General features: G+C 43.1%; 12 protein-coding genes and 2 non-coding genes across 19 annotated transcripts; 9 read left to right on the top strand and 5 right to left on the bottom strand.

Annotated features, from left to right (window-relative positions):
• Nucleotides 1-6,569: 6,569 nt before the first annotated feature.
• SNX5 (sorting nexin 5) lies at nucleotides 6,570-34,298 on the bottom strand. Of its 2 annotated transcripts, XM_050315459.1 has the most exons (14): nucleotides 34,202-34,298; nucleotides 26,439-26,543; nucleotides 25,861-25,971; nucleotides 25,156-25,277; nucleotides 24,714-24,837; nucleotides 21,103-21,198; nucleotides 20,150-20,255; nucleotides 19,996-20,071; nucleotides 19,130-19,169; nucleotides 18,949-19,035; nucleotides 17,703-17,862; nucleotides 16,868-16,953; nucleotides 9,013-9,054; nucleotides 6,570-7,049 (listed from the first exon to the last, which is right to left on the bottom strand). In XM_050315459.1, exons 1-13 carry the CDS (start codon nucleotides 34,232-34,234, stop codon nucleotides 9,046-9,048), a joined length of 1,155 nt encoding a protein of 384 aa, XP_050171416.1. In that variant the 5' UTR covers nucleotides 34,235-34,298; the 3' UTR covers nucleotides 6,570-7,049; nucleotides 9,013-9,045. The 2 variants fall into 2 exon arrangements, with proteins under 2 accessions (XP_050171416.1, XP_050171415.1); XM_050315458.1 differs by lacking the exons at nucleotides 6,570-7,049; nucleotides 9,013-9,054 and adding an exon at nucleotides 14,844-15,399.
• Nucleotides 22,208-22,279, bottom strand: TRNAD-AUC (transfer RNA aspartic acid (anticodon AUC)). The gene has a single exon. It is a non-coding gene; the product is annotated as a tRNA-Asp (tRNA).
• A 68-nt stretch (nucleotides 34,299-34,366) lies between the features above and the next one.
• On the top strand, nucleotides 34,367-44,317 carry MGME1 (mitochondrial genome maintenance exonuclease 1). Its single transcript, XM_050314544.1, has 6 exons — nucleotides 34,367-34,477; nucleotides 35,560-35,611; nucleotides 39,272-39,870; nucleotides 40,990-41,212; nucleotides 41,660-41,792; nucleotides 42,966-44,317. Exons 3-6 carry the CDS (start codon nucleotides 39,348-39,350, stop codon nucleotides 43,098-43,100), a joined length of 1,014 nt encoding a protein of 337 aa, XP_050170501.1. The 5' UTR covers nucleotides 34,367-34,477; nucleotides 35,560-35,611; nucleotides 39,272-39,347; the 3' UTR covers nucleotides 43,101-44,317.
• Nucleotides 44,318-47,560: 3,243 nt separating this feature from the next.
• Nucleotides 47,561-55,224, bottom strand: OVOL2 (ovo like zinc finger 2). The gene is made up of 4 exons (XM_050314553.1): nucleotides 55,116-55,224; nucleotides 54,272-54,462; nucleotides 51,988-52,177; nucleotides 47,561-48,298 (listed from the first exon to the last, which is right to left on the bottom strand). Exons 1-4 carry the CDS (start codon nucleotides 55,213-55,215, stop codon nucleotides 47,988-47,990), a joined length of 792 nt encoding a protein of 263 aa, XP_050170510.1. The 5' UTR covers nucleotides 55,216-55,224; the 3' UTR covers nucleotides 47,561-47,987.
• A 12,318-nt stretch (nucleotides 55,225-67,542) lies between these two features.
• LOC126639586 (protein PET117 homolog, mitochondrial) lies at nucleotides 67,543-73,109 on the top strand. The gene is made up of 2 exons (XM_050314552.1): nucleotides 67,543-67,664; nucleotides 72,958-73,109. The coding sequence occupies exons 1-2, from the start codon at nucleotides 67,569-67,571 to the stop codon at nucleotides 73,105-73,107; spliced, it is 246 nt and encodes an 81-aa protein (XP_050170509.1). The 5' UTR covers nucleotides 67,543-67,568; the 3' UTR covers nucleotides 73,108-73,109.
• Nucleotides 73,110-73,126: 17 nt separating this feature from the next.
• KAT14 (lysine acetyltransferase 14) lies at nucleotides 73,127-91,931 on the top strand. Of its 3 annotated transcripts, none has more exons than XM_050314541.1 (10): nucleotides 73,129-73,621; nucleotides 76,083-76,201; nucleotides 78,219-78,340; nucleotides 80,041-80,222; nucleotides 80,758-81,174; nucleotides 82,072-82,643; nucleotides 83,165-83,301; nucleotides 83,821-83,996; nucleotides 87,327-87,517; nucleotides 90,126-91,931. In XM_050314541.1, exons 1-10 carry the CDS (start codon nucleotides 73,366-73,368, stop codon nucleotides 90,297-90,299), a joined length of 2,346 nt encoding a protein of 781 aa, XP_050170498.1. In that variant the 5' UTR covers nucleotides 73,129-73,365; the 3' UTR covers nucleotides 90,300-91,931. The 3 variants fall into 3 exon arrangements, with proteins under 3 accessions (XP_050170499.1, XP_050170498.1, XP_050170497.1); XM_050314540.1 differs by having other exon boundaries at nucleotides 73,130-73,621; nucleotides 80,755-81,174; XM_050314542.1 differs by lacking the exon at nucleotides 87,327-87,517 and having other exon boundaries at nucleotides 73,127-73,621; nucleotides 80,755-81,174.
• Nucleotides 86,973-87,135, top strand: LOC126640831 (U1 spliceosomal RNA). Its single transcript, XR_007629161.1, has one exon. It is a non-coding gene; the product is annotated as a U1 spliceosomal RNA (small nuclear RNA).
• Nucleotides 91,932-94,363: 2,432 nt separating the features above from the next.
• BIRC5 (baculoviral IAP repeat containing 5) lies at nucleotides 94,364-96,590 on the top strand. The gene is made up of 4 exons (XM_050314548.1): nucleotides 94,364-94,502; nucleotides 94,588-94,697; nucleotides 94,880-94,997; nucleotides 95,270-96,590. Exons 1-4 carry the CDS (start codon nucleotides 94,389-94,391, stop codon nucleotides 95,348-95,350), a joined length of 423 nt encoding a protein of 140 aa, XP_050170505.1. The 5' UTR covers nucleotides 94,364-94,388; the 3' UTR covers nucleotides 95,351-96,590.
• Nucleotides 96,414-121,538, bottom strand: DZANK1 (double zinc ribbon and ankyrin repeat domains 1). 2 transcript variants are annotated; one of them, XM_050314538.1, is made up of 20 exons: nucleotides 121,414-121,538; nucleotides 120,609-120,762; nucleotides 119,516-119,633; nucleotides 119,084-119,180; nucleotides 118,255-118,367; nucleotides 117,617-117,702; nucleotides 116,807-116,924; nucleotides 115,758-115,871; nucleotides 111,457-111,549; nucleotides 109,377-109,499; nucleotides 107,936-108,100; nucleotides 107,097-107,325; nucleotides 103,648-103,751; nucleotides 101,471-101,545; nucleotides 100,465-100,561; nucleotides 99,199-99,287; nucleotides 97,947-98,027; nucleotides 97,236-97,363; nucleotides 96,787-96,861; nucleotides 96,414-96,553 (listed from the first exon to the last, which is right to left on the bottom strand). In XM_050314538.1, exons 1-20 carry the CDS (start codon nucleotides 121,520-121,522, stop codon nucleotides 96,421-96,423), a joined length of 2,301 nt encoding a protein of 766 aa, XP_050170495.1. In that variant the 5' UTR covers nucleotides 121,523-121,538; the 3' UTR covers nucleotides 96,414-96,420. The 2 variants fall into 2 exon arrangements, with proteins under 2 accessions (XP_050170495.1, XP_050170496.1); XM_050314539.1 differs by lacking the exons at nucleotides 96,414-96,553; nucleotides 96,787-96,861 and having other exon boundaries at nucleotides 97,237-97,363; nucleotides 97,947-98,023.
• A 2,112-nt stretch (nucleotides 121,539-123,650) lies between these two features.
• On the bottom strand, nucleotides 123,651-133,908 carry POLR3F (RNA polymerase III subunit F). Its single transcript, XM_050314545.1, has 9 exons — nucleotides 133,803-133,908; nucleotides 132,928-133,045; nucleotides 130,775-130,842; nucleotides 129,685-129,752; nucleotides 129,096-129,208; nucleotides 127,092-127,235; nucleotides 126,314-126,421; nucleotides 124,877-125,068; nucleotides 123,651-124,317 (listed from the first exon to the last, which is right to left on the bottom strand). Exons 1-9 carry the CDS (start codon nucleotides 133,856-133,858, stop codon nucleotides 124,240-124,242), a joined length of 945 nt encoding a protein of 314 aa, XP_050170502.1. The 5' UTR covers nucleotides 133,859-133,908; the 3' UTR covers nucleotides 123,651-124,239.
• Nucleotides 133,909-141,647: 7,739 nt separating this feature from the next.
• Nucleotides 141,648-156,902, top strand: SEC23B (SEC23 homolog B, COPII coat complex component). Its single transcript, XM_050314543.1, has 19 exons — nucleotides 141,648-141,922; nucleotides 142,925-142,982; nucleotides 143,595-143,681; nucleotides 143,877-144,113; nucleotides 144,481-144,566; nucleotides 145,368-145,512; nucleotides 147,108-147,266; nucleotides 148,090-148,205; nucleotides 149,024-149,147; nucleotides 149,490-149,570; nucleotides 149,914-150,003; nucleotides 150,528-150,634; nucleotides 150,817-150,970; nucleotides 152,266-152,343; nucleotides 152,614-152,775; nucleotides 153,151-153,237; nucleotides 154,666-154,821; nucleotides 155,652-155,717; nucleotides 156,655-156,902. The coding sequence occupies exons 1-19, from the start codon at nucleotides 141,663-141,665 to the stop codon at nucleotides 156,742-156,744; spliced, it is 2,343 nt and encodes a 780-aa protein (XP_050170500.1). The 5' UTR covers nucleotides 141,648-141,662; the 3' UTR covers nucleotides 156,745-156,902.
• A 216-nt stretch (nucleotides 156,903-157,118) lies between these two features.
• On the top strand, nucleotides 157,119-159,119 carry SMIM26 (small integral membrane protein 26). 2 transcript variants are annotated; one of them, XM_050314550.1, is made up of 2 exons: nucleotides 157,119-157,345; nucleotides 158,567-159,119. In XM_050314550.1, exons 1-2 carry the CDS (start codon nucleotides 157,123-157,125, stop codon nucleotides 158,689-158,691), a joined length of 348 nt encoding a protein of 115 aa, XP_050170507.1. In that variant the 5' UTR covers nucleotides 157,119-157,122; the 3' UTR covers nucleotides 158,692-159,119. The 2 variants fall into 2 exon arrangements, with proteins under 2 accessions (XP_050170507.1, XP_050170506.1); XM_050314549.1 differs by having other exon boundaries at nucleotides 158,407-159,119.
• Nucleotides 159,120-160,665: 1,546 nt separating this feature from the next.
• DTD1 (D-aminoacyl-tRNA deacylase 1) lies at nucleotides 160,666-188,369 on the top strand. Its single transcript, XM_050314547.1, has 6 exons — nucleotides 160,666-160,748; nucleotides 162,629-162,719; nucleotides 164,907-165,142; nucleotides 177,890-177,987; nucleotides 185,892-186,068; nucleotides 187,771-188,369. Exons 1-5 carry the CDS (start codon nucleotides 160,706-160,708, stop codon nucleotides 186,045-186,047), a joined length of 624 nt encoding a protein of 207 aa, XP_050170504.1. The 5' UTR covers nucleotides 160,666-160,705; the 3' UTR covers nucleotides 186,048-186,068; nucleotides 187,771-188,369.
• Nucleotides 166,982-174,782, top strand: LOC126639581 (basic proline-rich protein-like). The gene is made up of 2 exons (XM_050314546.1): nucleotides 166,982-171,854; nucleotides 172,887-174,782. Exon 1 carries the CDS (start codon nucleotides 167,285-167,287, stop codon nucleotides 168,194-168,196), a length of 912 nt encoding a protein of 303 aa, XP_050170503.1. The 5' UTR covers nucleotides 166,982-167,284; the 3' UTR covers nucleotides 168,197-171,854; nucleotides 172,887-174,782.
• Nucleotides 188,370-244,689: the final 56,320 nt, after the last annotated feature.

The raw sequence follows: 244,689 nt of genomic DNA, 5'->3' as shown, positions 1-244,689 counted from the left end.
GAGAGTTGTTTGAACATTCTGTGCTGCATAAAAGCTAGACTGTGGCAAGTCCAGGAACAGCTGCAAGGGAAATCCTGGAGTTCTGGGATTTTGACACTGTTCCCATCACACTGGGTGCTAACATCATCCCTATGAGCAATTTTAAGAGGTATCCCCAGAGACCTTGCTGCTGATTTAATAGTATACAGTTTTAGGAACAACACAGCTCAGTTGAACTTAAAGAAAGTACTACATCATGTTGAAAGCAATGACTGGTGTACAATGAGAAGCTGAAGACTACAACTCCCTTTTCTCCCCAACCAGAACACCTCCCAGAACACTACTTGCAGGAATATCCTCTGGAGCCTTGAAACAAGTTCAGCTTCATAAGTGTCAGCTCAAAAATTTGGCCTGGGAAACATTGCCAAGCAGAGGCTAAAGCTTGCTGAGTCAGACATGGCTTAGCCTTTATATAGCTTGATGATGTTACCAGTGATGGCTTGACAAAGCTGTTTAAACCACCACAGGCTTGTCTGGTCTCAGGTCCTGGAGGAACAGAGCTTGCAGAGGAAAGATGGCACCAACATGTCCTAAAAGATCTTCCTGAAGTCTTACCTCTTCCCCATCTCATAAGGGCAGACCAGCCCTAAGCATCTAGGTATTTGCAGGAACAGTTGACCAGCTGCTTGATCTCCATACATAGACCAAACTGGTGTTTCCACCTCCAGCAAGAGCAGCCAGGATATGTTAAAGATTACCAGGTAGAGAACGCAGACCAAGCCCAGCAGAGGCCTGCTTCTCTAAGAGGCCCAAGGGAGGAAAAGGCAGAGAAGTACGTCTGCAAACAGTAGAGGGAAACAGGAATAAGAGAAGCTGTAGAGTTAAAAGAAGAAGCATATACCAAAAGTTTGCAAAGTAACTTACTTCCAAATGAAAGTCACTCCTGCTTCTCCCATTAATCAGGGCATTTAAAACTAGTCCTAACCATATGCCCCCACTTCCTTTGTCCAGCTCTTTTTAAACCCACAAGCAGCCCACTAAGAAACAGAGCAAATATGTGCAAAGATTTGCAGACAAAAATAGAGGCCTTTGGAAAACACCCCATAGAAGCAAGCTTGCTTCTCTGAGCACAGAGGCAGCTGTGCTTTTCAGTAGGACAGTTTCCAATGTTTTCTTACTCTGTGCAGACTAGGGATTTCCTGTCCTCCATGGCAACAACCTCACATTTACTGAAGGAGGCTGTGCCAGTAATCTCCAGAGCAGAATGAAAAATTTTAAAGTGGCACTGCCTGTTAGCTTCCAGCTTTAACTTGCTGATGTTTTCCACACCCATGGTCCAAATCCACTCTGCTACCCTCCTTAAAACGTTTGTGAGTGGGGGTAAATCTCCAGTGCTGCGCTGCCCATGCAAGGGAAATTTCTCAAGCACTAGTGATACAAGTCTTTCTGAAAAAAACACTAACCACTAGCACCTTCCAGCAAGAGCTGTCTATGGACCTTCCAAAGGACAAGCTTGTTGCCTTTTCCAATAAGTAACAGTTCCCAGTTCAAAGACAGTCCCTGTCATGCCGACAGCCCTGGATTTAGATGTCCTAGGTGTTCCTGCTGCAGGTTTATAAGTAATGACTGCAACTCTTTCCTGAAAGGGAAGCACTCCCTGGACCAGTGCTGGTCCAACAGTTCCAAACCACAGCTGAGCTAAGCTAAGTGTCCCCAGCAACGTGTTCCCTCTGCTCCCCCTCTGAGTCACCCTTGCGCAGGTCCGCATGCTTCTCAGCTCCAGGAACACAAATTCAGTGCACTGACTTGGCAAAAAGCCTTTTTTTTGTTTTGGCCCACCTCTGTTTTAGCCCATCTTATGCCATTTTAGTGAGTTGTATCAGCTTGGCTCGAGGCCACGTGAACATCAGGACCAGCCCAAGGGATGTAATAAGAACAAAATAGCCCCTGACTAAATTATACTAAACCTGAGGTAAATTTTCAAGCTGAGCCACAGGCACCATCTAAATCTGTGCTGTTTCAGAGTCAGGCTTTCTTCTTTCTACTTTTTTCTTTTAAAATCCCTCAGAGCGGGAGCAGAACAAAGTTGATCCTAACTACACCAGACATAATAAAGCAGTACATTGTTTTCAAAGCATTAAACAGGAATCTTAAAGTTCTTTTTTACTTTTATTTTATATCAATGAGTCAGACTCTCAAGGGCATTTTCCTACACAGAACAGGCTTAGGAAATTTTCTGAGTAACAGCAAAGCAAGATTAAACACAAGGAACAAAAAGGATACAAGAATCCCTTAACTGATAGGGAAGACTTCTACAGTCTTACCTAAAAGAAGTTAAGGTGCTTCGTGCGATCCGGCCATTGCACTCTACCTTTGAGTGCTGACAAGAAGCCAAAGTGCCAACACAGCAGCTCTCCACCTGCCTAGGACTTTACCATCCTTTCTTGCAGGAAGTGACCTTGCAATTCTACTGCCATGTAAAACAGATCCACAGAAGAGAGCACTAAAAGTCATTTAAAACTACATGTTTTACTGCAGTGGAATAAAGGCAGAACTGTCACGGTGGCAGTTACATCTCCATAGAAGAGCAGTAAACCATAGCCAAGAGACAGCCAAACTAAAAATCACAAGCACTCATTTGGTCGCTTTCAACAGCACCTGATTGAGACAGCAGGAGCCCTGGAGTGGAATTTCAGATTAAAGTTAAATCCCCAGCTCTGAGAAAAACTCCCTGTGGAATGACAGGCAAGTCACCTTTTCTACACACCACCTGAATCCCTTCCCCTGTAAAACAGGCACTGTTCCTACTTGTCTATTTAAGTTACAAAGCATTCCTGTCAGGAATTATTTTTAGCATGCAAGCACAAAAACCCAGCTGAGCTGAACTCTGATCTCAGCTGGGCCTTCTCACTGGCTTTGTAATGTTTAAAAGTAAACAAAAAGCAAGACTGAACCTACACCATAATTCAGACCCTAGATAGCATTTTGATAGCAGATGAACCATAATTTTTGGGAAACAGTGAGCTGCAGGTCCAAAGATGAAACCAGGCAACAATCTGAGGGATTAAAATGGATCACCAGTGCCTACACTCCTTCACCAGTGACTAGTGAGCTGCAAATAGACGTCTTTCATATCCATTTCAGATATTCCATTGTCACCAAGAGGTGACGCAGGTGTTTAGGAGTACAAATTAAAATAACTCATAACTGTGCTCTCAACCATAGCATCAAATGCAGGGAGAGCAGGAAAGTACTGAAAATTACATCCAAGAATGGGAATTCTGCAGACCTCTCTGTTTCACAGCATAAACAAGCAATTTCTCCCAATCTTTCAAAGGAGATGGCAAGTGAGAAACTATCAATCATGTTGAGAAAACTTTCCCAACTCCATGTTTTGAGAAATTCACACTTGTTATCAGAAGTGTAGGACAAGGCAGGGCCTCAGATCAGAGCTCCCCTACAGAGTGCGCAGTCCAAAAGAAACAGGGTGGAATGGAGAGGACCAGAATAAACTGGGAGCACATGAAAAACAAAAGCAAATAAAGAAAACCCCCAAAACAACTAGTCATGGGAATTTCTAATTAAAACATCCGTAATTATCCCAATGATTGTTTGGATGGCAGCTGAATTTCTGCTCCCACTCTGGCCAGAGTGTTAGCAGAGTTTCTCAGGCTTGTAAAGCCAGTCTTAGCTGCAGAACCACTATGGAAGTACAGACCAAGCAGCAACTAGCATAAACAGTACAAGCCCACAGCTCTTCCAGGCTTTCTGTATCTCAAAGGTACACAAAATGTTCTTTGTTACACATCAGTGATGTGTCTTCCTAGAACCAAGTATTGCATAAAGCAGGGCAAACCAATTCTTTCTTGAAGTACACTCGATCCTTAATCATTCCCTTTCTATGGCTACAAACCTGTTTTATTCCACTGCCTGAAATCACAGTTTTGTGCAACAGGACACATTTATGAGCCTCTCTTATGTGATCGGGTTGGTTTCCCATCTTCAGTTTTTCAATATCCAGATACTGCCAACACCCTAAGTACAATCAACACCTGTTTCACTCACCCCAAAAATGTTCTCATTCTAGTACACCTGACCCACTACAAGCATCATACCAAGACTGCAGCCTTCTGCATCCAGCTATTCTGCTGCTGCTCTCTCCTGGGTTTGCACTACGACCCAGATCTACTGCTCTGTGCCATCTTAACTGCTAGCTCTGCTCCACTGGAGACAGGAAGTCAGATACCTGCAGCACCCAAGGACTTGGTTCTAGCCCATCTTGCCTGAACCATCATAACAGTCATCACTGCTTCTCTGAAAGTCGATATATGCTGCTGCTGTCCAGAGACACAACTCATCTCCTTACTCTCTAATGCTGAGCACAGAAATGATTCCTCAAGATCCATGTTTCTGCTTCTGTTGGGAGGACAAAAGGTATCTCCTCCTCCCCAAGATGGAAGAGAAAAAGCTAGACTCCAGACTTATCCTGTGGAGAAGGGAGTACTGTATGCTCTAACAGCCTCTATAGCCCAGCAGCTGCATGCCAACAGGAGCATTCTCTCTGGGATGGCAGTTTCTCTGTGCCATTTCCTGTAACACAGGCCCCAGGCATAGCAACAAAGTGCAGTGGGATGCACCTCTGCTACCAGCTGCGTTAAAGACAGTACCTCCAGGATGGAGATTTGTACCTTCTGTGCTGCTACTGGGAGAAACCCTAGACCATTTCAGGCAAGGCAAGCTGGCTTAGCAGAGACCTGCTACTTATTGGAGGGAACATGGCTGGAAGGGATTGCATAGAACTAACACAAGCACTTGTGCTGCAGGCCATGGCATGCTGACCTCTAGACAGCAGCAGCATCTGCCTTCATCACCAACATCAGAGATGGATGTCCAACAAACTTTAGTAAACTATACCAAATAGTAGATTTTCCTCTGACCTCATTCAAACAGAAGAAGAACTGACATCTGTGGTGTGGCTCTTCACATCAGTTACCACCAGAACAACAAAGCTTATGCCTGATCTCAAAAGCCAACTTGCAACCCATAAATTAGAGCAACAGGTTTGTAAAGGTATGCTGCTTTAGAGATGGGATCAGTAAATGTACACTAGTCAACCTTTGTTTGAGACATCTGTGAAACTCTGCTCTCATCCACCCCAACCAGCCTTTTAAATTAAATCTCAGCAATATTTCTAAAAAAAAAAAAAAAAAAAGCTTACTTTCATATTGACGATAACCTGTCTTATCACACTGATCTGCCCATGCTGATTTTTGTTCTGCTAAGGCTTTATTCAAGGCCCTGCTATAAGGAAAGTTGGGTCCAGTGATATTACATTAGTTAAAGGAAGATTTCTGTCCTTCCTTATGAGCAGACTGCCTATATAGGCAGCTAATTTCTCTTATATATCAACATATGTCCAGCTACCACGTAAGAAACACGTATGCAGCAGCCTTTCCAGGACTTCCTTACAACTCAGTCTGAGGGTAAACGTCTAGAGTAGGTTACCAGTGGCTGTTGCAGCCTGCCACCCACTGGCCTCCAGAAGTGTTATCTGTGCTGGCTTATTTTCCAAATCAACACATTGAAGCTAACTGCAATGCACTCTGCTAGTAATAGCTGACGCACAACAGCTGCCTTCAGAACAACAGTGGTATATTGTCACAGACTGCTTTAGAGCTACTGTTTCTTGCAGTTATTGTAAATTACCTATAACTACAATAACTACAATATCAGTATAAAGCCATAATTACATCCAAAGTATTTTACATACTTTCTATCTGTTCAGACTAATACTTAATTAATTTGAGATATGTCAAGAATTTAGAGTGCAAACCACACAAGAACAAACATCTCATGACTAAGCTCTAAAAGGATATTTCAAAGAGAAAAAGGGTGTCTCACTTAGCTTCAAACACACTGTTAATGGCAGTGCATGAAGCCCACCATAACCTGGACTGCTTCTGGAATAGGGACAAAGTGTTGTTTGCCATGTCAAAAACAGCTGCAGCCTTGTTCTGGGAAGAGTAAGAAAAGCCTTTGAACCAAGTTGAAATAGTCTGGGATAAACTTAAGAGCTCAACCCCTTCAGCTGATGACAATTAGGTGCATATGCTACTGACTGATTCACAAAGACACCCAGCTACTGAAGTTGGTTCAGAAAGACCCAGCCTAGAACAGTATTTTACTGAAAAGCAGCATAAGCAAGGTGCTACTTCTCCCATGTAATAGGCAGTAAGCACAAAAGGACACGAAGCAACCGTGACTCCCAACAGTCACAGCACACTAGGAGAAACTCATCCTGGCACAGCTGGCATACCAGGAGAACCCAGGGTGAAGCAGCCAGAAGTGAGAGTGTGAGGCACAGCGTGCCTCTTTAGGAAAAGCCAAAGTTTTGCCAGCATAAATCATTCAGTTTGGGACCAGTAATTGCCCCAGGACAAGTGGCTAGGTGACACAGTTTTGATCTGTGGAGAGGACCGGACCAGCTCGGGGTTCGGTGACTAGCCTGCAGATGTTTAAGGTGGCTGTAGTCACTAGCTAGTTCTAGCCCACATGCGCCACGCACCCCAAAAGAAGGAGAGACAACGATGTGAGCACAAGAACAGCCAAGGCTGATCTGCCTTTATTAACAAAATGGTGGGTTTTATAGGGTAAGGTTCTGGAAAGAGGGCGGTGTATGGGAGGAGCATGCAAATCCTCCTCACAGGGTTGGCTTAGGGTAAATACGTAAACATAGGTGGGTGTTAACAGACCATGAAGTAACTGGGGAGAACTATGATTGGCTGATACCTCAGAGTACACCAGCCAATAGAACACTGTCACCATGCCTGACAGGCAATGTCCATATGGTAACTGAAGAAACATAAAATGAAGGACCCAACCTATGAATAGGTTTTTGTGCCTCATGGCTACCAAAGACAGTCTCACGTAGTTGTATGACCATTAGTAAAGCGACTCTTCCATTCCTCAAATTATATTTCCTCTCCTCCATGGTCCTGCCCATCTCCAACATCTCCTCCTTTTTTGTTTTCTAAAGAAAAAGCTGGGAAAACAGTCTTGATGACAAATTTCTTTAAACAGGAAAAAATACAGGTTAGTACAAGGATGATAAGAATAATAGCAAAGAGTGCAGACATACATATAAGGAATATTTGTTTTAACCAGTTTGGAAGAGATGGTAATTTTAACCAATCAAAAATATCAGAAGAACTAAATTATGGGGAGATCTGTATTGCATTAACAAGGCTTTTTAATTCAGTGAGACTAGAATAGATTGACTGAGAATGATCAGAAAAATTCATGCAACATAAGCCCTGAAATTCTTGACAATCATGATTATGCATTAACAATAAAAAATCAATCGCAGCTCGATTTTGTAGGGTGACGTGTTTAAGTGCTAATGAATCTTCCAACAGTCCTTCAATGGCAATGCTGGTGGCATTGGCTTCTTTCATCATCCAGCATCCCACATGGTTTAGGACATTAAGTGCATGTGCTGTGCTGATCTCTGGGAAAACTGCAAGGTTACCCCACACATTCACCATTCCAGGCCATAGGGGAATACGTAGATCGCAGTCTGTTTCTACCGCTAGGGGAATGCTATTTATGGATTTAAGTTTGTTTGGTGATCTTCTACGCCAAATTCGTGCAGGAGGTTTGTGACCTGGAAGGAGGAACTTTGCAGGGTTAAATATAGTAAGTTTGCCAATTGCACATGGTCCTCCTAATGGGCGAGATGGAATTCCAGGCCACGCTCTATCACCACAAAGTAAAAATTCCCCTTTGGGCAACGCCAAGGGTGAGTTAGTATGTTCCGTAAATATCACTGTAATGGAGGATTCATTACACCAAAGAGACGCATCAGTGTAAATTGGTGAACTGGGAGTGACCTTATATGTTTTCATGGGATGATGCGATTTCCTTTTAAAAATAATACAAGAAATGGTTTTAACTGAACTTAAAAGATCTATTTCAGCGGGTTCAGAACGTTTAACCGAATAAGACTTCAGAAATTGTTCCATACTTGTCTCAGAGGGTAGGCCAATTAAACAGGTTTTAAAAGGATAATTGATGTTTGAAGTGGATAGACAAATGGAGTCTGCCTTTTGCTAACTTTACTCATGTTTCCCATATTTTGGAGTGTCCAAGATGGTAATTCTGATAATGGCATTGCAGATATTGGTTGTAGAGGTGATAATTGCGAAGTGAGTTAGGGAGATGACAGAGGTCCGTTGAAGATCTTGATCCTTCGCGATGGGACCCATGATGGACCTGTATCTAATAAAATACATGCATGTCCCTTCCCCCATGTTATTAGAGGGAAGGGACCTTTCCACTGATCAGTGATTAGGTCTTTATACATCACTTTTGCTTGGACATATGTGGTGATGAATTATTTGAAAAATGTTTTTGCACTGGTGGTTTATCATTCTCCTGCCCATTAAGAAAATTCAGTATGTACATGGCTCGAGCTAACTTTTCCTGGGGGGTGAGATCTTTTCCTACCCTTTCTAGTTTTTTCAAAATATTTTTTAATGACTGGTGGGCGTGTTCTACTATTCCTTGCCCAGTAGGATTGTGAGGGATGCCCGTGGTATGTCTGATGCCCGATTGTGAGAGAAAAATTTTGGTGCCTGATGACACGAATGCAGGTCCATTATCTGTTTTAATTTGATATGGCACTCCCATGTAAGCAAAAGCTAAGGTCCAATATTTCCTTGCATCGTGACTTTTTTCTCCAGAATGCGTGGTGGCTACTAAATATTTTGAGAAAGTGTCAATTGATACATGTACATATTTTAGTCTACTGAATTGAGGAATATGTGTAATATCTGTTTGCCAAATTTGCACTGGTTCCAATCCTCTGGGATTCACCCCAGCAGGCTGGAGAGGAGTTACTTTTTGACAGTCAGATTATATCTTTTGCCTGATTCTGGGTAATTTGAAATTGTTTTTGCAAAGCCCTCGCATTCTGGTGAAAGAAATCGTGGGAGATGCGCGCCTGCTCCAATGTCTTTGGAACAACAGACATACCAGCCAGAAGATCAGCACGGTGATTTCCCTCAGCTACAGGACCTGGAAGAGTAGAATGAGAACGGACATGAGTGATGAAGAACGCATATTCCCTTTTGTGAATTAGAAATAAGAGGCGTTTGAATAAAAGAAAAAGCTGTTGATTCCCCAAATGCTTCAGATAAGCATTCTCTGCTCTCTGGACCACGCCCACAACGTAGGCCGAATCTGAAATTATGTTTAATTTTTCATGAGTAAACAGAGAAAAAACACGAACAACTGCCGATAATTCTACAATCTGGGAAGACCCATCTACTCTGTGGATATCTTGTTGCCATGTTCCATTAGTATTCCAGACTATTACAGCATTCCCAGTCCTCTCGGATCCGTCTCTGAAGACTGCAATTACTTCAGGAAGTGGCACTGAGGATTGTATGAATTTAGGTTCAATTGGAATTAATTTTAACTTCTGCAATATTTTTTGATTGGGCGGATGGAACTTCACATGCCCTGTAAAATCTGCAATGGCCAATTGGAATTCTAAAGAAGTTATCAGCATTTGTTCTAATTGCTCTGATGTCAGGGGGAGAAAGATGGTGTGTGGTTCTTCCCCTGACATCTCCCAACACCGAATCTGTCCTTTAAAACACACTTTGGAAATGAGTTCTGGCAAAGTAACTAATGTTTTGCCAAATTGGTGGGGTAGGAAGATCCACTCCCACAGGATAAAGTCACTGTTTTGGTGAGAGATTTGGCCTAAAATGCTGAATGGTTGTTTTGGTCCTAATAAGACCACCAGAACTGCTGGTAGTCCTGCAATCTTTCTATTGCTCTGCGTGTGAGAGATCTTAAATTCTACCTTTTGCAGAGCTGTTTCACCCTCTGGTGTCAAAGAACGGGGTGACCTCAGGTAGGCATCTCCACTGAGTAAAGTGGGTGACGTTCATCTGTAGAGATGCCAAGCTGAGGTCTAATCCAACTAATATTGCCAAGTAATTTTTGGAGGTCGTTTAAGGTCCGTATGTCATGGGTGATACATACTTTTTGTGGGGTAATAGATTTCTGTGTAATCTTCCAACCCAGATAAAACCATGGAGATGCCCATTGGATTTTTTCAGCAGAGATTTGCAACTGGAAGGTTTTGAGAATTGCAGCTGTGGCTTCCAATGTCTTTTTAACTTCAGTCTTTGTTTTGGTACAAATTAGAATGTCGTCCATGTAGTGATAAATGATCGAATTAGGATTTTGGCGTCTGATTGGTGAGAGAATTTTGGATACATACAATTGGCATAAAGTCGGTGAGTTTTTCATACCTTGTGGTAAAACCTTCCAGGCAAACCTCTGGTTGGGCTCTCCCGCATTTAGTGATGGGATGGTGAAGGCAAATTTATCTACATCACAAGGATGTAGGTGGATCTGAAAGAAACAATCCTTTATGTCAATCACAACTAGGGGCCACTCCTCAGGCAGCATTGATAACGACGGCATGCCTGGTTGGAGTGGTCCCATCGATTCTATCACCTCATTTATCTTACACAGATCATGGAGTAACCTCCACTTCCCTGACGCCTTTTGGATGACAAACACAGGGGAGTTCCAGGGACTCACAGTGGGGACAATATGGCCTAATTGTAATTGTTCCTCCACCAATTGGTGGAGGGCGAGCAGCTTTTTGGTTGGTAGTAGCCACTGGTCTACCCAAATCAGAGTTGTTGTTTTCCATTTTAAGGCGGGTAGCAGCTACTCTCCAGTGGCCAGTCCTAAAAATTTGTTTCAATTTTTGTGCCCCGCTGTCATCACATCCCTCCCCCAGAGGGTCGTTGGTAGAGGTAACACTAACGGTTTGCAGCTTGCTGTTTGGCCGTCCGTATCTGTAAATAAAACAATTAATTTACTCTTTTGGAGTTTTTGTGTTCCCCCCACCCACAAGACACTCATTAACGTATTTTCCAAGGGCCAGGCAGTCGGCCAGTCGTGCAGAGCAACAATTGTTACATCAGCTCCTGTGTCGAGGAGACCAGAGATGATTGTTTCTCCTGCAGGTGATGTAACTGTTACTGTCATGGTTGGCTGCTCTGCACCGACAGTTTGTATCCAATGACAGTCTTTACTTCCTCTTCTTGCTGACAGGAAAGCTGACTCAAAGGAAGAACAGCACCTACAGGTTCCTTAGCTGAGATCTCAGAGGGAGGAAAAGGAACACGAAGTGTTATGAAAATGTTATCAGAGTCAATATCAGTGATAATTTCAGTCTCAGCTATAATTCCTTTTTCCACAGCTGCTTCTGATGTTGTGACTAGATACTGCTGGTCTCTTTGCAGTTTTGCTGTGGGCTTAACTGTCACGGTGATTTCTTCTAAGTTGAAAACTAACGATGGAAAGCATATGTGAAGTGGTATTTTTGAAATATGGTTTAATCGAGTTCCTGGATGGTGAGGCTTGGGTCTGACTGTGTCCTGTTGAGAGGGTGTTGACAATGGCATTGGTTGGAGGAATTTGGTGTCTGAGCGCCTCTCTTGGCACTCTACTGGAAGTTTCCCTGACCAGTGTTGTATTCCTTTCTTGATGATGGAGGGGTGCAGAAAGTAACTCTTTTTTTATACTGAAAATCAGGTGATTTGGGCGGCAAGGGCTGTGCATTTATGTCAGTGGTAGATCGACATTGGGAGGTCCAATGCCTCCCTTTTCCACAGCACTGACAATTAAATCTAGACATTTGACCTTTAGGTCTTGTATCTGGGCATTTCCCTTCTAGATGACCTGACTGCCCACAGCTGAAACACTTGCCCTTGGTCGCACACATCATTAGTCGAATCTTTTCTTTAGTTGAGCCAACATTTCAACATGCCTCAATCTTATCTAACAGCATTGGATTTTTAAGAGGCTTGAGGAGTTTTTGGCACTCCTCGTTGGCTCTCTCCACCACCAAGGATTTGAATAACACCTCATGAGATGGTTCATCTGAGATCTGTTTAACAATGGCTTCCTTTAAATGAGTAGCAAGATGAAGGAATAGTTCCTTGACTCCTTGGAAGATAAGGGTATATGAAGGTGTCGATGTTGTGACTTTCGTTACCTTCTTAATTGCTTTAAAAGCAAGATCTCGTGTTTTATTCTATATGTCTCTGTGTATTCTAGCTTGATCAGTATTAGATGAATAAGCTCCTTCACCAACATTCTATCAACAGCCTGTCCAGGAGGCATACCTCTAAAGTTACTACCTTCTTTTACATATTTTTTAATTAATGCTTTCCACTCTGCCTCAAAGGCAGAGTATTGAATGACAGGCAACCAGGCTCTAGATATCAACCAGATGTCATTCGGGATAAGGGTGTACGCCTGGAAAAAAGACTCAATTAAACCAATTGTAAAAGGAGCACTTAATTCATATTCTACAATCGCTTTTTTGACATCTTTCATGATGGGATAGGAGAAAGGCCTCCACTCGGGAGGCTTTCCCTTGTCAGTATATACAGGGAATGCTTGAAGCATTTCTAAATCTCTGGCTAAAACTGCTTGGTCGTGGAACGTTTTCCAGGTACGTTCATGTGCCTCAACCACCTGGTCTGTGATGTCTATCCAAGGCCCTGGGGCTACTTGGGCTTGGACAGACGTGGTAGCCGCAAATGTTTGAGTTTCTTCAGCAGAATCATAAGACGTAGTGGTATCAACTGCTGAGGTACTTTTATTATGTGTACTAGGTGCAGTAAGAGTTTGTGTTTCTGATGTATTTTTAGAAATCTTCTTATAAGTAAGTGTTTTAGTAGGTGTAAATAGCTTGGGCCTAGCATTTTTAATGATAGTGTTCATGGATGGTGGTGTAGGTGTGTGAGTTTGTATATCTTCAGTATCAGTGAGATCTTCTTGTGAGGATGTTTGTGTCTGTGATGTTGCATGTGTTGGTGGTGGTACACTAGACCATGAGGTTTTTGTAGTAGAGGAGAGTTGTGTGTTGTGTGTGGAGGGTGTTCAAAGAGAAATGCTGAAAAGCCGCAGGTGGAACTAGGCCTTGAGCATCTGCAGATGGAGCATGTGTGGGAGGTACCGGTGGTGGTGAGTTGTAGGGTGTGTGTGCTGCATCAGTGTAGGGTGCCAATAACGGTGGACAGGCCACAGGCCTCGGTGCATGGGCGGCGCCATGACACCAGATGTTGACATTACGCAGGCTGGAAGGGTAGGCGGCGGTAGGACCGGAAGGACCATGCTCGGCGCCATATTTAATGTGGGCAGTTTCCGGTGTTACATTATGGTGGGAGGAGACTAGTGATGATGTAATGCTTTGGGAGGTGTATGGAGGTGGAGTCACCCCCGCACGTTCGGAGAAACCTCTGCCCTCGCCTCCTCCCCCTTGCTGCCCTCAGGGGGGACGGTGTTTCCCGCCGCATACTAATTTGTCGCCAGGCATGCAGTGTCCCAAAATCCCACAGCCATTTTGTTCCCCTTCACTCAGCTTGTTGTTCCCCGCCATCTTGTGAGTTGGTGAAGGTGACACAGCTAAGAATTCCTTGCTGCCGCCATCTTGGGAGTGCTGTTTCACTGCTGTTGTAGATGATTTTACTTCAGCAGTTAGCTTCTTAGGTTGCAGCAACATTAAAAGTCTCCCCGCAATTAGTCCCTCAGCAGCCAATTTATCTCCCCTTTCCACATGCTTTCTCCAATCTTGTCCCAGTCCTCGTAATTTAACTCCTCTAGGACAAAAGTTTTATTGACATGAAGCCATTTAGCTAAAGATTTTAGGGATGCCTTGTCATATTCATGTCCTCGGAGTTCTATAACAGCCCTGACACACTTATAAATTTCTTTTTTGGGCTTGCGTAATGCAGCACCCGTTATCTTCGAGGTGGAAATGTGAATTAAAGAAAATCTATAAGGGGAATAGACGAAGGGACGGAAGGAAAGGAATGCCCCGAGATCTGTCAGCTATCAGCTATATAGAGGTTACACATGTACAAGCCATGAGCTTATGGCAAGCAACCACAAGTTGAAACTGTTCCTGTCAAAAAAAGGTAAAAGGAGACATTTCAGACATTTTTCAGCTAGACTGCTGCAGGATGGTGTGGTGGGTAAGAGCTGCTCAGTATTTATGGGATACCAAGAAGAAAAAGCAGTAGGTCAGAGGAAAGTAAACTACTGAACAATCCTTAGATACTGCCACTGAGGTGCCCATTCTCAGAGCTTCTCTGGTTGAAGCTGCTTCAGGCAGTCTGCCCAGAGCACAAGCACAGAGCCTACTTTCAGCATGATTAGAAGTTTAGTCACATGAAATTAAGCAAGGCTGAGACACTCATCTAACTCAAAAAGTTGTCTTTAGAAGGATATGACTCACTGACCTCTATCCACATATGCAAATGATAGTAAACTGCCAAAAGCAGACCCTGGGGTTTACAGCCTGAGCTGCCTCCGCTATGGCAGTGCGCACCCATTTGGCCATGCAACATTTCAAGAGATTTATCTTACAGATGACTGTCTAGGGCTGTGCTTCCAGAAGCCCTGAAGTTTTAAAGAGCCTCTTGGTGCTAGCAGGAGGTGTAAAGATTACTATACAATACTTCATCTTTTGTCAATGTGAAGGAGTTCAAGCTATCTATACATATCAGTGCTTTTGAAATGCTTGGTTTCCTCATGTGCAGCGTATTGGAAGTAAAAGCTGCAGACACCCACTCAAACAGCAACATAACTGCAAGTCCACACATTTCATGTCAACATTCATTCTAAGAACAATCCTATTGTGACAAATATTTATCTCTAGTTATCTGAAGAGGTCCAACTGATGAGTAAGTTCTGATAGTTCTGTGTCTGAAGCCTGTTTTGTCATTTTAGATCCCACACAAATTCTTGCCATACTACAACAGTTTGTTGTATCAGACGTCTTTATTTGCTATATTGCCCAAGTGTACAAATAGTGAATGTATTTATAGAAATATATTGTAGTAGAAATCGGTCTGGGAAGTGGAATGTTAAGGTATTTACTTTATAAAATTACTACACTTAAGTCACTTCCACTTGCAAGTTTTAAATATATCAGGGCCATGAAGAGGCAGATAATGATATGGAAAAAAAAGAGTTCACAGTACACTTTTTCTGCTAGATGAAGTCAGTCAACAGCAAATTAATTTCTTACATTTGACTCATTTTGAGTTATCAGCCAATAGGATGTTAGCTACATCCAGACAATTCATACATAATTCAGCTCTCATTTATACCAATAAAGTCAATGTATTGCTATCAACATATTTAAGTATTAGTCGAACCGAATCTCAGTGACAATATTTATTTTAAGCTAATGAAGTCAAGCTAATAAGTTGCCCCTGGTCATTGAGTGCAATTGATGCTTTTGTCACATTTTCAGATTAAGGCGCCTTAGCTCTTGAACAAGTCAATACAGCTTTGCAGGAGAGAAACATTATTCTGGAAAGGAAAAGAATTAATTTCAGATGAGCATAATTAATAATTTAAATCCTGCCTTTCATAATGAAGTTCCTTCCAAAATAGTAGGTCCATCCCAGGATTCTGTAGCCTGTGCCAATTCTAAAGATCTTCTACTGCAAAGACAAGCATTCAAGCAGTAAAAAAAAAAAAAAAATCAAAACCAGATGATAGTTTGCAATCTACCTCTTCCTGAAGGTCTTCAACCATGACTCAGTTTGTGATAAGGAGAGGGGCAAGAGGCAGCAGTAAGCTTTAAAAGTGCGCCAAACTGAGCAGTAGTGTCAAGCCGTTTGTGTCACATTCCAGTTCAGCACTGAAGTAGCTACCTGTGGTTAAGTCCAGTACTCTTAGGGAGAGAGACATTAGACTTTCATACTTCAAGAAGCTGAGGATGCAGAGTTAACTTCTTCCTGCTTTGTTCCCTACACTAAGTTAACAAACCCCATAACTTGTGTATACTTTCCTAGATTAAGCTGGCAGTACATGGTGTGGTCCCTGCGGCAACGTTTAGGCCTGCTCAGTGAAGCTTGGTAAAGGCTACTACAAAGTCACTGTCCCCTTTCAGTGACAAGCCAAGTGCGAAAGATCGACAACTGGATCGCAAGCTGCAGGATGTGCTCTCACAGCACTCAGGAGCACTGGAAGCAGCAGATGCCTTCAGGCACAGGCGAGGCTGCCTGATGGGAAGTCAGGTGACCTGTTGTGTAATAATAATAATAATAATAATAATAATAATAATAATGGCCAGTCTTCGCGAGCGAAGATCTGGGGAAGGTCTTTACACCTTCCAGCCTGCGCATTGGATTTTTTAGGTGAGACACAGTGTGCGCGGAACTGAGCCCACCCTTTAATCCTAAGGTTCATCTGCCGGGGCCAGCAAGCTTGGACGGTGGCAGCGAGGTCCTTAGGACGTAGATGGGTTGCCTTTTTAAGGGTTAATGAGCTCCATCTGCCCGGGAGTGGCCCTGACCGGGAATCAAACCCGGGCCTCGGCAGTGACAGCGCCACGCCCTTACCACTAGACCACCAGGGGCTCCAAAGGAAAACAAGCTAACCAGTTCTGCGCACACTGTGTCTCACCTAAAAAAAAATCCAATGCGCAGGCTGGAAGGTGTAAAGACCTTCCCCGGATCTTCGCTCGCAAAGACTGGCCATTATGACCTGTTGTGTACTACCAGCAAAACTGAGACTTCTCACTTACTGCAGTAGGCTGGTGTCCTAGGAGTGACAGATTAAATACAGACTTTCTGCATGGGACAGATAAGATTGTCAGCATTCGTTCTTTCTATGCACTAAGCCTACAGCTTCTCCTCTTAAGATCTCAGCTGAAGAGCCTAGCTGTTCTATTTCACACTTCCTAGTTTTAAAGAGAACCCAGCAAACTGTCCAAGTGACACAGTACTTACTGCTCTGAACCAATGCCTGTTAAATTCCAAAAAGAACACACCTTTGCATGTTTTATTTCCAGTTCTGCCATTTCAATTAAATTTTTGCGGAATGCTGCTATTCTCTTCTGCTTGAAGCTCATCAGTTCTGTAGAGAAGAACAAAGGTAAGACATATAGAAAGTATGACAAGTTTCAGTAATGCCCCTTATATTTCATGAATTCTGTTATGCAGCTCTAATCACAGTATTTGACAAAAGAAAAAAAGGTTCAAGAGTTAGTCTTGCTGTTTTCTAGACAGAGGTGCATTCATCATATGACACAACATCTTGGTGAGGAAACAGGCAGCCTAAGATAGAAAAGCTTTGTAGGAAGACAACCAGAGTAAAATGGTAATAAGCCACAGAAGCTCTGTGAGAACACAGAGCATTTAAAAGCCAGACACACCAAGGAAAGAGCACGTGTGTCATGAAAGCATGTTTCCTCTGCTTTATACTGTCCATATATATAGTCCTCTATGAAGAACTGTGTTTGAAACTCTGTATAAGTCACTCAGCTGTACTGCAACAGAGCAAAAGCCTGTTTGCACAGTTCTAACTGAGACAATTAGAAGCCTGAATAGTTACCTTCAGGTGGAGGCCGAGAGCAACATTTCAACCTAGAAAGCAAATACTAGGGGCTTATAAATAAGGTTGGTCTAGTAATGACACTGCTCCGCTACAAAGAATGGTTTTAAAAATGTTTAGCTGTGTTCGTTTTACAGGCATCCGTACTGCCCTGCAAGGTGCTACTCACTTCAGGAGAGTGTTCAGAAGCCTGCAGTAGTTGTAGGTCAGATAGAGACCCAGACTGCACTAAGATCTCCTTTTAAGCATAAATACAGTAAAGTCAGTTTTACCTTGTTTTGCAGATTCTGAAATCTTTTCAAACTTCTGACAACAATCCTGTTGATGTGCCTCAGCCAGCCCAACATCCTTGCTCTTTAGTCTGGCTTTATCTAGAGCTTTGTTCGAGTTTTCATAATCAACAAGAGCCCTTGTTCGTCTGTACAGAAGATCCTGAATGTAGACAGAAATAGCACACCAAAGCCTTAAGAGGACTACTTCCCAAACTGAGGTTACAACTACCTTAGCAGCAGGAGGTTTCATTTTTTTCAGCACCAGATTCTGCTTCCTTCAATAAGCTATTATAGCCTGCCACACTCTTGGCATAGCAATAGGAACGTTTTACCAGTGCAGCACTAAGTTTTCAGGACAGCCACTTATGCCTTAGTCAAGGAATTCTGAGGGCTGCTCTAGGCATAGGTTTTTTCCTTAAAGTAGTTTATCCTGCTACAAGGTAAGTTCCTCCACTAAGGAGGAATAGCATTTTCTGAATTCCCTCAGTCTACTACCGGTAGATATTTAATTTGTTGGACATCTAACAGTTTGGCTGAAGCACTATACTAACCTAGATGTGAGAAGTATTACAGGTCTGAGTCGATTCCTTTCTAATCTAGCAGCAGTGCAGTCTTAATATCTAAATAACAGTAGACCACACAGGGGGAGCCTGTAGTGAATGTTTGAGGATTTCTGACATTAAAGGTAAGACACTAGATGAACACACCCAATAAGTTATACCTAGATACCTTCAGCATAGACATCCCCTTGCCAAATGAACTATTGATTGAAAAGAGTTGCTGGCAAGGCTTTTGCAGTCAATCAATCTACCAAAGCCCTCTTGGAAGTCCAGGTTCCAATAGCTTTCACCTGTTACAGCATATTTGTGCTAAGGTACTTTAAAATCCCTGAAGGAAATCCCAACTACTAATTAGTCATCATTGATTTTATGACAAGTCCATGAGTACTCAGGTAGGGGACAGGAAAGAATGCTGCTGCAGACTTAAATTGGGTTTGCTCTAACTTACAGAAATTTAAAAAGAGTTTTCCCACTACATGCCAAAGAAAAACTGGTCCAAGATCTTCTGTAAGTGGCTGGACTCCAGCTAATATATAGCTTCTATAATTCTCCTGTGGTTCAAGAGTGTCAGGTTTCTTAGGCAAAACAAGGATCCACCTTCCTGTCTTCTTAAAGCATAAAGAATACCATGCATGAGTCATGATGCTTATAACAAAACTAAGCTTCAAAAAGAAAACTGTTCTCACCTTAGCAGCTTCTATATTGAGCATGTAGTATCTCAACAGTTCAGAGAGCTTTAAGTCTTCATCAGACGAAACTCTGCTCTCTACCTTCTGCAGAAGAAATAAAAATAGTTGGTATGGAACAGGTAACAGCAACATACATATTCTTTCCCCCTACCCCACCCCCTGCTAAAGCTTCCCTTACCCTGAGTTTCTCAAAGAGCTCTGCAACTTTCAACAAGTACCTGGGGGAAGGGAAAAAAGAAGCATAAGTAAGGCTTAGATACTTCTTAGTCTGAAAAATGCCAGGATCAATTGGCAGGAGACCAAAAAGCTGAAGGCTGGAGTTTTCTCCTGCATACAGATCCAGACAAGCACTTGAAAAGAACTTGGGTCTAGGCAAAGACCTGGACAAAAGGTTCAATGTGCTGGATTCTAGCCTAACAGCTGACCAGCTAGACACCATTTGAAGTAAAAATGGTGATCTTAAGAGCATAAAGGTCTTGTGGAGAATTTCCCTGCTGCTATCCTCCCAAGAGGGATGAACCAGCTTGTTTCTTCAGTGATACATTGTTTTAACAAGGTCTTGGTAAATTGACAGCAAAGTTGAGAGGTGGAAGAATTCACCTCAGAATAGGTAACTAGGTTTCTACAGCTTAAAAATTCCCAACTATTCTGGAACTGCAAAGGTCCAGAAGATAGCACAGACTTAGTGTAAGTTGCGGTTATATTTAACAGCACATCAGAACACACATGCATAAACCCTTTCTCCAATAGTCTCTGGGAGTTTGTGACCTGAAAAAATTCAAGGAAACTTCTGCTAAGAAGGAGCTTTGACAATCAGCACAATTCTGCTCTAGGACACAACTGGCAAGAGATCAACTATTATTTAAGTTGCAGTTGATAACATTAGGTCTGCCGCACCAGGAGTGCCAGGGGAAAGAGTTTTAATGCTGCTTGCTTGTAATTCAAGAAACTCAAACCAGCTATGACTCAATCCTCTGGATTTTACAGAAGGAACTTGGTATTCCCAGACTCAGGATATGTTTATGAACAGTTAGAATTGCTTACTTCTTGATAACTGTAGGTTCTTCCAATGCCAGGCTGTTCAAGCAAGCTGAAGTATAAATATAATCATCTGCAACATCTGCAAGAACAAGACAAAGTTTTCAGGCTGAAATCAGCAAAACTGCATGATTTCTCAAAGGTCTTTGAAAATACTCACTTTTATGAGATCTTGTCATCTTATCTGCTTTTGCACATGCATCCTTGATTCTGTTGTAGTAGTTCACAAGAAAAGTCTTCTCTTGCTCAAAAAAATCTTCTACTTCCTGAAAAAGAGTATGACCTGTTAAGTCAGTTTCTGCAGAATGGAAACGCTTCCCTATTTTGAAAAGAGCCAAAGAAACAACCATAGCCTGGATCTGAGCATAGGCTCACCAATCCCTGTTGAAAAACTGAGTTCAAGACAAGATCCTGAGACAAGGGTTTAAACACACCAAGCCATCTGGCAAGTTTCTTTTTCACTGTGTGGTGAAAATGAAGCTGACACTCAAGTATTCACTGATACAGACTGTCTGAAGCAACCAGTAAATTGCTATCTGACAGCCCTCAGGGCTACCAACTGTTGGAATTTTATTTCCTAGGCCTGTTGCAATACAGCGGCTCAGGCCTAGCAGTTTACAAGCTTGCTTGCATCCATATTAAACATGATACATATTGTAACATTTGCTTAGGACAGCAAGCCTATTGGGAAGAGGTACCATGGTAACGTGGTAGAAAAAGCTGAAGTTGGACCAGTTACACTAGTCTATAGTATTTGGTCTAGTGCAAGCAGAAACCCATGAATTTAGAGCTCCAAAGTAGACATCAGCCACAAGCACGTTTGCTGAAGGTGTAATTCCTTCCTCCCCAGTAGAATAAGGTATTAAAGTAACTCTTTTGCATCCACCAGGAAACTGAAGTATACACTGAAATTTAACAGTCTATAGCTCCAATGTCTTGTTTTTAGAGAAGTCAAAATTAATACAGGCTAGGACAGCAGTAGCAAGGCAGGCTGACATTAGTAACTGAGCCTCATGCACATCAAGCCTGAAGCACCCATGAGTAACTTCCCTGGAGCAGAAAGCACAAAAAAATCAAGATTGGGGTAAATAAAAGGTAAACCAACAACCTTACCTTGACTCCAGAGAAGAGGACCTCATCAGCACTCTTTACCACACTTTTTAAAAAGCCACCAAACATCTCTTTAGTGTTTTTCCTCCGAACACTCAGCTGCAACAGAGAGGCAAAAACAGGTTTAAAGTTATCACCAGTGGTGAAAAAAGTGACTATTTTGACTCTTGAAATGTAGTAACATCATTTATACCTAGCATATGTCAGAGCAGGTTGATTTCCAACCCTCCACAATAACAGCATAACAAATATAATACGTAACAAAAAGCTCAGCTAGAAGTAGTTCAATTATCCTGTGCCACAGAGTTTTTGCCATTCCCAGAAACAGCTCGGTTCTTCCTTACATACTGTGCTGGTTCTAAAAAACAGCTAGAAAATTAAACCCCAGTCAAGCTGCTCCCTTTCCGCCCCTCAAAACATTTCCTGGTGAGAGGGAGATTAAAACCAGAGATTTTTTGAATTGAGATAGGAAAAATTTACTTGAAAAGCAGTAGTGAAATAACAAATAGTAACAGTAACAATATTAATAACAAAAGAGAATTATATACAAACAAAGTGCTCACTGACTGAGGCCCTGCGTGGCCCAAGACAGACAGAAATGGCCACGGACCCTCCACACGGCCCCCTTTTTCTACCAACTCCAAGCCAATGCTGCTTTTTCCAGAGAAGTGAGAATCTCTTACTTTCACCCCCCCAGCAATGATATGAGTGGTATGGAATACAACCTAGGTGCCCCATGCAGACCTCCACCAGCCCAGCCCCTTCTCTGCTCTCCCCCACTGCTACCACAAGAAAATTAACTCTGTCCTAGCCAAAACCAGGACATTAACCACTCCTTATTCTATACCATCTATGTCATGCCTGGATCTGACCCCTCCAACTATATAATGGCCAGTCTTCGCGAGCGAAGATCCGGGGAAGGTCTTTCCACCTTCCAGCCTGCGCATTGGATTTTTTTAGGTGAGACACAGTGTGCGCGGAACTGAGCCCACCCTTTAATCCTAAGGTTCATCTGCCGGGGCCAAGCGAGCTTGGACAGTGGCAGCGAGGTCCTTAGGACGTAGGTGGGTTGCCTTTAAGGGCTGACGAGCCCCACCTGCCCGGGAGTGGCCCTGACCGGGAATCGAACCCGGGTCTCCGCGGTGATAGCGCGGCGCCTTTACCACTAGACCACCAGGGCCTTCCAACTATATACATATGTATAAATATACACAACCACAGATATTATTCCTGTAGTCAATGGCCATCCCTGCAAGATGTCTGTTGAGTTTATTTAGTCCATGACTGTGGGTTCTATCTATCCTCTTTGTCTTCCAGGTCAGGAGAGCTGGTGTGTTATCAGCTGGTTGTAAGCTGCATCAGGAGCTCCCAGCTGGTATACTAGGGGCAGTCCATCCTCCCTGTCCATGGCAGTTATGGCACACAGTGGCACTGTCATTCAGCAACCAATATAACATATACAACTCACAATATTACAGAAGGTTCTTCCGCAAAAATCAAATCTCCTTGAGGTACACATAGTGTTTCCCTGTCTCTCTGCATTACCCACCAAGTGCATCCAAGTCCTTGAGCAAATACAAGCCCTTGCTTGAGGCAGGACTAATCCAAGCTGTCTTCCCTAACACATTTCTCATATGCACTACAAGGATTTTATCTCCTTACACAGTACACAGCAGTTCTGATTGGGCAGAGCCAGCTTGACTGGTGGAGCCTTGGGTGTTAACTAACCAGGTGGCCTCTGCTAAATGTAGATCCCAATGTTTGAAGGTTCCACCACCCACTGCTTCCAGTGTGGTTTGTAACAGTCTATTATACCCTTCAACTTTCCCAGAGGCTGGTGCATGATAGGGAATATGATATACCCACTCAGTACCATGTTCTCTGTTCCAGGTGTCTGTGAGGCTGTTTTTGACATGAGTCCCATTGTCTGACTTAATTCTTTCTGGGGTGTCATGTTGCCACAGGACTTGCTTTTCATGGTCCAAGATAGTGTTATAGGCAGCAGTATAAGGCACAGGGTAAGTCTCCAACAATCCAGCAGTTGTTTCCAACATTCTAAGCACGTAGCACTTGCCTTGGCAGGTTTGCAGGAGTGTGATGTAATCAATCTGCCAGGCCTCCCCCTATTTATATTTCAACTGTTGTTCCCCATACCACAGGGGCTTCACCCACTTGGCCTGCTTGATGGCAGCATCTTTCACAGTTATGGATAACCTGGGAGGTAGTGCCCATGGTTAAGTCCACCCCTCGATCATGAGCACACCTGTATGTACCATCTCTCCCCTGAGGCAACACAGGCCCACTGCACCAGAAATAATTCATCCTTGTGTTGCCAGTCCTGATCTACCTGAGATACTTTAATCTCGGCAGCTTGATCTACCTGACCATTGCTGCAATGCTCCTCAATAACCTGTCTCTCAGGTACATGTGCATCTACATGATGGAATTTCACAATCAACTTTGCTACCCAGGTAGTGAAGTCTTGTCACAATTCAGTAGCCCAGATGGGTTTACCTCTGTGCTGCCAACTGGTCTTTTTCCATTGGTCTAGCCATTCCCTGAGAGCATTTGCTACCATCCATGAGTCAGTGTAGAATGTTCGCCACTTCTCTCCTTCGGCGATATCTAAAGCCAGTTGGATGGCTTTCAGCTCTGCAACCTGACTCAATCCACGTGTCCCTTGATTATTTTCTGCAACTCACTGCATAGGACTCCATATGGTAGCTTTCCATTTTTGATTTGTCCCTATGACACGGCAGGAACCATCACTGAAGAGAGTGCGTCACTTTTCATTTTTGGGTAGTTGATTATATGGTGGGGCCTCCTCAGCAGGTGTCACCTGCTCCTCTTCCTCTTCTGATGATAGTCTGAAATTTTCACCTTCAGGTCGATTTCTGATGATCACCGAGATCATCGTTATAATGTTAATAACAAAAGGTATGCAAGAAGAGGGTTTGTATGTAAACTTTACATACAAACAAGGTGCTCAGTGACCGAGGCCCCGCATGGCCCAAGACAGATGAAAATGGCCACGGACTCTCCACACGGCCCTTTTCGCTACCAGCCCCAAGCCAATGCCCCCTTTTTTCACTAAGTGAGAATCCCTTACTTCCACCCCCCAGTAATGTGGAATACAACCTAGGTGCCCCATATGTAACCTCCCCCAGCCCAGCCCCTTTCTTGCTCTCCCTCACTGCTGCCACAAGAAAATTAAGTCTGTCCTAGCCAAAATCAGGACATACATCTTGGATAAGCATCCAGCACTCATAATTAGGTATGATGAAAGAGATGCAAGACTAACTTTAATACACCTCTGTTCTTCAGTTTTAGGACTATGCAACACAGCACAGGTACACCTGAACTATGCTTGTTCCCAAGACAAAGACATGCAAAGTTGGCTTCCTAACCAATTTGACAAGGATTTAGGAACACTGAGATTTATAACAGAAGAAGGTGTAAAGGTCAGGCTTTCATCTCACATAAGTACTTGCAATATCTACTTCTTAATGTTGCTTATAGATTCACACATTTTGACTGTGCCAGAAAAAAGCAGCAGCACTCCTAACAATTTGCCTCACTTGGAAAGCAGAGGGGAAAAAACAGAGAAGTCTTACATCCTGGTCATACTCCAAGAAAACATGAAAATTGTGATCTTTGCTGAGCACAGGATGAGAAGAAATCCGCTGAAGGAAAATTTCATGTGATGATACAGTCTTCTTGAAGACAGCGAGGTATTCACTGAAAGGAAAGAACAGATTGAGATCCTCTCTTGTACCACCTTCTTCAATATACAAAAATTACTTCAAGTTATCTAGTGAAAATATTCAACAGTAGGCTTCTGAAATAGCTAGTTAGTGATAATGAAGTTATTTTCAATCTCTTTAGCCAGGAACTTTTCCAATTGAAAGAAACTTTTGTCAAGTCCTCAGCTCCAGATTTTCAAGACACTCTTCAAATCAGTCACACTCAAGATCAGTGATCACCAAATAAAATAAAGTTGCTCTCCTAGGAGGCTTCTCTAAGTGCAGCTTTTGGCAGTAGAGTCATTTTACTTACGCTTCTAGTTCTTGTTTCATTTTGGCAAATTCTTCTTTTGTCATAGACACTTCTCCTTCCCCTAGTTTCTGCATCTTCTCTCTGGGACCATCAAAGTCAGGCTTTGAAGGTGCTGGAGGTATCTAGCCAAGGAAATGGTTAGTGATAAATACTAGCAAATAATGTTTTCCAAACTTTACTTCTAGCCCTCTCTGGAAGGAGGTTCTTTTGTCTCATCAGGAAAAGCGTGGCAAATAGTGCATGAACCAGGAATCCTAGAGGCATATTGACATCTAGGTCCCTGTTTGCCCCTCCCAGTTCTGTGCTACCCCTGCCACGGGAGGGAAACCAACCCAGAAGAACAGCCTCTATAATCCACCCCATAGCCAACCATCTTCTGTGGCCCACAAGGCCTCCTAAAGAACCATGACAGGAAAGACAGACAATATTTAATATATTATTTCACTGTTGTCTTCAGGCAGATATCAATACCACCACAGAGTCAAGGACTCTCTGAACATCAAGTCTTTTTTACTGCTCCAAGCTATATGCGAAGTTAACATAGATGCCACACCACTCAAGTTGTTTGGGAATTAAGGAAACAGAAAGCGTAGGGAATACCCAAGCCATGACACATTACTAGCATTGATAAAACATACTTCACACCTTTACTAGTATGCACTTTAGATTGCTACAGTTTTTCAGTTAGAATTAGGAAGTACTTACAATGAGACCTGCATACTCTTCAGTTTCAGTGAGCGTATCATGCAACCAAACAAAGTCTTCATGCTGCCGTGTAACTGAAAACTCAGGGCTTTGAAAAGCTGGCAGTGTAGTCTGGAAGAGAAGATATATATAAAGCCCTTACTGTTTTGTAAATCAGCTCTTTCCATTTCCAAAGGAAGTTTTCTGCTTAGTAAGAGCCTTGCCACTCCCTTTTAGCTGAGCTGGCACTCACTCAAGAGCTGTACCACTAAGACTGTTAGATAAAAGGCACTGTTGTGCAACAGCACTAATGCAGTTTATTTTGTGATGTTTCCCAGTAGCTGCTTTCTTATCCCCAACCTTCTGGTGTCTAGCTAGGATTCCTTAGTAAAGCCAACTTAATGATCAGCTAACCTTGTCTTTGTTTGGAGTGTTCAAGTCTTAGGGAATCTGAAGTTTTATATACACATCTTCAAGCCACCTTTAAGTGGAAAATCTCCATCTAATTATAGTTCCTTCATTGCCAAACCCATCTTTACAGGTAGGTGTACTGCAAATACACATTTACTTGCATAACCTCTTTTTCCTCATGACCTTACCTTAGTATGCACAGTGAACTTCACTCTGTCCTTTTCACTTAGGGCATCAGGTATATCAATTTGGAGAGAAGGATCAACATTCAGGTCTACAGATACAGACCTCAGCTGCAACAGAATTCACAGTATAAGCCTTGGTCAAGCATCAGGGAGGTTTAATGAAGCTAGACTGATCATCAGCTGTCAACAAGAATCACACTGCATTACACCACTACCTTCAGGAACAGTACATATGGCCAAGCATGACAGACTTGACAATACCTGCACATCACTGTAACAAGCCTTCCCTTCCAAGCACAGGAAAGAAAAGGGTTTGTTAGACTAAAGTCTGAAGAAAGGATTATTGGAGCTCACACTAGAGGTATTTGGGAATTCTCTTCTTGAAAGGAACATCCTTCTTCCAGTACTTGTTTACTTGGAGCCCACCAAGCCAAAGCCTATTATGTCATTTAGAAGGTAGCACCAACCCTAATAGTTCTCTTTGTTATTCTGTGCCTCCACAGGATTGTGGAACATTAGCAATTCAGAGTCTAGCCTTATGATCTCTTTCCTCAGCCTTGGATCAGAGAGCTGTTGATGTTTCTGAGCTTGCCATGTGAGGCACCATTTATAGGAGACCTGGTTCAACAAAGACCCAACTTGCCTTCCCAGTGCTTCAAACAGGCCAGCATCTTCCTTTGGGAGTTTATTTCTTCATTCCAACAGCCTAGGCCCAGAATATAATTTCAGTTATACTGAAATTTCCAGAGCAGTGGAATAGCCTTTTCAGTTGAGGATCCGCTAGCTTACATATGAAGTCTGCCTTCTAAGAGGCCCTCCCTTGAGTGCTGCAGCCTAACAAATCATTCTTATTTTCTGCTCAAGGGAGAAACAATTAGAAATCAAGGTCACAACACAGGAAGCTTGCTGAAGAGTGTCCGTCAGAGCCAGGATGAATCCTGAGGTTATCCTTTGGAGATAATTCCGAAGGCCTTCCCAGAAAAGCAAGCTGGAAAACCAGACTATAACTTATGTTGTTTCACCACTCTGCAGCATGCTAGTGTACACAACACACCAACCAGGAGCATGCTCCTATCACTTGCTGCTACACCAAAGCCCACAAACAAATTACATCAGACAACATCTGAGGAATCTTGTCATATCACAGATTGTTTGAATGTTGCCTTAAGCCTCTGTAAAGCTGCTAAGAACTGTTGATAGGCTGCCCTTTATAAGGTGAAGCTTTGCTTCCAAAAGGCTCTGGAAACTCCCTCCCTGCCCTAGGCTGGTCATCTGCAGCCCAGATCTGGTACATAACAATTCTCTCTGGCTGCCTGCAGAGGACACAGCTGCTAGGCCAGTGTGCATTTGCCTCTATCCAGCCTGCCCTCAATGGTTACTGCTACCCCCTGTGATCAGACTGCCATGTGTAAATGACGGATACCCAAGTCACTGTACCCTCATCCCTCCAGCCATGTTAGAAAGACTTCTATTTGCTGCATCCCTGCTGTTAGCTAGAATTAAAAGAAGGTAGATGAGATAAACCTTTTAAACCTTATGACTATGGAATGACCTTGTATGCATTCTGACTTCTGTAGGACAGGAGACTTTTAGCCCATCCTGGGTATTGCCCTGGTAAGAAGCATATTTACAGAGCATGCCCTGGAACATAGTTTCTAGCAGTCCCAGGCACTGCTCACATCAAAAGGGACATGGTGGGAGTCCAAACTCCACAGGGATTCCAACAATCAGTTCCCACACAGCCATGCAATTCTAAAACTTTCTAGAAAGGCACAGGCCAAACAGCACACTGGTTTGGGCAGAAGCCACCCCATTCAAGCACTACAGAAAAGATAGGTAGTCAGGCATTACTTCCACTGGGAGCACAGCTCACTGTCTGTTGCCAAATGAATGAAAGGCAAGTTGGTCAGTGTTTCCCAGCCAGATAACACTAGCAGGCAAAGCAGCAAGATACAGACCTCTGTGTTTCACATCCTGCTTACTTATCTTCAATATCCAAACAGGATCAGCAGCGCTAACAATATAAACTGCTGACTCTGGAAAGTATTATAGGCCAAAGGAAACGGTTTTCTTTCAGCTAAACTAAGGAAAGGATTACACAAATCAGTCAATTCTAAATCTGCAAGCTTTCTTATTGTCTTATGGAAAAAGTAACCTATGATTAGATGCTGTCTACACATGAGATGGACAAGTATTGACACAAGGTGGTACTGCTTTGTCAGGTTAAAGCAGTTTGCACGTTACAGGCATGTCTTCCCATCACTCCGCATAAGCTGCAGAGACAATGGGGCAAGAACACATAATCTGTAGCTTCAGCAATTCCCAGGAATAATACTACGGGTAAGTTTATGCTTGCAGCAGGGCTTTATTTACACAGAAACAACTGGGAGTCAGCAGTAGTGTTCAGCTGTGCACTCCAGAACAGTATGTACTACACATGGGGCCCAAAGCAAGAGACCAGCTCAAATACAGGACAAGGGTCAAGAACATCCCTATATACATTGGTGGGATTCTGCCCCTCAGAACTCCATGAAGCCACTCGCTAAAAAAATCTTGTACTTCTACTGCCCTAAACATCTGCTGTAAATGTACACACCACAGCCTTAAAGGCCACCGCAGTCTCAAACATATGAAGACAGTACAGGATTACTGACCTCTACCCTTCAGGAGTTGGTCTTCGGTAAAGAACCTCAGTTCTTTATCCATATGAAGCTCGGGATCATAAGACCACTGGTCTATTCTAGTCCTGTGAAGGTCCTGTGAGCTCCTAACTCCAGGTCAGAGACCTTTAGGATTACACAATCAATGGCAGCAAGGCTCAGACTACAAAGGGAGCATTCACACTACCCAACTTCAGGAGGAGGGAGTGCTTGTTTTCCGACAAAAAGTGCTGGAGTAGCACTTATGCACCGAACAGAAAGCAAGTGGTCCCCCTCCTGTCACCACAGCTCTAACTCAGCGAGCACCTAAAGCAGATGTTCCAACCCCTGATCAACACAAACATCTGCTTCTGCAGCATCAACAGCTTCACATTCAGGACCTTTCCTGCCATCATCTCTCCTATACCCATCCTACAAGTAGGAATGAGGACCAACTTGCTCATGGTCATGTGAAGGTTGTGCAGAGAATTAAACTGTCATCTCCAGGCCCCAGGTTTGTTCTTGTACCACAGCAGGTATCCAATCCAAGGCCTTCCCAGGATATCACTCCTCCTTAGCTCTCTAGCCTACTATGTTTGGCAGCTCCTTCATATCCAAAGGCATTTCTCTGGTAGGACATTATTGTTTCTTCCCTGCACTCCAGGCAGTGGGCAAGAGAAATGGAGTTTCCCCATCCCACTTACCAGAAACCAGTGTGTCACTTCACACTCTTGGGGGGATATAATTATAATCCAAGCTCAGCAGCTGGGAAGGAGTCATTCCTTACTTGCAGCACATGACCAAATAGGTACAGAGGACACACAGAGGGGAAACAGCTGGGCTGGGCTGCAGACTGAAACATTCACCCAAACCCAGTACAGTACTCCCACTTTCACTTCTCTTTCTCAGAAACCACTTTTGGTTTGCAGTGACTGCAGAAGCCAATGTCTCCCACTACTAGGCTCAGCCTTATTAGTGACTTATTTCAGGATGCCTGTGCTTTCTTGAGGATTCAAGAAAAACTTTGCCTTGTTCAGTACAGATACTGTCCACCACAACTGTCTAACCTGGAAATTAAACAAGACATCAAACAGAGCCCTCCAGAAGAACATACAGTCATCATACTGATTATTAACTTTTCTAGGTTTCAGGACCAGAACACCAGAAGTAGATATTATAGTACTAATTAGGACACCATGATAAACACCTGATCTAAAGTTCCAGGAAACAGCAGAGAGCATTATTGTGCCCAATCCAGGTAGAGTTTTATGGCACTTCCTTTTTTTTATATTGGTTAGAGATGCCAGGGAGGGGGAAACAAACAAACAAACACAAAAACCCAAAACAAAAACCCAAACAAACAAACAAACCCACACAAAACCACCAAAAAACCCCAAACAACCCCCCAAAACCAACCAAACAAAAGATTTGCATCATTTAAGTACAGTGATGACCATCGACCATCGGCTACCCAGGCTTCTACATGACAGACACTGAGTTTCTGTTCAGGCCTCACCCAAATGCAAACACATCTTGATGATTGCAGGCATCTCTGGGAAATGTCCTCAGCCACTGAAGCCGCTTAGTTCTGTTGTGTGGCCTGAACTGCTGCTTTTCAAGTTACACCCTTTGCAGTTTTAGATCAACTCTGGAAGACTTGATGTCACTTCTGCATTCTAACAAAGGCATCTGCCAGCGCAAGCAACTGTGTGCAACATCCAACTGCTGGTGAAGTAAGAATATGTACTTGTCTCAAAGACAGATTAATCCAGGGATTTTCCACATAGCCAGGCTCCTGAAAAGAGTAAGGAGCCCTTTGACGAGGGCTCCTATATCAGACCTTTCTGCTTATTGTCAGCTACCTTATAAAAACCCTCTCCCCTTACTGATCACCTTCCTGCTGTCATTCAAGCAACAGCTCACAAAGAAGACTTTAGTAGTAATTACATCTGCCACTACCCAGAATCCATTACTTTTTACAGAACAGTCTTTTTAATTAAACCAGTTTAAGTGCTCTCCAGAGAGCACTAAGAGATCACAATGTTTTCTGGCAGTTTATACAAAGCAATCAGTTCCAAAAGGCCTTTTTTGACACCCAGGAGTTAACCAGCAGACTTGTAGAGTATTTGGCCAGCAGATATTAGTAGCATCAGTTGCTGGAACTACATTTCAGTCATATTCAGCACAAGTAGCTCAAGCTTCTTTTCAATCAAGATACTAAAAACACATCTGCACACATGCAGCAGTAAAGAGCCAACACAGCATATGTGAAGTTTTGATTCTGCAGCCTTCATGACAGGCTTGCTCTTATCTCTGACATTGAGCTGAACAGTCCTGAAGTAGTCTGGCTTGCAAACAGCCAGAAAAATTGAACCAGTCTTCATGTTGCTACTCATGCTATAAAAAATGCTTTCCCAAATTTGGGACTTCGGACTGTAGAACTCCAGTGATGTAAAGGTCTTCATTATTTTGCTTAAAGCACCAATAAATAGGGAACAACAGTTCAATTTAGTCACACTGAAGTGGTATTCCTCACCAAGTACAGTGCTTGCCAAGTGAGCGGAAGGCAGCCTCTATAGCCAGAGCACCTGTTGCCTCTGGCTATGCAATAAGCTGGCCTGATCACTTGGCTCTCCTGTCAGCAGGATCCCTGCATCACCCTCTACAGAAACCAAGGGGTCCCATACCTCCTTACAGAAGGAAGAACACAGAGGGAATAATGTTTAGAAACATTCAAGGATCCCATATTCCAAGCAAAAGCCTTGCTAGCTTACCCTGCTCCACCCAGCAGCACCCAACCCACTGATTCATCAGCTTGAGGGTTCAAGCAACAGCTTTGGCCATTCAGGCCAAATCCACCATGCTGCAGTAGTGTGCCCATAGAGCATGGCCTGTGGCTGAGCACTCTTAGCCCATATGCCATCTGTAACACAAAGCATACAAGACTAAAATGGAAATTGTTCAAAGGCAGCAAACCCCTAAGCCACAGTCAGCATCCACAAGATTGTTTTGCTGCCCTCCAGCAGTGAGGCCAGAGCTGGCCATTGGAGCCTCAGAAATTCTGCCTCACCACGCTGGCTTCACCTCTCACAGACTGCAACTCGTGTCATCAGCCCAAACCAATGGGCCAGCTTCATGGAGGCTGTATGTTCTTGATAGTACATTATCCTTATCCAGTAGCTTTCACCTTGCTAGCTGTTCATCTCCCTACTTGATTTTGGGCCCAGCAGCATGCAGAAGTTGTTTTGCTAAGCATAAGCAAGATCTAGTATGCCCTTGCTCCTTTTAGAACATATGGCAGAATTTGTCCAGCATGGAGAATCACCATTTGCGAGTTATAACAGCAAGTCTCAGGCTATGACACAACATTTTGTCTTCCACTTTGAGAAGGAAGGGTTACAATATTTACTCTCAGTATTTTGATCTATAACATTTTAACTGCAGACTGAAGCCTTAAAATACTATCAAGCCACCAACGTTAGGAAATACCAGGGTATTTACTCAAGCTTAGCTTGGCAGTCCCACTACTTGCTTCACATTCTGAAGTGCCTTTTCCTCCCCCATGACAGATTACACTTTTTTTCCCACTGCACTTCCAATCACCCTTATCCTACCCTCCCTTCTTCTTCCTACATATCCTGATCCTCTCCTGCTTTGCCACCTCAGGGTCAGTTTTTAGTTTATACTTACCAGTGGTTCCTATTCAAGGTTAATACCTAACAAAGCTTTCCTGACAGGTACAGGCTTTATCTACTGGCCACACACCAGTTCCCTGTTGCTGTTTCTTTACCTAAACAGGAACAGACAAGACAGGAGTATTCCTATCCTCCCCCGTGCTGCTGGAATCCCAAGACAGCACTAAAACCTGAAACAAACTAATTAATATATGTCCAATGAACATCAGAGTTTAAAGCTACTCCAACCCTCACCATGGGAACATTTTCCCCTCCCCCAATACTCCTGCCTACTAAGTTAGAAAGGCACATAAACACTCAAAAGTTACCAATTGCTGCAAGAGAGTTGATATTTGACCTTCCCCTTCACCCATCACCTGCAGATCCTGCAAGACTATGAAGACTCACACTCATTTTAAAGACTATAAAGACTCATACAGACATTTTTAATACAAATAGTTTCACATGCAGCAGAAAACAGTTAAAGCACTGGGCAGCTCCCAGCAAACTGCTAGAAAACAGTTGATCTATAAACTTTTATCTGTTCTACTGGATCAGGATTGTTTCAAAAAAGATTCATATGTAAGGGAAAGACATGGAAAGAAACTATCTATAGGAAGTTACTAAACTGGTAAACAAGCCTGGTGTATTTCTAGCCTTCAAGTCAGCTAACATAAATGTTCCAAAGAGCTGGAGAAAACACAGACTGAAGAGACTTAAGCACACCTGGCAGTTTGAAACAAAGTCATCTTCCTGCAAGTGAACTAAGCTTAATCACAATGCAAAACTACATTAAGATGCAACAACACGAAAGGCTAAGAAGCAATTCACTGACTGTTACAGGGCTGCCTTACCTTCTATTCAAGGTGTGTTGAGGATAGTTATTAAATCAGGTAGTTTAGGTAGATTAAGCCAGGCAGCAGAAATAAGGAAGGCTGGTCACAGATACACTAGGCAGCTGACCCACTGAGAAAGGGCAAGTTGAACCCTCTGCAGCACAACTGCCTACAGCACTTCGCCGCTAGTGCCCAGAGACAGGTCCTGCTCTTGCATCCCTTGCCAGACCCAGTTCCTGCAGCTCCAGAGCCCTGGCCGTCACCCTGCTCCTGCCACAGCCCAGGAGGGCAGCCCGCACTGCCTCACGGCAGTTGCACAACCCTTCCCTCCTCCTCCTCCCCACTCCAGCTTTAATCCTGCCCCATCACCTTATCTCTCCCTAAGCCTCTTCCTTCAGGAGGTGCCACCTCACGCTCACCCTGGGCACCCTAACCCCCTTACCCTCGGGAGAGCTAAGTGCGACTAAGGTAACTAATGTTTAAAAAACAAACTCTAACCGGAGCAGAAATAAAACCCTGTCACTGTCCCAGCGCCGCCGGGGGCAAAGGGAGCGGGGAGCTCCCTCTTACCCCATGGGGCCAGCCCGCTACGCCGCCGCCGCACCTGGACCGCTTACCTTCTCCTGCGCGTCCCCGCCGTGCAGAGCCATGTCTCCAGTCACCAAAAACCACTCCCCATCCTCCTCCCCGCCGCCGTCTCGTCATATACCCCGGGGCGGGGCGGAGCCGCCGCCACCACCTCCCGCCGCCGCCACCACACCCCCCGCGGGACGGCCGCCATCTGGGCTGAGAGCAGAGTGTTGCTTGTTGCCTTCATTCAAGATGGCGGCACAACGCCACATTTTTTTCCCTTGCATTCAAAGATTTGGGTTATTTTCCTCGGAGCCTTTCAGGTAACACTCCAAGAGAGCGAGATGGAGCAGGCGTGCCCCTCTCGCAGCTTTCGGGGCGCTGCCGCGAAGGGGAAGGGGTGCTGGAAGAACTACAATTCCCTTGAGGCGGAGGGCAGCGCTGTGAACGCGGCGGCGGCGGGCGGGGCGAGCCTGCGCGCTGGTGCCCGCGGCGGTGGCGGGAAGTGTGTTTGAGGTAACGAGGGGCCGCGGGTCGGGAGGGCCGTGGGGCCGTGCCGGGAGTCGTGAGGGCGGGCGAGAGAGAGGCGAGCCGGGCCCGACCTGCACCCCCGGCGGGTGAACCCTGCCCACCCTGCCTCCGGGTCTGCCATCGACTGGGCCGCACGGCCGGGCTGCCGTGGCTGGGGTGGGTATGCCCGCGTCCGGAGGGGATTGTTGTTCAGAGCGGCTTATCCGAGAGGCAAGCCCTGCACAGGAGTGGGCTGTCCGGCACTGTCGCATTTCCAGGGGCCTGGTGCGAGTGTAGAAGCGTTGTCTGTCTGCTAGAGAAAGTTTGGTCACCGGTGTTAGCCCAACTCGCACAGGTCGCCAAAAACGCTGACGTCGTGTTACAGCCCTGTTTCCCACTAATTTCATTCTCAATGCTGAGCTGCGAATGAAGCTTGAATATTTTTCCAGGGTAGCCCTGTGGGCTTATGCTTTAAACTGGATTGCTAAATTTTCTCTCTCCATGCTCTAAACTTCACAGAAGAGGAAGGTATATTTTTAGCCTGTATAGGTTCAATAATTTATTTTACAAACTGCAGGGAACCAAGGAGGAGAGGTTGGGGGCAGGGACTGGGCAAGTGTATAAAGTTCTAAAAGTGATACAGCTGTCAAAGCCCTGCCTTATTAAGTTGTAGCCAGAAAAAAAGACAAAGAGAATATAGGGTACTGTTGCCTTTCTACATCACTTAGTAATACTTCTTCAAGAGAAAAGCCTGTGATGTTAACTTAAAGTTATACCTTCATCAGTGCATTTCTTCTCCTGGAGTTAGGGACACAGCAACAGATCCATAGCTGTGTTTAGTGGGGCTCTTTCTTATTATCTCTGAAGTAAGCTAGTGCTTTTGTTTGCTGGACAGGTGGCTATGGAGAAAAAGCCTTGCTGGTTATTGTCCGAAACTATAATTAGAGGTAGGTTTTTATAGATGTGAACTTTTTCTTAAGTGATCCTTTTAATTTCCTTCTGTTAAGCCACTTATTCCTATCCGGGAAAAAAATTTCCTCAGTTTTGTTAGCTCAGTTATTGTTGGAGCTGCAAATTCAGCTTGCTGGGGAAAGTTAAGTCCTCCTTTTTTTCCCCCTTTTTCTTTCCTCCGGGTTGTTTTGTATGTGTTCACTTCTCCAGTGGGCTCATCGTGCAACAATTGAAGCAATTCTGCCAGTCTTCAACCACAAACCCTTTCAGAGAGAAGGGAAACGCTTCCCCAGAGTGAAATATCAATTAAATTCTGTTCTTTGGAGGCAAGAGTAGATCCAAACCACTCCAACTCCATTTCTTTCTTGTAAATGTAAGTTATTTGCACAGAAATGCCACTGTGATTTATTGAAAGACACATGCTTCTTTATTTAGCTGGACACAAGTGTTCATTATTTCTTAGCAATTCTAGAACCTCTTTCTTTTTATAAAATAGGACAGCAGTGGACAAACTCTCCTGGTGGTTCAGTTCATAGAGTGCACAAACATTTCCACAGGTATTACTCCAGTGTAATACATGCTGTTAAATCAAAATTTATACTACTCACTGAAGCAGTGTTGTTAATTAGGTCTAGGGCTCATAATGTTCCATATTTCAATAGCTCCATGGTTCAAAACACTGATCTGGTATAAATTCATTCCTTAAAAAATGTTGAGGAGGCAGCTTAGTACAAATGAACTTTATGCTGAATCAGGTATCATCTTGCTTTCTGCAGCTGACAAAAAACTGTGGTTGATGTAAAAAAATATACAGTCACTGACCTAACATTTATTCTGTTCTGATTAGTGCACATACACAATGACAATCAATGCACATGTTAATGGTCTTCAAACAGTAGCCCAAGAAACTACAAGCTTACATACTGTTACATCGGAAAAAGAATATTTTTTTTCCTGTTTTCTTTTAAATCATACCTTTATTTAGAGGTAAATCCCAAGAAAGGATTTTTTGCACTGCTTTTTATGATGAAAAAAATACAGCGAAGCAATTTTCTTACAGTATTAAAGCCTCACCTCTATGTATCTCTTTGCTGCTTCTGCTGTTTTTCTGTTACCTCCTACAGCAGACTGACAACCTGTTGAAATGTGATACCATCATTCGTTATTTCTTTTTTAGCAAAGGGCAGATTCTGCCAGGTAACCAATCCCATTCCAACACTGAAAGATCTATTAAAAATGTGATGGTCTCTGAGAAGAATGGGTTGCTGCAAACCCTGGTGTAGCAGATTTGCAGAAGAGAGCTGCTTCATGATGGTGAAATGACAAAACATGGGGAGCTTCTTATATTTATTGAAACAATTGGCAGTAATAGTGAAGACATGCAAAATTCACTGACTGGAAACCCAAGGTGAACTGAAGATTTGAAACGTATAATGTAAAAACTACCTCTTTATGCTGTTGCAATTTTCTAGCAAGCTCAGCTGCAGAAACTGCTTATGACATCATTTAAGAAATTAGAGGAAACATAACTTTTGATTATGTTTCACAAAAATTAGTAAAACTTCCTCACATGTCCATGAAATGAAGCAGGGCAGGACTTAAGTTACAAAATACACAGTCCAATTTCATGCTTTGCAAACTGTCTAAAGCAGGTGGTTCTGTTTTTTGGCAGAACTTGCATACTTTTGTGGCAATAAAATGGTTTTAGTTGTCTGATTTGTCCTTTCTTAGCGCACCTAACTGCTTCTCTCTTGTGCAGGCAGGAGAGTAGTTTTTACAGGAATCTGAAGGTCAGAGGATGCTCAGATGATTATGACCATTCTTGCTGTTCGATATTGAAAAATGAGATAACAAGTGCAACTCCACCCAGCCCAGTTCTGCTGGATAAGAAGAGCAGTTTTGGAATTGCTCTGATATTAACTATAGTGTAATGATTAAAAAATGAAAATGACACATTCTAGGTATCTTAACTGGTAAGGTTTCCCTTGTGAGGTGATTTGCTTTATGTCTAATCAGACTAAAAAATCAGTAGCAGAACTAACCAGTTGGTACTTTCACTATTTTCCTCTATTATTCTCTTATGGACCTTGAAGCAGTTTTAAAATCATTAACTGTTTTGATTGATATGCATCGTAATTACAGGAAACCCTTACTAAAGACCGAGACCATCTCACGAGAGGATGGCAGATCTTGCTGCAGGGCACCTGGTACTGGGTCACAAATGCTATGGCTATAGGACACAGAGTTCTTACTGTGTTTGGATTTGTTTTTGAGAGGTTACGTTTGTATCAGGCTGCATGCCTTCAGATTTACAGAACAGTTTTTTATTTGCCTGGACCATACAAAGTCAGTGTGAAAATATAAAGCCAATAAAGAAAAAAAGCAGTGTATCTGCCTACTCCTGATTAAATTTGTACAGCTGAATGGTTTTGTCCTTTACAGATGAACAACAATATTCATGGAACTCAAGTCTAAGGTCTCAGCCTCTTGCTATGAGATGCTTTGATCTAATCAGCTGCAGCCAGTACAAACTCATTTTTGGAAACTGTTCTGTGTGACAAATGCCTGCACCCCCACAGCAGCTGTGCATGAGCATGGGATTTGTTCATACAAAATAACCCCCCATAGTACATTTTTGTTTCCTGTGGCGCACACAGCTTGGGCAGTGTGTGAAGTGCTGGGGAAGGAGTGTGGGGAAGGAAAAGAATAACGTGAAAGTATTGTCTGGAATGGAATGCTGATGGTAGTTTGCAGATTGTTTCTTTGCAGTGAGTGGAGGGAACTTTCTAATGGTAAGCAGATAACTTTCAGTAGGAGAGTAGGGCCTCAATTCTGCATGTATTTAACGTTGAGTGAAATGCCACTATGCAGATATTACATTTTATCCATGTGAAAAAACTTTCCTAGAACTTAGCACTGCAGTTACAAAACAGTACACTATTGCTGGCTCTTGCTTTTAAATTTCCTAAGTGTCTTAAAACACAGCTATGTTGGAAATTCAGTTTAGAAAAATACTTTTATATTTTATGCTGAACTTTAGAAGATTTCTCTGAGTCTGAAGATACTTGAAGTACATGTGGTTTCTCTTTTGGCTTTCTTAGTCTCAGGTCTCACAATTGTATATACTGCTGCTGTCTGCTTTCTCCTACAAAAGAAAAACATGGTTTTTATTCTCCATAAGGTACCTTGTCCCCACAGCAGTCCTCTTTAAGTTGGACATTCACTATAAACTTAAACGTTTTTAAACCTCATAGCAATAGATTTGCTTCATTCTCTTCTGTGTAGCTTTTTTTTTTATTTCACCCTCCCTCTTTTGAGGGTTTGTTTGTGGCAGATCTGGTTTTTGTATCTACTATCATGGCAGTTAATGATACAGTTCCTGTAGGAATGTCCTCTGCTGAAGCTTTTGCTACTTGCAACATCCTTATGTGCTTGCCCTGTTTCAGATTTTGCAGACCAGCACCTGTTCTTTTCAGGACCATTTCCTCTTTTCATTGCTTTTATTGGTTCTTTCTCTTATTTATCTGAAGATGTTTTGGTGGTATGAAGTATATGAGGACACTTTGATTATAGCAATTCTTTTTTTGGCCAAGGGCAAAAATAAGATATTTGTAAAGTTTTATGACTCTGGAATTCATGTATGTCTTTGTCCACAGGGGGAAAATATTGTAACCTCCAGATGTTCCTAACAGAAGAAAGAAAACTAACCATTCACAAATACTTCTTGCCAGAATGCAATTCCTACAGATACTGTCCAGGAAACCAGGGAAACTGGAAATGCTTGTTCAAATACCGTTTTGTCAAAAGCAGTTCCCATACACATGTCTGGCTACTTCTGCATGTATTTATGGTAAAAAGAAAAAAGCAAACGGTTACGAACAAGTTGACCAAGAAAAGTACAAGAACTTGGTCTACTCTGTTACGTCTTACAAAACCAGCGCCCAAACACCGGAGACATTATTTGAAGAAGACAATTTGTTATATGGGCCACCAGATAAACACAGACCTCCAGTTAAAGCTGGGACAAAGACTCCCAAGAACTGGGTTCCTTTAATAAACCCCAACAAGAGAATTCCTCCTCTCAACAGTGATTCAAACCTCCCCAGGAAAATCGCGTTACAAAAAACAAAAATGCCCAGTGTTACCCATATTCTTCAACAAACTCTCTCTCCACAGCAAGTCTTTTATTTAGAAAGATGGAAGGAGAAAATGATAGCGGAACTTGGAAAAGATGGTTTTGCAAAGTATACCAAAAGTAAGTCTAACCACAGTGCAATTGCAGTAGAATATAACTGGCAGGTATATTCTAACATAGCGGCAGTATCGGCCCTACAGGTCAAGCATTTTGGAAATCCTTTAAGTTGTTTCCATTTCATGAGAGCATGTTGTGAGTGTACCTGTTATCAATGAGTCTAAGCTCTGGTCTTTGTTCTAGAACCATTAAAATGGATTAGAAATCTGTGGGCAACAAGAATTAGAATTAAACTGTAGACATCCTTTACTTCATTGTGTCTGCCTCTGTTTCTCTATTTACAGTATCTATTTACAAGTAGATATTCTCCAGCTGATGTTACTGAGCCTCTTTGCAAATACAGAGCTACTTTGTAACAAGATGGAAATGGGCATTTTGAAATATCTTGAGTGTTTAACAACCAATATGTTCTGCTACTTATGGTTAAGTTTTTTGGAACCTGTGTAGTTTATTCGGTGTATGCAGCCTCTTCCATGAAATTGCTATGCATTTAGGGGTTTTCGTTTCGTAAGACATACAAAGGTGACTTCCTCCAAGCTGCAGGACTGAAAGGGATCTGGAAGGACCTAGGGGATAGTAAGTAGCCAGGTTGATAAATACCTGAGTGCTCCTTACATGAATTTTTATGCTTTTAAAAACTAATATCCTGTGATTATGCTTTTTTAATTACTAAGCACTTCAGTGGATAATGTGGCATAACAAACCTTATATAACAGTTGAAAATTTATCTTTTTTGGAATCGTTTCTGAGACAAGCCCTTACTCCTAGAACTATGCCCACTCATTTCAGGAGATGAGTTCCATTCAAATGAACTGATACAGGAGAATAAGCAAGTGCAGCAAAAGCAGCCAAGAATGTTTTTAAATCCTAGAAATTCACAAATGCTTTTCAATACAATAAATTAAAACTCATATTTTGTTTCTAAGTAATTAGTGAGACTAAAAAAATAAAGTAATATTAATATAAGAGATACTAATTTCACTGCTGACAATTTATTTTCTGTTTCTCTTCTCCCTACATCCTCAAGCTTTCAGTACAAAAACCAGGACTGGTTTAAGAGCTGCGTTGTAGAATATGAATCTAAAGTAGTGTCTAAAATGTGTTTTTTCCTATTTTTCTCAGATCTTTTCCTCCAAGGAGAGCTCTTTCATTCAGCTTTGGAATCTATATTCCTGTCTGAAGAGATGGCAATTAAGGAGAAGAGCAAAGATGGTGTTATTTCTGGTTACTTATCAAGTGTGGAACATGTCTTAGAAGATATCAGCGAAGTGAAAGCTCTGGAAAGTGCTGTTCATCACGAGACCCTTCAGTATCTGGGCCTGGTAGACTGCGTGGCAAAGTATCGGTGAGGTTCCTCTCAGGCACCTGTAATGTCTGTGGTGTGTGGGAAGCCATGTCCCAGGCTGCAGCTGGTATGTTTCTGAGTGGCTGGGGGGGAAGCTGGACAGATATCCAGGACCAGCAAAACAGATTAACTTCCCTGGATGAACCTGATGACAGAAGTGCTGGTTTTTTTCTTGTGGAAAGTTCCTTACTGGAGCAGGGTATGAGTGGGACAGGGTTAATTGATTGTCAGCATTTGCCAGGAACTGCAGCAAGTATTAGTAAGTGTTGTTTTTTGAGATCTAAACTGCCAGCGTGAAAGAGAAATGTTTAGACATAAGAATGCGCAATATAACATCAGGGTGAAACTGGCTGAGAGTGATAAGTCTTTATGTGCTGTCTCTTCCCTTATTTCTTACTTGTGACTACTTAAGTTTAAAACATTGTTCTATCTTGTTCTTTTATGCAGAGGCCAATTGTGTGTGATTGACTGGAAAACTTCAGAGAAACCAAAGCCATTTCTGAAGAATACTTATGACAACCCATTACAGGTTGCAGCATATATTGGAGCCATAAATCATGATGCCAACTATGACTTCCAGGTCAGTAGGTCTGCTACCTGCCAAGACAAGCAGCAGCACCCACGTCATCTTCATTTCTCCCTGCCTACTGCCTTTAGAACCTGGAACTGTTGGTAGGATTTGTAACAAAGGAGCCCAGACTTAGATCAGGTTCACTGACATACTGGGAAATAATTCTGCTACTCCTGCTAATGCTCCTGCCTTTGGCTGTCAGCAGTGTATTTTCACTGATTTTAAGGACGTGCTCAGTGGGACCAAGGGAAGCTCATAGTCTTAGGAGATCAGATGAACTCACAGTGACTTGGCTTTGTTCTGTGTGATTTTTACTTGTGTCAAGAATAGGAAGGGGCAGGAGAAGTAATAAAGCAAAACAGCCTGCAAACAGGAAAATTATGTGGGACGGCCTCGCTTGCATTATATGTTGCTATATCGCACTAACAAATGAGGGACTAAGTGATGGATTTGCTGTTTGAAAGCTGTACTGTGTTTCATCTTGGGAAAGCAGTATGTTGTGAATCACTTAATCAGAAGACAGTGGAATAATGTTTTTAAAGACTCCAAATGCAATTCTAGCCTGCCTGCTTGGCCTGAAGGATTTTTAGTTCAATACAAACATGGAAGGGGCAAAATATGAAGCAGAAGAGAGCAGGTTCTTTCACAGGTTGTGCAAAGGACCTTCTAGAATACTGTAGAGGTCAGTAAACACAAGCACTTAACAGACGTGATCCTTACAGAGCAAAACGTGGGCAGTAATTCTGGAATTCTGCTGTTAGCTTCCTGCCTCCCACTGCCACTGGCTGTTTGGGATTTTGGATTTGTCAGGTATGAAAAATATCCAAATGTACCTGAGTAACTGTTTCCATTCAGACTGATGCTAGAGAGTGCATCAGTCTGGTTATATGGCCCCAGGCAAAACCTCATCAGTCACTGGGAATTCTACCACCATCTGCAAGGTATAAATATCACTCATACTCAAAGTTCATGTCCTCTGGTTGGAGCTTTGGAGTCTGGGTTCTTGGAAAATTTGAATATTAGTCTCCAAGTATTTTATGATGAATTATTCCCCTTTTTTATTCCCCATTTCTTATTTAAGAAACATATGTATATGTAATGATGATGTTTTGTAGTGAGGTTTAGTTCTTACAATTCTGTCTGAATGTTGAATTTCTGACAGCCCTCTGGTTTTGAATGTAGGTTCGCTGTGGACTCATTGTGGTTGCTTATAAGAATGGCTTCCCTGCGCATTCCCATTTCATGCATCCTGATCTGTGCCTGCAGTACTGGAATAAGTGGCTTTTGCGCCTTGAAGAGTACATGGACAGAAACTGAGAAGAATCTAAGAAGAAGCAAGTGGTCTCAGCACAGAGACAAAGGAAGAATCTTTTAAGTATACCACTTTAGTTTACATTCTTTTTTGAATAACTTTGACTAATTTCTTACCATCAGGGGTATTTTTTCCACTGTAAAAAGAACCAAAAAATGAAAAAACCCCACATGTGAATTTTGAATAGAGAATATGTATTTGCTTATGTTGTAGGTGACTTCAATGGTCCATGCAGGACAAAGTCAACTTATTTAGCCTGTGTTTTTCCCCCACACAGTTTATACAACCTGAGGTTTATAGGAAAGTTGTTATTATCAAGTAAAACTGTTCAATCAAGTCATCCTTCTTTGATAATTTTTGAGAAAAAAAATGGTTGCAGAACTAAGACTTCGAAAATTGTTGGTGAACTGAAGCAAAAGAACATCTGTATTGTCTGAGCTGAGAGAAGTGAAAATTATAAAGAAATTGATATAGTAGACTGGGTTTCAGTCAGTTCTTTTTTAGTTCTTGGTCATGTCAAAGGTCTCTATTAACAGGCTTGTTACTATTTGTTGATTTTCTTAAAACAACTGGAAAACCTGTCCTAAGAATTACAATGAAAGTTCTCATTAAATCTTGTTTAAAATACTACAGCGAAGTGATAATTTAACAGAAGTGGCTCAATAAGAGAGGAGCAGAATTGTAAAGGATACTCTTAGAAATTTCCAGCAAGTTTTCTGAAAGGTGGGGAGTTTGGCTATTAGTAGTGGTTCCTCCTGCAAGTTTCTTAACACATAGCCTGTGCAGCCTGCAGAAGAGCCCTGGGAAATGGGCTCTGTACCTTGGATTGTGAGCTCTGTGCAGGCCAGGGCTGCAACTGCCTTGAGCTCTCTTGACTTCATCGGAAGTCTGAGCCAACAATAAGCGCTCCCAGGTGGAAGGATCTCCAGTGTCCAGTGAGAGTGTACACCAGTCCACGTGAGTTTTTGTATAAAAGCAAGCTTGTGGCTGTGAAGCCAGGCGTTCTGAGGAATGAAGAGCTGCTGGTTGGTTTTTGGGGGGTGGTTTTTTTACAGGTGTGTGTTTGTTGTTTTGATTTTTTTTTCAAATAAGTTTGTGAATAAACATTTTGAAACAGAAGTTAATTTTTAAGCTTATAAAATCAAGTCTGTAAGACATAGAATAAGCCTCATTCTCTTTTTTTTTCTTTAAATTGTATGTATGAGTTTTCACAATAACACTGTAGATTACAAATAAAAATATGACCAACCTATAATCTTCAAAAAAATCAGCCAGAATGATACCTAAAAAAAAAATGGACAGGCTTGTTGCTGAAGAAACTGAAATAGCTATAGTGCTTAATCTGGTTCTCCTCCATATTACTCATTCATGGAAACATTTCAATGAAACTTAGTTATAGTGGTACTCACTTATTCAAACCTGGTCTAGAGATGTTCTGATTACTCTGTGCTTAATTAGATTTCTATCTAAAAAGTCAAACCATGGGGATGGAAAAACTGGGTTCAGAGATGACTAACCGGGAAGACACAGCACAGGCTCTCAGAAGTTCTACCTGTTTTACAAGTGTCTTCCCACATCACAGAATTTTGGCAAGTGGATGGTTCAGTGTCAAGGAATACTGTCAGTTTTCTGTGAAAGATAGCTCCCTGGATACTAAGAGGGTGGCCATAAGCAAGGGGTAAGATCCCTGGGCAGAAGCAGGAGGTGATGAAATGGGTTGAAATCCCTGTGTTGATTGCAATTTGATAGATCATGCTAGTGGGGAACAGTTGGGTAATGTTTGGGTGGGATTGCTTTCTCCATCAGTGCATCATACAGCCATTAGATGTCTCTGAAGCATGTGAATGTTCAACCTCATCCTACCCCCTGGTGGTCTAGTGGTAAGGGTGTGGCGCTGTCACCGCCGAGGCCCGGGTTCGATTCCCGGTCAGGGATACTCCCCGGGCTGATGGAGCTCGTTAACCCTGTAAAAAGGCAATCCATCTACGTCCTGAGGACCTCACTGCCACCATCCAAGCTCACTTGGCCCCGGCAGATGAACCTTAGGATTAAAGGGTGGGCTCAGTTCCGCGCACACTGTGTCTCACCTAAAAAATCCAATGCGCAGGCTGGAAGGTGTAAAGACCTTCCCCGGATCTTCGCTCGCGAAGACTGGCCATTATTATTACTCCCTAACAAATAAGGACAAGTCTGGAGCCTGGGCAGCGTGGGCACCTGTTGGCTTCATCTGTGTTTGTTTGTTTAACAAAAGCCTTGTCTGTGGAAGGCTGCCAGCAATGTTGGTTTGCAAACCTATCGAGTCTTGGATGAGTCCATACCCTCAGAGAGCCAGGAGAACACCGACAGCCTTCAAAGACAGCAGCGGTGGAAGTCACTCGTGTCTGGCACTTCTGAAAGCTTGGCTGCCTAGGGCATCCCTGGGTGAGCTCTGGAACATTTCTGTAGTGGCACAGGCTAGCACTGGTTTGTCCTGTAACAAACTGGCAGGTGGCCACATTGCTACTGTCATACAAACCCAAACCCACTTTGTGTCCAGTTTAAACTGACGTGCCAGACTGTTAAATGAATGTGCCCAGGGCATTATCCTCTACAGAAAAACCTGCCAGGCAATCAGAGCAGTCCCTTGAGCTACAACGTCCAGCTTCTCAGAGCTTTGCTCTCCATCCAGAGAGGGTTTTTTACTGTGCGCTGTTAATTGCTCCCTTTCTCTGTTGCTGCAAGTGCTTTCTGTGACCACCTCACTGTGCCTATGGTTCTTTCAACAGAGATGTTCTCTGGCAGTGATACAGGAGGGAGATCAAAACCAGTATGTGCTACAGGAGGGGTTAAAAAACAGCCCATGCACACAGGTACAAACACAGAATGTGTCTCTAATTGGAAAGAGAAGGTTTCAGCCCTGGCTCCACTGCACCAGTTTAAGGACTGAGGTTTCAGCAGAGCTGAGCACATGAATTCTGTGCAGTTGGGTGAACTGCTCAGAGAGACTGTCCTAAACAGTCCCACCCTGGAGCAGACCTCAACAGTTTCATGACTGAGGCCTCACTGAGCAGGTTATGGAGGAGTCTCACCAGCACAACTGGCTGAACCAGCTGTTAATGCTTTCCTTAGCCCAGTAGTTTCGTGACTGTATTTGCCAGCAAGCAAGCTTTGCTCAGAGCGAGCAACCTTCTCTTTATACTGTTCAGTTACAATGGCATGAAATCCAAGGAAATGGGGATCACTGCATAAGCTTTAGCTCTTTCTGCCAAGTCAGGATCTTCTAATTTACCTCAGATGCCTTTTTACCAGCAACTTCCCATTTATTATTCTGTGAACTTTCCTGTTACATAGAATGACAACTTTCTTCTTAACACAGTAGCATCACTTTATTATCCTTGCTTTCAAGATTCCAAGCACCGACGGTTGTGCTGAATAAAGTAGTAATATCATTAGCAATGCTTTAAAACCCTTAGAATCTTTTCCCCACAAAAACCCAAGCGGATGCCTGCAGAAAACTGAAGCCAATTGAAATGATTTTTTACAATTCTTGCACAATTGCTCAGAATCTCTCATTTTAGCAGTAATGACAATGAAAGTTCTGGCTATGCTGGACTCTGTATTTTAAGTGGCTTAATTTCAGCTGTTGTTTCAACATATATAGAATATAGCATATCCTCCCCAAATGTACAGATTTTTTTTTTTTTTAATCTCTAAATTCACACTCAGTAGTCCCCACAGGCTACCCTCTTAACTGTCCTGAGTCAATAGGAGCTGGAGTGGGATTACAGAAATCCAAAAGCACAGAGAAGTAACACAGGTAGCACCAGTCCCTTATCATCATCACTGTCACATCCTTCCCCAGTAGCATCAGTCTCACTAGGAGTCTTCTAAACTGACAGTGGATACAGACGAGCAGCCAGATTCATGCCTGCAGTTTTGCACTGATCTCATGAAGCAGAGACAGGCTAAGTCCCCCTTTTTGCTGCATTGCACTGCTCTGTTGTATTAGTGAAGAAGCATTTGATTGTAAAAAAAAAAAATCCCCAAACGTTCTCTCCCCATAAAATACGGACAAAATTGCATTTTATCATGACAGAAAATACTTATCTTCAAGTTTTCTTTGGGTTTCTGGGCTGATATTGATGTATGTTAAAAGGATGTGGTAATAATCCTCAAAGCATGACAAGTCCAGGAACTTCAGAGTTAAGGTCCTTCTTGCATCTAAACATAAGAGTAAGTTCATGGCTTAAAATATCTAAATCAAAACCAAAAGTCTAGCCTGGAATAATGTAATTTGCTAGTAGAGGAAGTTTGGGAGGAAAAAGTTCTGCATCCTTTCAGAAGAGTTTCAACTCACCTTGCATCACGCTTCCATAAATTGTTACCTACTGCATAGGGGGCAGAGTTAAGGTTATTTGCACATTTTAACTTATTCACCAATACAAAGTACTCCTGTTCTTAAGACATTTAAATTAAATTTGCATAGAACAAGCTGTTCTTACCTGGCGCTTTTCACTCAAACCTCTCAAAAGTAATTTGTACAGGAGGTAACAGAAATTAACTTTACAAAATACACAGAGAAAGGTGAGCTTATTTGTCAGTGGCAGCTGATGTGTGGTAGAGCTGAAAGAGAAGACAGATTGCCCAAATATCAGTTCAGTAAATACTCCATGTGAGAGATGACAGCCTCTTCCAAGCTTTCCATTTTTATTGGCCAAATAAAAAAAGTCTGGTGTTTTCATCATAAATGGGAATATTTCTTTCCAGTTGAGGTTACCAACAAGAGAGTCCCATTAACTAAAGCATCCCTTTAATTTCAGGTTTTTCCAAAATTGTTTTTAAAAAAATAATATATATATATATATTGTCCTACATGTAAACTTCATTCCTGTAGACCGCTGCAATCCACTTCATTACTCATCTTTGTCATCATCCTTGGAGTTCCTCTGCAGGACAGGGCTCAGTTTGTTTTGCAAAACTGCTGCAAGTTTTTTTGAGGTTTTCTTCAGGAAAGCACTTCCAGGGTGAACGTTACTGACGTGCAGGTACAGGTCCTCTTGCGTGGGGCCCGTGTAGCCGCAGTCTTCGCACACGTAAAGTTTATCTCGCCTCTGTTTGTAGGCATATTGCTGCTGCACACCATGAATCTTCTTGAGATGGGACTCCAGGGAACAGCGCTGGGTAAAGGCTTTGTTGCAAACCTCACACTTGTAAGGACGAATTCCTGCAACATTAAAAGACCATTGTGATTTACGTTTCTTACAGCTGCCTTAAGAGCAAGGCTCTGGCAGCTACTGAGCACTTACCTAGCAGCGAGGAGCTACTAGCCCAAGGAACTACCTACCTAAATAAATCATCCTCCTTTCAGGCTAAAATTTTCAGGAATGGGTTGACATAGGCATAAAATTAAATAGGCATAAAATAGCATAAAATTGACATTAGGCATAAAAAACTTAGAAATGTTTTGAAAAGGTGTAGGCAAATGCTGAGGGTAACAGGGGCCCAACTGTGCTTTGGTCCTAAAGAAGCCACTACAGCTCTTGCAAAACTTACTCTTAGACCCCTGACTTTTTGAAGTCCTGTGATTAGGTAAAAATTTCAGCTAACCTGTCATTTCGGGTTTTATAATGAATAAAAACTTCTATCTCAGAGAGATTTTGATTTTTCCCTTTTAGTGAGAAAACTTACAGAGGCTTCAGTGAATGGCAGCCCAGTGTGAATGTCCAGCTATTGCAGTGCTTCAAAGGAGCGAGAGCACTTTTGTACAATATAGAATTGATGACTGAGACTACAAGCTCAAATTCTAGAAGAGAAATGCAGTAAGATGAAAGAAGGGTTGGACTCAGTCATCCTTGTGGGTCCCTTCCAACTCAGCATGTTCTGTCATTCTGTGAAATAAGTCTGCCTGCCTCCAGAGGAGGGAGAAGGAGCTGGCTTATGATTTGAATGCCTGGGCATTTTCGTTCAGTACAGACAACCAACATTACAGAAATACTGAGCAGTAAAGGACATACATTTTACCACCAATCAACACTGATTTAACAACCCTCCAGTTCTTAAATAACTGAGGATTAAGCATCACTTGAAAGAACCTAAACCAGTTGGAATTTTACTTACTAGACTAGATCAGTAAGTTTTCAAGCACAGACCAGCCCTAAAACTGATATAAGGCATTGCCTAACCTCTTTTTCCCATAGAAGGTGAAAGATGAGGGTCTGGAAGATCAGACCTATGGTGAGCCAGGCAGAAATGGACAAAGTACATGTGTCCGTTCAGACAAATGTAACTTTGTGATTGCGTTGTGTTACATAATTGCTTAGTTGCTGATATTTCTACCAAAAATCCAAGCTAAACAGAAGCTCCAATAAGCAGCATCTCAACTCGTTTTTGCAAGTCTTGTAAAGTGGTTATCCCAGTGCACTGGATTTAACTATCAACACTGAAGTTTCCTAATGCCTACTGCTGAGACTGCTTCAGTTCCATTAAACTGCAACTGGAAACTCCAAACCTTCATTAGGATTCACACACAAAAATGTACTTTCTACAAACAGTAGTTTGGGTGTAGTTTTATGTGCATCTGAAGGCAATTAGATTTAAGTTGCAGGCAGCATCCTTGGTGCCTGCTCCAGCGCTCCACAGGCATACATATAAACACAAAAAGGATAGTGCCAGGATGGCAGAGCCCATGAGGGCTGTGGGAACCTCTTCATCACTTAGTAATCATTTAAAAATTTTCTTTTACCGTGTATCTTAGATACTTTTTAATGTTTAGGTCTGCTCATACCCTGAAGGTAGACTGGTATGCTTTTACTCTCTCTGACACTACTGTTGCACAGCGTCATTTCAAACACTGCATGACAGTTTCCACCGAAACACCCACACCCAATAAAGCACATGTAGATGATCACCTGTAGCTACAAAATAAAGCCCATAGAACCCCTTCCAGCCCATTTGCCTTCTTTTTAATATTCAAACATAGCCCAGCTTTCCTAAACAACCACCAACTTTGATATAAAGAAGGTTCCTGCTTTCAGAGATGCCGTATCTCAGCCTAGAAAAGATACAAACCAATACATTATGGGTACCACTGCTGCAGCCAGCCCTCACCTCTGCCATCATCTAAGGCACCAAGCAAATATGGTGTATGTGTGTGTTCATCCCAGTTTTAAAGTGGAGAGGAGAAATAGTGACAGCAGATTTCATCTAGTAAATTTGGGGACAATCTAACCATAAGATTACACATTTCCAGGGTTTTCACTCCTGTCCAGTAAAAAGATCTTCTCCCTTTCCAGTGTTTCACAACATTTGTTCCACTCCTGCAAAGAGAATTCAACCCTACCTGCCACAGCTTCTGAACAGAGACTGTCTTGGTTTTAGTTTCTTAGTCTCAAAATATGAGGGTACAGATCGAAAAATCACTTCTTTTAGAAGCACTGACTCCCCACTTCAGCCATATCCCAGTGGCAGCCCCCTGCTCACAGCCAGTAGCTTTACTTTCCACATGAAAGCTTTGCAAACAAACCAAAACAGTCCAAAACATTGGCTCTAGCCAATGCCTTCCCATTGAAATGGGCATCGTTTTTGTGAGTTCTGTTGCTCTACAGCTAAGAAACAGCTCCTTCCTACTAATTACACTTGTGTTGCCTCTAGCAGTTTGCCTGGTTAATGTTGCCTAAGCCAGAGAAAGGGCACTGCAGAGCAAGCCCACATAGTCTTCAGTTCCCATTGGGTAACCACACATTTGGAAAGATGGAATGTGCCTGTGAGATGTGGTGGATGCATCTTCTGCGTGCCCAACACTGCAAAATCAAAGCCTGCTGAGCACAGCCAACCTGACCTGCCAGAAAGTGTCGCACTTGGTGAGGATGGGGGTTGTTATTTATTTAATTACACCAAGAAAAAGGAAGCAAATCAAAATGGCAGCCTTGTCCCTGCTCCAGGCTGGGATAAGCACTTCTGTGCCCATGAGGTTGATTTGAGGCAACAGATCCAGTTCAAAGAAACATAACCGCCACTGTTTGGGATGGACTTAGGAGCTCAATCCGCAGCAGACTGGCCACAGAAAACCATAACCCTCTGGCCTGAGAGAGCGATACGAAGAGCAAGAAGCAGGAACTGCTGTCTGGTGATTTTCAACCCAGTGCTCCTAATTTTCAATGCATGCTGTGACCCCACATGACATGTGAATAAAAATGGTTTAGGCCAGTGGCCAAAGTGATCTGGATGGTTGGATGTGCAGAAGGAAACAGCTCCAAAGGGGAACTGGAGGATCTGGTAGCCCAAATCAGGAAGGGATGCAGCATGCAGGGTTAGCAGAAGTCAGAAGGCATAGCATGAACAACACTCTGTTTTCTCCAGACAGTGACAAAATCAAGCCACAACCCCATCCTGTGAAATAGCCAGCAGGGAAGGTTCTCAACAGCCAAAAAAAACCCCAGGAAACTGCTGCTCACTGCCTCTAGAGGGCAAAAGCACTTTCATCCACCTCTTGCCTCTGCTTGTCCCTGTGCACTGGTCTCACTCACAAAAGCAGTGATTTGCTATCCCAGGTGGGTCATCCCACACAGGTTATCCTCAGTGGGTTCATCCCAATCCTCCTGACCCAGGTGTTGCAGCATGTGGCTGTATACACTGGTTCTGGATGTCAGACCATGCACCCGCACTACTTCACATAGATTTCACTAGTTCTTCTCAGATTTCATCATTCCCAGGATTTTTCTCCGTCCACACTCATGTCTTCCCCTTTCCTCCACTGCAACCCCACTATTTTTTGCAAACGTTGCTAACCTGGGCTTTGTATTATGGCCTTGCCAGGTTACCCTCACCCTCTCCTTGTCCTTGTTCCATCTCACCCCTCCTCCCACCTCCTACTCTTCAGAGCCTCCTGTGAGTCCCCAGGGAACGCATTCTCACCAGTATGGGTCCGGACATGTCTTTTCAGATCAAAGGTGTCATTGAAGCCTTTTCCACAGAAGGTGCACAAGTGTCTCTTCACTTGGCTGTGGCACTTGATGTGACGGTTGAGCATTCGCTGCAAGCGAAAGCCTTTGCCACACAGCTCGCAGCTATGCAATGCAGCATCATTACAGGTGCCAGTGGTAAACTGAGGAATGGAAGATGACTGGGTGAGTGGGCATCGAAATGAACACCAGAAGACCAACAGAAGAAAAAAAACAAAGTAAGGAGGGTTGGCTTATTATGGCATTAAAAAAAAAAATCTTGGGATATATTAAAAATGAAAAGTTAAAGCATTCAGGAGATTCCTGCTGGCAGAAACATTCACATTTTCCTTGCAATCAAGCAGGGTATTTAATGTGCAGTGGGACTAATGCAACACCCACCAGCTTGGAATCAGTGATTAAAGCAAAGCCTGTGTAATGGATACCTTCCAGAGGCAACAACCTTTGTCCAGTCACATCCATAAGCACAAGGGCTTAGGCTACAAGCATCTTGCTGTGGGGCCGCCTGTTTGCTCCTGCATTCAGCTAATATCCTGGATGGAGATAGGAAGTCCTCCAAGGCACAAGAAAGTTGTATTATGGATGCCTTCCCTAATCACACCTCCAGCTGCTATGGGTCCGAGGAGTGATAAAAAGAATGGGTTGGGAGAGATAAACTTAAACCTTGTGCTAACTCAACAGAAACAATGGCGCTAATCTCCTCCTTGGCTCGTTAACTAACAGCAGAGTGACATTAAGAAGTAATCTCATTCCCACTCCTAGCACCAAAAATATTGTGCCAACACCATGACCTAACTTGACTAAGGGAGACACTGATGATTCAGCTCTTGGGAAGATCATTCCTCAGAGGGAAAGCTCAGTGTCTGGAAGTTGCAAATACTTCACTGCTGGTTTACCCATTCATGGGAGAACATAGGGACATGCTCACTAATAGACACTCGGGATGCGAAGCAGGCAGCACCATGCACACGCATCCATCAGCCCTCATGGTGCTTTTGGGGAGCTTCTGTGGCATGCTAAGAAAAACCAACTCTGTTGAAATGAGGTTTTGCTGTGACAGTTGCTAGTAGCCCAGGTTAAATTATACAGAGTAGGTTAAAATCAAACATCAGCAGGGCAAGCTCTTCACAAAGACATGTTTGAGGGGATTTTTCCCTGAAGAGCCAGTTATTTTTCCTGGTCCTCCTCCTTTGCTTACTACTGAAGCAGTGCTACTTGAAATTGTAAAAAAACGGCAGCTGTGAAACCACAAGGTGTGAAACTAGAGGAGGAGCCATCTGGGAAGAATCTGTTGGGCAACAGGGGTATGACTCCTCAAGCAGCTGCATATAACCAGGGTGAAAACCTGATGTTAATCATGAGAATATGATGACTGAAAGTCTGTCGTCCTACAGAGACAATGGGAATTTTTACAGCTCCATCCAGCAAAGCAACAGCCAGGGTTTAAGGAGGTGTTAACTACCAGTGGTGAACACATCTCCTTCCTAGGCTGGGTTGGCCTGTCTCCACTTCTGCTGAGGGGACCCTGGATGTTCAGTGCTGTTTGGGAGGTCAGCATTAAGCTCTCAGGCACCATGAGCAGTTTGCCTTCTCGGCCTTGGAAGGGAAATCACTGCTCTGTTCTGGCTCTGTCTAAGGGACACCCAGAGCTCCTGCCTTTGCAGCAGAGAGGCTCTTCAACTAAGTCAGTGGACAGATCACTGCTTCATTTTACCCAAACCTGCCAGTCGACTTCAAGGTGGCAATGGCCTTTCACAGCTTCAGAGGAGAACCTTTAACTAGCTGCTATCTTGATAAGTCAGAAGGGTAGGGGGGGCAGTGTGAAGCTTTACTCCAACTCCCCTTGGTGAAGGCTTGACTACAACCTAGAAGGCAGTTTTTAAGGAGGCCCCACGTTAAGGAATGAGATCCACCCACGCACCATGGGGCATGACTCCTAGCTGCCAGGGCTGGTCCTTCCTGGCTAGGTTCAGAGCTCCTTCGGGACCTGAGCCAAGCAGGTCAGGAGCAGCACGTCCCAGGTAAGGATAAGAGAAGGCAAAGGGCACTGGAAGATTACAGTACATCGCTTACAAAGCTTGCCCTACAGCTGCCGTCCTACGGCCAGCATGTTCACGGGCCTCTTTGCAGCCCAAGGGACTGCTGGCATCTGGTGCCCCCGACCAGCAGCCAGGCCTTGACCTTGAACTGTGGTCACCCATCATGGGTTGTAAGACGGTTGGGGTGCGGCAGGTTACCTTGATTTTCGACCTGACCACAGGGCGCTTGACGGCCAGATCCAGCAGCATCCCTCCGGCCATGCCCAGGTCGCCGCGGGCAGGCTGGGGCGTCGGGGGGTCACTGGGCTCGGCATCGTGGGTCCCGCTGCTCCCGCTGCTCTCCAGGCTGCAGCTGTCTTCATAGCCCAGCAGCACGCAGCCGATTCCCCCTGCAGGGGGGTGGGGATTCAATAAAGAGGGGGGACCACGGAGCCGGGGGCAGGGGAGGGGAGGCAGCAGGCGGGAGTCGCCGGGCCCCGGTGTTTAACCTGCGGGCGGGGCCGCGGGCGGCGGGGGAGGATCCCCGGCTCACGCTGCAATCGGAAACTCAAACACGAACGGTCCCAAAGTTCAAACAAGCCAGCTCCGCCACCTTCCCGTTATACTCCGGACAAGGGCAGGAGGAGGAGGAGGCGTAGAGTACATCACCCCCGCCGCCCTGGGTCCTTCCTTCTCCTCCCCCCGCCACCCTTCTCATGCAAACGAAGTTTCTCACCTTCCCGGACACACACACATTCCCCCCGCCCCGCCATCCCCGGGGTTGCAGACGGTGCCAGTCATACGGGCGGCATCTCCTGGCGGGGCCAGCACCCCTGCCGCTGGGAGGTGAGTTTTCCCTCAAGTGTTGCCCATGTTCTCCCCTCCTCGCGTTTAGTACAGTTCTCTCCAAGCCACCGCACGCCCGCTCCCTCGGCCCGGCAAAGCCCTCTCCCCAACTCTCCCGGTACGCAGCCCGCGGGAACCGGGGGACTGGCGGGGACCCCGCTCCCTCCGTCCCTCCCGGTGACGACGGGCGCGGGTAGGCAGCCCGCCGGCGCCGTACCTGGGATGTAGGTGTCGGCTCTCTCCTCGTCGGGCAGCCCATCCCAGCTGCGCACCGCCGGCTGCGGGCTCCGGCGCTTCACCAAGAAGGCTCTAGGCATGGCGAGTGCAGGGGGCACGGCTGGGCACGGAGCGAAGCGGCCGCTTCACTTCGCCGCCCGCCCGCAGCCCGGCGGGGCGCGGGCGCTGCGCTGCCGTCCGAGGGAGCGGGACCGCACGCACCGGGCAGAGCCGCCGAGGCACGGGGAGGGGAAGGGGAGGGGAAGAAAGGGGAGAGGGTGGGGGGGGGAGGCAAGTTTCATAAGGTGGAATAGAAAAATGCACCAGGAAACTTGGGGAAGGAGCATGCGTGCTGCAAACATAACGGTGTCAACAAGTCTGCTTACCTGTCCGACCGGTTGGAGCAGCTGAGCTTTGTTCCAGCCCTTCCTAAGGCATGAATGTTTGCAAAAGAATTTAACGTCTGAAAATTTAAAAAAAAAAAAAAAAAAAAAAAAATACACACGAGGAGGGGAGCGCCGCCGGTGCCGCCTGCCCGACGCCCCGCCGGCGGGGACCCCGTGGGGCCGGACCCACTGCCCGACTCCCGCACAGGGATGCCACGGGGGACCTCGGGTGCTCAGCACTATCGGGTGCGGGTCCTGACGCCCACGGGGGGCTGCGCTGAGAGTCCCCCGGGACAGCCCGTCGAGGGGAAGACTCCCGAGGGCGCCGGGGAGGAGGCCGTCGGGGCAGCAGCCGGAAGAGAAAGTTGTAACTGTTTTTCTTAATGGCAAGCCCTTCTTCTGTTAATAAATAAATAAAAAATTATTCTTTCTCAGTCGTTTATTTAAAATTAAAAATGTGTCCCAGCCTTTCCTCTTCCCCCACTCCTTGTTTTTTTATTTGCCTCTTGTCCTCTACCCCTCTTCCTGAAGTGGAAATGAAGTAAAGACAAGAGGCTGGGGGGTTGGGGAAGGAAGCAAAAGAAGCAGAAGAAAACCCACAAAACTGCACTGAAAAGTCTGCGAGCATAGCAAAGCCCGTGCCTGGTGTGACCTTGGGTTTTTAACAGGAGTACCTTCTCCTGCCTAATGTTCAATCTGCTTTTTAATTAACTGCAGTGGAAACACACTTTGTGCCTTCCTTCCCAAGCACATCTTTGCAGTAAAGCCAGCACAGGGATGGAGCAGTTGATGCTGGTGGGACTGAGCACCAAGAGCTGTTTCCCCACATGGAGGAAGAGGCCCTTCACACTTACTCTTCTCTAAGGTTTCGGCTCTCCTCCCTAAGGGCAAGGCGCAGGCCAGGGGGAATTGATGGGAGTTTCACAGTTTGTTTCATCGAGACAAAAGTTTAACTTCAGGACCTGGACCTGGAGCCTCTGGAAAGGACACACCTTCAAATGTCGCAGCCAAATGAAAGAGTTCAGCTTGATTCAGGTCTCCATTACTCTTTTGGGCTCCAGGGGCAAAGAGGTGTGAGCTCTTGTGTGGGTCTGAGACATGGGGGTGTGGGACTGGCTGGACCCCCAGTAATGGAGAAGCCCTGGCTCCAGCCCCGAGTGCCACATCAGCTGACATATTGTCAGAGAGCTCCTCCAACAATCTGCATTTCCAGCCAGGAAATCCCAGCCATGAGCCACAGCAGCCCTACACACTGTTTTGATAAGGTCTAATTGAGCAACACACAGGCACAGACATCTTTATCCCAGCAGAGGAGTTGCCCCATCACTCAGCCCTTTGTCCTCCAGAAAGGCTTTTAAGCCCTGACCACTGACCCCTGAGATAGGCCCTGGGAGTGACAGCAAGGACTGGGGGTATTTACTTGCTCCCCCTACTCCTGTGGGGAGTTTACGGTCTCTGCAGGTAGCAGGTAAGAAGCCACCTTAGAATGCCTTCGGGCAATACCTCAGCAATACCACAGGTAAAACCTTCTCTTTCTTTCTCTTTAAGGCTATGTAATTTCCCTGTTATGTCTGAGATTTTGCTCCAGGACAAAATGCAGCTATGTGGGGTTTAATTGATTTTTTGCAATGCTTTCAACTTGAGGTTTCTTTTATTTTTATGATTCCTTGTCTTTTAAGCCAAAAGAAATAGTAAATGACATTAATCACAATGCTCCCAAACCAAGAGACAACTTTGCTGTCATCTAGGTTTTCTCAAATCCTGCTTTGAGGTTCCTATTTAGTAAGGTCCTGGAGAAGACACTTCACTTACATGGGGTGCTCCAATTCAGATTTGCACTCACAAGCACAGCTGAATCAGGAACGAAATTATTACTATTATCAGCTCTGGAGCCTTGACACAAGTGGTCAGGGCTGAGGTGTACCCACCACCACTGTAGACACAGAGTAGAGAGAAAGTCCTGCAGCCTCTGGCAAGTCAAGAAGAGCTGGATGGAGAGGCATTAGCTACATGAAGTAGAGCATCTCAGTGGTGGTGGGCTGCCTTCCCTCTGAGCTAGCAGGTGGAAATACAGACTGCTGACCGAGCCTTGATGTTTCTTGGCCAGAGCCCATAAGAAAACCATATTGCCTTTCCTAAAAATAATATTCTTTGGTACTTTTTAACCTGGAAGAGCCTGGGGAGCATGCTCACAGCATGACCCCACCAAAACCATTGCAGGGAGCCACATGCAGCACCATGAAGTGGAATCCCTGGGACCACATTGTCTTCAGCAAGGCAGCCACAGACTCATCACTGGGCAGCCAGTGTCCTTCTCCATGTGCCTACTGGAACAATGTTGCATGTGCAGCCCAAGCATTGTAATTACTCATTAAATAATGACACTCATGAGATAACGGCACACAAACATTTCTATAGGATATTGTTTCATTTTAAGCATTACTTGGGTGTGGGAGAAAATTCAGTACATTAAATTAACACTTTGGGTGTAAATCAAATTAAATGTACAAAATGCCCTGTATGGTCAAAGCGCAATGGGACACCCTCCCCCCTCCCTTAAAGATTTGACTACTAAAATGCATTTCATTTCACTCAAATCATTTGCAAGTGAGGAGGGAGGGATGAAATCAAACAATGAATCAGCCATGTGTTGCAGTCACAATTACACCCCTCTCCTTCCCAAGCTAACCCTGTAGGAGGGTTGGATTGATGGTCATGTGCAAGGGGCAGGGAGACTTGTCCCTTCTGGAGGACCCCATCTCATTGCCAGCCTCACCCTTGTTGATATGGGACCTAGAAAGGAATGGCAAAAGCATGCCATGGGGGCAGGGACCTGGGCGTAGGGAGCAAGGCAAGGAGGCTTGAGAAGAGCAGAGGAGAGATGCTCGGTAAAAGAGGTGTAAGGAATATTTTAGCTGTGATCCTGGGAAACCCTGTCCTTTCTTCTTCTTGCCTGGGCTACTTTTTGCCATGATCAGCATGATGCAGCTGCAGAGGGACATGGCCTGGGCAGGGACAAGTTTGATTGCACAGCCCAGCAGAGACAAACATTGTTGAAAGGCACAGTCCCTCAGCAATGCCATGACAATGTCTTAGAGCTGGGCCTTTAGCATGGAATCCAGCAAAGGGACCTTCACGCTCAGGCCCAGTGGGATCTTGCCCCCAACCATCGCTCCTCCTGTGCAGAAGTGGAGGGACTCCAGCAGGTACACCTGCAGGGGATGGAGATACTCTGCCCACAAGGCTGAGAGCAGTCACCCAGGGCCCTATTTCTGTTGATTTCTTATGATTTTGATCCAAACCAGGCTGGACATAGATGAGCCCCTGGCTGGTACAGGAGTCTGGCAATGCAACAGTGCAACCTTTGGTTTCTGGCTCCCACCAGAACTCAGGTGGGGGGATTTATACAAGTTTACTGACCATGAAAGAAAGGCGAAAGCTTCATATCCTCAGGAAGATGAACCTTCATTGTCTGTGTTCTGTGGTGTTCTTGAAACACCAGGACTGGGATACCTGGGCTGCTGCAAGTCATTCAAACACCCAGCTGACACCCCCTTGGCTGGTGAACCCTCATGCTGCTCACAAGAGGCATTTTGTGAGAGATGAAGAGGAGGCTGGGTGTCAAAACTTTGCCCAGTTCTCTGCAGGAAACACCCTGGTGTGACACCCCTTCCTTGAAATGCTCTGCATTTCTCCATCCAAGGTGGGATGTTGAGCATGGAGCCCCCTGCAGTACCCAGGAATGGGCACCACAAGGCCAACAGGAGCCCTGGGTTCACATCCCAGCCACATTACAGAGAGAGGGTTCACAGAAGGAAGGTGCTGTTATTGCAGCCAAGGCAAGAGAAAGGGAGAGTTATCTCTTTCCCATCCTTTCCCAACCTGCTGCTTACTTGGATTATCCAGTGGAGGTCCAGTATGACATAGGGTCTCCCAAGCAGGATTGCGGGGACCTCTGAGGACCACATCTTACAAGCCCACAGAAAAGCACAGAGGAAATGTTCCCCTACTCTAGAAGAAACCTTCGCCTGGGGTACATGCTGTTTCCAGCCCCTGCTGTCCTTCCACCCGCATGGCTGCCCTTGGTGCTGCAGCTCAGCATCTTCCTGTGAAGAGCCAACACGCTCCTGCAGATGCTTCTGTCCAGCCTGCCCTGCACCCCATTGCACGCCTGCAGCACAGGGGTGACTCAGGTGGGTTTCAGCAAATGCCTGCAAACACACATCATGCCTTCCTGGAGGGGTTGCCTTTGTCTCTGGGAGCAGGTTCCCACCCAAAGCATGGCATCTCCAGGAGGCCCGGGGGATGTGAACACTGCTGGGGGTGGCACAGGCTGACAGAGCAAAGTTACTGCCCTGGTCATCTCTGCGCAATGCCCTCTGTGCTGCTGCCTTGGGGCTGAGCCTGACCACTGGAAAGCTCTGCTTCCAAGACAGGTTTTGGCAGCTCTCCTGCTTAGATGATGAACCACTTCACTGGAATGGATGGAGACAGAGTGGCTCCACGCCAGCATTATCCTGGAAGGAGAGAATAGCGGCTCCACAAGCTGCCCCAGTTTGGAGGGTGATCTGCTTTCCTTGAGTGAGCAGGGAGAGACGGAGAAGGTCCCAGCTGGGGGAAGATGGCTCCCAAGGCTGCAGCAGAACCTGCCCTGCCTGTGCTTCCCTACCAGGTTTCAAAGCACCCCACCAGGCTGACTCACTGGGATCTTGTTTCCCTGCCTCCCACGGCTCCTGCCACTCCCGGCGTCTCCCTGTCTTTCTCCACCTATACCTCTACTTCATTCCCACTCTACCCCGCCGGCTCGGTGCTGTCTCTCTGGCTGCCCACTCACTGTGGTTCTGCTCCCCTGGGGCACCCAGCATCACCCCAGATTGCCTGGCTGCTCCCCAGAGAGCCTCCAAGTCCCATTCCCTGTGCAAATGGCACCCAGCCACCCTTGTGAAATCCTTGTGGGGTGTCAGACCCCAGTAGCAACCCCTGAACATCCTCCCCATGGTATCCATAGCCTTGATGAGGCTGCTGGAGGATCGTGTGTGCCGCTTATTCCCTGCACATAGTCCTGCACAACTCTGTGAGGATCATGACCCCCTTGGAGTGATGTCCACTCTCACAAGGTGGTCAGCAGAGCCCAGAACTCTGACATGGAAACCTGACTGAGTGAGCACCTGTCTCCGGAGGTCTCTGAAGCCCCTTCCCAGCTTTGACTGCATTGTCTAACTTTTGTTTGTTGCTTGGTTCCCTGCAATCTCACTGCCCAGTGTTTCCTCTCTGGGAACTTCAATGTGTTCCTACCAGGCCTAATAGAGCAGCAAGGGTTGCAAAGGTAGTGAAATCCCAGGAGTTCCTTCAAAATTGGTAGCTAAATAGAGGACAGAAAGCTACTCCATTTGAATGTTCCTGTTGTACTTAAAAATATGCCGCCTTTACTAGGCACCAACAAATCCACATGGGTTCTAACTTCCCAAAGCTGCACTCACGTAAGTCGGAGCCCCGCCAGGTTTTCAGTTTACCAGTTAGTGCTGCTGGTGGCCCTCAATCCCCAGGGTTTCTCTGATGTTTTCACAAGAGACATCTCTCTATGCACAAAACCCAACAGCAAAGAAATGGGGCAGCAGCTTCTTGCTCTTTTTGTCTAGTGGTTTGGATTTTGGATTCTTTCTGGCAGGTCACAGAAAGATTCAGCCATGTGGGTTCAACCAGATGAGCAGCTTCCCCATCTGAGCCCAATTCCATTTATGGAGGGGGCCACAGCCACTGCTCAAATGCAATGGAAAGGTTACCACAGGTGGTCTGCTGACATCCCACTCCCTGGCTTTATCCTTGAGAGAGAGGTTTTCCCTCCTTATGTTCAGCTCCTCATCACTGTATCTCCATGCTTCCATTTTGCTGCCTGGGTGGAGTCTGCTTCAGCAGGGTGACCCATGCAGATGGGAGGCATTGCCCCGGAAAAGACACTTTTTCCCTGATATTGGCATGCACTGTACATTGGGATACGCTGTTGTTGGGATGCACTGCTGTCAAGATGCACTTGACATGTCAGAATGTGCTGCTGTTGGCATGTGTTGCTGTCAGGATGCGCTGCCCCTTGGGACGTGCTGCTATCAGGATGTCCTGCTGCAGAGATGCACACCACACCAGGAGGCACCGTCATCGGGAAGCACTGTTCTTGGGAGCCACTGCACACCAGGTTGTGCTCACAGAGGCTGAGAGTTCAAGCAAGGAGTGCGAAGCCTGGCTGCTGGGTCAGCATCCTGTCTCATTAGCTGACTGGGATTTATCAGGGGTTAGGGAGCTGGCAGTCACCTGGCTCATTTGGGAAAGCTCTCCCTGAAAAGGCGGGTGTTGGCTGGTGCTGGTCAAAAAAAGCTCTAAATGAGCCACAACTGGGATCTGACCCAGTCAGTCCCTTTCCAGGTTCCTAAAAATAATGAGTGTGCTTTTGAAATGCCTTTAAACCCCCCAGCTTCCCACAGCTGGCACAGGGTGATAAGCTGCCACAACACCTGGAGGGGATGTAGGGTGCTGTGCTTTCCCCCTTCCACAAGCCCTGCCAACTCTGCCATCCCCCTCCAAGCTCCAACCTCGGTGGCAGAAAATCCCCTGTCCCCCCCCAAGGACAAATGGCACCTCTGGGGCCCCCCAAGGCTTCCTCATTCCTGCCAGTTGATGGCTGCCATAAACCCCATTGTATGCATATGGAGTTGGACTATTTCTTTACCATTTCAAAAATCTCCGGGAGAGATTTTTGACAGGTGCTTTTTAGGGAGAACAGAAAGATAAATAGAGTGAGAGAGCAGTGACCAGGGCAGAGAGGGTCGGAGCTGGAGGAAAGAATAACACTTTCCAGTTGGATGCTGAGGATTGCGTCCACTCCTGGCCAAGCAGCGCAACTCCCTGGGGGTTTTGGCAGCAGTAGAGAGAGAAGATGAGGTTCCTCTGGGCTCCCCTCAGCTCCTCTCCATCAAGGAGGACCACCAGGACAGCCTTGGCTACTGGCAGTGCTGATGCCAACCTGAGCACAAAACTGCTCTAGGCAGGGCCAGGGGACAGGACAGGATGTCCCAAACCCTGCTGGGAGAGTCTCAAACACTGCTGTGTTAGAGATGGACCTTTCCTTCTCCTTGTCTTGGTGCCACGTGTGCATGTAGAGGGCTGGCTCCTTGCAAGGATCCAATGCTGCTGCTGGAGAGTCCTTGCCTGTCCTGCCTGTGCTACAGCAGAGCATCTGCTCCAACAAGCCCAGGATGAGTTAAGCACCAGGATATACACCTGCTGCCTATGAAATCACCCAGGGAGCTCAGTGGTGCTACTTCCAGCTGGGTTCCTTTCCCTACAACTGTAGTTTGACAGCTGGAGGGACATAGCGCTAGCTGCAGCACCTATGGATTCCTCTGCCCCCCACACCCACCCAGATGAGGCCAAAGCCTGACTTTGGCCCTGCTCCCTGCACAGCAGCACCACTGCAGCCCAGGAAGCCCTGTTTCTTCTGGGGGAGTCCTGGGAGGGTATGAGGTGGGGGGTGCAGTACCCTGCACTCCACAGGGCTCACCTTGCTTTGGGGGCCAGACCTCCCTGCCTCACAGCAGCCCTGGTGTTGAGGTGGGGTTACTTTTGCCACACAAGCTGAGGGTGAATGCAGAATTACTCTGCCAATGCTTTGGGGTTCTATAAGGGTTTTTATCTCCCAGTGCCTTTTACAATGATTTCCAGGAAAAAATACCCAACCCCACTCCTGTAAGCATCTCTGCCTTCAATTCCCAATGGCACTGCTGCAATATCTGCCTCCTGCTGTCCATGGGCAAGGGTCTGTGCAATTGCCACCAATATAATTATAAAGTGCTGGGTTTACCTCCTCTCTCTCCTGCTGAGCAGATAGACTTTGGCCTCCACCTGTGTTTCAACTGCCCCTCCTCTCTCAGGGTAAGGACATGCAGGAGGGAGCCAGGGCGCATTTCCTGAGTTAGGCACCCTCCACAGTGTCCCAAAATGAAGGGCACAGACAAGCCGTGCCATGGGGAAAGCAGGGAGAGGTGTGGTGGGGAGGCACCATCCAGACTGCTCTCCCCCCTTCCCCCATCAGGGTGGTGCGGGGTGTCTGGGTCCGTGCGGGACCCCTCGCCACCCTACGGCCAGGGCAGTATGAGGTGGCAGCAGTGGCAGCCGAGCCCACATCTTAGTTTATTTACTTGTAGGTGACCCATTGGTGTCCCCAGGGCTGGCTGGCTAACATGTAACCACACATGACTGACTATAAAATCAGCAAGACTCCAGGAGTGGCTGCCCTCCCCACTGGAAGGAGGAAGTGCATGGGGAGTTTAAAATCAAAAGTAACTGTTTTGCAGACTGCTCTACAAATGGAAGGAAAGTTTTAATGCTTCCTTCCTCGTAATCTTGCTCGTAATTGTGGAGTTGTCTTCTCCACTAGTATTATCTTTCCTCCACCATTACAATCTCAGGACAATCAAACTTTCTTCCCTTCAGATTCCCTGGGAAGAACTATCAGAGCTCTGGGGCTTGTCTACATGGGAGAAGCAACAAAATTAATTGAAATTGCTGGTGAGAATACATCGGAGGCTGATGGAGCTTCCATACAAGTGCTGAGGGGATGAATTTGGATGGCTTTCACTTCATTTCATGCCCACCAGAAAATAAAACTTGTCCAAACCAGCCATACCTCCATCTGCCTGGAGAGGAAGCTAACTTAGTCACAATAAGGCATTTTTAATACATACATTTCATTAATTTAAACTAGCTTTTTAGTTTCACTTTTTTAGTGCACAGAGTGACCATGCCTCTGAATTACAGAGGAGGGACACGAAAATTACCATATTACAGTTTTTAACTCTGCATAATGCACTTTTCAATACCAACAACACGACCCTCCCCCCTGCAAATCTGATAGAAACATTTACTGCAGGGCCAGAGTGGCTGCACCTGGATGATAGATGCCTACACTGTCATATCCAGGTCTGTAAACTGTTGTGGGGGGAAGGAATAACTGTTTCTCAAAGTGAAAAAGGCATCACAGTGAGATAAAAGTGCCTACAACATAGCAATTCTGTATTTTTGCTGCTATCATTAGCGCTGCCATAGGGAGAAAATCAATGCTAATAACAGCAGGCACAGCGTGCTCCTCTCTTTGGTAGGCTGTCCTGTGTGCTCTGCTCTGTAGACTGTTGAGCAGGCACCTGCATTCATACCTGCACTCATCAGCCACACATCTTCACAGAGAAAATGGAAACTTGGTTCAGGCTGAATCTGAGTTTAATTTTTTTTATCTTCTTTGCTACACAGCTGAGCCACTGTGTCCTGGTGGAGTGTTCCAGGTGTATGCAAAGTCTCCTGTGTGAGCACACATGTACTCATGTGCATGCCTGCCCAAGAGGGAGGGAGAGCTGCCTCTGCAAAGAGGGAAGGACAGCTAGCTCACCAGAACCCTGGGGAAAAACTTAAAAGCTTTGTGAAAACATACCTTTAGGATTATTTTTATTATTTTTGTTTGCAGTTTGATAAGTGAGAGTGGTTCCTCACATTCCATGGGAGAAATGGAGCAGGAGGGGGTTGTGGTTCAGGACATGAACCTGGAAATGGATTCTGTTCGAACTTTATATCCCTCTTCTGCACTATCTTGCAGGCTTTTCCTTAAGCTTTTTCCTTTTTTTTTTTTTTTTGCCCCTAAGGCAAGCCACAACTGAGCACCCTGTTTCCTCGATTCTCTGGTGGCTAATAGGGTTGAGCTGACACTACCACCCCTTCCCTTTATGGGATGTTACACTGCTCAGCATAACCACCCATTACACAAAGCTCAGCCTGAACTCCTCCACATCAATCAAAATGGTTGGAATGGGGAAATAAACATGGAATTCTTAATGAGATGGGCTGGCAGTACAGACTTATCAAGGAGGGTGGCAAATGTCTGTGTAAGAGCATAGAGACAAGGAAGGGGGTGGATGAGGCACAAAGGCTGCACAAGCTTAATTTTCTTTGAAATCCAGGAAAAAATGCCCCCTAAGGATGGACTGAAGACGTTATCCAAGACCACTAAACAGATCTGAGCTGTTTGCCCAGGGCAAAAATGGCCTTCAGCTTTTCAGAGTCTCCTTTAGGCTTTGCCAGTCACACACGCCCCGTCAGCCCTGCAAGACGTCTCTACAGGCCAGAGGTCACCAAACTTGTGCTCATTATGATAATTCTGAAATCTTCTCTCTTGTCTTTCTCCCAACCACCACCTAAAATAGTTGGCATCACCACTGGGCACTCCTGCCCTCTCTCCTCCACCACCCACACTTCTGTGACTCTGCAGTGTGCCTCCAGTGGGCTTACCCAACCCAGCTGGAAAAGTGTCTCAGAAAAAGGAAAATGGACTTTTCCACACTGTTGCTGCTGCACGGTTTTAAACCAGACCATCTGGTCCGTGGCTGGGTTTGGAAAAGGTTCCCTCCCTGAATGAGTTCACTCTAAGCATGGAAAGGGAGTACCCCCCAAAACAGAAGAGCAGGGCCATGGCAGGGAAGGTGAACCCTTCAGCAAGGCCCAGCCATTGGGAGGAAGAAAGAAGAGCAGGAACACCTGACCTACCATGGGAAAAACTGAGTAACCTGCTGAGGTTGAGATTCCTTGTGCCCCACCATCCTGCCTGGCAGTGAGATGTAGCAGATGCTTGGAGAAAAAAAAGCATAGGAAGGAGTCAGGAATAAGCCCACACCTTTCATAACAAACCTCCCACATTCTCATTCATTTGTGGTTTAAGGAGCTTGTGAGACAAAACCAGCATCCAGACATCAAGGTGTTCCAGGAATTCATACAGTTCCTTTCTGAATTCATAGGTAGGTTCAATTTCTGGAGTACCAGGGCAATGACTTCCACAACTCAGTCCCACATGGCGCAACTTTCTTCTTCTTGGTTTAAGCTTGTTACCCATTGGCTGTGGGAAACAGTGAATGGCTGTTCCCTGACTTCTATCAGGGTTTTAGAGACCTCATGGTATATCCTACCTCCCCACCAGACAGCCTTTCGTTTGATACATTCCTAAGAGTCACTCTTGTGCACCTCAGGTATGCTTATCTGGGTGGCAAGGCAGCAGACAGTGCCTGCTGACAGGTTCTCTGCTGCATGGCTGAGCATCTCTGTGCTCCACAGAAGTCAGGGGGAAGTTTGATTTAAAGTGTTATGGGGTGAAAGTGCCCTAAAAGGCTGAAGTTGTCCAGCTGAGGCCTGGATCACCTCTGAACAGGTGGATCAGCATCACTCATGACAGCCCTCTGTTGCTCTCACACAGGAAATATAACTTTGTCTTTGAAGCACTCAGATATTCCAGGGAGGAAAGCCCCAGAGGGAGAGGGAAAATTCTGTCTTCAGAGCATGAAAAAGTGCCAAACACGAGGCTTTAGGGCCATGTACTGGACAATGAGAAGAAACTAAACAACTGAAGAGCATCTTTCTCCAGTTGCCTGTCCTACGCAATTCAGTTTTTCTGGGCAAGGAGAGTGCAGGACTGGAGGTCTTCACACAGTAAAACCAAAAATCTTTCTTGCACTTGGAAGAAACCTCCTTTCGTTTCAGAGCTGCGACCGCACTGGAAACGCAAGCGAACACCGGCAGGAAGCTCCAGCCAGCAGCCCCTCCCGAAAGGCACCGGGAGGCACGGGCAGAGCCGGGCACAGCCAGGAACAGCCGGGCACAGCCGGGCTAAACTGGGCAGCCCCTCCCCAGCACGGGGGTTGATGAAACAAAGGCCCGTTTTTAGCACCCTAGGTCAGTTTTTAGCCAGGAGAGTGCAAGCGCCCAGCGTCGGCAGGGTGACACGCACCGCGCGGCCCCGAAGAGCCCGGGCTGCGCTCCGGGCTCCGCTCCCCGCGCGGTGTCCACAGCACGGAGCGGTGCCCGCGGCCGGGAGCAGCCGCTCCCGCACCCCACCCCTGGCGCTCAGCCCCGCCCCCTATCGGCGCTCGGTTGCTCTGGCCTGGACCGAGGCGCTCGGCGCTCGGCGGGGGGTGGCCGCGCCTCCCCAGCCCGTCCCGCTCCCCCGCCCGTCCCGCCCGTCCCACCCCTCCGCCTCGCCGGCCATGTCGCGGGGCTCCCGGCTGGCGCTGGCCGCCTCCGCGCTGCTCTCCGCGGCCACCGTGGCGGCCGTGCACGTCCAGCAGCGCTGGGATCGGGAGGTGAGTGCGCGCCGCGGGGCGCGGGGGCGAGCAGGGCCCGGCCCCGCCTCGGAGCTCCGCCCCCTCACCCGGCCCTGACCTGCCCTCCGACGGCCGAGCCCCGCCCCGCCCTGCCCCGCACTGTGCCGGGCCTGCCGTGGGCCCGCGGACTCGGTTCCACGTGTCCCTGCTGCTGCCCGCCTTCATCTCTCCTTCCCTCCCTCTCTCCCTCCATCGCTCCCTCTCTCCCTTCCTCTGTCCCTCCATTCGTTCACCCATCCATCCAGCCATCCATCCCTGTAGTGCCCTGCTGCGCCCGAGGGCAGCCCAGGCCTCTTGTGCCTGGTGGGGAGCCGGTGCCCCCCCCCAGCGTCGTGCCACCCTCAGTGCCCCACAGCGGGCTGTGGGCACTCAGTGTGCCCGGCCTGGCGCCCCGGGGGCCAGAGCTGCACCTACACTGCAGTGCCCCACCGGTGCTGCCTCCCCTGCACCACCCCCTATGTTTCTCTTTCCGTGAGCTACCTCTTCTCCGTGTTTTCCTGCTTTGGCATCTGCCATTTCCATGCTCTTTTAGCTGTACCAGCTCCCTAATCTCATCCTGTGCATTTCCCTTTAGGGGCAAATAGCAAGGAGACCCAGTGGGAGGCATGACAGGCTCGGTGGAGGCACTTCCCTCCCTCTCCAGCAGCCAGCATGCAGGAAGGATGTAATCCTGCACCCTCTAGGCCCAAGGCCACCACCCTTGCAGTGTTTCCAGGGTGCTTCCCTGTCTGGCTGTTCTGTCCCTCTGGTGCTTGTTTGTCTCGCAGTGTGTGTACTCTCCTTTTCCTCAGCTCCTCAAATGCATCCTCATAAAGGGCTGTGCTGTGCAATGCAGCCTGGCCCAGCTCCCTTCTTCCTCTGACAGGACAGGCAGAGTGCAAGCTATTAGAATCACCATGTGGTAATTCAGCAGGGAGTTACAGAGATCAGCTAATTCCTGACAGGCAGTCTGAGTGTGAGAGCCCACAGCAAAAAGTGTCAGGTCCGATGATGATGAGTCCCAATACAGAGAAATCCTGCCCAGGACTAAAAGTTGTACAATTGTGTAGTGAATGTGTTGCATGTGACAGACATTTGGGCAATGAGTGTGCTGGTTTGGACTCTGCTGATGAGCCAAGGGGGTACTGGAATGAGGGCACACATTTGATTTTTTTCCCCCCTTATTTACCAAAAATTCTAGAAAATGCACACAAAAAAAGCCTATGTTAAATGAGAAACAGTCAGAAGTTACAAAACATCAGAGTTGAAGTTCCTAGTCCATAGCCGAGCTTAGTTGACTGTTGTGCGGGCTTTACAATGCAGTCTGTAATTACAGGATTATATTTTTTCTCATCAAGAAGTTGTCTCTGTCAGTGCTTGAGAACAGTGGATCTTGGAGGATAAGACTGATCTGGGTAAGGAAAGAGGCAATTTTCATTGTGCAGGAGTTGGGAATCACACTGAATGACACAGGCAGTAGCCAGGAGAGGAAGGCTGGTCTCTTGGGGTGGCAACCAGTAATGGCTATACATTTACCAGAGCTGACATATATGTTGGATAGATCACTAAAGGTCCCATTTTTTTAGGTCACTGCTTTCTAATTCAGTGCACCTACTGTGAGCCACTGAGGATCTGACAGGAATATGTGCTAAATACTCATAAACGAAACTGAAAATTTAACTCAAAGCTCTGAAATTAATCAGAGCTGTACTTTGAGCATGTGGTGCAGGACAACACATGCTCTGATGAACATAACGTTTGGGTGTTTCAGTGAGACACCTAAACTGATGTTTTGACCTTGGCTAATATCTCTCCTTCATCTGATAGAGAGACTGTGAAAATAAATGAAGGTTTTCAAAATGTTCCTATTCTGCAAGGATAACATAAAAGAGTCTACAGGTAAATAAGTAATGCCACCATCAGGCCAGGATCTGTGTGTCATGCAGTAAGTAACACCTGGGGCAAGAGACTGAATGAGGAATGTGAAAATAAACACCAAGTAGAGTAAGCCAGTCAGGCTCCATGCTGAGCACTGAGCAGGACAGCAGTGCCCTGGTATGAGACCATGTTGTGACTTGGCTAAACACGGATAAACTAAGGGCACTACTGCAAGTTTATGGTTCGTGTTGTACTAGCATGTGAAATATACCTCTAGTAAAGGAGTGGTGGGTCAGCCACTTATTAATACCCTCTGGTTGCTTCATACATTTCTGATACCAGGAAGAAAGGAGGGACTTTTGTGCCTTTTGCCTGTGCCTGCTGCTCTGGGCTGTAGCTGTTACTTGGTTTGCAAAATAACATTAAATTGCTGTGGTTGTTACAATCATGGTGGCTGCTGCAAGCTTCTGCCTGCTTCCCAGACAAGTGTGCAGCTTTCTCCATGTGGTTCTGGTGTAACTTCTTTTTCCAGATATGGAAGCAGCCATTGCTTTGCAGGGTATCAGTGTCACTGCTCCCAGGCAGATAGGCAGTTTTGCTGAGTGTCCTAGAGATGGAGGGGTCAAAAGATCAAGCTGGTCAGTGACAAAACATTTTGGAGGTTTTGGGCGACAGATCCAGTGTCTGTTCTTTGCCATTCTTCCATACACCCAGGCATGGGCAAGCCCATACAGTTCACAACTTCAGAAGTGCCTGGCCTATAGATATGGGGATGAGTTCACAAACCATTTCTCTAAAATTGGAACTGATGTCCCAAAAAGCTGAATATGGTGCTAAGCTGTATATGTTTGCAGTATATTAACATTCCTTAGTATGCCACTGCTGCAGAAGTGAATCCAAAATACTCAATTCTTTTTTTTTTTTCCCTAGCCATCAGTTTAACTTAATTTTGAATCGCTATTCAGGAGCTCCAGGACTCAAAGCTTTTTTTTTAATAAATGAAATCTCAGATTTTCTTTTTATAATTCTTTGTGGTCAAGTCAGACAATAATGACTTCATGTTTTAGAGATCCAGTTATTTAGATAATATAAAGAAAATAAATAATGTGGATATTTTACAGTCCTGGTGGGGGATTATTTCAGATTTATCTTTATGCAGATTAATAAACTTTTGACTTTTATAAATTGATGTGCCAGGCCCAAAGTCATTTGAGCTTGCACCTATTTTTCTAAGATGATGCAGAAGACAAGCAGGGCTAACTTCCAAGAACAGAGGAATGTGAGAAGATTAAATTTTTCATAGCTCTTTGTCACTTGTGATACTCAAATTATACAGGTGTCATTTGCAAACTGTGCATTTTCAAAGTAAATAACATTCACCATCTCAAAGATTGCAGAATGGCTGTTTTGTGAAGGGAAAAAGATTACATTCTTGATGTAATTGTTCAATTACATTGTACCTCCCCACTTCTTTATTGCTATTAACTAATAGTACTGTGAGAATAAGTTGATGAACTTTGTCTTCAGCAATTACTAATTTATAACCTGAGTGTAGCTGATAGAAGCTGATGGGAAGAAACTGGTTTTATTAGTTTAATTTCCAGAGAGAGTTTTTGTTATTGGCTGACATATGTGTCTGTGCATTTTCTTAATAAGATAAAATTACTTCTTAAACAAAGCCTTTCTATTTTGATCTTAACTGGAGAAATAATTGCCTTTGAAGTATGAAGTTATTGGCATGCTAGATGACTAATAAAACCCTCTGAGAACATGTCAAATAATAATCACAGACATCTAAAGTAACTTCAGGGTCAGCTTTCAAATAAATTATTTGAAGGTGCATTTTGGCATAATTCAAATGAGTTGAATAAATTATTAATCTTTTTTTTTGCCATTAGGCAAAATAATTTATTCATATCTCCAGTGTCCAGTGGCTAACCTTGATACCTGTGGAAACTTTCTCATTCCTGAGTCCAAGCTGCACATGAATTGGTAAATTAGGCAGGTAGATAATGCTTTAAGCTTCAACTAAAGATTGAATCTTTAATTGCGCTAAGCACGACTGTGATCACATGGCATGATTTAGATCTGAGCCAGGGTTGGCTCTCAACAATCATTTCATGTTTTTACTGATTTATGATATTTCCATCCTTGTGTATCTTATTTTCTGACAAGTTTATAGCTATTGCTTTGAAATGCTGTAAGTGTCTGAATATGTGAAAGCACGTTCCGTGCCCGAGGAGTTTAAGCCAAACCACCAAAGTAGACTGGGCAGAGTTGTTTTCTGCTGTCTGGCCCTGGGGTGGGACAGCAGTGTTGGGAACATGAGTCTAGAAGGATGGCAGCAGCAGTGCCTGTGCTTGGCTGAGGTTGCTGGGGAACTGTATCTCAGCTCTGTGTCTTGTGCACAATCGCTTAAACACTTCACGGGCTCCATGTTTCCTTCCAGAGTCAGTGTCACCCGTCCCATATTTGATCTCATCACCCCTCCACTCACATTGCTCTGCTGCCTCACCTGTTCCCAGAGGTGCATATCTGGAATAGTGCAGCCAGTTCCTAGCTAGTCCCCCCACTCCTTTACCACGCTTCGATCCATCTCACCAGTTCTGGTTTCACTTTGGTTTCACTTACTTAACGTTTTCCTGGTGAGATACAAAGGTCAAACATTTCACCTAATTATCAAAGTATCAATGTGAATAAAAATGTCCAGGTAGCAGAGAGAGAGAAGCATATGGAGGAAACAAAGAGCAACTGGGATTTTCTTAGCGCTTTTTACACCCTTTGGTGTAAAACTTTGAAAGCTGCTGGTGTGTGTTGCACATATTATGTATTTATATTTATTTATATATATGTTATGTATTTATATGATTTATAATGTAAATGTTAGGTAAAGGGGATATTTTTTGATGAAGTGCCTTGCTTTTTCAAGAGCTTGGCATAAGAAGGCTGTGGGTATTTTTTAAGATTAAGACATGAGTGGAAAGAGGCAGGTGAAGACACATAGCAGTTTTTCTCAAAATAATTTCCAATTTGTCACAAAATTCTCTCAAAGCGGAGAAGTTTTGAGGAGATTATTCCGATTTGGTAAAGATTTAGGGCAGAGAAAACAAGGTGCTATAGATCACATTCATCCTGCATGGAATGGGAATTACAGGTGCATAGCATTTATTTGCTCCATAACTTTACCATTTAGTTAAACCACTCATCTGAAGTGAGTGCAAATAAAGCACTTTTAGGTGTAGTGCTGTTGGCTTATTGATGTTGGATATTGGCTCCTGAAGATTCAAACTACATTAAGTGACTGTGGCAAAGGCAGCTTGGTGAACAGCCCTGAAGGAGGGATTGGAGCCTGGGTGGGGGTTAATCACATTCATTATCACACAGCTGTGATAAATCCTGAACCTTGTGTTTTCAGAGGCTGCGAAGTGGAGTTCTCAGAGATCTTGAACGTCAAAATCAGAAAAGGGAGAATATTCGCCTGTTAGAAGAGCAGATTGCTTTGACAAAGCAGCTTATGGAAGAAAGAGACAAGGCGCTAATGGAAAAAGGTTCCCAGCAGTCCTAGGCACAGGCCTGGGTACTTAGAGACTTGATTAAAAACATTTGGAGATCATTCATATCTCACTACTTGCAAGTGTTTTAGCAAACAGAGATAATCTGTGGAAGACTTTATTTTGTGTAGGATTTTATTTTATCCCTAAAGCTAGAGGGTGGACAAAAAACATTTCCTCTGTCATACTGTGGAGACTTGGTTGGCACACCCAGTGTGGATGGACTTGTCAATGTGGGGAGGAATAGCTCATTATTGCAAACACAATCTAGGATGGCTAATAACGTTCACATGAGTGGGCTGCTCAGCCGTCACGACGATGAAGCCACCAGAACCTCCACCTCAGAGGGCCTGGAGGAGGGTGAGGTGGAAGGGGAGACTCTCCTGATTGTCGAGTCTGAGGACCAGGCTTCAGTAGATTTATCACACGATCAGAGTGGGGACTCCCTGAACAGCGACGAAGGTGAAGCATCCTGGATGGAGGAGATGTCCTATTACTGCGAGAAGTGCCAGAAGTGGATCCCGGCAAGTAAGCCTGCCAGTTGTGTTGTGCCTCACTTGCATTCCTTTGGTTGTTGTTTGCAAGCTGCTTCTGCTGTCCTGCATACCTGTTTTATGGGGCAGCCCTTGTTTAGCTGTATCCCATCATATGTTCGTGGAGAAAGGCTGTCTTGGCATTGCATGGAGCCCTGCTGCCCAATAGCAGTGGGCTTTGATCCATGAGCTCTCAGTATGTCCAAAGCTGGCATTCTCTGTAGGGAAGTCTTCTTTAATTAGCAGAGAACAAGGGTATGACTTCAAAAACATGCACACCCTCCCAAGTCTTGCAGCTGTTTAGGGAACTTTGGCCAAGCAACTTGGCTTCTCTGCTCTATCAGATAAAAATAATGACCCTCGCTGTAAAGCTCTGTGGAAGAAAAGGACTTTGTGATGGTTTTGGTTTTTCATTTTTCCCTGTTGATTAGTCACATCCGCAGAGCAAATGCCTAAATCTCAACCTTACTGGTTTCCCATTAATGTGAATTTGAGTTGGCTTTCACAGAAACATGTCCAGCCTGAAGCAGCCAGCTCTGGAAGGTCTTTTTGGAGCAAGCTGCAGAACTTGATCCCTCCGCTCTGGTGCTTGACTTAAGATATATGCTGTTAGCAGTGTAACAGATGACTTTGCTTATTAAATTCTGGATTATCTGATCTGTTATTAGATCCAAAAGTCAGATATTGCTAAGCACTGGTTGTTTTTGATTTTGATGTGAGGTTTTTTGTTTGGTTTGATTTGAGTTTTTTGTGGGGTTTTTGTTTGTAGATAGACAGACTGAACTCTTCAGGTGGCAACTGCCTTCCAGATATGTCAGAGCTGCACTTTTTGCCTTCTTAGAATTTGCCAAAAGTTACAGCTTAGAAATCTCTCAAGGCATGTTAGTATTTAGATGTTAACGTAATGCTACCAGCTATGTACTATAAGTTACTTTGCAGTAAAAGGGAAATATTAACTTTAAATGTATTAATAAAAGTAGAAGAGTTAAAGGTAGCACAGGTTACATTGGAATGCTTGATATAATACTCTATTTGTTTTATTTTACAAAGATGTTCCTCTCTCCAGTTGCTGTGAACAAATACAAAGAGCAAAAGAAGCCAATTGCAAAGCAACAGTAACTAGATACAAATGTGCAACATAAATGTGAAAGGGAAATACTGTGCTCTTACCTAATCGCACAGTTATATGGAATTCAGTTGTCACTTGTGAAAATTGCCAACATGCTCACACAAATAATCATTTTTTTACATTAAATTGCCATTTAGAAATTCTGTCCATCTACGAAGTGTGTATGGGGTTTCCCCCTGCCTCACATAGGTGCAACTTTAATAATTAAATTCTGCAATTCACTATGGAAGCAGAGCATCCATATATTAAAAATGCTTCATCTGGTATTGTTATACAGTAAAAGAGATGACATACTTGCAGTATGCAAGCTGACACCAGCAGTGTGCAAGATGACACCTTGTGTGTGCAAGCTTCCAGAAACACTGTAGTCTTAACTGTTTCCCTGTCCTGTGATGTAATTTTTCAATTTTTCATACTTGTGTAATTTAACTCTGGATGAGTTTAGAAACCCTGATTCATATGATTAATTCATTTTTTTTCTCTTCTGTGGAAACACAGAATTAGAGCCTGTCACTTTGGATGTGTGGGGTTTTACAGGTGGCTCTATTGCTTTTGTTCAGACAAACTTTTATGCAGGGTTAGCTTTATGGAGCAAAGCATATGCTGAAGTGCTTTGCTGATTTGGGATCTGATACATGAACTGCACAAAGAAAAAGTGTTTCTTTATAGTGCTGGGCTGTTCCTTTGGCTCTCAGCCTCAATAAAAGAAGATATTCTCCTGATAGGAGAAATAAACACCTTAAAGCTTCATTCCATGTCTACTGCAGTGCAGCCTGGAGGCTGCTGGAAACAGAGACTGGCAATCTGACTTCAGTAGCAGTTTGTGGACAGGGAAGAGAGAGCTGTAAAGGCACATAGCAGTGAGTGGAAAGATGACAGAGAGAACAGATGTATATACTGATAGCCTTTGCAGTGGCATACCTTTTTTAACAGGTCAGGTTTGGGTTTTTTTTCTGAGTAGGGTTGGAAAACAGTTATGTATTGAAGTATATAGGTTATCCGGGTGAAGTAAGGAGGAATGAGAAACACTATAGAAACCAAGGAAATCCTTGGCTTTGTACCTACCTTCAGATGTTATGTAGAATACCCTTTGTTGATTCCTGTGCTTTTCAGTTGGTCAACACTGGCTGCTGCAACAGTGAAATGAATCTGTGCCTTCCATGACAGCAAGATCCGTTGCTTTCTGGAAACTGCCTGGGTTTTTGAACTCTGGGGAGAAGGCAAAAAAAGTACTTTTCTGCCTGATGTTGGAGGAAATCCAAATTTCCTTTGCAGCACTTTTTCTTATAAAAGGACAAAGAAATTGCTTTTTGCTTTTCCATTTTAGGTCAACTGAGAGAACAGCTCAGCTACCTCAAAGGAGATAACTTTTTCAGATTTACTTGCTCTGATTGCTCAGAAGATGGGAAGGAGCAATTTGAACGTCTGAGATTAACATGGCAACAGGTAAGTAAAACGTTTGTGCCAGCAAAACGACCGTAGGACTTTCTAAAATTGTTTGTTGTGTATGTACTACATAGAAAAGGAGGATCAGTATCAGTAAGAAAGAAGCATATGCATGAACTTCAGAAATGAATTAGCTAAGGATTGCCTGCATATGAGAACTTGAGCATTTGGCAGGTAAATTGAAAGACAAACCACTCTCCTTCTTTTTCTTTTTTCTTTTTTTTTTCCTTCCTCCTTAGGTTGCTCATGAATTCATGGCTTCAGGCAGATTTTAGCTGCCAGGCATGAGCAGGTTTTTCACATATAAGAAAATATAAAATGACTGAGGTGGCAACATAGAAACAAAAAGTTTGCCAGCTCCCTGAATACAAAGCTCCAACCTGGCTGCTTATGCACTAACAAGAGTCCTTGGTGTAATTCACTATTACAATTACTTGAACACGTGAGCAATTAAAATAATCTGCATTATACAGCAATGACCAGGTACTAGACTGATGCACATCATGTGTGGGGTGCTGGAGGGACAGGCAGGCAGTGCCAGCTGTCTCTGCTCAAAATGCATTTGATCAGGCAGTAGCTGTTGCTCAGCAGTGAATGTTTCCACATCGGGCAGTGTGTGTGAGACATCTGCTTGCATCTTTTAGGACAGTAGTGGTGTGTTGTCCCATAAAAGATAATTTAAAGCATCAGTTATAACTCCTACAGTCCTTTCTTGTGGTGGCCAGTGCAGGGGAAAAGATTGGTGTAGCAATCTGTGGCTGGCAGAGCAGCAGAGTTTCACCAGGTTTGTAATTTGGACAGCAAAGGCTTCTAGCATTATGCCCAGGACTCTTCAGAATGGCATGGGGAAGGGGCAGACAAAATCAAAATGGGTGAGGAAGAAAGGTGACTAATGACTAACTCCCTAGGCTTCCAGCAGCCAGACCTGCTGCTATTTCTTGATAAGTTGAATTGAGGGAAGGGGTCAAATTAACTTATCTGAAACAGGAAAAAATGGGAGCAGTATTTTTTTCAGAGTATGTAGCCTCAACAGATCCTTATCTTTAGCCAGCTGAAAAGAGAATTGGTTTTGAAGTCCTGAGACTGTCCCACATGATTTAAAGAACCACAAAATCCTAAATAGTTACCAAACTAAGAGGGATTGTGAGGCAGGGGACAGGAAACCTATCCATATTTCCCCATTTTGACATGTTCAGCAGTGTATCCCAGAAAGCTAAGGCGAAGACACCACTATACCTAAGAAAAACACATTTCAGACTCCTTTGAGGGTGACGTATAAGTCCTTGCTGGAAGTAGTGCCAAACTATGTGACTGTTGAAAGATGATCCCAGCCCAGTTGATTTTGTTGTATTCAAATGAACTAAGTAAATGTAATTAACAGTTGGTCACCTGGGATTTACTTAAAAGAGGTGCGATAGTTTTCAGACCTGCCTTTTAGTTAAGGTATGTAACAGGTCAGAATGAATTTGGTTGTGAAGTGTGTGTAAACAGTTTCTATTTAATGAAGATCACCTGGAGACAAACTTGATTCTTGCATACCTGGAACAATTAGGAGATCTTTAATTTTACAGAGCACTTACAATCTGTTCAGTTTGGAAGGTAATAGTAACTGTCTAGAAAGACCATTGTCTCATGGATTAGATAGTGGGGTTACTTGTGACCATTTTTTTTTTAAAGACTGTTTCCCTACACCACTTTCAGACCACAGTCGTACTGCAATTCATTTGTACAACAGCTGCAAAATTTCTGTGTCTCAGCATAAACCTGCATAACCAGGCAGCTTGTTATTCCCCTGGGATGGAGAAATCTCTGGGCAAATGTGCATCTAACAATAGAAAGACAAGAATGGGCAGCATGGAACCAAGAAGAAGATGGATTGCAGAAGTTGCCTATGAGATGTTGCAAAATTAAGATATTTATGAGGGAGCAGAGACTTGTGTGTGTGTGTGGCAACTGTGGGGCACAGTTCAGCAGAGAAAGCTGAAAAGATTCAATTGTATCCAACACTTTGTTCCAGGTTGTCATGTTGGCAATGTACAATTTGTCTCTGGAAGGAACGGGCCGTCAGGGGTACTTCAGATGGAAAGAAGATATTTGTGCTTTTATCGAGAAACACTGGACTTTCTTATTAGGGAACAGGTAAAGACGTGATGTTTCTGTGAAGGTCTGAAGGTTGGTGAGCCAAAGGAATTAAAACTTGTGACACAGATGGACAAGAACTGGTTAATTTGGCAAACCTCTCTGTTGAGCTACACTATTGAGAAAATTGGAACATTTAATATTGAAAATTTTGAATATAGGCATGAGAGGTACTCTTGAGAAAAAAAAAATATTTCTTACTGGGGAAAAACAGCCCCAAGAATGTCACACAAAAACAATACAAATGCCTGCATTTTGGATTATTTCTTATCTTCCTTTAGGTAGCGTGTGAACCTGCAAATATTTTTCTAAATAGTCACAGCGGATGGGCTAGTCCTGGAATCATGAGGCTTTAAGGACAAAAATGCTGTCCAGCAAAGTACCACATTATTTGGCTGTAAGCCTTGCAAGGACCAAATTCTTCCAGAAGAACTGAGCTTCACCTTTTAGACTGTTTTGAATCTTAATACTTTTGGACCTTGGCTTTTACATAGAAGGTGTTATAAACCAACACAATATTTTTGATTGTGTGTAAAGAAGCTTTCAGAGTAGGAACCCCTCTTGTAAAGGACAGCCTTCGCTGTATGGGTGAACCGCACATTTTTTCTGAGCATGCTGAAGCTGTCAAACCCAAGTATCACTGTTAATGCATGTGCTATGAAGCCAGGAAAGGAACTGAGCAAGTCTTCTAAGTTGTAGATTTGATTGACTTCACAGCTTCTTTTCTTAAGCAGGGATTTCTCTGTTGTAAAGATTTGGCCTTTCTCCCTAACCAGATTTACTCTTTGGCTTTGCTTTCATTGCTTGTCTCTGCCTCTTTTCCTTGTTCTCAGAAATGTTAGCATTTGTCCTCTCTGGAAATCACTGGGACCCTGACAGGCTAATGGCCTGTTGTCCCTTACTAAGGGAGCCATCACCTCCCAGGGTTTGCTGCTCCCTTCTAAGACTTCTCTGGGAACTGGGCACTCCTTGCTCTGGTTAAAATTCAAGCAAGTGATTACTGGCCTCAGATATAGTCTTCCCACTTGCCTGGACAAGCGCTGGTGGAACAGAGACAGCTGCATCAGATGTGTAGTGGTTCAAGGCAGGCAATGCTTTTTTCCCTTGGCATATTAAAGTATGGCTTATCCAGATTTTCTGTAACACTCCAGACTTTGAGCTGGGGCACCTGAGTTTAATCCCCCACCCTTGAGGCTGAGTACCCCAAGGTATATAACTGCAACACTTGGACAGCAGCAAATACCTGCTTAGCCAATTCTTGCCCAAGTATGGAAGTTTTTGCCAGTGGAGGTGTGCAAAGGCAGGAAGGAATCCTGAGGTCCTGTGCAACTGTGAGTTTAGGCTGTGCACCATGAACCAGATTCTCCAGTGTCCAGGGGAGTACTTCAGCCATTGGCTAGAGAGGAAATTCTTTAATATTTCTTCTCACTTCTTCCCCAAGTGACATCCTAGTTAGCTCTGGTTAACTGGCTAACCAGTTCTTAAAGGAACAGTAAGTACTCAGATACCCAGTAGAGTACACTGCCCCAGCAGAGTGAAAGGCTTAAATGCAGCTCCCTGCCTTCAAGTGTCCAAAAATGTGCTTCAGAGTAGTTCAGTGTGTGTGCATCACTGCCCTTTCTGTCTTGGAGGAGGCTCCAGGATGAAAGCACAGCTGGTGAGTGGGGACCTAGTACTTGTTTTCCTCTCTCCCACCATAGGAAAAAGACCTCAACGTGGTGGAGCACAGTCGCTGGCTGTCTCTCTGTGGGGAGCCCCTTGTTCTTCCGCTCAGGGGCACAGGAATTTGGAGAACCCGGATGGTGGAAACTAGTTCATAACAAACCCCCAACAATGAAACCTGAAGGAGAGAAGCTGTCTGCATCTGCCCTAAAGGCAAAAGGTAACTCTCTCCCTGATGGTGTATAGGTTCCTAGCTGCTCCAGAGCTGGAAGCCATGAGAAAAGTCTAGTTAAAACCATGTGTTTGTGCACATGGACAATTTCTTAGTTTTGTTCTATGTAAGGGTTGACTCAGTAGAACTATGGTGTATATACTGTAGTGTGAGAAGCCAGTTGTATTTTATTACCTTTTTGTGTTGTGCTATCTGATTTAAAGGGTTTTGAGGTTTGTGCAGAGTGTTTTGTGTTGTTCTCTTTTAGCTGAAATCCCCAGTTTCTCTACTTCTCTTTACTCTGGGGAATGTCTTTTGAGTTCTGTCACTAGATGCAAGTTCTCCTCTGTGTAGAGGAACAAGATTTGGGCTTTAATGAGGATTTAGTTGTGCGTTACCTTAATGCTACATGTCTCAGAGTGAATTTCTTGTACATATTGAAAATACATCTTTCAAGACTTGTAGTCAGTGTGTTTTTCTGTATGTATCCAGTGACTGCAGGAGCTCAGTGTCTGTTAGAATAAGCGAATTACTTTTTTAGCAGCTTCAAAGCCACCTCTGGATCCCATCATTACTGTGGAAGGACTCCGAAAGCGGGTAAGCCGCAATCCAGTCGAATCAGCCATGGAGCTGAAGGAGAAGAGATCTCGCACTCAGGAAGCCAAGGATATTCGGAGAGCCCAGAAGGAGGCAGCTGGCTTCTTGGACAGGAGTACTTCTTCCACTCCTGTTAAATTCACCAGTCGCTGCCGCCGTCCCGATATCGTCCTTGAGAAAGGAGAGGTGATTGACTTCTCCTCCTTGAGCTCATCAGATCGCACACCTTTGACAAGCCCTTCTCCTTCCCCATCACTGGACTTTTCTGCTCCTGGCACTCCAGCCTCACATTCAGCTACTCCCAGCCTTCTCTCAGAAGCAGATCTCATCCCAGATGTCATGCCACCACAGGCTCTGTTTCATGGTAAGAGGCACTATGTTTTTTGTTTAGTAATGAACCACGTGTAGTTTTCTAGGAAGGTACTTCCAATGAGCTGTAGGATCTTTTCAAGATAACACAGAAAGTTAAGTGGTAATATTGTTTGTCTTAATTGAGTGTGAGAATTGACTAGTTTTCCATCATTGTATCACCAGCTTCTAAGGCCAGAAGAAACCCTCATTATTGTTTTCTGAGGGATCCTGAATAAATAGTGGGTAGATTTCACATAGCATCTGCTGCACCACTCAGGATAAGCATTTCACTGCAACACAGATAACACTGTTAGATAGCAAATCTAGTTTTGTCTCAAATGTCTTTAACGGGAGAAATTTTATTCTCATGCCAGTGTCCCAGTAGATTTATAAGTTCGAGCATCTTGATTAAAAGATGCTGAATTTGGGTCAGATTGCAAAGCAGTGATGCAGACTGAATGCTGTTAGTTCCTTAAGGAGCCGGACTAAAGCACTTCTGGATGGAAGGAAAAATAGTCAGGTTCTGCAGAGGAGCAGAACTTCTTCAGGATATACTAGCTGAATATACAGCTCACCAGCTTGACCATTTGATCCCCAGTATTCATGAATTTTCAGCAACTTAACGTTCGTCAAAGAGCGTGAGCTTGCAGCTCAGAAAGGGGCTCTGTTTTCACATGCTAAACTACAAGACACTTTAGGAATAGGATTGATTCTGTGTCCTGAAATTGGACTCTTAATAGTGTGTCCTGTCCAAAGTCAGGAGATCCAGAAGTATATAGAAAACAAAGTGTATTGGGTAAAACCACATTGATTTTCCTTAGCAGAAGAGTCCTGTGATAACATTTTTTGAAATGGAGCTTTGATGTTTAAATTTTTTTTTCTCCCTGGATTATTTTGATCTGCTCAACAGATGATGAGGAAATGGAAGGAGATGGAGTCATAGATCCAGGAATAGAGTATGTGCCCCCTCCCAGTGGGACAACCAGTGCTGGCGCTCTGATAGCAAGTAGAAAAAAAGTGAAGACAGCTGAGCAGATCAAGCAAGAGGTGGAGAGTGAGGAAGAAAAAACAGAACGGATGGAAGGTGACAGTGAAGATCCTGAAGAGTCAAACACGTTGTTGAAGGTGAGAGGACGAGACAAAAGAAAACCACAGCTGGAGAAGGATGCTAAACCTAGAGCTCCCAAGCATACCTCTGTTAGCATCTATGAGGAGAAACTGCTGCTGAAGAGACTGGAAGCCTGTCCCAATGCTGTGAGCATGACCCCAGAGGCCCGGAGGCTGAGGCGCAAGCTGTTAGTCAGGCAGGCCAAGAGGGAAAGAGGACTGCCACTCTTTGACTTGGACCAAGTTGTGAACGCTGCACTGCTCTTGGTTGATGGGATTTATGGAGCCAAAGAAGGAGGTGTTTCCAGGTCCCCAGTAGGGCAAGCAACATACAGAACTACTAGCCAGGACTTCAGGATCTTGGATAGATACCAGGTGAGTGTTTCCAAATCTAAGTGAGCACTGGTTATTCTAAAGCATTTGCTACAGACAGCAGTGTCACATTGAGGTTATTTGATTCCCAAAATAAAAAGGATTATGTGAACAAGACTCATTTTGATTCGGGGCTGTGTCCTCACCAATGCTATCCTAAGCCCCTTTCTTCTTGAGACATGCTTGTGCAGCACAAATGTTTATCAGTGTCGGTGTCAGCACCACAAATGTTGATGTATTTGTACTCCAGCCCTGCTCAAATGCTGATGGTGGAGGTCTGGAAGTACCCAAACAGGTGAATGCTCTTTAAAGTATGTAGGAGGGACAAAACTTCCAGCATTTTGATGAGGGCAGCTCATAGGTTTGGGCACTAAATCTAAGAGTGTACAGCAGAGTCCACAGAGGTGGGACCATCATGGTCCAGTTCATCCTGTCACAATGAAAGGCCCTTATTCTGCATCCACTGATACAATTCCCCTGTGTTAAATCTCTCTGAAATGTTCTGCATTTTTCTGTATGTATAGACAATGCTGCCCGCCATGAAGGGATATCGACAGCAGACAACAAAGTTTCTGTATCGACTGGTAGGCTCAGAAGACCTGCTGACAGACCACAGTGTTGTTAGCCCTTACACATCCCGTGTCCTGAAACCCTACATCAGGTACAGATGATCAGAGGTTGAGTTTGCTCTTGGCTTGTGTTCCAACAGCCTACTGAGAAGACGCCTTTCCTGGGCAGTGCTCCCTGCACCTCCTCAAAGTACAATCCAGTAACCCTATGGTAACTATGGTAACCCGAAAGGATAGTTGTACTTAGCTGAATAGTTAAACTGATTACACTGGGAAGGGTAATCTCCAAGAGAGAGCAGGGCAGGGACAGAATTGCTGTAGTCATTCAGTGCAAGTTGCTCCTGCTCTTGTGTCAGAACTATGATTTCCTTGCTCCTGCTGTAAGGAGAAGCTGGCTGCCGGGCATGCTGTGGATCTGGGAAGTGTCCTGGCCTCTGACACAAGGGTGTTTTCCCTGAGCTAGGTGGTGTTTTCCCACATGAATGGAAGACTGCTCTTTTTTTTGAAACTGAGCATGTCAGAAAATATTTTGTGGTCAGTACCCATTCAGTTGCAGTGGCAGTTACTGTTGCTCACTCACTTTTTGTGTTTGCTTTTTATCTTCCTGGCAGGCGTGATTATGAGACAAAGCCCCCAAAACTCAGGCTGCTGGCAGAAATCCAGGCATATCCACACAGGAATGATCTCAACTGGAAGGCTGAGCCAGAAGCACCCATTGATTACTGCTATGTTCGCCCTAATCACATCCCCACTATAAACTCCATGTGCCATGAATTCTTCTGGCCTGGTAAGATTCCTTCAGTGCTTAGTTTTCCAAGAAGGAAGTGGTTTTGTTCAGAAAAAAACATCCTTGGGTCAAATTTTTCTTCAGTTGGTTCTGGCTCGGTTCTTAGAAAACCATTATCTGATGTCACAGGAATGCATTTGAGATGGGGACATGGGTTTGGTGTCTTTGTGTCTTGAAATCAAGTAGAACTGGGCAATTAGGCCCCAATTAGCACAGCACTTACAGAAATAGGTGCCAATAGAAGTAGTTTAGGAGTTAACTAAATTTAAGGATCCAGTGAAACATTTTTCAGAATCAGGGCCTGAAGTGAACAGTTTTACTGCTCATTAGCTTCATGAGAAAGTTTCTTCCTAGCAGCCATAAGCTGGAAATGTTGGAATGAAAGTTGGAAAGCCATATGAGGAGTGGGTGAGGTCACTTGGTTTGTTCAGCCTGGAGGAGACTAAGGAGAGACCTCATCGTGGTCTATAGCTTTCTCACAAGAGGAAGCTGGAGGGGCAGGCACTGATCTCTTCCCTCTGGTGGCCAGTGACAGGACCTGAGGGAATGGCATGAAGCTGAGTCAGGGGAGGTTTATGTTGGATATTAGGAAAAGCTCCTTCACCCAGAGGGTGGTTGGGCACTGAACAGGCTCCCCAGGGAAGTGGTCACAGCACCAAGCCTGACAGAGTTCAAGAAGCATTTGGACAATGCTCTCAGCCACGTGGTGTGACTCTTGGGGTTGTCCTGAGCAGGGCCAGGAGTTGGACTTGATAATCCTTGTGGGTCCCTTCCAACTCAGGGTATTCTGTGCTTCTGTGAATTACATTTACAACTGCAGACTCTGCTGTGGTTTCCTTTATTTCCTCAAGCCTCAGGATGTACTGTGTTTGAATTTTTATGTGCCATTTCTTGAACTGTAGGCTCTCCAGGGACAGTGGCTGCCCTTTATGGGGGCTGTCATGAGGCTGCAGTCTTTAGTTCTTCTGAAATAATACTGCATGGAACAGCTTCTGCTCAGCAAATAATGCAGCAGACTAATTTGGAAAGGCCCAGTACAAACAGTACACATCTTTATTCCAAGTAGCTGCTCTCTTTATGTTTTGATTTGCACATAGTGATTCAGCAGGGTTCGTAGTTCAGCAGTGCTCATGTACTGCAGTCAGGATCATAGCTTTTTGTGCTACTCAGTGTCCAAACTGTACAATTCAGGGCCTTGCACACCTTTCTTTTCACAAGCTCTTTCAGAGCTCATGAGAAATACTTGCAATCCCAACAGAGACTGAACCTCTTTGTCATAGTCTCTCCTCTCCTGATAGTGCATTTGAAGTTCTGGCCAAGTTGCGTTGCACCTTCATTAAGTTCTTCAGGTCTCACCCAGTTTTATTTAACATAAGGAGCGTGGGTGACTGTGAACTGCTCATCATTAAATCAGAAAGCTGACACTCCCATCAGTCTCCAAACAGGAATCAAAATCTCTTCCACGGTGAAGAATTTCTGAGGCTGTGATATGATTATTGCATCTTAGTTCTCTTTTAGCAAGAGAGGTAAGTGAGGAGTTGCTGCTTCAGGAGTTAAGCCCAGTGTCTTTGTGGTTGCAAAAGGTTTAGCTTTCCAATGGGCTGGTACAACCTGGGGGGCAGGTGGAGATATGCAGCTGGGTGAGCCTCAGTAAAATAGCGCTGTTGTTTAGAGAAATACCTGTAATTCTGCCTAAGTTTAGGCATCGGGAGCATGTGGGCTCCAGGGATCATCAGTGAATGACATCTTAGGTGTGCTAAGTTGCCTGATAACAATGCTCTCCTTGACTGAATTCATAAGATCTAGGTGTTTCACCATGTGGGGTGAGCCCAGGCTTTAGTTCTACCCCTCCAAATCATTCAAGTCAGAGCTCTTTTTGCTTCTCACAAGGCAGAAACAAGTTTGCAGGTAGTAACCGCAAACAAGTTGTTGCAAAGCAAGATTCCCCCACGTTGTCTCTCACAGTATCTTGTGCCTTCATGCCCTAATGGGAAACATCTCCCAAGTAGACAAGTGGTAAACCATCGCGAGCTAAGCATCTTCCTGTGGGAATAACTGTGTGCTGAGGGGACAGCACCATTTCATAGGTGCCAGTGCTCAAGGCAAGGTAGCGTTCCTGTACAGACACGCTGTAAGGCACTCCTCAGGCAACTGCAGCCTTGAAATAATTAACACAGTTCCCTATTGCCAATCAATTCCTCCCACGTCTTGCTCCACCCAGCGTACTATCAAGCAAGACAGTAATTCACCCACTTATTTGTGCCTGGTGCCTTATGAAGTCTTGTATCTCATCAAGAGTGGTTACTGGAAAACATACCCTGCTATTTTGTTACCCCACATTCCAAGTATATTTGCAATTGCCAGCCTGAGGCTCAAACTATTTTTGGCACATCTCCACTATGTCTTGCATCTTGTTTAGGGTCCGTCCACTCAAATTACCAAGCAGTCAGTCTTCAGTGTCTTGAACTGTAGTGCTTGATGCTAATGTGCTGTGTGGATGCTCCAGGACTGCAGCAGCGGTGTGATTAGGCAAGGTAACAAACTCCACTCTGAAGTCACCAGCCTCGCGTGTGCGTGTTTGTGTCACAGAAACACCACTGCCTGAGAGGCTGCTTCCTGCCTCAGATTAGAGAATTTGCATGCTAAAAGCAAATGTTTTGATAGCCTTGAAAGCTGTGGTCAGGTTCACAGTGCAGCTCCACAAACAGCTAAGTATGTACAAGAGGAAGCAGTAGGAGCTCAAGGCAAGGTGGAGAAAAGAGATAGGAACCATAGTCAGGTAATGCTATGAAAAATGAAGCCCAGTTTCATGTGTGCTGCCTCCAAAGAGAGCAAGTTTTAAGTTTTAAGTTTTAGTTTCATCCTTAAGTCATTTGAAAGGAAATTAGCTTTGTTACTTTCTCCATGCAAGATTCACTGCTGGTAATCAGATCTTATTTTGCCTCCATTTTTTTGAATCATCTCCTTTTACCTTACATACTTACCTAACAGGGGAGACATCATGTTCAGGCAGCTGGTTTTCCCAAGGCAAGGTTCATCCCCTGCACTCTGGGTGTCCTGAACCCTGTGATTTCCCAAAATGCGGGAAATTTGACTGCATAATTTATAGTAGTGGAGGACTGTTCTAGCAGGATCTTTGGACCAGATGATCTCCAGAGGTCCCTTCCAATGCCAACCATTCTATGATTCTGTGATCTCTTTATATCAGAGCTTTGAAATAAAGGTAAAAGGAAGGGATCAAGTGAGTGTTTCTGAAAATCCTTAAACCCTGGAATTTCCATGCAAGTGGTTTGCAGTGTTTTCAACTGCTGTTTGTCCCTTTCTCCATAGGAATAGATCTGTCAGAATGCCTGCAGTATCCAGACTTCAGTGTTGTTGTCCTTTACAAGAAAGTTATCATCGCCTTTGGCTTTATGGTGCCAGATGTAAAGTACAACGAAGCTTACATCTCTTTTCTGTTTGTTCACCCTGAGTGGAGAAGAGCTGGAATTGCAACCTTCATGATTTACCATCTTATCCAGGTAATCAAACAGTCCCATGACTCTTCCGAAGAACTAGCTCTCCCTTCTTCCTTGTGTGCACACATGCAAATATTAGAGAGTAAGTAGTGTTGTGTTCTTCCCTTCTGGCTCTTTCACCTTGCTCTTTTTCTGCTTACACTCTCTCGCACGGATTGTCAGCGCCAGCATGAATATTTATGGAGGGAAATAACTTCCACAGCAGAAGCTAAAATGTATTTAGAGGAACAGCCATTCTGGTCAGGTCTTCGGAATTAGCAAGATGCTGTACACTTTGGCTTGGGACTATCTTGATGTTCTTCAATGGTCAATAGTTCACTTAAAAGTAATACTGTAAATGTGGGGTTTAAAGGAGAAAATTAGATAATAGTGGGTAGGTTCAGTTAGAATCTATTGCAGCTTTTTTGGCTACACTTGAAGGTTTATTCCATGACCAGGGCTGTTGCATTAAATCAATTACTGATCTTAATAATTCACTTTGACTTTTAATACTTTGGTTCAAATACAGCTGAGTTGAAAATAAAAGGTGTGTGCAACCTCCTTCACTTTGTTCAAACTAGCTTGTTCAAACTGGGCCTTCTTGCATAGGAACATTTGGGAAAATGAATCTGAGCTAACTAAATAATATGAATAAATGAAATGTAATAAAATTAAATAATTTAATTAATTAAATAATTAAAGTATTTCTGAATCAGTACTGTTATTCAAATGGCCTTAATTCCATTTACTTTCTTGAATTAAACTGCAGGAAAGCCAGCTTAATTTTGAGTAAGGATGCAGATATATATCCTTTACATAGCCCAACTGTGCCTCTTGAAGACCCACAGTTTTACCACTCCCTGTGAACTCTCATGGCAGAGCTGCCGATGGGAAACACTTCTTAACCTGTTTTAGTCAAGATGAGCTGCACTAACAAAACTCATCATTGAAAATGGTTTTTCTCTTATTTATTTGGCTAAAGAAAGGTAGGGAGTGCTAGCAGAGCCTTAGGAACAGTGATCTATGCTTTGGAAAAGCAGTTTTCACTGAGGGTAGCTCCTCTGGACCATCCAAGGGTAACTCTTCTACCTGCATAGCTCCCTGCAGTGTCCACCTCTTTTCCCTATGTGTTGACACAGGCCACTAACCAATATACTTTAAATTCACTCCTTGCATTTCCCAAGCATCTCTGTGTTGATGTAGATTGCTCTCAGCTGTAGTCTGTTGATGTGAGATGTCAATACCCAGTGAGAACAGGTGGGATGTGCCGAGGTTTGCAGGGATCCAGCAGGTGGACTGTCTCTCCAGCAGAGTTGGAATGCATTGGCAAGTCAGCTATAGAAAATCCTTACACCTTTTTTGTAGGAAGTATCACAGCAAATTAACCTAATCCTGCTTGCAGGTAGACTAGCATAAAATGACCGTGTTCAGGAAAGCCAAGCAGATTTGAGGCTGATTTGGCTCACTAGCAATGAGAGATCATCACTGTATGTTTGGCTCGCGTTAGATGTATTTTTCCATTGCTGACATTTTGTCAGTGATAGAAGGCATTTAGCCATGTAGGAGATTAAATGGTGGCTGTGACCTGTTCTTCAATCAGCAGATTGCAGGTGCTGCTTCACAGCCTGCTTGGGGTCTACTCTCTATAGCTAGAGACGCTTTCATGCGCTGTTCAGATTAATTCTTGAGAAAAGCATAACTTAACAGGAAATGTTTTGATGCAAATGGTGGTGACTGGTTTGCTCTCAGAAGTTACCCTCTAATGCATCTGGCCCAGAGGAGCAAACTGCATTTTCTTAATGATCTCATCCAAACTTCCTTTTCCCCAAAAACCTGCTTCAAATTATTTCTTTTTTTCCTTCCCTCCTTAAATCCCCTGTGAGAGCTTTACCTTTGAATGTTCTGCCTTGGAAATTCTCTAAAGGATTTTACTGTTCCCACTTACAGTTACAATACATTCAAAATACATAGAATACTTGATGAAAGCAGAAGAAAATTACTTCAGCATGTTTATCAGTGTTACTGGTTAAAATAATTTGGGATCTTTAAGGTAACTTCAGCTGTGCTATTTGCTGTCTGAACTGGATTCCTGCCTTCTCAGTAGGTAGAGTGCTGTGCCCTGAAGGATGGGAGAGGAGCTGGGTGGGATAGACAGGAATTCCAGTGTGACAGCCCAGAGGTGCCCTAGGGCTGCTTCAGTGGTCACAGAGAGCTCAGCTCTGTTTGCTGATGGGGAGGAGTGCAGCAAGAAGGTGCCTGATCCTCTGGAATGTTTTGTCTTTTCTTCAGGCCGTTGTTAAGTATCTGAGATCAGTGCTGTACACTGAGATTATTTTTAATTAACAATTACTTTAGTAATTGACAATAGAAAGATGACAAATTATAATCCCAAACCTGCTTTCATTGTCAGAGAGTCCATGTTTCCCAGAAACAAAGGCTTGGAGGAACAGCAGCGTTCCCTTTGCCTTTGCTCTTGATATATGTGGTAATTTCTGAGTCTGGGCCTCCAGTTTTTCTCACATTTCCTCAGTAACTTGAATACCTGAACTGATGAATCTCCTCACCTCCTCATTCCCCTAGAGGCTGTCTCATTCTCTCACCGTGATATCTTCTTTTTTCCTTCCCTTGGCAGACCTGCATGGGCAAAGACGTAACTCTTCACGTCTCTGCAAGCAACCCTGCTATGCTGCTCTACCAGAAGTTTGGATTTAAAACTGAGGAATATGTTTTGGATTTTTATGACAAATATTACCCCTTGGACAGCAAGGAGTGTAAGCACGCATTCTTTCTCAGGTTGCGCCGCTAATCTGTCAGAGCTGTCTGGGGATCTCCGAAAAGCCCAATCTGTCAAAGAAACCACCACAGCTTTCCGTGGAGGATGTTCGCTGTCACATGAGAGCTGGAACAGACCAGTGTGTTTATCCCTAGGACTTTGGATTTCAACAGTGCTATGTTGTGTGCTGAAACTGCAATCCAAGAGGATTGATTCCTGTGCTCCAAGGGCAGAGGCCGGAAGCTGCCGTTTGGGATACACTGAAACCACTGGAAGGCCAAAATTCTTTATGGGGAATTTTCCTGGCACTGTTACTTTGAAGAGCCTCATTGACAAACAACCAAAAAAATATTTGTCACTTCAGAGGAGCCCCATGGATTTCAAATTTTGAAACCTGTCCAAAAAATGCTGCAGGTTTTTAATTTCTTATTTTGTTTATGAACAAAAATGAACCTCTAAACTTAAATCATTCAATTTGCTAGGAACCATGTCTTGAATCTATGAAGAGAAATGAGATACTTGTACATGTAGCTGACACTAACTTTAAGAAAGCTCTACGTGTGCCAAAACAGTAGTACTGGAACCATGTTTTAGGAATAGTAAAGAGTGTGTGAATTCATGTGATTCCAAATAGAAGGCTCACCTTTCTTCTGCTCCTTCCCTGCTGCCTTCCTTTCCCCTTGTTGACCCTGTGCTCAGTGTGAAGTCCTTGCAGTGCACAGTATTTTGTGTTCAGGAACAGAGTGTCATGTGGGTTTGTATCTAGGCAAGATAGGACACCATACCCGGCAAATCAGCCCTTTGAAATCTTTCAACCTCTCTGCCGGTTGTTGATGCTGGCACAGTTGTTGGCACACCTCTAACCATAGAGCCAGCCTTGCAGGCTCCAGCATCCACCTCCTTCTACCACAGGCACTCTGGATAGAAGAAATTCAGAAAAGTCAGTGGTGATGTTTGAAATGCAGGCTGATTTGTAGAAGCAATCTGCTTGCAGCCTGGGGGGAGGAGAAGGTAAAGGTAGACCAGATCCAGTTCTTGGAAGCACCTAGGCTGTCATTTCATGGTTCTAAGTAAAAAGGAGAGCAAAGAATAAATAGAAATAACCTAGAACTAAAGAAAAATCAAACCTTTAATGGTTTCTCTGGTGGTGGGCTCTTCTCCTTTAGAGAGAAGCAGTTTAGTGGCTTCTCTCTCCCTGACTTTCACTGCTGATGAACAGAAAGCATCACTGACTAAAGGTCAGTCTGTGCATTTTAACTACAGATCCCATCCACTGTGATGTTCCTTTCACATCAGGCCCACAAAGAACGACACACCAAATGTTTCTTCTTTGTTCTTAATCCACTGTGTGTACCTGTTGGCTACATGGCCATATTAGAAGTTGCCTTAACAGAGTCTTCATTTTGGTAACAGAAGAGAAAGGGACACAAAGTATGTTTTTTGTGTAGCCAATGTACATCATAACCAACACAAAAACAGTGGTAGTGGGAGGGAAAAACGGGCCATCCAAGGGTTGTGTGCCCCAACATTCATGCGCATTTCTGCCTGCTCTGTGACTACATGAAAATTTTTGATGTTATTGATGTTACGAGTTAGCTGTACTTGGAAAGAAAAAAAATACCTGTCTTTATGAATGAATTAAAGCCCTTCCCTTGGAAAAGCCTACCTGTAGTTGTACTGTTTGTTAAGCTGTCTCTCCATCATATTTCACTGAAATGTAGCAAACTCAAATATGGCAGAGGATGTGTGTGTGGGCAGCTGACCAAGCAAGCACTTGACACCCGCACAGAAGCCACACACATGCAGGCCTTAGCAGGCTGTTCCTTTCCAGCCAGAATTGGGAGATATGAGATGGTCTGAAGAAGATGACCAGTTCTGCATTGCATTCTCAAAGGTGACCATGAAGATTTTTGAGGACCTGCTTGCTTTGTGCTTTTCTCTTATGTCTCAAAGGGACAATGCCAAGGGAAGAGAGTTTAATAACAGACCTGGGATGCCTGCTGTGCTGCTGACAGCTTGTCTTATCCAGGTGCTTCATTTACTCACAGATCCTCAAAGGCAATGAAGTGATTAAATGCCTTTGAGCCTTTGCACCTCAGCTGTTTTTCAGGAAGACTGGTAAGAATAAGCTCAGTAAAGCTTACAGGGAATGAGATCAGTATTGCTATTTTCCTTGTTTCTTGCTAATTTGCCCATATTTCTGGGAAAATTAGCCAGTTAACAGCTGTACTTATATCCAACACTCTCAGGACTGTAAGTTTAAGTTTTGATCCCTTAGTTTTATCTTCTGTGCTTTTGTATACTGTACACCCTGTTCATTCGTGCTGCCTGTGAAAATGTAGTGTGCCTTTGAGTTGCTTACTTTGGGATCCTTCCCTGATGATCCTAATGGCTTTGGTGGGTACAAGTGTGGCTGACTCAAGCATCACTTCACTGATGGTTTGGGTAAAGGTAAACAGCCATGACCAAAGAACTTCCTGACTTGCAAAGAGATCACAGCAAACCAGCTCTGAAGGACAGTGGTGAAAACTGCAGTATCTGTGTATTATTTTCTCCTGCCAACTCAAGCTGTTTGTAGGAAACATTTGCTTGTATTCTTCTGGCTGTAGGGGTGAGCACAGAGGCACTGTTGGGTGAGCAGGAATTCACCCCCAATTTCAGCAAGAGTCTCCGAAGGACAGGAGGCTGAGGCCAGCATCCTGACAGGCACTCTGTGAAGTCAGATGTGCAGTCTGGGGGAAAGGCACCAGGGCTGCTCTACTTTTCTTCACTAGGTCAGCACCAGAATTTGGCAGTCTTTGAAATAGCTATAAAACAGCTGCTGCAGATTGATCTCTCTTTTGTGGCTGCATAGGGATCACTTCCAGCATCCTCTCAAGGTAACGTTTCCTCCCCATAGTGTTGAATAATGAGAAGTTTAAAGGCCACTGCTTGAATAGCCATGGCTTTCTCTGCAAGGGATGAGGCTCTTAGCCCTCTGCTTCCCTCTTTGTGCCTTGGAAACCAGGGTGATTGGTTGCCTTAGCTGTGATTAGAGCCAGCATCCACCCTGTTTTACGACACGATTACTCCACGCTTCCCTGAGCTGTGCAGTGACTGTAGCAGTGATTAGAACTGCCAAACCCAGCTCAGTTTAATGGAACAAAGTTTTCCTGGAGGATAAAGGTGGAACCCCACCTTCTGAAAAGGGCAGAAAAGCCCAAGCATTCCCATGGCCTTGTCTGAGCTTCGATACTTCACGACCAGGAAGCAGCCCACTGTAGTCACCTTCTTGTGCCTGTTCATCTGCTGTACCTGAGCTGGGTAAATACTCAGATCATTCTGCACATTAGTCCTTAATTTTGTAGAAGTAATACTTTGCAGCTTGCTTTGAAAGAGAACTCCTGAGAGTCCTGATGCTGCACAGGAGTCAAATGCTTCTTTTCAGATTTCAGATCCAGCCTGGGGGCTGAAACAAAAGTGCTTGGCCCATTCATTGCCACCCATCGTGTGAAGATGTGTTGCTTTGCAGACCTGCCTGCTTGTGATGATAAGCTCTTAGTGAGTGGTCGAGCTAAGCCATTTTTATCACTTGTCCCTGGCAACCTGGTCCGCAGAGTTGCTTCCTTCTAACCCTTGCGTTCTTCCTAGAGGAGACACTGCCCGCTGCATCAGACAGCGCAGGAATCTGAATTCCGCTGCTGTGACGGATGAGTAGCCACGTCGTCCCTGCAAAACCAGCGAGACAAGAGTGCTCCGTCCCACTTTCTCTTCCAGGCAGCGTCACCCAGGCAGGGACAGTGAGCTCAGCCGCTCCCGCTGCCTGCGGGGGTGGAAGGGCGGCGGCCTGGGGCAGGAATAAGCAGCCATTGTCGCGGAGCAGCGGGAGCATCCCTGAACGGGTTTTGCCTCAACAGAAGGCAAGAGCAATCCTGCTGTGCTTCTCTACCAGCTCTGTCAGCACAGAAACCCATGGCAGCACCTTCCTAGGGGTGTAATTAAAAAAAAAAAAAAAAAAAAAAGGTCGATCTGGCAAACTTCTCCTCCTCTCCTCCTCCTGGCTCACGCCCTCCTCTCGGGATCTCCGAGGCAGAACCGCCCCCTCCCGTCCTGCCCCGCGCCCGCCGCCGTTCGAAAGGGGACATGGCGGGTCCGGCCGTGCTGCCCGAGGAGTGGCGGCTGTACCTCGTCTCCTCCCGAGTCGCCACCTTCCGCAACTGGCCTTTCACCGAGGGCTGCGCCTGTACGCCCGAGCGGGTGAGCCGGGAGCGGGGGCGCGGGGCCGAGGGAGCGGGGCCGGGCGGGCGCTGAGGGGACCTTCCTGCCCTCCTTGTGCCCGCAGATGGCGGCGGCGGGTTTCGTGCACTGCCCCAGCGAGAACAGCCCCGACGTGGCGCAGTGCTTCTTCTGTCTCAAGGAGCTGGAGGGCTGGGAGCCCGATGACGACCCCCTGTGAGTACAGGCTGGTTTCCCTGGCCCCCTCCCTGACGGGCGCCGCTCCCGATGGCGGCTCCGCTCTGGCAGCGGGAACCTTTGCTGTCAGCCGAGGTGCTCGGCGGGGGAGAACAACTGCGTGTGGCTTGTTGGGAGCTATTGTCATCTATTTTCGCTTTTTTTCTCCCCCCTCTTTTCAGGGAGGAACACAAAAAGCACTCTGCGGCCTGTGGTTTTCTTTCCCTTCAGAAAGAGCCTGCTAACCTGACACTACAGGAGTTCCTTAAGCTGGACAAAATGCGAATAATAAAGTCCATTGTACGTACACAGAGACCATAATGTGTCTCCAACCCCCCCGTGATTTTGGAAGAGTTACTTAGTTTCTAGCCTTGGGATTGTTTAGCTGGACTCCTTGTTCCTTACCGCAGCGCTGCGGAAGTGCTTTGTTGCTTCCAGACTGGGGCTGGATGGTGTGCCCATTCCTGGCTCTCAGTCTCTGCTCTATGCGAGATGTAGCCTGAGTTCCCCTTGAAGCTCGATAATACTCTGTTTAGTGGTAGACAGTAACGTATTATTTTTACTTTCTGCAGAAAAAAGAGATTTCTCAGAAGATGACCGAGGTTGAAGATGCAGCCAAGAGCACACGTTCTAAAATAAAGAATCTGGCCTAGACTGCTGCAGCTTCGCACTTGCTAGTGACATCTTTCTTGTACTGTGGCACTGCCACTGTGACTGAATGGCCGTGTTTCCCGAGGCTGCTTCCAGACTGGCTGTTTCTGAGAAGCAAACTGGATTCTGCTTCGCTCACCTGAGTCTGTCTAGGAAGTACCTGGGGTTTGATATATTGCATCTTTTTCTGCAGTGATTCCTCCTCATCTTCCTGTTGGTTTTATTAAAGATTGCTACTTGTAGGTTTACTTGGGTCTCTTATTTTTTATTTTTATTTTTTAAACCCAGCTGTTTAGAGATATTGCTGTATTGTAGAGATCCTGGTAGCCCAGGTGCTAAAACATATTTCTGGCAAGAATTGACAAGCATTTCCATTTTTGTACTGAATACACCAATGCTTTTGGATATTTTGGGACATGAAAAGGGGAAGGATTTTTAAAAATCCTTCAGGGATTGAGGATTGTGGCTAATAACATTGAATTATGCCCAATCTTAGTGTGTCTTGTATCCTTGTAAACTTTTATTTGTAGTTGGCTGCTGCCTTGTGCTGATGCACATATAGGTAAAAGTTGAAGGCAGAACGGCAAAGTCATTTTGCTCGATTTTCTCGAGGAAAGGAATCTGACCTTTAATGCAGTGGGCTGCACTGAATGCAGTTTTAACATCAAAAAAGAAAATCAGATCATCAATTACAGCCAGCAGTGCTGTTGCCCAAGTGTCAAACTTTTTTAAGCAGCATTCATCAGGCGTTAAAGACATTTCAAAGACATTCAAATTTATTTGTGCCTGGGAAGGTTTGGTTTGTCCCTTTCTTTGCCCAAGTTTGGAAAGGAAATTTACAAAACAGTGCAGTCAGTGAGGAACTGTGCTCCGAACTGCTGGAAAGGAATAAGGGAATCTTGGAGAAAATACTTTACTGTTAAAGGGCCCAATTGGATTGTACAGGGTTGTGAATTTTGTGACAGAAATGAACGCACATGATTAGGTGCTCCCAAAGTCAAAGAATCTCCAGTTCTATTTTGGGAAAAAGGTTGTTGTAATAGCACGTTGATGAGACCAGCGTTCCCAAGTTTCATAAGTTTGTCCAGCGTTCTCTGTCTGACCTTATTTGGAACAATGAAATAACCTCATTATTTCCAGTTGTAACAGCCAAATCATATGCCAATTGCCCTTCTGCATTCTTCTTTTGTGTGTTTGCATTGCAGCTGTAAATAAAGAACAAATTGTTTTAAAATACTTAAATTCATTGCAAGTTACTGGACTTTGTGAAGTGGCTTGAAGGTAAATGCTGATGTGGAATAATTTCAGAATTTCTGGGTGCCTCTTCCTGCAGACCACTGAGCCTCAGGCTCTGGCCCTTCAGTAGTGCCAATTAAGTCTGGGCAGGCAGGCTGTGGGTAGCCTGCAGCTGAGCTAGAAACCCAGCTACAGTACATACCATAACAGGGCTCGGATGCACTCCTCTCCCTCTGATCCAAGCAGAACTGCCTCATGGAGAGCTGTGTTGTTGTGCCTGCAGAGGAGGAAAGAGCAATGTACTTAGTACCAAAGGAAAGTGCCGGTACATGTCTTAGCATATAAAACTAAGGGAAATGAATATGATACAGAATACACTAGAAGTGTGGTAGGCTTTAGTGAGGTTGAGCATATTAAGTGGATGGGGGAAGGAACTAAATAGAACAGCAGTTACAGTGTAACAGCAGTTACCAGCAATCTTCAAAGCTGCCAACTGAAAGGACTGTGGATATTCTCCTTGAAAGGAGCTCCTCAACTACAGATTTGTGTCAAGGGAGGGGTGGGAGGTTAGTTTTAAAATTGGAGCATGTGTGCTTTTTTTTTTTGGTAAAACTTCAAAATACCCAAGGCAGAGAATCAGTGCTCACTCACAGTCCCGACTGCTGGTCTATGTCGGCACCTCTCTGCACAAGGAAGGAGATTGCTTCTGTGTGCTTATTAAGGACAGCAACTGTGAGAGCAGGTTGATCCTCATCATTGATGCAGTTTGGGTCAGCTCCCTAGAATGCACAGCACAGGGAAAGTGAGCTGTTAAAAAAACTACAGATTCTTCAACTTCCACCTCGCTTTAATATGCCAATTCAAGTTGGAAAATGGGCTTTATGCTCAACGACAGAGAAATGTTTGTTCAGAGAAAATCAGAGAATGTGTTGTTCTGCTTCTTCATGTTTTTTCTGAAAATGTTTGTCATATCCTAGCTCAAAGTCAGAGTAAATGTATGTAACAGTAGTCAAATTAGATGCCACAGTCAGGGTGCACCTTACCCTACAACACAGCAAAAACTTAGAGATTATGCTTGCTTTTGCTATACAGAAGACTTGACCCTAAACTATAAAACTAATATATTTTGCTTTCTGTTTGGCCTTGACAAGCTTTGAGAAGAATGCCTTATGCACCCTAGAAATTTGGGGAGAACATATATAAATGTAAAATAGGCCACATCTTCTCAAAAATGCTCTTTCAATCTGAAGACTATTGCAAGATTGTTACCTCTGAAGTTGCTGAAGTAGCATACCAAGCTAATATTTATTCAGTAAGTGGTCAAAGAATTGAAAAGGGATACTTCAGCAAGCAATAACTTACTTCATTGAGCAATTGTTCTATAAAGGTGATTCTTCCTTTCCCATTTGGACCCAGTTCATCCAGTAGTTGTCTGGATTCTGTCTGGGGAGACACAGACTAACATTTCACATAGTGAACACATAAGTAGCTGGACCACATCCTGCCTTTGAGTAAAGGTGAAAAATGCACACAGTGGCTTGAATGCAATGTATCTGAGCCTCATTATTGCTAATCCATGACTCTTTTTTGGGAATGTCTTTTTGAATATGAGCAAGCGTTTGGTAACCCAGGCTAATACCTCACTATTGAGGTCTTGATTCAGCAAATGTGTCTGAAAAAGATTAGCTTTACATCAGTGCAGCTCTCCAGGGCTGTACAAACATTTGTTCAGCACAGTAAAAGTAAATATACTTAGGATTAAAATTTGAAGCTTCCAGAATTTGTGGAAGTATTTTATTTAAAAAATGTGTATGTCTCACAGAAGTTGGTTTACTAAATCTTAAACAAACAAACAAACTGTAAAACCTTTAATTTCTTCACAGGCTTCCACCTCCTTCTTCTCCAAGCATTTTTATCTCTGGACTCTTATCACAGAGCTATGTATCTTTCTCACCTGTTGGGCTGGCTAACTGTTCCAAGCTTAGATTAGTGTATATTTCCCTTTTGAAATTTTTCATGTCATTACTGACAATCCATTTACTAGGCTGTTCTTTCAGGAAGTTTGATCTCTAGTGGAAGTGAAGCCTTGCTTCTGGAATTAAACTAGGCCTCAATTGTGCTGACATCTCAGCTTAATGGGAAAACAGAGTTGACTTAAAAGCTTGTTATGTAGATCATCTTCTCCTGCCTAGTTCATAGACATACTTTGCCAGCAGCAGTAGTTCTAGCACAGCCAGCTGTACATCCTCGATAGTGTCAAACATAGTTAAGTCAAGGGCAGATGACAGTGCCTTCATCTGATATTGCTTCTGAAAAAAACCTGTAACAGAATCAGTCTCCAACAGTCTTTGAGCCTAAAGAGGTGTTGGTAAAATACAACAGGTTCAAACATGAGAGAAACAATCTAATAAAGCTCTTAGTAAGAAAAAAAATTAGTTACTTTCAGTTCTGTAATAAATGTCAGTTACCAATGTTCAGGTTTTATGTTAAGCTGGACTTCTATCCCCTGCCCCTAGTCAGGGTTCAAGTCCTTCTATTTTAACCCTTGAACACCCTCCTTCATGTTAGTGCTGCTCTATAAATATTTTTTCCTGTATTTGCAGAAGATACTTACAGAGAGCTTATCTTCTTGTCCTGTAAGTGTTCTTGACTTTGTTCTCTTTATTTTGCCTCTTGAATGGTAAAGATTACAATCATCTTTGCCTACCAGAAAGGAAAGCAAGTGTTAATTCAAAGCAAAGTCAGTATCCTAACTAGAACTTGTGGGAGAGGTCTGGAAATAATTTATCCCCAACTAAAGCAATATTTATCAGTTTTCCACATGAGAAAGTGATGAAATATTTGTTGCAGATCATACTGGTTTTAACAAAAGTTTTACACTTAACGCAGTCTGAAAAATCTGCTATTTTGAAATTAAGATTCAATGAAATGTGGAGTTTGGATTGGTGGTTTTTTTTCTAACTAGCTGCAGCTATTCAACAGTTTTGACTCAGATTCATGAATTGTTTTGTCCAAAAACCTTATAATTTTTCAAAGCAGTTTGATTTCCGAATACTTAAGAACAAGACTAAAAGATCATGAGTAGATATGTATAGCCATTGTTTTTAAGAGATATAATCTATCCAATGTGCAGGAGGGTTGATAAGGAAATTATGCAGCACATGAGGATGATCCAAGTGCCTGGAATCGCAGTCACATTATTAACACTCCAAAAAAACAGTTCCCAGTGCCATGGTTACCTCTTGCCAAGTTTCAGATTGGAAGCACAAACTGGATGAAACTTATATGGGAACTGAAGCATGTCAAATGATTCTATAGCAATTTCTGAATTCTAATGCTGACTTTACAACTAGTCGATTTAATGAAAATCTAAATCCAATATGAGATGCCTAAAATGCTGAGCTCTTACTGACACCAATGGGAGACGCAAGTTAAAAAACATCGTCTATGAAAACTAGATCTAGAATTAATGTATTTTATCATTTCTTGTCTTTGCCAAATATGCCAAAGCTGAAGTCCATGGCACAGCTCAGAAGCAGAGATAATATTGATATTTATGGCTCCTATTGTAAAAGAATATGGGAACCATCTAAAGTTTTATCGCTATAATAAAAAAAACTGCTATAAGCTATGGCTGCAGTTAACTGGTCTCAGCTGCTCTCTAGGGATGAAGGATTCACATGAATTTTTGACAGAGTCTGTATGTTACTTAAATCTCAGCTTGGACACATTCTGAAACTTCAAGATCAAGTTAAGCAGGCACAGAATATGCCAATATAGTAGTTTACCCACCTCAGTGTCTAAGCTTCCAAGCATTACTTCTGTATTCCTGACTGCTATATTTATGGCCTATTATAAGGACAGGGGAAAAAAATCTCACCAAAACTGGTCTGACTCCTATCCTTCCCATCTCTGACTTCTGTTACAGTATTCAGGTGATGATTGCTGAACTTCACTGGTTTATTAGTGTGAATATCCTGTAGAATCATCAAATGCAGGCAGTTAATAAGATTATCATGTACTGCTGTTATAATCTTGCTGTGGCACAAAACAGTGCAGTTTGCATATAGGCTTTTAATATCACTGTCAAATTACCACAAGACATTATCAGATCTGATTGAACTCTGCTTTGAGGCAAAATTATGTAGCAATTTTTTCTAAACCTTGTGATAGGTATTTGTTTTGAATTAGAAAAAAAAAAAAGGTGATACAACCTTACTTAAAGAAATGAAGATTCTCATCCAAATGAAAGTGTTTCTACCACTTGAGAGATCTGATTAACTCCTCACTTCTGAAATGATGTGATATACCTTTTCGGGCCCCACATCGCAAGGTAAGCTTGCTAAGTTTCTATGAAAGAGATATAATCTGAATTTTGGATTTTTGAAACAGTAGATTTTCATGTTTGAAACGCTGGAAATGAGGGTGGGTTTTGGAACATGGTAATTCTGGAGATAGGGATTCCAGGTTCTGAATACAGTTAACAGGAGCTCCAACAAACATTATCTCCAAACTATTGAAAATTACTAAGCTTATTTCTTAAGAGCACAATTTGCAGGCTGAAGAGAAGCAGGATCTTAGGGGTGCTAGAATCATCAAACAATATCAGATGAAAGAAAAATGTTAATATTAATAGCAAACTAACAAAATGCAAGATGATAGCAACATAATCATGAAGTCTGGCTTAATCAGATAAAGATACCTGTTCATCCTGCTCCAATAGAGGAAAAAAAAGGTTTTATTTCTCTAAAGTAAAAAGTTAACATCTTCTGAATAAAAGAATTTTTGTTTAAACCTGAATTTAAAATATATCAGCATTACACTTAGTGGTTTAATGACAGTTTTAGACCAGCTGCCTATCAACAGGCCTCATCCCCAGAACTGACCTTGTTAATAGCAAGAACGTAATTCAGTGTAATAGTGACTTCATAGTCATCCTCACAGATCGTAGCAGAATTAATCTAGAAGGAAAGAGCAGCCATTAGAATCTCTTGCAAAAAAATTAGACAGAAATAGTTTTAGGAATAAATCTTAATGCTGATGTTTCTTATGCAGCCAATACACAAAATCACATGTGGTCTTTGCCTACTTGTGATATTGTAACCAACACTTCCTGTGTAACTGAGAAAGGGGCAGGTGTCTTTTGAACAATTCAGAGTAACTGAAATGCCAAGTGAATCCAAAAGGTGTAATAAGGCTAAATTTCATGATAGTTCAGTCATTCTCCACTGAGATTTTGCAGCTGCATGGAACGCTGTGTCATTTTTGGGACTCCCAGCTCCAGGAGAATTGGTTACTGCTCTAGATACACCAGTTTGTGGAAACACAGTGTGTATTAAAATGTGAGCAACTTTGTATATCAATTCATTCAGACAGTCCTACTGGCAACAAGTTTATCAAAGTCATACAAAAATGTGCAAGGAGGATTATAAAGAAGTGGAATGAAGCTCACAAGCTTATATTGCAGCTGGTTGAAAATTTTGAGATAAGGTTTATTTGTTACATTTCTAATCCAAATGAAAAACTGAAAAAGCAGCATTAAACCCAGATAGTTAACATCTGTTTTGAACCATTTCTGTTACTTTTGGAGGCAGTGGTTTCAAGACAATAGAATGATAACAGGCTAAGAAGCAGCAGGAATAGCCTTCTCTAGGCAATTTTATTTTTTTTCAGGCCTATCCTTTTGGATCCTCTATCAAAGTAAACAAGTTGCAATGGACCTATACCCCAATTCTATTAAGCAGATATTCTAGCTATAGTTATACTACAGCTTCTGAACATATTGGTGGACAATAGGTCCCAGTGGATATAGATTCAGGTGTAAAGTATATCTGCTGGAGCCTCATCCCTCTCCAAAGCGTAACTTGACAAATGACAATTACCTTTCTGACCCCCAGTATTCATGAGCCTTTCTGTAGTTGCTTCTGTGTGCTAAAACTGGAGCGGGGAGGGGAAGGAGGGGTTGGCCGGTGTGTCACTTTAGTTAGGACAGGCTAAGAAATATTAAGCTTGAATTGTAACAAGGGAGATTGAGATCAGACACTGGGGAAAACGCTTCCCAGTAACTATGGCAGTTCAGGGAGTTCCCAAACCCACTTCTGCCTGCGTCCCACTTCCAGCTGCTCACTGCCAGCTTACTTGTGTACTAACACTGCTACCCCTTTTTCCCTCCAGAACTATTTTTAGCCTAGGGCAGTCACTGATCCTGTCCACAGGACTTTGCCACAAGTGATTGTGCTGGCAGCACCTAGAAAGCAATGTGAGAGGATACAGCTACCAAGGAAAGCAATACAGTACTGCAGCTGAATAGCAACAATAGCTGAGTGCAGGAACGGACTGCATGGGTCAATTGCAAAATCTCCATCGTTGATGAGTTTGAAAAGCCTCAAAGAGAAATATCAGTCAAGAACAGTTTAAACTGAGTTGATCCTCCCTCAGGTCAGGGACCAAATGTTCTCTCACACATACCAGTCCTATCTTCCAGGACTCTTTAGGAAGAATTTCCAGTTTGCACCTTCCTGATGTCACCCCGTTAATCATTTTAATGCAGTTTGGTGACTTCCTAAAGATTACATCTCCGGCAAGAAAGCAGTACTCTGTTCCTGTAAAACTGGTATAGTTCACACTAAAAGTACAGTGTAAAGCCAAAGAGAAGAGCTGCTATCTGCTGCTATCAGCCTGGAGCAGAGGCAAGCACATCATCAAAATCCCATTTCTAGCAGGGCTTATTTAACTGAGCAACTACATAGATGTCATTGATCTCTTCTTTTTCATGATTGTCTTCTGGGGGGTCCTATAAAAGCAGTTGAGCAAGGGCTTTCTCATTTTCCTTAGAGCTGTTAGGTGAAAGAATAGAATTAACCATAGGAAAGAAAGCAGAAAAAAAATCTTCAATAAAAGACTGAGCAAAAAATAGAACAACAAAAAAAGACAAATTACACACACAAACAGATTACCTTCTAAAGAAAAGGGAGTAATTTATTTTTCCAGTGTTTATCTAGCAGCCACAATAATCTTTTCATAACCCTTCATAGGAAGATATTACTCACAAGCTCCTTCCTACCTTTCCCATTCGAGGTTCTCCAATCAGTGCTCTGAATTCAAGGTTGTTCTGAGCATAGCTTCTAAGGTGAGCACAGACATGATCCAGCTGTTTTCTCCAGTAACCTGATCAGAGAGAGTTAAGCAGGAGAAAAATCCTTAAAATGTGATTAACATTTCTTCTAGTTAAGTGATGGAAGATTTAAAAGATGGTATAGTTTCACTGAGATTAAAAAAAATTGAATTTTTTTTTTAGAAAATTCATCTAATCAAGAAAATGAGAAGGAAGTTACACCCTAAAAAACCCCAGGTGAAATATTCATAGGTTATAATTCATCCTTAGGGCACCTTTATTCACAACAAAGTTATAACTTGGATGTTTCTTGGGAATCAAAACTGGTCCCACATGAAGGGAGAGTCTCACACTATTCCAGATCGTAAGAAAAGAAAAAAGTAAAATATTACATTAAGCAATTGTGTATTACTGAACCAATTTTTAGTTGTTTTGGAACAACTGACAGGTAACAATAAGCCAAATCTGAAAACTGCAGACACAGAAACGCAGCAGATACAGCATTCTGGTGCGTGTAAGTTATTTTCCAAATAAATTCCTTTCAATCGTATATGTGAGAGCTTATTGAGAGCTTAAGCATTTCTGCTCTTTTGCCTGTCAGAATCTCTAGGAGAGAGTCAGCATTCCTTTATGCAAATAGAAGGCATGAAACTTGGGAGGCTGAACGCCTCTGACCTTAAGTCATTTAGAGTTTTTTGCACCTCCTGTCCAAGCATTTTGGGAGCTACATTCCCTTTTCATCAGGGAAAGAAACAAAAGGACTTGTTCTTATTCTGAACTGATTGTTATCACCATCTGGCTAATTTGCCTTTTTTAGCATACTTATAGAAAGCAGAGAGTATGATTAATTTCCTTGTAAATAAATTGCGTAGGCCTGGTAACCTCCTTTAACTTACACAATGAAGCTGTTCTGACTTTATCCTTTCCTTTATGTTAAGTGAAGCCCCAGACAGTGTAAAGAAACCAAGCCAGAAGGAAAGTGCTGCTCTGACTTTTACAAGAGAAGGCAAGTGCACACAGGCTTTTGTGCTTGGAAGACTCTTTCAAGATCGAACTGGTGTGTCAAACTAAAACAGCAAGTCTTATTTGTTAAGCAGCTTTAAAGGACTATAAAAGTCCTTCAAAGGACTTTAAAGATCCTTAAAGAAGGATCTGCAGAACAATATATATTGTTCCTTGCCATGGTCTCACATGGTTAATACAAATAGGAAGTATTCATTAAAACATCTAAACTAGACTACTACGTGATGAGCAATCTATCCAGAGAAGTCAGTAATCTTCATAACTATCCTAGATCCCCAGATTTTATTTAAAAAAATCCAGGTGCTTAGAAACATATTCTTACATGGTTGATGTTTTATTATATCTCAAAGGATTTTTTGGCAGCACTGATGGAATACTTGAAGCCATGCTGCCAATAGTTGATTACACCTATATCACACTGATGTAACATTTTAAACTTTACTTCTTTGTAAAGTTTACCTGGTAAATGTCTTGGCTCCTGTTCAAAACAGACTGAAAGTAGAGCAAAAAAAGAAATACAGTACACATCAGAGGATTAGTGATTTGGTACTGCTGTTGTTTCCCCCTCTCTTAACTGTTCTGTTTTTTTTTTTTTTTAATCTTCACAAAAGAAAAGAAGGTTAGTTAATGGCTGATATGGTCAAGAAATAATAAACCTCCCACATCTTATTTAATCACTTCTATTTAAAAACTTTAATATCAAATTTTTGATACTACTTTAATTGAGGAAATAATGCTCATATTTGGCATATCTAAACATATCTAAACATATCTGAGTGACAGTGTACAGTCTTGTTGATACAGACAGTTTCAAGCCATGTACGCAGCTCAGCACCAAGGAAAGGACCAATATGAACTGACTGTAAGAGACATTTATGGATTTATGGAATGAAATGTGTTCCTCAGTCCTTGTCAGGGTCTAATGAAGAATACATTACACAGGGCAACTTCAACAAAGTTACTTCTGCTAAACGGATCAACAGAATTCAAAAGCAGTGCAGAATTTCTTCCGAACCTCTTCCAGTGACAGCAGTTCTCACTCACAAGTCAAGAGCTCTACTTCTGATAGAGTTATACAAATGTTCAGTGTTAGTTTACTCTTCTCTTGGCACTATTATGGGCCAATCCTGTGTTATCTCTGATGAAATTAAGCTTCCTGACATGCTGAGTCAAGTGTTGTATTTCCTACAGTGATGTCTAAGAGAACATGCCACATTTTAGAGCAAGGGAGTAGTAACACAGATTTTCTTAGTGATTATTTTAAAAGTAAGAGTGCATCTGGATACAAATATACAGACTCAAAAGAGGAATTTCTAACATTAATTAGCAATGTTTTCTACCCATTCTGATTAATTAATTAATTTCAATAGCAGCCTGAGGGGTTGACCATCTGATTGTAGAAGATATAGAGATGAGAAAGAGGAATAAAAAGTAACTGCTTCTCCAAGCAATGCTTTGATGCTGTAATGATTTTAAATTAACTTGTCCTATGGATTGCATAGCTGGACTGCCCTGTGAGATTAAAGACAATTTTGCAACTGGGCCATTTGTTAGATGCCTAATTAATACTGATGGACTGTCTTTAAGGGTTTGTGATCTAGAAAGGTGAAGTTGATGATTTCCCAGGATAGTAAAACTAAAACCTCTAAAAATTACAAGCATTTAATGACAGTCAAATCATTCCACAAACAATAAACTGACCACAAAACTCACTGTGAAACAAAGTTGTCTGCAATACTGATACAGTAGTCTATGAGTGGATAGACTCTTCCATGAGTGATGTAGATGTACTGATACCCTTGGGGGCTGGAAGGAAGGGTCTACAAGAGCTCTCAAAGTTTCTACCAACCCTATTTTTTGTAATTCTGTTAAGAATCCCTTTCTCTAGTTAAGTTTTCTTTGCTTCCAAAACTTCTATAATTAAGCTTCATCATATTTTCAAGAGTTATGATCCTCTGAGTTTTGTTAATTGATACTTCCTGCAGGTGCCATCACAGGTCTAACTGAAATTCAGCTTGTAGGGGCTGGGGAGCATGCTGGGAGGTGGGGTAGTTGTTCAGTGGTTTCCAGTTCAAATGCAGGTTATCTGCCCCTGCGTGTGATCTGAGGAAATCAAACTACTACCAAATTAACAAGGCTGCACAGGAGTCAGTAACCACAATTTTGATATAGCTGATAGCTCTCTTTTAGCTATTGATGGAGATTAGTGATTGAATTCTAAGGCACTGCATTTATAAGTGACTGTAAATGGTGGGAAGACAGACTAGTAAAGATCTAAATCAGTGTCGTACTGATGCCACATTCCATAGACTAATATTTTCAAGAAAGAACAAGGTCACACATTGTTTAGAAAATATAAAATCAGAACTTCTAACCTTTTCCAGGACTAATGGCTGTCAGGAGAGGCTTATGATCATTCATCTTTTCCAGCTTTTCTTTCTGTGAAATCAACTCAAGCTCCTTCTTTTCCAACTGTTTGCTAGATGGGTAAAAAAGTCCTATAGTTTGGGTTCCTTTATCTTCTCTTTCTGTTAGTTCTGGCCTTGATTTGGTCATGGAAACAGGATGAGGTTGCCAGGTAACTTGAGTTTGTAATTGTTTAGCCTGGGGGGTTGGAGGGGAAGGGAAAGTCTAAGTCATATAATTAGATATAATTAAATGGCTTACAAGCATAACTTAACTAGAACAGTACACAAAATTGTAAAGGAATGAAAAAGCTAGTGGGAAGAATCACTAACAATTCTTGATTTTAATTACCAGTCTGTAAGAACAATACAACTTATCACAAATATTCAAACAAAATCAAAATGCTTCACAATTGCCAGGAGACACGTATGCTTTTGTAGGGCAAAAAGCTGGTCTTGCTAAGTATTGTGGCCTTTCTTAAAACAGAGTTTTAAAAACACTGTTACATTTGTATGAAGGAATACCTTGTATCAGCATGCCACAAGTAATTCAAAACTAATAGAATAAGCTTAAAGAGCTACGACTTTTGAAAATCTGATTGTTTCTCACTTTCTATTTAGGATGACGCTGGATTAAGGCATAGGGCTAACACTGCTCTTCAGTGGAAAGCAAAACAAATGTATCCTTCGTTTTGCTCTCGTCCTCTAAGACTGCAACATTGTCTCAGGGAAATGAATGGAGCTGTGCCCGCAATGGACCAGCCTTTCAGTTGTCTTGAAACCTGGCTTTGAAATACTGTGTGTCTTACCTCAGAAGATCCCAGTGAGTCCCCAGGATCCATAAGACTGCCGTTCGGAGAGCCCTGCCTTGATGGGGGCTCTATGTAAACACCACAGGATGTGCAAAAACGAGCGTACGGCTGGCTGCTTGTACCACACTTGAAACAAGTGAAGTAGGATGGAGGAGGTCCAGGCTGGAAAGTTCAATGCAACACTTGTCACTAGAGAAGCACACGATGCATGGTTCAGGGATGATAAGAGCAGAGGAATTAATTAAAAGGAAGTAAAATACCACTCCCTAAAGATCAGGAATATTAACCAGGATACCAGATTGCTACTACACAGGTAGTTGCAAGACAGTAAATCTCTAGATACCTCAGCGCCCCCGCTGGTCTAGTGGTTAAGGGTGCGGCGCTGTCACCGCCAAGGCCCGGGTTCGATTCCCAGTCAGGGACATTCCCTGGGCACAGAGCTCGTTAGCCCTGTAAGGCAATCCATCTACATCCTGAGGACCTCGCTGCCACCGTCCAAGCTCGCTTGGCCCCGGCAGATGAACCTTAGGATTAAAGGGTGGGCTCAGTTCCGCGCACACTGTGTCTCACCTAAAAAAATCCAATGCGCAGGCTGGAAGGTGTAAAGACCTTACCCGGATCTTCGCTCGCGAAGACTGGCCATTATTATGAAGGCAAACATTTTTTCAGACAGATCTAGCATTATGGTATGTTCAGTTTTAACATACACTTTCAAAATTACTTATTTTATTTGACAAAGCCCTGTAATTACTAGTCTTGTGCTCTGATACGGAATACTGACTGGAATTCTTTCCAGTTCAATTCTATCACCACTCTCACCCCCTGAATTCCCTGGCACATTGCAGGACCAATGGTTATTGGATATAGGATAGTGTTTCAAATTTTATATGCACTCAGCTAACAGTAAATAAATTCTCCTTGAGCGTGCCCTGAGGTTGAAACACTACAGAAGGGGAAATTGTTTGCACAAGCTCTACTGAGCAGCAGTTAAGTACTCGTCTTTACCCAAGTTAATGAGATCTTCAGCCAAAATGATTGCATGCATCATCTCATGTCTGTAATTGCCTGTATAGGTGATTATAGCACAGTGTAGTTACGGGAATACTTGCATTAGGTTAGCCTATACATTAACCTTTGATGAATAAGTTGCTTTGGCTGAGTACAGGGCTGATACATCTCAGCTTCTGTCATGAGCTGATGCCCTTGACCCATGGTAATTTGTTAACAGTTCTAAAACCTTAAGTCACTGACTGATGTGGGGTCAGGATGTCATCTAAGCCTTTCATTTTTTCTATACATGTGCTCTAAGCAGGTATCTTGATAATAATAATAATCTGTCTATTAGCTGACAAGAGTGTTGCAAAGAGAAGTCTGAAATTGCTGCAGGTCACAGATAAGTAAAATCAGATTTGTACACACAAACATCAAGAGCACATGCCTTGGCTCCACACCAGTCACAGAAACGGGCATCACACTGGTTCACACGATGGCATTTTGAGCACGAAACTGTCTTCCTTTGCTGGCTGTGATAAGGTGGGGGGGTGTCTCCTCCAAACATAGGCTAATAAAACAAAACAAGCATTAGGGAGAAAATGCTGCTTATGAAGAAAAGCTCACAAGCCTAATAAGGGGAAAGATGAAGGCAAGCTACTCTGATAACACAGAGTAATATGCAGCCTCACAGAATTATTGCAGCTAAGAATTATTGCAACTTAAAATGAGCAACAGAGTGGCTTGGATCTAACTTATAATTTTTTTTATTACAAAACCATGGTAAAATGTGGCATTAATTAATTTGAAAATATTCTTAGCAGAACTAGTACCAGAAAATAAAAACCTTATCAATGGTGTCCTTTCAGACTATGTATTTATTGATAGGCCCCATGTATAAGTACAGTTGAAATTAAGAGTGAGGGTTCTCTGCTGATAATCTTACATTTTCAAATCCAACACACAACAGCTATTTTAATTTGTACATTCCTTTTTAGTAGTATGGCAGGGGAAATGTGTTCAGGCAAGGAGTTTTCTCACAGTTTGGAATTTGCTGTATAAATATTCTTTTTGCACTCTTTTACCTCATGCAAGTTATATATTACCTTGGTTTTCTACTACAATTAACTTATATGGGTAAGCAAATAAAACAGGTTTTTCATCTGAAACTGCTAGAGGTTAAATATAGGTCCCAGTTAGGACAAATAGGATTTAAAACTGCTTTGTAAGATTTTGGTTCAAGGGTTATGCAGTTTGTTTTCTCTACAAGTCAGGAATATGGATAAGCAACAGAACCCAAAGAAAATTATTTGTATTACACCACAACAGCAAGTAAGCAAACATGAAATAGCCCTATTTTCATCTGTGGCCCGCATTTCAACTGGAACTATGTACTTTGAGGGTTCAATTGGAAGATAAAATTTACAAAGGCACAGGTCTAAATGTCTTCTAAATCGATACTATTTAATAGTCATTAATAATAACATCAACATTATTATTAATTATTCATAAATTACTAATGATTATCACTAATTAATCTATTTTATTAGTAAAATGTCTGTAATAATTCTTAGCAAGCAATTAACTTTCTCTCTTAGCTTTTACAGGTTTCACCATTCAAGATATGAATGCTCCATATGCCTAACTACATATGCAGCTACATCTTAGTGTCTACATTCAGCGAAGCAGCTAAACATATATTTGTCTAAAGTAAGTACAGAATCCTACTGAAATTCACTTTGAAATGACACTTCAGTGGCTACACAAGAGACTTTTGCCTCTAGCAACAGGCAGTTTTAGAACTCAGGATGTTATCCATTATAATCAGATTTTAACTTGCAAATCATTATTCTTCTCTCATTTCTGTATTTATCACAACCTGGAGAAGTGAAATGTACCATAAGATTTCCATACAAGACTCTTCAGAACTGAAATTAAAATTCTCCTAAGGAAGCAAATGAGCAAGTTAAATGGGGAGTTGAAACAGACAGCAACTTAAGGGGTAACATTTACTACTGCTTTTCTCACCTCTGTGCAGAGTCACAGCCAAATACAAGCATACTATGTGCTGTATGCACATAGGAGATGCAGTAAAAGGAGATAAAAATAATGTAAAAGTGGAGATAAGAAAAATAATGTAAAAGCATATTTTGTTTTCAGAAAATAATTGAAATCAGTGTGAATGTTCTTTCCTCATGTACATACTTAACTCTTCTATTGCAAATGAAAATAATCTGAACAGAAACAAGAGACTTCTTTGGAGTCAAGACTACCCATTTTCTGAGAGCCTTTTGAGCTTACTCAATGGCATTCATAATGCTGACTTCCACAGGAGAAACTTGAAGGTACATGATATACTTATGTTTAGCTGGGCATTTGTGATGGAGCATCTGTGGCAGTACTGGGCTTGAACATGACATGTGGGAGGGAATCTCTGCCTTTGTAACATAGGGACACAAGAATATAACTTCAGTTTTCCAAAGATAAAGAATGTTATGCTTTCATTTCATCGATGCAAGAAACCTTACCGTCTGTATTTCAGGTAGTTTGCTTTCACAAGTTGCACAGTGTTTATGGTGAAGAGGATTTCCTGTGCCACACACCTGACAAATTACTTTACCCTTTTAAACAGAGAAAGAATACATTTCACATAGTATTTGAAAACTGTGAACAAGAAAAAGAACAAGAGGACTTGATCTTACAAAGTGCTGTAGTTATTCAGCCCTGCAGACAGAAGAGATCCTTAAACTCTGTGTTGTAGGTTTCACACTTTAGTTAGGTCATATTGCCTGGTCATCATAAATCTGCGTATCTTGGGGACTATTTTTTTTTAAACTATTATATAGTTTCCTCAGGAGATCCAGTATCAATACCTCCAGATATTTGTATACATTAGTGTCAGTTTGCTTAGTCACTACACTCACACAAAACAATCCAGTATCTGCAAGGAAAATTATTAATAATATAATAACAGTTAATAATACAATACCATCATACTACGAGGTGCCTTAAAATATCCTTAAAAGGTCTTAGCACAGTCACTATTAACAACTGAGTTTCTATCAGGACTAAGAATAATGAGACTGCTATGTTGATTGTTGCCACCAAATAGTTCAGGTCTGCCTTTGCACCTATATTAGGGCTACCATAAAACATTACATTTGGGCCAGTGTGCATAACCTACTTGTGGTGGGTTGACCCTGGCTGGAAGCCAGGTGCCCACCAAAGCCGTTTTACCACTCCCCTCCTCAGCTCGACAGGGAAGAGAAAATATAATGAAAGGCTCATGAGTTAAGGGTACTAATTACTGATTGCTGTCATGGGAAAAAAGAACTCATCTTGGGGAAATTAGCTGAATTTATTACCAATCAAATCACAGTAGGATAATGAGAAATAAACCCAAATCTTAAAAAACACCTTCTCCCAACTGCCCACTCCTTCCCAGGCTTAACTTTACTACTGATTCTCTACCTCCTGCTCTCCTCAAGAGCACAGGGAAATGGGGAATGGGGGTTACAGTCAGTAAACCCTCCTTCCTTCTCAGAGGGAGAACTCCTCATAGTCTTTCCTTATGGGGACAGCATGGGGTCCTTCCCAGGGGAGAGAGTCCTCCATGAATGTCTCCAACATGAGTTCTTCTACAGACTACAGTTCTTCATTAACTGCTCCAGGGTGGGTCCCTTTCCAGAGGGTGCAGTCCTTCAGAAACAGGCTACTCCAGCATGGGTCCCCTGTGGAGTCACAAGTCCTGCCAGAAAACCTGCTCCAGCATAGACTCCTCTCTTCATGGGGCCACAGGTCCTGCCAGCAGCCTGCTCCAGTGAGGGCTTCCCATGGGGGCATACCTGCCTTTAGGCATTCACCTGGTCCAGTGTGGGATCCTCCATCAGCTGCTCCCCCATGGACCTCTGTGGGCTGCAGAGGGACTGCTTGCCTCACCATGGTCTTCACCATGGGCTGCAGGGTAATCTCAGCTCCTGTGCCTGGAGCTCCTCCTCCCCCATCCTTCTTCACTGACCTTGGTCTGCATAGTTGCTTCTCTCACACATTCTTACTTCTCTTGTCTCTGGCTGCAATTTGCTCCTGTGCAATAACTTTTTTCCCCTTTTTTAAGTATGTTATCCCAGAGGCCCTACCAACACTGCTTTTTGATTCAGCTTTGGCCAGCAGGGGGTCCCTCTTGGAACCAGCTGGCATTGGCTTCACTGGACAAAGGGAAAGCTTCCAGCAGCTTCTCAGAGAAGCCCTTCCTATAGCCCCCCACCTCACTACCAAAACCTTGCAAAACCAGTGCATTCCACCCAGCACCTCTGTCAATCTGATAATTTAAGAATTATCATTAATTATCATTAAAATCCACATTACAATCAAAATAACATCATCACAACACTGAACGAAAGTGGACAATTTATGCACTATCTACCCCTCTTCCTTTCACTGCAATTACAACAAGGGAAATTCCCCATGATCACTCCACTCTCTAACACTGTGTGGTTCATGTTTTGTCCGTTACGTCTTCCAATTACTATCCTTATCTCAAATTCCTCATGCCCCACGTAGGGCACCAAAAAGGACTGTGATGGATTGACCTTGGCTGGATGCCAGGTGCCCACCAGGCCACTCTATCACTCCCCTCAGCAGGACAGAGGAAGAAAATAAGATGGAAAAAACCTCATAAGTCGAGATAAAGGCAGTTTACTAAAGCAAAAGTGAAGGTCATGTCTGCACAAGGAAAATTAAAAACTCAAAGACTTTCTGTTTCCCATCAGCAAGTGAAGCCTAGCTACTTCCTGGGAAGCAGGGCTTCAGCAAGTGCAGAGGTTGATCTGCAAGGTAAATATTGTAAATAATGAATGCTCACCCTACCCTTCTTCCTCCTTTTTCTTAGCTTTCATATCTGAGTTGATGCCATATGGCATGGAATTTCCCTTTTGTCAGTTTGGGTCAGCTGTCCTAGCTATGTTGGCTCCCAAGATTTTGCCCACCCCCTGTCTACTGGAGATGTTGGAGAGACAGTGCTGGTGCTTGCCAGCACTGCTCAGCAGTAGCCAAAACACCAGTGAGTTATGGAACACCTTTCCAGCTGCCTGTGCAAAGCACAGTACTGTGAGGGCTGCTGTGAGGAAAATGAACTCCATTTCAGCCAGGCCCAATACAGACATCACGCTGGTAACTGCCTCAGATTATGAATCTTTTTTGTTATCTGATTAGTCTTCAGATAGTAATTTCTTTTCATCATCCTTCTCCTTCCGAAAACGTTTGCTTGCTATTACCACAGAATCCCACTGAATGGCTGAGGTTGGAAAGGACCTCTGGAGGTCACCTGGTCCAATCCCTCTGCTCAAGAATGGCCACCTAGAGCTGCTTGCCCAGGCCACATTCAGATGGTTTTCAAATATCTCTAAGGATAGAGAATCTACAACCTCTGTGCAGGTGCTCAGTCACCATCACAGTAAAAAAGTGTTTCCTGATGTTCAGATGGAACCTTCTGTGTTTCAGTTTGTGCCCATTATCTCTGGTCCTGTCACTGGGCACCACTGGAAAGATCCTGGGTCTTCTTGCACCCTCCCTTCAGGTATTTATATACATTGATAAGATCACCTCTGAGCCTTCTTTTCTCTAGGTAAAGCAGTCCCTGCTCTCTCACTCTTAATCATCTCTGTGGACCTTCACTGGACTCTTTCCATTATGTCCATGTCTCTCTTGTACTGGGGAGCCCAGAACTGGACACAGCACTCCAGATACAGCCTCATCACAGCTGAATAGTGGGGAAGGATCACCTCCCTTGACCTGAGGGCAACACAATTCCTAGGGGCTTTGCCTCTGCATATTCTTCCCAGGTTACCTGTCCTTTCCTTCCAGCTGGCACCTTCTGTATATTTCCTTTTTATATATCTGAGTTTTGACAGACATTCCTTGTTTATTCATGCAAGACTGCTGGCACTTCTGCCTGTCTTCCAGCTCATAAGGACGGACTGCTCTTGATCTTAGAGGAGGTGACCCTTGATTCACCTTAAATCATCACTACCTTTCTTGGACCTCTCTTTCTGCAGGGCCTTATCCCATCAGACCTTTTCAAGCAGATTCCTGAAGAGGTCAAAGTCTGTTCTGAATTCCAGGGTTTTGATCTTGCTTTTGTCCCTGCTCTTTCCTCTCAGGGTCCTGAACTCCTGTTTTGTGGTCACTACAGCCAAGGCTGTCTTTGACCTTCACATCTCCAAGGCCTTCCTTCTTTCTAAGTATAATATCCAGCAGAGCACCCTTCTTCTTTGGCTTCTCAACCACTTGTTGAAGGGAGTTAGTTGTCTTTGATATTTTCCAGAAGTGCCAGACTGCTTATGCCCTGCTTTGCTGTTCGTCCAGCAGATATCAGGTGCCTAAAATCTCCCATGAGGACCAGGGCTTGTAAATGTGAACCTACTTCTAGTTGTCTGCAGAAGGCCTCACCTGTTGTTTTTTCCTGGTTAGAGGGCCTACAGCAGACACCCACTACAATGTCACCCCTAGAGGTGACATTGGATCATGGAATCATCTAGGTGGGAGAAGACCTTTAAGATCATCAAGTCCAACTGCTAACCTAACATGCGAGCCATTGCTCCACACTCCACTGCTACATCATGTGCTCTTCACCATGCCTTACTGAGCTTATGTGGTTCACCTTTAATCTTTATTTCCAGTCTAGGTGTTTTCATTCCTACTAACTCTCAAAGCTCTCATAATGTAATTATACAAAGCCAAATTGGATCAAAATGTTTGTAATGAAGTCACCTGTTAGAAAAATGCATGCCAGGAGTTAAATCACTTTTATGTTACATTTATTCTCAATTACCTTTATGCAGGTGCTGCTTTGGGGCTGGAGCTGTGGAGCTATTGGTGACTCACATACAACGCAAGTGGGTGTATTCATTGGCACAGGATGTTTGCATTCAAGACATGGTGCCATCTGAAGAAAAAGCCACAATGCAGCATTTTAAGGACCACAATGAAATCATTAAGGTTATAATGAGATTTCAATATTTTCCTATCTGGAGTCTATATCAGCAGCAAAGTCACTTGAAACAAAGAAACTGACAGCAACTGATGCTGATATTGATCCTTAAAGATCAAAGGCTATTGAGAAAATATGAAGACATCTGGAAAGACAATGCCAGAAAGGTACTAAGTTAATTTTCAGTAAAATTAAAATGCTACTATAAAATATGTACAGGTAATTGAAATCCTCCTAATTATGAACCTAATCTAAACAGGTGGGGAATCTTCTCAGTCATTACTTAAAACTACAGCACTACCCCAGGCAAGATGTCTTTCTGATGATACAGGAAAAGGAGACACACCACTGACTTTTTAGATCAGGTTATTATCTCCTGGGAAGGGCTTAGACAAGACAGTTACAGGCACCACTGCAAAAACTTGGTGCTCTTACATATGCTCACACATGCCACCATTTAAGGTTTCAGGAATATTAGATGGATCTTCTAAAGCTAAGACATAAACACTAATTATTAGCTAACTAACTGCATTAGTTAGCACTAGAATAAGACACACATTCAGGTCCTGAAGATGCAGTGGTTGTTATTGCAGGATGAGGAGGAATTTGAATTTGTCCTGACACAGGCAAATAAAACACAATTTACTTTTTTGTTGTTTTCCCTATTAAAAAACATGGCACTGGAAGAAATCTATGGTTAATTTTGCCCATTATTTGAGAGTTTCATCGGCTCTACTGCTAAAGGTATTGAGCAGAACAAAACAATTAGAATAGAACTTCCAAATGAAAGTGTAACTAAGTAATGGGTTTGCCAGCATTGAGTGTGTAACTTGCAGAGGATATTGTTTACTCCAAAGAGGATGTGTTGATTATTATGACATCTTGCTGACCTGCCTTCCTTCAGGGAGTGGGAAGCAATGTACTGGCACAGGTGGGATAGGAGATCCACATTTCTGACAGAAGTGAGCCAACGGATTAGACAGGCGAGGTGCAGAACAGTGTGCACATCTGAAAATAAGACCAAACTGGCTGAGTTTGTTTTAGTATTGCACTGCTGTCTAATAATTAATAATCTGGAACTTGTTGTGACAGGACTTAGGCCACTGATTTCTTGGTTGTGGTTTCCAAGCTATGATGGTCTACCAGACCATGCCCCAGTATTCATCATATGAAGTTCTGAATTCTAAACAGTTTTGCAGAGTCGAAAGCTCTCTGGCTGCTATAGAATTTCATACTTTCTTCCTCACCATGAGGAGGTAAACATGTGAAGTAAACAGGTCTCCTGACACGCAGTCTGTATCAGGCCTCACTGCTGCACCATGGGGAACCACTGATGTAGATCACAGAACCCTTCCAATACTGATAAGCATTAATATTCTGAGAGACTACTCCAGCGAGCAGTTTTCACCTACAGCAGTAAGGGTGTACTATAATTTGAAAACACAGTTTATCCCCTGACCCTACAGGTCTTAGAAAATTTTTTTTAAGAGACGATAAGACAGATGATACCTGTGTATGGTAAAATGCAAATAAAACTACATTTAAGAGAAAGCCTTACCTAGATTATATTATTCAGTTATGAGCCAGCGTCTGTCTTTGCTTTCGCAATGTTTATAGAGGCCCACAGTATTACCAACCTGCTTGCAAAAGGCTCAGACACTTTCCAAAGGACAAATATGTTAAAAGAAGAAGTCACTTACTTAAGAAAATCTGTTTCCCTCTGGATCCTTGACACCTGCGTGCTTGCTAAGCTTTTCCGGCTAGTCACTGCAGAAGAACTTGCAAACTGAAATAAAGTTACTTCTTTAGCCTTTAGGAAGCAAATATTTGTAAAATGCATATAATAGCAGCAAAATCAGCTAAAGATGTTATTTGAAACAACAGGAAACAGTGCACTGAAATGCACTGCTCTAAGGAGCATTCAACTATACTTGATTCCCCCATTAGCTGCATTAAGGACCCACAGCTTCTTCCAATAAAAATAAATCAATGTCTTGCTATTTACTTTCATGACAGCACTACTGAATATTGAGTTTCAAATATTAACTTGACAACATACAGCAGTAGGCATTTGCTAATTGCGCATTCAGTAACATATCAGAAGAGCATTAGAATGAATGTCAATTTTCTTTGCCTGGTTTTGTCCATACTGATAACTGGAAACTGCTTTGGGCATTCCTACTCTAGTATGTCATTACCATTAAATTTAAATCAGGACTGTAAAATACAGACAAAGGCTGAGAGATCTGAGAAATTACAAATCTTAACATCTTCATTTTTTTAGACCTCTGTCCTGATGACAGTCTTACACAGTTTTCTTCAGCACCCCTTTGCTTACCTGTAATGACTCTGTTGGTGGTGCTGAGACAGATTCTTCTCTGTACTGTGTTGTTCCCAAATGACTGGCAAGGAGCTGTGGTCCTTGCAGGGACCTGTGAGAAGTCTTTCTTTCTGTTTCCAAGATTAAAATTACAGTCCTGTTACTCCACTGTCATTCGCTTCATGCAGGTAATATATATCTTAACATGAGTATCACATACTCTTGCTAAGCATATTTAGAAGTGTATTTGACATCCAGATTTTGGGTTTAAATAAGCATCATGGAATTACAGGAAATTGAACTAGAAGAAACATCATGTATCTCTGAAAGAGCTTACTTCTGTATTTTTCTTTTTTAAAGTTTTATTCCTTCCTTCGTGCTCAAAAAACCCCCAGCTCCTAAAAGTAAATTAATGAGTAAACAGTAATACAATTCCCTGCTCTTAAACAGTCCCATTGCTATTGCCATTGCCATGGAACAACAGACTTTATCTACTGCAAAAATCTGGGTCAAGCTTTAATTTCTGCTTTGTGTATTTATTTTGCAAACATAGTAAAGAATTCTGTAAACGACTTGCAATCCCATCAATTTAACAGCATTTTCTGGCACAAAGAGAAATACAGACTGGTCCTTGTTATGTTGCTGAGAAACTAATGACAGTTTAAGTTTTTGAGAAATAATGTGAAATTTATGGAAGGTAAGTTTGTTCTCTATTTGCAGTGTTGAGAAGAGGATGTTTTGTCTTCCGAGATGGTTTTAAAATTACCCATATGATACGAGAGGAAAAGGTTACACTATTTTCTGCTATAACAGAAGACTACCTCAGTTTTACGAAGTAATACTATACCTTGAAAGTCTTGGGGTGCTTCACCCCAGGCAGGCTTGATTTCCACATTCAGTCCATTCTTCTTTGGTTTTGTAGTAAACATTCCACCTTCCTTATTCTAAAATGTAATTCCATTTTAATTCCAGATAAATTTTTGCTTTTGCTCTAATCCTCTCTTGCTACATATCTAAGCTATTTATTTTCAATGCAAGCATTTGAAAAACTTCTATTATAAATGTATTTTTAAGATATTTGACACAAATTGTTCATAAAACACCACTGGGAAAAAAAAGGTCCCCCTGAAATTTTAATATTACAAAAAGGGCCAAAGCAGCAAAGATAGAGAGACAGAGAAAATAAAATATATTAATAGTATAGGCAGTTTAATCTCTAAGTAACATATATATATAACATTTTATATTCACACAGGAGGTTACAATTGCTAAAACTTACCTGTGTGGCTATATCTTTTAGAAAATTCTTGTCATCATCTTCAACAGAGAAAAGGATGTTTGGTTGCTTGTACTCTACCAGAAACACCTTTGTTACGACTGTGCTCTTCCTGTAGTCCCTGAAAATGAACATTCACAAAGCTATATACCTGCCATAAACCCTTGTGCATCAATGAGCTACTGATGAACATGGCTTATTTGGTTGAACATCTCTTCCAAGCTTGCCAGTTACTATTTCAGTTGATAAGTATAATCCTGGGCAATATTTAGTCGATAAAAAAACTTAAATGTGCTAATACTTGTTCAATTACAGCAGTAACATTGAAATTGCTGTAAATGTGCAACCACTCAGGATAAAAACATATTGGAAACAAGTGCCAGCCTAGGTAGTGATAAAAAGAAAATACACATAGGCCTAGGTTTTGCATGCCTCTGCACAGGGAATATAATGTTGTTATATTCCAGCACAGATGCAAATGAAGGCTACCTGCAGGTGCATGAAATTAGTTTGGACAAAATCAGTGGTTGTGCAGCAAAATCCAGTTTTCTTTTTATGTATTTTTGGACAAAATCAGTGGTTGTGCAGCAAAATCCAGTTTTCTTTTTATGTATTGTATTTTCACTTTACCCAACATTTTACTTAAGCTGCGAGGTTTGGCATTCTGTGATCCTTTGGGAGAAATTAAGCAAGTTCCTGGGAAGACCAGCTTCCATAAAACCGTTGAACCACTGGATGACCCCAGAAAACACTATACTTCCTCTGGTGTTTCTGATGATCACACCCAAAGGATGAGCTCTAAGTACAGTTCATGAGCTTCTCACTCACAGCCTCTGTGGATCGTTGGCCTACACCCACAGCCCAGGAGATGAACATCCAAGAGATAATTCAATCGCACAAACACTTGATGGATAAACAGTATTATGAGAAAGCAGTGTCAGTGCAATTCATAAAGATCACTTCGATTGCAAACTGGCTGTTTGAAGAGGCATTTCTCATTTGCAAGGTATGGAGTGCCTTAAACAACATGGCTATAAGCTATGACTGAGATATCTGTCCACTGCCAAAACAGGACTAAAATAGATAAGTTACTTACTTTGTAACCGCCAGTGCCTTGACCATTATTTTCCCAACTGGTAATATGATAGGACCCTTATACTTAAAAGTGTTACACTCTCCATAGCCAGGTTTCCTAATGAGTTCTGGTTTACTTCCATCTAAAGTGTAATAAATAGAGACCTCAGGTGTATCTGAAACAGAGAAAGCAATTATGCAAACTGTATTCAACTTTGGAAAAACAAGCTCTGCAATCCAGAGTACTCACTACTGTGCTTGATTTTTGTCACATAAACAAAAAAAACCAGTTCCATAAATGACTGAATGTTTGGGACCAAAACCGTTTATGCCATGAAATAGCAGTTACTCATTAGACACAATTTCATTATAAGCAACATTTCTTATATCAAAGTAGCTGTGCAATGGTTTTGTATGAAAACATTGCAGCAGCTTACTCGTTCCAATGACAGAAAAGATGTTTTCTGCACAGTGAAAGGTGACATTTTAAAACATGTAAGGAAAACATTGAGGGTGAACCTGGCACACGATATTTGCAAGTACTGTTTTTACAGTCTAAGTAAAATGCAACAGCTTAAAACTTTGACCTTGGAAGCAATTAAGAGTGCTAACACATATAACTTGTATGTCGGTAATATTACTTGAATGCATAAAATTACATGCAGGTATATTTGGCGCATCAAAGGCTGTTAGTTAATTTTGTAAGTTCCTTAATGAAACGGACACCCATAAAAATCAATTAAATGTGAACAAAAGTATAGAGGCTAAACATTTCAAATGAACACAGAAATAAAGGTTTGACATGGAGTCAAAGGTCTTATTCATACCTGATTTTATTTCTATGAGAGTATTTGTGTCTATTTCATGTTTAGCCTTCCCTGGAAGAGGGATTCGAAGTGGTATGACCTGAGGAACTGAGACAGAGCCAGCTGTCATTTTTCTCAACGGCAATCTTTAAAAGAGAAAAATAAAAAGGCAGACAGTAATTTTTCTAAAGAGAAGAATGCACTGAGAAATACAGTCTTTTAACATGATTCCTTGTCCTCATTCGTTTCTCTTAAAAGAGAGAACACCGGATTTTTAAAATGTTGTCATTAATATTTCCATTGTTTTCACATTGAAAGGGGCAACATCCTACTTCCAACTCAGTCTCCTGTTGCAGAACTGTGAACAGAACTTGAGATGAATACTGTGAGGGAGACTCCACAACCTCTCTGGGCAATCCGTCCCAGTGCTCGGTCACCCGCACGGGCAAAGAAGTTCTTCCTCACGTTCATGTGGTACCACCGAGAACAGCCTGGCTCCATCCTCTCGACATCCACCCACCGACTACGGGCGGACCGGATCTTTACCCGACCCGAGGAGGCTGACAGCTTTTCCCTCAAGGCCCCGCCTGCTCCTGGCACACCTGGACCAAGGCACGCTGTGCTCCGTTTCAGCCTTCTGGGACCGCATCCCTGGCGGGACACACACCATCCCGGCGGCATCCCCATCCCGGCCCGGCCCGGCCCCCGCCAAAGGGCGGCCAAGCCCCCGCATTCCGTCCCCTCCCGGCCCGGCCCGGGCCCCCGGCCCGCTCCCTCCGCCGCCCGGCCCCGCTCACCCGCCCGCTCCCTCCGCCCTCCCGTTTCCACGGACGACGCTCGCGGCCGCTCCCGCTCCCACTGGTCGTGGCGCAGCAACCGGCCCCGCCCCCCTCCGTCATCTCGCCGCGCCGCACCTGCAAGTACCACATTTGGGGTTTTTTTTGACGTGTTTAGAGGTTTTTGGTCTTTCCCTGATGTGTTACTTTGTAAAGCAGAATGTGTTACAGAGGCCTACTGTAACAGTTGGGTGCAAGTGTAATTGCAGGGATTCATCAGTTGGAAAGATGGCCACAGGTGATAACTGCAAGGACCATTAATGATGGGGAATTAACCAGCTGGAGAGAAGAGGATGGATGTTAGCCCATGCTCTTATATGTCTCCTCTGAATCCCTCACAAAATGGTTGTGGATTACTCTGATGGCACACAGGTGAAACACATCAAGGAATTTTTTTGTATCTTCTGTAAATTTCCCACATCTCACTGGGCATTTCTCTTTACTGTATCAGGAGTCAGCCTGAGATAGGAGCAAGGATCACACTCAGCTACTCCGACCATGTGTTCAAGAACAGAGAGTATCTGTTTAGTCTTGTTGGGTCAGTGTGGTGTAAACTTGAGTAGCAGCCATGTAATACGCCCACAGCAATCACCAGCTGATGGCTTCATGGCCAGCAGTGAAGGAGTCCTTTCTCCCACAGGCAGTCTTGACGGCAGAATACCTCTCTCTGAGATGGGTTGGTTTCTCTCTCTCAGTCTTTCTCTGCGAGGTGTCCCGGGGGAAAAAACTTCCTCTCAGGAAAAGGAGTTGGCCGAGACCAGGCTCCCTGCTCTGTCTGGTCAGCCAACCAAAACCAAAAACTCCTCCAAACAAAGAGCCTCCCCAAACATGCTCCCCCAGCAACTGCACTGCCCCAGGGAACCTTCTCCTGCTTGTTCTTCTCACAGACATGCTCTGAAGCACTTTCAGGCTGGCAGGGTCCTGAGTGTGCACTACAACTCGTCCAGAGTTAATCGAGGCGGGGAAGGATACCTTGGTATTCTGCCTTTGGGACTGCCTGTGGGAGAAAGGACTCCTTAATTGCTGTTCGTGAAGCCATCAGCTGGTGATTGCTGTGGGCATATGTGGCTGTGAGCAGCTGTTGAACTGCCAAGACAGTCCTGCCTTCCCCCCTCCCTCCTTGGGTTGCCACAAGTTTCTCAACCCCCTCCCCTCTCCGGAATTGGGACTTTGTTTTGTTTCTCTTCTGAAAGTTTTCGGTAGCGCCATTTGTTGCTTATTCAGATTTTGTTAATAAAAAGCTGTTCTTTTCCTTTTCCACACTTCCATCCGAAGTTTCTTAATTTCTACGTTGTAATCTTGTTAAACATACATACCCACGTATTGGAATGCAGCTGCAGAACACACTACCAGAAATTCAATTAAGGAATAAATGCAACAGATGCATCACCAGGCACCAATACAAGAAATAAAGCACAGATATACATCACAAAAGTCAGAGTTTTAATGATAAACTAACAGGTAAGAAAGATAATAGAATCAGTGACTTTTGTTTGACATATTCAGAATCTTTCCCACATCAGACTCTTACTCTTCAATTAGATGGGAGCTATCATGGAAAAAAGTGTGAGCTTTAGCACTTTAGCATCCACCAGTAGCATTAGTCTGAAAGCAAAGTTTGGGATCTCATCCTTGATACCACTTGTTAGCGAGTTTTTCTGATCAGCTAATGGCTTCTTTTCTCTCATTCAGAATAAGTGTCTGTAGAGCACCCAACACAATCCTCAGAAGTGATGCATCATCACGCAGGTGCTTCTGTGGCACTTTTCGAGTCACACAACCAAGTTTTGGTTGAGAATGGCTTTACCTTTCCACTTCAGCTTTGATCTTCAGCACTGACTCAATTTCCAGTCCACTCACGGGACAGCTCACACAACAGATACATTTATATATCATTAAGCAAAGGTGCTCTGTGTCCTGAAGTTGTATGGAAATTTAGAAGTCCACTTTCAAAAGAGGCAAGCTGCTTTGTCACTTTGGCTGTGAATCAAGTTTACAGTTTTCTTTCACTTTAAAACTCCAACCACTCTGTCATATAAATACAGTTCGATGGAGAAATCTCACCACCTTCATGACAATCATCAAAAACCTACAAAGGAAAGCCCAGTGTCAGCAGAGTAATTACTTCGTTAGACAGTGCTCACATGCTTTCTATTTCTTCCCCGGTAGGAAAGCATTAGTCTAACACAGGCCAAAATCTAGTCAGCTCTGAGGGAGAAGAGCAAAACAGATCCTGTAGTAAACTATGCAAACAGACAGGCTGGCAAGTTTTAGCTACATAACAGTTTACAGTTCAGGGCGGAGAGACCAAAAGCTCGACAGACATAAGTTAGCTTGTTAAAAACACTGGCACACTTGGGATCAGAAATATAATTTGGAACAGGCTACATTTAACAGCATTCTTTCACATACAGTCCGTTAAAGAGACTGGATGTAAGAGGGAAACACCATGGTAGACCAGGTGCTTTAGACCAACTAAAGAACCTTCCTCTTACACCACAGCTAAGGCATCATGGGCAACTCTTAAGCACAGCTGGCTTAGAAAACCATGGGGCTCACTCATGGCAGAACCTTGCAATGGCCATTTGCAAGACTATATTGAAGATCTGCATGCACACACCTAACCATACAGAGAATTAGTTACTCACAGGGCAGAGTCCACAGGGTGTCCTGACTAATCCAGTGGGTTGTATGAGAGGACTAACGGCTCTGTACAACTTCATCTGTCCATCCACACTGCCTACTGTCCCTTCCTTTGCAGCAATAATAGTCATCTCCACTTTTCCATCATATATCAGCGTATTTAAAATGGTTTCAATGTCTTCCATTGACAACTCTACCTAAGAAACAATTTGTAGAAGAAATATTAGGAAAGACGGATGCCAGTAAGTCCTGCAAGGAGAAAATGAGCAAACAAATTCTTAAAGTTCCAACCTAGCTCAGAAGAAGGCACCATTCTCTCTTGGGAACTTTATGGGGTTGTGCAGATGCAAAAAGGAAAGCAAATACTAGTATCATCTCCTACCTACCAAGCCCTTTTGAATGGCTTGGGGTGGAGAATGTAGCGGTTTTGAGTCTAGGGGTTCCTTGGTAACCAGGTTGTAACCAAGGAACCAAAGTCATGTTCCCAGTATTCCATTCGATTTTTACATAAGCAATGGTATAACCAAGAAGGGAGAGGAAGCTCTCGCTCTTCTTTTTCCGGTGGACTGAAGGTGAGCATTCTTTGCTGTTGTTCTGCCCGGGCGAAGGAGTGAGGCCTGGTTGGCCTTGAGAAGCGGATAGTGCTGGTGGTTGTTGGTGGGGTTCTCTGCTGTCTTGAGGGAAGTATTTGTTTTTTGTCCCTTTTTCCCTTTTTTCTCTTTTCCTTTCCCTTTCTTTTTCCCTTTTGGGGGTTCCCTGTGGGTGATATCTTGCATATAATTCTATTTATATATATAAATGTGTGATACTTGGAATTTGATTTGGTTTGGGTTCTTTTGATTTTGTATGTTTTTTTTGGTTTGTCCGAAGAGAGGGAGAGGGAAGGGGTTTTTTTTGCTGTGGTCCAGGCAATTGGCTGGGAGTCAAGTCGAACCTGAGACAAATTGCACTAGCCTTGGTTTACCAAAAAGAACTTCACTATGCATATGAAGTGTCTACATCATCCTAGCATGATACAGTTCCAGTTTTGCAGGAAAATAATTGTGAAAGAAGAAAAAGACTGCTGAAGACACACTTGTTGATGGTGACCAATAATTAAGAAGGGTTTTTTCCCCTCCTTTTCTCTTTCCCTCCCCTAAAACTCCTTGAAATGCACAGGTAAACTTAAGAGAAGTGATAAACTATAAACAAGCTGAGACGGTTAACAAGGATGTGAATGCTAATTCTTTTATACATCTTTGAAAACCCAGATGTACAAACTAGCCTGGAATCCTATGCATCAATGACCCTCCCCAAAAAGCAATAAAGCTTCAAAGCTCACCTCCACTAAACTGTAGGGTACTAAGGCACTTATGAGACCTTCACCAAATCTGCAGTACCCAACTCCTACAGCAAGTCATGCACTGACAACTTGAACCGTAAAAAGATTAATCTGTTCTGACCTTACTGATTCCCAGTTCACAGATGTATTTCCACACTTCATGTGATGAGGCAAATGAACTGTTTCTCTGTATCATGGGGTTCTGTTTGCTTTCTCGAGCTGCCTCTGCCTGAGAAAAAAAGCAAAAATTAGTTATGGTCAGTACTCACTGCCAAGAGCCTCCTTCATGGTTCAGTTTCAGGTAGACTAAAGTATAAAAGTTGATTTCCAAACCATTTCTGGGACATGTTTAGCATTTAAAGACATATCCTTAAGACTGATGTATATGACACAATGCAGTGCACAACCAAATATAATTTTATACTAATTGACACAAAATTTACACTGTAATTTAGATTAATATGATGGAATATCAGCATTTGGCATTTTGTTGACAAAAAAAAAGATTCTGCTAAACTTAGTGCCAGATAAAACATATTGTAATGGAACAGACAAATGCTGTAAACTGCAAACATATTTAATGAACAGCAGACTTCTCCTGCAGTTAGACTAGGGACAGTTGTCTTCTAGGCAGAGCTAGGTGATTGACTGCTGCCTTCTACCCTCCCAAAAATGAGGAGCTCTGCAGAAAACACAGCGACTTTTGCTAGATTTTTGGGTCCTGTGTACTTTGCTGCCTGGTTTGTCATTGGACCTCGGTGACCAGTACAGATTGCCAATCTGGTTGCAAGTAACAGCTGACACCTAAGGAAAATTTAGCCTTGTTTGGTACTGGTTTTATAAAGAAAACAATTACTTGCACAACTCAAATGGAAAGTGGCTTGAATATTGACACTCACCTTACTTTGCAGAAATTTAAAACACTGCTGATTTAACACCTCCACAAATTCAGACTCAAAGTCTTGGTCATTGTACCAAGCACCACCAGTCACTGACCGGTCAGGCTGCAGGTTATACAGCATATAGACCTTCTTCTTGGATGCCTGTTAGAGAAAAGTGCACAGCTCTCAACAAAGGGAGAAAACTGAAAGTATTTCTCAAGAAAAGAAAATCTAAGCAGATAATCTGCAAAAGAGATAGTTCATTACTCCTATAGCTCAGGCACAGCAATCCAGCTGACTCAAGCTATCCTTAACATGTTTGACCCTCTGGTAACACAGAGATAAAGAGACAATCAACACATTTCGATTCCTAATCATTTTACAACATAGTGTTAGAAGAGGGAATCCTGCTAACAATACGGACACAGTACAAACCTCACAGAAAAAGATCTGAGTTTAATTTTAGTCTATTGACTCTAATCCCTCTCCACAGTCAAAGGGGAGCAGGAAAATGTCCTTAAAAGACAGCAAAAACAAACGGAGAAGCTTTCGACTGTTTCTGCAGGATTGAACCCATGCACGGATAACAAGAAGTACCCTTATGTGATTACACCCAGCAGCCAATGTTAGCCCTTGTGAGCCCACTCTTTCCTGCCACACCTAGACAGGGGAAATGGGAATGCTGCTTCAGTCCTGAGAGTAGCAGTCAGTTAAAGGACAATAGTTATCCAAAGGCCGTCCAAAGAAATACTCAACAACTGGAGCACTTTCAAGCAGTGTTACATCCCCTGCATGATTAGATAAAGCCAGCATCCCTCACAAGAACATGATAAAGCTACTGCTTTTCTAAGTCCAACTTCTCCATTTCCATCTGGTTTACCAGACCCCACAACAAAACAGTCTTTGTTGGAAACTAGGAGAACGCTTGTAATTAAGCAGGTAAGGGAGAACAGGATACTGCATAAGCATTGTAACAGTGTGATAAACAATGAAAAGAATAAGTCCTGCTCTGGTATGTGGACTGCACACAGGAAAGTAGCTGGAACTTGAGTAACAGGAACAAAGTAGAGGAATCAAGACTGAAACAGAATCAAATGTCTTGGAAATTGTTTAAAGTAAACAATATAAATCCAGTATGAACCAGATAACTGAAGGAAGGTTCAGGAGATCCAGAGGAACCTTGCAAAGCCACTTGCAGCCAGGTAACCACATCACTAGTGTGGCTGAGTTTGCTTCAGTATCAGAAATATCAAATTGTGCTACAACAACACTGGGACCAACTGAGAAAGCATAATCATGGGCTTATTATATGTATATAAATAATATTATATACACATATATATTATATATATGCTTATTTGGGTGGAGACTGAGTGGAGAAAGGAGGAAAGAGTGGTAGAAAAGAGTTAACAAACACAAGAAGGCAACAAGTTAACAAACACAAGAAGAGAGTAAGGTGTAAAAGTCAGAACAAGAGAGGACAGGATAAGCAGACAGTGGGACTGTCGATGCATATGGACAGCAGAGAAGCTCACCTGTGCACCCAAGCCCACTGGCATGTTGGGGAAACCCAGCAGGCTCTGCCCTAGGTTTATGTCCTAAAGACCAGGTATGGGAGTGCAGGGGAAAATGACAGAACTGCAGATTTGCAACAAGCAGCGCAAGGAGGTTTGTGAAAGGTAACAGAACTGTAACAACAGTTGTATGCAATAAGGATTTGAGAGAACTAAAACTCCAATTTGATTTTAACGGTATATAATTAATAGTGGGGGAAGAGTGGCAGAATTGTATATTAAGAGTGATGTTTATTAATAGTATATTGGTAATTTAATAAACATTATAGCTTCTCATATCTGTTGCACCTCAACCTGCACACTGAAGGCAGAGTCAAACACTGGTGCACAGTGAAAAAGAAAGCTGGAGGTAGGATGAGGTTTCTTTGTTTCCAGTCCTCTGTTAAAAGCATACAAAAGCACGCAGTAAATGTTTGAAATTGTTTAAAAAAAGTCACAAAATACTCACTGCCACAGATTTAACTGCTTTAATTAGTTTCTTGCTTTCCAAATTTTTCAGTATCTTGTTGATCTCCGTTAAAGGCAAATTACTTTTGTATCTAATGTCCCTGCTCCAAATACCTGTTTAAAAACAGAGAAGTGAACTGAAAATAAATAGATGAAACCATTTGTTTCTGTACATACTCACATACCAAAAGCCACAACACTGCTTAACTCACCTACCACAGGATCCCTACTACTCCCAGCAAAAGGGAGGGAACTGACAGAAGGGATTTGGAGAAAACAGACAAGTGACAAAAGCAAGACACCTATTACAACCACCAAAGCAAAACACCTGTGTCTCATTTAAACTAAGACACAAGTCTTCTAAAAGAGCCCCTCCCAAAAGGCAACCAGGACAGGTTATTTTAACAGAGAAACATGTAACCTTCTCTTTTGTTTTTAAAAAGCAGATACATGGAACATTAGCTACAAACCTGGTATGCGGACTCAAGGTTTTATATTTGTATTGGTCTAGGAAGCATTTACAAATTTGGACAGGAATGGTTCCATAAGCAAACAGAGTTAGTACCGTTCACAGTCATAATTTAAACTACCTTTGTTGCCAGCATCTTCTATAATTTGGTAAACTAGCTTCTCTTGATTGTCAGAGCCTTTCATTTTACTGTAAAATAAGACAGATATCAGGATTTTTTAAACATCCAAAATTTGAAAGAAGATGGATTTTTTTTAAAACTATGAACAAGTACTATAAAAACCAAAAAACACTGCACAAAGAAAAACTCTACACAGTAAGCAAGCCATTGGCAAATATAATACATGATAGTAAACCTCTCTGGATCAAGCCAAGCTTGCCAGTGAGAAGCCACAGTAAAGAGAAAAGAGCACAGTATGAAAGAAAAAAAGTGACCAAGAAGGAATCACTCAGCTTGTCCTAACAATGGGGAATCTGGGGTCACATACTAACACAACTTCAGAAAGTCAAACACAGCACAGAGCCTAATTCAGGATAATCTGTCTCTAGACAGAACATCTTCAAAAGGATAGTAGAACACTCCCAACTCTAGAACATGCCTTCTCACTGGTCCAAGAAAGCATGAACCCAGTAATCCTTTCCTAAAGCATTTGAAAGAAAGGATGATACACCTGCACTAAGAATGATTTTGAAGGATATTTTTTCCAGAAGTATATCTAGGTATCTTTTACTCAGATTTACACAGGCATCACAAGACATGGTTTAGAGATACATTTTAATAAATCAAAGAGCACGAGTTCAAGTGGCCTCCTGGGACAGCTGTAAATATCAGTGCTGATCCTGCAACACGAGCAGTGAGGAAGTTCACAGAACTACAGTTTGAAGATGGTTTGGTCAGGCTTCAGCTGGGTTTCACCTGAGCATATATGTATGTCTGCAGAGATCACTTTGCTGTCATTTGAACCAGAAGCTCTGCTAGGAAGTTAGAGCTATAGTCCCATGGCACCGTCTGCTCAGTAGAGAACACTACACCTAAAGCAGATTTCAGGGTGACCTCAGGGGAGTTAATGTACCCTCCTGAAACAAGCAGTTACGTTCTGTGACGTCCCTGTGACAGAATCCACATTACACTGCTGAGTGCCTTCTCAGCAATGCTGCACAAGTTGCAGAATTATGTTCCAAATATATTTACCCAGCAAACACAAGCTTACCTTGCGTTTTGAGAATCTTTGATTCTGTAGAGGAGACCTGCATTGCTCCTGAGGAGGTCCAGTTGCCCCTAGGAGAGATGGGCACAATGCATTTACTTTTCTTCAAAGACCTTGTTTCAGAAGGAGGCAAAGGATATTCTAATATTCTAAAATAAAAACCTTATTTAATGTCAACTAAATAAAAATGAAAACCAATATTTCTAACCACTGGAAACAATAATAGCCTTGAGGATATTTTCTCTCTACAAGTACAATAATACCCTTGAGGATATTTTTTTCCTTGACATGTATCCACTTATCATCAGACATTAGAAATAACAAACAGTTCCTGACCCTTCCCACAACATCTATGCACTTTCTATTACTTCTCCTAACTTTCATATGGTTAGGAGGGACATCAGGTTCTTGTGTACTTAGCTCTCACTTTCCAACAAAACACTCATTTGCATGGCAACCCAGAAATCACAATGGAGTTCAGTAGCTTTGCTATTGGAACTTGGAATTGTTCAAAATTCTAGTTTTTACTAAGTAGACATCACTGGAAAGTTGTCAAGTAGGACAGGCAGTGACTCTCAGAAGCAAGTTAAGGGCATCTCTCACACACAGAAAAATTCTTCTGCTCTGGACACTTGTGCCTAGGCCAGGAAAAACCTTATTTCCTATTTTGAAGAGGCAAGCAATTAAACAAGCCCAAAAGTGTAACCCTGTATAACAGCATTAATTAACATTTTCATTGCCAGCTGATCCTTTCCAGTAGTTACAGTCTTGTTTCTTACAGATTTGCATTTCCTGCCTGATTGAACTCACACTTCAATGCTCTTCTACAGATGAACTACTTGCAGATTAAATCAAGCAAGGCACCTAATGTTTATTAAGCCTGAGCTCTCACTGCCATTTCACCCCCATGTCTGAAGTACTTTCTAGATCTTCCCACCTATTCCCCACTCCTAAGCATCAATTTTAAGCAAATTCCAGAGACTTAACTATCTTTGAAGCCTCATGAAATCTGGACAGCCCTTTCAAAAGTTACTGAACACACTTGGTAACATTTCTAATGGAACTCATTTATAACAGAAAGACTAAAAACTGAAAGATTACTTCCAGTGACATCTAGTATGGATCATAGGATCAAAGTTAAGAAGTTTCTTCCATTAGTGAAAAAAACAAAACCGAACAAAACAACAAAAAACAACCCCCACACCTTGCTCAGTTTGGATACTTTCCACTATCCTTCTTTCTAAGAAAACAAGTTGCCCTCTTTTTCAGAGTGCTCTCTGGACTGCACCACCCAAACTGTTTTATTTTCTGACTCCACATGCCCAGGAAGCAGATAGGTATGGAATCAAAAAGAACCTTGATCTTTTAAAGAGCCTGAACTCTTGAGCTGCTACTCAAGTTTACACCACACTGACCCAACAAGACTAAACAGATACTCTCTGTTCTTGAACACGTGGTCGGAGTAGCTGAGTGTGATCCTTGCTCCTATCTCAGGCTGACTCCTGATACAGTAAAGAGAAATGCCCAGTGAGATGTGGGAAATTTACAGAAGATACAAAAAAATTCCTTGATGTGTTTCACCTGTGTGCCATCAGAGTAATCCACAACCATTTTGTGAGGGATTCAGAGGAGACATATAAGAGCATGGGCTAACATCCATCCTCTTCTCTCCAGCTGGCATTAATTAATTAATTAATTCCCCATCATTAATGGTCCTTGCAGTTATCACCTGTGGCCATCTTTCCAACTGATGAATCCCTGCAACTACACTTGCACCCAACTGTTACCCTAAACCATTCTAACACAATACAAAGTAACACATCAGGGAAAGACCAAAAACCTCTAAACACATCAAAAAACACCCAAACGTGGTACTTCTCAGTGGTGGCTTCCTCACTCACTGATCCGCACCAATATGCACGTTGTATTGCAGGCTAGAAAGAGTCAGTTGAGGCACACCTTGATTAACTTCGGCAATCATTAGTGCTTATGGTAACCAAAAGTAAACTATGGTAACTGTATATCATAGCAAATGCTGTTAAAACCAAAGGGATTAATCTGCTAGCCCTGCCCAACAGGTAGACTGTAGGTACAGAGTGTGTATGTATGTGCTGGGGGTTGGCTGAGATAGAATGAGGAAGGGGAGAGCCCCCTACCATGGAGAGCAGCCTGTTGATGGCCACAGCTCGCTGCTGGGCTTCCATGTGAGGCATGTCATTCTGGATCACCTGGTCTGTGATACCGTAAGGGAACTGGTGGCACAGCTCAATAATCCTGTGGGAGGAGAAAAGCAAGTTTAAAGTCATGTTCTGTTGCACCTGAAACCAAATTCAAGCAGTATAGAGTCAGGATAGAAGAGAGCGACAAGAAAAACTCAGGGCAAAAGTATCCAGCCACTGCTTCTCGTTCATGTCTCTTGAGGGAACTCAGCATCTACTCCCTTGTGCTGACAAACACAAACCTGTCCCAGCTGCCGAACCAGCTACCTCTGCTCTTGCTGACAACACTGAGCGTAGTGCTCCATTTTACTTTTGTGTTGTTTCCATTATTAACAACATGGATTTAAAGCTCCCTGTACATTTTATTATACAAAAGGTTCCAATGGAAAGGAACTGGTGGCTAGTGAGAGAAGGCAAATAGTGATGAAATACCTTTAAGAACAAAAAAAACCAAACCAAAACAACAAAACGCAAAACCCCCACAATTCCCTTTTCCAAGACCAGAAAAACACTGGGGCAGCCAAAGGTGACCTGGCCCCGTCCCCCACCGCCACCTCAGCACCTCCCAGCACGGAACTCTTAGTGCTTTAAACAACCACAACCCTCTCCTTCAGCACCTGACCACACTCAGGCCTCGAACCGCTCTCCCCAGGCCTTGAACAACGCCCCTCAAGGCACCGGCACGCCCCACACCTGTCCCCCCACCACTCCCTGGCCCCCCCTACGGGCCTTCACACACTCCTAACGCGTCCTGCCTCTCCCCTCGCCCGGCAGCCTCCCCGCCTGCCCCGAGAGAGCCCGCAGGGCCGCACCTGCTCTCGATGTCCATCGGGTCGGGCACCTCCGGCTTTACCTTCACCTCCGCCATGCCGCTGCAGGCGCGGCGCGCCGAGATGACGTTTCAGCCGGGAAACCTAGGCGGGCAGGGCCGGGATGGGGATGCCGCCGGGATGGTGTGTGTCCCGCCAGGGATGCGGTCCCAGAAGGCTGAAACGGAGCACAGCGTGCCTTGGTCCAGGTGTGCCAGGAGCAGGCGGGGCCTTGAGGGAAAAGCTGTCAGCCTCCTCGGGTCGGGTAAAGATCCGGTCCGCCCGTAGTCGGTGGGTGGATGTCGAGAGGATGGAGCCAGGCTGTTCTCGGTGGTACCACATGAACGTGAGGAAGAACTTCTTTGCCCGTGCGGGTGACCGAGCACTGGGACGGATTGCCCAGAGAGGTTGTGGAGTCTCCCTCACAGTATTCATCTCAAGTTCTGTTCACAGTTCTGCAACAGGAGACTGAGTTGGAAGTAGGATGTTGCCCCTTTCAATGTGAAAACAATGGAAATATTAATGACAACATTTTAAAAATCCGGTGTTCTCTCTTTTAAGAGAAACGAATGAGGACAAGGAATCATGTTAAAAGACTGTATTTCTCAGTGCATTCTTCTCTTTAGAAAAATTACTGTCTGCCTTTTTATTTTTCTCTTTTAGAGATTGCCGTTGAGAAAAATGACAGCTGGCTCTGTCTCAGTTCCTCAGGTCATACCACTTCGAATCCCTCTTCCAGGGAAGGCTAAACATGAAATAGACACAAATACTCTCATAGAAATAAAATCAGGTATGAATAAGACCTTTGACTCCATGTCAAACCTTTATTTCTGTGTTCATTTGAAATGTTTAGCCTCTATACTTTTGTTCACATTTAATAATGATTTTTATGGGTGTCCGTTTCATTAAGGAACTTACAAAATTAACTAACAGCTTTTGATGCGCCAAATATACCTGCATGTAATTTTATGCATTCAAGTAATATTACCGACTCCAACCCCAAGACACCAAAGTATCCTCAGGAGCCCCACAGTAATCCACCAGATCCCTGTAGCACTCCCTCCTGCAGGCCTTGGTGGCCGCAGAGAAACTGCAAGGCCTTGATTGTGGGACAGTTGCTCCAATACCATTCTGGCTGTGTGCAAGCAGCACACAAGGAGCAGTTCAGTCTAAAGCAGAATCACCATTGTGCACAAAGGAGGACTGGAATTTCATGGGCTGGCAGGATAAGCACTAATATGCTCACTACCCATTCAGCCAAATGCCATTTTCACGTGGAATCACGTGCCAGAGTGCTTTTTAATTTCAAGAAAAACATTAACTTGGCTGTATTGTGAACTTGGAAAGATCAGCTGGCAGGTACTGTCTGAAATGTCTAGCCTTTACAGTCCATAGTTTAAAACATTAGCATTAATGTCAAACTTGAAGCTTTGATAGTGAAAACATTTGTCCCATGGCTGAGTGGCTGTTTGTTTTTTACTGTTTTCATTTTGTTGGGTTTTTTTCCTTTTTGCTTTGATGGTAACTGGCTCCCTTGGGAGTTGCACTGGGACATGGTTATTCATCTGGTGCTGTTGGAGCACCATCTCCTGTCTCCTCCTGATATGGCTCCCACAGGGCTCCAAAGAAGAAAGAGGAAGCCCTTAAACCATGCTCTGGTTTCCTTTCTGCCTCCACATGCAGAACCTTTTTTTGGAAGAAACTGTAGTGAGTGGAGACAGCTGGGTCTTCTGTTGATGTGAAACACCTCAAACAGAACTGTACTCTGCCACACAGAGACCACCTTTCCCTCCTCTTGCTTCATGTGGCTGGGAGTTTCTGTCATTTCACCTGTTAGAAGTGCGTGGCCAGGCCCTCTTCAGCTGTGCTGAGCCCAGCTTAGCCTGCAACCTGGAGGAGACAAAAATGTAACCATGACAAGCTCCAGGGATGATGTCCAAGTTCTTGTTGAAAATGTTCCCCTCCAAACTGAGAAATTTAATAACTGCACTTTTTGCGCTCTTTGGGAGATCTTGGGGGGAGTGTGGAGGATGGAAACTGGAGCTCAAAGGTTTTTCTCTTTCAGCTGTTAAACACAAAACAAGTTGGGGCTTACGTAGGGAGCCTGTAGTGTTTTCCTTTCTCTCCCTTTTTGAGCAAGCTTGAAATTCTTCCAGGAAAATGGAAGAATGTAAAGCTTTTACTTGGGTTATTTGGCCCAGAAACACAGGGTTTAAGGTTGTGCTCCTCTTCCAAACAGCCACAGGTTAGCCCAGCAGGCAGGTAAACACCACACAGCTGTTCTCTCACTTCCTTCCCAGTGGGATGGGGGAGAGAATTAGAAAAAAGGTAAAACTTGTAGATTCAGATAAAGATAGTTTGGGAGGGCAGAAAAGGAAGAGGAAAATAATGCTAAAAGAGGATATAAATCAAGTGATGAACAATGCAGCTGCTCCTCATGTATTGTCCAGTGCCCAAGGAGTGCCTGAGCAGTGGGCTGGCAACCCAGCAGCCAAGTCCTTCTAGTTTTATTTTTCAGCATGACACCATATGGTATGGCTTATCTCTTGGACCAGTTGTTCTGGTTATGTCCCCTGCCAAATTCTTGTGCACCCTGAGCCTCCTGGCTGGCTGGGCAGCATGAGAAGATGAAAAGTCCTTGACTTAGACACTAAGCATCGCTCAGTAAAAACTAACACACCAGGGTGTTACCAATATCATCCTGATCCTAAATCCAAAATGCAGCACTAAACCAGCTCCTAGGGAGGAAAATTAACTCTATTCCAGCTGAAAGCAGGACACAAGCTCATTGCTAAGTGTTTTAGTTAATCTAATGGTGGTAGGGTGGGTACAGCATGGCCTTGAAGCCCTGGGCTCTGTTGCTTTGTTGTTGAGACGAAGCAATGTGAGGAAGATACAAAATGAAGGACAAACTGGCAGCTTCAGAAGAGCTGATTTGCTTTGCTTCATACTGCTTGGAGAGCAAGTCCTGGGTCCGAGGATGTTAGCATTAGTAGTAATTTGAATTTTATACACTTTAGTATATGTTCCTAGGTAGAATGCTTCTACTTTTTTATCCCCCCTGTATTTGTGATCTTTCTGCTTGTGCTCACTGATTTTACACAGCATACAATTTGCCTTATGTCAGGAACCTGGGAAGACAAAATTAATGTTCAGCTCAGACAGCGTTTCATTTTGCTCTGTTTTGGACCTGGAACAGTGCTCTGCAGTGTTGCAGGCTTCAGTAGAAATGACACCTTTTCTGCTCTGGAAGAAGGAGTGAATGGCTCTTGGTTAAAGTAGTTTCCTGAAGCATTGCCTGGATAATGCCAATCTGACTGTAATGAGTAGTAGTGGTTTAATTTACTCATCAAACTAGTAATAGTAGCTTACTCATTAAACTGTAGTGCATGTTATATTCTTATATATATATGTCATTATAATCGCTGTTCTGTTACGGGTAAGAAACTGTAAGTTGTAGAATGGTTCATTAATCTATCAGCATTGTAAGCTGAAAAAGCATGAACTTTGCAGTTCTAAAGCTAGAAAGACAAACCATTGTGCCTTGTTAAGTAAATATTTTTGTATCTTATTTTTCTAAAAAGCTTATTGTCTCACAACACGCATAAAGTAATGAAAGAAAGGACAAGGATTGAAGAGTCGGGAACTGAAACGATACAGAATATCCAAGATGGACATCTGGAGATGCCTGCACGCTAGGCCTCAAGGTCTAGGGACTGATTGGAACTATGGGAGGAGAAAGCACCTGGCAACCGAAGCGAGAATGCAGAGAGGCCAACCAGAATCAGACCTGCAAAGCTCATATCCGATAGAAAAACAACAAGTGACAATGGGAGGGAAACCAGTAAGGGAATAAAAGTTACTGGTTTTGTTCACTGTGCTTGCGTGCCGTGAGTGGAGCAGGAGACTCCCCGGCTGCCCAGCATGCTGTTTTGCTTATTTGCATTTTCTATAAATCTTCAATAAATTTTTATTACTATATTTCAACTCAGTTTCATTTTACTTATAACATCACTGTGGAATTCTGTGTTCTGAAAATGGTTCTTATCTGTGTACTTATTCTGTTCCTTATCTGCCAGCCAATTCCTTCTGTTCTTTTTGGGGAAGGGAAGCAGGACTGCTAATGGAGCAGTCACAGATTGTTACAGGTGCTTTAAAGCTAAAAAGAGATTGCCTTCTTTTAAAAAATTTCTAATAGCCAAGCATTCCACCCCAGACTGTGCAGCAACATTTAAAACATTTACATTCCTAATTGCTCATTCTGTGTCAAGCTTGGCCACATTTTTGATTCTTGGTTTTACCAAAACCTTCATAATAGCTAAGAAAAGTATAAGGTTTGTCCCACATGGCTCATAAAGTAAGAACATCACCCTGTGGTTGGTCTCAAAAGTCAGCCTCTACAAGCAATTCCAGCTCCATGGTTTGCCAAGCTTTCATGTTTCTTGTGCTAGGTAACTGGAGGCATTTTGGCCACTTGCATCAGTGGATCTCCATAGCACTGCATCTCTTGAGTTTTTTATCTGTCACACCAGGTGTTGGCAGACACCAACATGATAACTGAGTTTGGATTCATTGGAGAAAAAAAGAGAGCCTAGGGATCAAACCTGCATGGATGACCACATTGCTGCACAGCATTTCAGATATGTTGCTCTTGTTGTTTTAAGCTGAGTGTTACTAAGCAACTTGAGAACAAACTTTAGGCTTTCTTCTAGTCAATCATTTTTAGAAAAATAAAAAATATTCAAAACACAGATTTCTGTTGTACTTAAAGAAAACAGGAAAAAACCCAAAGCTTGACAGCGCATGGGCAAATCACAGGGCATTAATTTCCTTAAAGCAAAGGTAGAGTGATGCCCACACAGAAGCCTGACCTGACTGGCTGCATGAATTTAAGGCGAACACACAAACTATTAGAAGCAGATTGAGATATTTCACTGCAATGCCTTTGTCCCTCGAAGTATGTGTCGAAGTCTGCAGCATTCAGAGATGGATTTCTGTGCATGCATTCAGATAGGACAGATCCCACTTGGCCGGCATTACACAAAGCTGCAATGGAGGATTCCTGTTGTTGGTCTCACTAGGAACCGTCTTGCCTCCTTGGCTTTGGAAGAAACTCTGGGAACAAGAAGAGAAGGAAGCAATGAAAGAGGGAACATATTTGCCTAGTTTCAAGGCAGAGACAAATTTGTGGGGCAAGTCAGGCTTCGTCAAACATCTACCACATATCCACAGGCTCCATGGTGCATTTCTGAAAATTGTGTCCATGCCTGGATTTCTCCTCATGAGAGCGTTTGGGCACTGCAGTGGTCTTCCCAGTGGGCTGGGGTACAGATTTCTTGACAGAGTGATGAACCAGCGTGGCCTCAAGCAACCATGAGGGTAAAGTTTGTTAGGAGAACAGAGGGGGAGAAAAACCAATTGATTGTCCCTGCCTCAGCCCTGGGTGGCCTGAGGGATTGGCTCTGCATGCTTCACTGAGACAATAAGTCCAGGCACAGTAGCTCCTGTGTGCTGTGCAAGCCTGGGGCTTGCAGTTTACTTCTTTAAAAAGTGTCTGTGTTATTATTGGAGTGTTACTGATAACCTCTTCCCAGGAGGTTCTGTGTTCCCTGATGAATACGACAGGACCCTCCCAAGCTCACGGGCACCCTGAGAGCAGGGCTGCTTTCTTCATCCTGTGCCAGAGCGGGAGCGCTGCAGCGTCTACCACATTTATCAGGAACGCTCTGTTTGGCAGCGGGGCCCCCCCCACTCCTTCCTTGCGGCGGCGTACGGTGCCCTCAGCCAAGATGTCGGCGGAGCCTCCCCGGGGCAGGGTGGGCTCTGCCGCCGCCATCTTGGCTGCGGGCAGCGCGTCCTGCTGAGGTGGCCTTGCCGGGCGGGCGGGGCCTGCCGGGACGGAGAGGCGGGAGCGGCGCGCGTGGCAGGGGCAGGTTGGAGCGTCGGGGCCCGCGGGGGTCCCGGTGGTGGTCGCGTCCTCCGTGAGGGGAGGCGGAGTGGGTGGGTCAGGGAGGTCCCCTGTGGGTGGGAGTGGGGAGTGGTCAGGGGCGTCTCCTGTGAAGATGTCGGTGGTGTCTCTCGTAGAAAGGTCTTGGGGAGCAGCGGTGTCTCCTACTGCAGTGCCTGCGTGGGGGTCAGCGGTTTCCCACAGAGCAGCACAGGAGGTCAGCGGTCTTCCCTGTAACTTTGTTCCTTATAGCCATGCCGGGCGCAGCAGCTGGCTGATCCGTGGTGTTCCCTGTAGCAGCACCAGCGGGGAACTTTTTGGAAGCAGCAGCATTGTCTATAGCTTTGCTTGGAAGGAATGCGGGTCAGCATCGTGCCCTCAGCAGATCCCACGGGGAGATTGGAATTCTGCCACCACTCATCTGCTAAGGCTTTGGAAGGGTCCGTCATCTCTTGAACAGGGGATTTGGGACCTTCCCACTGCTGGGATGGGCCCTGGAGGTCACTGCAGTGCTGGGACAGGGAGCCTTATGCTGGTGGGAAGGCCAGCAGATGGGTAGGCACACAGCCTTCACTAGAGGTGGGAACACCTCCCCTCCTGCTGTCTTGACCTCAGAGTAGGACCACAGCCTGTGCCAAACAGTGTGGCAACCAGGGCTTGGCCTGGGGCAGGGTAGTGGTGCTGGGCTTCAGTTGGAGGAACATGGAATAAATTTGCCCTGTGGCTGTGCTGCATACCTGAGATGTCAGATGTTTGTCTTGCTGTTCTGATGAGCAGGATCTTTTACAGGGAGACTCAGCTCTGACTTTTACCCCAACAGACCTTTTTATGATGGGGATGTGTTGTGAACCCTTCTGTTTGTCCAGAGATGAGAATGGAAATATAGGGCAACTCTCCTTGAGCTTGATATACATCCTTAATAGCAAGGATAAAGAAAAGGCAGTGAGTTTGGAGTTCTGCAGGAAAACTTCTCTGAGTGGAGGTGATGCTTCTCGTTTCTCATGCATGTGGCCCTTGTGAATATCCTACCTGCAGTGAGGACCAGGAGTAAGGTAATGCTGGAGCATCTGCAGCTGCAGGTGAACCTCTGAGTTTCCTTGTTTGGAGCGGGTTGTGGAGCTGCTGCTCTAGCCTCTGTGAGGTGCTGCTAGTGCCATGTAGTGACTGTGAGCTGGAAGTGACAAGCAAGTTTTTTGGTAGGCTGGTCCTTCCCTTTCTCAGAGACATCAAAGGCAATGATGGCCTGGAAACCATCATGTCCTGCTCTGAAGCGTTTACTAAGGCAATACAGAGAGTGACTCCTCTGTTGTGTTGGGGATATTCTCTCCTGGAGTAGGATGTTTTCTGAAGTCTGCTGGACTCTCAGTTCCTTCCTTACTGGACAATGGTGCTGTGCCCAGCAGGTATCTAAAAATCACAGAAGACCTTTTTTTGTCATGTGCTCCTTTCCATTTGTAAGAAGGTCAGACGGGCAGCCAGGTGACATTTGTGAGGAATGTTTTGGTCTTAGACTTGGCCTCTCTTTCTCCCCTCAACCTTTCGGTTGAAGACTTCAGGGTGTGTTGCAAATCTGACCTGTTTTCTGTAACTCACCCAGTCAGGTAGGATTGCCTTGAGGCCAGCATGAAGTTGTTTGGGTACTGAGATGTTAAATGTGGATCATAAGAGAAAAAAACCCCTTGCTTTCTGGTTTTGAGATTCAGATTTCCTCGTTTCTTCGTTGTATTTGGATTGGCTGTAATGTTGATGAGAGAACTGGACAGAAGAGATTAATGTAGTCACATGGTTCATTTGATAATGGGATTAATTCACAGTAGTGTATTGGCTTTGTCCTTCAGTGCCCTGTGCCTACCTGTAGCTGATCTGCTGACCTCCTTTGCAGGCCTGTTGTCCAAACAGGTGACTGCTGTCTGTGAATGTGTGTTCTTATGTCCTTTCAGAGCTTTGTCAGTCAAATGGCGACCTACCTGGAGTTCATCCAGCAAAATGAAGAGCGTGACGGAGTGCGTTTCAGCTGGAACGTGTGGCCCTCCAGCAGGCTGGAGGCCACAAGGATGGTTGTCCCACTGGCTTGTCTCCTGACCCCACTGAAGGAACGCCTTGACCTGCCGCCTGTGCAGTATGAACCGGTGCTTTGCAGCAGGCCGACTTGCAAAGCAGTGCTTAACCCACTCTGGTATGAATTTATTGGCTGAGGACCTTAAGAGAGGCTGGATAGTTCCTGATTTTTATCTGAACTTCACTACTTCCTTATTCCCCTTTTTCTCTGCCCAGTGCCTGGAGGCTCTTTCATTTAGATGTAGTGGGTTTGTTAAAATCCACACGTGCTAAGGAGATACATTAACATGTCTGTTAGTAGAGCTGGCAGGACCAGAGGAGACAGGAGGAGGCTGTTAAGGCAGAGATGAAATGACCGATCCTCCTACCATTGCAGATAATTTTGTGGTGAATGATGAAACTCCAAATAAACAAAGATGCCAGTTTTACTGATACTGTCCTCTGGACTGTCATGTTCACTTGTTTTCCTGCTTCCACATCCTGCTGCTTGTAAGTCAGTTCCAGTATGAGCATCAGGAAGTAATTTTAGAGGAATAAGTTCGGTCCCAAAATCACGTCATGATCATGCATACTCTCTGAGTGTAGCATTGGATTGAGAAAAAGCAGGAAAGGCTAGTAAGAAAAAGTAAAATGAGACCAAACCCAGGGACTAAGACTATGGCTACGCCTACCACAGCAGCAGGATGTTGTAATGGGCTGAGGAGAGTAAAACCTTTAGGGCAGGGCCTCTTTGTTCTGTGTTTGCGCAGGATCTGGGTGGATGGCTCCTGCTGCTCTGAGACTGTAGAATTTGTGTGCTACAGCTGTACAAACAGTAAGGCAGCTGAGATAAGCCTAAGTGTAGTGAACAAATGATTAGACCCAAGTCTTTGTCTGCCAGAGCCTTTGCTCCCAAGAGCTGTCAGTGGTCCATCATGCTGACAAGCCTGGCAGGGCTGAATAAGCTAATAAACTTTTTGGCAATAGAACAAGAGTCTGAATCCCTAGAACATTTGTTGGTCCAGCTGGAGTGTTGGATACTGTTTCTTTCTCAGTGTTGTGAACCAGCATAGGTAATTGTGAAACAGTGCTCTAAAAATTGTTTCTGAAGTCATACTAATGCCTCATCTTTCCCTTGCAGCCAAGTTGACTATCGGGCCAAGCTCTGGGCTTGTAACTTTTGTTTTCAGAGAAATCAGGTAAGTTGGAAAAAGCATCATCCCTTCCATCTTTTCAGTGAACATTTTATTATGGCCTTCTGTGACAAAGGACATTAAGCTTAAATTGCCCTTCTCTAGATTCCTTGCCTTGGCCTTTTTCTCTGCTGTACCCAGGCCAGAGTACAGTCTGTTTTACCTGACATCTTGTCTATTTTCAGTCCAGTTTTGCCAGTGATTTTGCTGGCTTGCAGGACATAGAAAGGAAATAAAACTGCTATTTTGTCCCGTGTGTTTCCAGTGTGTTTTTTGCACTTGATATTTACTGTTCTTGCAAAGTATGAAATTCATTACATTTGAGTAGACTTTTGGCATCAGAAACTATCACATGGCTACAAGACTTTCAATACATAGTTGCTGCCAGAGTCCTACATTTTATTTACCCTGGATCGAGCAGCTGTCTGTCCTTCTGGCCACTTGTTGTCTGGGCTTAGGAAAGCAGCGGTGTGGGTCTCTTATCATGAATTAATTAGCTTGGTGCAGTGGCAGTAAATAAAGAGTTCAGTAATCACATCATGAGCTCTGTACTGAAGAGGAAAGCCCTACATTTCTGCCCTGCAACTTCCTTGTCCTGATTTTTTTTCTCTTTTTCAGTTCCCCCCAGCATATGCAGGCATATCTGAAGTCAATCAACCAGCAGAGCTTATGCCTCAGTTTTCAACAATTGAATATGTAGTGCAGGTAAATGAATCATAGGTAATTTTGAATTGTCTTGTCTGTGATAGATTATATATGTGTTAATTTGCTTTAGATAATGCAAATAAATAAAGTCTGCAAGGTGCTTATGACAGGATTAATTTTATGCCTTGGATGGAGGCATTATAAAGTATCACCTAGTGTATGCATGTCCCTAAAATTCATCTCTTTCCACATTAGCGAGGTCCGCAGACACCATTGATCTTCCTGTATGTTGTCGACACGTGCTTGGAAGAGGAGGATTTGCAGGCGCTGAAGGAGTCCCTCCAGATGTCCCTGAGCCTGCTGCCTGCCAACGCTCTGGTGGGGCTGATCACTTTTGGCAGGATGGTCCAGGTTCATGAGCTGAGCTCTGAAGGGATTTCCAAGAGCTATGTGTTTCGGGGCACAAAGGACCTGACAGCTAAGCAAATACAGGTACGCTCCGCTGTCTTGTGGGCCACTGGCTTGTTCATGTTAGCTCTGTTGACACCACTGCTAGTCTTTCAGGCACAGGGCTCTTGGGTAGAAAGGAGTGCTCAGTGCTCTTAACTGCTAGCCTGTTGCCCTCCCATTTTTTTGCCTTTGTAAATCCCTTTGAAGCTTGTCCAAGATTGAGCTGGTGTATCTCACGTAATGGACCCACTGATCCCTTTCTAACAGGAGTGCAAAGATGAATAATTGCACAGATTTAAATAGAGTTAATGCTACAGTATTGCCTCAGGGTATGTTAAACAGTAATATAAGTAATATGTTTAGTGTTTGAACAGTACATCTCCTCTGCCTCCTCTTTACTGTTCTCTAGGATATGCTTGGGCTTTCAAGGCCAGCTGTCTCTATGCAACAGGGAAGACCTCTTCAAACTCCAGAGCAACCTGTTAGTTCCAGCAGGTAAGCCTAACCAGTACAGCAGAGGAGCAGGACAGATGTTTTGTGCCTCTTTTGGGGCATGCTTCTAAACCTGGTTTTCCCAAGAGAAGCCCTTGTAAGAAAGAAGATTTAAATGGCATTGTCTTGTCACAGTTACTTCTCTACATTAAGTGATAGGTATGTATGGATTACTAGAGCTGCTGGATGGGATTACTAGAGCTGCAGGCAATGTATTAGACTTCCACACTATTTTAGTTTTGCAGTTGCAAGAACACGATTGCCTTTCAGGCTAGATTTCTGCGTGTAAAACATAGAGTAGCTGTCTTTGGAAAGCACATTGCTTAGGGGCCGCCTGGAGCAAGGGCCTGTCTTTGACTGGCGAATGGAGGCCCTGGGCTATGGATAACAATCCTATATATCATCTCCTACCTCCTGATCCAGCAAATCCAAAATATGATCATCAGTGACCCCTGAACAGTAAAGCTGTATTTGCCTCTGTTGAATACAGTTTTCTCTTTCGCAGCTCCTCTTTTTCAGTGGCAGCTCTCATGTGTTTCAGCAAACTTAATCACCACTGAATTTTTTTCCTATTCTTTCTGTGACTTTGCCTTCTTGTGAGTGTCTGATGTCTTGTTTTGATAAAATTTTGTATTTTGCATAGACTTGTTATCTTGGAAAATTTGGATATAAGAAGGCGACATGCCACATCTTTTTACTTCTGATTGGTTTTTCAGTGCAATCTATGTGTGCCAGGAACAAAGAGACACTTTTTTTCTTTTCTGAGCTTAGAAGTAGGACAACATTGCATTTGAATTTTTGCAGGTTTCTACAGCCAGTACATAAGATTGACATGAATTTAACAGATCTGCTTGGAGAACTGCAAAGAGATCCGTGGCCAGTGACCCAGGGAAAGAGACCTTTACGTTCCACTGGAGTAGCTCTTTCAATTGCAGTTGGCTTATTGGAGGTACTTGTAATGCTGCTGTAATATTTGAGATGAGCAGTCAAAGTAAGCACATGGCAGAGTTTGCTGAGATGTGTACAGGTGTCAGTCCATCCGGGTTACATAGGGCTGCAGAGGTGCAATTTGTCTCTACTGACATTTGATGTGTATAAGCACTAGCTGACGTAGAGTGGGCTGGAGGTTTCATTTAAATGGTAAAATTCACAGGTGTTTAAAGGTCTGTGATTCTTTTGTGTATTGCCACAGAACAGGTGATGCTATGCACTGGGTTTATCTGAGGGTCATCTAAGACAGAAGTAAAGAGAATAAACTGCCTGCTTCCTGTTTTGCAAACAGGAAGCTTAACATAGTTTGGGTTTAAACTTCATCAGAGTGCTGTGGCTGTCATTACTACTTACTGAGATGGTCTGTAGCAGAGACAGGTCCCTGTAACATTGCAGAAACAGATGCAGACACTTCTCTAAAGAAAGCTTTGTTGCCATTTGTCTTGGGTTAAAGACAATGTAAGCCAGGGAGGCAGGACCTCCGATGGAATAGAGACCCCTCCCTCCTGGACTTACTGTAGATTTGAAAATACAAGACTTTCTGAGCAATGTGTAGAAATGAAATAACAGTTTTTACTAATAGTGGAGAACAATACAGAGTAAAACAGCAAAACACAGCAACCACAGGGGTAGAGAGAGAAAATGGTCTGCGTCTCCACCCCTCCCCTCAAGAGACTGGAGACCGCCCAGCTGCATGGTTTCCCCCCTCCCCGTCAAACAAAAGGAATGCGGGGAGGGATGGCAGAGAGCTCTTCCCCCGCTGATTTCACCCTCCTAAAACAAACCAGAAACCTGGGTGTAGTTATTTCGTTCCTGCTGGTTACGTGAACTTGGCTGTGGTGGTGGACTCCGTCCATCGCGGGGCTCCCCTCCAGGGGCTGACAGCTTGCGGCGTGAGGGGTTGTACAGCTGCAGCAGCTGCGGGAGCCAGAGTGTGGGTGGTGGCTGACAGGGGGAGGGACAGCACCATTCCGGCAGGCTGGCATGGTGAGAAGCCTCCAGTTGGAGCCGTGGGTGCAGGGCTCATGTGGCTGCAGTGTGGCAAGCCAGTGCAGAGTCGCCGTAGATGATAAAAGAATGGCGGAAAGGACCCACCACTCTGGCTGTCAATAAAACACTGGTATGTGCTGCGGTCCTGGCGCCAGGCACGTGGCACGGGGCACTTCAGCTTAGTGGGCAGCCGGTGAACACGGGGGCTGTGTCTGTAGGGGCGGTGAGGCTCACCAGGCAGAGCGAAAGCCAGAAACAAACAGAACCTATTTCTCTCAGGCCAACTGTTCTTATCCCCTCCAAACTCCCACGACACCTGCCACTAGAACCCCTCTCCCCTCACTCCCCCCACTCCCCCTCCTCTGTGACTGGTCCCATGCCCCAGCTGCCCGGCCAGACTGTGGTGCCCTCACATGGTGGCATGGGGAAAATTCAGAAAGGGACTTTAAACTCATAACACAATTCAGTAAGTCCTTTTTTCTTTTCTTACCTCCTTTCCCTCTCCCTTTCTCCCTTCCTTCTTCCTTCCTTTCCTTCTAATATAAGTCTTTATTTTTATTTTAGGGCACATTTCCAAACACAGGGGCCAGAATAATGCTGTTTACAGGTGGGCCACCGACACAAGGACCAGGCATGGTGGTAGGGGATGAACTGAAAATACCCATCCGTTCTTGGCATGACATAGAGAAGGATAATGCAAGGTTCATGAAGAAGGCCACCAAAGTAGGTGCTAGTGCCTGCTGGGTATGTTTGAAAGCTAAAACTGAATATTGTATTGGAACACTACATAGGGGAGAAAGGACAGTACACAAAGCTATATACATTGCTGTGTTGACAGCTGCCCAATGTCCTTTCCCAGGAAATACATTCTATTCTATCAGTGTAGGAACGATATGTCCAGATATATGCGTGGTTGTCCTTGAAATGCCCAATCTTCTGTGTGCGGTAAATTGTGAGAAGGGTCAAGGGAAGGGTAAAAGACTTCCTCCTAGTTAGTTTTCCAGCATGATTTTGTATTTGCTCAGAGAAAAAAGTATTTCAGTGTTATTTCTTAGCTGATGTTGGGTGGAGAGTTTGTTCAACATCATTGTATCTCCTTCTGGGAAGGAAAAAACCTGTCTTCCAAGAATTGGTCATTTCCAGAAAGCTTCCTTTGTCTTCTTGATGTGTAAAACAATTGTTAAAATAGTAAAAATGTCAGACATGAAATGTCCTTGACAGCTTAGAGAAAGCAGTATGACACCTATTTTCTTAACTGTCACCTGGAAATCTTTGGGTTTCCACTAAGTCATCACAGACAAAGATCCCATGCGATTCATGCACTCTCTGTATTTGAGACATGCAACTCAATCTCATCCAAGTGCATCCCTCATCCTAGATGGGAAAAGCATGCTGCAGCAAAGCAGTAAGAGCAGACAGCTGTTTAGTTACTACAGCAGTGGTAATTGCCCCATTTGTACCTTGTGTTCACATGTGTGCCGCAGCTGGACAGCAGCAGAAACACTGCCCACTGCGGCACCCTGAGCACTGTGTATGTGTTCCACAGCACTATGAGACGCTGGCTAATCGCACTGCGGCCAATGGGCATTGCATTGACATCTACGCCTGTGCCCTGGACCAGACTGGGCTCCTGGAGATGAAGTGCTGTGCAAACCTCACCGGGTATGTTCATAGCAGGAAGGACAGCACAAAGGTGACACCTGCATTTTTTCTTGGAGGGAAGAATGGTTCAAAAAACAGCTAGGATTGCTGTCAGGGCTAAATTTTCTCTGCTTAACAGCTCACTTGGCTTCCCTGGGTCCAGTTTTAAATGACATCTCTAAGGGTAAATGTCTGTGTTCCATGTTGCTGAAAATTGTCTCTGTGTGAGGCTGTATGCTAAACCAGGCCTTTTTGAGACTCAGCATGTCTTACTGGCCATTTACTCTGTCTAGGGAGTCAAAGGATGGTTAGAGCAAATGCATGGTGTTTGCAAATAATCACTCAGTGCTCAGTAAGCAGCAGAGAGTTTGTTAGAACCTTTGGTTGTGTTAAAAAGCTGCATCTGATCAGGCCTGGTTTTGCCATGGCACTTTAGGGGAGGCCCAGCACAACCATCCAAGTGCTGCAGCAGTGCAGGCACCCCTCGTGTAGTGTGGGGAGTTCCAGCTCTGCTCAGGGAAAGCAGGCTGAACAAAGAGCCTTCTTGAGCTGAGACATTTCTAACTGGTGGAACATGAACATTTTGAAGGGATGGTAAGAAATATAGCTGAGAAAACAAGCTGGCAAAGGTGGAGCACTAACCTGTCTGGCTTTGTAGGAGTCCATGAATCTATGTTCCCTGATGTGAATTCTACCTATGTGAAGGCATGCTCTAAAAGAGTTATTGAATGTGTTTGCATGTGTGAGACTTGGAGGGATGTATCCTTTGTACTTCTAGTTCCCTTATATATATGTTATGGTTGCTTCAGTTCCCTTCTGTATTGTTTTTATTTTCCCAGAGGACACATGGTGATGGGAGACTCCTTCAACACTTCTCTCTTCAAACAGACCTTCCAGCGGGTATTTCACAAAGGGTATAATGGGGAGTTTCGGATGGCTTTTGGTGCAAATTTGGATGTGAAGGTGAGAGATTAGTTTGATTGGATGACATAATGGGGGTATAATTCAAGTGCTGTTCACTCAAAAGTCAGTTGAAGTCTCTGGGGTGTAGAAAAGTGTACATGTTTGAGGTCAGATGTCATCTTGACTTCTTTGGGAGAAGCACTGCACAGGAGTGGAAGGAATTTTGATTTGGAAGCTTGATAAGTTTGTGGTGGTTTTTTTTGTTGTTGCTATTGTTTTGTGGGTTTGTTTTTTTTATCATCTCACCAAATCTGAGCAACTGGTTTAGACTGTATATTCTGTTTCATTGACTTGATTAAAAAAAAACGCATGGCTTTTTTTTTTTTTTTTACCTTGTTCTAGACCTCTAGGGAGCTGAAAATTGCAGGAGCTATTGGACCATGCATATCACTGAATGCTAAAAGCCTGTGTGTCTCTGAAAATGTAAGTTTCTGACATGGCAAAATCTTAAATAATAAAGTAAATAAACAGTGCAAAGTTTCTGTCTAGACCTACAGCTCAGCTAGAATGTCAGAGTTTTCAAGGAGAAGAACAATTTGGAAACATCCCTAGGAAGTGACAGTCTTTCCTAGACTAAATTCTTGACCCATAAGGCTTTCTTATGCTTTTCTTATGCCTGTATGACCTTCAGTAACTTCATTCACACTCAAAAGATAACAAATCTAGAAGGCCTGCCTTTACTTGTATCTTGGATCAGAATTTGATATAAGCTTGCCTTTCCTGCTGCTAGAGGCAAAATTACTGCTTTTTTTTTGATTCTTTGCAGGAGCTTGGAATTGGAGGAACATCTCAATGGAAAATCTGTAGTCTGGATCCCAGTACAACACTGGCCATTTACTTTGAAGTGGTAAATCAGGTCAGTCCTTGCTTCTCTTTTTTTTTTATCATCTTTTTTACACATCAAACTACTTGTTACAGGGCCAGAAAATGTAATGACATCCCATGTGTTGTAGGTGGATGCTTGCAAAGCAATCAAGTGTTTTGTAATAAAGAAATAGTCTCAGAAATTGTTTTCGTATGTATAAATTGTCTAATATTTTTGTTCTGTAGAAAGCCTGCATTCTTTCCTTGTTTTTTTCTATAGTATTTATTTAACAGAGAAGAAATTGTCTTTTTGCCAGTAGGTGCAGTGGAGAATAAAAGTACAAGTATGTTAAAATTTTTGGAGAATCAGCCCTTCAAGTTGTAATAACTTGATGGCTCAGAAGTAACTGTTGGCTGGGGAAGTTTCTGAGCATGTGGCAGCTTGGAAAGCTTCCCCAAAGGAATTTTATTCCCTGTGTGTTCACTTTGGTTTCTGTGTTGTGTGGGCTTGTTACAGTTGGAAAGAGTTATGAAAAAGCCATGATGTATTGAAGGCTGACCTTGTTTCATTTGCAGCACAATGCACCTATACCTCAGGGAAGCAGAGGGGCAGTGCAGTTCGTCACTCAGTATCAACACTCCAGTATGGAAAAGCGCATTCGTGTCACCACTGTAGCCAGAAAGTGAGTATCCTATGCCAGTTCTCTGGCAGAGTGGCAGAAACTTAAGCTGCAGACTGCTGGAATTTCTCTAGTTTTTTGTTGCCTGCAGTGACTGCAGAGTAGTTGGCACAAGGAGGATGAATCTGGTTTGGGTTTTGCCGAAGGTGGATGCATGGAGCACTAACTCTTTATTAACCCTGTAGCTGGGCAGATGCACAGAGTCAGCTCCAGCATATAGAAGCTGCGTTTGACCAGGAAGCAGCTGCTGTGCTGATGGCACGACTGGGAGTGTACAGAGCTGAATCTGAGGAGGGACCTGATGTTCTGCGGTGGCTGGACAGACAGCTGATCAGGCTGGTAAGAGCAACAGACTGCGGCTGGGGGCATTCTTGATTTAGTAAAAATGCTCTCTGGAAGTGACAACAGCAATCTTTTTTCAAGATTGACTTGCTGTTGTGATCAGCAAATTTTTGATGGGGTAGGTAAACATCCCATCATGTTGAAAGGATTAAACCTGAGTGAATGAGTGATAGTGAAACACAGAATAATACAGTGGGAAGGTCTCTGGTTTGACCTTCCTGCTTAAAGTAGGGCCAGCTTTGAAGTTGGAGCAGGTTGCTCCAGGTCTTGTTCAGTTGAGTTTTGAAGATCTCCAAAGATGGGGTTTCTCTTGCTTCTTTTAACAGCCTGTTCCAATGTCTGATCACAGTCACTAGGATTTTTGTTTTCTTTCCCCTGCCTCTATTTCCCAGTAAGAATTTCCATTTGCCCAGTTACCAGTCAGGTAGCTGTAGACAATGATTTGACTCCTTGATCCTACTCTTCACCAGGCTGAACAAACCCGGCTTCCTCAGCCTCAGTTTTTGCCTGAAACACCTGACTAGCTTGGTGGCTTCTGCTCAACCTACTCCAGTGTACCTATGTCTGTCTTGTACTGGAGAACCCAAACCTAGACACAGCACTCAAATGTGGGCCAAGTTCAGGGTAGTAACCTGAATTAATTCTGCAACCTCTTGCTGTCTCTTGCTTTGAATTTTACAAGCCCAAATTGTCTAAATCAATGTTGGCCTTGTCCAAACACCCATGTGGAGTTGGTACTAACACAATATGGCACATCAGACACTGAAAAACAGAGATTTGAACACAAACAGGCACACTGCATGCTGAAAAGACTGTGGAGTCATTTATAGTTAAATTGCTGAAACCATTGATGCTTCTTATTTTCAGTGAAGCAGTCGGTGAAATGCCAGTCTGCTGCTGTTCTAGCAGGAAGTAGTTGCTGCAGAAATGTTTCATAGTGTACAAAGCAGTTCAAGTATAATGTAGTAGCCCTGATTTAATGGAAAAAATTGGGTAGTGCTACAGAAGCACTATTTCTTTCATTCTTGGATAATTTCAAATCTAGGTTTTATATATATATATATATATAAAAATAGATTGAGTCATTATTCTCATTCCAGTAAGACAGAAAAACCACTGACTTAAAGAATGTGAATATGGTAATTACTTGTTCTAATCAGGTTCATGCCTTGGTTGTTTAAAAACAACCGAAAGAACACCCTTCTGGGAAAAAAAAGGTGTTAATTCTAAAAAAACAAAGAGAAAAATAGAAAAAATATAGATAACCAAAGTATCCATTTTGCTTCCAACAGTGTCAGAAATTTGGACAATACAACAAAGATGATCCCAACTCCTTCAGATTATCAGAATCTTTTTCTTTGTATCCTCAGGTAAGAATGTCACTTCCTACAGCAGTGGGAAAAGTGTGCAAGGGTGAGTGTGAGTGATACTAAAACATCTTGTACTATTTATCAGATTCAAAAGGGCAGGAACAGGTGCTTCTTTATTTTAGTGGGCTGGTCCTGTAGTTCCATGCTGCAAGTGACTGATAGGGGAAGAATTCTGAGTAGTTAATGAACTTGCTGTTCAGAAAGATTGGATTTGGGTCCAGAAATTTTGACAACTTTGGCTGACATTTCTCACTCATCTTTCTGGTGCAGTTCATGTTCCATCTGCGACGCTCCCCATTCCTGCAGGTCTTCAATAACAGTCCAGATGAATCTTCTTATTACCGTCATCACTTTGCTAGGCAAGATCTGACTCAGTCTCTCATTATGATCCAGCCCATCCTTTATGCTTATTCTTTCCATGGGCCTCCTGAGGTGAGTCTGTGTTTTACAGAAGAGGTGAATCAACCCCAAATAATGAGTATTCAGTCAGAGTAACACTATTTCAGCAAAAAGGCCCCTATATTTCTTTTTTAATTGTTAAAGCTGAGATACTTTTGTTCAAGATCAAACCAAATTACGCTTGGAGGGCCATGGATGCTCTCTGGCTTCCTTCACTTCTTACAGATGCTGATAACCTGCTGCTCCATTCTGTGATGCTGCAGGAGGCTGGCCACGCTCTGCCAGGCATTCACATTGACCAAGCAGTGCCTGCATGGGCAGGGTTCAACAAGCTGCTTGGCCAACTGTGAAGGTTAATATACTTCTGACGGCTTAGGGGTGCCTGACTTAATTCTTTATTTTCTCCAGCCAGTGCTTTTGGATAGCAGCAGTATTCTTCCTGACAGAATTCTCCTGATGGATACTTTCTTCCAGATAGTTATCTACCTTGGTGAGGTACGGTGAAATACATTCTCTTTCTCTGTTTGCACTCCCTCCCTCTTGCCATGCATGCGGACAGCATTGCTGTTAGTTTAAAATAAGCTTCTTGCAAAGCCAACATGCGCTTAATGACATGGTATACATGTTGTCAGAGTTAAAATAATGCTGGAATTGCTAAGGATGTGTTCTGCACTGGAGTAGCAGCTGTTATGTTAGCTTAGTAATGAACACGATCACTTACCATGCATGGAAGAGGCTAGAGAAACTTGAAACTAAGCAGGGCAGAGAGTTACATTTGATTTTCAGGTACGTGACAGACTTGATTGCAGGGATATGACACTTAAATATTGCTGCTCTTAAAGAAATCAGGCAGTTTTACAGTTTTTGCTTTTAAATATTGGATGTTTTGGAAACTACTCCTATATTTCTTCCATTGTGACTGAGATAAATGCTTAGATATTGGCTCTTTCTAAACATACAGACTTACTCCTTGGCTTTGATCTACTTTGGTCTGCCTGTGTACTATGCAGACCTGTAGATCTATATTTCAGTCCTTTCAGGTTTTGGAAGGGAGCAGTGCACTACTGTAACTGAAGAACAGAAATGTGTCACATCCTAGAGTAGTTATAGGGTAAGGGATGAAGAAGAAAGCTGTTTTCCACATCTTTTTCTGGAAAACTCCCTGTTCTTTAATGCCTTCCCCCCCCATATCCTTCCTATCCCTATTCCCTCATGATTCCTATTAGTGAAAACTTTTTGAGAGGTATTTTAACCCTTTCCATTATTTTTAAACTAAGCTACTTCGCTGTTATTTGATTCCTGTTATTAGAATGCTTGAAGTTTGGCATGATAGTTTTTGGCAGCTCCACTATTGGCTCCCGATTTCACTCTATATAGGATTTTTTCCCTTTGAGAAGTGAGAAGGGGTATCCAATTGACACGAACAGGAGTTGGACACTTGAGTCAACAGTGACAGTAAATCTGGAGTGACCTTAAACAGGTTCTACCTACTGTTGCAGAGCAAGACACTCAGCAAGTGGGTAAAATTTAGACAGAGGAAGAGCTAAGTGTGTGACCGGTATATGTGTAGAACAATTGGTACATACATGTGGTACATACAATAGGTACTGTGAAAATTCTGTTACGGTCAAGTCAGGTTCTTCATGTTTCTGTGTTGGCACAGGCTGAAACATAAAGATTTGAAGATCACTTTCAACTAATTGCTTTTGCACTGTACAAATTGCTACCAGCTTTTGTGTTGAGTGCCTGTGCTTGAATTCAGGGACAGAAATTAATGTTTTTGCCAGAGCAGTGAAAGTGTGCATTTACCCTGTAAGCAGAAGTACATGTAATGTTCTGCTGCATTAAGATGTGCAGGTTAAAAAGGGGAGGCTTGCAGTCATCTCTGCTCTTGTTTTTATTTCATCAATGTCCCATCAATAGACTATTGCACAATGGCAGAAAGCTGGATACCAAGACATGCCTGAATATGAAAACTTCAAGCACCTACTGCAAGCCCCACTAGATGACGCCCAGGAAATCCTGCAGACCAGATTCCCAATGCCACGTTACATCCACACTGAACATGGGGGCAGTCAGGTAGGAAAGTTTATGGAGGAACTTTCTGTTGTTGCGTAGAGCAAATGGCTGTCTTTCTGCTTTCCTGGAAGGATGGTTCTGTAAGTTAAACGTAGTGGTAATTTAGCTCTTCAAAGTACAGCGCTTGCATGTTTTCTCATGAGCTTTTACTAAAACTCTGTCTTTTAATAAGCAAGTCACTTGCTGGATATACTTTTTGAAATCTGAGAATGGGAAAAAAATGGAAAAGGTGACTTAAATACATTTTATTCCCAAAGAGGTGGGAAAGAAATGATTTGGTTATGTGTCTATAGTTAGCCTGCAGTAATGCTGATGATTCTTTATTCATTCAGCATTACTGAATGAATCATTACTATGCGTCTAATCCTTTATTCTCTAACACTGAATGAGGATGTAAAATAGTTCCTATTGTTGTTCTTCTTGGAATTGCATTGTGCTGTGCTTGCCTGTGCAAGAACTGATGGTCCAAAACAAAGATTTGGTATAGATTTTTGATGTGACTCTATTACATTGGTCCTCCACTGACCCCTTTTCTGAAGAGCAGATGGGGCATGCGAGGGACGGTGCTGGTGACATGCCCATGTTGCATGGAACCAGAGCTGCCCTGCCAGCTCAGCATGGCTTGTTGTAGCAGAGCACTCAGTGCCCTTTGGAGACAGGTTGTCTGTGGAGCAGGGCTATTTCTGGACTTGAAACCTGTTTAAGTTAAATTAGTACCTTGCTTGGAAAAGCAGAGGAATATCTAGAGTCACGAATCTAGGGCAGTATGAAGCTTGAGGGAGCTCACAGGTCTGTCATTTTACAAAACTACTGCTCTTTTGTCCTAATAGGCTCGGTTCCTCTTGTCTAAGGTGAACCCTTCTCAGACCCACAATAACCTCTATGCATGGGGACAGGTAAGCAATGAAAGAGCTGCTCATGTTTGGGAATGCTGTAAAATGTACATATTTGGCTGTGCAGCGTGGTTTCACCACGTGGCCGTGAAAGGAGAGCAGGTTACATTTGTCCTTGGTTTCTTACCATGGTTATTGATAAGATAAACGGTACTGGTAGGGACCACTAGATGATGAGAATAATAGTTTTCAAGCGTGGATGACTGAATTCATGTTCCTGTTCTTGTTCTGAATCCCCACAAATTTTCCACAAAATCCAGTTGATTTTGAGATTTTTCTCAAGGAATCCAAGGAATGCCTGTCCAAACAGAGGTGATGCATCAACAGCTCAGGACCTGAGTAGCCTGATGGAAGGAAAGGAGGAAGGAAACTACTCCAGAAGGAGTAGTTTGTTCCTTTGATTTTCCCTTCCCATATACCAGCTGCATTGGGGGTACAGGCAAACCAGGAGAGTTTTCTGCGTTGGTTGCTACTGAAGGAAGCAGCTGATTTTATGTAGCCTATGTTCTTAGAGATTTCAGGTGACCTGATATAGCAATTCATCTTGACTCTTCCCTACAAATATGATTTAAATAGATGATAATGTATTTAGTATTCTGGAAGAAGTAACTAGCATATGGATACATACAGACCTAAGAATTCTATCTGAGAATACTAGATTTTTATATCCTTTTTGTTTACCTTATTTGTGTAGCACTCTGGGCAGCAAAATTCCTAATGCTTTAGGAAGAACAGACTTCAGATTGTACTGGAGGACAGTGTTAGTGCTGTTGCCAAAAAGTAGCAACTTTTCATTAGAGATGCTGAGCATTTCTAATGATCCTGTCTTTTGCAGGATAAAAAGGTGGTTAATTTAGCAGGCAGTTAGTTTAGAGCACTAACATTTTATTTGCTTTCGGTTAGTCCCCTACATTAACAACAGTGTTTTTTTTTTCCCCAGGAATCTGGAGCTCCAATCTTGACAGATGATGTGAGTCTTCAGGTATTCATGGACCACTTAAAAAAGCTGGCAGTTTCAAGTGCATCATGACTGATCAAACTGAGGAGCAAGAACAGACATGGATCATGTTGATGACAGAAATGGAGCAGTTTAGTTACATTTCCTTTTCTCTCTTTTAAACTAGAGGTTTTAAGTACTACATGAAATAAATATCCGGGGGGAGTTTTTTACTGCTCCTTTCTAACTTATTCGTATTCCCTTTTGTCTATATTCTGCTTACTCTAAATTTTTCACACTGCAATCAGAGCTGAAGGATCAACAGAGATTTTGACAATCCTTGGCTTAATTTTAACGTCATGCGTTCTTAAAAAGTATCTTTTAGCAACGGGGGAGCCTGTATTAATGAAAAATAAAATCAGGTGAGAGCACCACTACTCAGTGCCGCTCCCGAATTCAGGAGTACGCGCCATGGCTGATACCTCCCTCCTCCTCCCTTCGCCGCCGCCCCCGCCCTGTGCGCCGCCCCATTGGCGGCGGGGCGCGGCCAACGAGCGCCGGCCGTGTTGGGGCGTGATGCGAGCGGCGGCGTGGAAGGCGCGGGCGGCGCTGCTGTATTCCGTGGGCGGGTGGACGGCGCTGTTCGGGATGATGTACTACACACGCCAGGGCGGCGGCGGCGATGACGGCCCCGGTACGGGTTGGCGCGGTCCCGGGACCGGAGGAGGTCACCTCGGCGGGGCGCGGGTGAAGGCGTGACGTGGCTGGGCCTTGGGGTGGGGTTTGGCGGAGGGGGGCCTCGCTCGGGAGCGGAGCTTCCCATGTCCGGAGGCGGTGCTGTCCTGAGGGAGCTTGGGTGGAGCGGGTACCGGGGGAAGACGTCGCCGTCGCCTCCGGGGACGCCGCGCACTTGGGCTGGGGACGGTAGGGCCGGGTGCTACTCTCACCGCGCTGCCCTGGCACTACGCCCGACCGCCCAACCGCCTGCCCGCCCCTCGAGGCGCTTGGGTAAGGAAGTGACAGCAGCAGTCTTTTTTTTTCAAGATTGACTTGCTTCATTTTGTACTCCGGTCATGGTCACGTAGTTGTAGTGCCTGATAGCTCAGAATCTAGCTGTGATCAGCAGCTGTGAGGCAGCCGGAGCGCGGCCTTTGCTTGGGCCGGGTGAGCGAGCTGGCCCGCGGCAGCCCGAATGGGTTAACCCTGAAGGAAGATAAATGCCTTGTTGAAGGGAGAAGCTTGTGCTTCATCGCACGTCACATCAACGGTCTTCCCAAACTGTTGCATTTATTTACACTGTGAAAGCTGTGCTGGGGGCGGATTAGGCTGGACATTAGGAAGCATGTCTTTACCGGGAGAATAGTCAGTGGAACAGGCTTCCCAGAGAAGTGGTCGACACCCTAAGTCTGTCGGTGTCTAAGAGGCCTTTGGACAGTGCTTTAACCTTTGGTCAGCTCTGCATTGAGCTGCTTGAGCTAGCTTTAATGTGGGTAACTTGGAAGCCAGTTGTTATTGCTGCTATTGTAGTACTGATTCTTGTCCAGTGCCAGTGCATGTATCTAACATACCCTAGTAAATCACTTTTTCTGACTACACAGTTACCAGATCTTTGCTATTTATTCCTCAGAATTTGAGGGAAGGGGAAAAGAAGACTGATTGCCCATGTGGCTGCTGTTGTGCCATGATGAAGGCATGAAACATTTTTATTACTGTGCTGTCTTTTGTCTCCTCTCTTACCCTCCCCCTATTCCTTAGAGAATGAAAATGATCCTCAGACGAACCCAGTACCCCACAAGGAAGTATACACTTCGGAAACACCTTTAGGATTCCAAGTGAGAACAGAAATAATATACAAAGATGTTCAGCCTCCTGTTACTCGACTGCTCAGGCGTGTGGTATCGTTCTTTGATTCTAGTGGCAACCCTCCTTCTGAGAAGTGAGCTGCCTGAAAGCTCAGAACATTGTGTTGGGGCTCTGAGAATGTCATCCCAGTGCCTTACACCAGACCACCACTGGAAAATTGTCCCCTTGCATCGCTGAAGCAACAGCTCTGTCTTGGACACCTCTCTGCTGGACTTGCAAACCTTCTTGTCTGCTTGTGTCGCTGCTGTTCTCTGTACATGTGTCGGAGTTGCCGAACATGAACTGGGTTCATCCAGGTGTGCTGTGAGGTGTTAATGAACCTCTGTGCTACCTGGTGTCCCGTGACCAATGCTCTGACCAGGTGTGAAGTTGATTTCCCAGCTGGTGTGCAGGACGTACCTGGATGATCCAGAATGTACCTGGGATGACTTTCAACTGAGCAGCTCTGAAGTGAATACTTGAAGAACAGTGAGTAAATGGGAAGAAGTTTAGTGTTTCAGGCACAAGAGTTCTTACTCGTGTTTCAAATAAAAGTTTATGAGGGATGAATTACAAGTGCAGAAATGTTACTGCGAGATAAAAAGTTATTAAATTTTCTACTCCAGGCTCTTGTTTCTATAGGGATTTTCCTGATCCTTATACATGCTATACCCCTTTGTAGGATACAAGCTCTGTGGCCATAACTAATGTTCATTCTATAGGGTTTTCTCTAGTCCTTATATACATCACCTCCTTTCCCAGCTCCTGGCCACCATTTTCTGTTGATGTTTCCCCTCGTTTCTCACTGTTGACCCTCATTGCTGTAGGGGATCCCTGCAGCCTCGACTTCCTCTTCTTGAGCTCTGCCCCCAGCCCCATCTTTTTTCAGAGGCTTCCTCCAGTCCCTATGGACATGGCCTCCCTTTTGGGGGGAGCTGACCCAAGACTCTGCACTGGCAGAACTTCTTTTCTGTAGGGGCTTCTACCTACTCCTGCCCCACCTCCCCATTTCTATCAAGGCTCTCCTTACAGCCTTTTTAGGACACCCCTCGTCCTACCCCACATGAATCTCTAAGGTCTTCCATCTTGCCATTATGGAAAGCTGTCTCTGCCCACACACCTCAGGTTCCAGATCCATCCAGTATCTGAAGGGGGCCTACAGGGAAGCTGAAGAGGGACTCTTCATCAGGAGCTGTAGTGATAGGACAAGGGGGAAAATGTAGGGTAAGTACTGGGAAGAAATTCTTTACTGGGAGGATGGTGAGGCAATGGAACAGGTTACCACGGGACATTGTGGATGCCCCAACTGGGGAAGCATTCAAGGCAAGGTTTTGGATAAGGCCTTGAGCAACCTAGTGTAGTGAAAGGCCTCAAAGCAGCGGGGTTGGGACTAGATAATCTTTAAGGTCCCTTCCAACCCAAACCATTCTATAATTCTGTAGGAACTTTTATAACACAAGCCCCCCCCAGTCCATGCACCTACAGGCTCACCTTTCCATATAGTCTGGTCCCTACGGCAACTACCTCCTTTTCCAGAGGGCTACTCTCAGCCACTAATTTCTGTGGGCAATGCTTCATGTCCCTACAGCTGTTGCTGTAGAGGTGCCACTCTGGTTACCTGCATTTTCTCCTTTTTATAGGTATCCCCACAAAATCCTACAGACATTAACTCCCCTTTAGAGGAAGGGAGCCCCTCCACACACTGAACACCTGTGTACACCTGTACACGTGTACACCATGCCTGTGCATGCTTGTCCTATGCACACTTGTCCCGTGCACTCCTCTACGCACCTGTCGTGTGCACGTCCATGCACACCTACCCAGAACACATTTGTCCTGAACACGCCTTTCCTGTAGACGCTGGGCCTGTACACACATGTACACATCTGCACACACCTGTCTTGCGTGCACCTGTGGACACCTGGTGTGTGCCCATCTGCACACACCTGCTCTGCGCGCACCTGTGGACACCTGTCCTGTGCGTACCTGTGGACACCTGGTGTGCACACATCTGCACACACCTGTCCTGCGCTCACCTGTCCCTTCACTCCGGGAGCAGCCCCTGTTGATGGCCGTGTCGGGAGAGTGCCGGGGGGCTGCAATAGCACCTCCCGGCCGCTGGGGGGCGGTGCGGGCGGGCGCCGGGCAGGGAGCGGCCACCCTTGCCAGTCCCCGCCACCTGTCACGGCTCGGCGCCGGCCCGCGCTGCGCCATGAAGGCGATCGTACAGCGGGTGGCCCAGGCCAGCGTCACAGGTCAGTGCGCCCCGGCCGGGAGGGCTGGGGGCGGCCGTGTGTGTGTGTGTGTATATGTGTGTGTGTATGCGCGCTCCCCTTTCCTTGTCGCGCTGCGTGAGTTTGCCGTGGGCCGGCTCGCTCGCTTCTCCCGCGGGGGCCCAGCCCGGCTCCCTCATGGGTTGAGTGTGGTCTGCGTACTGAGGTCTGTGTACGTCCTTGCCTTGCCGGCGCGGGCTGGCAGTCCCGCTGCTGTCGCCTCCTCGAGTGCCTTTGTATCGGTACCACAGTCGCAGTCATCTTGCATTGCTTGTTCGTGTTTACAGGAAAATGCTTGTTTGAGTTGGAAGGCATCCACAAGGACCATCGAATCCCAACTCTTAGCCCTGCACGGGGTATCCGCAGGAGTCAAACCATGTGCCTGAGAGCATTGTCCAAATGCTTCTTGAATTCTGTCAGGCTTGGCTTCAGTGTTGGCAGGGCTTCCCTGGTCGCTCTGGCGCGCCGATGTGTGTGCTACAAGTGCCGTCCCTTGTGCGAGCCCCCGCGTGTGCAGGTGTGCCACGACAGCCACCTCCACCGTGCACGGCTTGCTCGTGTGGCAGGGCCGAACCGGTGACTGCTCCACATTGCCTGTGCGTGTCAGAGCAGACATCCCAGCCGCCTCCTCGCATCACGAACACGTGCTGGCACCACGGTCGCAGTTTTGCGTGTGCATGTCAGCAGTGAGCCTGTGACCACCACAGCGAGTTCTGCTGTTCGGCCCGGGGACCGAGAAGTGTGCAGCAGGACGGCCTTCACGCTAACAAAGGGCACTGACAGAGCACGTCTGTATAAGGGGCACAGCTTTTGTGCACAGCTGGTACTGGGGGCACAACAGTGACCAGATCCCATCAGCACTGGAGTTTTTGCTGACTTGCTGCCACCTCTCTGAGGAATAATTTAAACTGGGTTTTTTTGGTTGTTGAAGAGTTTGAGATGTCACTCTCTGAGGGAGAGGGTGCTGTACTTAGCGGAATAGCTTTCTGAGCTGGAGGACTCATACCCAGATCAAATGGAAGGAGTCTATGAGTAGTTTTTCCCTCGGGTTTGCTTCTGCCCATTGGGAATAGTCCTGATATGGCCACAAGTGCAGAGACACAAGATTTCAGCTTTTGCTGGAGACCTGATCTCCTTTCATTTTACAGGATGTTTGGAGCTTTTTGCCCAGTCTTGAGCCTGGATGCAGTTTTAGCAGCTGGGTAACTGGTGCTTATCTCAGTTTTAAGGCTGCATCTAATCTTACTACAGTGATCTCAGGATCAACCATGTCATGTCAAAATAACTTTAATTAAGATAATTAAGATAATTTAAAACATTTCTTAGGAAAACACAATAGATCTGTGATGGTTTGTATTTTATTGTAAATGTCATTAAAGGGGTTATGTTCCCAGTTAGAAGGGCAGAATTTGCAGATTGTTAAAAATCATATTTCAAAAAATTCATGAGGGTAGAAGGTAGAAGTCACCTTTTCACAGTATATTCATACTTGAATACAAAGTATGAAGGGATTGGTGGAGTAGAGAACTTGAGTAAACTTAGTGGCATCAACCAGGTGGATAATTTTCACAGATCTTGGAGAGAGTTCTCCTACCTCTCAGGTTAGCACAGCTGATCCAGCTGTAGAAAAAATCTTTCAACAAATGCTGGAGTAAGCATCCTAAGCTCACAAAGAATTTGTGACGCTGGGAAGCTTTTGAAAGAATGCTTCTATGTGATCTTTAATCTCTACAAACTTAACACAGAGAAGCAGGGTTTGGAAATGCTGTTTTCTCTGGTGGATGAACAGTTTTCCAGCTGAAACCAGTGCCATAAAACAAGACAGTGCATTTAACCTTACTTTTCCCCCTCTCCTTCCCCAGTGGGTGGTGAACAGATCAGCTCAATAGGACGAGGTCTCTGCGTGCTGCTGGGCATTTCTTTGGAAGATACACAAAGAGAGCTGGAGCACATGTAAGTTACTTATTTCCTTTTGCCTTGTACTCTTTTTCTTGTTCATTGCTGATACTGAATCACTGATACCTGTGCAGTAGCCAAACAAATCAGTTATTCCTACTGGAAAATTCCGGTTTGCCTGTTAGTTCCTCTTGAGATTTTACCTCGAATGCAAATTTCTTAGTTAGTTAATGTTTCATTGAGAAAAATCTGTTTCCACTCCCTCTCTCTGTGTTTTTTAACAAGAGCAGACTCAAAAATGAAGAATCAACATGTTGGGTTTTTCAGGTCTCCCTTTTTTAGATGTCTGTCTTTTTTACTGCATGAATTTACTCAGAAGAAATCCATCCTTCAAGGATGGGATTTATCAGAAACCTCAAACTCTTATTTTAGCTTGCACAGGAGAAGTTTTGTTCTTCCAAAAAGTAGGATACTCTTGTCACTTGTCTTGAAATATGAATCAATTTTGGCAGCCTGGAGGACTGGCTCTGGCCATCTGTTCATGGCCACAGAACAGTGTGATTCAGCCAGCAAACACATGCACTCTCCGAGGGCTTCTTCTGTCTCATTCAGACAGATCATTGTTCTAAGACCGACCTCAATCCTTACAAAGGCAAAGAAGAAACATCTAGTGGTGCTGACTGATGTCCAGAAGAGGAAAGGCTCAAGTAGCGAAGAGAGAAGAATGTGAGGGAGGGTGAAAACAACCCTTAGGAGATGTGGAAGAGAAAGTAAGAGACTGAGGATATGACCTGAAGGTCACCAAAGATCTCAAATAAACATGTGAAACTTGTAGAGAATTGCAGCAGAGCTGAAGGAAGTTTTATTCTGACATACTCCACTGGTTTACCTTACTGTTTGCCTCGCTCAGTGTGTAACATTTGCTCTCTGTCATTGTTTCTAATCCTTACGTTGATGAATGTGGAGGATGCTTCTGAATATTGCATGTGGGTGATCCGTAGTGACTGTGCTCTCAACACCAGGTTATTGGGATGACTGATGCAGGAAGGGCAGGAAGCCAGCATCTGAGAAAAAGGAATGAAACCAATGAGTTTAACCTGTTTTTTTCAGGTCCTATTAAAGGAAATTTTAGTAATCCTGTAAGTGAAGCAACAAACATCTCTAAAATTAAAACAGAGCAGTGATGATGAAAGTCTCAGCTTTATCTTATGCTAAAGGCCTCACCTCTGGTGCAGCATAATATGCCTGGCTCATGACTGCAATTGAAATGCTTTGCACTTGATATGCTCTCTTGATGCTGCAGATGTGGAGAAGCTAGAAGAAACCAAAGACAGGACCATGGCTTGCATTCCTGTTACCAGTCAAAGTCTGGGTTGCAAGTCTGCCTGCTACTTTTCAGGATCCATTTGTGAAGCTCCTCTTATTCTCTTGAGTATTAGAGCCAAAAATGGGTCCAAAATTCAAAGAAGTCCCAATCACCGCTTTACTGCAGTTCTTCCCTGTTCCTTGCCTTCCTTTTCTCCTGATGAAAAGTGTTGTCCTCATCTGGCTTGTGGGGCCTGGTTTGGGAATAGTGGTAGGAAGTGACAAAGCAGGAGGCGCATATTTAAATCATGACTGGCAACAGTCATAGTGTAGAGTGATCTCATTTCGTACTAAGTGTGATTTTCCAGTGTGGTCGGAGGATTAAAATTCCCAAAGCTGTTCACATATTAAGTAATGTTGTGACACATAAAATCAGATATTAAAGAGTGAGCTTTCTTAACTTGCTATGCCATCTTTATGTCACTTTGTAACACGCAGTTATTCTGTTCTGATCCCGTTCCATAAAAAATGATGGTGTGGATTACTGATCTGACAACATTGTGGAGGAGTATAAGGGCTTCCTTGGTTATGCCTCTAATAGTGTGACGAGATTCCCATGGCTTAGGAATGAATGTGCAAAGGGATATCTTTTTATGTGGAGAAAGAATCAATATGCATCTCCGTTTCATGTTATCTTATTCTTTATGGTACCTGTTGATTCTGCATGGGACAGTTTAAAAATTCCAGTGCCTGACAATTTCAGGCACTGGAATGGGCTGCCTAGGGAATTCTCCATCCTTGGAGGTATTTAAGAAGAGGCTGGATGTGGCACTTAGTGCCATAGTCTAGTAACTGTGGTGGTAGTGGATCAAGGGTTGCACTTGATGATCCAACCCATATGATTCTATGATTCTATGAAGAATTATCTTTTTCTACTAGGGTTCGAAAGATCTTGAATTTGCGAGTATTTGAAGATGAAAGCGGGAAGCACTGGTCCAAAAGCGTGATGGATAAACAGTATGAAGTGCTGTGTGTGAGCCAATTTACCCTCCAGTGCATCCTGAAAGGAAACAAGCCTGACTACCACATGGCAATGCCCACGGAGCAGGCAGAGTGTTTTTATAACAACTTCCTAGAGCAGCTAAGAAAAGCCTACAAGCCAGAGCTTATTAAAGGTAAGGACAGAAGGTTGGTTAAACATTGATAAAACATTATACCAGTGTTTTCCAAGGAGGCACAGTGAAATGCACACATAAAATGTCCATCTTTTCTGGTAGCTTGTTCTTCCAGTCAACATTTGTTCATAATAAGGAATGCTTTTCTGATACCTCTTACCTGCATCCCTTTTAGTTGGTAACAAAAAACTTTTTAACTAATTCAGAATATTTGCTTTTTGAATCGTTGTCTTTGATGAGTTTTGACTAAGTTAGGACCCATTCCTATGCCTCAGAAGTTGGTAACAGAACTTCCTGTCAAGTTAGTAAGATTTGCTCTGGTAAGATTTGATTGAATTGACACTTATGTCCTGGAAAAACTAAAAGCAAGTATGGACTTTCTTCTTTTCCTTAAATGAGGTGTGGAAAAATTGCTATATCTCTGTATATCTACTTTTTTGTGCTTGGGCTTTTGGAAAATGCTCTGTTTCTTAAATACCTTCAGTTTATAATTTGACAGTGACTTTTTGAAGTTCTCTCAGCAGTCGTATACCTGAAATGAATAGTCACTGTTGTTAAGTGCCCATATTTTGGCACTTGCTTGCCAATGCTTTCTGCAAAAAGAGATATAACTTCTGCATTTTTTTTCTGTGCTGAAAACACAGAAACCTAATACCACTGCCTGTGGTATTGAGTCAGGTAACACATGCATTTAAAACTGCTGGCAGCACTGGAACTACCTGTTAACCTACGATTTTGCTTTCTTACTAAGCTGTACCAGTCTATGTTGTTAACAACTCTGTTAGGTTGTAGCAGTTATTAATATAATAAATAATAAGTCCCATGGGGACCATAGCGACACCAACATGATGTGTAACAAGAGAGAGATCGTTTATTCAAGGAGTCCCAGCTTATATAGCAGTTTCAAATGCTGCCACGTCACACAGGTAACTTCTTAAGCCAATCCCATACAGAGCATGTGTGACAAGAGTACTTAGAACTACAACTCCCAGGATGCTTTGCAGCACCTGGTGTAACCAGACCCCATAATTCCCCCATTTTTATTAATAACAAGATACAAAACAGTGTAAATTCAAAAAACAGTGCAATTCTTAACAAAACTTTTTGCACTTGACATAGTAAACTTATTTCTTGATTAAACCTTATTTATCTAAGGGTTTTTTGCAATTGGGTAAAACAAAAACCTTTATCAATCTGAGGGTATATATATAACTGGGGAAAATTTACTTTATTAAAACACAAGGAAAAGTTTAAAGGAGGAACATCATGTTTTGAGTTGTCTTTTATTAAGGTGATGTATTAGAGGTAGTGTTTGTTGTGCGTGTTCGTTTCAGATATTTTGTATAAGGTGTAAATGGTTTACATAGATTCATACATTCACACAATCTCTCTTTCATTCGGGTGGCCACCCCAATCATTTTTCATTCATGCATACATGTATTTTTTATTTTGTTTTCATATTCTAGCTATACAACTTAAACTTTTATGTAGTGTTTGGTCAGAATGAAAATTGTTTGACTCAGGATTTACTTAATTACATGCATATTCTCACTGTATACTCTCCTTCTTTTGTTGTAAATATGGAAAGTTAATGAATTTAAAGGTATAATAGTGGTAAGTAGTGTGTATATTTCTGAGTGTGTACTTAGAGAAATGAATAGGTAGGTTACTATTATAATCTGTTAATTAATAATAATAGAAATTCTTAAAGATGCTAATTACTACTTAAACGAGATAGTTACAAACTTAAACTTATTTAGATGTATTTAAGAACTTAATAATTTTAAACAATACTCAGTAAATGTGATTATTACTAATTTAAACAAAGCTATAGGGAAATTAGAAACTTAAAAATGTATTAATAAGACAATGTTGAATTTTTCTCTTATTAAATAGAAAACTAAAGACAGTTAACTAAATTATTTTAGACAAAAACATTTGTAATAATTTCTAAAGGCTTATATGTAAAACATGTAAAAATAGTTAGTAATATAGTGTCTGTATAGTTTTGGCCCTGGCCCGGGTCTTTGCCCGGGCCGCCGCCTCTCTCACGGGAGTGGGGAGGCGGTGTTGTTACTGTTGAGGCTCTCGGAGGAGCCGGAGTGGCTGCGGCCATGGCCCGGCTTGCTCACGGTGGGGGCCATGTCGCTGGTCATCGCCGCCGGGCCTCGGCTCGGCCTGGTGCCGCGTTGTGCCGCATGTGCAGCTGTCCCGGGCCGCGCTGCTGCGGCCGCGTGGTCCGCTTCAGGGGAGCGGCGGCACGGGCGGGCTGGCTCGTGTAGTGGGACGCGGCCGTCAGCTCTAGGCACGGCCCGGCCCGGCCGTCACCACGGGCTGCCCGCGCTCCAGGTGCAGGCGGGCGGCGAAGGCCTCGCAGCTCTGCGCCGCCGACACGTGCTCGCCGAAGCCGCCACGCCGCCTTCGGCGCCCCGCGCCGCCCCAGCTGCATTTACAAACTTGTGTCACAGTCCCGGCGCAAGCCTGCTCGGCCGCCCGGGATGGCCGCGGGGCCGCCCCACGGCTTCTCTTCAGGCACGGCGACCGCCCCCCCGGGAGGGGGTTCCACGCGGAGCTCCGCCGGGAGCTGCACGTGGGTCGGGGACGCGGCGGGAGTCACCGCCAGCTGCAGCGGGGCTTCTGTGCTCGGGTCACTGCCTCCTGTTCGACCGCGCTTCGGCCGGGCCTTGGCCCACTTGCGGGCTCCGGGCAGAGGCGCCCCGCGGCGGCGCCGCTCCAGCCGCCCGGCTCTCTCCACGCTGTGCGCCGGGCCCGCCGCTCCCGGTGGTGCCGCTGCCACTGCCATCTGGGTTTGCGCAGGAACCACCGCCGCAGCCTGGTCAACACCACCCAGCACCGCGAGAGGAAGTCGCCGTCGCCACCAAGCCTCGGCCGGGGAGGGCCGGAGCCGCCGCCAGCAGTCCTGCGGAGCCTCGCGCAGCTCCGTCCCCAGCCTGTTTCGCCGCGGCTGCCGAGCGTCCTGACAGCCCTGCTCTCTGTGCCCGCCGCCGGCCTTGCCGCTCGCAACGTCGAGCGGCTATCACGTATCTTTTTTAAACATCACGCCGCTGTTGCTGGTAGGCACAGCAACTGTTGCTTAGCTACTGGCTCCCAGCACGGACCATGTTCCATGCATGCCTCCAGCAGAGGTAGTCCACAACATGGCCAGGAGACAGGAAGAGAAGGCATTACCTTCTGCTCCCGGCATGGGCAAGATGGCGCCACCCATGCTTTGGCGTGGTCTCCACGTGTCTGCAAGTTTGCCATGGCTTGGGGATTCAAAGTTTGTTTCCTTTTACCACTCACATAATTTGCGACACGAGCCTTCTTCCCAGAATTCACGCATCCGCGAAAATTCAGTACAAAAAGGTATATTCTAAGGCTTTTCTTCCGTGCTCTCGGACCCCCTCCTCCTTTCCACACTGCAGTAGCACGTGGAGTTCCATGCTTTACAATGTCTGGGGGAGGGGAAGATCCAAAGTTTCTCTCTGTGGGCGAGTTTTTTTGCGAGGGTTTTAAAGTGTCCACCTTTTTTACTTCTGTTTTTTCTTTGCTTCTCCATCCCTCTTTCCAAGCAATTTCACCAAGAATTGTAAACAACAGCAGTCTTAAAACAGTTATTTTCATCAATTTTAAAAGTCCAGTTATGTTATGTTTGTTAACTTGTCTCCAAAGTCTTTTCAATATTAAGCTTAAGGCTTTTGCAATATTCTGTGGTTCACGTGAATTAAAAGTTTGCATTTTTTCTCTTTTTTTGTTTTCTTTTTTCTCCCGCCCTCTCACCTGGGACGTAGATTTTTCTTCTCGAGAGCGTCCTCTCCAAACGTAGGCAATTTCCTACCGAATTCAGGCCTTTTTTCGAGCTCAATCGCGGTTTCTCCCGCCTACGCCCATCAGAGTTTCCTTTCCTCTGGTACCTGGCGTTTCTTTCTTTTTCACGGCGGACGTCCCTCAGCGTTAAATATAGGCTGGTACCTGACGTCTGGTCCGTATTTCTTCCTGATTCAGGATAAGGCTTAGGTCCCTGTTTGGGCGCCATATTTATTAATATAATAAATAATAAGTCCCATGGGGACCATAGCGACACCAACATGATGTGTAACAAGAGAGAGATCGTTTATTCAAGGAGTCCCAGCTTATATAGCAGTTTCAAATGCTGCCACGTCACACAGGTAACTTCTTAAGCCAATCCCATACAAGCATTCAACAGAGCATGTGTGACAAGAGTACTTAGAACTACAACTCCCAGGATGCTTTGCAGCACCTGGTGTAACCAGACCCCATATTAGGTCAAAGTTTCTGTTGTGCCAATTGCTTTGCCAGTGCTTTTGTTTGTTTGTTTTATCCATTTATTTTTGTGCATGCAAAGTTTCCAAAGTTTGGCAGTTTCATAGGTAGTAGGCCAAGTCCTGTGGTAGCATCAGCAGAGTTTACAATTTCCCTGAGCTGAAGTACAGTTTTGTAAAAATTGTGATGCCTGGTCTGTGATTTAGTGTGGCAGGCAAATATACTGGATTGTGTCCTGGAAAAGTCCTGAGGAAATCAAAACCTGGCTTAGTGGAAGCTGTCCTACATGCTGCCGAGTTACAGCAGGTGGTGGGAGGGCCCTGGGAAGGAGCACTGGTAAATGAGCTGTTGGACTGTTAAATAGGTTTAGTGTATCAGCATGAGGCTGTCTACAAAATCTGTACTCATGTACTTTTCCTACATGCACAGAGCTGTAGTTATTGAGAGATTAGAGTTTGGTTTTCTGGATTGCTTAAGGTCTTCTTCCCTTTGATCTCACAAATTGCTTAATGCATTTTAGAGGAGTAATGTAATCATTGAAAATGGAATTTGTGTAGCTGAGGCAAAGATAGCTCATTAAATTCAGCTAGGCAGAAAGGGACCTGGAAGTTTGGATTGACAGGAAGCTGAACATGAGCCAGCAGCATGCCCAGGTGGCCAAGAAGGCCAATGGCATCCTGGCCTGGATCAGGAATGGTGTGGGCAGCAGGACCAGGGAAGTGATTGTTCCCCTGTACTCAGTGCTGGTGAGGCCACACCTGGAGTGCTGTGTCCAGTTCTGGGCCCCTCAGTTCAGGAAGGATATTGAGGTGCTGGAGCAGGTCCAGAGAAGAGCAACCAGGCTGGTAAAGGGACTTGAGCACAAGTCCTATGAGGAGAGGCTGAGGGAGCTGGGGTTGTTTAGCCTGGAGAAGTGAAGGCTCAGGGGAGACCTCATCACTCTCTACAACTCCCTGAAAGGAGGTTGTAGCCAGGTGGGGGTTGGTCTCTTTCTCAGGCAGCTATCAGTAAGACCAGAGGGTCTTAATCTCTGCCAGGGGAGGTTTAGGTTGGATATTAGGAAGAAATTCTTTACAGAGAGTGTCATCAGGCATTGGAATGGGCTGCCCAGGGAGGAGGTAGATTCTCCATCCTTGGAAGTATTTAAGAAGAGACTGGATGTGGCACTCAGTGCCATAGTCTAGTAACTGTGGTGGTAGTGGATCAAGGGTTGGACTTGATGATCTCAGAGGTCCTTTCCAACTCATCTGATTCTATGATTCTATGAAATGTCATGTCCTATTGCCTAAGAGCCTTGTGTTTTTTGGTTCCTATTTTTTCTCGGTAGATAATTTGGCTGTTGGAAATTAGGCTGCTATGTGTGCCACTGTTATAGATACTGGGCAGGCAGCTCCTTCATCTGTTATCTGGTCTATCTGGAGCTTGCCAGATAGGAGCTCAGAATGGGACATGTTCTCCAAACAAACCATTCTTTCACACCCAAAGCAGGGGGACATTTGACAAAGAAAATCTTGGAGGAGGTTCCGAATCGTGGTTCCTAGTTTAACACAGTTTAACTTAAGACTGCAGGTGGGCACCCATGTCTGGAAGTGGAAGGTTGCATCAAAAGTCCTTGTTTGTCTTGCTTCAGTGCTTTCTTGTGAAATTGATTCTTAAACATCTCACTCCACTCTGAGGAGCAGAGCTGGTGAATACAGGTGGGAGTACTCTTGTTGTGCAAGCTAATATACCAAGGCTTCTCCTTATGTGTCAGGGCCTTTACTCTCTGCCTGGATGTGGATTTAGTCTTCTGAGGCAGTAAGGATTAGCATGGCAAAGAGTGTGAAATGTCATGCTCCCTTAGTAGTAATATCTCAGTAAATATGAGAGAATTGTTCCACAAGGAAGAGTTTAAGTCAGATTAAGGTTTGCTACAAGCTGAAAGCAGAATTATTCTCCCTGATTAATTCCCTTTGTAAGTGTTGTCACTTCATAATAAGTGTTCTTATCTGGAGCAAGAGTATTTGCATGGTGTTAATTAAGAATAACTTTCTAAGTAGACAAGTTTAGAAGTAACTCCTGAATAAAACCAGTGTGAAGTTTTTAGGTCATAAGGCTTGAGATATGTTCAAAAATATTCTGAAAGTAAATTATATCTGTTTTTCAAGTCTTTACATCTCAGATGTGGCCTCTCTGACTCACCTTAGATAAAAATCTTCTTTACCTCTGAGGAAGGTATGCATGCCAGATTTTTAGAGACAAGGAAATTGGATAGATGGATGTCCAGCAGAATAAACTTGACCCTTTAATTATACTTGTAGGATCCTGTTTTATTGCAGAAGATGTTATAAGGTGAATTCATCAGTCAAGAAGTCTTAAAGTGGGGAAAGATTTACTACACTGAAGAGCATTATGGTATAAAAAGCATGAAAAGAAACAGTGTTTAAGGGTAAGTTATTACTGTCTCCCATGGACAGTTCAGGGTCATGTGATAAATTTACCCAAAGTTGCTGGGGTAACAAGTAACATGCAAGGAGGATGGATTCTTTCTCCTCCTCTCCTTCTGACTGAATAGTGAAAATCAGTCTGAATTCTTGGTACAGAGAGATGAAAGAGATGATGTTTTCAGTTTCTTTGCAGTGCTGCACAGAAAAGGGATTTATCTGCCTCGGAGTTTCAGAAGTTGCATTGAAGGGCAGAAATTTTTGCAGCCTGTCTGCCTGAGCACTGCAGAAGTGATGTGTTCCCCCCAGCTCTTAGCTGAATGCAAAATCCAGTGTTTCCACAGATGTCAGTCAGATTTAGGGGAGTTAAGCTGTCTCCAGCTTACCTTTTCAGGAAACCATAATGCACAAATAAGAGATGCCCTCCCTCTGAAAGGTTATATGAATTGCCATATAGTGACACAACAGTAGACAATGGGACAAGGGAAGGAATGCAGGAGCATGTCTTTGAGGCAGACACCCAACACTGGGGGAGATTCTACTGAAGAAGTATGTCTTCCTAAGGAGGAATTAGACATTGATTTAAGAATAAATGTTGAAACTAGGTTTTATCTTTACCAAGTTATTTCAGGCAAGATTAGACCCTAAAGCTGCAGAGTAAAAGGCGGTATTACAGTGAGGTCACTTCTTGAAAAGAGTTGTGTGAATCAAGAACCAGGTTTTGTTGTATAAGAATGCTGCCAGAACAGAAATCCAGAAGCATCCCGTGAGGAAAGCGCAGTGTGTGCAGGAGCCATGGTCCCCAAAACTACAGTACACATAAATTTGTGATAAAGGAAGTTGGCAGCTGCTTCTGACATCATCACATTTGTAGTGTGTTTGAGAGTTTGAGGATGAGGATGTGTGGTGGTCCACAAGGCAGTTTGATTAAGACCAACTGGAATTTGGAATATGTGAAGAAATTCTCCCTCAGTTGGCTTTTTAAATCTTTTGAGAAAATGCTGAGACTGAAACCTTTATTGCCTTTCATATTTCAGTGGTTGCAAGGAGCTGAGACCCTGTAAAGCCCTGGACCTTGCTGGACAAGTTTCTTAAAGAGGCTTAATTATGGGGTTTTTTATACCCTGAGGCAGGCGCAAGAAAGAAATGCCACAACGCTCTCCGGAGGTTAAACAAGAAATTTTTACTCGTAAACTTCGGACAATAAGGGAACTTCGGCAAAATTTAAAGGCAACATGCAGTCAAAATAAAGCATTTCAGAAAGCATTGACTTAGGAAACTCTAACCCATACAGCTTTAAGTTACCCAGATTTCGAGAAGAGGAAATTAGGAGAAGGAAAGAGAGAGAAAGGTATAGCTACCATCTTGGTTGCAGAGTGATCTTAGTTGCTGTAGATCCAAGACAATAAGGATGCCACATGTGCATGCCTCCTGTTAATTGCATTTATCTGCTCTGGTCTCCTGTAGTGTGGAGCATTGCTTTCAGTGTGCCAGTGACTGACAGCCACTCCAGGGCGGTCCTAGAAGCTCTAGGGGGGGATGGTGTGTAGAGCAGTGCACCATCCCACCACTGCAAAATTTGCCCTGCCCCCCTGCCTTTAGTTGTTCTGAGGCAGTAATCATTTTTCCAGTCTCTCACAGATTCTTCTTGTCTTTAAGAGAAAGGTCTGGAATAGACAGGCTATACAGGAGGGCAGCATTAACAGTATTTACGTTCTAAGTACTGGTTCCATTAGCTCTAAATCTTAAACTTTCTGAGCTATGATTCATCTTGACTTCTTGATGTGGGTGACTTGGAAGTTTGAGGAGAATGGGAGGAAGCTGTTACAGCTGTTCACTGGTAGTAGTTTTGGTGCGAAAACGAGATGGAAAGTGTTTGTGATGTGGGAGTGTTTTGAGTGTTCTTGTAAAGGTGGGGGCTTATTTGACCACTATATTGGCCTTTAAAAAAAGTGGCCTCTGAAGTTTACTTTTTTTGAGGTCCGTACTTGCATGGGAAATGGAAAAGGCAGTCCTTTTTGTGAGTAAAGTACAGCAGAGGCATGAAACAATACATAGAGAGCAATATGAAAAATTGTGCTCCCACTAATAAAGTTTAAGATAGTATTTTTTGTTTATTATTTTGTTAAAGAAAGATGCATTAGTTTTGACTGGGTTTTGTGATAAGGGTGTAGGTACATCTCGTTCTGTATATGCTGTAAATATGAGCAGCAGCTCAAATAGGGTCTGCTTGATCTTCCTAAAGAAGCATTGTAAGTGCTTTCTAAGCATGTCAGTGGATCTTTTCCTCATGATCTACATGAAGGTATAGAGCCTTGTTTTATTTTGCTGCTCAAGTGAAGAAACTGCCTGTTTCTGTGCAGGAAACAGTTCTGTGAGACTCCTGTGCTGTAGTTGGTAGTTGGTCTCTAACAGACTTACACATTAGGTAGCTGGAATTCAGGCGTACAGATACAGTTAAGCAAAACCAAGCATTCTTCAAGCTTTTATTTCTCAACAGAGCAACATTTATATATGTCTCTGAAAATTGTGTCTGCGTGATTCACCAGTGGAACCATAAAATACAGGTTTGGGGAAAACTACCTGCGTTTTCTCTGCAGATTCTCATCTGTCATGGGTGGCAAAGGGTTTGAAAACTGTGCTGCAAAATTATAATAATTACTTTTTTTGATTGCTCTGATGTATTTTCTCAGTGGAATCCCTGCAAATTCTCAGTTCCAGGCTCCTGCAAATGCATATAATGAGAAGAGATTTTTTTACGATTTTTTTTTTTGCTTGCTTTGTAATACTTTAATCTCATAATTTTCTCTTATTCTCTGTAATTGTTTGGTAACTCGCTTCCCTTTTTTGTTCTGCACCATTAGCTAGCATTCAGAACACACTGATCCCTTCCTGAAATACTGACAGCTTCACTTGATTGGGTACCTGATTTACCCAATCAAGTCAGCTGCACCTGGTTAAAGCAGTAACTGTTATGTGCCAGTAGCTTCTGATGTGCCTTTGTTTGATGCCTGTTTGTTGCCTCTGCAACCTCAGTCATCTTATCCCTTCAGAGGGAAATGAGCCCCCAGAAGAGTTGTCAGGTGGGAAGAGGTTTTCACTGTTGCTTTATTAGTTCTTCATTTATGTGATGCAAAACTGGTCTGCACACACACAAAGAAGCACAGAGGAGGGAGGGGCACCCAAATTTTGGACTCGTGGGATTGCTAACCCTGCCTGGGCCCCTTCCAGGCCTGTCCTGGTGGACCCTCATTCCTGTAATCTGGATGTGTTGCCCATCCTGAGGAGTCAGTAGAATTGGCTAGCCAGAGCACCTTTCGGACTGAGGGGACCACTGTCTAGAGACAGAGGACACACACAGTAGTGTGGCATTTCAGGGTGACACTAGACTTGTTATGAGATATTTAGGTGAGGAGGCAAAGGCGAAGAAAAAGGTGGATCTAGGTGTTTTCAGGAGGAACAAGCATGGGAAAATAAAGGGATAAGGGTGTAAAAAGGCCCAGCCACATGTAAGGAAAGACTGATCAGTGTGCTTGTGGCCATGTCCTGTTCCTGATGACTACAGTCTGCCTTGTTTTCTTACTAAAGTCCATTTCTAACTATTTTGAGGCACCCACTGCATGTGTGTGACTGGTGGTCTGGGTGCAGCACCTGGAGCGGGACCATGGTCCAAGGCCTGTGTCTTTGAGCAAGAGTGAGTGAGCAAATAGCAGATGAGCTGGTGAGGAGCTGTGGTAACCAGACCTGAGTCTGGGTGTGTGTCTCTGAGGGTGAGACCACAGGAGGAACTGGCTCCCAGAAAGACTGGAGGAGTCCTGGCCAGGAGTGCTGGAAAGACTGGGGATCTCTATGGGTGAGACTTGTGAGTGTGTGCATGTGTATGAGGGGGTCTGTATCAGGACAAAAGCAGCCTCAAGGGGCTCCTGTATCCCCAGGTGCCAGCATCTGGGAAGGCTGGGATCCATGGGCAATAACTGGGCAGACCCAGCTGCTGGACAAATCCACAGTGTATGTACACACATATTTCCCACTAATAAACCCTCATCCTTATCAGCCATCGGGTTTAGGGTGAGTCTTTGGGTGTTGTCTTTGTTCATGTGTGTGCTGAGTGTGCCCGTGTTGGTGTCTGTGCAGTTGGCTGAATGTCTGTATGTAGCGTACATGTACTTGTGCATGTGTGCCTACTTGGAATACATACTGAATCTTGTTACTGTTCGAACCTAGGGATGTGCAGCTGTGGCAGCCTTGCCTCTGTCAGGTTTCTAGGTTTAACACTCATAACATTTCTCATTCACGTGAAACGCTGAAAGTCAAAGGAGCCTGTGACAATGAACTGGGACACTGGAAATGTGTTCTTTTCAGCCATGTCCTCTGTGGAGCAGAAAACATCTGAGGACAGCACCTAGTAAAATTATGCAGTAAACCTTTTAATAGAATAAATGCCTCAAATCATGCTTTTGCCCCCCCTTCCATTGGCATTTATGTTGCTGTGACTCTTCAGTGATCAGTCCAGAACCTTTTCCTTGGCTGCTGAAGTATTGGCAGCAGTCTTTTGTGCAGTGCTATGATTTTTGTCTTTGCCAGAGCTTGTATCTCTAGTTCACAGGGTGACTTGTGGCATACCGCCTTTGGAAAAGCAATTGGTTGGTAGATCACTTGTGATATAGCCCATATGAGTTGGACAGGCCTGAAGATGCCTTTTCTATTTCCTTTTTCTTTTAAGCAAATACCAGACTTCTATCTGACTTACAGGACATGACAGGGAAACACTAGGGAGAGCTCTTTGTCCCCAGTAACACGTCTGTGAAAAATCAGGATAGCTTGGTTTGACCTCCCTTCAGTCAGGGACATCATGTGTTGCTGTGGAAAGCTGCTATGTAGCTCACGTAAATATTCCCAGTGGTGGTTGCTTCACTGAAGTTTGAGCCTTGTGGCTTTTAGCATGTTCTTGCTCACTGTCCAAGGTGGTACTAGAAGTGGTTTTGGTTGTGTTGCTGAGCTGTCTCCAGGCCTGCCTTCCCAGTGAGACTGCTCCAGTCTTTGGATAACTGCTGTCAGTTTGCTGCAATACACCTTTTCCTCTTCCATGCATTTGTATTGACATGGGAACATCTCTTCTTGTTGCTGTCCCTATAGGAGGTCTATAAAGGCTGCTCAGCTGTGCAGGACAGTATGTGGTAGTGAGCAGAGTAGGCTTAGCCAGGGGTGGGTTGAGTTTGAAGAGTAAAGAGCTAGACTAGAAAAAAATGAAGCAAGGAAGTTTGGACAAAGTGAGGTGTGAGGAGAAGACAACATACAATGGGATGGCTTTTCTAGACTATACAAGATAAAAATGTCATGGCTCTGTTGTCATAGAAGCTTCTCAAATGCTTACAAAGAATCTGGTCTGTGCCTCAGCTGGTATGCTAATAAATGCTAATTAATGACAAATGACACAGACATTTGTGATTTCAGAACTGTATTCCTCTGAAGTAGGCAAGGTTGAAGGAGTAGGCAGTCTTTTTTTCCACCTTTTTTTGCCAAACTCTGTCAAAGAACAACCTGTGTTGCAAGCAGGAATGTAGAAAAATGGCTGCAGTGGATTGGGACTGAGCTACACATCAGTGTTCCCTGCTCCAGAGTATTCAATGTCAAATGCTTCAGAACAGGCTTTTTATCTTTTGCCTATGTATAAAGTTTCTTCAAAACATCAACTGCTTAGTTGAAGTGGATCCCTAGGCTTAGCTGTTACATCCTTTAAAATTTCGTCTCCTGACTGAGAACTATCCTGAACTGTGAGGACCTTGATTATCTGTAGACTTGGTTTGTTTTGTGGGTGTTTATATACTTAACTGTGTATTTATCATCTCTGAATGTCAAACCACATAGCTGGGTGCACGTACACTGTTATTTTCTTAGTAGCTTTCTGCATTTTGTTAGTCAGCTGCCCTTTCACGTTTTGGTTTTTGTTTTTTATTTTTTGGTAGCATGTTTGGTGAACACTTTCGTCTGTGTTATCCTTCCAGGAGCTCTCAGCACTTCTTGTCTCTTCCCTTTTCAGATGGCAAGTTTGGGGCCTACATGCAGGTACACATCCAGAATGATGGTCCTGTAACAATAGCATTGGAGTCTCCAGCTGCCACTGTTGATCCTAAACAGGTAAAGTGACCCAGGTCTGTCTGCAAAGAATAATGTATATCCTCTGCAGATTTGTAGCATTCTTGTTATGAAGCAGTATAGCTTTCCTTAGGCACAAGGACCTTGTCCTTCCTATGCAGCCTCTGAAAAGTCAAATAATTTTATTGTTTTCTTCACTTCCCTGGCCTGTTGATAGCTGCTTGCTGTCCTGGTAAAGGTTGTGCGTATGTAATGCAAAAAAGCTTTTTACAGTTTATTCCTTCTCATCATTAAAGCTGCTGTTTAATCATGACTCATTAATGATGTTTTTAATGTATCTGGACAACCATCCCTCCCCCTTTTAGTGAAGTTTCTTGCCATGTAGGATCTTGTGCGTGTAGGTGACTGGATGGAACTGGAGACATACCTCTTTATCAGAAAAAAGGGAACAGCAAATTTAAGTCCTGAATTTAAGTCTGGAGTGGAGAGGAGAGTTAGCTCTTCTTAAGAACAACACAAGTTATGCTGAAAACCAAATGCAGTAATGAGGTTTTCTCATCTTCTAAACGCAACAGTGACTTTTCCAGGCTGAAAGAGAAGGGGGAGGGTTTGTTATTACCAACTGTGCCTCAGCAAGGCCACACCAATCTTATTTGTATAATGCTTCACTTAACCATGTTAAAACTGCTGTTTATAAGAAGGGCATGAGGGAAGAATCAGAAAACTATCAGCCTGTTAATCTAACCCCAGTACCTGAAAAAATTATGGAGAAGATCATACTGGGTGCTTTTGAAAGGCATTCAAAGAACAATGCAGTCATCAGGCACAGTCAACATGGATTCAAAAGGGAAGTTCTGTCCAACTGGTTTGATATACCCTTCTACACCTGCATAGTGATGAAGGGAAAGTGGTGGATTTAGTTTTCTGGATTTTGGTAAGGCTTTTGATACTTTCTCTCACAGCATTCTTCTCAACAAGTCCTCCAACTATGAAATAAGCAGATACACAATGAAGAACTGGCTGAAGGGCAGGGCTCAAAGGGTTGTAGTCAGTGATGCTACATCTGGCTGTCGATCAGTCTCTGGCAGTGTTCCTCAGGGCTTAATTACAGTACCCCTTCTGTTCAATATATTTATCTATCTGGATGCAGGAGCTGAATGCACCATTAGCAGATTTGCTGATGATACTAAACTGGGAAGTGCTCTTGACTCTCTTGTAGGACAAGAGGCCTTGTGGAAGGATCTAAATAGTTTGGAGCATCGGGCAGTCATCAGTGGCATTTAGCTGGGCCAAATGCAGGATTCTGCAGCTGAGACAGAACATTACCTGACAAAAACAAAAACTGGGAGAGGGGTGGCTGAAGAGCAGCTCTCCAAACAGGATCTGGGGGTGCTGGCTAGTAGCAGGCTCAGTAGGAGTCGGCAGTGTGTGCCTGAGCAGCCGAGAGGGCAAACCTCATCCTCAGATACATCAAACATAGTGTAAGCAGCCAGTCTAAAGAGGCGATTACCTGGAAAAAGCATTGGTGCAGACTTACCTTGAGGATTGTGTGCAGTTCTGGGCCCCACATTCAAGAAGGTTGAATACTTGAATAGATCCAGAGGAAGGCAACAAAGCTGGTGAAGGAGCTGCAAGGAATATCCTGTGTGGAGCAGCAAACGTTTGTCTGGAGAATAGGAGGCTGAGCGTTGACCTCTTTGCTCTCTACAGCTTCCTCAGGAGGGGAGGTGGAGCAAGATGTTTTAGACTGTAAAGCAGTAGTTCTGTTTCTGGTCTTTCTTTCTGTACCCTCACAGTTTTAGCACAATGAGTTCTCAGGCTCAACTGTGCATAATTAGCAGCAGTAGCTCTGTTTATGGAGTGAGAACTGCTTGTAGATTCAGGCACTCACATTCCCACTGGGAGGAATTGAACTGCTGCCTGATTTGCCCGGGAAATAGTCTGCAGAAAGCTGGGTTGGCAGAGAAACAGAGTGCTTTGATGTCCCCTTTGAACTGTCCATTAACCATCAAGAGAGTTATGGCCCCATCTTTTCAGGTGCCATGTTTATGACTTGTTAAGGTTGAGGTTTAGTTGTGTTACTTGTGGTGTTATCAACCCTCTGATTTTGCCACTACAACTCTTTGTGGGGTAGGAAAGGACACGGTCCCTCCATGCCATCAGGCAGTGTGTACTGCACAGTTCTCCATGCTCTTGCAGGGCTCTGTCTCAGGTGCAGGTGCCATATCCTTTGCATAGCAGCTTTTACTGTAGCCTGCTTAGTGACAAGATGGAGAGCAGCATCATGTCTTGCTGCCTGTGAATATGAGATGGAGCCCCATGGTGTCATGGTCTCTAGGGCAAAACTGGTGAGCAATCTTTTTTGCTGGAGCAGTCATTGGGAACCATTGAACTAAGGGTGGGTAGATCCCCGAAGGATGGCACAGTAGTAGAAATGGAGAGGATTGAGAGAGCTTTTAACCCTGCTGCCCTGTGTGTTAGGTGTTAAATAACCCAGGAGGAATCACCAAGGTATGCAGGATTCTGCAAGTTTCTGTTTCTTTGTTGGGGAATGTTGGCTTGTTTAAGGTTTTTGCTTTCACAATTCAAGGCTGCCTGCTTTACTCATCTGATAATACCTTCCTGTAGGGCACAACATGGACAGAAGTAAGGGAAGGATGCTGGTTTTCAAACTTTTCTCTGGCATGAAATCTTTGTTTAGTGTGAATATCTGATTCTGCTTCAGTCTTGCTTGGTGATTGGCTTCCTTAAACCTCATTTCATCAGTAAAGACAAGGCTTCTTTTGCAGTATGTGCTTAGAACACTGTTAATTGTCCTAAGGTAAGGATACACCGATGATCTTCTGACCGAGTCTGTTTCTAAAGGCTTTGTAAAGAAGGTCAGAGTCCTTGTATGGGTATCTGAGTGGGTACGGGACAGTCTGCAGTGAGAGTAAGAGTAAAGTTTGCTTGCCTGCCTTCTGCAATGTGTTGTCCACATGCATTTCATGAACCCCCTTGGGTTCCAGCTCATTGCTTGTCCTGGTATGGAGGATTCTTGTCTGTCACAGAAATGGGTGAGCTTTTACAGTGACAGACACTGATAAAGGAATCCAGCCCTATAGTCTTTGGACACACCAAGAGTTGGATCTATACCACATTTCAAAGAACACTGTTACTTGAAAACTGGCAGCATGTTTAACTGTTACTGGGTATCTTTTCTAGCTCATGTTGGGACCTTAACATGCAGTCAGAGGCACTGCTGTTTCTGATACAGGGATACTGTTTCAGGGATAAAAAGAGAGTTTATCGACTATGGAAGAGAGGGCTGGCTACTTAGGAAGAATTCAGGAAGACAGCTAGATCATGCAGAAAGAAAATCAGGGATACAAAAGCGCAATTTGAAGTTAAATTGGCCACTTCTGTTAGGGATAACAAAAAGGCCTTCTATAAATACATTTAACAAAAGGAGGGGCAAAGAAAACCTCCATTCTTTGATGGACTCGGAGGGAAACAGAGTTAATAGAGATGAGGAGAAGGCTGAGGTACTTAACACCTACTTTGCCTCAGTTTTTACCAGTAAGACAGGTGGCCCTCAAGGCAACTGGCCTCTGGAGCTGGTAGACAGAGATAGGAAACCAAATAGCCCCCCTGTATTCCAGGAGGAAATAGTGACTTACTGAGCCATCTGGATCCTCACAAGTCTATGGGACCAGACGGGATCCATCCTAGGGTAATGAGGGAGCTGGCAGAAGAGCTTGCCAAGCCGCTTTCCATTATCTTCCAACAGTCCTGGCTCACTGGGGAGGTCCCACATGATTGGAAGTTGGCAAATATCACCCCAATCCATAAAAAAGGCTGCAAGGCTGACCCTGGTAACTACAGGCCTGTCAGCCTGACCTCGGTGCCTGGCAGAGTTATGGAGCAGATCATCCTGTGTGCAATCACACAGCAGCTACAGGATGGACAAGGGATCAGACCCAACCAGCACGGGTTTAGGAGAGGCAGATCCTGTTTGACCAACCTGATCTCCTTTTACGATCAGGTGACTCACCTGGTAGATGAGGGGAAGGCTGTGGATGTGGTCTATCTGGACTTCAGCAAAGCCTTTGATACTGTCTCCCATAATATACTCCTGGAAAAGCTGGCAGCTCATGGCTTGGACAGGGGCACTCTCTGCTGGGTTAAGAACTGGCTGGAGAGCCGGGCCCAGAGAGTGCTGGTGAACGGGGCTGCATCCAGCTGGCGGCCGGTCACCAGTGGTGTCCCCCAGGGATCAGTGCTGGGCCCAGTCCTGTTTAACATCTTTATCAATGATCTAGATGAGGGGATTGAGTCCATCATCAGCAAATTTGCTGATGACACCAAGTTGGGAGGGAGTGTCGACCTGCTGGAAGGCAGGAGGGCTCTGCAGAGGGATCTGGATAGACTGGAGAGCTGGGCTGACTCCAATGGAATGAAGTTCAACAAGGCCAAGTGCCGGGTCCTGCACTTTGGCCCCAACAACCCCCTGCAGCGCTACAGGCTGGGGACAGAGTGGCTGGAGAGCAGCCAGGTGGAAAGGGACCTGGGAGTTTGGATTGACAGGAAGCTGAACATGAGCCAGCAGTGTGCCCAGGTGGCCAAGAAGGCCAATGGCATCCTGGCCTGCATCAAGAACAGTGTGGCCAGCAGGAGCAGGGAAGTGATCCTTCCCCTGTACTCTGCATTGGTGAGGCCGCACCTTGAGTATTGTGTTCAGCTCTGGGCCCCTCAGTTCAGGAAGGATATTGAGGGGCTGGAGTGGGTCCAGAGAAGAGCAACCAGGCTGGTGAAGGGACTTGAGCACAAGTCCTATGAGGGAGGCTGAGGGAGCTGGGGTTGTTTAGTCTAGAGAAGAGAAGGCTCAGGGGTGACCTCATCACTCTCTTCAACTACCTGAAGGGAAGTTATAGCCAGGTGGGGGTTGGTCTCTTCTCCCAGGCAACCAACAACAGGACAAGGGGACATGGGCTCAAGCTCTGCCAGGGGAAGTTTAGGTTAGATGTTAGGAAGAAATTCTTTACAGAGAGGGTGATCAGGCATTGGAACTGCCTGCCCAGAGAGGTGGTGGATTCACCATCCCTGGAAGTTTTTAAAAAGAGATTGGACATGGCCCTTAGTGCCATGATATAGTAATTAGAGTTGGATCAGGGGTTGGACTTGATGATCTTGGAGGTCTTTTCCAACCCAATCTATTCTATGATTCTATGATTCTATTCTATGATGCACTGAGGCATCCTGTCCTGATACTGTTTTATGTGTGTACCATTGACTTACCCATCATACAAGATGTGATGAGGAAGAGCCAGTTTAAATTGTCCTTCTCTTTCCTCTTCCCTCCCTGTGGCTTTTTTTTTTTTTGCTGTTACATAGTCTGTTGATTTTCTTGTAGTATGGGAACTAAGTTTTAAGGCTGGTGTGGTTTTTATGTTATTGCTTTCTGCTTTAGCCAGAAGGGGTCACTGAACCATCCTGCAGTGTTTAATGTTATGTTAGCCAAAAGAAATTAGACAAATAATGGCTGATGAATGTCATTGGATGTGGCAGTGAAATACCTCTTTTTGGCTGAGAGATTATCTGTGTTTGTAATTGGTAATCTGAAATTTATAATTCCTTTGCAATGTAATTAATAAAATTAATTAATTCAAATGTATTTTTTCTTCCTTGTGCAAGAGGGATATAAATCACATAATTAAAAAAAAAAGTGTCTTCCTTATACAATAAATATGTATGTGTGCATATATAACAAATATGAGATATGTCTATCTATATTTTATATATATATACAAGTAAAAAAGAGAGTATCACAGCTGTTTGTGAAATCCTAGTAAGCAGGGGAAGAAATTAGTTTAGTTTGTTGTGAATTGCTCAGTTTCGTTGTGGTCTGATTTAATAGTAAGCAAATTATTTGAAAGTATGAAGTAAATTGGAAGATTCTTACACCAGCAGCCACTAGTGATTGCTGAGCCTTTACTGAAGACTTGTGATTTTTTTTTTTGCATTTTGGACGTGTGAATGGAAAAGTAGAAAAGTCAAAAATTGCTGACATTTAATTGAGTTCTTAAAACATCTTTTTGGTAAGAAATTTGGCTTGGAAGTCAAAATAAATCCAGGGATTAGAAACTGAATAAGAAATGTGAAAACAAAAAGGCATAGAAGGGAAAAAGGTCAGTATGTGATGATTCTGTACTGAGTTCAATAATAGTGACTACATTTCTTACATAGTCTTGGAAAATGAGGGGAGATCAGGTATTTCTCTTCACTCTTGGCTGTGATACAGAAAACAAAAGGATTTTCCCTAACGCTCTAGTACGAATCACAAGCATTGAAGTTTCTGGCCTTAACTGGGGAAGCAATTTTGGGTAATTCTTTTCGGACTTGGATATATCCCTTTGGATGATTACAGAGATGAATGTAGTTATCCAAGAACCAAGAGTGTAGAAAATTTCTGTGCTGTGTTGATGATGTTTATTGGGATTATAACTGAGATTAATTTAGTTGTGCCTGAATGCTTTGTAAGTCTATATCCTGTTTTGTGGGAGACTTACTTTGTATTTATTGGTAGGAATTTGTAGCTAATAGAAGTAGCCAGCCAGAAATGGAGCAAGAGGAGGTTTTACAGGGCGCCTGGGGAGGTGATGTGGTGACAACTCAGAAAAAAAGCCCATTGAACTTTGAAAACATTATGAATAATTGTGGAATTCCATTTGGAACCAGCATAGCAGTTTCAGTGTTTAATGCATATATTCTGATTAGATGCTGAACTGATCTGTGTGGGACCATTTGTTCCATTACGGTACAGAAAGAAATAAATTACATAATATTTTGTACCATATTTTGGGACTAGACACTGTGGTGGAAGGGATAAGGAGAATGAAAGCATTGTAGCGGATCTTTGTTATTGAACCTGCCTGTATCAGTACAGTAAAGCAGTGTACTCACACTTGGTCAATATGAGGGGTAAATAATAGTGTAATGCCCCTTTGGAAATGTTAGTGTTTTAAACGAAAGGAACTTCTGAAGACTGATGTTTAAGTAACTTACATTTTTAAATGTCAGGAAGCCATGAATTCCACATAAATATTCTATTATTATGACTTAAAAATGGTCACATAACAGTGTAGTCTTGTTGGTAGAAGAGTAGCATTCATGTTGTCAATGAGTGTGTTGTCAGATAACGAGTTAAAAAGAAAATCGGTAGATTATAGAAGTCTACACAGGTACAGCATGGTGATCTAAGTAGCTATCGATATGTAGCATCCCTGAAACTTACTGCCACCTGCTTCTCTGAAAAACCAGAAGGAGATGAAGTGGCAGCTGTGTGCAGCTTAGCTTGACTCTTAGTAGTAGTTGAAAGCATTTCTACTGAGAGGTGGCAAGGCAGAGTTAGCTGAGTGTTTTGTCTTTGTTTTTGATTTCACATGGTTATTGTGTTTTCTAGGTGATACTAAAGCTCACATAGATCTTTGTCTGGATAAAGAATAAAGTAAATTTATTCTTGTGTGCTGGATGGCTGAACTTGGTATATATCTGTTGTCAGCATCTTTGAAACTATAAAACTGCTACTTAAAGCTCAAAACAGAAGTTTGGTGGAATCTAGCTCTCTCTTGTGGTCCTTGTGTTTTATTCTTTTCCATGTTTACAGCTTGCGTTGGAGAGAGAAGGAATCCAGGAAAACTGAGGGTAGTTCTTTGAATATGTGCACTTCTCTTTTATGCTCTGGAGTGATTGTGTTAGTGTATGGTGATGATTCACTGTATTCTCTTAATTTCTGAAAATTCTAGCCTTCAGCTTTTTTTTTCTTTTCTGTTTTGTTGATATATGTATTAGTGATGTGAATCTGAGTTGCAAGTTTTGTACAAATGCTTGCATTTATGATTTTTTTAGAAATAGACATCTGGAATGGTTTTGTTGCATGAAGTGTTTTCTCCTTACTTTGTGAATAGCTGACAAAACTTGAAAAACAGCAACAAAGAAAAGAGAAGACCAGAACTAAGATGCCCTCTGAGTCAAGTAGAGAAAGAAATGCCCCCCGTAACAAGGATGACCCCAGTGCCAGCAGTGGAGCAGAAGGAGATGTGTCTTCGGAAAGAGAGCCTTAGCTCATCCAAAGCAGGCCTCAGGTTTGGCTTTTCCTCTCCTCTGTACAGCTGTGGCCTCCTGCTTGGCAGTCTCTAACCCTGTGTGTCTTACTGAAGCAGCACATACAGAGAGTTGCATTAGAAGTGTTGAAAGGTGAAATTCTGATCATCTTGGTAGTGGGTAACCTCTGCTTCTATCTGCAGTCACACACCAGAATGTAGGAGTAGGTGAAAATTTCTTCCCAGCTGTGTGATTGGTTGGAGTTGTATCAGTGAATCTGGCCCAACCATGATTGTTTCCATGTTGACCCAAGAAATTTAAGAGTTCAGTCTTATAACACAAAAGTGTCATAACTCAGAATCCTGCTTTGTATTCTTCAGAGTAGAGATACACAGTTGTATTTCTCTCAGTCTTCACTTAGCAGGCAGATCATAATATACATACAGTTCCCTGCAGTGGAAATGAAAAACAGCTCAGAAGTTGGAGACAAGATAGAACTGCAACTTCCTGTCATGGTTCCTATGCATCCCTCCTCAGTTTGTTCTTTCCCAGGATGACTTGGTAACAGGCTATTTCATTCACCTTCACCATGTAATAAGGTCATGAGGCCAGTCATTGAGAGCCAGCTTGCCGCTGGAGTTCAGCAGCAGGAGATCTCTTCTTTCAGGCACTTGACCTGCAGGATACACCTGGACATGAGTGAACAGAATTAATACAGACCCGATTCCTTTGCCATGGATTATCTACCTATGTAGATATGTATTTATCATACTCTTCCAGTCAGTTTTAAGTCATCAGGACACAGCTTTCATTACCCTCCTTTCCCTGCCCCTGAGAAGCTACACTGATTTTGACTTTTCAAACATGTCTAAGCTCTCACTAAAGTATTATTAACCTCATCTGCACACTGTAGCCCTGAGCTGGCTGTACAGTTTAATTACTAACAGCTAAGTTAAGGTTTAACCTTTCTTTCATTTTTCTCTCTCTAGAGTTCAGTCTGGCTGATACTATTCAGCATCACACATTGCTCACAAAGTTACTTTCTTTTCTTTCTTTTTTTTTTTTAATCTATTAATTTCCCTGGTAGTCAGACATTGGGGGATTATTTCTGTTCTATAGAAGCGGTACTAATATAAATCAGTTTGCATAAGGCATTGAATAGATTTCTGGAAATTTGTTTTAGATTTACCTTGCAAAAGGATCAAAGAAGTTCTCAAGTCCTGACCTCATGAGGAGCAGCTTCAAGATTGGTGTGAAATGGCTCTGTTTTTAATTGAGCTGCAGTCAGATTGTCATATGGTACAACACAAGTTCTGCTTTGTATCTGTGTTTGTTGCATCTTTCTCTTTTGATCCTGGAGATGAGCAGGCACATTGGGAAGAAAAATGTCCTCTTAGAAAATGAAGTAAGGATGTACTATTATTTCTCACCAACTATTGGACTTGCTGCTATGCTACAGGGATACAAGTTTTCTCCCCACTGTTTCTGGGTTGTGTGTTGAAATAAGAACATTTTAGATAGCACAAGTTTGTAGACCTTCTGGAGTGCTTTGGTCAGTCCAGTCTTTCCGATAACATTTGAATTTCTAAGGAGCTGAACGTTTCTAAAATGTGATAAATATCCTAGCATTAATTTTCATGCTGTGACAATAAGTAAAGATACTTTTCTCTTTGGGATTTGAAGGAATCCTACTGTATTGCTACTCTACCTATAGTAATGTTCATGTTTGTTTGCCTTCCACAGTTTCTCATACAAAAGCTACAGTGGACTCTTGAAGAAAACAACAATATTTGCCTCAGCAACACTCTTCGACGACTTTGGAAAAGGATGAAAAATGGGAAAACAGAACTAAGACATTAGAAACATATCATTCTGTATTGAAACAACCAAAGCAGTGCTATCAGAGTTAGTTCTTAATGTGTAGTATCAGTAGTGAAAAGGACTTTTGACATTTTTGTGTATGTGTTTCCACATAACTGCTGAATAAGGGGTGAGTGTAGGCAGATTGTAGCAGAACATTCAGTACATAAGCTCCGTTTAAAAAATAAATCAGGGGTTTTCCTTAAACTTGTACTTGAATTCTGAAAATTCTCCAAGGCTTGTATATTGATTCTCATTATATGTTGTCACATGCTACCTATATCCATGTCAGCGTGTAGATCTGTGTATATTTTTGTCAATTGTTAGCTGCTATGTAACTCCAAGGTAGGCAGTTCGGTCTTCTGCATGGATTAAGTTATTACAGGGAAAGATCAGCCGCTATAGTAGTTCATCGTGGAGAACACATATGTCCTGTAAACTTTTTTAAAAACAGAAAAGACTTTATTAAACAAATGATGCTAGCTGAGTGCCTCTTGGTGTTTGTGTACTGCATTCCCTGGGATACAGCTCTGTGTAACAGAGTGGGGGACACAGAGCTAAAGTTACAGGCCAAGAAACACCTACTGTCCCAACTCATCACCTCTCCTGTGGAAGTTTGGAAGTCAAGTTGCTGACCTGAAATCTTTACTGTTTCTAACACATCTACGTCATTTAGATACTTCGTGGTGGCCATCGAAATGGCACACAGCTGTTCCACATGCTGCATCGTGCCCTGTCAGATCCATCAGAGGCAGAACAGCATTTTGAAGCTGCCAGCTTCCAACAACAAGAGCTGAGGAGCAGCTGCAGAACTGCGGTTCCTGTAGATGTTAAAGCCAAGGAAGCTTCGGGGAAAATTAAAGACTGCAGGTTGTTACACCTTTGACTTCTTTCAGAGATGTGGTACCTTTTATAATGGCAATTCTCCAGGCCTGCCTTGCCCTTACGGTCTTCCCTAACCATCTGCCATGACCACCATGAGAGCCAGGATGCTCACTGCACAGCTTTCTACCTGACTGTAGAGATAACTCACTGATGAGAAGTTGTTGTTAATCCAAATGCATATCACAGTTAACAGTGCTGCACACTGTGCAGCCACTGGGGGGGGGGGGTGGTTTAAACTTCCTCTTGTAGGCTGCTTGTGTTGTAAAGTATCAGTCAACCCAAGATGGGAGAGTTTGAGAACTTAGCCTGACAGGGCTTTTTAAAATCAAGCTTAAGGAAAGATTGGCAAGCTAACACCTGGCATTTAAACAAGAATGGTGAGTAGGCATGATAGGTTGAACTGTTACACTTAGTCTTGCCTTTAAGAATTACATAATTTCTTATCTGATCATAATATGCAATTTAGTTTGCCTATAGTCACAGCTTTGTCACAAGCAAGGCTCTTTCACCTCTGGATATACACCTGTTGAGTATTCTCCCTTCAAAATCTTCCTCACTTGGGGCTACAGCCTAATGGGCTGTTGTCAAATCAGTGCTTATTTGGCTGCAAAATGCAAATTCAGGCAGGAAAATGGTCAGTGCCTGCCTCTCAGGTTTGATGGGGCTGTGGACCAACCAACCCTCAGTCTTGCCTCATTAGCTTAAGTGCCCTGCTTGCTCCTTTGAAATCTTGACTTCTGGTTTTCAGCTTGTCCTTAAGAAGATAAGGGTGTGAAGCTTGTGCCATCTTGGCACTCTGAAAGGTAAGCTGGTTGAAACTAAACTACAGAGAACAATTAAGAGTGAAAAGAAGACGTGTCATAAATATGTTTCAGGGGAGGCAACAGGTGATGCTGTAGCTGTGTTGAAGTAGAGACAAATGGCAAAGACAGGGCTGTTGGGTAAAGATGGTTGGGAGCCTGTACTTGGCTCCCTGCTCAGCTGTGCTTTCTCTGCATGACCAACTGCATGGTCTTTCCGAGTCTCCTCTAAGCAGTAACTTTTTCCTGCCTTATGTGTGGGGCATGAGGATAAGCTCACCATAAACTGGGATGTGGTCATGGTCTAAGGTGATGGAGGGCCAGGAAATGGAGATATACAGGAAAGCTGTATGTTTGGGACAGGTTCTTCCTCTTTTCCTGTGCCTAGTATATTTTTATGCACCATGATTAGTTTCAGGATTCAAAAAAATACCAACCAGCTTTGTTAAAAGTACTGTTTATTTTAACAAAAGCTACTGTCCTGTTCTACTTACAGCTAAACTTGGGAAAGGCCACTTTTACAAGTGCAGTTACATGGCTTTGAAACTCAGTATCTATCCCATGGATTTTTCTCCTTGTAGTGAGCTGCAAGCGAAAACCAGGAGATGTGAATTCCTGTCTCTGTTCCTTAGCCTGATAGTTTTTTAAGAAAAGAATATTTTCTCAACAGAAGACTCCCCAAAGAAGCCCCCCGGTAAGCAGAAGTTATGCTAGGACTTCTTTGAAAATATACTGCTAATTTTAATTGACTGCCATAACCAGAAAATACAATAATTGTAACACCAAAAACCTGTTTTGCAGGTATTTTCAAACATCTCCATTCAGATGCTGAATTTATAGGCTAGGTTAGTTTCAAAAATGGGATTTTAAGAATGGAACAGCCAGAGTAAGTGATGTTTCTACAAAGCTATTTGGAAAAATGATTGGACTGTTTTAATTTGGGGTGCAAATACAATGAATCAAAGGCAAAATATCATGACCATTGATGTAAGTACTCAATGGATAAGTTCACAGTTTTCAATTGTAGAAGTTAGTATGGGCAGTTAATTAAAAATGGTCTGATATACAGAAATGCTCATTCCTGGAGGATCCTTGTTTGAATGTGTTGGCAGTAGCTCCCTCTCTCTGTTCTGGTGCTCCGTGATGATGGGTTTCAGTCTCAAAATAATTTGCTGCACTTTTCTAAAATACACTTCTCTAAAATACATTCTTCCACAGAATGAAAGGAGTTTCAGGTTCATTGTGAGCCACGTTTCAATAGCCAGCCAAAAATGAAGTCACTTGTGGGTTTGTGGGCTCGCAGTTAAAGCAGATCTGCAGTCCTTTCAATGATGACAGTGCTATTGATGGACCTGAGAGAGGTGGAGTCTGTGGAACAGGAAGGGGAGGAGAATTACCTCTTCCTGGTGCAATACGGTAAAACACAGGGATCTTAGGGGGGGAAACCTGCTCTGCCAGCAGCCTGGCTGTTCTGTTTGCTGACCAGCACCCTCGCTCTGACTAATCGAGTTTCTGCCTTTCAGTTCTTGCCCAGCAAAGGGCAGCCAGACCTCCCCGAGCAGGGCTTCAGTTAGTGCAAGGTGTCTGCTCTTCCCTGGCTGCCAATCCATCCTGAGCAGTTCCAGTGTTTTTAGAAATGCCCCTTTTCAGTCGATTTTGGATCTGATTGTTTAGAAATGTTTATCTGTCAGCTCAGCTACGTGTAACTATGGACTCTGCAGACAAGAAAGATTTGGTGACAATTTAAAGAGAGTCTCCTAAACTTTTGGCATGCTCCTATGGTTCTTAGTGCATGTTCACTAGTTCTCAGTGAAAGCGAGATGGCAGAGCTCTGGCAGGAATCAGAATAGATGGCATGAAGATATAAACTAGTTGTCCGAAATCCTGAGGTTGATCACCTTTCCATATTCTGGAGTACCCATTCCTTTCCATGCCAACCTCTATTTTATTGTAAGTACTTGTATTTCTAATGCCACAAGAAGAGAGCGTCCCATCTCCTCCCCAGTCCACACTTTGCTAGGTTAAATAAACAATGTCCCAGTCCTTCCTATAAAAACTAGCCTCCTTTTCACCCTGGTGAAAATGGCTCAAAGCTGAACTCTCAAAGGCATGAGAAGCCAGGCTGAAGCTTGAGGACTTGATGACATGGTCCTAGAGAATGAATCATGGAAATGCTGAGCTCCAGCTGACCTTGGATTTCCACACTTGGCATGGAAGAGCCAGTGGAGCAAGTACAAACCCAACTGAAAAAAACCAACTGTTTCCCTTCTAACTACATCACATGATGTATTAGTGTAGGACATTTTAGTAAATGACAGATGTGAATGGGACTGAGGTCAGAGCGGCATAGCCTCGGTCGATAAGAGATACCAGGGGTTGGAGACAGCCTACAGCATAGTGGGATCTGAATATCTCTGCTTGCACTGGCTGGGACAGACACCGAGGGCAGGACATCTCCATGTGTGCTGCTGTCCTGCTGTGCAGGCTTGTGTGTTTACCACAGCTCCTGAGAGCAGGGTATGCTGCTGGACACCTAAATTTTGGTGTGGCCTCTAACTTGATATTATTCGTGCCTGTGTATCTCTGTTAGCTCGCATTCCTGTTGATGCTCTGAACTTGTGGTACCCATTTAAGGACCTTTGCTGGGCCTGTTCATGATTAAGTCTCTTGCTCTTCCTCAAAATCTTATCACGTACTGCTCTAACAAATCACTCCCAGTGTTTCAGCAGAGATGAGATGCAATTTCAACACAGCAGGGACAGTATTGATAGAGTAAGCGTGTCAGTGAAAACATGATTTTGAGAGGAGGAGGCAGCGGATCTCTGGGCAAAACACTGGGTGCCATGAGCAAGTCAGTGGTGCTTGCTCTGTTCTCTAGCCTGTCCCTGCACTGGGCTTTTGGGGGAAGAAATCAGGAAAGCAAAATGCCTTTGCCAGGGCATTCTCTCAGGCTGGCTTCTCACAGTTCTTTTAAGGCTTTTGATTGCTATTCTGTGTACATTTCATGTGTGTTATCATTTACCTACTAATCTTTGTTAAAGGACTGCTTGGTAATGACAACACCAAGTACTTAGACTGGGCTGGACCAGGGAACAGTTTTGGGGTTGCATTGCCAAGAGATTTTAAGAAAGGAAGAAGTGTGTGGTCAGGTTTTCCAGGCTGTGACATGTCTCTTTGCTGGACACTCATCACTACAAGTCAGGGGGTGCTCGCTGTGGGAGCAGATGTGCTGAGGCTCTGGAAGTGACAGAGATGCATGGTCACAGCCATTGTCACAGCGTTCACCTTTACACAAGGAATGTGTCTTGGTGGATTTGCTTGTAACAAAGTCCTGAGGATGAATCAGGATGTCACAGAAGCCCTGTCAAGAAATGTGGTAATGAAAAAGTGTACACACAGAAATAGTAAATGTGAGATTGGTGTTTGAAACAAGATTTGTGAATAATGTTAGAGCTGCTCATAAAGCCTTACACTGCTGGAGTCTCAGTGAGACTACTGAATTGCAAGTGTCTGTTTTGTGTCCTGGAATGTTGAGAAGCACACAAAAATACATTGTAAATATTTGTATAAAATATGTATTGAATAAATGGACTTCAGTGTTACTGAAGGCACTTGTGTACCCCATATAAATATTTTCAAAATAATTAAATATTTAATTTTTCCATGCTAATTTCTTTCAAGGAGCTCCTCTGATTTAATAAATACTTTATTACTTGCAGTCAGCAATATCTGAATATGGTTTTGTTCTTCATGCATTTAGCATTATACGCTCAGTATTTTAGAGTTGCTCCTTTTATTTCCTTGACAAAAAATTATTATGGAGTTAATGAATATATTGTAACACTGGTGTATGGGGAATGTGGCTCAGTCCTGATGGAAGGAGAGGAGAGTTACTCCTTCTGTAAGAGAGTACTTTGTTGTCCTTAAAGAAGTGTTTTTTCCTCATGTTCAGGTTAGCATGGGGGATGTTAACCAGGGCCAGCTGAGATGCAATGGCAAAATATTTCCTACTAAGAACTGGGATTCATTTTATATGGGAAGTTGAAAAAGCTTATGGCTCTACGGAATGAATATATGTCTTTTTACTAATCTTTTTGCACTAATACAACTGTATGTAAAAGATTGGAGTACTGGGGGGTGAACAGTTCATATGGTAGATGTCAAGGCTAAACCTATAAAAGAATTCCATGGCATCTCTTCTAAAACTTTGAGTATATTTGCTTTGTAGTAATGGAAACGGCAAATTTTGACTCAGAGAGCATAAAGTATGATGTGGCTGGTGAAGCAGGAACAGAGATGTTTAATGCTCTAAGACTCTTCCCCTTTATGCCACCTGGTGTCAGCAAAACCTAAGAAACCAAAAACTAACTACTACAGTGGATTAATGTGCTTTTCACTGAAGTTTCCTTCCTTAAAAAAAAATTACCATTTGATGATAATTGACATCATTGTTTCTTCAGAGTATGTGTATTTGCTGTAAGTATTTGCACTCTCCAGATAGCTTCTTTGTTCTAAAACTGTGCAATATGGTAATTTTTTTTTTTTGGTGTATGAACCCAATGCTCTGCATTACATTTGTGCAAACCCCTCAGTCTTGCAGAGAACCTGTGAATCTGAAAAGTCCGGTAAAAGAACTACCCAGAAGCTTTGAGTCTTTTGAGCAGCAAAGGTATTTATTTGTCAACATCGGGAGCAAGCATGGTTCGCACCACAAAGAACTTGCTCCAGGTAGCACACAAAATTCAGGGGTTTTATACAATTTTCCTACATGATTCTTTACATATGCATATTACATCATCTATCTATACATATTAATAATAGGTGTGTGACAGAGCTCAGGCGGAGCTTAGGGTGGTGCTTTTCTTGATCCTCAATTTTAGGGGTACTTTCATCCTTCAGTCTCGGGGGTCTGGGGCATCTAGTAGTCTTCCTCAGTTTGACCTCTTTACCTTTCCTTTGTTCTTGACCCAATCACTGAAGCTTGGAGAAAGCCTTGGCTTTAGGCCTACTTCTCTAATTCAAATGTCTACCTTAGCTTACTTTTGCCTTGATTTATTACCCCTAAGCCAATTGAATAATGTTTCTAGCATTCTTCTTAGTTTCAGGTCCAGTGATCAGAACAGAACAGATTTTTCTTTAGCAATATAAGCAGAGCAGGTGTGTGTGGGGGCTTCTCTTAGCAGGGCAGGATGTTTCGGTTAACTCTTTTTAGGCCTTGCTCTCGTTTTACCTGCCAGGGGAATGAGCAGCCACTGGACTGGGGGTGCCTGGTGCCCCTTGTTACTGCAGCTTACACAGCTGTGTGCTGGTACCAGCATTGTCTTTGCTGCCTTAATGGAAACCTCAGGCTCTGGGTTGTCTTTAGCTTAGACCATTTGTCAAGTTACACTGCTGTGATTTTGGCAGCACCAGTATATGTGTTTTGGGTGTAAAGGCAGGAGGTGGATTTTCCTGAGGTAATTTCAATGCTTACAAATACCATAAACTACTCCTTATGACTGACAAATATCTGCCTGTAAAAATAACTGTATGCCTTTTGAATGAAACTGGAGTGTGATCATCCATGTGTACAAGTGCTCTTTTAAGGGAGGAGGTTGCCTTTGCTTGTGCAACTTTAATTAGGTTATGAATATGTCTTTCATTCCAGCTTGAGAATTTGTTTCTTTTAAATACTCTGGCTCCTCAGAAGTCAGACACCATTTGTCGTACAGTGGATTTTTATTTTTATCTACAGGGAAATAAAAGGTTTGTGATAGCTGCAGATAAGTTTTCTCTAAATGGTTTTCTTTGTTTGGAGTTAGGAGGACATAGGAATGTAAAGAACAAACACATTTGTTGTTAATCCTAAAACACTTTCACATTTTAAAAGCTATCATTTCAGGATAATACTTCAAAAGGGCAGTCAGATGGAGTCTCTCTATGGAGAGTTGATTATTGTGTCCTTTGGAGTGTTCTGTCATGGTCTCACAATGCTGAGGTTTGCTGTTTCTGAAGCAGGCACAAAGAGCAATCAACTGGGTAACAACATTCGTGGGTGTATTCCAGGGAGTGGAGCAGTATGGGCAACAGCCTTGTGATGCCCTGACCAGCCAAGAAACGTCTGGACAGTGAGGAAAATTTCAAAGTCAATAAATTTTTTTAAAAAGGGAACCTGAACAAAACCCCCCAAACCTGGTAGAATAGTTTATGGTATGCTAATGCATAGTGAGGACTTGATGAAAGGAGAGGGAGGCTGGAGGAATGGGGATGTTTATTATTTATTGTGGATTAAAAAGAATAAAATTGAAAAGTTTAAATTTTAGGAACTTTATTGGAATATAGCCAGTGGGCTTCATAAGTTCAGGTGTCCACTGGAACCATCAAATTGTTGTCTGCCTGCTGCAAAACTGCCTCTGTGTTTCAGGTAGGAAGAGGGACATGAGAAACTCTTTTATGTTCAGTTAGTTTAATATATTTTTAGCACATCTAACTAAACTTTTTATGAACAGATTTCCATATCCCCACCCCTGTTTTGGAAAAAATCCACATTGTTGTGCTGTAAAAACTGATTGGAAATATTCCTTATGGTAGGAAAAACTGTATTTTTTTCCTTTATCCTCCATTGATTAAAGTATACTGAGCTTGCCAGAATGTCCCTACAAATAATTACAGTGAAATAGAATGCATTAGTGATTAAAATCCATATAGAAAAATTATCCAAGTATTTAGGTTCAGACTAATGTCTCTACCTAAGAGTGTTGTTGACAAGTCCATGGAGTCATATGCTGACAAGAAAACCATCTTGAAGAGCAGCACAGTGCATTCTTGTGAGAATAAAAGTGCGGACATTAAAACTGGAACTGATTATGCTGAACACGGTTCAGGAAAAAGGTTTTCACATTAGCCCAGAAGTTCTTGCTACAATCTCTTAACTTCACTGCTTTGGTGTTCAAGATGTGCTCTGCGTTGATGTGGTTTCACTTGTTTCTTCACCTGTGCCAGCTCTAGTACCTTTGAGGGATGAATAGGATCTCAGGCTGGGAGAATTGTTGCTTCTCTTGATGCAGGTAGCTGTTGGTTATCCTCCAATCTGAAGAGGCAAAAAAGGCAGAAAGATTTTGCATATCAATGAGAGGTCAGTCAACAATTTTTTTTTCTATTATTTCCTACTTTAAATGCTTGTGCTTGGAAAGATAAACACAGAACACATTTAATTCCTGTTTTAAGCCTAGTGCCTCATAGGGAAGGCCCCAGATGCATTGCTTTTGAGCACATTTTATCTTGCTTTCCAGCATCCGTTCTTTCCCCACAATCAAGCTGATCAGCTCCTTTCTATTGTAACTCCTGTCTATTGTAACCCCCTTCTGAAAAGTGAACCCGTGCCCCTGGGCTCTTGCATAAGTGCAATTTCTAGCACAACTTGCAAAGTGGGCTTTGTCATGATTTTGGAAATATTTAGAAGGATGTAAAAATAAAATAAAAGATGCTGAGATGGACCCAGACCTATGTTCTCACCTATAAAAACACTGTTTACAGAAATACTGAACAGCCTTTTCTGTAACAAAGGGGAATATATGGAATATATTTAGACCCTTTAGGTTTTGCTGTACCAGCTTCGCAGTAAGTGAAGAGAGAGAGCCTGTAGGAGCAGTTTTACTTCTTCCTTCATTCCAAATTTGTCCCCTTGAGAGATGCAATGCCCATTGAAGTCTTCAGCATTTAGTTTTATTTTGTGATTGTTGTGGTTGTCACTCATTAACCCCCCAGCATGGTTCAGGCAGGCTGCCTGTTTTTGATTCTGCTTTGTGAGCCACGCTCTGGCATCCTGCTTTCCCAATTCAACAAGACAAGATTGAACAGAGAGATGCAAAACGACTGAAGAAGCAATTGTGATTGTGCTTCTCCTGCAAAAAAGCGGGGTTTGCAGGTTGACTTTTGAAGTCAGTTTATTGGGTTTTTAGGGGGCTGTGGCGGACACTGGCTAGCAAACTGAGCAACTCATCAGGGCTGATTGGGTTGGACTCAGTACTGTGCTAGGATGATACAAAGCCTTGGGGTTAGTACTTAATCATGTTTGCTGACTGATGCTTTTTCAGGCATCTCAGCAAAGGTCAAATCAGACTGGAGGACTGTTTTCATGTGATGAACAATAACTTTAATCTTTATTGGTCTCTCTGGGACAGCCTTTGATATCTAGGATAGGTCTTATCAGATGAGAATGATTCCTTGCCTCAGCTGTTATGTTTTGCCTTTTTAATCTCTCCTAGTAGGCCCATGAGAGCTTAAATGGTTACAGGAGGGGGGAGACCTTATCACTCTCTACAATTACCTGAAAGGAGGTTGTAGCAAGGTTTGGGTCAGCCTTTTCTTCCAGAAAACTAGCGACAGGACAAGAGGATATGGCCTCAAGCTGCACCAGGGGAGGTTCAGGCTGGACTTCAGGAAAAATTTCTTCATGGAAAGGGTTGTCAAGCATTGGAACAGGCTGCCCAGGGAGGTGGTGGAGTCACCATTACTGTAAGTGTTCAAGAAACAACTAGATGTGGCACTTGGTGCTTTGGCTTAATTGACATGGTGATTCTAAGGGTTTCTTCTTCTTTCAGTGATTGCTTTTTGGGGACTTGACAATTTGCAGGTATTTTTTATATACTGATTTATATCTCTGTATCAGTAAGCACATGTAGTCATGTTTTACACATCCTCTTTCATGTAAGGGTAAATAAGGAATCTTTTCTAATACTAATAGGACTGATTCTGTGCGCACCACCTATGATTATTGCAGTGAGAATTTAATGAAAAAAAATCTTTGAGTTGTGCACTTTAATTTTCCTTTAATTGTATCTCCTTAATGATAATGACTTCTTTTTTCCTGTTGTGCTTGAAGGTGCTGAAAATGGGCATGCAGACATTTCAAAGAATCTATTTCACTGGATGCAAGATGGATCCAGCGTTAAGTGACACCATCCTCAGTGTGGAAGAAATTATTTGCCCCAAACATTGTGTCAGGTAACCTGGGAGTCTGTCACCTCGTTTCCATGTCCTGGTGCATCCTGAATGATAATTTGTATAGTTTTTGCATTGTTATCAGATGAATTTATCCTGGCAGCTGTAAGGCAGTCTAAATGTTAATGGAGTTGAAATGCATTAAAAGAATGTATTGAGACTACATCAGAATAATTCTTTAAGTCTTGTAAATATTGCATCTATTTATAGTTCATTTGTTATGTTTGGGAAGTGAATCTTTGTTAAGAGATTTTTTTGAGAAAGGTTTTTGTTTAATATGTTTTTATAAGTGAGATATATGACCTATTTCTGGAACAGAAATACATTAGCTTAATGGTTCTAATAACCTAACTTGACTTCCATTTGTATTTATTGGGTAAATAAGCAAATGTGAAAAATTAAATCGCATTTGTCTGGTTTTTTCCACCATTAGCTTTTCAGGTTATATTTAATGTACTGAATATATTGAATTTTTCTGATTTCTATTTTGAATGTGTGGGGGGGAATAGGCTATATCAGTTCTCCATTGTCTTTTAAGGAAAAAATATTTATTTTAGTGATGCACTGAAAAAATAAAAGTAATCCTAGAGAAAGGAGTAACCCAGAAATGTGAGGAAAATTTTGAATTACACATTTGTTTGTTGCTGCTCAGCATGCCAAGCTGGAGAATTTAAGAAAGTTTCCTGTGGTAATGGCCATAATTTAGCTTGGGTTTTTAGACTTTCACTGATTTGACATTAGATACAGTTTTACAGGTTTAGTTCTACTTTTGGACATCATAATGTCAAAATTTAATGTTTTCAATTTAATTTTAGTTGCAAGGAGGTATGTAAAATTGTTATCAAATTACTGAAACAAAAAGATTTGTTATAAATAAATAATGGCTATATTTTCCCTTAAGTGATAGCAAGAAATAGGAAACCAAAACTCTGAATAGACTAAAGACTAAATTCATGGTTTTATTAATCACTCTCAGCAGCACTAGCAAAATGGTTTGATTCTGATGAAATTGTTTCCGTAATACGATATTGTTCAATGAAGATAAAAATCTCTCTCTGGTCCTAAAGTGACAGTAATAGTTTAATTTACATAGACTTATGTGAATATCTGTACAAAACTTTATAGACATATGTATATGTATGTACACACACAAAACTTTAGTGTAATTATTCTTTACAGGGAGCTGGACTGATGCCTCCAGTCTCTCTTCTTTTGGAGTAGGAGGACAAAACCACATGTAATGCTTAAGTAGGATTGTAGATAGTAATAAGCAATGAATATGATTTATACTTTCACTTCTTACTATGCTGCTAATAATGTGCAGCTGTATGAACTGTCTGTCATCTGAGAGAGATTATTGGTGTGTCCTCTACATGGAGAAAGTGATTCTCCTCTTTATTATATTATTTTATTTATGCAACTTTTATAGTGCAGCATAAATAACTAATTACAAAGGATTACCTTTTTTGCTGCACTGCATTTTTAATATTTTAAGATAAAACTAGGGTGATCAATACGGTGTGTCTTCAGCAGAGCATTTTGCTGGTCTGAAGAAGGTTTATAGCCTTCTTTAAATTGTTATTCTTTGAAAGTAACTTATTTCTTTACTATATAGAAAAGAGGTGCCAGAAGTCACACCTATAGAGGTCAGGAAGGTCAGTTGCTCTGCTGGGATGTCACAGTAGTGACAGCTTAAAAAGGAGCAACATACTCATGGTTGCCTTATTGTTACGGACAAATTGCTAAATGGTGAGATCCTCCTGTGAAGTCACTAATCACCAATTCTGGGCAATTTGCTGTTTATTTTGTGCTGTGTAAAACATGTATCAGCTCTTTCATCAGGTGTAAGCATCCACTCCCAAGTCGAAGAAAAAGCTGCCGCCCTACAGACTGGCATGGGATGGCCGTGCCAAGGGGCAGACCCAGACCTCCCAGACCCCTGCTGTATTTATTGATTTACCCAATCCCTAAGAAATAAGTAGCTTTTGCAGCAGAAAACCAAGGGCAGAAAACAATTCCTAGAGTAGGAGGGACACTGCAGAGAAGCATCTCCCAGGAATCCTGTGTTTTGCACATGACTGGCGGCACTTTGGAACAAAGATATTTAATACAGACTAAATATGTTTAAAATTGCAAAATAATGAGGAGACACTTGATCTTAACTGTTAGCAAAAGGGGATTGTCAGCTGAGCAGTCATTAAATCTCTGTGTCAGACTGAGGACTCTTCTCAGGCTGATGAGGTCAGGATGCAGCAGATATTGAGAGCTGCTTTTTTCTCTTGAACTCTTCAGGAATGAAAGATGGGCTGGTAAAATTTTCAGTACCAGAAACATCTTTAAATCAAATACTGCCTTTATAAACTTTTCCAGCATAGTTTGCAATGTCTGAGCAGCATCAATAAATCTGAGTACTAAAGGAACTTCATTAGCTGGAGAGGACAGAGGTCAGAGAAGCAAGTTATGTAATAGGATGATTTTTCTGTTTCAATATCTCAGTGAATGCTCATCAGCAGAAGGAAATACTAATTTTGCCTGCAGCTTCCATATTCACCTCCAAACTCCAGAGAAGCTTGTATCTAAATGCGTACCACGGGCACCCACTATTGTTATGAAAGGGATTGCTGGGTCATATCAAGTATCTGTTTCTGGTTCTAATTAAAAACACATTTATTGCTTACCTACTCCAAATAATGGAATGCAAAATGTTAGAGGCACCTGAGCTTCCATGTGCAATGTAATTTATACAGCCAGTCAGCAATGTAAATCAGCATATTATTGAAATTATGTTCTTTAAAGCAATCTCAGTAGTGGGAAAAAAATAAAATGTAGTTGTTCCATAATGTTGTTCCATAATTAGTGACTCTAGATATTTGCAGTATTCTGAAGCTGCTGATACTGATGAGATGTCTGACAAAGAAGCAGCAGAAGTGAGCCCCATGCCTACAGCAGTTTGTGGTGGTGATGAACGATGATTGGAAACCATACCTAAATACAGCTACAGCCCAGGTGCTTGAAAGTGCCTAACCTTTAGCTGCAGATCACACACTCAGGTATGTGGTTTTCCAAAAAGAGAAAGTTTACCTGTTACATTTCGATATTATTCATAACTGGGTTTTTCTTTAAATTACTGAGTTTTCCTGCTCTCCTTCCTTAACTCTTGAGATGACAAAGTTACACCTTTAATACCTGCATGTTGTATGGGGTTGGGACCATGTGCTAAACCACCTCTTGCTGAAACCTCCTCTGGGAAACTCAGCTCTTTGAAGAGGAATCTCGAAGAGCATAATTGCGGCCTAGATTTTATGCTTTCAAAAGGCCTTAATCAGCTCATCTCTGTCTTCTGGGAACTTGGCTTGATGCTGTAATTGAATCAAATTGACTCTTAATTATTAGATTCTATACAGTAAAGATGAGTTATTGAAAAACAGTTTCTCTGTGTGCCAGTGTTGTGCATGAAGCCAAAACTACATGTTTAAGCCACACTTTTATAACTTAAGTTTACGCACACACACGCTTTGTACTTTCTCTGCTTCATTATTCCTGGAACAAGACCACAATGCCATGCAAGCAGTGTATCAGTTCAACACAGTGGCTCCAACAATGGCTTCAGATTAGTGAATGGTATATTCTTTTAGTAATTTTTTACATGGCATGTGATGCACACACCCCTGCTATAAAATATAATAAAATAATTGTTGTTTACAGTGCAATATGTAGAATTGCAGAGGAAAAATAATATACATGTGGTAGGTTAGTGAGCTACCTTCACATCTTTATAGCTAACTTTTCCTTTAGTACTACAGATCCTCATTCCTAACTCTGCAGTGTTATTCTAAAATAATTGTGTTACTGTCTCTGAGCTCTGCTTGTCCTCCTACGAAGCAGCTTCAATACATAAAATATTATGCAAAGGACTAAATATTGTCAAGATGTAGCATCAAATCTCAGCCGCTTCTTGAAAGTTTTGAGTTTTATGTGCTATCTAAAGCTACACCATCAATGAGTTTAAAGATTTTGATGGTGACCTGAGTCCATGCACCTGAGAGTGTTTTATGCTGGAAATCAAGAATTTTCATGTGGTAGAGAATACATTTGAAAAATCATTTTTTTGGTCTTTGGCTACTTGCTGTCTTTCTTTTAATATTTTGCCAGAATTCAGTGTAGTTCACCCTTGATAGACAGTTCTCCTCAGCATTATGATGTGAAGCAGCACAAGTGACTAGTGTGCTTCATGAAAGAAAACTTAAAGACTTTAAAGTTTCCTTTAAACTCAGATTCTAATACAGTATCTCAATAATTTTTGATAACGGTGAATTTAGTTCATGCTCCATTTATAAAAAACTAACAAGTTATCCACTTGATCCAAAAACATAGCTCTCAGGGCTGGTTATCTTTATTTGTGAATCCTGATTTCAGTGTCTTGTTTTTTTTCTTCTTGTCTTTCATATGTGACTGACTCCAATTTCCTTTATTTAAGGAAGAAATATCAAATTAAGCAACATTTTAATCCTTATTAGTGTTTCAGAACAGTACTTAAAAGGGGCCAAAAAGAGGGACTTTTTACAAGGGTATGCCATGCTAGGATGAGGGTGCTGGCCTTGAACTGAAAGAGGGCAGGTTTAGATTAGTTAAGAGGAAAAATTTCTTTACTGTGAGGGTAGTGAGGTACTGGTGCAGGTTGCCCAGAGCTGTGGATGCCTCATCCCTGGAAGTGTTCAAGGCCAGGTTGAATGTCGTCCTGAGCAATTGGTTTTTAACCAGTTGAAGGTGTCCTAGCCCATGGCAGGGGTCTTGGAACTGGTGATCTTTAAGATCCCTTCCAACCCAAACCATTCTGTGATTTTTATCTGCAAAACTTCTCAGCCAAAGTATTAAAATCTCAAGTAAGTGCATTTTGAAGCCTCACTCCCACAACTAAGTGAATCTTGAACACAGTACACATGGAGAGGCTGTTTGAGAAATTACCTGGTATGAGAAAGGCCTGTTCTCACTAGTGGACTTGATGTGGTGTACTTCTTTTCCTTGAGGAAAGCTTTTGAAAGAATTAGGGTGTCTGGGATATTCTTTGCTGAAATTTTCAGTTGCTTTTGTTGTTTCTGGAGTGGATGTGGATATTGAGTATGTATTGATCTCAAATAAGACAAAGTGCTTATAAGTGAATAAGTTTGCGAAGTGATCTTATTTTGCTCAAATATTCTTGGGAATTACCTGCTAGTAATTAATAGGATTGCTTGTTCTTACAGTTGGTTTGAGAACTATCTTAAAAATGCTACTAAATGTTGGCCACCGGTTTAGGGATGGTACCTGAATTTAATAAATAGCCTGCCATTTTTGCAATTTTTCTGAAAGGAAAGAGACTGCAGTAATATTTTGCTTGAATTTATCCTACTTCAACTGAAAGGGCTTATTTAGTGAGAAAAACAGCAAGGAGACAGTTTTAGTTGTTTTTTTCTTTTTAAATGAATCATGTCCTTCGATCCTGCCTAGTTCAGAGCATCTGGGGTCAGACTGGGAGGGTTGACTCTGGCTGGATGCCAGGTACCCACCAAAGTCACTCTCTCATTCCCCTCTGCAACTGGGCAGAGGAGAGAAAATATAATGTAGAGTTCATGAGTTAAGATAAGGACTGGGAGAGATCACTCAATGATCAGTCAATGATTTTACCTGTATGGGCAAAACAGATTAAAAATGGGAGTATTAATTAAATCTATTACTAATAGAATCAGAGCAGGATAATGACAAGTAAATCTTAAAACACCTCCCCCCACCCTTCTCTCTTTCCCAGGTTCTACCTCCTCCCCGCTGAGTGGCGCAGGGAGATGGGCAATGGGGGTTATCATCAGTTCATCACAAGTTGTTTCTGCCACTGCTCAGGGAGAGGAGTCCTTCCCCTGCTCCACCATGGGGTCCATCCCATGGAAGACAGTTCTCCATGAACTTCTCCAACAAGGGTCCATCCCATGGGTAACAGTTCTTCACAGACTGCTGCAGTGTGGGTCATTTTTCCATGAGGTGCAGTCCTGCAGGCACAGGCTGCTCCAGTGTGGGTCCCCCACAGGGCCACAGGTATTACCAGGAAAACCTGTGCCAGCATGGTCTTCTCTTCCCATAGGTCAGCAGGTCCCTGCCAGGACCCTGCTCCAGCTTGGGCCTTCCACAGAGGAGGACACAGCCTCCTTCAGGCATCCACCTGCTCTGTCCTGGGCTCCTCCACAGGCTGCAAGTGAATCTCTGTATCCCCATCGTCCTCCATGTGCTGCAGGGGCACAGCTGCCTCACCATGGTCTGCACCACAGGCTGCATGGGAGCCTCAGCTCCAGTGCCTGGAGCACCTCCTGTCCCTTCTTCTCCACTAACCTCAGTGTCTGCAGAGTTGTTCACATGTTCTCACTCCGCTCTTCTCTGGCTGCAGTTTTCCTCTGCACAATAACTTGGTTTTCTTCCTTAAATGTATTATTACAAAGGTGTTACTATTATTACTCATTGGCTCAGCCCTGGTCAGTGGTGGGTCTGTCCTGGAGCCAGCTGGCATTTGGCTCTATGGGACATGGGGGAAGCTTCTGGCAGCTTCTAACAGAAACTACCTCTGTGGCTCCTCTGCTACCAAAACCTGGCCACACAAACCCAATATAGAAGGACAGAGTGTTGCTTGAGGCAGGAGCTCATCCACATCCCAAATCCTGTATAGGAAAACACTCATCTTTACAAAAAACGAAATGGGCTTTACCACATCTTTTATATATGATATAAAAGGTTTGCAGTGAGGTGAAGGCTTAGGATTTATTTTTAATTATTTTCCCTGCAAACTCCTGGAAAGTGTCTTTAAACATCCCTGGACATCATGTTCTGTCCTACTCTTAATATGTGATACAGTAATTTAGGAAACAGACCTTTAAAAATGTGCTATGATGAGGCAGGTGGCTTCCAAATCACTTCAAAGAAGTGATGTATAATGAAAATTTTAAAAATGAACACAAGTTATTAGTAATAAATACATTAATTATTATATAATAATTAATCCAGTATATATTATAAATAATGCAGAATAATTAACAAAATGTTGAAATATGATGTGCTGCTGCTTGAGATGAGGGCAAAGGAAAACAAATTACTTTGGCAACATCCTCGTGTCTTCTATTGGGCACAAAGAAAGGAGCTGAAACAGACTCTGTGGATTCAGTGGCCTTGGGAGAAAGTATAGAGTTCGAGTCTGTAAGCCTGGTCATAAAACTGAGGGTAGAAAGAAGCAGTACTTAAAATCCTGAGCTCTTGCTTGACAATTCTTGAATGATTAAACTCCGTTGTTTTAATTTCATCTTTAAAGTTATTGCACTATTTTTTAAAATCTAAAAGTAGCAATTTTTTTAAATGAAAGTTCAGTGGGTTGCAGAGCCTCCAGCAAGGACAGCTAGATGTAAATCCTAAACCAGTTCCCAGTATTAGGATAGTCCCTATATTTGAGATGCAGTGCTTTGATAGTTCATGTGATGCAGTTTTAAGGTGAAATTTAAGCAAGTGGTCACGGTGTTATCTGTCCAAGCCCAACCCAAAGCAGGACAGGATTGGAGTAGCATCCCTGAGCTGCAGGGTATGTGGAGGTTTGTTGGTAAAGGGAGACATCATGTTTTTTGTTTTCCATGCACCTGATGTGGAGAGTGAGAATTCTGGTAGCTCCAGCAACCAACTGGATGTCCTATTCCTTGTGTTTCTAGGATTTTGATACAATAAATATACTCCTGAAACATGCAGTCCCCCCACTTTGGATTAATTTAGGATACTTCTTGTAACATGAAAGGTTTATTTGGATGCTTCTTAAGTAATGCAGCTGAAGCACACGAGCAGGATGAGGAACAGCTGCCTTATCTGTTGTCGTGGTTTTAATCCAGTGAATTTGCTGTGCAGGGTCTGGTAAGCAGATAATACTATTTTGCTTATTTAAATAAGGTCTGCTAATCTCCAATCCTCTTGCTTGGCTAGTTTAACATGTGCTTTCAGAGGATGGTACATGCTAATTAGTTATTGCGATTAGGTTTAGTGAGGGCTATAGAAAATCTGGAATAAAAAAAATGAGTGAATGAAGATTAAATTTATTTGAACCAATTTCTTTCTCCTTTACAGGAAGAAAGCCATAATGAAAACCTGGTTTATTGCTACCCTGGAGAAAAGCATCTTTCCTCTATTCTTACACTGAATATCTTACATTAGTCCCCAGATTTTGTTGAGCAACAAGAATCATTTCAAATGTATAGAAAAAGGTTTAAAGGAGATGAAAGTAAAGCAAAGCTGTGCCAAGGTTAGGAGGGAGGCAAACCGGTACAGTTAGAGATAGTGTGAAACAAAGCAAGGCAAAAATACTAGTTGAATTTTTGTATTTTTCCCACATAGTAATGTGTAGCTCTTTTAGTAGACCCTATAAAATTAAATTTATATTTAAAATTATGGGGTATGAAGTATTTTCTTCTGTTTTTTTGTTATACATGAAAAGATGATTAGACTTCCATATTTATGAGGTTTTAGCAAAATAATTTAAGCTTTATAATGTCATTAAAGTTATTACTCACCTACATGAAAAGAGTAGGATTTTAAGATTTACTTAGTTTTAAATACTGATTCCTATTTCAAATGTCAAATATATTTCAATAAAACCATTTTTAGCTCAAAGCAACTTTTAAAAATGTTTATAAGAGTTTGATTTTATTTTATCCATTGTAGTTTTAATTGCATTTAGTGAAATTCTGTTGTTGATTGGCATTCACAGTTTTCTAATCAGTAGTTAGAGGAGCATAGTTAAAGTTTGATGTATGTGTGGCTCTGTAGATCATATTTATATAGAGAAGACTAAATGTAAACATACTACACAACTTCAATTCCATGACAAAAATACCTGGCTGCTCATTTATATCACATATAATGCTTTCTATTCTTTTGTTATGTAATCCACAAATGCTTTGTTAAAATTTTGTTAAATTTTAATTTTTTTGTCAAAAAAATTGATGACAAAAATTAGTAATTTATTAATGGAAAGCCCCTAGAACAATGGTAAAATGTTGAAATTTTTGTGAAATTTTTTTTGTGAAATTGACTAGGTAAAAATATGTCTATTGAGCAGTAACTGAAAAACACCCAGCTTAAATACCAAATGGAAGTGCCAAACCAATAGCGTGACAAAGTTCATCAGTGCTGCAGTGTGAGACTGAGTTACATTTGAAACCGTATCAGTAAATTGCTCGCAAAAGTGGTGAAACCGCTCACCGACCACAAGGGGTACCTGTCAACCATATATGGGGGTCCCCTGGTGGAGCACTCTGAAGGGCTTATTGAGTTCTACCTCAAAAAAAAAAAAAAAAGAGAGAGAGAAGCTTAGAAGAGGGAAAATGCGGCGATCACGGGGTTGAGGTTGGCCAAGCACCCCCAACCATTGCTTGCCTTCTTGAAAAATCTGCTTTTTAAAACAGGGTTCATCCCATCACTATCTAGAAAACTGATGTTTTCAAGCTCAACAGCAATATTAGCTATTTCATCCTGGAAAGTAGCAGGACAATTATAGATGGTAAATTACATTTATGGATGTAGCTGATTAACTCTCCCTGATGCTCCCTGCAAAACAGTTTTACAATCATGTACTGGTCAATCTGTGACAACTTTAATGTCACTGTTATCAGTGACAAAGCAAAATCACCATTTGCTTCAAGGAAGCTGGGTTTTTGAGTCTCTTCCCTGCATGTTGTTGGTAATTGCATAAAAAATTATTTTCTTCTGGTTGCAGTTAAACATGAAGTCCCTTAATGTCAAAAAAGGAAACAATTTTAAAAAACCACACTAGAGAGTGCATAAGATAACTTTTGATGTGAATCTCTGGAAAAGAAGCAAATTATTAAAGATTTTTGTTTTGATATTTTTGTGCACTTAGCACATTTAGTTTACCATGTAGATGGAAATTCAGGAATGTATATACATCTAGACAGGTAACTATTCTGGGAAATGACATGGCTTTTTTTCATACATAATGCCATAACAGTTGCTCACACCCACTGCGTTCCCCACTTACCCAATTAAGCCATCGTTAAAAGTTCTTCACACATTGTAAAAATTTGAAATGTTAAGTTAGGCTAATTTCTGAATATGTACAAATAGTGGAAGGAGAGTTTGAAACACGTGTTAATTCTGTATTTAAAAACCCCCAAAAGCTAAATATACTTCACCTGGCTTTTTTTTTTTCCCCCCTCTCTTCTTCTCCAAAATGTGATGGAAGTGCTTATAATGCATTAGAGCTGGGATAACAAAATGCTGCAGAGGTGAGTGCTGCCTATGACTGAGGCATATGCCTTTGAAAGCATACATGTTTCCTTCCAGTCTAACTTTCTTTTACAAAGTAACAGAGGAGTATCTGATTGCATTAGCAAGGGTGATACTGTCAAATTTACTTTAGAATTCTCTTTGACAGGTTTGCTGTCCTCAGGATATAAATCACTAAGGATTCATTAAAAAATAGCAAAGCTCTCTATGTATTGTTCCTATTATTATTTTTATGATACTGTGTAAAATGTTAAAACTTTAGAGGAGTGTTTTGTTATGTAGGATTTACCCTGTATGGGAGGATGCCTTTAACTTCATTTTGGAGTTAATGAGCTGGGAGGAACTCCCTCCAACTGTGGAGCAAAACCTTTCAGACCAGAAAGGGGGAGCACTGCCCAGGTTGCCAGGAGTCCCTTTGGTAAGTGGTACAATTAGCAAAAAAAACACTGTATGCACCGATTTCCAGAATTTAAATGGGAGACAGTGCTTTGTGCTACTGCACAATAGCAACAGAATGACAAATAGTCCATAGTAATTACCCAGAACCTGGGGATCAGAAATAGTAGTTACTATTTCAGAGAAAATGACATTTGAATGCATTTCACTCATCGTGATGTTTAACTCATTCCATATATGTCATGTTTTAAGGAGGTATTTTTAATATGAGCTAATGTGTCCACTTCAAAGTAATGTGTTTGCACCATTTGAATGCTATAGAAAGTGACTGAGATGCTGTCAGACAAGGCCCAGCACATGTGGAGGAATGGCGATGGTGTCGTCACAAGACCGTTTGTCTGAGTACACACACAAACATGTACACTCAGGGCAACTCTCCAAGCTTAGATGAAGGAAGACACTGGAAGATGGTTACATGACCTTGCTCTATAGTGTCTGCTTTTGACACCCAAAGGGGAGGTGGGGAGTGCTATGGATGTACTCTGGGATCCAGGTAGAGGAATTCAGGTGGAAAAAACCAGGTATGGGCAGTGAATGTAAATTAGTGCTGCATCTTCATAACATGACTTGTCCAGCCTCTTGAAAATTTTAAGAGAAGATAATGAGTATTATTTGATTACATTTTGTAGACAATATATCACTGACTTTATATATAAGTTTTTGCATTTGATTTATAATTATAGCAAAGCATCTATCCTGATACCTTAACACTTGATAGTAGCTAAAATGCAGACAACAGAAATTATCATAATAAATATTAAAAGCTTATTGTCAATTCTATGATCAAAATGAGGTCAGCCCAAAAAAATTTCAATAACTCTTTATCTTCAAATGCCACTCTCAAGAAAAGCAGATTTAATGTATAGAATTTGCAATACAACATATGTATTGTTCTGGAAAACTTGTGCTTAAATGCCTTCATTACTGACACATTTCTAACAAAATTCTTCTTTGAAAGGTGACAAAGCTGTGTTAATGTTATTAAAGAATTATATTTAAAGAAGAGTTTCTCTGGAGTGTTATGTTTAATGCTAATTGACATCAGTTTTTTTTGTAATGACAAAGGGGGTTGCCTGAGGAAATCAGTTCTAGTTCTTTCTTTGTTTCCTTTGCTATTTGAAACTTTACATATGAAAAGTATGATTACCTACTTTCATTTTTTTGGTATCTATGCAAGTTGTCTACCTTTGGACAAAAGCCGTGACAGCTAGTCTTTGATTAACATTTCTGAAAGAATATGTTTGATAAGAAGCAAGGATGTGGTGGGCAGCTAAATTGCCCAGGCTTTTGGGAGCTGTCCTTAGTAGTCTTACTCAAATTATAACAGACGAGCAGCTACATCTTTGCACAGTGGACTCAATATTCAGTAACTAAACACAAAGAGAGAAGGTGGGAGGGGTCGGGGGAGAAGTCAAAAGTTTTCCTCTTTTAGCTCTCTCAGACAACAGCAGGTAGGCAGGCCAGGTGCTCTGCTGAGATACAGCCTTTCCCGCTTGAACAGTACTAAGCACTTTAGCTGAGATAAGCTCGTCACATGGCTGAGCACAGGAAACTAAAAGGGAAGTGTTCATGCTGACAGGTTCAAGAATTGGCATTCACACCTTCAGCTGACGTGTGGCCTTGGCCTACTGAGTTTACTGCTCGGCAGACCTGTGCCCTGGCCGTCGTGACCCCACGTTCTGAATGAGCAGCTGCTCTTCATCAGCTTGAGACTGAGTTGCTTACAGCCAGCCTGGACTCTGCTGTAGAAAGGACTGCTGTAGAAAGGCAGCTTCTTTCAGCCTGGACTTAGCATCTAGGCCCCTCTGTGTAGGATAATGGGAAGGCAGACCCTTAGAGATGTGGGTCCTCCAACAAGCCCAGGAGCTGAGTGTGGCCAAATGGCTCTGCATGCAGCCAGCCAGATCTGGTGTTGCTCGTTAGGCCTGGAGTGTGGTGGTCACTGACACCCCTGTCCTGGCTCCTCCATAGCTGCTCAACATGTCTGCGTCAGCAAGTGCACATAGAGCTATGTAACATCCCATTATGGAACGCGATGTCCATGTTACCAGGAAGTAGGTGTTGCCCTGTGACCTGCAGACACTGGAGTGTGTGCCAGAGAGAATGCAGTGCAGCTGGGTTTAAGAGTAAGCCAACATCCAAAGTTAAAGCCAAATGTTGTTTACCATTTTAAAAAGCAGAAAATCAGTTCTAAAAGTAAGCTGCTGTGAAATATTTCAGAAATATGATTTCTAAGTTTGCAAGAGCTATTTTGGGCATTTAACCATGGTATTACTAGTTGCTAAATTTTCCTTTTCTTCTTCCTAGTCTGACTGTCTAAGCATTGCTCCTCAGAGACAATAAATAAATGTTTATTTGCAATACAAGGAAGTTATTACAGACTCTGTAGTGCTTTGTTTTGCTTTTTCATCAAGGTGCCTGGAAGTGGACTCCTGTACTTATAATAGAAAACACCGTTTTATTTCACATGTCTGCTGTGCTGTGGTTCATAGAGTTCTTTCCTTACCCTGAAGGTTATTCAGTGAGGTTTGGAAGTAAAGGGTGACATAATGAAATAATTTTTTTTTTTTTTAAAGTTTTTTCTTAGAACCCCTGCAATATTGTAGTATTAAAAAAATTTCTTCAAGGAGGTACTGACTTCTGGCAACTGTTATGTTGCTCACCATAATCCTTGTAAGAATTAATTCATTTTCTTCTGAACTTTGCTTTCTTAGGAAGAGGAGGCTGTGTTATTACTGGAAAAGCAAAAGAGTGTCTCTCTTCCCTTTTTATTTAGTGTAACATTTGATAACAAATCTTAAACTTTCAATGCAACCTCTATCTCCTTTTCTGCCTTAAAAGAGCTGTTTAGGGACTTGATGTGTATACAGTTGCCTTCAAAGACAGGTTTCGTATTATGATATGAAATAGCAAGTGTGCAATGGAAAAATTTCCCAAGAAGTTGAATTCTGCTGCAGTCCAAAGTAGGACTTTCATTTTACTATACAAAAGATACTGTAGAACATATGAATATTAGGACTGAACTAAGTGAAGGAAACATCACTTTTAAAAACCTTTTTTATATGTTTTTCAACTGCAAATATGACTGAATGAAGTTGTTTTGTAGAAGCAGTGAACAAATCTGAATACAGGTCATTAGGATGGTAGGTTGGAACCAAGATTTACATTTGGAAAGCTACTGCCTTTTTGTTTGAAAACAACATCAAGTGCAATATGTTTTAGTCCTTTTTAGAGACTACTATAAGAAATTCCATTTTTATTGGTAAGAATGTGCTAAAATCCCTAGCTTTTGATTCACAGCATGACAGAAGTATAATTCTCCTACACTTCTTGCTGAGACCTCTGCACTTCATTGATAAGTGCTGTGACTTGGTGTTTGCCACTGGGAGTTCCAGCATTAATCCCCTTGCTCATGATCTGTACTTATTACATAGCATTAAATGTGCAGCACATAATATATAGATTCTATATGCAATATTGTATTCAATTATAAATCACAGAAGGTCACCACCTATGAAGCAGACCCTGCCTTATTTTCTGGAAGAATGATTCTGAGCTGTTAGACAGCTGCATTCATTGTGCTTTGGCTTTTGTTGCTAAAATCAGGCCATGTATAATTTATGTGTTGGATTTTGTTTGCAATGACAATGCCATCAAGCTTTCTTAAATGTTAAAGATTTTCATTAAAAAAGGGGACTGTCCTAATTCTGTATAATTTCAACAATGGCATGGATTGTAAATAACATGACACCTCTGCACAAAGAACAAAACTATTACTTGCCAAGAACTGTTAGTGCACAGTGTTATGTGCAGGTAAACCCTCTCTACCCTATCTCTACCAATCTTAAATTCAGAAATATTTCAGAACACAGGAGCCATTCAGATGTTAGTTTCAGGTCCTTAGAAATTGTGCAAATTAGCTAAAAGTTACTCTCTCATTTTACCCTTTTGGTTAAGAGGTTAATTGAAAATTATGATTTTAAAACAATTAACTGAAGAAATAGGTGTTTTTTTTCTTTCTGAATATTTATAAATTATACTTAAATTTTCTCTGATTCTAGGAAGTATACTTATTCTGATCCATCTCAGGACCTAACTTTAAAAAGAATACGTAAAACAAATGTTACATAACATGTTCACAGAAAGGGTTTTCAGGCATTGGAACAGGCTGTACAGGGAAGTGTTTGTGTTGCCATCCCTGGAGGTATTTAAAAGATGTGTAGATCTGTTGCTTGGGGAAGTGATTTAGTGGTGGACTTGATAATGTTAGATTTATGGTTGGACTGAATGATCTTAAGGATATAAATGACCCTATGATTCTATGTAATAAATACCATGACATTTATCAATACTACACGTAAACTTTGGATATCAGAAGAATTTGTCCTTTCTTTTCTTGGGAGGGATTGCAGCCTCTAGAGCCACAGTTTCCTTTACATAATTAGAATTCCAAAGAACCAAGTGAGGTATGGGAATTTACATAGAGAAACTGTGGGAACAACTGATTGTCCAGCACAGGCAATAAATTCACATCTTAACTTTTATATATATATATATATATATATATATATATATAAATGAAGAAAATAAATACAGAATGCTGTTTCCCTAGAAAGAAGGTCTGCAAAGCAACAGTTGAGGTTTCCCTCTGCAATAAGAAGGGCTCTATGTTGTGGGGAGGATCATCACCTGAAGGGAGGTGCTCATTCTGTGGGATGAGATTTCTGAGTCAGTGAGCAAAACTAGTTTGACAATAACGTGCTTCTCTCTAACTTGAACCAGACAAAAATTAAACTGTTGTGGTTTTGTTTGTTTGTTTTTGTTGCTTTTATTTTGGGGTTTTGGGGGGGGATTGGTGTTTTGTTTGGTTTTTTGGTTTGGGTTTTGTTTTGTTTCGTTTTCTCCCTGAAGTGAGGCAGAAAGGATTGCAGTAAAATATTTTAGATTACTTTGGAATAATCTAAATTGGGAAGCAATTCTAGAAGGGTTTGGAGGCACTAGAGTGGTTGCTGGTGTTAACTGGTTCCCAGAAATACATAATGTCAGGCTTGTGCATGACAAAAGCCTATGTATATACACACACATACAAAGAGGAAACCACAGATGCCACTGTCAACACAGAATGTTAAAGGCTGCCAGTTTATTCTTGGCTCAGACCGTATGCTCTAGTTTTTATTCAGATGCATGAGTTATTTTTCATGCCTAGAGTAGTACTTTAGGAATCAATCTTCTTAGTTTTAGATAATTGTTTTTAATCACCATTTTGTGTCTAAATAATATATGACTTTGGCCTTAGATGAGCATTTATGAGGGTGATTGCTTGTATACTGAGATTAGTGCATTCCCTGGGTGTGGTGACCTTTTGCAAGTCAACATGGTGGTACTTGTTTTAAAATCACATTGATTTTGGAAAGAGAGACTAAAGGAAGGGTTGTGGCAAAGGTGAAAAGGACTCCAAAACCAAGATTATTCTAACAATTTTACTTTTCTGTACTGTGTGTCAGGGACAAGGACAGGGGCTTGTCCTTGCTCTGAGAGAGAAAGGACTTTAGGGCCATCCTACCCTTGTTTAGGGTACATACATTAAACTTTGTTTTCCCATTAAAGCTCTCAATTACATGCATTGTTTTTTTAATAAATGTTCTTGTTGCTCTGCTGCATTCCTGTTCTTGAACTAAAGGACAGCTAATTGCTCATGGAGATGACATAACCACAGACCAGGTGTTTAGGGGAATGGATAGTGAAGTGAGTGATCCTGAGCTGCTGAATAGGCAAACAAGAAGATTAAATACAACCTTTTAATGATGAAAAGGTTATATTAAACTGTCATCAGAAATAGATTTTATTTTCCAGCAGACATGAAGTAATACCTGAATGTTTTGTTAAATAAATTAACCTTTTCTTCCATAACTTACCCAGTTCACCAAAAAGTCAGAACCTGTCCTCTGCTGGTTTGAAGTCTTCTCCTCTAGTTTCTTTCCTTATTTTATCTTATATCCAGACTCTTTATTCCAGAAATGTAGCATCAAGACCTTTTCTGGTTCTCTTCTTCCCCTTCTTTCTGCCATTAAATGCTGTTGGCAGAAAGCCCAGAACAGATTCCTTTAATGCTTTTCAGCCTGCTTAAACTTGGGTTCAATCTATATTCTTTATTATTGCATTGCACTTGTAATATTCAAAGAAACAGAATATCCTTTGTAGGTGAGATTTCAGCAAGCCTGGCTTTTTAAACAACCCTTTTTTCTTCCTTCAGTCAAATTTAAATCAACTTTCCAAAACTTATTAGGCTTGACTGTGATGTTACAAGGTACATTTAGAAAGAACTTGATACAATTTTTTTAGTATATATTCCTTTATATTCACGTTGTAAGTGAGGAAAAAAGGCTTTGCCTAATACTTTTGGTTTGGTTTAAGGCCTCAGATTATTAAAGGCAAAACATTATTGCAGGTGACTGCAATTCTTCTGCGCTGGCAGAGGATTGTGAGAGGTCTCTCTGCAAATGGGAATGGGGTCCAGGCACATTGATCTCTAGCAAGAGACTTTTTAGAGATAGCAAGAAATGAGACTTTTCTGTGAAGTCAAAGGTGTGAGCGGAAGAAGGGAGTTCTTTCTAGAGGCTGCAGTCTGGTGAAGTTTTCCTGACTTTGCTCACAGCTTTCTCTGACTGTCTTTGAGACAAAAACATCTAGCTTGCATTAAGATATGCAACTCCAGAGTATTAAAAGGTTTTTCTGTTGAGGAAATGTACCTTCACAGTCATGCTTGCATATTTTTTAGCATACTGTATATTGATTTCCTGTATCATCTTTAGTAACTGGTTCATTTTAGAGAATGAGCACCTATGAGGTGATCAATTTGCCTAAGAGCTGCCATTCCCAGCTTGGCTCCAGGACTGCCTTCCCTGCTGTTATTGACCAAGCGTGGGTTCTGATCCTCAAGTAGTGGGTTTTCAGGGGATGGAGGAGGGAGCAGTTCCAGCCAGCCCTGATAATGCAGAGGAGAGGAAAGTGTGTAATGCTGGTGCCAGAGGTGATGATGCTGCCAGTACCCAATGCTGGTGCTGCAGATGTCACTAAGGCAATTAGCAGACACCAGGGAAGAGCTACAGGCAGTAACTGTTTGTAGTAATATGTCTTCTTATGCTGCAGTTTTATATCATGTCTGGAAGTTTATTCCAAGCTGTACCATGTATGTGTTTAAAAAGCTTGCTCTAAGTTCTCCAAGCCTGAAAATGTTTTCTATTTCTGAAAGTAATTTTTTTGTCCTTCTAATATGAACTTGTGTGACATAACATAATGTATGGTTGTACAATAGAATTTAAGTGCTACAGTTACTTCAGACTTTATAGTTATATATTCTAGGGGGTAAAAAATAAAAAAGGATATTTAAATGCTTTTTGAAAATGTAAGGCACCTGTATAATGGACCAACCCATACATACAGTATTATATATATTTATATCGGTGAAAAAACCTCAACCCTTGGAAGTGAATCAAAATATTTTGGACACATTTCTTCCTTTAACTTCATAACAATGGCAATATGTGTTCTGAATTGTGCTTAAATTAAAAACTGAGCAAATTTTTTACATCCTTCTCAAAGTATGTGTCTGCTATTGCTTGTTTCACTCCACTGTTGCTTTTTGTCTACATTTTTATACTTAGCAAAGAACAAGTCATTGTATTTGAATATTATGAACTAATCAGCATGACTTGAAGTGAGGAGGTTTTGTCTCTTACATCATAATGCCTTCAGAAAATTTACAACTTTGATTTTCAGTAATGATTTCTTAAAGAATATAGTTTGCTCCTCAAAGACACAGTTACAGTTCTTAGTGAAGCCTCTGTGAGTTGCATCTGTGGAGAAAAGGAATTAAGCCTTGTAACTCACCTTAAATCTCAGTTTCCAATGTCTCTTTCATCCTGAGTGATATTTTTGTTATGTTTATGTGGGTGCAGTATACTGCAAATAGCAGTTACAAAGGGAACTTCTCTAAAAACATTCCTCTCCTCATATCAAAAATTATTGCTAGTACCCATCATGATAGATGTGGTCTGTGCCTCTCTGCACAGCAGGCAAGAGATGGTAGACCAGGAATTTCAAAAGTGCAGTAACCAGAACATGATTGTAAGGCCTGACACTTGCAGAGAACGCCTTGATATTCAGCCACACACGTGCTGCACAAAGCAGGACTAGAGACCAAATCTGCATCTTCCTGTTCTTCAAGAGAAAAGAGTTAATCTGAAACATGGATTATGAAATTATCTGACAGTGTTAGGAGCCAGGATCTGGGAGATGTTTGAGACTAATCAAACACTAGGAGTTGCATAATAGCTGTATTATACAACATTTTAAAGATGGGTTTGTTTTATTCAAAGGCTGCCATAAAACAATAACAAACCATGCCTTTTGCCAGGCTTATGCTATGCAGATTTCACAGCTTTACAGTTTTCTATTCCTGTTTGCCACAAAAGGCAGTTCAGAGTTTCTGTTTCCTTCACAAACAAATGATGCATTAGAGACATGATACGATCTTTTTCTCTCTTGAAATTTCTGCATAAAATCCCGGTCACCTGGGAATTTTTTGTGTTTAAATATTTGCTTATGTACTAAGTGGTACCAAACTGCAGATTTTCATGACTAGTAAATAATAGTAATTTTGTGTTCATTGGCATAAATTCATTTTTGGTCTGCTAGCAATCTCTTTTCTTGAATAATAAGCAATGTCAGAGAAAAAACTCAAACATGTTGGAAAACTCTTATCAGATTAACTGTATTTTTATCTTAATGCAGATTTTTCACTTTACGCTACTCACATTTCAGAGCTGGAAACCGCTCTGAAACCTGGCAAACTGACCTGATGTTGGAAGCTGTATTTGCTTTTCAAACAACTTGTCTATGTCTGCCCCAGCAGGTGGCAAACCAAGAGATGTCTCAGATTATGACAGTCTGAAATACTCCCCGGTTGAGATAACTGAAGAGATACCAGTTGAAGGGATACCTGACTACTAGATCATAAAGTCAGGTGAAATATCACTAGTAATGTATTAGTTAGTTAATTAATTAGTTACTTCGTGGATTGATTTATCTGCATGCTGCATTGTTTGACCAATTTTTTTTTTGATGTTCCTTTCTATCTACCCAAAGGTGGTATGGGTTTTACCTGCACATGTAAGGGGTGTGCACCACTCACACATCTAAGAGCATTCTTCATTTTCAGTTCTGATCAGTCTTTCCGTGTGTTTTATCTTGTTTATTGATGATCTGTCCAATCCCTTTTTCCTTAAGGCAAGACAATAGAAAACCAAGAAATGTAACATACCTGATCAGTAGAGAATTGGGGTGTGTGCAATCTGTTGTTTCTAAACCCAGAAGGTTGTCCAATGTTTCAAAATGTGAAGTTGTAGTAGTCTTTTTAATGGTAATATTATAAATATCACAAATATATTAGGGACATCATAAAGAAGGGGATTATGCAGGAATGGATTTTCAAGACACAATTGACTGCTGTGATGGGGCACCTGAACTCCAAATATGAAGCCAGTAAAATGTACCTCCAAATCTGAGTGAAACTCCTTTCTGTTGGAGTGCTACCTAATCTTAGAATCATCAAATTATAGAATAGTTTGGGTTGGAAGGGACCTTAAAGATTGTCTAGTTCCAACCCATCTACCCTGGGCAGGGATGCTACTCACTAGATCAGGTTGCTCAGGGCCCTATCCAGCTTGGCCATTTTGAGGGATGGATCCCTTTTCTGGTCATCCTGTTCCACCACCCTCACAGTAAAGATTTTCTTCCTAACATCTAATCTAAACCTCCCCTCTTCAGTTTAAAATCCTTGCCCCCTGTCCTGTCTATCTGCTTGTATAAGAAGTCCCTCTCCCTCCTTTTTATAAGCCTCCTTTAGGTACTGAAAGACTGCAATGTCTCCCCAAAGCCTTCTCATCTCCACACTGAACAACTCCGTCTCTCTCAACCTTTTATCATAGGAGAGGTGTTTCATCCCTCTGAACATCTTCATGACCTCCTATGGACCTGCTCTAACAGCTCCATATCTTTCCTGTGCTGAGGACCCCAGAGCTGGATGCAGCAGTCCAGGTGGGGGTCTCGCAAGGGCAGAGTAGAGGGGGAGAATCACCTCCATCCACCTGCTGGCCACACTTCATTTGATGCAGCCCAGGTTACACTTGGCTTTCTGGGCCATGAGCGCACACTGTTGGCTCATTTCCAGCTTTTCATCAGTGAGAACCCCCAAGTCCTTCTCTGCAGAGCTGCTTTCAATGAGGTCTTCTCCCAGACTGTACTCATGTCTGAGATTGCCCTGATCCAGGTGCAGTACCTTGCACTTGGACTTGTTGGACTTCATTAGGTTCTTGTGGGCTCACTTCTCAAATTTGTCCAGGTCCCTCCGGATGCCATTTCTTCCTTCTGTAGTGTCAACTGCACTGTTCAGCCTGGTGTCATCTGAAAACTTGCTGAGGATGCACACAGTCTCACCGTCTCTATGATTGATGAGGACACTATAATTGACGATTAGGATGGTCTTGTCCTTATGTCTCCAGTGAATGACTCTAAAGCTTCCCCTTATATTCTTTTCCAGTCCCTAATGGTTGTTACACTGCTGATGACGGGAGCAGTTTTGTTTCAAGGTTGAATTGGTGCATCTTTGTTTAGATTACAGCCATGCAGCTTTGCTGTCTCTTTGTGAGGTTAGGAAGTCCCTTGCTATTAGATACTTCTTCCATGTGTATTTACCTATATACGATGATTGAGTCACCTCTCAACCTTTTCAACAAGCTAAATAAACTGAACTTCACTTTGTAAGATTGTACTGAAGGAAATTCCCAAACCTCTTTTTCACACATTTAACAACATCAGGGAAGACATAAATTGCCCTTGTTGTTATTGATATCTTTTCCTCTGTGTGCTCTTCCCAGATAGTGTGTTTATACAAACATTTGGAGACATGTAACAAGCCAACTACTCACTCTCAGCAACAGCTCCCTCATGGTATTTAAATATACCTTCACATAGGGAAAAATATACCTTAACAGAGGGGAAAACTGCATTGTTCCACTGTACTTCTTGGGGCTGTGTCTCTATCCCCACTGTTGGAGTTGTTTCTCAGGTTGTTTAGCTTTTAGGATCTCAATACTGAGCATGTTCTGGTTGGGACAGAGCTGGACCTTTCCTGTGATTATGATGACTCTAGCACCTTGACATCCAAACTGAAAACAGAGAGTCTACCCTGTGGTTTCAATGCAACACTCCAAGCAAGGAAAAGCTGCTGACATACCATGGAAGGAAAGAGAGGGCAGATAAAAGTCTGTGATGTGGGGCCAAAGATTTCAACACTACTGGTTACCCATATAAATAATGATAGACTTTAGTTTTGACTTCTTATGAAAATTTAAAAAGAGCTACACCACATGCGGAGGACAAACGAAGGAAGCAGGAGGAGTACAGGAAATGGTGTGCGATGTGTGAAAAATGCTAAAAGGACTCTTGCCTTATGGCACGGACGTTTGCAGGCGGTTTGGGCCTGATTCGTGAATGGGTGGGGTGTTCTGTGGTCGTTTGGCTAATGTTTATGGTGTTTACTATTAATGCATGTTTTTTGGTGTTTGTACCCCAGTTGTACTTGTTGTATTGTGTTTGGACTTGTATGAACATGTTGGTCCCCTCATGAATTTTCTCCTCCCTGATTGGTCAAGGTTTCCCTCTCCCTCATTGGCCAGGATTTGCCGCAGTGTGGGCGGTCCTGCCATCTCCCTCCTTTCATGTTATTGGCTCCTAGTTAAGTTATGCATATTGCTGAATCCCCATTGGTTGTTTAGTCCCATGCTCCTCCCAGTTTCCAGATCCTTCCACTCCGAACCCTTATATAGGGTTAGCCGCCGCCCTCAGTCAGGGACAGCGCTCTTGACTCTGTACCCTCACGCATCCCTGTGTTAATAAACACCTACAACAGAGCAAGAACCCTTCGTGCTGTCGTCGCCTCTCCTTTCACCGGGTTGCGGCAACCACATGTATTAAAACCACGTGGGGCTGAAGGGAGGGAGTGAGTAGGATAGTTAAATCAAATACTGAAGATACTGGGAAAGGGTAGATAGACCCTACTTACCCTCTGTCTAAATCCTCTGTAGTTTCTCAGCAGAAAGCAGGTTTCTTTTTCCACTCTATTTGCTTTGGAACTCAGTTCTGTCCTCCCAGCTGCCTGTGTATCATTCTGAGGTTTCTTTCCTGGTTATTTGAAAAGTAACAAAATGCATCCAGGCAGCAGCACTGCAGAAACTAAGCAACATGAACAAGCTTATGGAACCCGTGAAAAGCAAAATCTGCTTCTACTAATACCCCTTTAAGCAACTCCACCTCTCCACCTGAGCCTCCTATTAATCCTCATGAGCATCCTGAGGGTTTTTTCTAGTTTTCAGCTATCTTCCTGCAAAAGGTGATTTGTGTCAGCTGGGGGTGGAAGGGGAGAAGGGCAGAGCTAATTTGGGGCTGGACCAGGTTTCTGAATTGAAGCACAATCTTCACTTCTTTCTTGTTTGCTGTCTCCAAAGTCTTCATTGTGATCACTCCAAAACCTGGCAGCTGCCATTTACCTGTCAGCAGACATCAGATTTTTTGAGCAAGAGATGCTCTGCAGAAGGGAAAGTCTTCTGCTTGCCAGCAGAGCATTTAAAACTGATAAAAGTAATATTACTGTCTCAGTAATAAAAATGACATGGCTTGATAGCTATTAAAATTGCATACTACAAAATTTATATGAGCCCATATGTTTGGGATGTTATTGAAAGGCAGGAACTTATCTATGTGTAATCCCTACTGGTACCGGGGTTTGGTTCAGCTCTGCTAACTTCACCAGTAGTCTTTCCAGTACCCACAGGTGGGCCAAAAAGAGAAAGAAGAAAGCCCACTGATGGTAACCTGCTCTCTTTAATAACTGCCAGCCCTGCATGCTGAGCTCAAACGAGGACTGTAGGATTTGGCCCTTGTACTCAGAGTACTTATCCTGAACGACTGTGGTCATGGAGGCAGATGGTCACTGACACTGTGGCATCAAGCTGTGCTGGGGCACATTCAGACAGCAGTGCTCCTAATTATCTCCTCTGAAGAGCTGGTGGGGTCAAATGTGAAAGGTCCATGCCATACAGCCATGTGCCTACAAGTCAGAAATAAAAGCACAGACCCGGGGGCTTAACACTATGTTCGCTGCTGACATGTGACAATAAAATAATCTTCAAAGGGTGTCAGGGCCCTTACCTATGGTGTTCAAGCTGCATGAGGCAAAACAAAGTGAGATTTCAGCTCTGGTGAGGCCACACCTTGAGTACTGTGTCCAGTTCTGGGCCCCTCACTTCAGGAAGGATATTGAGGTGCTGGAGAAGGTCCAGAGAAGAGCAACAAGACTGGTGAAGGAACTCAAACACAAGTTCTATGAGGAGAAGCTGAGAGAGCTGGGGTTGTTTAGTCTGGAGAAGTGAAGGCTCAGGGGGAGACCATCACTCTCTACAACTCCCTGAAAGGAGGTTGTAGCCAGGTGGGGGTTGGTCTCTTCTCCCAGACAACAATAAGTAAGACAAGAGGGCACGGTCTCAACCTCTGCCAGGGGAGGTTTAGGTTAGATATTAGGAAGAAATTCTTTACAGAGAGGGTAATCAGACATTGGAATGGGCTGCCCAAGGAAGTGGTGGATTCACCGTCCCTGGAGGTTTTTAAGATGAGACTGGATGTGGTACTTAGTGCCATGGTCTAGTAACCATGGTGGTAGTGGATCAAGGGTTGGAGTTGATGATCTCAGAGGTCCTTTCCAACCCATCTGATTCTATGATTCTATGATTCTATGATTCTATGATTCTATGATTCTATGATTCTATTTCAGGGAAGAAATATGTAGGGACTGAAGCAAGGAACATGTCCAGTTCTGCTGTTCACAGCATAAACCTCTGAATTCTGCAGTGGGTTTGCCATACAGAAAAGTGCCTTCTGAAGAGTATGAGTGAAAGCTCAATGCTGTTAAAATCCAGGGAATTTTGCTGCTCAGGAACTCAAAGTTTATTCCAGGTTGCTCCACAACAGGGCCCCTACCTGTTTACAGGGGAAATACAACAAATGTGAACTGAGAGCTCAAATGACTTTCATAACACAGTGGTTATGAAATAGAACAGAGGGAATTGAAAATCAGCAGCATTAACTCCAGGTAACTTTACTGAGCTCTATTAGTTCTAGAAATAGTGAGAAGCTCAGCATTGCTCCTTCCTGGAGTAGACAGAATAACAGCATTGCAGAAAAAATTACCACCTTCTCAGAGAGGAGGGCCAAAGGCTGACGAGAATGGCTGTCCATCACTTTCACTCTTCCTACCTCTTCTTATCCACAAAATCTGAAGTTCCTGCTATTTTTTCTTTTTAAATGCCAGGTTAATATTTTTCTGCATCTTTCTTGACCTTTCGTGTTTTCAGAAAAGGAAGATGCAATTTTTGGGGAGAGTAAGGTTAGGGTGGATGGTGGGTTTTTCTGGGGGTTGGAGGGGGTTTAGGCTGGCCTGGGGCCGTGGGAGGTGCACGAGCCCCGGGTGGATGCGGGGAACGCTGATCTGTGTGCCCGCCCCACCTGGGGGTACGTCATGATTGCTTCTGTTCCGACATTGTTGCAGTGAGGGTGGGATGTGTTGGGCTTGACTCACCTGCAGCTTCTACCCAGGAATTATAGCATCTTGGAAGGGTGTTTAGGGCAAGGAAGTGTCCCTGGGTTAGAGTGCAAGAGGCTGGGAGGGAAAAGTAGGGAGAGAAAGGCTTGTCCAAATCATTTAGTGGGGGAGAAGCCTGTATGCCCTTATGAGGTTATGAGCTGTGCAGGCAGTGGTATATGCTTCTGGTAGGGTCTCCCATGCCAGACAGGTCAAAACTCAAGGGTCAGATAAAATGTGTCCATGGGCAGGATGGGCTCACTAGCATTCCGGCAGTCATCCTAGGAGAAGGACAACTCTAATTTCAAACCTGGGCAGATGGAGCTCACTTAGCCCTGTAAGACCATCCATCCACGAGAAGGATACTCTAATCAAACCTACGTCCTGAGGACTTCACTGTCACTGTCCAAGCTTGCTAGGCCCTGGCAGATGAACCTCATGAGTAAAGGGTGGGACCAGTTCTGCACAAGCTGAGCCTCACTTAAAAAATCCACTGTGCAGGCTCGAAGGATATACCCACACTTGTAAAGTCCTCTAGCGACAGGTGAGGGATGAAATGGCAGGTGATAAGGTGCGCTGGAAGCCACAGACCCAACCCTGCATGCAGGTGGTTCAGGACATTCGTCGCCTGAGTCTGATCCCGGAGATGAAAGTCTTGTTTGGCAACATCTGGAATGACCAAGAAGCCTTTTTCAAGGATAGCACTGCTTGCTCCAGATGGAGCGAGGCCTAGAAAAGGTGGCCTAACCAAAGCTCATCTCCACCCTTCACCTGCTTGGTTAACTGCGGCCAATGGGCATCTTCTGATGTGGTCAAAAAAAGTTAAAGAGACAAAGGCACACACCTGCCTTCAAAGGTGTGTCCAAATTGACACTCGCATGCTGGAACATCAGAACCACGCTTGATACTGCGGATAGTGGATGTCCTGAGCGTTGCTCTGCTCTAATTGCCCACAAACTATCACAACTCAACATCGACATTGCTGCTTTCAGTGATGTTCATCTCCAGGAGCCCCGAAGAGGAGATACAAGGACTCCCTGAAACAATATCTCAGCCGTGGCCATATTGATCATCATCATTGGTCTACTCTGGCCTACAATCAGGATACATGGAGACACACTGTTTATAATGCTGCTGCTTCTTTTAAGAACATGCATAGAAACATTCTTGAGGAGAAAAGACAACGCAGAAAGAACCGTGTCTTGCTGATTCTGCCTAAGGAGACTTTTCACTGTGCCTTTTGCAACTGGACTTGTCTGTCTTGCATTGGCCTTTTTAGCTGTCAGTGCACTTGCAGCAAGTGTGGGTAGAGCCCTTCTCAAATCTTTGTTTGCGAAGCCTAGCCATGGTGATGAGTCTTTACTAGTTCTGACCTCATGTCTGGCTGATCTTGAACAAATTATGAGGGTTGAAACCTCCTGTTTTGTATTCTTTGGTCTATTTTCAGATGACATCAATAAACTGACTTTCCAAGGTGTCAAACACCCACATGGTAACACTCCCATACTTTTAAACCAGGACAATATATCTTAACTAAGCAGACACTAAGATTATTAATAATAATAATGGCCAGTCTTCGCGAGCGAAGATCCGGGGAAGGTCTTTACACCTTCCAGCCTGCGCATTGGATTTTTTAGGTGAGACACAGTGTGTGCGGAACTGAGCCCACCCTTTAATCCTAAGGTTCATCTGCCGGGGCCAAGCGAGCTTGGATGGTGGCAGCGAGGTCCTTAGGACGTAGATGGGTTGCCTTTTTAAGGGCTAACGAGCTCCATCTGCCCGGGAGTGGCCCTGACTGGGAATCGAACCTGGGCCTCGGTGGTGACAGCGCCGCGCCCTTACCACTAGACCACCAGGGGCTCCTAAGATTATTAGTGGTGAGTAAAGACATGCAAAACCAGGGCATCCTTTGCACAGTGGCTCGTTGGTTCATTATAACCTTGAATTAGTGTCCAGAGAAAGAGTCACACACTCTTTTTAAGAGAAATTCTTTTAATTTAGTGAGGGAAAATAAGATATTTTGACAAAAGGTTTTACAGGAGTAAAATACAACCAAGAAAAAAATATTTCACTAAAACATTCAGCACAAAGACCCATTCCACAGAATCAATATACCAGCTTTAGTAAAACACAATTCATTGGTTTTAAGTTACCCACAAGAGAAGGAAAAGAGTACAAGAAGAAAACATTATAAGAGTAAACAAAGAGAGAAGAGAGGAGAGAGAGAGGAAAGGAAAAATGGTTACCAACAAGATCTAATGGTTCACATGGTTCAGGCCTCAGGAAAGAAGACAGAGAGCTCACATGGAATATCATTTTCCCTCCCAGGCAGGATATCCAGTCAGTGCCTTCCAAGCCAGAGTGAGCTGTGCTGTAGCCAGTCACAGGCTCCAGGAGCATGGTGTGAGCAGGCTACCAGGCAGGTCTGCCTTGACTGACAACCTGGCTGCAGGGCCTTCAGCTCTGCCATGTGCTCTGCATGGGCTCAGCCATGTTGGCTGCAGCCTTCTGGCTCTGCCATGGGCTCTCACCAGGCCTTATGTGACAAGGCAGCCTTATTACAAACCTGCAGGTCTAGGCCTAGCCCTTTCCCTTACCCCCACCCCCCCAACAGTGAGTTGGTTCTGACCCATATCAAAAACTCAGTGAGATTTGGATCCAGGATCTCACAGGTACTAATGCTGCAACATGCTTGGGAACAAGGTGATGCTCTGAGGGAAAATCTGTGACCCTGCACCTATGGCCAAAGATGGGCTGCAGGGAGCGATGGCAAGCCTCTATTGTAGCATGCACTGCTTTGGATTAATGGGAAGAGAGAACAATATGCCTGTGCTGCACACAGGCTTTGTGATGAAGGTCAGAAATTTTATGGTTCTCAGGTTGGCCTGGGAGTAATAAGTGCAGTGATGGAGGCAAGGACATCTGCAACTCTGTGTTCAAGCAGACATGAAGAGGAGGGTTTGAAGGAGTATAGCAGCTGCTAACAGAAGAAAACCCTCCCTGCAAGGTGCCAAGAAATGTCCCTATTTTAGAGAGTCAACCTTGTTAGAAGAAGCCGAGAGATCTCAGAAGTGTTGCTCCTCCAGAATAGGTAGGCAGTACCTCTACCCCAGAGCAGCAGCATCTGGGAGTGTCCCTGGCTTCTGAAGTCTAGTAGCTAGTTTTTAGCCTTTTTTGGTAAGAGGGTGATTGCTGCAGCCCTTCCCTCCCCTATGAAGATAATGATGGCATTTCACGGCCAACATCTGTTATAGAAAATTAGGACTCTTACATCTCTTGTATGATTCATCACTGAAACAGGCATTAAATTGTATAAGCACACAGGGCTGTGGCAGTCCTTAAATTATATAAACACACAGGGCTGTGGCAGTCCTTATTTCCATGCACCTGTAAGCATTGAGGCTGGTGGTTGCTGGGGTTGCTCCTACTAGAAGGTATGACAAGTTCCCTTAGCTGAACACCCCTGTGACTAGAGTGCCTCTGTGACTTGGCTTTCCAGGGGGTGAAGCTCAGGAGGTGCCCCAAAAATCTTTGGATCAAAAGGTAAGGGTTTTTTTCAGTGAGTACCTGCTGCAAAGCATGCTGTGTGCTGCAGGCCCCTGGGAGGAAGGAGCTGAAGGAAAACTTTTAATGGTGAAGCTTGACTGAGGGGGATGCATCTGTCTCACTTGGCAGTGAAACTGTACTGGCCTTCTTTGTGCTGTGTTTGAGTAATTGGAGGCAGGTGGGAGTTGTGTTGGTAACAGGGTTCCTGAAGAATGAGCTTGCTTCAGGGGTGTGAAACTTGCAGCAGATGCTAGGTGTCTGCTTATGTCTGTGAGCTTTGAAGGTTTGCTGGGTTCAAGGTTAACGTCAGCTTGCTAATGCTTTTGCAAGACTACTGAGCCTTGGAGCGGGAGTCCCTTGAAAGTGGTTGTGTTTTAAATGTGACTGTACAATTTCTTTGGCTATGGCTTTGTGTGTGCGATTGCTTTAGAATAGGAGGGTGGTTTTGACAGCTCAGTGTTGTAGCAGGAAAAATAGCAGCATGTGTATTACTGTTGGTTAGAAAATTGTGGTGGGTTGACCTTGGCTGGATGCCAGGTGCCCACCCAGCCGCTCTATCACTCACCTTCCCAGTGGGAGAGGGTTGAGAATAAGGTGGGAAAAAAAACAACTTGTGGGTTGGGATAAGGCAATTTATTTAAAGTAAAAAGTAAAACAAAGCTTGCCTGCGCAGCAGCAAAGGACAGCAGAGTTTATTCTCTGCTTCCCATGAGCAGCGATGCTCGGCCACTCCTGAGAAGCAGGGCTTCATTACGCGTGACGGTTTCTCAGCAGGCAGTATTAGGCAAGGAATGCCCACCCTCCTGCTCTGTGCTGTAGCTTTTATACCTGAGGTGACATCATATGGTATGGAATATCCCTTTGGTCAGTTTGGGTCAGCTGGCCTGCTTGGGTCCCCTCTCAGGATCTTGCCCTCAACTAAAGAAGGAATGTTATAGTGTTGGTGCTGTGCTCAGCAGTAGCCAAAACACCAGTGTGTTATCAACACTCTTCTAGCTGCCAATGCAAAACACAGCACTGTGAGGGCTGCTGTGGGGAAATGAACTCCAGCTCAGCCAGACCCAATACAAAAATGTAGTAAATCTTATGGGTTATCTGATTAAGTTATAGCTGTTCTACTCTGGGATCTCTGACTTATAATACAGGCTCACGTGAATCTTTCTAGAGACCTGATACAGCAGCCTCTGCTCTGTGTTGGATAGAGACAGCTGTAAGCAAACCTGCAAAAGTGACAAACATGACACGACACCCCACACAAGGCTACATGCTTGGGGAAGAGTGGTTGGAAAACTTTCCAGTGGAAAAGGACCAGGGGGTGCTGTTTGACAGCTAACTGAGTGTGAGCCAGCAGTATGCCCAGGTGGCCAAGAAGGCTAATGACATCCTGGCTTGTACAAGAAATAGTGTGGCTAGCAGGACTATGGAAGTGATTTTTCCTCTACTCGGCATTGGTGAGACCACACCTCAAGTACTGTGTCCGGTTTTGTGTCCCTCACTGCAAAAAAAACATTGAGGTGCTGAAGTGAGTCCAGAAAAGGGCAATGAAGCTGCTGAAGGTCTGGAAAACAAGTTGTATGAGAAGCTGCTGAGGGGCTGAGGTTGTTTGATCTGGAGAAAAGGAGACTCAAGGGAGACCTTATTGCTCTTTAAAACTACCTGAAAGGAGGTTGTAGCCAGGTGCATGTTGGTTTCTTCTCTCAGGTAGTAAGTGATAGGATGTAAAGAAGTGGCCTCAAGTTGTTGCACCAGGGAGGTTTACATTAGCTATTATGAAAAATTTCTTCATGGAAAGGGTTGTTAAGCACTGGAAGCGATGGAGTTACCATCCCTAGAAGTGTTCAAAAAGTGTGTGGATATGGCACTTGAGGACATGGTATGGTGGAGGTTCTAGCCTGAATGTTGGACTTGATGATCTTAGAGGTCTTTTTCAACCTTAATTCAATAAGGTTGATTCACTAATTCAATATCTTGTTTCAAGTAAACATATAGAGATAAAAACTGAGACTGCACAAGAAAAGAAGTAAAACTGACACTCAGTTTTTGTTCTCCAGGTGAAAATCCACCTCCATGTACATGGTTACTATAATAATAAATAATGGCCAGTCTTCACGAGCGAAGATCCGGGGAAGGTCTTTACACCTTCCAGCCTGCGCATTGGATTTTTTAGGTGAGACACAGTGTGCGTGGAACTGAGCCCACCCTTTAATCCTAAGGTTCATCTGCCGGGGCCAAGCGAGCTTGGATGGTGGCAGTGAGGTCCTTAGGACTGTAGGTGGGTTGCCTTTAAGGGCTAACGAGCCCCACCTGCCCGGGAGTGGCCCTGACTGGGAATCGAACCCGGGTCTCAGCGGTGATAGCGCGGCGCCTTTACCACTAGACCACCAGGGGCTCCATGGTTACTATACAGTCCATGCATAACCCCCAGCCCCATATGTGAGGTGTATCCTGGCAGTGAGGCTGCAGGTATGCTATGGCCCAGGGTGGTACAATGGTATTTCCAGCCTGTACTCCATCAAGCTTGAGCAAGGGCCCCAGAATCTGCCCACAAAGCTCTGTAAAACAATGGCTTCAATGGCATTTTTGATTAGTGCTTAGAGGGAAGGAAGGACTAAAAAATATTTGGAAGGTTGATGGTAAAGCAAACAATATAAGCTGTGCTGCTAGAGGGTTATAGGCTAGAGGATGGCAGCAGGTCCTTGGGTTGTTTCTTTGTGTTATCTTTTAGAGTTTGGTGAAGTGCCAGTTGACGAACGCTGAGGTGGATGGGGAGGGTGAACCCTGGAACAAGAGGCTTTTCCTTTTACCCCTTGGTCCGAGGGGGAACGTGCTCCCTCCCCCTCCCCCCTTCACCCCACGGCATCTCATGGCCCTCCAGAGGGACCATGGGGCTGTCAGCCAGGCAGGACAGATGCAGGCAGAGAGAGATTTATTGATCTGGCAACAGCTTAAATAACTTTCGGAGGGATCACAATGTGACCAGTGGGAGGTCAGGAGGTGTTACAAACCAACCAATTATAAGAAAGGGTTAACAGCCAATAGGTGAGTTTCCAGTTATCTCTCAGACATTCCAAAGGTACAGTGAGGGGTTTTGGGAACAAGAAGGGTTACACAAAGGCTTACAATCACCATCTTGGGAATGTGGACACTTTAACAACATTACAAACTTCTGCATTCTTTTATATCCTAAAAGCATACTGCAACAGCCAGTCATTGTACAGGTGTGGGAGGAACGTGATGTATGTGTGAGCAATTTATATTGTGTGTGGTACTTTTATAGACTTTTATAAACTTTTATATAGTTTTATAGGTACTATAAGTTATAGGTGTCAAGATGGCTGCAGGTCTCTTTGCTAGAACAAAAGGAAATCAGTGCCAAGAAGAAGGTGGAGTTCGATAAAGTAAATAATTGCCTTGTTACCTGTTAATAACCAATTATAAAGGTATTTGTAATACATGTTTACATCTGGACAGTGACCTGTAACCAATTATGTGCTTCTTGTCACAAGACCTTGTATACAGATGCTATAAAACCCCTGAGCTATCCTAATAAGTCTGACATATTTTAGATCTCATAGGTCGTGTATGTATGTCTCGGAGCCTCCCCGCTAACATACAGGTACCTTATCTGGGAGTGGCTAAAAGACTTTATGCTCTTTACCATCAAAATCTTACTAAATTTACATAAAATTAGTATCATGTGTGTTACTTGCAATAAAAAAATATGGCTTAGTGATGGGAATAAGAAAGGGGTGGAAATGATGTACCAATCAAAGTGAGACCATTTTTGAACAGATGAAGAAGGCTCTAAGGAATTTTGAAAATTCAAATCTTTCCATGTTGGAAAAATTTATCTACTTCTAGTAAGAAAAAGCAAACCGCAAACCATAGTAAACTTCCTTCTCTACCACATGTTCTGGCTCTAATCATACAAGTCCTCTGCAGATGCCTTCTCTCTCTCCAACTGATGTCAGCAGGGAAAAGCCTGATGCTCCCTATAGCTCAGGAGAACCCATTGGTGCCCACGTTTGAATCTACCTCAATTCAGCCAGGACCACTATGGATTTAGCTTTAAGCATGTGCTTAAAGTCCCATTGAGGCTTCCTACTGGCATAAGTGTAAGTACCACTGGGATTCTAGCTTCGGCTAAATTTGGTTCTGGAGTACCTGGGTAAATCATAGAATCATAGAATCAGCCAGGTTGGAAAAGACCTCTGAGATTATCAACTCCAACCCTTGATCCAACACCGCTGTGGTTACTAGACCATGGCACTAAGTGCCACATCCAGTCTCATCTTAAAAACCTCCAGGGATGGAGAATCCACCACTTCCCTGGGCAGCCCATTCCAATGCCTGATGACCCTCTCTGTAAAGAACTTCTACCTAATACCTAAACCTCCCCTGGCAGAGATTAAGACCATGCCCTCTTATCTTACTGATAGCTGCCTGGGAGAAGAGACCAACCCCCACCTGGCTACAACCTCCTTTCAGGGAGTTGTAGAGAGTGATGAGGTCTCCCCTGAGCCTTCACTTCTCCAGGCTAAACAACCCCAGCTCTCTCAGCTTCTCCTCATAGGACTTGTGCTCAAGTCCCTTCACCAGCCTGGTTGTTCTTCTCTGGACCCGCTCCAGCACCTCAATATCCTTCCTGAACTGAGGGGCCCAGAGCTGAACACAATACTCAAGGTGCGGCCTCACCAGTGCTGAGTACAGGGGAAGGATCACTTCCCTGCTCCTGCTGGCCACACTGTTCTTGATGCAGGCCAGGATGCCATTGGCCTTCTTGGCCGCCTGGGCACACTGCTGGCTCATGTTCAGCCTCCTGTCAATCAGCACCCCCAGATCCCTTTCCACCTGGCTGCTCTCCAGCCACTGTCCCCAGCCTGTAGCGCTGCAGGGGGTTGTTGTGGCCAAAGTACAGGACCCGGCACTTGGCCTTGTTGAACTTCATTCCATTGGAATCAGCCCAACTCTCCAGTCTGTCCAGGTCCCTCTGCAGAGACCTCCTGCCTTCCAGCTGATCAACACTCGCCCCCAGCTCGGTGTCATCTGCAAATTTGATAATGGTGGACTCAATCCCTCCATCTAAATCATCAGTAAAGATATTAAACAGGACTGGGCCTAACACTGATCCCTGGGGGACACCACTGGTGACCGGCCACCAGCTGGATGCAGCCCTGTTCACCAGCACTCTCTGGCCCAGTCCTCCAGCCAGTTCCTAACCCAGCACAGAGTGCTCCTGTCCAAGCCATGGGCTGCCAGCTTTTCCAGGAATATGCTGTGGGAGATGGTGTCAAAGGCTTTGCTGAAGTCCAGGTAGACACATCCACAGCCTTCCCCTCATCCACCAGGCGGATCATCTGATCATAAAAGGAGATCGTGTTGGTCAGACAGAATCTGCCCTTCCTAAACCTGTGCTGGCTGGCTCTGATCCCTTGTCCATCCTGTAGGTGCTGTGTGATTGGAACTGTGGCTTCTGAAAGAGCATGTTTATATAATACAGTGTCCTGATTTCTGAAAGGAAGGTTCATAACATTTATTGGGGTACTGCAGGAGTCAGGTTAACCTTTGCACATCCTTAAATTCTTTTATGAATTGCTGCAAGACTTTGGGCTCAAAGACCCCTGTGTTCAGAATGCTGCTATGTGAAGACAATTATCCAAGAAGTCTTTTTATTTATTGTAGGCAGGGAGTTCATATCAGAAAATTATGCAGAAACCCTAAATTTATGCAGCATAGCACTTTTGAAGTAAACAGGCAGTTTAGAAACCTACAGCAATTATATAAGGATTTACTGAGGACTCAATAATATTTCATTAAACAATAGTGTTGTATATTAAAGTATTAAAATATAGTGTTAGCCATTTAGTTGCCTTGCAATGGGAAACAAACCGCAAGAAGGTATCGCGTAGGAAAAAACGATCAGGGTAGACTTGCAAATTGCTTTACATGTGATGCATTGTGGGTATAAAAAGATGCTAGATAGGAGAAGGAAAGCAATTTTCAGGGCCTGTTTTAGTTTTAAAGCCCTACATATTTAAACTATATACTGTAACCTGGGATAGACCCACAACAGCTTATTTGTATGTATTCATACTGGTTACGGCAGTTGCATTCAGAGGCCTCCTAAAGGCAGAATTACACACTCGTTTTCAGAGCTGTTGGCTCTGTGAGCACGTGTGGCTGCTCAGCAGCTGAAAAAGAGCATGCTGTAAGTGGGATGCTGATATTCAACTGCTAAGTAGTAACTGAAACTAATGGTTACTCCTGTAAGGACTGCTCCCTGTGTGAAGCCTTGGGCAGGGAATGCTGAATAGTTTATCTCTGCCCTCTATAAGACACCAGCTGTAGCATAAACCAAGCTTCATCTCAAGTGTAGGCATCTCTTCAGGCTACTGTGGCAAACATATGCCATGTTAGGAACAAAATGCCTTAAGCTGCTGTGGTCTCCTAGTCTCCACATGCAGAGAAAGCGAGGAAAATACAGGGCTTCTGGCTTACTTTTGCTGAGATTTGTGAAGACACTCTAAGCAAACGCTGATAAAATTGCTCTGTGGCACTCACTTTGTCCTGAAAAACTGTCCAATTTAAAAACTGAGGTTAGATTTAGGCTACTGAGTTGGAAAATATTTTGTCCTAGGCACATAAATAAGAGAAGAGCCTTTGCTATATATAGTTATTGAATGTGAGATCCCACCCTGCAGTCTCCAGGGGATTCAGTCTGATTTTTTTTTTTTTTGATAGTATTGACCCATGTCTAATACCATTTCCTGTCACGTGGTCTTTTTTCCCCAGTAGTGATGGGGAGAGACTAATGAAATGTTAAACATTTTATCGTGTTTTGGGCAGCCAAGGGTTTTCTTGATTTCTGTGGGGGGTTTTTGTTATTAAACATTGAGTCAGTTCAAAACCCAGTTCAAAGTGCTATTACCTGTGTTTTATCTAGTGACATGTGTGAGCGCCACATACAAACAACTGAAAGGCACGGAGAAATCTGCAGCTGAGGCCTACTGGTTTTGTTTCATTCACATACATGGAATTGCCTGTCTTATGCAGGGGTTTGGAAAGACTTATCCTGTATATGTCACTGAATGTTATGTTTGTTTCTTAGTCAAATAAATTTTTGAAAGTCCGGTTGTAAGGTTGGAATAAGACAGATGCAGGCTGTGGTGATGTTTGGAGAAATTGTGTGCTTATCTTGCTCTCTAAATTCCTTCTGTGTTCTTTTGAAAAGGCAAACATCTAGAGACAGTTACATATACACACACACATATACATATGTGTATATACATATGTGTATATACATATGTATATACATATACACAAGATACACATAATTCCATTTAAAAAAACAAACCAAAACAAACCCCCCAAGAAAACCCTAACAAAATCAAACCACCAGGAAATACAAATAAAAAGCAACCTCTCTTTTTGTCTTTGGAATTCGACTAAGCAATTGAGAAGAATAGCAGCCTTTTAAATAGGGCTTTTCTCAGTAGGTCTTGTAATACTGTATGAAAAAATCAGTGTCATCAACTTTTATTTTTAGGTAGAGAAAGCCAGGTCGCATGCATAGCTGGCTGTGGGGGCAAGAGATAAGGTGACTGTCATTTGGCTGTCAGAAGGGACATCAGGGCCTGCACACAAGAGCACTCATTGTCAGTAAGTAACTTTGATTAATATTAGCAGTCCCAAACAAAATAAAACCAAAAATTAAATCCAAGCCCTCAATACAGAGAAATGGTGGGACCACTGAACTGTGATACGCCTCTAGTTTTACTAGGGAATGGATACACGGAAATCTTCTAGGTTATACATGTGTATGAAATTAGATCAATGCAGTGGTGTGAACGTCCTTAAAATAAATACTTTTGGTGGGGTAAAAAACTGAAGTGTATCTTAGGTTTTGACAATGGGTTTCTTGAAATGGTGGAAACATTATTATTATTATTATTATTATTATTACAGCTCTTGTAAGATGCTTTTCATCAGTGTTTCAGCATAAAAGTGTTCTGTAAAGTGCTTTTGCAGATTATAATATTGATTACAATCAAAGTCTCTCTTTTGAAGTTGATCTAAGGTATGCCAAATATGGTAAGAGACTGTTACTTTGTGATTTATACAGATTTTTGGATGGCTGACATCAGCCTATAGCTGTTTAAGAAATTGACCTTAAGAGTACATAAATGCTTTATATGACTCTTGGCCACATTCTGGATAACTTAGTATTAATTTATTGTTGTTTTCATTTTGTAATAATGGAGATAAAATTGTATTGGATTGAATATACAAACAACTTGAGTAGACAGATCTATTGTTTAGATGTATGGAGGTATTGGTATATTTTTAATTTTCCTTCATGCATCTTCTGAACTAATGCCACGCATATGTATGTACATTTAAAGCCCAGTGTAGTTGTGGGCTGGGTAGGCAAGTGAGGATTGCAACATTTAATTCTATACAAGATGTCCCTCAAATGTAATTAAATCTGATCTTTCTTGCAGACAAATTAATAATACATGGAATTTAGGTGTAATCAGGTTATGAGCTTTCTGAAATTCTCAGATGATGCACAGATGATGTGCAAAGGTTAATCTTTATATTAAAAGAAGAAAAGCTCAGATAGTCTTATCTCTAACATGAAAATTCAGGTTGCCTAGGATATCATATTAAAGAGGCAGAAAATTCAGTATATGTTGACATCCTCTTTACACAAACGCAGCCTAGTATTTGTTTAGTCTAACAGATGTATAATAATAATGGCCAGTCTTTGCAAGCGAAGATCTGGGGAAGGTCTTTACACCTTCCAGCCTGCGCATTGGATTTTTTTAAGGTAAGACACAGTGTGTGCGGAACTGAGCCCACCCTTTAATCCTAAGGTTCATCTGCCGGGGCCAAGCGAGCTTGGACGGTGGCAGCGAGGTCCTTAGGACATAGATGGATTGCCTTTTTACAGGGTTAACGAGCTCCATCAGCCCGGGGAGTGTCCCTGACCGGGAATCGAACCCGGGCCTTGGCAGTGACAGCGCCGCGCCCTTAACCACTAGACCACCAGGGGCTCCAACAGATATATAGATTTTGTCTGAATGACTCATTATTTTCTCTTGAAAAACATGACATCCAACAGGGAGAAAGGGATGGGGTTGGGGAGAGCTGAAGAGGTAACGTAGTGTGATGGGAAATTGGGACTGAAAAACAGAAATGGTGAACACCCAAGAAGGAGAAAGAGAGAGAAAACGATGAGGCTGGGAGGAGGAGGAGACGCCTGGCAGATTTAAAGAAACCTGATGTAGATAAGTGGAATTAAACTTATCAGCTGGTTGTATGCACACAGCAAACAACGAGCATTAAAGGGCTGACGGCGTTTTCTTTCCCCTCTTTCCCCCCGCATACTGCCAGGTGTTCCAAAAAGGCTGCAGTTGGTTTCACCTACTGAAGGTATCCTGAGGTGGGCATGATGGGGACCGATCGCATCTGAGGCGGGGTGGGGAGCACTGGTACCTCCTGCATCCCGGAGGCCGCTTGGTCGGAGCCCACAGCAGCCTGGGGGAGCTCTTTGCGTGTTGGAAAAACACAAACCGGGCGGGGGCGGGGGGGGGGCAGTTGCCTCTTAAGGAGAGAAGTATCTGTTGTAGTGGGTCGTTACCTGCTGTTACCTCAACACCTATGTGCCAGAATCACCAACTGGTCCTTCTCTCTTCAAGGAGATCTTAATTGGGGTTCTCTGCTGTGCTGTTCTTCACCCAGTATCTCTGTTTCCTTTTCTTCTCTCCCTTGCTACTCTTAGAAATCGTACACACTTTGGGAACATTACTTCACCAGATTGTATTGCTGAATATATTTGAGTCCCCAGGAAAAAGATAACAGTGAATTTGCTCAGCTAAGTAACAAATAGATCTTCCTTTTATTAGAAATGCATAATAAAAATGAAAGGAATAATACAATTGTTCTGTGTGTATTATCTTTTTGATACTTACTTGAAATAGCAGCATGCTTAGTATCTTAACACAGGGGGAAATGGGCTTTGCAGTAGTAAATCTCAGTGCGTAGCTCTGACAGCTGTTGCCTTGTGTGTTTCAGAAATCCCAGTTTCCTTTAGCGTGTCACACAAATTTGCTGTTGTTCAGGAGCTGTGCCATGAGAAACACGAGTGCAACCCTGTCTGGGATCTCCAGCTGTGCATGGAAACCTTAGTTTGAAATTTATCTGGCCTTGTTTGTCTGTACGTAGGAACATATGGATGTTAATCCCTGGAGGGAGTAATGCTCAGGTTTTTTGAGAAACTGACTTGAGAGGGTTTCCTGTTCCATGTCCAGATGTTATGAGTGCCAAAATGACATCCTGTCTTCCTCTGTCATCCAACAGACTAGAAGCCCAGAGACTGCAGCTGAGAATGTTTTTAACCATCCAGTCACCAATATAAATAATAATAATGGCCAGTCTTCGTGAGCAAAGATCTGGGGAAGGTCTTTACACCTTCCAGCCTGCACATTGGATTTTTTAGGTGAGACACAGTGTGCGTGGAACTGAGCCCATCCTTTAATCCTAAGGTTCATCTGCCGGGGCCAAGCGAGCTTGGATGGTGGCAGCGAGGTCCTCAGGACATAGATGGATTGCCTTTCAGGGCTAACGAGCTCCATCTGCCCGGGGAGTGTCCCTGACCGGGAATCGAACCCGGGCCTCGGCGGTGACAACGCCGTGCCCTTAACCACTAGACCACCAGGGGCTCCCCACCAATATAGTTTTATATAAATAATTTACTTTTGCTGACTTTGTTGATAGGTTGAGTGTGTCCACCACCATCTTCTGTTTCAAATATAAACATATTTTAGGATAGTCATTACTTATGCCTGCAGACTCTTGCTAACTGTATCTGGCAATGGCTGATCATCGGAGTGCTGTTCACAGTGCTTAGAGCTGTATTTTCACTTGACATATTTGCCTGAGTCAGCTGAGCTCTGCAGCAAGGAGCACTGTCATCCAGGGTCTTCCTTAATTTTCATGCAATGCGCCTGTATTTATTCAGTCCATCTTCATGACAACTTCTTGCTGAAAAGTGGTGTCTCAAGCATCCTTTCGGACTGGATAATTTCCTGGGTGTATGTTTGGATAACAAAGAGTTGAGAAACAACAAATGCCTGCTTTGTAGTTCGGCAATTTATTATTCAAACAGGCTTTTTAATTTCTTAACTTTTTTAAACTACTTTTGGGTCACCTAAAACATCTTGTTTTCTATCAATGTGATGAGGTTTTTTTATAATGAGATGAGATTTTTGAGCACATATTGCTATTTGGAGTAAAGCTTTCTGCTTTCACCCTGAGCAAACAGAGTTGTGTGAATGTTCAGTGTAATGCTTGTATCTGGAGAAAACAGGAGCGTTAAATGCATTTGTCATGGGCTTTGTTTTTTGTGCTTGCTGGATGGGTATTTCAAGTCAGAAAAATACAAAATGCTGCATTCATTATATATGTGGCAGAAGGCTCCTTTGCAAGTTGTCATTCACATTAGTGTTGTAGTTGCTTCTTTCTGACACAATACCATTGTATCCACGAAAAATAGTCCTTGGATTTTTTTATTTTGTATATTGTAGATTTATAGAAATGTGGGTATGGTTTTTTGTTGTTTCTTTGTTTCTTTTAGTTCACAATACCCAGGATACCACTGTTGAAGTATAGCACAGTCATTCTCTGAAATTATGGGCCTAAAGTTTAGGCTGACCCTGAACCTGGGAAAGGCTGAGTGTTAAAAAATCAGGCCGGACACAGCCTGTAAGACTTATTTGGTTGACTTATCTTGGTGACCCAGGAACCATAGCTGTCTCTCCAGCCTGACCTTGCACTGTTTAGCACTGAAATGTGATAAATACCTTGTCTTGTGATGTTATCTTTCTCTTGTAGTAGTGCTAACTGCAACCAGCCCAGAACTCACTTGATGACATTTTGTCATAGGAGGTTTGTGCACAGTGTCTCATCCCAGGGGGACTGCTCCCAGTGTGTCTGCTTGCCTTGAGAGGGAGTGGCTGCAGTGGCATTGCAGTATGTGGTGGACAGCTGAGAGATTGCAGGGTTGCTCAGACCAGCTGCTCACTGAGGTGTTGTGAGTGTTCTGGAGCTTCTCTGTGCTCTACTGATCTGCACTGGAAATGTCTGTCCTTCTTCACAATCTACTTCAATTAAACAGGAAAATGTCAGTAGGGGATGGCTTAAAAAAATTCAACCAACCAAACACATATTACGAAAGAAGAAATAGGCATGAAACTGCTCTCTTAGATATGTTTTCAAATATTGGCATTTTACAATAGGCCAGTGTTAAAACTGAGACTTTTCTTCATAGAGGTGATGCAAGACAATTCACTAAATTGCCCAGTGTTGCTAATCCAGGTGGGTGTCAGTCATTGGTATGAAAGACTTATCTATTTGAGGAATGCTAGTGTATATTTTGTATCACTTTCATTTTCTACATCTGTCTGTTTGTGCCAGGACCTTCCTGGTTACTTCTCTAGGGTCTTGTGTGGTCCTTCAAAGCTTATTCATCATTAATGGTTCTTTTCCTGATCAAGTGGAAATTATGTGTTTTAATGTCCTGGTGCCTTACTGTCACTGCTATTCCATGACTAGTCAGTTCAGCAGCTATAATGAATAAGGCATAGAAGGTGTTAGCCTGTTGAGTATCTCATACTATTGCAAGAAATCATCTTGTGTCTGTGCTGCTCCTGCTTTCTACCATGTAGGTGAAACCACAGGGAAAGCTGGAGATCAAAATTTTATTTCCCATATGCATGCTGAATAACACTGGCCTAATATCTTGCAGGAGAAAGTACCTCAAATGAGCATGTCATGTAATCAGTTCATAAACGCATATGATATAGGGTTACAACAGTAGAAAGATCTGAAAGCTCCCTGAAGTAGCATAGCTTTCCTACTGGTAGTTATTTACTATAAATTAGCATTCAGGTAGGGAACATCTTTTCTGTTTCTTTATGGAGAGGAGTATTAAATTTTTCTTTTGTAACAAATTTTTCTGACTGGCAGGAAATAAATTTCTTTGCATAGAAAACAAACACATCTCCTCTATGGAATTAGATTATAAATATCTAAGACAGAAACACCTTTGAAGACTCAGATTCCTAGCTGGATTTTTCCATTTTAATTCTGTTTCTTAGAAAGGTGCATCACAAATACCCCTTTGGCTGCTGTTATGGGATGGAGTAGTAGTTTGGCAGGAAAGAGAATGGAGAGAAGACAGAGAAGAATATTGAGATTGCAAAGCCAAGAATACTAAAGGGAAGAAGCTTTGTCTTAGACTTCATGTGCATCATGAAATGTTTGTGTACTAGTCATGTTCTAATGTAAATGTTTGTCCTACTGAATGGATGAGTAATTTATTTAATATTCCTTTTTGTTTTCCTCATTCAGATGTAATTCAAGGCCTTTCTGTGTTGCATATCTGTGCCCTAGTGAAAATAAATTTTCATCTTATCCTAAGATGCTAGAGAAAGAGTTGCACAAATGCTATTGTATGTGTCTTCATTGAAACAACATGGTCCTGTTTTGCGTCCAGGAGACTCACAGGCCGTCATTATTTTGCCATGTTAGGGTGATGAGCTTTAGATGTCAACAGTGTTATAAGTTAGAAATTACACTGAAAATGTAGCACCTAGCAAGTGTGTTTGACCATTCCTCTGTCACATGGGTACCTAAGCAGGGCTCACATAAATCTACTCCCCCATTCATTAACCAGTTTCTAAGTCTAGTTGGCAAGAGAATGGAGCCACTCATTAGTAATGCAGGAGCTTGGTTGAAAAGAGATGTTGATATAGTAAGAATTGTGGCATCATGAGTATGCACTTTATCATCTTTTAATGTTGGGCTTCAGCTCAGATGCTCATTTAAGACTGTTGATCTGGAGAGAATTTCCCAAAATTGAAAAAAACCCCAAGACATACAAAATCCCTAAAACAAAACAAGGTACAAGCTGTTGTATTGGGAGGTTCTTGCCCCTATGGTCATGTTGTGACTAAAGAGATGTTTGAATAACAAACAGGATATTGAATTGCTCTATTTGACTCCAACTAAAGGAAGATAAAACATACTCCCTTCCTCCCAGTAGGTTTCTCATTTATTTCCAGCAGAATAAAGTAGAGACTTGGTGGTCCTAAATTCAGCTGCAGACTTTGGAAAGGAGTATGCCCAAGTGGTTAGATCTTTATAGTATCATAAGTTGTCCCTCTGTATTCTGTCTCCAATGGTCCTTCAGGAGTTGAGATGGTCTGCTTTTCTATGTCACCTGGCACAAATTTCCATGTGAAGTTACCCTTGTTTACTCAGTCAGCTTCTGTTTCCATGGTGAGAGTGTCCTTGTGGTTTTCCCCAGGAGCCCATATCCATCAGTGCTCCTGCATCTTACTGCAAGCAGCTGCTCTCTCCTTTGACTTGCACTGGACATTCATATCTTCCCTCTTGCCAGCGTGGAGCACCGACTTTTCCATTGTCCCCAGCTATGGTTGGTAGCCCTTTGCACTAACCCCACTCAATACTAGGCTGCATGACCATGAGCTTTAGCACATAAGGTGTTTACAAACTATTTTTTCCCTGACAGTATGTATAAAATACCATTTGTAAATGAAATGGGATCATTTCATGTGTGTTTTAGGTGGTCTGGTTCTGGAACTTGAGGCAGGCAGAGAAAACATTCTGTTCTCAACTGAAAGGAGGAAAAGGCAAACCTGAAAAATGGATTACAGCCCAGGAAAGCAATCAAGACCAGTGAAGTGAAGGGAGAGACTCCACCAAGTGTGGTAGGGTTAATGAAATGTAAGGAGAAAGCTGCCAGGAGTTTTGAGCCTGAGGAAATACTGAGGATGACGCAGCCTCAACATTGCTCCTTCTCTTTCAAGAGTAGCCCAAGACTGGATCTTGAACTCAGGATCTCGGATGAACACCTTTATAGTTTAGCTTTGGAGAGAGCTAGAAAGGATGTGGAGGTTGTCACCACTGTTTGTTTATATCTGAATTACTTTGGAAGGCCAGTCCACTGTTTGCACGAAGCTGTCCTTGACATTGCCTACACCTGAAGTAACTCCTAACATCATGGCAACTGGATAAGGGAAGGGACCACATTTCTTAGGGTGCCACATGGGATTTTGCACTCCTTCATCACTTGTGCTGCCATAAAGTGAGGACACAGTTGCTCTCACTCCTAGGAGAAATATATCGCTAAAGAGATGCTTTCCTTGTCTGGGACTGGTTTGTAACAGAGTACCTTTGTTTCTAGGTCTGTTCTTATTACCAGGTATTCTGCATGCCTATGGAACGCAGAAAAAGAATTGCTCATTGCCTGTGAACCAAGATTCTGTAAAATAAAAAGAATTTAAAAAATTTTCTTCTTCCTCCTCATGAGACGTTTGTTTTTTAAAAAAAAGTAAATCCATGCTTCTTTTCCAGGTATTTTAGTTCTCTTTCAATGCCCATGGAAATTGGTGACTATATTTTAAACTAGAGACACACTGAAGCCTGAAATTATTTTTTTCTTTTAAGAAGAGTGATGCAAACTCTTAATATCCAAATTAATTTTAGATGTGCTGGTTTCACTTAGGGAAGGGGACTATGCTATACATTCAACCCATCTGTCATATCTGTTGTTTGATGCAAGGGAGCCTTGCAAGTTACTGGAATTGTGAGGCAAGGGTGAAGCTGGCTTTTGAGCCCAAATCCTGCATACCCCAGGTGGGAGGCAGACATTGTCCTCTGCAGATAATAGGGAGGGAGGAACCAAAGAGGGCAGAGAGAGGCTGCTGCAAAAAGTAATTCAGAGCAAAAGTCCAGTTTAGATGTGCCAAATCATGCTCTGGAAGAGCTTCTTGTTCTGCGTTGCATCCCATTCCCTTGGAAATATTTCCTGGCTCCTTTATTTGATTTGGGTACTTGCAAAGTTATCTCCTAGATCTTATAGAAAGAGCTTGCAGTATTTCTATGTGGCAGACCTGGATTCTCCATCTTTTTCTCTGTCCGTCTGCACTGAAGTTCCTCATCACACAAATATATCGGAATGTGCTCTCTTTTTATTCTACAAATATCTGTTCGCATTGCTGAACTATCAGGACAATTTCTGGGCAATAATATTGTGAAAGGTTATAAAAATGATTTAGATTAACTTTGCCAGCCTTGTGTCTGGTTTCCTAGTCCAGCAATGCTGGGTTCTGGCTGTAGAAACTGCGTGAGCTATTGGAGCAGACATCTCTTCCTGCTCAGCCTTTGTGCTTGCACTGCCCGCAGCCTGATTTTTTTTTTGTTTGGTTTGGGTTTTTTGGGTGGTTTTGTTTTGTTTTGTTTTGGTTTAATTTCTTTCAGTGGTTCTCAAAGATAATCCTAGTATCTCTTGTTTGTTGTGGAGTTTTTGTTTGGTTTTTTTTGTGGGGTTTTGTTTGCTTTTTTTAAATTTATTTTGAAGAAAGATGTGAGTTTTATTGCATAACATAGGAAATAAGAGGTTTATATATGAAATAATATTCAATTTCTCAGTATATAATCCATGGAGGGAAGAAAGTGGTTCACAGGGAGCATGATAGAAACAGAGATTCTGATAACCCCACCATAAGCACATGGACAAAGCATAGGATGTGAGCTCCCTTCATGGCATTTTCATGGCATTTTCACAGCCTCCATGCATTGCTTGTTTTGTGTTTGAAAGTTTATTTTTCCATGTTATCCTTCATGTTTGCTCTTTGATCTTACTACATAATTTGCTAATATAGCAAAAATGGCTTTAGATTTTTTTAGATTTTTAAATTTATTTTAGATTTTTTATTTTAGATTTTTTTTTTAATTTTAGATTTATTTTTTTTTACCTGCAGTTTAATTTCCAGACCATGTTGGGACTACAAGGCTGTTCAACACAAATACAGGCTGCTATAGTTCATGTCCATAGTTGAAATCCTTTTCACTAATATTACATTCTTCAACTACTTACAATCACAGCAAGGTAACCTTTGTTTTTTCACTATTTTGGCTGTAACAATGAAATATATGAGCAATAACATGCAACAAGGCTTATGTTTATTGAAGACAATTCAAATCACCCATAATTAAAAGAATATGGGATGGGTGCCTGATTCCTACCAAATCCCAGAGTTAGGAAGAACACGA

The sequence above is a fragment of the Myiozetetes cayanensis genome, unplaced genomic scaffold (genome assembly GCF_022539395.1).
Source record: "Myiozetetes cayanensis isolate MyiCay16 unplaced genomic scaffold, myiCay2020 scf2-11, whole genome shotgun sequence".
NCBI classification, from domain to species: Eukaryota; Metazoa; Chordata; class Aves; order Passeriformes; family Tyrannidae; genus Myiozetetes; species Myiozetetes cayanensis.
The sequence above is the reverse complement of the archived record's forward strand: the minus strand, read 5'-3'. Positions and strand labels throughout refer to the sequence as shown.

What these genes read in the sequence shown, in the direction of transcription:
- SNX5 (XM_050315458.1), bottom strand. Translation starts at nt 34,234, where the DNA reads ATGGCTCTGCACGGCGGGGACGCGCAGGAGAAG. An exon ending in GCGGGGACGCGCAGGAGAAG is followed by an intron (nt 26,544 to 34,201) that starts GTAAGCGGTCCA and finishes ATTCTGTTGCAG; the next exon opens with CTGAGGTCTGTATCTGTAGA. An exon ending in TCCTCTTCTCTGGAGTCAAG is followed by an intron (nt 20,256 to 21,102) that starts GTAAGGTTGTTG and finishes ACTCTTTTTCAG; the next exon opens with GAAGTAGAAGATTTTTTTGA.
- MGME1 (XM_050314544.1), top strand. Translation starts at nt 39,348, where the DNA reads ATGCAATTCCTACAGATACTGTCCAGGAAACCAGGGAAACTGGAAATG. An exon ending in TTTTGCAAAGTATACCAAAA is followed by an intron (nt 39,871 to 40,989) that starts GTAAGTCTAACC and finishes TATTTTTCTCAG; the next exon opens with ATCTTTTCCTCCAAGGAGAG. An exon ending in ATGCCAACTATGACTTCCAG is followed by an intron (nt 41,793 to 42,965) that starts GTCAGTAGGTCT and finishes TTTTGAATGTAG; the next exon opens with GTTCGCTGTGGACTCATTGT.
- OVOL2 (XM_050314553.1), bottom strand. Translation starts at nt 55,215, where the DNA reads ATGCCTAGAGCCTTCTTGGTGAAGCGCCGGAGCCCGCAGCCGGCGGTG. An exon ending in AGCCGACACCTACATCCCAG is followed by an intron (nt 54,463 to 55,115) that starts GTACGGCGCCGG and finishes ACCCCCCTGCAG; the next exon opens with GGGGAATCGGCTGCGTGCTG. An exon ending in ACATGTCCGGACCCATACTG is followed by an intron (nt 48,299 to 51,987) that starts GTGAGAATGCGT and finishes TTAATGTTGCAG; the next exon opens with GAATTCGTCCTTACAAGTGT.
- LOC126639586 (XM_050314552.1), top strand. Translation starts at nt 67,569, where the DNA reads ATGTCGCGGGGCTCCCGGCTGGCGCTGGCCGCCTCCGCGCTGCTCTCC. An exon ending in AGCAGCGCTGGGATCGGGAG is followed by an intron (nt 67,665 to 72,957) that starts GTGAGTGCGCGC and finishes TTGTGTTTTCAG; the next exon opens with AGGCTGCGAAGTGGAGTTCT.
- KAT14 (XM_050314540.1), top strand. Translation starts at nt 73,366, where the DNA reads ATGGCTAATAACGTTCACATGAGTGGGCTGCTCAGCCGTCACGACGAT. An exon ending in CCAGAAGTGGATCCCGGCAA is followed by an intron (nt 73,622 to 76,082) that starts GTAAGCCTGCCA and finishes TTTCCATTTTAG; the next exon opens with GTCAACTGAGAGAACAGCTC. An exon ending in CCATGAATTCTTCTGGCCTG is followed by an intron (nt 83,997 to 87,326) that starts GTAAGATTCCTT and finishes CTTTCTCCATAG; the next exon opens with GAATAGATCTGTCAGAATGC.
- BIRC5 (XM_050314548.1), top strand. Translation starts at nt 94,389, where the DNA reads ATGGCGGGTCCGGCCGTGCTGCCCGAGGAGTGGCGGCTGTACCTCGTC. An exon ending in GCGCCTGTACGCCCGAGCGG is followed by an intron (nt 94,503 to 94,587) that starts GTGAGCCGGGAG and finishes TTGTGCCCGCAG; the next exon opens with ATGGCGGCGGCGGGTTTCGT. An exon ending in TGCGAATAATAAAGTCCATT is followed by an intron (nt 94,998 to 95,269) that starts GTACGTACACAG and finishes TACTTTCTGCAG; the next exon opens with AAAAAAGAGATTTCTCAGAA.
- DZANK1 (XM_050314538.1), bottom strand. Translation starts at nt 121,522, where the DNA reads ATGACAGCTGGCTCTGTCTCAGTTCCTCAGGTCATACCACTTCGAATC. An exon ending in TCTCATAGAAATAAAATCAG is followed by an intron (nt 120,763 to 121,413) that starts GTATGAATAAGA and finishes TCTCTGTTTCAG; the next exon opens with ATACACCTGAGGTCTCTATT. An exon ending in TAAAAGATATAGCCACACAG is followed by an intron (nt 119,181 to 119,515) that starts GTAAGTTTTAGC and finishes ATTACATTTTAG; the next exon opens with AATAAGGAAGGTGGAATGTT.
- POLR3F (XM_050314545.1), bottom strand. Translation starts at nt 133,858, where the DNA reads ATGGCGGAGGTGAAGGTAAAGCCGGAGGTGCCCGACCCGATGGACATC. An exon ending in TCAACAGGCTGCTCTCCATG is followed by an intron (nt 130,843 to 132,927) that starts GTAGGGGGCTCT and finishes CATCTCTCCTAG; the next exon opens with GGGCAACTGGACCTCCTCAG. An exon ending in AAGCAGTTAAATCTGTGGCA is followed by an intron (nt 127,236 to 129,095) that starts GTGAGTATTTTG and finishes TTTCTCTAACAG; the next exon opens with GCATCCAAGAAGAAGGTCTA.
- SEC23B (XM_050314543.1), top strand. Translation starts at nt 141,663, where the DNA reads ATGTGTGTTCTTATGTCCTTTCAGAGCTTTGTCAGTCAAATGGCGACC. An exon ending in TTGCAGTTGGCTTATTGGAG is followed by an intron (nt 145,513 to 147,107) that starts GTACTTGTAATG and finishes TTTTTATTTTAG; the next exon opens with GGCACATTTCCAAACACAGG. An exon ending in TGCTGTGCAAACCTCACCGG is followed by an intron (nt 148,206 to 149,023) that starts GTATGTTCATAG and finishes TTATTTTCCCAG; the next exon opens with AGGACACATGGTGATGGGAG.
- SMIM26 (XM_050314549.1), top strand. Translation starts at nt 157,123, where the DNA reads ATGGCTGATACCTCCCTCCTCCTCCCTTCGCCGCCGCCCCCGCCCTGT. An exon ending in CGGCGGCGATGACGGCCCCG is followed by an intron (nt 157,346 to 158,406) that starts GTACGGGTTGGC and finishes CCTATTCCTTAG; the next exon opens with AGAATGAAAATGATCCTCAG.
- DTD1 (XM_050314547.1), top strand. Translation starts at nt 160,706, where the DNA reads ATGAAGGCGATCGTACAGCGGGTGGCCCAGGCCAGCGTCACAG. An exon ending in GGCCCAGGCCAGCGTCACAG is followed by an intron (nt 160,749 to 162,628) that starts GTCAGTGCGCCC and finishes CTCCTTCCCCAG; the next exon opens with TGGGTGGTGAACAGATCAGC. An exon ending in CAAGCCAGAGCTTATTAAAG is followed by an intron (nt 165,143 to 177,889) that starts GTAAGGACAGAA and finishes TTCCCTTTTCAG; the next exon opens with ATGGCAAGTTTGGGGCCTAC.
- LOC126639581 (XM_050314546.1), top strand. Translation starts at nt 167,285, where the DNA reads ATGTCGCTGGTCATCGCCGCCGGGCCTCGGCTCGGCCTGGTGCCGCGT.